The sequence below is a fragment of the Antedon bifida genome, chromosome 6, assembly GCF_963402885.1.
Source record: "Antedon bifida chromosome 6, ecAntBifi1.1, whole genome shotgun sequence".
Classification (NCBI taxonomy): Eukaryota; Metazoa; Echinodermata; class Crinoidea; order Comatulida; family Antedonidae; genus Antedon; species Antedon bifida.
The window spans coordinates 14,135,095-14,375,046 of NC_136231.1; the positions used below are offsets into that span (position 1 = coordinate 14,135,095).

The 239,952-nt window shown below is 34.4% G+C and overlaps 13 protein-coding genes across 20 annotated transcripts; 9 read left to right on the forward strand and 4 right to left on the reverse strand.

Moving 5' to 3' along the window:
- Positions 1–26,125: 26,125 nt before the first annotated feature.
- LOC144844293 (G-protein coupled receptor-associated protein LMBRD2B-like) lies at positions 26,126–41,034 on the reverse strand. The gene is made up of 12 exons (XM_078701135.1): positions 40,961–41,034; positions 36,853–37,047; positions 36,254–36,519; positions 35,558–35,725; positions 33,594–33,804; positions 32,819–33,120; positions 32,043–32,292; positions 31,491–31,624; positions 30,812–30,920; positions 30,256–30,460; positions 29,970–30,128; positions 26,126–29,513 (listed from the first exon to the last, which is right to left on the reverse strand). Exons 2-12 carry the CDS (start codon positions 37,024–37,026, stop codon positions 29,308–29,310), a joined length of 2,184 nt encoding a protein of 727 aa, XP_078557261.1. The 5' UTR covers positions 37,027–37,047; positions 40,961–41,034; the 3' UTR covers positions 26,126–29,307.
- Positions 41,035–44,141: 3,107 nt separating this feature from the next.
- Positions 44,142–51,324, forward strand: LOC144845440 (actin-binding protein IPP-like). 2 transcript variants are annotated; one of them, XM_078702783.1, is made up of 5 exons: positions 44,142–44,219; positions 47,609–47,920; positions 48,391–49,401; positions 49,746–49,966; positions 50,288–51,323. In XM_078702783.1, exons 2-5 carry the CDS (start codon positions 47,620–47,622, stop codon positions 50,513–50,515), a joined length of 1,761 nt encoding a protein of 586 aa, XP_078558909.1. In that variant the 5' UTR covers positions 44,142–44,219; positions 47,609–47,619; the 3' UTR covers positions 50,516–51,323. The 2 variants fall into 2 exon arrangements, with proteins under 2 accessions (XP_078558909.1, XP_078558910.1); XM_078702784.1 differs by lacking the exon at positions 44,142–44,219 and having other exon boundaries at positions 50,288–51,324.
- A 215-nt stretch (positions 51,325–51,539) lies between these two features.
- On the reverse strand, positions 51,540–53,249 carry LOC144845477 (transmembrane protein 53-A-like). The gene has a single exon (XM_078702852.1). The coding sequence runs from the start codon at positions 53,117–53,119 to the stop codon at positions 52,241–52,243; it is 879 nt and encodes a 292-aa protein (XP_078558978.1). The 5' UTR covers positions 53,120–53,249; the 3' UTR covers positions 51,540–52,240.
- A 147-nt stretch (positions 53,250–53,396) lies between these two features.
- LOC144845459 (armadillo-like helical domain containing protein 1) lies at positions 53,397–65,009 on the forward strand. 4 transcript variants are annotated; one of them, XR_013612550.1, is made up of 13 exons: positions 53,433–53,526; positions 59,829–60,060; positions 60,325–60,393; positions 60,482–60,648; positions 60,838–61,034; positions 61,313–61,397; positions 61,556–61,675; positions 62,785–62,857; positions 62,994–63,123; positions 63,523–63,600; positions 63,753–63,834; positions 64,544–64,625; positions 64,666–65,009. XR_013612550.1 is itself a non-coding variant. In XM_078702819.1 (12 exons), exons 2-12 carry the CDS (start codon positions 59,861–59,863, stop codon positions 64,561–64,563), a joined length of 1,221 nt encoding a protein of 406 aa, XP_078558945.1. In that variant the 5' UTR covers positions 53,397–53,564; positions 59,851–59,860; the 3' UTR covers positions 64,564–65,009. The 4 variants fall into 4 exon arrangements, 3 of the variants coding, with proteins under 3 accessions (XP_078558945.1, XP_078558944.1, XP_078558946.1); XM_078702819.1 differs by having other exon boundaries at positions 53,397–53,564; positions 59,851–60,060; positions 64,544–65,009; XM_078702818.1 differs by having other exon boundaries at positions 53,434–53,526; positions 64,544–65,009.
- Positions 65,010–65,331: 322 nt separating this feature from the next.
- On the forward strand, positions 65,332–80,938 carry LOC144845411 (vitellogenin-3-like). The gene is made up of 29 exons (XM_078702720.1): positions 65,332–65,445; positions 65,765–65,907; positions 66,617–66,772; positions 67,080–67,262; positions 68,229–68,313; positions 68,761–69,019; positions 69,395–69,566; positions 69,840–70,069; positions 70,622–70,787; positions 70,974–71,120; positions 71,362–71,556; positions 72,027–72,244; positions 72,483–72,574; positions 73,141–73,361; positions 73,625–73,748; positions 74,083–74,344; positions 74,677–74,905; positions 75,311–75,379; positions 75,499–75,779; positions 75,969–76,179; positions 76,510–76,653; positions 76,846–77,091; positions 77,276–77,452; positions 77,697–77,807; positions 77,954–78,131; positions 78,324–78,481; positions 78,762–79,433; positions 79,599–79,761; positions 80,319–80,938. The coding sequence occupies exons 1-29, from the start codon at positions 65,391–65,393 to the stop codon at positions 80,597–80,599; spliced, it is 5,628 nt and encodes a 1,875-aa protein (XP_078558846.1). The 5' UTR covers positions 65,332–65,390; the 3' UTR covers positions 80,600–80,938.
- A 596-nt stretch (positions 80,939–81,534) lies between these two features.
- On the forward strand, positions 81,535–85,831 carry LOC144845433 (uncharacterized). The gene is made up of 5 exons (XM_078702768.1): positions 81,535–81,932; positions 82,812–82,912; positions 83,012–83,353; positions 83,717–84,047; positions 84,479–85,831. Exons 1-5 carry the CDS (start codon positions 81,847–81,849, stop codon positions 85,770–85,772), a joined length of 2,154 nt encoding a protein of 717 aa, XP_078558894.1. The 5' UTR covers positions 81,535–81,846; the 3' UTR covers positions 85,773–85,831.
- A 714-nt stretch (positions 85,832–86,545) lies between these two features.
- On the forward strand, positions 86,546–89,376 carry LOC144845480 (uncharacterized). Its single transcript, XM_078702857.1, has 4 exons — positions 86,546–86,650; positions 87,668–87,774; positions 88,305–88,664; positions 89,087–89,376. Exons 1-4 carry the CDS (start codon positions 86,580–86,582, stop codon positions 89,365–89,367), a joined length of 819 nt encoding a protein of 272 aa, XP_078558983.1. The 5' UTR covers positions 86,546–86,579; the 3' UTR covers positions 89,368–89,376.
- A 6,695-nt stretch (positions 89,377–96,071) lies between these two features.
- Positions 96,072–97,847, forward strand: LOC144845462 (uncharacterized). Its single transcript, XM_078702828.1, has 2 exons — positions 96,072–96,205; positions 96,642–97,847. The coding sequence occupies exons 1-2, from the start codon at positions 96,108–96,110 to the stop codon at positions 97,735–97,737; spliced, it is 1,194 nt and encodes a 397-aa protein (XP_078558954.1). The 5' UTR covers positions 96,072–96,107; the 3' UTR covers positions 97,738–97,847.
- Positions 97,848–100,329: 2,482 nt separating this feature from the next.
- LOC144845409 (ubiquitin carboxyl-terminal hydrolase 24-like) lies at positions 100,330–152,512 on the forward strand. Its single transcript, XM_078702712.1, has 51 exons — positions 100,330–100,703; positions 101,642–101,825; positions 102,682–102,893; positions 103,563–103,724; positions 104,276–104,347; positions 105,422–105,562; positions 106,068–106,226; positions 108,799–108,907; positions 109,765–109,868; positions 110,194–110,304; positions 110,889–111,146; positions 113,131–113,202; positions 114,273–114,422; positions 115,395–115,526; positions 116,332–116,520; positions 116,960–117,100; positions 121,999–122,165; positions 122,542–122,719; positions 123,071–123,169; positions 123,849–123,965; positions 124,307–124,440; positions 124,558–124,642; positions 125,078–125,200; positions 125,941–126,134; positions 126,954–127,182; positions 127,577–127,730; positions 128,474–128,629; positions 129,890–130,121; positions 130,239–130,300; positions 130,931–131,119; positions 134,243–134,354; positions 134,703–134,847; positions 135,317–135,436; positions 135,811–136,032; positions 136,247–136,329; positions 136,927–137,065; positions 138,056–138,175; positions 140,331–140,548; positions 140,974–141,113; positions 141,427–141,583; positions 142,258–142,480; positions 142,882–142,985; positions 143,258–143,371; positions 143,649–143,877; positions 144,602–144,688; positions 145,033–145,144; positions 147,726–147,850; positions 148,505–148,621; positions 148,959–149,097; positions 149,345–149,499; positions 150,115–152,512. Exons 1-51 carry the CDS (start codon positions 100,446–100,448, stop codon positions 150,412–150,414), a joined length of 7,734 nt encoding a protein of 2,577 aa, XP_078558838.1. The 5' UTR covers positions 100,330–100,445; the 3' UTR covers positions 150,415–152,512.
- A 245-nt stretch (positions 152,513–152,757) lies between these two features.
- Positions 152,758–163,255, reverse strand: LOC144845452 (glutaryl-CoA dehydrogenase, mitochondrial-like). Its single transcript, XM_078702807.1, has 9 exons — positions 163,020–163,255; positions 161,801–161,962; positions 161,464–161,697; positions 161,180–161,309; positions 157,216–157,438; positions 156,561–156,664; positions 156,256–156,381; positions 154,614–154,774; positions 152,758–153,510 (listed from the first exon to the last, which is right to left on the reverse strand). The coding sequence occupies exons 1-9, from the start codon at positions 163,174–163,176 to the stop codon at positions 153,437–153,439; spliced, it is 1,371 nt and encodes a 456-aa protein (XP_078558933.1). The 5' UTR covers positions 163,177–163,255; the 3' UTR covers positions 152,758–153,436.
- Positions 163,256–163,575: 320 nt separating this feature from the next.
- On the forward strand, positions 163,576–178,511 carry LOC144845445 (MAP kinase-interacting serine/threonine-protein kinase 1-like). 3 transcript variants are annotated; one of them, XM_078702793.1, is made up of 8 exons: positions 163,576–163,789; positions 173,522–173,590; positions 173,841–173,961; positions 174,090–174,218; positions 174,430–174,527; positions 175,490–175,748; positions 175,902–176,422; positions 176,538–178,511. In XM_078702793.1, the coding sequence occupies exons 1-8, from the start codon at positions 163,787–163,789 to the stop codon at positions 176,850–176,852; spliced, it is 1,515 nt and encodes a 504-aa protein (XP_078558919.1). In that variant the 5' UTR covers positions 163,576–163,786; the 3' UTR covers positions 176,853–178,511. The 3 variants fall into 3 exon arrangements, with proteins under 3 accessions (XP_078558919.1, XP_078558917.1, XP_078558918.1); XM_078702791.1 differs by lacking the exon at positions 163,576–163,789 and adding an exon at positions 170,915–171,143; XM_078702792.1 differs by lacking the exon at positions 163,576–163,789 and adding an exon at positions 173,385–173,427.
- A 307-nt stretch (positions 178,512–178,818) lies between these two features.
- On the forward strand, positions 178,819–186,581 carry LOC144845426 (spermatogenesis-associated protein 20-like). The gene is made up of 12 exons (XM_078702750.1): positions 178,819–179,130; positions 179,414–179,478; positions 179,686–179,840; positions 180,180–180,522; positions 180,694–180,887; positions 181,078–181,257; positions 181,855–182,067; positions 182,445–182,637; positions 182,925–183,090; positions 183,288–183,502; positions 185,171–185,370; positions 185,831–186,581. The coding sequence occupies exons 1-12, from the start codon at positions 178,907–178,909 to the stop codon at positions 186,089–186,091; spliced, it is 2,409 nt and encodes an 802-aa protein (XP_078558876.1). The 5' UTR covers positions 178,819–178,906; the 3' UTR covers positions 186,092–186,581.
- An 84-nt stretch (positions 186,582–186,665) lies between these two features.
- On the reverse strand, positions 186,666–195,169 carry LOC144845447 (2-(3-amino-3-carboxypropyl)histidine synthase subunit 2-like). 2 transcript variants are annotated; one of them, XM_078702797.1, is made up of 7 exons: positions 195,106–195,169; positions 193,361–193,551; positions 191,690–191,802; positions 189,970–190,187; positions 188,949–189,656; positions 187,910–188,092; positions 186,666–187,574 (listed from the first exon to the last, which is right to left on the reverse strand). In XM_078702797.1, exons 2-7 carry the CDS (start codon positions 193,505–193,507, stop codon positions 187,432–187,434), a joined length of 1,512 nt encoding a protein of 503 aa, XP_078558923.1. In that variant the 5' UTR covers positions 193,508–193,551; positions 195,106–195,169; the 3' UTR covers positions 186,666–187,431. The 2 variants fall into 2 exon arrangements, with proteins under 2 accessions (XP_078558923.1, XP_078558922.1); XM_078702796.1 differs by lacking the exon at positions 195,106–195,169 and adding an exon at positions 194,047–194,183.
- Positions 195,170–239,952: the final 44,783 nt, after the last annotated feature.

The window sequence follows — 239,952 nt, forward strand, 5'->3', positions numbered from 1 at the left end:
TCTTTTCTAAACTTCATTTCATGACCTATATAGTAGGTATTACATATCGTTTTACTAGTAGGAAGATATTGAAAGCCTTGATCTGGAATTTATATTGATTACGTCAAGCCAACATCCGGGTTACAAGGACAATGTTTCTTAACGAATTATTAGATAGAATTATTAATTTCTATACACCAATTCAGATATCAAGGAAAAATAATGCACATGGTGTACCAGTTAGTTTTCTTCGCCCAAAGCACGATATGCACGATAAATTATAAATAATTTATCTATCCTGTAATTGGCGAGTTGGTGCTCGCTGTTGGATGCGTATGAAAACAAAATACAATGAAATCTTTTTTTTTTAACTTTTGAAACAATTAAGTGGGTAGACCACTCTCATTTACCAGACTATAAAGTACAGTAACTGCTCGATAACAACTATTTCAGCTTATGAAGCGACAAGGCTCTGCAACCAGGGAAGATGCAGATAGTCTGAAATATGTGTCATGAGGCCAAATAGATTTTAATTATACAACTAGGCCTACATATTTTACTTTTTACCATGGTGTATTTTTTTAAATATTTATTTTCTTACATTGCATTAGGTCCCCTTTCATTGTTTCCTCTTGTTTGTCAGGCTTGCTAAAGTAATAAATAAACAATCTGATTACTCAAACCAGGTGACATCCCCTTCTTGTAAAGATCTCCTATTAAGGCCATAAAAACTAGATTTTATTTTCAGTGAATGAAAGAATTGATCATTATAATGAATTGTTTTTACCAGTCTTGTAACACAGCGAACACTAAAGCTGTCATCGTTACTGGGTGGCGTTGATAATGAAACTTACATCACAGGAGCTAAAGCGTCTCGGGTCATCTATGGGTTAACGGACAATAAGGAATTTGACGAATCGGAAGGCAGGCAGGTAAGTACTGGTAATCTCAAAAGTATAGACAAAAACAATAAAGGTGTTTAGAAGTTGTACATGCCGGTATGAGCGCCTGAAGAATTATCTTACAACATTCGGTCGTGCAATCAATAATCGTAATTCTCTGCTATTATTCCATTCCTTGACGAATCAGTCGAAAGATAATACTCTGGGTTTTATACCATATTAGAGGATCCCTCACATTCACAATTCATTATTGTCGCCGTTGTTGAGATTATCATAACTATAGCTCTGTCTACACATATCAAACTAGTTTGACAAAAAAAGTGTGATGTGCCTAAATATGGTAGTGATATGCCCAAATATGACATCATGTCCATATATGGGCAAATCACATTTTTTTATCACGTAATGTTTGATAGTGCAAATTTAACATTAAAATGTTGATTATTATAGGTTGATAGAGATGCCGAGGATTGGGAAACGGAGTTTATTGAAATTGGAACGTCTGACTACGAAGATATGAATGTCTACGTTCTTGCATATACGAGGTAAAATGATCCAGTAGACTGCAGCAATAAAATATTAATTTTAATTTTGTGAAGGTTTCAAGACTTTGTGAAGTTTCGCGATTGCAGTGTACGGTTTGAAGTCGGGCTGATAAAGCCAACGGCCCTGATCCATTGCATTTTTTTGTATATTTTATATCAGAAAACTTTACTGTATAAACATGATAATTTTTATTACAATTTATAGTGTTTAATTTTTCTGATTGTACACTAACATATTTAACATATACATAATAACATATTACTATTTATATATTAGGTATTACAGTATTTGTGTATATATTATTAGTAGAGCATAGAGCACCGTGACAATTACATTTTCTATTTAGTTTAGTTTCTTTCATATTTAAAAACCACTAAACTCTATTTTATTTTCTAGTTTTGATACTGAATCAGCAAACGCGATAAATGGTGATCTGATGATTCTTGTGTTTGGTTACGCACTTTTACTCGTGTACATTATAATTATGTTGAGCAAGTTCACGTTGGTTGAGCATAGAGTAAGTATTCTATTTTATCTATTTCATCACTAAATAATGCAATGAACCAAGAGAGGTAAGCCTATAAACAAAATTTAAAAAGTATAATAATGAACACGAGCAAAATAACAATTGTAGGCCTAACAATCATAATTTTGATTCTCAAGAATTATAGTTAAGTATGACAAGTCACTCTGTATCTAGATTTGTCCAGAATCATAGGAATATTTGGTAATACAACATCACATGTTTTTCACATGTATCTCTTAGCATCAAGGGTTCAAGATAATGAATCGATGACAACATCGAATAAGATTGATACCATGACTGTCAAACTGATGGTAAAGAATGGCTATAATGGTGAAAATTATTGTGGAGAAATGATATGGTGACGAATGGCTATAATGGTGAAAATAATTGTGGAGAAATGATATGGTGAAGAATGGCTATAATGGTGAAAATAATTGTGGAAAAATGATATGGTGAAGAATGGCTATAATGGTGACAATTACTGTGGAGAAATGATATGGTGACGAATGGCTATAATGGTGAAAATAATTGTGGAGAAATGATATGGTGAAGAATGGCTATAATGGTGAAAATAATTGTGGAAAAATGATATGGTGACGAATGGCTATAATGGTGACAATTACTGTGGAGAAATGATATGGTGACGAATGGCTATAATGGTGAAAATAATTGTGGAGAAATGATATGGTGAAGAATGGCTATAATGGTGACAATTACTGTGGAGAAATGATATGGTGACGAATGGCTATAATGGTGAAAATAATTGTGGAGAAATGATATGGTGAAGAATGGCTATAATGGTGAAAATAATTGTGGATAAATAATATGGTGAAGAATGGCTATAATGTTGACATTTACTGTGGAGAAATGATATGATGAAGAATGGCTATAATGGTGACAATTATTGTGGATAAATAATATGGTGAAGAATGGCTATAATGTTGACAGTTATTGTGGAGAAATAATATGGTGAAGAATGGTTATAATGTTGACAGTTATTGTGGAGAAATGATATGGTGAAGAATGGCTATAATGTTGACAGTTATTATGGAGAAATAATATGGTGAAGAATGGCTATAATGTTGACATTTACTGTGGAGAAATGATATGGTGAAGAATGCTTTTTGTTAGATGTACTTTTACTTTACCTTTACTAATTATGGATAGGTGTTTATGTTAAAATACAACATTTTACTACCTTTTTCAAATTATAGGTGTACATTGCGATATGCGGTGTTGCTACCGTCGGGTTTTCCATAGTTGTAGCAATTGGATTTTGTTCTATGATTGGTCTCATCTATACACCAGTCCACTCCGTCCTGCCATTTCTATTACTCGGTAAGAATACATTCTATTGACAACAAATAACGAGATCTTATTATTTATTTTACAAATTGAAAACAAAAAATTTACATTAAAACAATTGTTTATAAATGATAAACATTATAGGCTTGATGTATGCGTACTCCAAACATAGTGTTACTTGCTTACATGATATTTGTGCATATATCTAGTATAATCAAATGGAATGTCTAACAATAATATTGTATGCAAAACAAGTATTCCTGACGACATAGACACATTTGACTCTCTCATTTTAAAAGAAGCGATAATATGAGTGAGCTAATGGTTTTTATTTGTTGTTAGGTATTGGTGTTGATGACATGTTTGTAATAGTTCAGTCATGGGATAATTTGAGCAAAGACGAAAAGAAAAAGTCAATTCCCGAACAATGTTCGCTAGCACTAAAACATGCAGTAAGTATAACGAATCAATTCATTTTATTGTTCCACAGAAAGTAAAAAATCATAAGAAAAAACCTTGTCACAATCATTGTTTATGTGTAGAATGTCAAGTAAGCCAAAAAGGGCTGTATGGATGTAAATGAGTTTCCAAAAGACATTACATTGTACATAGTAAACTATATCTCTAAAAATCAACATTTTAATGATTAAACAGAAAACGCTTTATGTACATTTGTTCTAAGCAGTCGAACAATACTATAATGAAACTGATCCATAACATAACCCTTGTAAATATATAATAATGGAATAATATCTATCTATGTTATATGACGTGCATAACTATAAACTTAATCCTGAAACACTGAAATAAACAATAATAATTAAATATGTATACTTTTGTTTGTCAACTTAATATTTTTTAATATTAATGAATTTGTTTAAATTATTTTCAGGGCGTAGCAGTCACTGTTACATCTGTAACCGACATCAGTGCGTTCTTGATTGGAGCAACAACTATTCTACCAGCTTTGCGTTCCTTTTGCGTTTTCTGTGGCATCGGTATCATTTTCTTGTTTTTCTTCAGTATCATGTTCTTTACGCCGATGCTTTGTTTGGACAACCGACGCGTTAACAATAAACGTGACGCTTGTTGCTGCTGTTATCAACATGGAGACGATTATAAACCGTCTGAATGTGGCCAGAAAAATAGATTTCAAATAGTCTTTGACGAAATTTACTCGCCTCTGCTAATAAAAACCCCAGTTAAGGTAATACATTAAGCTATATATATGTGTAAATATAATTAATTTTCGAATTACACCAACGTTTAAAAGTTTTCAAGGAAAGATATCGGCTCAACAAGACGCTTGCAAAGGTAGATATTAATTTTCTAAACAAAATGTGATATCACCGTACAATATCAAACTACAAAAACATACCTTCACAAAACAACATAAACCAACAAAAACTAAACATACCAATTGTTTTTTTTATTCCAGATTGTGGTAGTGATTATTACTGCTGTTTTACTTGGATTTGGAATTTGGGGTTTTATAGATTTAGAACAGTTTTTCAATTTTAGATGGTTTTTGCCTTCAGACAGTTACGCAACATATGTTCTAGAAGTTAATGACATTGTAAGTCTATCATTAATATACCAGTAGTAATGATAAATATCAATGGATATTCTAATAACATAGGTCTATTAAAAACAAACTGTATATGCCTGATACACCTCTACACACATTATGAGTGCATTTATATTATTTCTGTTTGCGCGATGTTACAAAGGTTTTATCAACGAGTACTATTTAAAATGGCTGATTCAAAAAGTCTATCTTAATTTTAATTTAAGCTTAATACCTATTTTCTACTAGGCGAAATTATTCGCGCGAATCAAAAGCGCCAGCTTATACGCATGCGTTTTCATGTTTCAATCTTCCAAATTCCTTTTTTACGCATGCGTATAAGCTGAAGCTTTCGATTCGCGCAAACAAATACGCCAAGTGGAAAATCGGCTTTACACCCAGCTCTATTAATTTCAAACATGTAAAGGATATTTCTCTTCTTCCTTCAATAGTATTATCCAGAAAACGGTGTTCCATCAGCAATATATCTAAATAACGTAGACCTTTTCCGTGAAAGATCTGCTGTCAACACTCTGTATAACGATGCTATCAACAATAAATATATTGATTCCAATTCTTTTTCGAATTGGTACGAAGAGTTCGAACAGTGGATTCAAACAAATAAGTGGAATGAACAAGAATACAATAACGAAACCATGTGGCCTGACACACAGGAAGCATTTGTGTTATGGGTAAATGAATTCCTGCTTGACCCTGCCGGTGGTGATACGTTCAAAGCTGATGTCATTTTTGACAATAGCACGTCTCTTGAAATTATCGTAAGTGTACTATGAGTTAGTATAGGCCTAGAGTTAAGATGGAGAACTCAAGATATCAAGATGTTTTGTTATAGTTTACTTTTTAGTTTGTGTAAGCATGTCAATAGATAAGCTGTATGCTTAGCTTATTATTGTCTACGTTCTCCATATATATATACTAGGTGTAAAGTCATTCTAAATAGTCAAGACGAATCATTAGTACACAATTTTTATTACAGGAAAAAACAGTAATCAAAGTAATAAGATTAACTAATCTATTTCTTTATAGTCCTCCCGTATCTCGTTTGCGCACATCGTTTTAAAAGGATCGACAGAAGAGGTTGATGCAATGGACTCAATTCAAGAATTGACTGCCAACTTCGAATTTGAAGGGGATGGATATGCATTTGCTTTCTCGGAGAATTACATACAATATGAGTCAAACAAGGTAGGCATATACTCCTAAATTATATAGTGTGTTGCTAACCAGTGCTTTATCTAAAACTCTTCACCATCCTCAATGTGGTCAGATGAAAAAATCTCAAATGTTTTGTCGATGAATACAATTCTAGCCACTGTTAAAATGAATAACAAATGAACACACCACTTTTATATATAAAAAATTTTCATACATGTTTCAATTATCTTTTTTGATTTATAATGTAGGTTATTCAAGAAGAATTGTTTCGTAATCTAGGTCTGGCTTGTGTTTGTGTGTTCTTTATTATTCTGTTACTACTTGCAAACCTACAAGCATGTCTTCTCGTATTTCTTGCAGTTATGCTTACTCTGGTGAGTAAAATACATTATGTATGGTGATATAATAGTGATAATAAGAAATATTGTAACTATAGGGGCACCTCGCTTCGATCGCTCACCCTCTTGTAATATTGTTGACGATGATATTTATAATGATGATTTTGACTATAAGGAAGATGATGATGCAATGCTGAGTGACTAGCAATGACAGTTAAGCTCTGTCTACACTATACAAATGTGACAAAAGAATGTGATGTACCCATATATGGACATGATTATGTCTTATCTTGGGCATATCACTACCATATTTGGGCACATCACAGCGGTTTATAGTGATATAATTATGTTATTTAATATTATAATGGTTTTTACTGATTATTTATCGTACATATATAGGTTGATCTAGCTGGATTCGTCCATCATTGGGGCTTGACAATTGATGTAGTAGTGACCATTCAGTTGATTCTGTCCATTGGGATCGCCGTTGATTATGCTGCTCATATTGGACATATGTTTATGACGGTGACCGGAACAAGAAATGGTAAGTTTCGTCAGTATTTTTATTTTATTTTGAAATATTGTTTTACGTTTATCTGTTATATTATTAACAACATTGTGTGCATTTTAACAGATCGTGTACTAAAAACATTACAAAATATTGGATCAGCAGTGTTTAACGGTGGTTTCAGTACTTTTCTTGCGTTTGCTCTGTTATCACTTTCCACGTCTTACGTGTTCAGGACATTTTTCAAGGTAAGCCATCATCATTTATTTACTGAAATACATTTCAGACCTCCCAACTTGGAAAAATGAAATATCTAGAGGTTTTATGAAACAATAGAGGTCGCTATAATACTACATCAAACCATAGAGGGCGCTATGACAAACCTAAATATATTATGCATCTATAAGTATAGTGCGTGCCGAAGGCGAAAAATGCGTTGGCAACTCATTATTTCACTTTTAAACGCATACATGGATTATAAGCATTAAACGGGCCGATATTAGTATGTTTTCTATAATCTTATCAATGTCTATAGAGAATTTAGGCCTATCCAAAATATCGAGAGAAATTGCAATTTTGTTTTTTCGAGATTTTTAAAATATCGGACGACTCCCGCCATTATCGAGAGAGTTGGACATTTTTAGAATTTAATTTCTGTTAACGATGTAGAGGATTAATTATGAATTATATAATGTTTCAACATGTGTCAACATATTTAATATTCATTCTGTTTCTTCTATTTTAAGATATTTCTCCTAGTTGTTATTTTCGGCTTGTTTCATGGTCTCGTGCTATTACCAGTTTTACTTAGTTGGTTCGGTCCTGAACCGTACCCATCTGCAGGCGAGTCACCAGATAGCGTCGGCGTGGAAAACAACGTCACAGAAACCAGGACAAGGAGTGTTGGTGTAAACAGTAATGGCGTAAATGGCAATAATGACAGTAGTATTATTATCGAAGCTAATAATCTTGCAGAAAAAGTTCAATTTGATAATCCAGCGTATGAGGGTGTAGAAAGCAATACACAAAACGTTTAAATGCTTTAATAGCAATTGTATTCAATAAGTGAAAAGAGGAATTTTCTATGGCCAACGTATAATAAAACTCCAAAATATCTGGATTGTGAAAGAAAACAATTCTAAAAATTGATCTGAAAATCATTGATATCCGACGTCATGTGAGATGCGAGATCAATAGTAAAATCGGACAACGTCATCAGACATGTACCATATTTGTTTCTACATGTTAACTGTATATAATAATTTACGCTCTTGTAGGCCTATTTATAATAATGAGTATTAGGCCTATCATATTATTTAGATATACCGGACGATAACAATGCACAAAATTACTACTTATTATCATGCTGTGCATGCTCACCATAGTATTTCATCCATTGCGAAAATATTACTGGATAAATATCTCATTATAGAAAGTTGTTCTCACTACAAACACGTCGTATTCTATTTATTGCGTTCTTTTTTTATATGTATGTTCTTTATTTTATATGTATCTGCCTACTATGAGATTAAAAGTGTAAGCACATAATATAGTACTGTGTGGGAAGTACAGTATACGCAAAAGGACAAGACCCACCACTTTTTCACAATAGGCTTACATTATTTTGTATATTGTATATTATATAATGATTACACTTATTTAATTTTCGTTATTAAGTTTTTCTAATTTGTTTTATTGTATTTAAGTTGATTATCGAAAGTTCTTTTATTGAATGATTACACTTAAATAATTTTCTTTAAATTTAATTTATTATTGTATTTAGGCGGCGCCATGTTGATTATTTTAAGCTATTTCATTTTATTGAATGATTTTTCTAACTTTTGTATTGTATTTAAGCCGGGCCAAGTTCATTATTTTATATCTTTTTTTTATTACCAATTTTTAAATAATATCAATACAATAAAAATATTGTACAAAACATAACTACATACAAGTGTGTGTTTTTATTGATTTGCAGCTCTACAGCTCACTATGTCGGTCGGTCAGTCGGTCGGTAAACACTAACTCAAATTTGAGCACGCGACTGCAGCCATGTATATGACTTTGTTATAGTGGAGTGTAGTGCAATGAAGACAAGAACAAAAGGGCAGTGAACACACACTAACGGAAGTAGTGTTAAGCTAAAAGTAGGCCTATAGCATAATATGTGTTTATGTGAAAGAAGCTCAACCTTAATCGAGTCATTATGATATTGTTTGTTGTAATTCAGAATGTTCTAGCTTCAGTGTTTTACTTGATGTTTATTAGACTTATGGTACAGGCTAAAATTATGCTATGATTACTAGCTTAAATAATGTTTACCAGCTTGAGTTTAAGACATGATGTATTTACTGGTATTCCTTCCTCATGTATGAATTTAAATATGTAAATATTATTTGGTAATGACAACAGGAGAGTATCCAGATTTGTTCATCTTAATGATGATGTGGGTTACCCTGCTGTTATGTAAGAACGTAATGCTAGATTACGTGCACATAAATAATATTAGCTCATTTTGAAATATTCTTATTTTCCATTTTTGGAAATAAGCAAATTTGGACCCCTTAATTTTTGGACAAAACTTTGATCATAACGCTATAAATGTGCACGAGGAGAATTCCCTCTTTCTACGAGCATGTACGCAAGTGCGTCTATGGTTTTAGATTAAGAATTGTAAATAGTGAAAATAGTGCATTTAACCAGTCAGTGGTTGCTGACACCGAGGCTGTGGTACAGGATCGACCAGGAAGAAAACCGTGTTGGTGACTCGCCAACAGGCTGTTGCATTGGCAGCGGTTAAGAATTTGTTGGAAAACAAGTTTTTCCAACATCTTACACATCACCAACGTAAGAGACACTGGGCGATAATTAAGTAAGTTACTTCTGTCACCCTATAGGAACAACATTAGCACGCTTCCACATATAATAGTAGGAATTTTATTTTACCACATAAAAGCGATTGACTAAAAAAGTGTGTAATAGTAAACTGATTTAATGTTTGCCCATAGTAAAGTTTGATTCACACAAACGAGCAGGACTATTAGTGTCATTCAATGTTAGTTCATCTTTTATAAAAACGGAATAATTAGTAGTGTAAAGAATTCCAGCGAAGGCAGACAAATAAAATTATTATTTAAAAAATATCACCATCATGCTTGGAGATCAACAATAATACAATTAGTAACAAAAGGAGAATATCGTTTAACAATTGTATAGATATGTCTGTCTTGTAACACGCGAGACATACTAATATTAGTTATTGCATACCTGAAAACCGCACAAGATTGAAATGAGAAAAAAATTACATATACAATATTATCATTCTTTCAGAAGGTGGTTTATTCCATTAAGCCTTTAAGTATATCGAGAAATTGTTTAAGATTAGACGATCCAAAACATTCTCATATCATAATATCTTTCTTTTTTAATAAGTAGGATAGGCATACTATACAGCGAAATTCTATACTATAATTAAAAACAATAACATTATAATAAGTACATAATTAAATGTTGTATTTATTTTGTTTGTTTTGTTTTTTGTTTTGTTTTATCGAACTTCAGTATCATGGTGGGATTAAAAGTAAATTAAGATAAAGGGGGCGTACTGATTATCTAATTATCTATTTTTCTACCGTTCCTATCCGTCATGTGCTGTGATTGACCAATCATATTAGACTGTCCTGGCTTAAATTCTTAAATTAACTTTAGTTGCAAACCATTACTCCATAGGACGGTTGTTATACAACAACCGAAACGTCGAAATATTACGTAGTGTATGACAAGAAACGATGGTATGTCTAATAAATGTAAGTCGAGTTATTTCGACAGCTCTCCAAAAGCTATTTTACAGGTAAGTACTTTTAATTACACACTATAGGCCTATACTATAAACTATAGAGTATATGCGTCAATTTAAATGGTTCACATTATTAATTTCAATTTAAAAGGAAGCTTAATGCTGTGTATGTTTCTTAAAAACAGAGAAATACCTCCATGAGTGAACGTAAGGTTCTTGTCAATGAGAGTATATATATATATCTTGAATACCATTATGTATATCGAAATAGGTCTTTCCCGTTGTCTATACAATCTTATTCTCAAATCTGATTATAGAATTGGATGGTTTACTGGTAGAAACCCGTATACTTGCATTGGTGTCTGTCTGTTAGTAACGTTCCTACTTGGATTTGGAATTACAGTCCTAAAGGAGGAGCATAGAGGAGACAAACTATGGGTGTCAAAAGACTCACCCAATCAAGCGTACTATAGACACATACAAGAGAATTACAAAGATCCATTTACTGAAGAATTAATCATAACCAGCCATGATATATTAACACCTGACTCGCTGAGTTCGGTAAGTCTACAACTAACCCTAAACTCAAAACTTAACTCATAGTAGAGACCTACCAGCATGATGGGACGCAGAGCGTACACACTCCTTCTACGATTGTAAATGGTTAACTTTAATTTGGTAAATACAGTAGTTTAGCGTAGGTAAGGCCTAATGTCAATTTTACGACATATAGATATATTTGTTTCTTCATATTTGTTTAATCCTACTTAGGCCGACATATATAAGTTAAGATCCGTCATAATTCAGAATATCCATCTAAGCTAGGAAAATGTTATAGAACAGCCTAATTTTAGTACGGGTTTGTTACTATTTGTTGGTGTGACTAAGCACAGCAAAGCGGAAGCTTTGAAGCAGAAAACGATATATAACATCATCTCAAATAAAGTATTCATGTTGAAACAGATGTTATGTCTATATCTAATACATAATGTAACTGTACGTCTTTTAAACTGAAACAGTTATGGTTAAATCAATTGATGCATGTACCATAGTCAAAATCTTAATATCATTTCCGTAATTATGCGTTCTTTTATCAGATGTTATTAATTGATGAGACTGTAAAATCGGTGAATGTTGGCAAATCGTGGGATGAAATATGCTATCGGTACGTACACTCTAGACAATGATATGCGCGTACAGTAATAACTTTTTATATTTTTTTTTAAATAAGCAATTACGTCAATAAAAATAATTTGGTCGTATATGTCCCTTTAAGACAGTTCTTTCGCTACTGGCGATAATAAATATCTAATAAAAAAGAACGTTACTCTCACCTATTACACCTATTATTTTTTCACAAACATTTAACAATTCACATTTAAATTATCCATTGTAATACAAACAAGCACACTTTTTAATTCGGTATATTGAATGTATTCCACTTCTTTTGCTTTAATTGATCTTACCAACAACATTGTGGATGGTATTCATAATAAGTTGTTTTCGTCTGGCTTATTCATAGATCTGTCTAAGGCATTCGATACCATTGATCACACTATTTTACTTTCAAAACTCTTTAAACTATGGTATCCGTGGCATTACTCTTGACCTTTTTAAAGATTATCTGTCCAATTGACTTCAATGCACCTATATCATCATCATCATCATCATCAGCCGTTGTCAGTCCACTGCTGGACGAAAGCCTCAGCATGTTTCTGCCACAGTGCACGATCTCTAGCTGCTCCCTGCCACTGCACTGTACCCCAATACTTGTCTATTTCATCTCGCCATCTCACTCTTTGTCTTCCTCTATTTCTACTCCCATCCATCGGTCTCCATGATGTCATTAGCGAAGTCCATCTATTGTCTCTTCTCCTACTGATATGTCCAGCCCACTTCCACTTACTTAATTTGATAGTTCTTATAATGTCTTGAACTTGTGTTTGTTTTCTCACCCATTCATTTGTTTTTCTGTCTTTATATGTGATTCCGAGCATATTTCTTTCCATGTTGTGCTGTGCTGCTGCTATTTTCTTTTCCATTTTATTTGACAGTGCCCAGGTCGCAGCTCCATATGTCATGGTTGGTAACACGCATTGATTAAAGACCTTTCTTTTTAGGCTTAACGGTATTTCCCCTCTCATGATGTTGCTCAGTTTACCATATTGGCACCAGCCCAATCTGATTCTCCTCTTTATCTCCTGTTCTTGATTCTTTTCTCTCAGGCTAAATCTCTGCCCCAGATAGATATATTCATTTACTTCATCAATTTTATTGCCATTAACAGTCACAGAACCATGAGGTACCATGGAATTTGCCATAACTTTTGTTTTCTTCATATTCATTTTCAATCCACAGCATTTGCTGGCATTTGCAAGGTCTTTAAGCATATCCTCCACTTCACTGATTTGCTCTCCCAGGACAACAATGTCATCTGCAAACCTCAAATGATTAAATTTTTCTCCATTGATATTCACTCCTTTATCCTCCCATTCCAGTGAGCGAAATATGCCTTCCAAACAAGCTGTAAACAGTTTAGGTGAAATTGTATCGCCTTGTCGGACGCCCTTCTTTATGTGGATTTTCTCGCTTGGTTTGTGCATCGTAACTGTGGTAGTGCAGTTGGTGTAGATGTCTTTGAGTAGGATAATGTACTTATAATGAATTCCCTGATCTTGCAGAGCTTTTAGAACTGACTGTGTCTCCACCGAATCAAATGCCTTTTCATAGTCTATGAAGGCCATACAAAGTGGTTTGTTGTATTCTTGGCATTTTTCTTTGAGCTGGTTCAGTGTATGAATATGATCCATGGTAGAAAAACCACTCCTAAACCCTGCTTGTTCTCTGGGTTGGTGGCTATCAAGTGAATTTTCCATTCGATTTGTCAGGATTCTTGTAAACAACTTGTATATGTTTGAAAGAAGACTAATAGGTCTGTAGTTTTTTAGATCCCTCTTGTCCCCTTTCTTAAAAAGGATGATCATGTTAGATTCTTTCCACTTCTCTGGCACTTTCCCCTGATGTAAGCAAGCTGTGTATAGCTTCGCCAGCTCCTTAGCAATGACGTCCTCCCCCTCTTTGATTGTGTCAATTAAAATGTTATCTGGTCCTGGTGCTTTCCCTCGTTTCATGTTTTTGACTGCATGCTGCACCTCCCAATATGTGATGTCTGGAATTTCTTCCGAGTATATGGATACTTGAAGGTCCACTGACTGGCTGCTTTGATAGAGTTCTTCATAAAATTCTTCAATCCTCATCAAAATCATGTCTTGATCTGTAATTTCTGTCCCTTTTTTATCAATTAATGATGTTATTTTTTGCTTTCCACTTGCAAGTTTCTGCTTTGTTTTCTTCAAACTTCTATTGCTTTCTATTGTCTCTTGAATTTTAAGGGTGTTGTATTTTCTTATGTCTTGTCGGAGTTTCTTTCGTATTGTCTTGCATGTTTCTGCATATCAACAATGTTTTTTCCGATTTCAAACCTATTGTTTGTGGTGTTCCTCAAGGGTCTCTATTAGGCCCTCTTCTTTTTTTATTGTATATCAACGATTTACCAAATGCATTTGACATCCTTTTTTGCCTCTTAATTATTTATATTTAAAATGTTATTTTGTTTACTTTGAAGGACAAGAAATTAATGTTATTATGAATGAAAATGAATGTAGTTTATAAGATTAACGTTTTTGTTAACGTATTTAATATGTTAACTTGCCAAGGAAGATAATTTTCGAAAATGTCGTATTCTTTATCTCATGTCTATCTACTTCGAAAAGAAATGTTTAGAAAAACACTAAATATTCTTACAAATGGAATTTTTTTTATTTGTTAGGGTTGGAGAGTTTTGTTACGGTTCAAGTATTTTAGAAGTTTGGGGGTTTAATAAAAGAATTATCAATAACCTAACACGAGAAGATATCCTAGATAAAATAAATGCCTTACACGTTTTCAGGTAGGTTGTTTGTGTGCGTGTGTCATGTGTAAATCTTGCTTGGTCAATATTGTCAGCAAAATTATGAACATCAGCATCAATGTGTTTTACCAACGAGTTATCATCATTTATGGCCTACTGGCATCACCATCAAAGCGTGTTTGTTTTGCACTGTGTCGATCGATCATCACTAATGTATTCATTTATTTTATTTATTTATTTTAATTTTATTTACTAGTTTGTGTAAACATTCGAGCTGAACCAATCGGCCAGCTGATCCAAAGGCTTTCTTTAAAATGTTAAAATATAAACACCACTAAACTAAATTAAACTCTTTACAATACAAAAAAGAAAAAAAACAATGTAGGCCTAATGTGCATATCTTCATAAATTTTTTTTGTCCTCTTTCAAGTCCATTAACCTCTCGTAAAGTAGATGTATTGGCGTTGCTTGGCGGCGTTCAACGCGGGAAGTACGGTGATATTATTGCAGCAGAAGCCGCCGTAGTAACCTATGGACTACGTAAAAGTGACGTAGACAAGACTGATACATATGTAAGCATACATCGTACACATCGTTCGTTATGAAAAAATATGTAAATACATTATGATTAATATTGATTGATTTAAGTTTAGTTAGTCCATGAGTTATAATACAATTCATTTCATTGCTTTACTATATTTCCCAGGTTGGTGATGACGTAACAAAATGGGAAACCGAATTCATAGATTATATTAGCAAACGTAACTATGGAAACCTAAATGTCACTTTGTTTGCTTCCACAAGGTGTGTATCATTTAATAGTAGGTCTATGGTTATAAAGATATTTGTTGATGAATAATATTGTTATTAAACACTATTTTCCTGATGAGAATGACGATGTCATGTCGACTAAAGTTCTGTCTACGCTATCAAACTAGTTTGACAAAAAGTGTGATATGCCCAAATAAATGACGCCATTGTGTCCAATATGGGCATATCACATTTTGTTTTCACATGAAGTTTGATAGTGTAGACAAATCTTAATACGATATTGGCGACAATGATAATAATAACTAAGGGTATGATATTAATGACGAATCCATATCATTATTGGTTTTTTTTTTAGCCTTGATAGAGAATCATCTGACGCCATAAAAAACGACATATTTTTATTTGCAATAGGCTATTGTTTGTTGTTCGTTTACATCATGACGATGCTGGGACAATTCAGTCTTATTGAACACAAGGTATTGCAGTATTCTCATATCCCTCTGAGAAATAAGTATATTTCCATGCGAAACGGGCCGTTATCCACCTAGGGATGCTAAGCCAGTTTTTTATTATTTCTAAAGGAAACTAGATATTGACAATTAATAAATCCCATGGCACGAAGCAATAGAACACAGAGCACGCCCCTTACATTGTTTTACACTCTACCTCATACCAACATGTAGGCATATTTACCACAAAATTACATTACAACCCCACCCCAGGGAATCGCTTGCAAATAGAACATCAACTACATAGCTTTGGCTTTATTCCTGGCCCAGATCAACACTGTATACCACAACAATATGGTTATACATTTCAATACAGTAAACACTATTTGCTTTTTCAGATCTACGTATCTTTGTGTGGTATATTTACAGTAGTCATGGCGTGTACGGTAGCAATTGGATTATGTTCCATTCTAAGAATTATGTATTCTGCAACGAATTCCATTTTACCATTTCTTCTACTTGGTGAGCAATTCAATCTTTATCGAAATTGTATTATTTAAGATTTCTATGTAAGTTAAATAGTAAAATACAATAATTATATTACAAGAAATGGAGTTAAAATCGTATAAAATCTATCAATACTTAATAAATGAACCACTTCTTTCATTTGTTTAAAAAACGTTAGTCAAGCTAGACCTATAAAAGCAGTGCCAATGTAGGCTGTATGATCGGTGCAGAGTGAGATTGCATTATGTATTTTGCTAATCCAACCAATTCTCTCAGTTCTTAAAAAAATAATGTGTTGATATACTGTACAATTTTAATGTTTGTACTAATTACGTAAAAAAATCAAAACTAATTGCAAAGTAGGAAATTATGGGACTTCATTTTCATGATAGATTCGTTATCATGGCCTAATTCTAAATAACTTCAATATAGTTCTTATAATCTATAATAATATAAGACTAGACCTAAATATTTTCACATTTTGCAGTTTCTAGAAAGATCTACATTATTCAGGGGATAAGAAACTGCCTTTCAGACTGATTTCACTTAAAGGATATAGGTCAATTCGATTTTAAGAAAACTAAAAGATAAAATAAATTAATACAGTTAGTGAAATTCTTTATTATCTTTATTGTATTGAAGAAGGTCAAGTTATTTGTGAAAGACCTGAAAGATTTGTGGCATTATTTCCAATTCCAATGGCATATCTACAAAATTGTGTGTGGACCTTTTCAACACTCTTTAAACTATGAAATCCCCATATTTCTGAGCCATGGGTGAGTATTGATGTTATTTTCAAATCAAATATATGGTTCCATTCATTAGCAGGTACGTATCTAAATTTTCGTTTGATGCTGGACTTCATTGCAAATAATGCATTTTTTGCTAGACAACAGTCACAACAGTATCTATTGTATTATTCCACTTTCCATTTGCACTAAATACAACCCCAAGATACTTATACGAATCAACAATTTCAACCGAGTTTCCTTTTCCCTTTCGATACTTCTTAGTCTCCTGTTAGTACAAGATCGTCTGCAAATAATAAGTGATTCATTTCACTCTAATCTGTATTTTATCAGATTGTTTTGTAGAATTTAAATTAACACTTAAGTCTTGTTGAAAGATATTAAATATTAGAGATGATAATGGTGACCCCACTTTCATTTTTTAGGGTATCCGATCATTTATTTTCAATTTTAACAGAAGACTTTAGCTTTGAATAGAGTGAATTAATTACAATTAAAATTTCACCTTGCAGACCTAGTTTCTTTAATTTTTAAGTAAGGTAATTGTGGTTTATTGAATCAAAGGCACATTTTAAGTCCACAAAAGTAACAGAAATTCTGCCCCGTTTTTTACTAAGATATTTGGATACAATTGTGTTCAAGATAAATATATTGTCGAGGGTTCGACATCCTTTCCTAAACCCGGCTTGCTCCAGATTCAAAATGTTACATTCATCTGTCCAGTCAGAGATATCCCTCTATAGTTTTGAGGTTCAGAACTATTCCCTTTTTTGTGTATTGGTATAATTACATTGGCCAACGACGTTGAGGGAAATTCCCACTGACAAATATTAAATTAAACTATGGAACATTTAATATTTCGCTCGTGATACCATCAATACCCGGTGGCTTTACCCTTGTTTGTTCTTTAAATGCACTTATGACTTCATCTAATTTAATTTCTGTTATTTTCAATATTTGATTGATACAATATAAATTACTCAATTGTCGATGCCATTCCATTAATGAGATTTGATGGATTGTTTTTTTCTTCACGGAGGTTTAGCCAGAATCTTTTATTATCGTTAACTTTGAGGAGTTTTATTATATTTTTCCTTTTTGTTTTGTAGTAGTCTATTTTTTCTGTTTTAATATTTGTTTGTTTTTAGTATTTATGTATATTTTTAACAATTCCTTTGTTCGAAAATGTCTAAACTGTGATAATTTTCTTTTATGTTATGTTATGTTACGTTATAAAATACATTTATACAAACGTTTTGGAATAATATTGTAAAATCTCAAAATATTGACCCTTTTACAATATCAACATAACATTCTTTTTGTCTCTCTCTCTCTCTCTCTGCCTCTTGTGGGGATTTCGCCTACCTTATTTCTTGTATAAAAATGCATATTTAATTTTATATAAAAAATGTATATTGTATCGTTATATTTATATTCTTCATATGCAACGTGTTCACTAATATATTTCTCTACTCAACTATATTCATACAGGTGTATAACTTTTATTATACATACATTATGACAATACAATAATAACTAGATTTAATTCGTCACTATGACGAATTATAGGTTATATGCATTGATTAAAATAAAGATAATTGATTTGTAAAAGATATATTGATTGATTGATTTTCTCAGAATCTTTAATTATTTATAATATATGCTAGGATCTTACTAACGCAAATACAATAGCCGGTATCGCAATCCGATCAAAGATCCCTCTGCGTATAATGTCATAAACCACATTTGTTACATAATAATAAAGACATAAGTTTTTTAATCTGTTATAATACTGTACGTTTTAAATTGTTTGCAATATTGTTGTTTTAATCTACCAAGCAAAGTGAATTTCCATTTTTATGGACAAATAAAATTTCTTGAATCTTGAATCTTGACATAAGTTTCTTTTTATCTAGATTTCATTATAAATCATGTGTATAATCTATACACTAAGAAATAAAATTGAACAAACAATACAAATAATAAAAAAAAATCTTATTTCGTTTCGTTACCCAAAGTGAGGCTCGATCTCGGTACCTTGAATGCTATAGACACGAGCACAGACCACCGAGCCATACGCAACTTACTAAAACATGTAGAATGATTCCTCCGTGTATTTACTATTCAGTAGCCACTTTGGTGCAGATAGATTATTACATACCGCAATGAATTATAATTTATTACTATGATGACATCTTTAAAAATTAAAAAAAATGATGCACTGTCAAACTATATACTTTTAACTTTAATATATGAAATTCTTAAGAAAGAAAGTTAATGTTAAGTTTGTTATTTCGGCCTAAGAAAATGTCAAAATTTGTTTGATTGTCGAAATTAATTTTTTTTAATTCAATATGCAATTAATGATGACTTAATCAACTTTTGTTCTCTTAATTTGATAATAAATCATACATATGATACATACACTTCAAGAAAATGAAATAAAAAATAGGTGTTCCCCAGCATTCTGACGATATATATTAATTTTAAAATTTAGCATATTTTCACTATTTTGTTAACTTATACGTGCGTAGCCTGTCACTTTTGACGTGCTTGTATAACGCAATTTCGAGTTGAAAAGTGAATCAAATATGATGATATTATTAAAGAAAGATTGTAAAACAGAAATCGGGCAAAAAGAGTGCGCATTAACGTTTAACGCGCAGTGCGCGTGCAAAATTCTGCGCACTCGTGGCAATTTTTTAAACGCTTAAAATTGCCTGAAACGTACTCTAATTTCATCGAAAATAAATTTTGACAATTTTAAAACTTTTAAGCGCGCGTACGCATGCGTTATATGCGCTACGCACGTAATTATATTGCCATATGATGAAATATGACCTGAAATTTATGAGTACCAAATTTTGTTTAAAAGTGATTCATGCTTGTGAAGATATGATTACAAACGTGATTTCATTAAATCGCGCGTAGACCGCGTAATTTATGATTGCGCACCGTGAAAACATGACCACATCGATTCCTGGCCATAAGGAATATACTCTGAAAAATTGACTTAGCTAGATGAAACTGATGCCAAGATAATTCACGGACAAAATAGTGCTAAGGAAAGAATAAATAAATAAATAAATAAATAAATAAATAAAGATCCTGACAGAATCAAGAGGTTATATGCATATCATGCATATAACCTAATAAAATAGTATTACAGTATTTATATTCTTATAAATCATTATAATTACATAGGGCCTATTTAAACGCATTTCTCACCTAGACAAAAACTCTTTTTATAGTCTTAAAGATTTGTTTATTTTTACCCGAAGGATATAGGCCTAAACTAGGCCATGTCAAAAAGTTTCAAACTCGCAAACAAAACAAAATACAATACTGGTAGTTGTGAATACTGAGTCTTGAAATTTACATTCTATTAGAAGTAAATAGGCCTATTTTAAGTCCTAATCTATGGTATAAAAACTCCTAATCTTTCATTCGTGCGTGTATAATCTTTGGTTTAGGTGTGGGTGTCGACGATATGTTTGTAATTGTACAGTCTTGGGAAAATCTAAGTTTAGAAGAAAGGACCAGACCAGTGCATGAAAAATCCGCCATTGCTATGCAAAATGCTGTAAGTTAGCAGTAACAATAACATTCAATTTCAAGGCATCAACAGTTAGAAATTTCGTCACACAAATCTGTTTGTAGGTCTATTAATGTAGACGTATTTGATTATCATCAAAATACACTAATCGTATTTCATTAAAATGTTTTTCAATGTTTAAACCCATTACAGGGTGTCTCAATCACCGTAACATCGGTAACCGACATGATCGTGTTTGCAGTTGGAGCGACCACCATTTTCCCAGGATTACGTTCGTTCTGCCTCTACTGCGGTGTAGGCATCTTCTTCTTGTTCATCTTTAGTATACTGTTTTTCTCGTCCGTACTAGTTTTAGATGAGCGACGCGTTGATAGTAGACATGACGCATGTATTTGCTGCTATCGTCACAGTGATGACTATGAACCGCCGAAATGTGCTAAACGCCAACTTCTCCAAGAGTTTTTCGGGAAAATATACGCACCTGTACTTATGAAGTTACCCGTTAAGGTGGGTATCTTCAATATGTTATGAACAATATAGAACGGATAAGAGTTGCACTATATCTATATATAAATTATGGTTAATTCTGACATAGGCGAGCACAATGGAAACACTTCGGTACTAATCTCCGCCTTGGATACCTACCTTATCTATCTCAGATGTATCGCGAAACGTAGATTTGATAACATTAGTTTTCAGTACTACGCTATTGTTCCATATTTCTATCTTAGAAAGATATTATAAAGGGTTTTATAAGAAATGTTCTGATTTCAATTTTAACTCTACGCGCGGTAAGTAATTTCCGGGTTCACGGTAAGGTGTGTCACCTTGCAAGTTCCCTGCATGGTTGGTTTCAACCAGGGAGTTGTAACCTGTTTCAACTAAGTTGGCCGTTTGGAGTTTTGTTTATTTTTGGACCGCGCGTGTGAAGGTATAGTACTGTAGTACATAAAGATCAACTTAAATATATTCATAAAATATATGAGTAAATTGTGGAAAATAATTATATAAAATTACATCGAGAGAATTGATGATAAGAGCTTTTGTTTGAAATCGAATGAACCCTGATAGCCGAATTGTTGAGTAAGCTGCCAGGACTTTATGTAAACTATGCGCTATCTGTGTCCCGTCAGAGCTCTGGGATACGTCTGTCCATGTTGCAAGCCGTCTAAAACGTCTTCCTTCTTAGGCCAAAACGGCTCACTGTGTCGCGGAATAATGTATTAATTATACCAATTAGGATGGTATTTATTTGAATAAACGCCCGGAACACCTCCCCAATAAAAAATCAATTAAAATAATTATCGCCACTCCCGCCTCCCTTCCTCCCATCCAAATACCATCTAATTAACGCCCATCCACATTTATACACACAATATTGTATTATATTTATAACACAATTATACTATTTCTGAGTAGATTTAGTCGGACTGTTATCTAGGCCTACAATTTACCAAGCATTTGTTATTCTTTTTTACCACTTTTCATATCTACAATAAACACTATACGTAAAACGCTATTAATCATCTAAGACACTGTGAAACAGGTTAGTGAGTAAGTTTAGTATTACGAATATCAAAAGCATTTAAATAATGGTAACCGATCCGATCGAAATCGTCCAGGCCAGAATGTCCCTCTAAAACTTTTTACCCGAGTCATTATCATTCCGAGAACCATCGTCTACACTTCCTGGGGAGGGAGCGAGCGAAGCGAGCTCACCCTCTAGTTATATTAATAAATATTAATTGTATGCATTATAGCAAATAATATTCTTTGACACTAGTCACTAGCAATGTAATGTTACTATTCTTCTTTTGTTAGGTATTTGTTGTTGTAATAACTGTTATCATGTTTATATTTGGGACATTTGGAACATTAAATATTGAGCAACATTTCGATTTTGCTTTATTTGTTGCGCCAGATAGTTACGTCAATGAATTCTTTGATTTGAGGCAAAAGGTTAGTCAACTTTGAATTTATGCCAACACATTGTCCAGATGTTTCCCATTGAGAAAAACAATACAAAATATGTTGACTTATAAATTAAAAAAGAAACTATGATACATTTTGTATACGGCTTTACCACGTTGAAACGCCGGTTCTCGTCAGATCACCGAAGTTAAGCAACGTTGGGCCTGGTTAGAGCTTGAATGTGAGACCATCTGGGAATATCGGGTCCCGTTAGGCATTTGAAATCAGCACTGCTGACTCTTATGGCAGCCCTTGCATCTAGTATCTGCCTCAGATGTATTGGCTTATGCCTTTCCTCTGGTCAAGGTGTGCACTGGACGAGAGAAGCCCTTGATCAATGTTAGGACCAATCAAGGTGCTTGAAACAGTCCTGGATTTGTTTGTATCAAACCTGTTAGTGGCGGTAATTATCGCTGTTGGTTTCGATTGAATAAAATAAAAAATCATAAAAAAAGATATTGTTATTAAGAATATTATAGGCTGCGAGTGTGCTATTCAATTATTAAGCCATCCCCAATCTCTGAATCCGACATCTGGGAACAGTATCAATTATGAATATAATGCCCCTAGTTGTAATTATACTGTACTGGGCTAAAAAATCTACCCGCCATGTGAAGAATGAATGTAAGCATCTATTAGTACGCTACGATCGCTTAATTAAACCGAAAACACGATGATGTGTGGTTACAATATTAATTGTAGTCAGTCTAGCTAATCTTCAGTAATTACAACTCTTTTTCCACACAGTTTTTTCCTGAAAGAGGATCACAGTCAGCCATTTACTTGCCAAACGTTCGTTTATTTTACGAGCAAGCTGCCATCGATAACCTTTACGTGAACGCGCGTAAAGACGCATTTATTGCGCCACTGTCGGTATCAAGCTGGTACCAAAGTTACGCACAATGGATTCTAGTTAATAAAGAAGACTATGACGATTTTGATAAGAATGTGAAATGGCCAAAAACTGAAGAAATATTTTTTGATTGGGTTAATGAATTTCTGAACTCAACAACCGGAAAACGATATGTAAATGACGTTGTATTCGATAGAATAACTTCAAAATATGTCGTAAGTATTGAAGTTAGTTATGAAACTTACTGTAGTTAACAAATAGTATGAGTATATCAATATTTTAAAAATCTAAAGACGAATATGCAATGATGAAGAAATGACGAGTGCTGACGACGGTGATCACAACCTTTTCGACAATGAGATAGATGATGATGATATCAATCGTATTATCTGTTTTAAACATTCGTTTTTCAATAGTCTTCGCGTATCACTTTCAAACACATTGTACTGGACAGTTCAGCGGAGGAATTAGACGCAGTAACCAGTATACAACACATCATTGACGGAGCAGGATTTAAGTACGAAAATGAAGCGTTTGCCTTCTCTAAGCCATATTTATACTATGAAACAAACAGGGTAATATTTACTAATTTTTATCGTTCTACAATATTGGTAAATGTACGGAAGTATTTGTGATTTAATGTTTACTTTCCAAAACACTGATTTTGCGAAACCATGCGGAACTATTTTGATGTCATTGAGATGAACATGTCCAAAATGATCATTTAATAACTGTTAACATATACTTGTCCTTTTTAAATGAACATTTTTTTTAATAAAGCTCTTGTGATTTTGCTAATAATAAGCTTTCATCTGAATAGATAATTAAAAAGGAATTGTGGAGGAACTTAGGCCTAGCGTCTCTGTGCGTCTTAGTAGTTGTTTTACTGCTTCTTGCAAACGTCAACGCGAGTCTTCTAGTCTTCTTCTCTGTCATACTGACGTTGGTAAGTTTAGCTAAACTGAATAAGCGAAATTAATGTTATAGATTCTGCTAAACGATTCTCCTCCTCACTCTTCGTTATTTTATTTTTAAGGTCAATGTGTCTGGGTTCATGTACTTCTGGGATATCAAAATTGACGTAATTGTCACCATGTTATTTATACTGTCGGTTGGCATTGCTGTCGATTATGCAGCGCATATAGCTCATACATTTATGACTGTGACGGGAACAAGAAATGGTCAGTTAGTGCATTCATACGACCAATTTACACAGACGAGCGGTAACGGTAATAAAAATATAGAATCCAAGTTATTCCTTATGACCATTTCGAGGACAGATATACAGATTCTATGTGGGACAAGCTACGCTGTTTTCCGCTTACCATTACTGCTCGTCGTGTAAATTGGCCTTTATAGTATTCAAAAGTATATATTATGCTTTAATAATTACAATCTCAGTCCTGGTCATAAAACACTTGCCTCTTAAAGCTTGGTTCGCTCTTGGACGCAACGCAAGGGGCGTACACGCAACATAAGTGAGTTGACCAATCACAAGCGACAACTCGTGTCGAAATCTTGGTCAAACTACACGTATGTACTTATGTTCTTGCGTTGAGTCCTTTCTAGTGGAAAACAAGATTTAGCGTCTAATCAATCACTATTAATTTTAAAACGAACGAGCTTAGTTTCGTATCATGTAAGTACCTCTAAGTAGCCTCTTATACATACTTTCTCACCAGAACGCACTTGTCATACTATGCGAAATATTGGTCCAGCTGTATTCAATGGCGGCTTTAGTACTTTCCTTGTTGTCATTCTCATGTCACTGTCAAATGCCTACGTTTACCAAGTGTTCTTTAAAGTGAGTATAAATATTGATTATTATTACTACAATATTTCAAATTAAATAGGCCTATCTAAAACACTAACGATTCACAACAATCCGTTAATATAAGGGGTTTTGTATAGGTTTTCTTATTAGTTGTCGTATTCAGCTTGTTTCATGGTTTGGTGTTATTACCGGTTCTCCTAAGTTGGTTTGGACCATCTCCACTACCTCAATATTTGAATGAAGAGCCAACCACAGGAGAAGAAGCCAAAGCCAAGGGAGAGGAATGTAAAGAAGAACGAGAAGCAGGAGGTGTTGACAACACGGCATTCGAGGTGGAGATGATGTGTCCATCAAAAGAAGACGACCATGTTGATGTGGTAAGCAATGACGACGTTGATGATATCACAGAGAACGCTGAAGTCGCCTGTAAAGACGAGCTCTATATACAACGCGTTGAGGACGGCGAGACAAAGGAGGATGATTCCATGCAGATTGTTGACCACGAAACGAAGACCACTCAGCAGAACGCCGACGATGCCTTACAAGTAGAAGAAATTAAAGATCGTGCCTTATTTCATAAAAGCGAAGTTGAATGTGTAGATGGTGTGGGATATTCGAATAAAGTGGACGATTTTGAGGACGGCGAGTGATGATGTTAATGACCACAATGACGTATCTTGATAACAAACAGACACTGTAGACGATGCCATCCAATTTCTGATAGGTGCAAAACTTTTCTAAAAAGAATATAGTATATTATAATATACAGTATAGTTGATTACATAGTTTATTAATATTTATAGACGCTTATCAATGCAAACACAAAACAAGTACTCGATTCGATTTATGTTTATAATTTATTAAAACCTTCTTGGTATCATATACTACATACCAGTAAACTGTAAACGTGTATAAATATTACGTCAAAATGTACCCTTCGTACAATACCATTTCGATGTACATTAATAAGAATTCAAAACAAATCTAAAAAAAGAACTATTACTTCTATCAATTAGATTAGGTCAACGTAATAATGGTTTACTTCTACATAGGATAGAATCACAATATACAGTACATATAATTACTTTTGCACAATACACTCGACATAAAACTTGTTTACTTATGATCCAACTCTTTCCCGATACCGTACTAAACGCGTTTTACATAAACACGACACAAACGCTTGTGTAGAGAATTTATAGATTCTCTGTATGGTGTGCAAACTTTGTTTTATGATGTATTATAAAGCTCTCTCTACACTATCAAACTTGATGCGACAAGCCCATATATGACGTCATGTTATTACCATATTTGGGCACATCTCACTTTTTTGTCAAACTAATTTGATAGTTTAGACAGAGCTTTAGTTTAGTTAGTTAAGTACCACAACTACTTTCACATAAGTAAAACGCAACGTCCTCAAGGTCACCAAACAAATAGTATACATTTAATTGAAATCAAATTAAAATTACTTTTATATTCAATTCATTAACTTCATCCTCGCTGCCTATTACGAATTAGGAATGATTTGATTTAGAATATTGCACATTATCAAAATGATTAGTTATGTTATTACAGTACGATATATTATCTAAATAGGTAGTGTACTAGTATAAGTGATTCATACAATACTGTATTTATCTTTTAGTAGTCAAGATTTAGAAAACTGACTCATTAATTTAAAACAAAGTTAATGTTTTTTGGGGTTTTTTGCTAAGCAAGTTCGATAGTTCAGACCACAGATTATCCGCAATGTTCATATACAGGGGCGGATTGCAATAAAGGTATTAAGCCTGGTCTTGATATAAAGTTTGCGGTACACCACGTGTATTAGTTCTGAAAAGAACTGTTGAGTTTCTCGACGTTTCGATCAATATACTTTGATCGTCCTCAGGAGTGAAAATGCCTGGTCTTATCCTTAAGCCCTAAATGAATCTCTAGGGTAGGGTGGTCTTATAATTGCAATATGAAATCTAATCCCAACACTATCAGCACCATTAGTCTGCAAAGATTCTAAGCCTCCTCTAGGTCTGTATTAATAGTTTATCTCTTTCTATATGCAAACTTTATTTCTTATAAACCTCATGATATATATTATGTTTATTGCAAACTATATTTTCTAAATAAATATATATGTTTCAAGGTTTGTCTCTCTTATTCAAGCACAGATCTGACTTAAATTTATGGAATCATATTACAAAATTAATAATGTAATAGAAATCAATGTTATCCTACTTCGTTGACATTGGCCTATAATATACAGTAAAGCCAGGATAAAGGGCCAATTTACACAGACGAACGGTAACGGTAAACCGTGTAGCTTTCCCCACGTACGATCTGTATCTATCCTGGGCGGAAACTGCCCGTCCGCTCCGCGGTGTATGTACGTAAATGGTCATAAGGAATAACATAGATTGTATATTATTATTATCTGTGTACATTGGCCTTAAGGGGACAACTTTGGTCTGAATAGGGGTATGGGTTGGCCAAAAATAAATTACACCTCATTAATTGTTTGGAGGAAGATGTCGCCTTAATAGGGGTGTGCCCTAAATATGGATTCCTGAAGGATGGGTTTTACTTCAACAATATATAATTTCATAATTTTATAACATTTGACTAACTTTTATGTAATAATAAACCATCCTGTATTACTGGCAAGTTGCTCACTGTATGAATTAAAAATTTAAAATAATTATAATTATCTTTAAAATTATTTCTTCTGATAATTAAATAATGTGAGACAGATAACTTCATCTTAAGTACATAACCGTATATGGAATAATAACATGAGTTGAATAACAAACATGATTGGAATATCTACACTATACTAATTCTAGCAGTATAATTCTTAATTTAAATCATGTAGCACTGTAATTGATGTCTGCATTATACAATTGTGTAATACATTTCATATACATTACATCTACAGTATATTATATACAGTACAGTACTTAAACGTAGTGAATCAAAAACAATGCGAAAAAATTGCACTAAATGAGATACCGTACAGTACACTGTATTTATCTAAATGAATATTTAAAATGTAAATAACTTGTAGTATCAATTTTAAAGAATTAAAAATTACTTCATGAATCCGTTTTTTTTTAATCATGAGATAAGACATAAGTATTGTTGAATTCATGTGTTTTTAAAACAATTGATAAACTTAGCTAGCACCAGTTAAAGAAAAAGCGATTTTACCACCGAAAAAAAAATAAAACCAGCACTGCAGAAAATGATAGAATAGGGAGTTTTTCGATTTGTGGCAACCTTGGAACTAGCTAATCTTTGGCAGTAAACATTAATGTTAAACTTTATGTAATAATTCTGTGATTTAAATGCATGTACTGTAATCTTAAAAGTAACTTAACATGGCAAATTGTAATTCAATAATAAAAAGAAATACTTGAAAAAAATATCTTATTTTAAATATATTATTATTTGAATGAATCTAAAGGAGGGATTTATTTAATAATTTCAAACATTAATATAATTATTACTGATAAAACTGTGCATTGATGCATAAAATGCAAGTAATTATTATTTAACTTTCTCTAAACACGATAGATTATTTCACCAATATTTGGTGTTATTCTACAAGACTGTGTTGACGTATATTATATTGCTCATATGTCACAGTAAAGTTTGGGTTCGAATCATGATTTCCTAAGCTTATAATTATGTCTTTGTGAGCTGGCAAGGAATACATTCCTACATATTCATTATTATTAATTTAAAAAATCTCCGTATTCATTTAACCCCTTAAAAATATTATAGTTTATATGTTATTTGTTTATATGCTTCTTAACAAAGTAAAAATGTACAAATAATTTAAACACTTCTATACTGTTTTTCAACAAAATTATGGCACTTACTGTCTTTTCTCACATACAACTGGAGTATGTGATGTACCAATACCCAGAGGCTAAGCTCAAATGTCTTCAAATATCATCGTTTGAATTTTCAAAGCTCTGTCTACACTAGCAAACTTTATGTGACAAAAAATGTGCTCATATATGGACATGTTGATGTCATCTCACTACCATTTTTCGACATATCACCACCAATTTTGGGCACATCACATTTTTTTTGTCAAACTAGTTGATAGTGAAGACAGAGCTTTAGATATCATCAAATATTCCACGTGGTTTGCTTTTATGACTGTAACGACCAACACCATTTGATCGTTCATTTTTACCACCTCCCGATGAGTACCCACTAAGCTCGTCTGTGAATTCGGCAACTGTTTCCTCATTGAAGTCAATCGGTTCGTCCTGTCGTAAAAGTTCCACATGGTCGTCACATTTTGGCATTCTTGAATATTTTGCTGAATTCAATAAATTTAAAATTATTAACAGGTAATCTCATGATATAAAATATCTTTAACATCTGCACCGGCATGGTACAGGTGCAAGAATCGAACATCAATGCACATATCGATTGGTGCGTCATTAAACTAAAACAATTATGTTCAATTTGATTTTCAGCGAGACTGTTGGAACAGGTGTGTGAAAGACCAGTTTAGAAAGCTTGCCCTTATTTAAATATTTATTCTTCAATGTTTAGGGCTGAACTATATTTTAGTTTATTTATGTTTACAATGTTTATAACTTATTTTTGGGTAAAAAAGAAAGAAAGAAATGTATATAAAAAGCAAATGGTTACAGTGCCTGATTAAACATTGAAGTTTCTTAATAGTTGGCCCTTCCAAGATGAAACTAGACCCTACCTACCACTTTGAATTTTGTTAATTATTAATAAGTAATAAGGATAAAAACGTTACCTTTATTTGAAAATGAGCCGACACTGCCCCTACTTGTATCACTGTCACTGCCTGGGGCTCTAGGTCTACGTGTGTAATTATCTGCTTTTTGTTGGTATTTTTCTTGGAAATTTTTTCGCCTCAGCTCACCATCTAATGATCTTCTCTGTTTACGTCGTTCTATAAAATCAACAACATAACAATATAAAAAATAACTGGAACTGGAAAAACTTTTCTCCAGCAGCACTGCAAACAGTTAAAAAAAAACCTAACTAAATAAAGTCTAAAATAAAGATTAATTTTATACCTCTTTTGATTAACTCTCGACCCTCAGAAACGTAATCAGTCGTCATATCTCCTTCACCCACAAATTGCTGAAAGCCGAGACAAGATAAACAGCGCCCTCCTAAGTTGAAAAATGTAGCAATACACAAAAGCAATATTGTGATTGGGTAGTAAATGTAAAAGCCATTCTCAAGAAGAGGTAGTACATCAAGATGTCGGCCCATTATCTGTAAAAACAAGTTATTCGGTAATTAGTTATTCAGTTTTTTTAGTTAAATCAGATATATGAAAAATTTACAAAACAGTACATTTAATACTTACACAAGTGGACATCACGTTATACAGTTCTTAAGTTTGGTGTACCAGCTTGTATTATACAGAAAGGGTGGGGGGGGGGGGGGGGGGGTGTGTTTCTATCTACAAAAGGGATTTTTTTCCCACAAAAAGAGCACAAATTGTCAAAAGCTGGGTTAAACATATCATCACATCACAACACCCCTGCCCCTAACCCTAACCCCAGATCTGGCTACAAGTTTAATGTATGTGGATTAAAATATAGATAAAAGGAAAAAACTCACTGATGTGTAAGATGTTTCTATCATGTTATTTTCTCCTGTTACATGCCCATCAAGATGAATAAGGCCAAGGAAGTTGAGACATAATGGAGGAGTCAAGCGACACAACATCCTAAATAATAGATTAATATTTGATTATCATGTTTATCATGCTTTTTAATGAAAAATTCATATCTTATATACAAAAGAAAATGAAAAAACTTTGGGGGGTTTTTATTTAATTTTACAGTACTTATTTGATTTTTGGAAATGTAATTTTCTAAACCTAAATTATGTTTATTTTAGGTGATTCAGTATCTATTGCATAGTTGAGATTATTGCCAAAGGGGAACTGGATTTGGTACTAACATAAAAAATAATGGATTAATATTTGAATAGTTTTATCATATCTTTTACCAAAGCTAGTGATGTGAGCAATCAATATTCTACACGAAAGAGAATAAAAAAGCTTTAGAAGGTTTTTAATTAATTTGACAGTACTTATTTATTTGATTTTTTGCAAATGTAATTTTCTAAACCCAAATTATGTTTATTTTAAATAATTCAGTATCTATTGCATATTAGATTATTACCAAAGGGGAACTGGATTACGTGCTTTCCTATTTAAATTGTGGTGTACTCAATTTACATAAGGGAAGATTAAAGAGGACATATTAACACAGGAACTGAATTCACTACATACATTCCACAAAAGAGGAGGCTATTTTCATCTGTCTGATGGTGAGGAGCTAGGTAGTAGAAATTGAAGATTCTTATCTTGAAAACAGTGTAGTAGGAACAGACACATAAATATGTGATGATAATGCAACAAGCCAGCTGTTAAAAAATTGAAAAAAACTATTGAGAAATACATTGTGTGTGTGGACAAGGCTCAAGGACATATTACACAGACTAACAGTAACGGTAATAAAAATATAGCATCTACAGTATGTTATTCCTTATGACCAGGATACAGTAGATACAGATTCTATGTGGGACAAGCTACACTGTTTTCCGCTTACCGTTACAGCTCATCTGTGTAAATTAGCCTTTACACGGCAAACTAACATTTTTTCTCTACTAAGAGCATAAATGAGTTTGGTTGGAAAATGAGCTTATAAATAAATCACATTATAAAGCTTGATTGTGACTTTAAATGAATTCATAATTCTATACAGAGAGCGTTTAGAAATTAAATGTAGGTAGCTTCATGTTTCAGGAGCTCCAATTGTGACAGAAAAATGTGAAATTTTACCTCAATATAAATATAGTGATAATTCTGTTTTGCGATGTTGATAAAAACAGCAAACAAAGACAACACTGGGTTTTTACTGAAAAATGTCACTTCTGACCAAATGACCATGAAGGAGAAAATGACCAAGACAACGGCTAAAACCTTGAGACAAACAGGTTCAACCACTATTTTCCAGTACCATTCGACTTTTGGTGTGCAGATGTGAGTAGCCCATCCTGTATATTGTGGCTGCAGCGAATGATGGAACTCTCTTTAAAAGAAAACACATTATTTTGAAAAAAATAATTAAATTGACAAAAATAAAAAAATTATCCAAAATATTGGGAGAAAATTGCAATTTATTGGGAGAGTGGGAGATGACTAAAAATAAATTGAATTGATGTCTTTACATCTCATCCAAAGGACGAGGCAAAGAGAGTATAGTAGCTTGCCTAAAGGAAGCAAGCAACATTTTAGTGATATCCCATCCTCTTTAATTTGTATAGAGTTTAGATTTAATTTAAATATGCAGGCACTAAGAAAACCTTAACCACCCAATAATACTGGAAATTAATTAATAATAATGAATGCAGCTAGTAATCAATGCAAAGTTGTGTCTTGACCTTACCAGGTACCCATTTGTACACCTGGGTGGAGAGAGGAAAATTTAAGTAAAGTGTCTTGCCTACGGATACAGGCAATGCGGCGAGCATTGGATTCAAACACATGACCTCAAGATCAGTTCAAAACACTGCGCCACATGCCTTATTAATATATTAATGTTTAAAAAGGTGAACCTTGAGGCACATATTTCATTCTGTTGTATGTCTTCAAGTTTACAAGCTTTTTCCACCATCAAGTTCCACTGGGTTTCTGTCCTACGTTGGCTTAAAATTGCAGCAATGACTTTCTGGTGCAACTTCACAAGATCTTTCTCTGATGGCATCTGGATTGCCCTTCTGTCATCATACTCTTGGAAGTCATCCAGGTGCTTGCTTAGAGAGTCTTGGAAGGCATCAGGACATTTCTCTATAATGGTGTTTACATGTTTACGTAGAGGATGGTTATAACGAATGACATCAGAGGCTTTTCTTATATCCTTCGAGAAAATAAATTTAACTATTAATATCATTATTTTGAAATTAAAAAATATTGAATTGTTCTTTGTTTCCTATCAAGAATGTCTTCTGACATAACTAACTTGTTATGTCCTAAAAACACTGAATTAAAAACATTTATTGATAATATAAATGTTATTATTAAACCTTATTTCAACAGATTAAACATAGTTCATTGGTTCTCTTCCTGCAAAAAGCCAAGGAAACCCCAAATAGATTACATTAGAGATAACCTGATCTTTTGTTCGATAGCCGTGACCTGCAAATTTGGCTCTATGGTGGATGAAATTGGTGTTGTTATATCGTATATTTCAGTGTTTGTTTTATGCTAATACCACAAATTATTATGTAATGATGGTTTAGGAACTTTATTTAAAAAGCATAGATATAAATTACGTTAAGTATTACAAGAAAACAAACTCAAAAACCCCAAAATTCAACTCAATATTTTTACCTCAAGAATATCTTCCAGTTCTTCATCAGCTTCAGATTTTTCTGTGCTAAGCTTCGCAACTTGAAAATAAGTATGGTTCAGTAAGTAGCTTTTACTTGATTCTGCCCAGTATTTCCTAGGTACTTCAACCAAGCCATACCCTAACAGAAGAACCAGCAACAATAATCCCCAAGTATTGCTTGCAGTTATTCCAATAACTTGTAATTGGGCTCTAAAACAAACATAGAATAGAAAGAATATTGTTATTTATAGTATTGTATCACATAGAACACCAAGATGCAGATGTCCCAACTTGAAAAAACCACTATGGACGAGTTAGGTTATCTGCATCGCAAACGCCACATGCACGTCATACGTTAGAATATTGCGCACAGAAAAACAATTATGCCGTTGAAAAAATGTTAGTGTGCTCTCTATTTTGTGTCACGTCTAAGTATATACAGTATACACTATATACTGTATACGTACTACATACAGTGCAGAATAGGTGAAAATAACGGGACCTGCCTTTTCATCCAATTTTTACCATGATGATGTCATCAAAATGAAACACGTAGATAGCAATTTTGGAAGGAAATTATCTGAGCAACAACATATCAACGGGTTGAATAAATTTGGATACGTAGAATATGGAAGCGCGCTCTTTTAAATGTCATGAACTATGACGCAAAATATGAAATTACGACTTTTATAATTGAATTGGCCAAATGATGACGTCATACCATCTGATGTGCATAATTTGTACATGAATTCGTATCTACAATTCAACAGCTTCCAGAAAACGTTTTAATCATGAGTATCACTTTTCATTCTGAAGAGCTATAACATATTGAAATTTATTGGAATGATGAAAATAAATTAAAATGGTAAATTATGAGAAAGATAATTGATTGACCTAGACAATATAAAAATATGGGGGAAAATGGAATACGGATAAGTGGAGATGCGCTCTATTAAATGTGATGAGAGACGACGAAAGAGACAAAAATCCTATATTTTATATTCGAGTGGCCATACGATGACGTCACAATGTCAAATTAGCCATATTGATGCATGATCCGATATCTACAACTCATCAACTTCCAGAATATGTAAAAAAAAATTAAGGTCACCATGTAGTTTAGAAACTATGACTGTTTAAAAAAAGGCATACTTTTGACGATTTTTTTAGTTTTCTCATCAAAAACGTGCGCAAATTGTCCAATTCGAAGTGCTCGTATGACGTAATTTTAATTTGAAATTGTTTAAAAGTTGGTAAAATTACTAGAAAAGGCTAGAAAAACATAATTCAGGCTCTTAGCGCTACGTGCGCATCACGCGCATAAAAATGTGCACGCTCATGGACATTTTTACATGCTTAAAATGACATGAAACGCGTAGTACTTGATTTTTCGCATTTTGAAATTTTAAACGTGCATAACTTTCTGTGAAACATGCCACAGAAAGTTAGCGCATGATATAAATTACACTTTTGCCAAGTTTCAATTTAATTTGTTTTGTAGTTTTCAATTTATGTTAAATACGCGAAATTCATAAAATTGCGCGTAACTTACGCTGTGCGACTCTAAAGTCATATAACAAAGTTTCTTGCACATCTACAGCTACAGGTCAATCTTATGACAAAGTTAATACAATCTTATGTTGGCCAGAATTAGAGATACGCTGCGAACAAAATTCGTGGAAAGAAGAATATGGAAAAAAAAAAAGATCCTGACAATAAGTCAATGCGGATAACCAATTAAATATCAGACCAAAACATAGAGGGTGCTATAATTGTTTTAAAACATAGAGGGAACTACTGTATTTTTAAAAATCTCAGAATGTGGTGTGGTGATTGAAAGATGTTTGTCCTGCAAACACAAGATCGTGGGTTCTAATCTTTCTAGATCATTCTTATTTAAATAAAAATGTTTATTGACCATACTGTAAGATATCTAAAATAAATGTAAAGCAATTATACTTACGCATCTATGTTTAATTTTGGTGAAACAATTACATAGATGAGGAGAGCACCAAATATGACTAAATAGCTACCATACCAAATGAGATTCTCTATAAACGCTGATTTTAACTTTCCCCGTACAGTAAAATCACCAGCACTAGCATAGGATTTAAGCAAAGGTATAACAGCCCTATAATGAAAATATTTAAAAAATCAGATGAATGAAATAAAATTGACACCAATTAAATACAGTCCTTGTTAAGTGATAATGACCCCTCTCCCATCAGAGCTAAATGTATGACAATGTAAAGCGCCATACAAGCTCTTTGCATGACATAGCAACAACCACTAAATGGGCAAACCATCACTTATTATTATCATCGCAATGGGCTAATTGTAAAGTATCATCTTGTATCTAAAGTTAAGTGTTATAACTGCAGGCTTTGAATGTTGTTGTTATTTTTGTTACACACCAAGGATAGCCCACTATAGTCCGTAGACTTGTTTCCAGTGGGATCCTTCTGGTGGTGAATTGGGCAGTACACCGGAAGACGATCCCCTACTCTTTTTTTTGTGTTCTTTAACGTGTACATGAGCCATGTTGCATACGAAACCAATGGCTTAACATCTCATCTGAAAGACGGCAACCTGCAAGTTGGAACACACAGAGTGCGGTGATGGTATTATAAAGAAATATAGATTAAACATTCTAAATCACCATGTTAATAGAAATGTTGTCCAATAAACAATCTTCCATATAATAGGTAGAATATCAGGAACATAGCTCCAGGGTTCCTGACAGTTTACAGCATCTCTGACGGATCGCCTATGAGTTGCATTCGCATCATAGTCATCAGAATTGTTCGTCACCATTGTGCTAATGATTGCTGCTGCTGAAGTTGTTGTAGTTCTTTCATCCTCCACTGGCATGGACGGACTGTTTTTGGTAGAGTCATGATCAGCTTTGCATTGCTGATAAAATGTCTAAGTAATAAACATAACAATCAATATATAAAATAACAAATTTGCTGCAGAAGTAACATATTACTATAACTGTGTTTTTTTTGCAATAATTTAACTTGCCTAGATAATGTACTACAATTTAAATTAATCTAAAAGAATTTTAATATGTACTAGGGTCAGCTTTAATATAATTTGTATCCTGGGTGAATGAAGTTTTTTAACATTAATACCAAGTAGTGAGCCCTCTCTCTCCGAATATAGTTTTCCTTGATATATTTTGCTAAGTACTACACTTAGTTTCTCAGTGCTTTCATTTATTTGTTTTTTTTACGTACATTTTTAATTAACACTTACCGCTGAAACATCAAGTGGAATGAGAAAGATTATAATCAATGAAAAGTACCAAGAGATAAAAGTGATGATGGTAACAAGTGGATGCTGTTTCCTCCAGTTACCATACTTATGTAATAAGTAAGCCGACAACACGAAGATGCAGATAATCTCTACCACCAGCGGACCCACACTCATGCTTTTAATTTGTCACTGTTACTCTAGAAGAAACATAGACATGTTAATTATAATAACAAATATATAATATTTGAACAACCTAAATGGAGAATAAAAATTACCAGCATTATTATAAATAACTATTACTAGGCCTAGGCCTTTTAGTAAGAGGTCCTTCAGTAGTGAAATACCCCTCCTGATAATGGTTTAGCCTACCGCGTGACCCAATGTAATGTGCGTCACTAACGAAGAGAGCAGCGTTTTTTTTAAAATTGGTTTTGACTAGTGACCACGGATAACGCTTACCGCTATACCAGGTACACACTAGATATAGATATTTGCCTTACGTATTCCACACCATGGATTAAGGAATAGAAGGATATGCATCAGTTTGAGATCAAAACTTCCATGACTCTAGCCGACAGAGCGCGGACCGCCCACAATGTTACAAAATAAACACAGTTTAATTAACCGTCGTTAACAACGAAACGGTCGCATGCCTAATATATTTTTTACTGCACATGATCAACAACCTTTAACCTTGTTGGCTATGCTTTCGCGCGCTCTTATATTGCTGGCGCGATTAATATTTTATATTTTTAACGCTAGCTGCTATGGCGACGATCAAAACTTTATGCGACGTACAGTATTTAATATTACTTTTCTGAATTCAAATTAAACCATCTCCCAGAAATATTACAAGATTATTAATAAATGTAATTACAAGATTAAATACAAATTGTTTGTAAATTGTAGTACCCTTTGGGTTAAAAAAACATTAATTTTGCCATGTTTGCGATTGATCTACGCTAATGTTTTTATGACCTTAAAGTAGCATTTTATGACCTGTAGTAGCCCTACATCTGAGACAACAACTAGTTGTTGTCTCAACCTACATGTACAATTACAAAATCAGTAAGGATACTAGGCCCAGGTCTTCTAGGCTTACTAGAAAACCCTATGATTTGCCAACATTGATATAGGCCTATAGGTAGGTACAGTATGCCTATTGGCAGGCTAATCTTAAGTGTAGTAGCTACAGCGTGTAAACATGATCTATATACTCATCGTTGTCTACTTTGTGTGGAAATAATGATACAGTAATAGACAAAAGGTACTTTTATGCTTGTTTCCCTTGAGTCTACTTTTCAAAACGAAACGAACGCTAGAGAGTAGTAGAGTCAGTGGTGACGTATCGCAACTATACATAGCCAGCCAATTCCGGATCAGGGATCGCAGTTTTCATACAATTAGGCCTGGTGATTGGATGTGATGTGGATGAAATAACCACATCGATAATTAAGGAGATTTATGAAACCACTGCTTAGCCATATATTAAAAACATGTTTGTTGTACTTGAGACCACAAGACACGGTAAAAACATACATGGTCAAATGCATAATTTAATATTCTATAGATTAACGCAATTTTGAATGGCAGGAGGTGACAGACCAATATGATAATTCAAATATAAAAATTGCATATTTTATTAATATTACCAACTACTTAAAATTACCGGTCGTAAGAAAGTATACTTTTCGTAGTCCGATTGTGATGAAATTAAAACAGAATTGTTCAACAATATATTGTTGAGGTCAATTAATCATCGACGCAGACATGTCTACATGGCTACGTTTTGTTCTCAAAAAATGTAACAGTTGATTCGCAGCGTTCTATAGAGGGCCGCGGTTAGAGAGCGTGTTTTCTTGATTGTCAGCAGTGCTTTAGTATAGACAAGCACGTTGGAAAATCGTTTAATGTCAACGGCGATGCTTATCCTTCTATTTCTTAATCCATGTCCACACTAAAGAGACACCACGAACCGGACAGCAAGTGAGATGCATTCTACAAGGTTGAACAGAGCTTTCAAGTCAGCCACTCGTCGGATCGGGTTGCAGATTACACTCCCCGGTATGTCTTGTGGAAAAGATTAAAACATATATTAGTGCAACGAGCTGCTGGGCGATGAGCACTAGGAAATTTCCCCATTTTGGACAAATCGGATTTCTCTATTGGACAGTTTCTCTATATTGGACACAGCACTTCTCTATTCCGGACAGAAATGTCCCCATTTTGCACAAATCGAATTTCTCTATATTGGAAAGTTTCTCTATTTTGGACACAGCACTTCTCTATTCTGGACAAAAATGTCCCCATTTTGGACAATTGGGACAGTTTCTCTATATTGGACACAGCACTTCCCTATTCTGGACAAAAATGAACTGTATGAATTCGTCAAAATGCTGTTAGTGTTTGGCCTATCCAACTGACCGGTTACATTCTCCTGTGCCATGGGGTTAGTACTACGGGGGTTGGTATGGGACATTGTAGCATTCCTTGACAATATCGTCGTGCTGGGCAAAACCTTTGAAGACCATCTAAATAACTTAACCAATGTCCTGGGTAGATTTAGGAATGGCAACTTTAAACTAAAACCTGTTGTACCGTCTGACTGAGAAGGGAGCCCAATTTAGAGAGGACCAGCAGGTCGCTTTTGAAACTCTCAAGAATGCAGTGGTTCAACCTCTTGACTTGACATGACCGAACACAAGTGATGAATTCATACTGGATGTGGATGTACCAGATCACGCCATCGGTGGTGAACTGCTGCAGGTGCAAGAGGATAAGAAACAAGAAATCGCCTACAGTAGCATCCGGCTCACCGCTGAACAATGTAACTACTGCACAACCCGTAAGTAGTTGCTGGCCTTTTTGTGTAAGAACCAACCACCGCAGTCTGACTTAGTTCCTGAATTTCAAGGATTCTCAAGGGCAGCTAGCTCATTGGATGGAGGATCTCAGCAAGTACACCATGATGGTACTGTAGTTGAACATCGAAACCGAATTGTTTAGTTCTTTATGTAAAGTTTTACAGATCCACAATCTGTAAATAGAAATGTAGATCCAAATCCACCTATGGAGATTAGCACAACCAATATCAGGTTGACGCAGCAGCAGGTTGATGGGAAGTGGTGGTCCTTGGAGGAGCAAGAAGAAACTGACTGCTCAACAAGCGACTAGCGACTGCTCAACGCTGTACTGTACCACCACTATACTAACTGCGGAGGTCAGTGAAGACGTTGTCAGAGTGGAGACTGCCATTGGCCCGGTACCAGAGCACAAGCCATCAATCGCAGCAACATCTGACCAATAACCACAGAGGAAAAATCTGTGTGTGTATCCAGGATGTGACTACCTTGCGGTACATAACATGTGGAGGCATGTGTGGGTGCAGCACCCCACAAGATGCAGACCAAGCTGTACCTGCTGCAAAAAAATGCTACAGAAATCATGGGGAGATCTGAGGCCATATAGGCTGTATAGAGGAGATACATTGCCTTTGGCGAGACGGGTACGATGTGAGGATTGGGGTACACCAAAGAAAGACATGCCTTCTGGCCAACTCTCCCGACTGAAGGCCTTGGTGCGCTCCAGCACTACCCGGGTGCTCGGGGAAATTGGTCTTGACTACTCAATATCTGATTGGTTTCCAGGAGATGTTGCGCTGCCTTCTCTCGCAGGGGTTCTCGTCAAGACATCACCTAGCGATCTGCCTGCACCTGAGAGGCAGCCGCAATTATTTTTGCACTCAACCAAATTACAACACAACTCACTTTTTTTTTAAATTGTTTTAAATTCAGAAATAAATTAATTTTTAATTAGGCCTAGACTAGTTTATTTACAAGGCCATGCCTAGAAAATATCTATAACAAATGTAATATTAAAAAGTGATAGGCTAGGCCTAGGCCCGCCCCGGCTACCCTACATGCACTGGACACCAGCTCTCACTGGCTAGGCGATCTAGACCTCTCTAGAGACCAAAAATCCTTCTTTAATATTGAGAGAGAGGCTAGCCTACTAGCCTACCACTCGCTCTAGTTTTTGCAGTTACTTTAATATATATCTGTATAAATTTTAACTTTAATCAACTAAAATGAGAATAAAGTACACATACCATTTAAATCAAAAGTTATATTCATTTCGTAATAATATGAAATTGCAGTTTAAAGGATCAAAATAACACAGGCTCACTTGCTTCTAGTAGTCAAATCAGCCTGCTGTCACACGAAATAAAGAAATACAACAAACACAACACGTCACACTATGGAACGCCGTCACTGCCTTCTTTGGCTCTTTTACCATTCGGCTGGCTCTTTCACCATTTACGGCTCTTTCACCACTTTTACCATTACGTTCGGCACTTTTACCATTTCATATGGCTCTTTTACCATTTCATATGGCTCTTTTACCATTTCATACGGCTCTTTCATCGTTTGGTGCTTTTCTATTTAACCCTTTTACCATTAATTTTACGTTCTGTCAGTGCTTTCATCATTCAGTGCTTTTACCTTTCGGCCCTTTTCACGTCTCAACAAATATGACCCTTGACATCAGGTCAACTGAGAAAATGTGACTGCTGCATGGAGCCTAGTCCAACTTGCTCAAACTTGCCCAAGTACACGCGCGGCACACCAAGTCCTAAGGCAGGAGGTTGTTTCCACCGTACCCCACCACCACCAATAGGTGAAAAATTGTTCAACCAATCAAAACTTTTTCGATTCGTGTGAATATATTCTATATTTTATACACTGTCTCTGTCTCTATATGCCTAACCGCGTATTTTTCACCTATTGGAACGACCTGCCTCGGACTCAATGTCGCGTGTGTACTTGGGCAAGTTTGAGAAAGTTAGACTAGGCTCCATGCAGCAGTCACATTTTCTCATTTGACCCGATGTCAAGGGTCATATTTGTTGAGACGTCAAAAGGGCCGAAAGGTAAAAGTACTGAATGATGAAAGCACCGAACGTAATGATGAAAGAATCGTATGAAATGATGAAAGAGCCGTGTGAAATGGTAAAAGAGCCGTATGAAATGGTCAAAAGAGCCATATGAAATGGTAAAAGTGCCGAACGTAATGGTAAAAGTGCCGAAGAAGGCAGTAACGGCGTTCCATATCACACTCGATCCTGTGTCTGGCTCCTGTGGCTTGGTTTTTTTGTTGTCAAAAGTGGTTTGATGATCAGAAAAGACGATTATTGTATTGTGGTGGTACGGAGTGGTGTATGAGGCGCCATGCGCAGCAAAAATGTCACGCAAAAATACAAGTGGAAATTTTAAAAGTACTGTGTAATTGACCAAATGAACATTTTAAAATACTATGTCTGATTTCTTAAAACGTACTGTGTAATTTTTAAAATACAAATGAACATTTTAAAATACTATGTATGATTTCTTAAAACGTACTGTTTATGTGTAATTTTCAAAATACAGGTCTGATTTTCGCCTCAAACGTACGGTAGTCTAAATGCAATGTTTAAAATGCGACGTCACTCTCAGTTAGACATCTCTAACTGAGCGTGACGGATCATTCCATTTTTTGTTGGGGAGGCAATAGGTAAATTAAACATACGTCGCAAACGCACATGTGGTAGTGGTGTATAGTACGTGGATTATTACCAAGTGCGCGAGTGTAGTGATGAGATGCGGAATCGGATGATCCGCGTTGTGGATGCATAGTTTACTGCTACTTACAGTGGCACGTGTTTTTGGGTAGGTTTATTCTAATTAATTAATTAAATTAAAATTATTATGAATAATTTATTTATACTTATTTTACAGTTCACTACTAGTCCTAGATTTAGGTATGGAACGCCGTTTACGCAAGTTTAGGCGATGATAAAATGAAAATCGCGTCGATGCAATAAAAATTGCGTCGATGTGATGAAAATTGCGCCGATGAATATAGTATCGATGTAGGCCTAATGAAAATTGCGTCGATGTGATGAACATTGCGTCGATGAAAATTGCGTCGATGTGATGAAAATTGCGTCAATGTTAATAAAACCAAGGAAATTGTTGTCGACTTTAGAAAAAATAAGTTAAATAAATTTCCGCTGTATATAAATAACTCTCAAGTTGAAATATTCGGGAAGCGTTTAATTAAGAAAACGCATTGTATATTGCATGCTAGATTCAAGCATGGAGGAAAATCCTCCATGATTCAAGCCATCCCATGCATAATGTATTTGAGATGTTACGTAGCGGTAGACGATACCGGCCCATCACTTCTCGTACTAATAGGTTTCGCAACATCTTCTATACAGCTGCCATTCGGGCACTGAATGCTAGTTGGGCCGGGGAAGCCGTACGAGAGTGATGTGACATAAGATTATTGTAATTGTGTGGGTTTTTTTTAATTATTATTTAATGATCTGTATTTTGTGTCTCAGAGCAAACACAATTTCTATGTATATATTTTATTTTACTGTATACGCAAATGACAATAAAAGGAAAGGATGATTTCCACTAATAAATGAATGAATGAATGTGATGAAAATTGCGTCGATGAAAATTGCGTCGATGAAAACTGCATCGAATAAAACTGCATCGATGAAAACTGCGATCTCCCTGCCGGTATGATTTGAATATCATGTCTTGGATGCTGGACATTTTAAGTTTATGTAGGCCTACTGTACTGGTGGATTAACACGGAAGCAATTCCGCATCTCATCCACTACACTCGCGCACTTGGTAATAATCCACGTATCATACACCACTACCACATGTGCGTTTGCGACGTATGTTTAATTTACCTATTCCCTCCCCACCAAAAAATGGAATGACCCGTCACGCTCAGTTAGAGATGTCTAACTGAGCGTGACGAATCGCTTCCATTTTAAACATTGCATTTAGACCGTGCGTTTGAGGCGAAAATCAGACATGTATTTTAAAAATTACACAGTACGTTTTAAGAAATCAGACATAGTATTTTAAAATGTTCATTTGTATTGTCCCCCAAAAACATGAAAAATGAAAATTAATTAAATCAGACTTTGAGTATGTTATTTTGTAGTTTTAATAAAGTTAATCACTTCCAATGGAAAAAAAACCAAAATAAAAACTTTCTCACTTATAAAATGACAAAATAAATGGTTAAATTCAACCAAAAATCCATTGGCTGGGAGCCAATTTGACCAATTTTTGGTCAAAGTGGATAACTATTGTGTTACATTAATCTGGAATATTAAAAAAAAAATTGTAAGAATTATTTTTTCAGGGGGACAATACATCTTTAACAATTAGTATTTTTGCGTGACACTTTTGCTGCGTATGGCGCCTCATAGTCATAGCAGTGAACGCACGAAAATTAAACCTTAAAAAAAAAACTTGCAGCTACTGTAATCATCATCAAAAGGCATAATTTGCAACTTGGTACATTATTAGATAATATAGTAATACATTATGATTGTTTAATTTTAATAATTGTATAATAACTAGGCCTAGTCCTAGCCTAGGAAGCATATAAATACTAGAGTAGTTAGACTAGGCATGCTAGGCTGCTTCCTAGCCTAGCCTACTACTAGGCCTAGGCTAGTACCAGGCCTACCTGTTATAGTCAGGTGGCTTAACAACAAAAAATGAGGAAATCGTTACACGGTGGACAAAAGCGCCAAATTTGGCATGGAGCTTCGTTGGGACCTACCAATTGATTTTTGCCTAGGAGCCACTCTAGTCGTAATTTATTTTTCAAGATGGCGGCCAAAATCCAAAATGGCCGCCAATAAATTGGAAAATCTCATTTCATTTGTTGCAGAAGTCACATATAGGCAAATGAACTATCAAAACATAAGTATTCATGGTCATTGAAACATATTTTAGACATTTTGCATGACATGGGTCATTTGTTGTTAAGATGGTGGCCAAAATCAAACATGGCTGCCAGTAGCCTAAACTGGAATATCATTCTGGTTGCAGAAATCGCATATAGGTATCAAACGAAGTTGGAAAACATGGAGTAGGCCTAATCATGGTCATTGAAACATATTTTAGACATGGTACATAATAGGCCTATAGGTCACTCGTTGCAAAGATGGTGGAAAAATCCAAAATGGCTGCCAGTAAACTAGGAAATCACATACAGTATCTGTGGACGGCAGACGTAATATGTAAATGAAGTAGCTGTAGTAAATGGTAGAGGTGGTATGTAAATTACAAGTAACTGTAAAAAAAATCTATAAAAAAAAGTTATAACCAGTTCAGTTTCTGAAAATGTGGTATTTTTGGGAAAATAAAGATTGAGGGCGCTGTTCACATAAGTAAAAGTACACTTTTTTACCTGTAACTAACTAAGTTTTTGTCAGAATATTTTTTAAATGGTCTTATTTGATAGATAATTACATTTTCTTTATATTAAAGAAAACAAATTTTACATTAAATATCCATAGTTCAGATAAATTTACGTTAAGTGCCTAAAATCAGCAAATATAACACATTTTAATACATAACAAATACTATTGGATGTTAACAAATTACAAATTTAGTTATCATAAATAGGATTCTTTTACATTTTCATAGAAACTGTTTTATTATAAAACATATAAATATATATTTTTCTAACAATTTCTCATAAAAAAACTTTTACGACCACTAGTTTTCGAGATATAGAAATGTGTACTACCAGTACAGGTCAAAGGTCAATAACAAGAATCTGGGTCATTTTCTTGGAAAAGTTTGTATTAGACTGAATAGAAACATCCATCTTCTGATTAATTTGAGACCTATTTAAAGTTTGTCCAACTGTTAGTTACCAAGTTATATGACATGTAGGTCAAAGGTCAAAAATACCAAAAATCATACTTCTGGTCATTTTTTGACAAATGTTTCCATTAGGACGAATATTAATATGCATCTTCCAAATAATTTGACACTAAAATTATTTAATTTAATGTAAGCGTTGCGGAGATATGGTTATTTTGTTTTCAATTGGATTAAAATATTCAAATTGAGGTCAAAGGTCAAGGAAAAACTTTAGAAATTTGATAACGTGGGTTTTTATAACTAGCATGGTTAAAAAATTCATAAAATGCAATGCTTGCACTTTCCTTCTGATTTGCAGACTAAAATACATTAGGAATGGGCTATTTGTGACTTTGTATACGATTATATGTATTTCAATTTCAATGGCTACCATTTTTATTTTTGGGCGCCATCTTGGAACTCACTTTATATAATATTTCCTGAATCGGTTTTACTGACCTCAGAAATTCTCGATTCAGTACATTATTTGTCTATTTGTAACTTTTACAGCCAGAGATATATGATATACCAATTTACTGGCAGCCATTTTGGATTTTGGCCGCCATCTTGGAAAATCGGAAGCTGATCGGGTGGCTCCTAGGCAAAAATCAATTAGTACGCCTAAAAGAAGCCCCATGCCAAATTTGGTGCTTTTGTCCGCCGTGTAACGTTTTAGTCGCTAAGCCACCTGACTAGTAGTAGTAGTAGTACGGTGAACCTCTGTACTAGAGTAGTAGTAGGCCTAGAATAGTAGTAGTACAGTAGGCCTATTAGAGACCGACATCATGTGTGTAGTCCTCTTTGATGACATGGCCAGACCTACGTAATCCCTGTAATGTATGGGTCCTGGGATGTAAGTCAAGTCACCCCAAAACAAATTCACCCCCGACACAGTCTCCCCAAAACAAAGTCGTCTCAACACAAAGTTGCCCCCATCGCAAAGTCAGCCCTAAATTAAACGTTAAAATAGTTTACAAGTGCGTAAAATTACTTGAAGCTTGCGGACGCACTTACTAAACGCGCTAGCTCCCACCAGGGAGAAACCACCGTAATTACTCCGCCAGCTCAAGAAGGAAAACCCCACCCGGAGTCACTCACTTGTAAAACAATTTATTAATATTAAATAAACATTCAGTTTACTAAGAAGGTCCAGCAAAGAGCAACTAGATTGATTCCTAGGTACCGTAATATCCCTTATGAACAACGTTTGAGAATTCTTGGTCTTCCTACCATGAGATATCGAAAGCAGAGAGCGGATATTATCCAAGTTTTTAGGATTGTAAAAGGTTTCGATTGTATTTCGATCAACACATTTTTTTAATTTGATCTAGAATCTCGGACCCGTGGACACCCATATAAACTCAAGTTTAAAAGCTCTCGTCTTAATATTAGGAGGGACACATTCTCCAGGAGAGTTATTCTCTTATGGAATGCTCTGCCTACGGATGTAGTTTCATGTGCTACGGTGAACTTGTTCAAAGCAAAACTTAACGTCGCATGGTACGGTCCAACCACCCGCTGACGTTTTCACCCTATATAATAGAATATGATTTTATTGCTAAGAGGAGCTTTTAAGCACTGAGTGCTTCGCCTCGATCCCGTAGTAAAGTGTACGGGAAACAAGTAAACAAGTAATAGTCATAACCATAATAATATTAAATAGTATAACTCATTGTTTTACATAACGCTGTTTGTTTTAACTAATCTATATTGTAGGCCTAAGATCTACATAGTATCATTTATACATTTATTATTATATTATCCTAATAAACTACTAAATGAGCTGGACTTTGCAATGAGGCAACTCTGCGATGGGACAACATGACTGGATCCCACTGTGTATAGCTATCTAAAGAAGAAATAAGATGCAACATATAAATTCAAGCTAGTAGAATATTGCCTGTAGTCACATATTTGAAAGAAGGTTTTTCTGTATCAGTCATACGTTTCTTTATAAATATTAATACAAAATTTGAAAAATACAGAAAATATTGAATATTTTTTATTGATTTCTCTTTTTTTAGATTTGATTCAGATGAATAGCACGGACAAATCACCAGTGAAACCAAACCAATGCCTAAGTTACAGAGCTGCAGGCCATGCACAGAGTCTTTTACAACAACTATGCATGTTACATTCCGAAAAAACTTTCTGTGATGCTACTATCATAGTCGGTAGCCAGATTTTCACAGCTCATTGCGTCGTCTTGTCGGCATGTAGCCAATATTTTAAAGTGATGTTTTGTGGTGGATTGTTAGAGTCACTTTCAAAACAAGTAGAGCTTCATGGCGTTGAAGCTGCTGTGTTTGACAAATTACTAGAATTTATTTATACCGGTAATTTAGTTTGGTATTTTGCATAGTAAAAAGTATATTTCTAGTAAGTTAATCAAATAGAAACAACAGGATGATGGTATTATGTTTTAGTAGAACCCCAAAGGTACACCTTTGGGACCTAAAATAATATCCTCTGAATAGAGGTGGCATGTCCCTAAAGAGTGGTATTCCCTGGATTAGGGTTGTCCCCAAATAGTGGTGTCTCCTGAATAGGGGTTGGCTGTGTGTTAAAAAATACAAAACAAATTGCCGGTCATTTCACAGAAAAGTGTATACTGTATACTGTATATCAATCGTTAGACATACTCATGGGCCAAGTTGTCTTTAAGTGGGCCAATGTAATTTAGTGCTGTTTTCAAGACTGTATAAAGCCACTACAGTCTAATTCATGAAAGCATATAGAAATTTAATATGAAAGTGAGCAGACAATATAATTCAATTTTAAGTAAACAGGTTTTTTGTTTTTGCAGGAGAAATTGATATTACATCTGAGAATGTTCAGGATTTATTATCAGCTGCAGATATGTTACAAATTCCAGAGATAATCCAAGCATGCTGTAACTTTCTTCGATCTCATCTACATCCTTCAAACTGTCTTGGTATCTACAAATTTGCATCCGCACGTTCATGCATTGAGCTGTGTGCAGCTTGCGATGTTTACACACATATGCACTTCTTACAAGTCATCCAACATGACGAATTCATTGAACTTGAGTATACTGAACTCTTGGCACTTCTAAGCAGTGAGAAATTACGAATTGAAAATGAACTACAAGTCTTTAAAGCAGGTTTAAAATGGATTTTACATGATGCAACACAGAGAAAGAAATGTTTAGTTCAAATCTTAGATCGTGTGCGATTCCCTATTATTTCATGTGAAGAATTATTTGATTACATTGAAACACATTGTACCAACCTTAATATCAAAGTTGCACTAGGTGCTTTATTAGCCGAATATAATCCTAAACGAAGGTTTAGGAAATCATCAAACCGACCACCTACTTATAAAATGAAACCAAGATTAAGTGCACGTAAATACCTGTATGTGATTGGTGGTTATAACCGTGAACCAGGTGGCTGTTGGAGTAACAACCAAACATTAGAAAGTGTTGATCGACTAGATTCATTTAATCGTGTTTGGAATTCTAAACCGAAACTAAATCATCCAAGAAGTTCTCACACTGTAGAAACACTCGACGGTGTAATATACGCAATCGGTGGCGAGGATGATTTGCTGTTGTATGACAGCGTCGAAGCGTTTGACCCACTTGAAGAGAAGTGGGTTATGAAATCGCCAATGACAGTGCCACGAAGCGGACATTGCTCGTGTGTCTTTGAAGGTGCAATATATGTTTTTGGAGGGTGCATTGGAACTGAAATTGGCCAAACTATTGAGTACTACTGTCCGAAAAGACAAAAGTGGAGAGAATCTGGCAAAATGCTGTCTCCCCGTACCTCCTTTGGACTTATTGAAAGTGAAGGTAGTGTTATATTTTAAACATTTATACTATAGCTTGAAAAATTAGTTTATTTACTTAATTACTAAATTCATATTGAGCACCTGGCAAAGTGGGGGATTGGAGGATAAAGAAAAACAACTGATAATGGCAATCCATAGGTGTTCTTAAAATAAAAAATCAACAATTGCGCCTGAATCTGTTCAATTAAAATAAGTTGCTATAAAGAATACGGTAATAAATACAGTAGAAAACACCTTCTAAGGGCACACTATTTATATACATGTACATATGTTTTAAGTGGAAACTTCTCTATGAAGACACTTCTGGAAAAGCAGTGAAACAATACAAACATTAGACTTTTTCAGGCCTCGTCTATCTGTTTGGTGGAATGACTGCTGTAGGAGCAGAACTTAGAACAGCAGAGAGTTATAATCCTATCACCAAGGAAACGGCTTCATTAGCAGATATGAGAAGCCGTCGGATAGGCTGTAGCGCTGTGGTGATTGATGACAATATATTTGTGGTTGGAGGATCCAATGCAAGGAAAGGTGCACTCAATACAGTTGAACAATATTCAATAATAAATGTAATTTATGTTTTTTTATTTATTTTTTTTTAATTTAAACCTACCATTTAAGGTATATTATAGGGCTAAGTGCGTCCCACAGCTTAGCTAACAAATTTACTGATCTTATGTATTCTAGTAGAACAGTATCATCTGATTGTGCAACTTTAGCACAGTGGGACTGAGAGTAAACTGAATGCGGCAAAAAATGTATTGATCAGGCTTGTGTTGATTTTGTGTTCTGAAAACTTTGACAACTATCTGGCTGAAATGGTGCATGTCTTTTTCTGATGTAATGAAATACAATTTGACAGTTATAACTTCCATTTGTTCTTTACATAGGAAAAATGGACAACACTACCATGTATGTCTACTGCACGTACTGGCGCCAGAACAGCAACTGTCAATGGCCTTCTGTATGTTGTTGGTGGTCGCACTGTAAATAGAGGATTTGGATCAGCAGTAACATTTCTGGATACGGTAGAATGTTATGACCCTCGAACTCAGTGTTGGACAAACCTTGATAAGATGTCTGTAGCTCGATGTGAAGCTGCTATTGCAGTCTTATAATTATTTTCTTACAGATAAACTTTTTGTCTGATAATAAATGCTGGACTATCTTTTATTATAGGTGCATAAGTACTAGCAACCCAAAACCAATTATACTAGAATTTATATATGTGACATGCCAAGCTCCACATATATTAGTTCGTATCAAAACAATTAAATACAAAATCCCTTGCTAACCTCATGTACATAGACCAGTCGTATTTGAGGTATATGTCACTTATTGCAGAATTTACTTCACCTATTTTTTCTGGGGTCATTTTGGCTGTAGAATGAGTAACAGACAACAGACCATTTCATTAATAGGGATTTACTTAAAAACTACTGTAATAAATGAATTTTATTTTTAGGTGTGGTGCTTGGAATTTGACAATTAAATTATCAAACAGTAGAAAGTATTTAGAAATATATAATAATTTAAAAAGCTACTTATTATTTATGCACAATAATAGTTATGATCTAAACATTACAATTGTGCATTCATTGTTGGGAAAAACTGGTTTTATGTTTTTTTGTTATGTTGTGATCATACAGAATCCCAACATTTTAATCTTAAAGCTCTGTATAAACTATCAAACTTTATGTGACAAAAAAATTTGATGTGCCCATATATGGACATGATGATGTCATATCACTCATATTTAGCTACATCACACTTTTTTGTTACATAAAGTTTGATAGTGTAGACAGCTTTACTGTGTGGCAATACCTATTCACGTGCAGAGGTTTTAAAAAAAAGTGTAGTAGCCACCACTTAAAATAGTATATTTAATGAAAACTATCGATATGTTTATGTGCAATAAAGATATTTTATATATGATCATTAAATTGTATTTATTCATTTGGTGAATACATTCAGTTATTGTTCTCTGCACTTACAGAATATATTTCTTGGCAAAATTCCAATACTGTTGAATTGAAGATTAGACAGGTGAATTTTTCGGATGGCAAAACATTTTTATTAACACCTTTCATGAACAAAAATAAGTCAAACGACAGTTGAATTATATTGCTGCGTTTTATTTTTTTAATCTTAAGGTAAAAAACAAGTACACTTTCCCAACACAGAAAACCACAATCAATATGATTAACCAAAAAACAGTTATTCAAACTTGAAGAGAATTTGAGAGAATATCAATAACAGTACACTATCAAAAACACTAAAAAATGTACAGTATAATTACACCCTTATCAGCCAATTGGGACCAAATTATTATTTGCCATGCAACAAATGCATATTATATTCATATATGTATTATATATTGTTAGTTCATTACTTACAGTATTTTGTTAAATTATTATTTTTACTGCAAAATATGAATTTATTTTTCTAATAAAATGCATCAACGCCAATTTACACAGAGGTAAACGGAAAACTGTAGCTTGTCCTGAGGGGAAAACACCCATCTGCTCAGCGTTGTGTGTAAATGGTCATAATATAGATTCTATATTTTTACCGCTCGATCGTCTGTGTAAATTGGCCTACTTGTTAACAATGTTAAATGTTTTACAAAAAACTTCAACTTCACTGTTTAGACATTTCTTTTTTTTTAAATTAAGACTCCAACCAATTAAAGATTACATTTGTTTTACCTTGATTTAACAATGAAATGTTAAATGGGAGTGAAACAAAGTTTATTTGACAGTTACAGTTTGTAAATATAGAGAGATAGTCATATTTAAAAGCAATGCATTTGTTTACAATACAGTATACTGTATTTCAGCATTTTATGGTACTGGTAGACATTTCTCAACAAAATTGTGGCACAACTCGATGTACTGTTGAGGATGAAGTTTCATGTGAGTGCAATGTCCAGAATCCGTCCAGCACTGCTCTTCTACCATTATCCCAAGTTTTCGTCTTTCAGCAATCACATCACTGATTGTAATATAATTACAAATGATATCGGCTTTGGAGTAGAGGTATAGTTGAGGGTATCGACCACGATCTTTTTTTAAAGCAGAAATAAACGAGAATCCATAGCGAAATACTGCCCACGCTGGTGGGTAGAAGAAAGATGCGATTATTCCCATTATAATAACAAAAGCATTGAAAATTCTTTTAAAGTTAAAAATTCCTCCTTTTGTATTTTCTGGGTTGGAGTAGAATCGCGACATAAATACAACTTTCAAAGTTATAGGACTTGGGCAACTATCGTAAATGCAACCTTTTACTTGGAGCAAAGTGAGCTCTCCACTTTTATGATCATGCAGAATTTCAGTAATATGTCGATAGAGAAATCCTCCTCCATTACTGAATACGTGAAAAAATATGTTGCATTCCTCCAAACCAAATTCAAATAATAGTTCAAGAATTTTGTTAGCAGTTTCACGCAATTTTTCTCCCTGGAAAAATACTTGTTTGATGGGTGCTGTATAACGAATCGTACCATAACCTTTCTGCTGATAAATCGCACTATACTTTGCGAGATGTTTATCTAAGCAGCCAACCCAACCCAGAAGAATGACAACTGTCTCTCTGTTGCTGGTGGGGCTCTCTTCTTCTTCTTGGCCATCACCACCAAAACCATCTTCTGGACCACATGATGGTACAGTCGGAGGAAAAACAATATGATACTCAAAATCTTCCGAATTATTGTCCTCCATGATGATAACCAGTTAACCTACAGAACAGACAAGGCGGTACGCCCTATAGAGTTTTCAATAAACTACACAACAAAAAGCTAAGCCTGTCAAGGTCAATTTGCCGAAGAGAAGATCAAGCCGGGCGGACGTGACAAGCAGGGTCAAACAACAGAGAAGGAAGAAAACAACCACAAAAAGAGCAGCCTAGGCGGCGGTTACCTTTGATCAATGAACCGTGAGAGATTCTTTAGCTAAACAATTCTGATCTGCGCACGCTCACTGACCGCTGACCGATGGCAACCGTCAACAACAACAACACGCAACACGACGATCGAGCTCTTCTTTCTCTCTCTACTACGGAAAGTAGTTTTTAAAATGTGATAATTAAGCCTATAAAACTAAGAAAAGATTTTGAATTGTATATAGACCTTTATATAAGTAGGCCTACAACATCAAACTGACAAAGGTATTCTACTACTGTATTGTAGTATAGCCTAGGCCTACTAGGGCCGGCTAGGCCCTAGGCCTAGCCTAATAGTAGAGGCCCAAAAGAGCTAGGATTTACTATGCCTAGCCTAGCCTAGAAGGCCTCTATCCTAGCCGCCTAGCCTAGATAAGCCTAGGGGTCCCGGCCTAGGCCTAGTGACTATAATAGGCCTAGGCCTAGTAGTGTTGTGGGCGCTAAAATTGTATAACGTGGGTACGAAACTGCATTAGGTTAGCGCCGTGTTGACTGTGTAGTAGGCCTAACCTTCCCACCTCTAGGCTGGTAGTACTAGGTAGGCTAGTAGTACTACTAGTAGTAGTAGCCTAGTATTACATCTACATTAGCATTCTTCGGATCTCCGCATTCTTCTAGGTAGCCTACTAGCCTAGTAACTAGGATCGGACTAGTGTTGCAAAACGGCCAAGAGTATAAACCAACTAGAAGAAAGTAGTGTAGCTATACCTGTTGAACTGGGCTTGCCACTTTGTTTGGAGTTCATTGCCCAGTGGCCAATTCTACAATCTTTCGGTATCTCGTATAAAATACGGTAAACACACACACAGTGCCTATTCCGCTGATCTCTTCAGGACGACACACATGACCTCGGGTCACTCGGTGGACTGAACCATTTTGTGGAGGGGTATTTCACTACACTTCCCCTGATTTTATAAGGCCAGAAACAATAATTTCTGGTTAACGCTAATGATAACTGAACCAAGTGCATCTTCTAGCACCATTCACAAATAACATAATAACTTAAAACTTCTAGTAGGCCGCCGGAATAGTCGGCTCTCCACCATCAGGGAGAGATCCCGGCCATTCTTCCGGGTCAAGCCTAAGACTTGCTCAGCGTCCTGGCCCAAGATTCTTCCGACTGCCTCTGCAGTTGGATAGAGCAGATGTGGTGCACCCATAGGGGGAAAACACTCCTGCCCCTATCGACCATTAACACAGTCCAGGAGAAGATATGAAGCAGAATGCATACACTTCTTGGAATTCGTGCTAGCTGCAAGATGTTAAGGCAGTTCTGGTAGCACGTCTCAGCCGTTGGGTCGTTGTGACCGACTCTCAGTTGCAGGCAGATCGCTAGATGGTGTCGCAGTTAGAAACCCTGTGCCAGAAGGCAGCGCAACATCTCCTGTCTAAACCAATTGGCTACCAGAACGGAGTGGTCCAGGCCAATCTCCCCGAGCACCTGGGTAACGCCGGAGCGCACCAAGGTCTTCAGTCGGGAGAGTTGACTGGCTGGGACATTCTTCTTGGGTTGCACCCCGACCCCCACCTCATAACCCTCTCGCCGAAGGCGATGGATCTCCTCTGCTGAATGGTGAAAGGGAGGGTGGCAAAAGATGGCGACACCCCTGACAGGTCGTACCGGCTTCGTCTGAGCTCCAGCTGGCTCAGCTAGTATGGTCTCCATCAGCGTTGCTCGAGGAGACAGCTTTAGAGAGGAGCGCAAGCGGTCCGGGTGGAAGTGGGCATCGAATGCTCCCAGCGTTGTGTGCGTACTGTCTTCTTCTCCAGTCTGAAGGGGGTGGTTGACCTGAGCCTCCTCTTGGTGGGCGAGCTACGTTTGACGTTCTTAGGACTGGTGGCTGGGCGAGCAACCATATAGCGCCAGTGGATTAGGGCCGCTGGGTGATTGAGGGTAAACCCCTCCGGCGGCTCACCTCCTATTGCTGTTTGTAGCTCAAACATCATGTCCAGGGTCTTCTGGTCAATGCCGCCTACATGCGGACCGACAGCCTTCTCGTTATTTAGTTGGGTGACCAGGTCGTCAAAAGTGGACTCCGGTCTCCCCAGTATCTCGGTGGCGCACTTCCACAGCAGGCACAGCTTGGTTTGTGTCTTCTGCAGAGTGGATGGTAGCTTAAAACATGCAGGAAGATGGTGGGACCACACATGCCTCTTCATGTTGTGCACCGCCTCGAACTCGCATCCCGAGAACATGCACAGGTTTTTCCGCCGGGGGCGTGGATCCACAGTCGGTGCGCTTGATGGTGGTGTTTCTGCCGCTGATTCGAGGGTAGTCTCCACACCAGTCACGTCTCCACTGACCTCCACCGTTGGTGCTGGGGTAGGTACAGCGTCGAGTAGTCGCCGCCGGGTTTCTTCCTGCTCCTCTACAGACAGGGGACGCCACCGTCCATCGATCTGCCATTGCGTCATCCAGATATCAGTTGCGCTGAAATCAAGATTACTTGGTACCAGGTCCCTTCTGAGGAGGACACAGCTTCTTGCATTTACCCTTCCGTTGGCTATTACCTAGCACATATACCTTATCAACCCCCCCCCCCCCCCCCCCCGGTTGTAGGGCGAGCGCTGACACAGAAGTCGTAGTCTCTCTTCATGCGTCGCTGCGTTTCTCCCAGAGTAGCCTGTGCTTCACGGATTGATTGTGTGAGAGCGGCCAAGTACTGCTGTCGAGTGTTTGTGCAATTAGAGGGTCGCTAGCTGTAAACATGAGATCGGCAGGGAGGTTGATCTCTCATCCGAGCATCAGCATGTTGAGAGTGTAACACGTCGAGCGATTTACTGTCGCCCGAATGGGTCTAGTTAACTGCGGTAGAAACACATCCCAGTCTTTCTGCTGCCGGCCTACAAAACATCTCACAGCATACGTCAGTGTCCAGTTGTATCGTTCCACCTGGCCGTTGGCAGCGGGTCGGTAGCTGGTGGTCCAGGTCTTGATAATCTGTAAAACTTTACAAAAAGAACTAAATAATTCACTTTCAAAATTACTCCCCTGATCAGAGTGGAGTTGCAAAGGTATACCGAACCGGGAGAAGAAATTCCCTACCACTGCTCGGGCCGTTACCTCCGCTGTGGGAGTGGGCTGGCTTCAATCCATTTTGTGAATTGGTCCACCATCATGAGAATGTATAATTGCCCATGTTGGTTTTAGGTAAGGGCCCAAGGAAATCGATATGTACCCGTTCCATGGGTGTACCTGCATGAAAGTTTGTTAAAGGGTTTTCTTATTGCATGTACACACTTCACAGTTGGCTGCATACCTTTCGATATCCCTGGACATGCAATACCAAAATAACTTTTCCTTAAGACGAAAACGGGTTCGGGCGATGCCTTGGTATGCGGCCGAAGGGAGGTTGTGGTGTAGTCGTAGGGCGACTAACTGTAAGTCCCTTGGCAGTACCAAGAGGCGCTCGCCAGAAGTTTCTTGTTTCAGGAACAGAAGATGGTCTCGATTCAACCTCATTAGTTGAGGGGTCGTCTTTGCGCTCCAACCACCGCAGGATAGGCTGGAGATCAGCATCCTTGAGTTCGCTGACAGAGTACCCCTAACATCAGGCCGTCGGTGTATCCGGCTGATTCGATGTGACCATATCTCCATCCTGTAAAATACAAATGTTAGTTAATCCATTCCAAGGTCGCTCGACCACCCGGGTCCCACACAAACCCCTCACTACCCAATTGTCCGGATGTTTAAACTGTGGGTTAAGGTTGGTATTCTCGCAACTAAGACCAGATTTATATTATCGTATATATTTTTAACCGACGTTTATTTTATTCCTCAATTAAGCATCCCGCCACACCTTATTGTATATTAACACATTTCTATTTGTAATAGAATTTATTGACTTTTACAATTTACCAAGCAATAATAATGTTCTATTGAGTCTTGACAAATTTTGTAAAGTATACCTAGCAAGATCATGGAAAATACGAAACAATCTTATACAACTCGCAGATAGCATGTAATGTTTTTGTTTTGTTGCGGTATAGAGATCTTTTTATTTTGAGTTTTTAATATTACTATTTTTTTTTTTAAATTTTGGTACAATTTTTTTTTTTTTTTTTTTTTTTTTTTCAGTTACTGTACTACTTAAAAATTGTTTGTATTTCTTTTCTTTTTAACTCATTGTATTTTGCATAAGTGCCGTACGACTACGATAGCGATCGAGTCGGCGGTTGATAATTTTATTTTGTATCTGTTTGTTTTTATTAATTTGTATCTGTTGAATGTCTATCTGTATATAGAACGCACCGTGTATGAACGGGTGCCACCGTTGTAAAGGTGTAGTTTCAATAAATTATTATTATTATTATTATTATTACAAGCAAAATGTATTTTCTCACTTAAGATTACTCTTGTCTTGTATTACCATATTACACCCAAAAAAACGTCTCCCTCGAATAAACGCCCCCTAAAAACTCAATACGGTATAATTTCATACCTTATTTCTGAGTGGAGGATCAATGAATTTTGAGTAGAAAGATTATTGAGTGCTATTGAACCGCGTAAGTAAGGTTTCGGCGAAATTTCTTGTAAAAAAAATTGCCATGTCAGCTAATTGTCTGTCGGCCAATTGTATGTCAAAATTTCCTGTCAGAGAAATGTCCGGTTGGCAAAATGTCTGTCGACGAAATATCTGTTGATGAAATGGCACTCAGCGAAATGTCCTAGTACCGACCCTTCCAGGACCAAGCTAGGCCTACTACTAAGTGGAAGCTGCCACCAACCAAAGCTGCCGCCAGTTTAATATCGTTATTTGTATTGTCCTGGATGGAACGCCATGTGCGCTTTGATTGCCATTGCCATTGTACTATTTAACCTTTATATCTCATTTATGTACTATTGAATTTTCATATCTTTTTTTTTAATGTATTGGTAGTGAAGGAAAAAAATAACATTAAAGTTTCTCCGAGCTCTCCTATCGAATCTATATTCAGTATTGCATTAATAATTTACGTATGGTACGGTCGAATCTCGTACGGTACTGTCAAATTTTAGTATCTCATTTACATACTATCGAATCATGGAGGTATACGAATCTATACAGTATTGCAATTTAATTTACGTACGGTATTGCAGAATCTTTATATCTCATTTACATACTATCGAATCTTGGTTGTTTTTATTATTATTAATAGGGTGTATTATTACATTTCATTGGTAAAGCTGTATTCTGAATAAAAAAAAGCTATCCAACGATACCAAACAGTATGGTATTTGGTAAAATTAGATGTTTACCTTTTGACCTTTATTGGTCATGTGACTTGTTTTAATGCTAAATACTACTGTAACTATGAATTTTTTGAGATGGGTGTAATGGAATAACAGTATAAAATTCTTTTTCCAATGACACCATTGATGCCTATGTTTCAGTGTGCAGTGCTTCGGCCATTTTGAAATCCAAAATGGCTGCTTTTCCCTGGCCAATTTTTTGCAACCCTTTCATTCTATGTTTTTGATACCTTAATGAACAACTGTGCCAAGTTTTAGAATGTTATCACAATTTGAAGGATTGGTTCCCTTGACACGTCTCTATAGCAGACATCCGCGTAATTAATAACAGACTGTGCAGATACTTGCATCTAATTTTAGTTATTAAAACTCATTTTATATTTATATCATTTATAATATTTATATATCAGAAGGTATAAAATGATTTAGGATATTGAAATAATATATAAATAAATTGCTGTCATCATGTTATTGTAAATAAATTAAAAGTTAACCAATGATGATTGCGAGTACACTACTTTACTAATTAATTAATATACAATTACAAATATATATATATATTTTGATATACTTTATTGAAAAAAATATATATGATTCTTAGTTATTGGCTTATTATATTTATAACAATACAAACACCACAATGTATTTTATTGTACTTTATTAAAAATATATATATCATTTACAACAGTTAAAATAAGTAATATCATCGATTCGCCATTTCGTTTAAAAGAACGTATCACATTCAATCTGTAAAAATATTGAATAAATTACATAATAATGTATTTTAATTATTATTTACATCCAAGGTAAAAAAAGGTTAATCAAAGGTTAAAGCACATAGGCCAATGGCGTTGTAACAAACAACAATCAAAGCACACACGGCGTTCCATACAGATTACCGTATTTATTGAACTAGTGGCCACTTTGGTTGGCGGTCGCTACGACCGTAATCCTAGTCTGGCTGGCCTATTAGTATTTAGGCCTAGCTTTCTTCTATATAGGTAGGCCTAACATGTAATATACAATAATGATTAAATAATACTTTTTTTTTTTACGCATCCCCTATAATTTTTGTTTCAGCAGAGTTTTTTATTTTATTATATATAATTATGTTTTCTTGTCTGTCGTGAAAAATATTTTTTAATCTTATTATTATATTACTTAAATCTCAGTTCCAGGAACTGAGATTTATGTAATATAATTGTACTGCATACAAAAGAATGTTTTTTTTCTGGAAGTTTTAAATAGTAAAATACTAATATTTTGTTTTATCTACAGAACCTTAAACATGGCTAAGAATTTGTCAAGTACATCCAAGGTAATGTCCCTTCTTCAACAATGGGATAAAGGTTCAAAAACAGTACGAGCTCAGATTTTAACAGATTTTATTGCAAACAATCAAAATAAGACTGGCCCTGAGTTGGAAGCAGAGTTTGCACAGGCTGCAAGCTTGTTTTTTACTAGGTTGACAGCATGGCTTCGCTTAACGTATCCTTTTGATTGATTAAATTTAGGATTGTTTTGTTCAGATCTGAAGAAAGAAAACATCGCAGAACAAAATGATGGGATTTTTGTTAAGCCTTATGTTTCAGCCATGGGATAATTAACTAATGCTGAGTGGGTCAGAATCAGAATTAATTCTTCGACCATTGCTAAATGCAAAAAAAATGTATCAAACGGAACCTAAGAACCTCTTTAATAATCTATCTTGATGTCTATTTTATTATGTTTCCTAACCCACATTAAAAATAGCTATATGATAGGAACATGTCTGAAACTTCAGCTACAAGCAATCAACATATTTGTATCTTCATCAAGTGGGTATGTATTCTCCTTTACCTAACAAATTACAGACATTTAAAAAAAATTAATTTATTGACAACATACTTCTTTTTGGGATTATCTTTAGGCATAAATTTCTATCAGAATTCATGGAAGTTGGTGGTGTTTTAACTTCCCTTGAAATTCTAGGCCTAAAAGATGGAAAGGATGAGGACAAGGCGCAGTCACTGCAGCTTCTAATGGGCATTGCAAGTGTCGGCCGCAACTACAAAGAGCTTATCTGTGAAAGCTATGGTGAGTAAGAAAGAAAACAATGTCATTGATTTTTCCTGGGTGGCTTCAAAAGTTGGAGTGTCAAAGGGCAGTTGGGAGTGTGTGGATTTGATGCTTTGTTTACACCACTGCAAAGATCATTATAAACTTATATTAATGCAAATTGGACAGATTATATTAGAATTGGCTGTTTTGTAAATTTGTTAACAGGCACAATGGCAGTCGCTGAATGCTTGGCTCGATCAAAGTCTGAGGAGACACAAGATGCTGCAAGAATGCTCTTGCAAATGCTTGCTGAGGGAAACCCTAAATTCCAGGTTCAAGTTTATAAGGGGTTGATAGCGTTGTTGTCAAGCTCATCTCCTAAAGCACAACAGATGGCAGCACAAACATTACGCATTGTACAGGTAATTTTATTTTCTTATCAGATAGTATGGATTACGATGTTTAGCATGGGCAGAATTTGTCTAATGAGCATACCTTTAAGGGTCTTTCACACCACACAGCAATGCGCCAATATATATCGCGTACCTGCAGGAAAACAAAACACAGATGTTCGAATTGATTTGCTGGTGCTGGACCAGAACGGTGTCGGAACAGATGTGAAAGACTATTAAGGTCGTAATGGTAAAGGTATTGTCAGCATTCAAGTCATAAACTTTTATTATTTGACTCTTGTTCTCAGAAAATTGTTGGACATGCAATACCATCTATTGTTGAACCTGTAATCTCATTGCTTAAAAGCTATCATTTGGAAGTTCAGTATGAAGGTAACTATGACTTATTTTCCCCTTTCAGTCAATTCATCAGGAAGGGTTAGGGCCACTTCAGCAATCACAAACACTGTGCATGGTACTGTACATTTTTGTTTTTCTTATCTAGTATCACCTAAAAGATGCTTTTATTTTTATGTTTTATTTTTTTATAGCTATTGAATTGATAAAAGATCTAATGGACTTTGAAGTGCAAGAATCTCTACTGAAAAGCCTTGTATCAGCTTTGGTGCCAACCAAGGATGAGATAAGAAAGCAACCGGAAATACTAGATGGTATGATATCAAGTATCATATAACACCTAAATAAATTCCTGTCATTTGATTGGACGAATGTGGGTCACATGGCGTGCAATAGTACACACTATTAAACGATCGTTTAATAGTACTTTTTATCGTGTAGGAAAAAAAAATCTTTTTGTGTTTGGAAAATATTTTGTTTTATACTATTGCTTTTGAAATACAACAGCGCCACCTATTTTGTACTTTCGCGGTGATTTGAATGTTAAGACTGGTTTTTCGCGACGGAAGTAAATTTCTGGGGAGATATATGTGCTAATTTAGATCAAAAAGGCATTTAAATTAGCTTTAGATCGTTTGTAGGATTTTTATTAATTACTAAAGATGTGGAATCGTTGGAAAAAACATAATTAACCTAGATGAGTTTCGTTCAGCCAAGCTAGTACTAGGCCTAGCCTAGGCCTGTTAGTATTAGGCTAAGCCTAGGCGTTTTAGCCTTGCTAGGCCTAGGTCGTTTGTTGACATAATTAACACTAAAGTAGGTGTGTTTATAAAATCCATATAAATATAACATTTAATATAATATTATTAAAAACCAAATGTTACTGTTTTAATCAATGTGAATCAAATGTGCCTTGGCTATGGCTGATTCAAATGTGATTCAAATGGCAGGAATCTATTTAGATGTTATATAAAACGAATAATGAATGTTTTGTATTCGTGTAAATGATGAAAGGTTAAATATCAACTCGGCTTTGCCTCGTTGATATATAACCTTTCATCATTCACCTCATGCCATTATTTGTACCATTACATTCATAAACATTTATTATTTGTATTTTATTAATCCATATACTACTACTATACTCTATCTACACTTTTTTTTCAAACTAGTTTTATAGTGTAGACAGAGCTTTAGATCTTTAGAAAAATTTCCATGACCATACAAAATCAATGGATGTACAGTACTTGTTTAAATACCAAAAAGTACTATATTGTTTAAAGTTTATTTTTATTTGATTCAAAAGCAATAAGTGGTCCCTAGTTTTATGGACCAATTCCATGTTTAGGAACCCCTGCCTAATCATATTCAATTTTATTTCTATTAATAAATATTAATCTTCAATCTTTTTTATGTCTTCAAGATCCAAATGTTCCAGAATTAAAACGTCCGCTTCCGGTTTATGTTCAGCAAGCTGCAGCAGCTAAGTTAATTGGGTAAGATGAAATTGCTTAAATGTATTATTATTACCATAATGGAAGAAAAAACTTTCTTTTTTATATATATTAATTAGCAATAGAAATTTAACAAAGAAATAATTTGCTAACATTATAAAACTGTTTCTGTCTTTAGAATTTTATCCCACGAATCAAACAAAATGTGTGAGCGTTTAGTGCAGCTAAAATGCGTTCACAATTTGATGATTGCCATGGGAAACGAGAGCCATGCTGATAGTCAAAGGCAAGGCAGCATCACTTTAGAGGTAGATATATATTTGATTTCAACAATATTTAACAAAGGTGGTCCATCCAGCTGAAGCTAATAACAGTGCTTGCAGATCTTCACTGGTTACCAGTACAACAAAGAATTCAGTATAAGGTGTTAATCCTTCCATACTAGGCACAGCACAAGTTGGTGCCAGTCTACCTATCTAAGCCTGTGCATATTTACCAGCCTACTAGATCTCTTAGATCAGGTGGCCAATGTCTACTAGTAGTTCCTAAGACTAGGAAACCTACATATGATGGAAGATTTGGCTTAGTAATATCCATGAAAGAAAACATTTAATGCATTTACCATGTCATACCTATATTTAAGTAGGAAGTAAAGTAAATTTAAGTATAATACTTTGACAAATTTAGTTTTTCTTTTCATTCCTTAGTACCTTGTCCGCACATTTCCTATTGTTGATGAAAATGTAAATGAAGCAATGGGTGACAACCTTTATCATATGTTCTTGGTAACTATCATTCTCTTTATATTTATTTTATATACTATTTCATTACACACAGTCTGCAGTACTGTAGTAGGAAGCAAATATGCTGAAATTACATTAAATTGCAAGTTGACACTTTTAGTGACATGCTCAATAGTAATCTTTTTTGTTTATAGAAAAATCCTGAAAGTCTATACATGACAATGAATGCCGTCCAAGCTGATGTTCTTAGGTCAAACAAAGTTAACATTCCAGGAAGTAAGTACCTTTGGGTAGTCGAGTGGTTAGAATACTTGACTGTCACACAGAGAGACCTGGGTTCAATTCCAAGTCAACTCCCAGTCTAATCAGCTGTAATTGAGTAAGGTTGAAAATACTAGGGAGGATAAGGCAGCGTGGAAAGGAACTGGCCAACCTACCACAGAATGCCGAGGCTTGTCAAATGAGCTCATAACAGCTCATTACCCTACTTTATGTTCAAAATTGAATATGGGACCTTTACCTTTTTAAGTATATTTGGAAATTATTTTTATGTTAAAACTGAAAAAATAGATTTTGACATTTTAATGTAAAGTCCAATTTACAGACGAGCGGTAAGTGGAAAACGAAAATATAGATATGTTATTTCTTATGACAATTTAGACAAACGTTGAACGGATGGGCAGTTTACCAGAAATCCGCTAAGGATAGATACAGATTCTATGTTGGACAAGCTGGTGTTCCTCTTACAATTACCACTGTCTGTGTAAATTGGCCTTAATGCTTGGTTCCTACTAGAAATGCAACACAACGAGGTAATGCAACGTAAGTGATTTGACCAATCACAAATGAACTGTCCCTCTGTCATTGGTCAACTCGCATGTGTTGTGTCTATAGTCTAGGTCCTTGTGTTGTGTCCAAGTAGGAAACAAGCTTTAGGCTGCTTCTGCAACCAAAAGCCTAAACATTTATATATTTGTTCTTTCAGTTGTAGATGGTTTGGATTAACTTTAAGATAGCTATCTTGGAAGATAGCTATACAGAAATAGTTTTACACAGCAGTGTTCATCATAGACAGTTTTACACAGCAGCAGTGTTCATCATAGATAAATAGACAGTTTTACACAGCAGCAGTGTTCATCATAGATAAATTATTTATCTTGAGTCAACATGCCTAATATTCTACTTCATAACTTATAATAATAATATATACTAGTTTCTGTCTAATAAATTAAAAGCAACCATTTGAGAATACTATAAAAAATCACCAAAATACAACACACAAGTTATTTTTTATTTCTGTAAATATGTTTAAAAATGTAAAATACTATATTTGTAACTAATAATCCGACTACTGTATTAAGCTAAAGATTTGTTTCACTCATTCAAATACAAGTTGTTAAAACACAGAACATATATTCAACTTTGTAACAATAAAACATTTGACTTTTTTTTTGGAATTGATTGTTTTGTGTTTTTTTTGTTTTTGTCTTTTGCTATAGTTGGTTTATTACAATTTAAAATGTGCGTTGTATAAGCGATTATTGATTTGCCGTTTTCAAATCAAGTTTAGTTTAGATATAATGGGTAAGTTTAGGCGATGTGTGCCTTTTTAACCCTATGTCTACAACGAATCTAAGTTTTCAGATATGCCGACGTAAAATATATTATCAACAGTTATCTTGATGTCCTCATATTGTTGACTTTTGATAGATCACGTTTCACAACCCCTTCTCTATATAACTAGTTTAAACCACCCATTCGACAGATTCCGTCTGTACTCTGCAGACAAACTTTCAGATCCACTGTTGTCGGGCTGAGCTATAGTAACCAACATGAGATACGCTGTATTTATTTTACTCTCAGCCACAATAGTAGGCCTATATGCACGTGAGTTTATAACAATTCTACTAAGTATTAAGAGCTACAATAATTTAGCTACATCAATTGAACGACGCCTTATTTTGTTGCTTGAAAGTATGATTGTAGCTTTCCAAAACAGAAATTCGATGTTTGCCAAATTGTTCCCTTTCATTGTTTTCTTTCATTAGATATAGGGCTATCAAGTGTTTTAGCTTTTGAAACTCTCAACAACATTTTTAGGCCTAACTTTCTGCTTTAATACCTAGAAGAATCAAATTCTAAGTAATGTCGCTTGTATGAAATAGAATCAGAAGGTAAATATCATTTAAAATGTCGATTCTTCTAGAATTCAGTCCAAATAAGGTATTGTGGTATAACTATGAGGGAGAGCTACTGACTGGAATTCCAGGAACTAGTCAAGAACATTCTGGCTTAAAGATTATATGTACAGTCCTTATACAGCAAGATTTGAATACTGTTCGAATGAAGGTACAGTAAGACATGGATACCTTTCACCTGAATATTTCACAAATGATTTTAACATGCACGGATAGCATGCTTATTTGTTTAATTGCATATTGCTTAAATGATTTATTTTCATGTCTGCATACCTGTAACTTACTTCTCAACGGCACGTATTCAATTTCTCTGAGGAGAGAACGTTCTTCTTTTATATTGTGTCACTTATTATTACTTTATTGAGAAAACAGATATGAAATCACTTTCAGTAGGCTAGCTTTTAATTTAAATGTTTTCAACCACTTTAAAGCTGTTGTCAACATGTTTATTAATGACATTTTTTGTTGGTATTTATTTTAATTTTAATCACTGTTAAAGTTTCGCATACAAAAACAAATGTTAACAATAGGTCAATCGATGCTCATGCGATACCATAATGTGCCATATGCTAACATATGATGTGTTTGCAATAGATTTATATCTCCTATTGTTTGATACACACATGTACAGTATGTGTCCATTTTTATCTGACGAAAATGTTTTAACCTATGTTTTTTCCTAATAATATCAGTATCATTCATTCATATTTATATTCCGTTTTTTAAAATCATGAATATATAATAAAATGCAATATACAATAATGTTAAATAACATAAAATACTAGGAATGAGCAAGGAAAAGTATGTACCGTACTTTTAAAAAATTAAACACAAACTATCTAATATTTTTTATATTGTAGTTGAGTGAAGTTTCTCTAAAATATTTGCAAGAAAAAGTCACAAATCCTGTAGAGAAAGTAAATGATGAGCTCTTTACCGACACATCTGAAGAAGAGCTTTGGCGATTGACAGAACAACTTCAGAAACCTACTCAGTTCCAATATCGACGAGGTTTGGTAAGTGAATGCATGTACATCATCATAGGCCCTAATAATTTTATTCATTTTTAAAGTCTTTGCTCTGCAATCATATTTTTGGCCTGTTCCCAATCTAAAACGACATTCAGGAACAAATAAAAAATGTAATACCCTTTAGTTTATACTTCAATAAAAGACTAAAAGAAAGAATTTTCAATATCTCCTGAACATGAAAACAGTAACTGAGAGGCAACAGATATTTTGTTATCCAGTCGGTATTTTCATAGTATTATGAAATGCATTTATTATTAATGAACACAAATATTTCTTATATCATTATTACAAGATTTCGGATATAGAGGGATCAATTGATGAACCACATTGGTCTGTAAACATAAAACGTGGTGTTCTCAATTTACTTCAAGTTAATCTAGAAGGCCGCAACAGAGTTTATGACCGTCCAGTTGATATCAATCGAGCTGGAAAAGATGATCACATTTTAGGAGACAAACTTTTCAAAGTTATTGAGGTATGATTTAGTGTATTATTCAAGTTCACTTTGTTAATAGATAAAATATGAAGAAACACAATCAATGCTGTCCACTTGCGGATAAATTGTTCTTAATTCAATAATTATAATCATCTTTTACTTGTAGGCCTTAAGTTCTTTTTAAGTTTCTTCATTAGGGCCTATTATGATGTACATAAATTCACTTACCAAACCTCGTCGATATTGGATAATTGAATCCCATTTTTTATTGTATGTGCAGGGATTTTGGCCTTAGGACTTCCCAAATTGGTGTGTGCAACTACTGTAATAAATTGCACGCCATATGTTATACTATCAATATTATAATGTTAGAAATGACCTTATCCACGAAACAATGCAAAGAAATGTTATCGGAGTTCAGGTTTATTGATTTAATAACCCATTTTAATCTTAATCGGTTGAAAGTGTACACTTGATAAATAACAAGGTCTGTAGACTTGGCAAGTTAACAAGGGGCTTCAAATTAATCTAGTAGACATTTCTGATCAGTCAATATGCTTCAAATTTACTCTTTGGCTTACCTATAACAATACTTTAAATGTAGTATAGCCTTGCCCGATAACAATAAAAAAAAGGGCTGAAACCACAGTACAATCATTACTTTTCAGTTACTTTAAAATGTATAATATATCGGTACCCGAATTCATTCATCAGTCAAATCAAATTCGACAAATAATTGTAGGCCGTATGGTTTGATATCGCGAGTATAAAAGTTTGTAATCAATCATAATTAAATTATATAATATTATGTTCTTTAGGCCTAAATAACCTTTGTGTAATAATATATCATTTCAAGTATGTTTTTATGATATAGGCGTACAGTATGTTGCCATGATAGTCGTTTGTATACGAAAATTGTACTTTCTGTGTGATGATGGACGAATAAAATGTGACTTTGACTGTATAACTATAGATCATCGCACACATCATTATGTATATTTTTAGGAGGGAATTAGTGGAGAATGTGAATCTCAATATGTCATAAAATCTTGGAAATCAATCCCAGACTATAACAATGGACAGCTAACAGGTAAGAAGCAATGTGTTGGACCTTGACTAAATATTGTGGAACATACACAGTTACACCGTAGATTATTTAATCTGTGGGCCTACGTCCATATGTGTGAAAGAGTGTTTCCATAGGTTTATCTATTCTGTATTTAATGCCCACCTTGATTTTAAATAGTACAGACAAAAAAATACAATACAACGATGTTATGTTCTTATTTGCCGTGACGTCATTTGATTGGCTCCAAGATATAGTATAAATGGTTATCCTTTTAGTTCTTAGAAGAAAACTTTTGAATGGACTTTCTGTAGAAAAATGCATATTTTATCATTATTTTCCGTAGTATAGGCTAACTGGGGCCTTATTCTTTGTACATACTGGAGAAACATTGGTAGCTTCGTAAAACAAGGTTCTTTCATTCATCAGGCTAAGACGTACTCTTGTGTTAAAAAGGAACTTATTTTTCAGAAACTAAGAAAGGCTATAACGTCACAAAGGTGATTAACTACGATAACTGCAAAACCCGCAGCTTGTTAACTACTACTTCAGTGCGAGGATTTAAATGTGCACGTTGTAACGACCAAAATCTACTTAAGTCAAATGGACTCATTCGACAGAACATCATACGAGAACAAGATGGAGACGTGATTGAATCCGTCATTGCAGAAGGTCAGCATGTCTTTACTCCTTACAGAACTGAGGATGGAGGAATTGTGACATTTATTAAGTATGTATGAACATTGTCCATCGTATGTGTTATTGCATAATGTTAATAACATTAATAATATTTTCTTTCTTTCTCTCTGATTTGTAACGGGAAAAACTCTGCATCAAAAAGGTTAGGGTTAGAGTTAGGCTACGACCAGGCCAACAAAAGAATGATACAGTAATAGAAAAAAGTAGATTAATAAAAACCGTAAGGTTTTATTCATCTAAGAAATTAATTAAAGTAAGTAAGGAAAATCAACCATACAATAAGACAACCAGTAAATAAATTAGTTAATGTTATAAACTAGAACTCACGTTTGATACTCGGAGACTTTGCTTCTATTATATAAAAAAAACTATATAATAATAATAATCATCATTATTTTTACGATAGACAAATGTTAAGGCTAACAACTTTAGAACGAGAAGACATTCAACCGGACCAATTAATTCCGGAACCAGAAAATAAACAGCTAAAAGGAGGACTGAAATATGTCTTCCAAAAGACATCAGAAGAGGAAGACCTGTTGAATGACATTAATGATGTAACGTCAACAAATACAGAGGTATGATTTTGCCATTTTTTTGCGTACGCGCATTATTCCAATATTGTGTCATGTAGTCATAGTATGTATATCCAGAATTTTTAGTGGAGAAAAATATAGTGCTATAATGTATAATCATTACTTCTCTGTAGCTGATACAAATTATAATATAATGTGGTGTGGTGGTGCGGTAGAAAACTGTAGAACTGTAGACATAGATAGTAAAATCTAGTAATAGTAATTTGTGGGTGTTGGAAGAAAATTTAGTAAGTGTTATTATTTTGATTAATACAGGTAATTCACTTATTAAAACTACTTTCCGAAAGTGTTCTTAAAAACGAGCTCACAAAAGCTACTCCAGAATTCTTTCTACAATTGATCCAACGTCTTAGAAAATGCACTCTTGTGGAGTTACAGAATATAATGGAGGAGTTTGAAGAGGAACTTCCTCATTTTAAAGATCAAAAACGTATTACTGATAAAGATCTATACGACTTGGAGAAAAAGATGAAGATACAATCGCGGTATGTAACAATTAGACTTTGGAACATAGTTCTGTGTGGAGTACAGTATCGATGTGTGTAATTAAGCTTGTAATATACATTATGTATCATAATGTGCTGCTTATTCGTAACATATTATTATACCGTGTATAATATAAGGCACTGACACAATCAGTGTCGTGTTGATCGATCGATTAGGCACCCTTTGGCACTACCATCTTTGTACCACCTAAAGAAGTATGTCAAATAATTTATTCCAAAAATCTCTGATCAATGCAATCTAACAACAGGATGCTGAGTTCCGGAGATCTAAGGATGTATCTGTGATTGCGACACGATCAGCTCTACACCCCCTAAACTTTTTGACTGATTTCGATTGGCCAATTGGCTTTTTCAAAATGTGTGAACAACGACAACGCGTCGCGGATATTGTAGGCCTACATAGTACAATAGGCCTACTGTTGGTATTTGTCGCAGCCAGACAAACTTTTACGAGTTTCTATCTTGACAATGCGAGCTCAGCGTTAGATTGCCTTTCTCTGATCTTGTTTTATTTCGTTATTGTTGGTTTAGGAGGTTTTTGCATGATGCTCTACCACTTGTCAGCACCATATCTTCAAATTCCTTGATAAAGACACTTATTGAGAAAAAGAAAATCACAGGAGAAGCAGCCATCCAGATTCTTTCATCCACAGCTCTAACGGCAAAACCAACACAACAGTTTGTTAATAAAACTCGGGTACATCTTATCCATTTATTTGTTTTTTTTTAAATATCGTTTGTGAATAGAATAGTTTGGTTAAAATTAAATGTTAAGAGATAATTAATATAATCTTCAACAATCTTCAATCAGATCAAGCGTTGCCTTTTTTAGTTAAGCTTTTTTGTTTCCGTACTAATATTAAGTATGACTGTTCGTTGTTAGGAACTTTGTACAAGTAAAGCTGTGATAGCAAACATCCAGTTAAGAGCAACCTGCTTACTGTCATTTGGTTCACTGGTGAATACACTCTGTACCGGCGAACAACAACAAAGAAATTGCCAAGCTTGGATTCGTGAGTCCCATAAAGAGGTAAATATATGCCGTCAGTTGTGGGGGTTTTTACCGCTAAAGATAGCTCCGGAAGAGAGAGCAATTATCTATTCACAGGTCTAAGAGTGTAGTTTTGTGAAGAGATTTGAACCAGGGATCGGTAGCCTGAGGACCTAAACCACCAAGCTACAACTCCTTTCCTCTTTTAGTTTTATTATCCGGGTACAATTCTTTTAGTTGTAGGCTTATGTATTATAACTTTTTGATATTTTTTTAAAAGTTTTTGTTGACCGGAATTCAGCTAAGCCAGCCGAGAAACGTACAGTTGATGCACCTGAAAGCTATTGGGAATGCGGGGATGTCGGAGACAATTAACGATCTCCAACAGCTGATTGAAAGTACCAATGCTGATGTTGAGCTAAGAGCTACTGCTGTGTATGCTTTACGCCGTATGACAATTTTACAACAAAACAAGGTAAACATTATGTTTATTCTGTTTGGTGACAGTAGTTAAGAATGACAGTTCATTATGTCGGTCGGTTGGTCAGTCGGTCGGTCTGTTGGTCGGTAAACACTAACTCAAATTTGAGCACGCGACTGCAGCCATGTATATGGCCTTGTTTATTTTATTCTACTTCTTTGGAGTTGTAGAATCCGTATGGTTAAGGGGTATATCGGTATTTCTGTCTGTCTATTTGAAAGTGTCCCTTAATTAGTAATGTTCCTATCATTTCATATCAGTTTATTATTTCAAATATCGTTTGACAAAGCAGGGAAAAGTATAACTAGAATTTAAGAAAACTTTAAGAGAAAAAAGATCTATAATGATAACAGTATTTTAAAATTGCTTCGTATAAAAGTATACAATTAGGCAGTTCTGTATAATTTGTCTATAAAAGAACTTTAATAATCATTTTACCCAATAAAAAAGCATTTAAATTTCAGATTCGTACTATTCTTCTTCCGATATTTTTGAATCAAAGAATTGCAGTTGAATTGCGCATCGCAGCATACTACATCTTAATGGAAACCAAGCCCGATTTGGCCATTGTTCAGATGATTGCCGAATCTCTCCGTAAAGAAAATAGCAACCAAGTTGGAAGTTTCGTCTTCTCTCATTTAACTAGTCTAAGTAACTCAACGATACCGTGCAACCACGAAATGTAAGCTTTAATATTGAACACATGGTGATACTAAAGTTTATATCAAAGGTCACAAATTATAACTGAAATTACACAGGTCGAACTTTAGCTTCTATTTACCGAAGATTGGCACTGCATTATTAGAACTTCGCCTCAAATTCAAATGTCTTGTGTACCAGGGGTATATAGCCTACTATCGAAGGATACAAAGTTGAATTCTATATTTTATTAACTTTAAGAACACTTTTTTTATCATCAGTTCTGTAATTGCAAAACAAGTTCTTCAATATTCTAAACCTTTTCGAAATGGAGCACAATTCTCAAAGCATATTCCTATTGGCAAGATGTCTGGTGAGTTTTTTTATTTAGTATTTGTTTTTGATACTTGATGCTCTTTCTTCTGTCTTTTATTCCATTTGTTCATTGATGCCTTCGGCATTTAATTGTAAACTCCGTAGTTAGAACATAAAATGTTATGAGTATATCTCTTCTTTTTGTACCAATACAGTACAGTATTATTTCTTATTTCAATAAGATATTGGTGATTTTAGGCCGTATTCACCAATCACACTTAAGTGAGGTGTTTCCCTTAAACATTAAATATTTTACTTAACTCAATAAATATTTAAGTATTTCCCTTAAATTGTATTCACTTAGATGGTTTAGGTTTTTTTAATTTTAAGGGTGTTTTCCTTAGCCTAAGTGTGAATGGGGAATACGGCCACTGAGCCTTAGTTCAGAGACACATCGCAGTGCCAATCATAATGTATTTAAACAACCATATACATAATATAGTAGGCATGTTATTGGTCATGGTCAAAATCCGGGGATCAGGCAGATCAACCAATGTTTCGTCTTTCTATATTTTTAAAACAATTTTTATAAATGATAAGAACTATTGTTACTTTCTTATTTAGATGATTTGAAATTAGGAGCCTTCTTGGAGATTAACCATATCGGCCAAAAAGCTGCGCCATTCCCATTGTCAATGAATGCTAAACTGAGTGCTAACATCCTAGGCTACCAAACTAGCATCGTAGAAGCAGGAATGCGTACCGAGTCTCTTCACTATATTTTAAACAATATTTTTGGCACTGCGACCAAGAGCAATGCTATCAAGAAATGGATAGATGACCTGGTATGATTTGTTTTATGTTTAAGACCATAATTACTTAACGATATATTGTCCCCCCGAAAAAATTATTTTTTTTAATGTTTTTTTAATACGCCATTGTAATGTCACATAATGGTTATCCACTTCAACCAAACATTTGATAGAAAAAGAAAGTGATTGGCCTATTCAAAGTCTTTTTTTTTTATTAATCATCTTTTTTCATGCTTTTGGAGGACCCTCTTGTTGGAGCCTACCTTAATTCATTTATCTTTATACGTTTTTACCAGGTTCCAGTGGAAGCCCGAGATAAGGTTCCAGATCCTAAATTCCTTGGTTACCTGAAAATGTTTGGAAGGGAAATTCGATTTGCATCTCTTGACAAGCTCATATTTGATTCTATTACGAAAAAGGGTTTGACAGCACACTACACTATCAAACTATTTTGACCAAAAAAAGTGTGATGTGCATAAATAGTGTTATGGCCAAATATGGTAGTGGAATGAACATCATCAGGTCCATATATGGGCACATCACATTTTGTTGTCACATAAAGTTTGATAGTGTAGACAGAACTTTATAGTACGTCATAGAACATACCATACAATCTATAGATTAAATTTAGATAAAGTGAATTATCAATAAGTTTTAGGTTTTTTGTGGTAACTACGTAAAATTTACAATAGTTTGAATCGTTCGAGTTAAATTTGTTGTGTTATAAACAATAATTTAAATATATATTTAATAGATTTCAACTTGTTGAAAATAATCGAAACAAAACTTAAGAAGTTTACCAAGCAATTGGATCTTCAGAAAGCTTTTGTGCTGTTTGAGGGTACGCACCAGATAGCCTCAGAGCTTGGACTTCCATTAGCTCTCAACATCACATCTGCTGGTGTTATGACTGTCAATTATGTTGGCCGTATTGCTGCCCGACCCCCTTTATCTGAAATACTTCGTGGTCAAGCGATCCCTAAAAGTTTAGTAATTGAAGGAGCCATCAAACCAAGGTACGATGTTTTTTATTGTTATATTCAAACAGTATTTTGTGTTTCTACTTTGGCACTATTTTAACTTTGAAATGAGATTCGGCATTATTATGAATCTCGAGTTAAAGATGTATTTAACAAAAAAACATTAACTGGCAGCTCATTTGACTAGTTTTTGCTTTAATTTTTTCAGGTAAATACATTTTTTTTTCGATCCAACTTTTGGTCAAAGTGGATAACTATTAGGCTTTATGTGAAATAAAAATGGCATATTCAACAAAAATTGTTTTAAGAAATATTTTTTAGGCGAACAATACATAATTTCAATTTATAATTTCCACTTGTCCTCATAGGTTGGCTTTAAAAATGACGGGAAAGATGGGAGCGGATTCTATTATATTGAAAACAGGGGTTGCCATTGACGCAAATGCGAACGTTAATTTACCAATAAATGGAAAACTAAAGGTTGACCTTTCAGAAGGAATCTATGATGTTAAGGTCAAAACGCCCTCAGAAAACAGACAACTTGTAATACTTCAAACTAAACCATACACATTCAAAGAAGAAGCCGAATTAGACGATGTAAGTCTCATTATGACAAAGATGACCCAGTGTGCTAATAGAACATCAATGTAATAATAATTATTTCCTAAATAATCACTCGTTAATTATAATTATCACGTCATCTGTCGTCAATCCACCCCTCACTTATCAATAACGAACTCATCAATTACCCAAGTATTGCTTTGTCGTTTGTATCCTATTTGTTTTGATAACAATTCAATTGCTTTTCTACCTCTTCTATCCATTTTTTAGGCTTTTTAACAAACAAATTAAAAAAAAACATTATAACAATATTTTCCACGAGACTATAATAAGTATAGATATTTAATAATACATTTTTAGTAGGTTTTTTTAGTATATGTTTCACTGCAGGATTACTTAAGATTTGCAATATAATAATGGTGTAATTAAACATTTTTACAGATTACAACATATAGAAATGAGGTGAAGAAACAAATTGAAGGACAACTTATCAAAAGAAAGCCATGCATTGTAAGAAAAAAAGAATTATCACATACATAGCATAATAAACAAACATATCAATTAGAATTGTGTTAAACAGGTACTTTTAGTTCATTTTTTCAAATTCAACAAAATCAATATTTTTACAGAAGGCTATCAGTGTGGGTAAAGAAAGTATTGGTGTTGAGATAGAAGTGAGAAGTAAGTGGATCTCCTCCACTGGCGTACCATCTGCCCCGCGGTTCCCGTTATCTGGACCAGTTGACTTTAACATCACTACTCGGAGTGGAGTAAATCGACCAGAAGAGTATTCAATCACTTTAGAAGTATCCACTGTTAATGTATCATCAGAATTTATCAAAGAATCGATGAAGATTAACACATTTAGACAATGGATCACATCCAGCTCAAGTAGCTCGGAACAGAATGAGTACGTCTCATATTTGGGTACATACCGTAATCATAAAAGTATGCCATTTCTATTAAAATTGCCTAGTCGGAATATCACTCTTTATACACTAAAATAAGCTAAATAGTAAAAGAATACTGAAAGTAACTATACCCTGTATGACAAATATGGTTGATGGATTGCTTTATAAAGTTTTTGATTTTATTTTAGGGGACTAGAGAGTAAAAGTAATGAAGACGAATGGACATTTGTTCCAGCCTGGATAGGCACTATTATAGAAAAGGCTAAGGAAAAGATCATGTGTGAGATTTCTTCAAAAAGCACAGATCGCAGTGGACGGTTAGAACTTGATGATAGAAAGTTAAGTAGGAGTAATGAAGAAAGAGCAGATTCGAAACTGGCTACTAGGTTACTTGTCACGGTAAGATTCTAAAACGGTGTTTTTCTTTTTAAATTAAACTTTAATTAAATGAAAATGATTGAGAGACGCGTTTTCAGACAGGTAAGAATAATGTGTTTTGTCCTACAACAGAGCAGAACATTGAGTTAGGCTAAAGCTCTGTCTACACTATCAAACTACAGTGGTTGACAAATATGATATGCCCAAATATGGTAGTGAAATGACAATCATGTCGATATATGGGTACATCACATCAAGTTTCATAGTGTATACAGAGCTTTACACATTGTGGAATTTAAAAAGCAATAGGCCCTAATATATAGTAATTATACTATTAAACATTCTGAGCAGATTGTTGGCATCCACGAAGAAAGAACAGAATTACAGCGAAAGATTGTCGCAGAGTTACTAATCAATGGCAATGAAGAAGGTTTTAAGACCGTTACCATGGAACTTGTGCAGTCACCAACAAAAGCTGGAGAGATACCGCTGAAGGTAATTTTTATCTGGAGTGCCATGCAAACAATAAGATTATTCTTGGCTTTATATTCGCATTTGATTTCTGATTGAAATAACATTCCGTAATGATTTGAAACACAACATACAGATAAATCTATTTAAAAATTGGGAAATACAATTTGATGTGATTGTGGTTGTTAAGATTGGTACAATGTTTGTTATTTTCAGTTGTGTATGCAGAATGAAATTCTTTTCCCAGCTCCAGACTTCGTTATTCCTGATAATTTAAAGAGCTCTCCTTCTGGTTCTGGTAGTGATGCGTCAAAATCTGGAGAATCTTGGTCTGATTCAAGCGAAGAGATGAAACACCTCATTCTTGATGAAAGGTTACGCATCATGACAAAACAAGTCCGTAGCAAGTTGAACATTCAATGGGGCGTTAGTTGTATCAACGATAAGAAACTCGAAATTAAGGTATTTATATAATTTACCAGCCCTAAAATTAAATGTATTTTACTATGCAATTGTTACATTCTACATGGTTTGTAAGCTTTAAAAATAATTAACATGATGAAGGCTATGTTGAATCTTGATATGATAAACAGTGAATATCCTCCTACAAAAGAAAAAAAAATTAATACATTATTCCACTTTCTAGGCTCGTTTTGAACAAAGCCAGATGCAGCGTCAAGAACTTAAGGACAAGTTAAACCCGGTTCGAATCCAGTGTAATAAGGATCGCTCAGACGGGCTTCGTTTCAGTCCCACATGTCTAGAAATTATCAAACAAGATAATGAACTTCGTTCAATGCACGTTATGATGACATATGTCAACGTGAGAAAAATTATATAACTATCTATTTTAATACAGTATAATGGAAGATAAGTTGCGTCCGTACCTATTTTTAATCTATTTTTTAACTATCTCAATATAAATACCCTAGGCCTACAGTATACACTTTCGAACGCCACGGAAATTGCATATACATTAAATATTCGATGGATAATGTAACTAGAGAAAACATTTGTTATTGTTGGATGGGTCACCATTAATCATAGTGACGTCATTCATTTTACAGATACCTCTATGGTACAGGATAATGTATTCTAAGATGATCTTACTTTTTGAAAAAGAAACAATGGACAATTTGGTGATCGATACCGTTGATCAAAAGAACAAAGGAGGAACGGTATATCCATGTTTATTATAACAATAATTTTCGTGTAATAATGTTTTATATAATAATAATGCCTATACAGTGAATACAAGTGTGGTTCAAACATTTTGTATAAAATTAATATAAAAATAAGGACTATTTTGTAATTTTGTATTTAGGTTTTGATATCTGGGGCTATTGACAAGACTCATACAAAGATGGATTTAGTCATCAAGCATCCTTACAAAACCCTCACATGGCATGATGTATCGCTTCCAGTTCATCTAGAGCCGCTCTCAGCACGTTACAGTCTGATTAGCCAGTACAGGCAGAGAATGTTCAACAACAAATTTCCGCGTGAGTTTTAGTTACAATAGTTAGGTATTCAACCGGGTCCTATTTTCATTATTAATTTAATTTAGAAAATGTATAGTTTATATTGATATAATTTAGAAATAGTAGGTAGGCTTAACATTGCATAAATTCATATCTGTGGCGGATTTTCGACATCACTATATCAGCAACAACATATTTCAATTTATTATTTAGCTACGTGTAAGGTGGTAAAAGATCAAGTCAAAACTTTTGATGACCTAGAATACAAATATAATATCACTACATGCCCTCATATTCTTGCCAAAGACTGTTCATCGTCTGGTCTTTACACGGTCACCGCTCGCAGAAGTCCAGTCCATTCAAACAAGAAGGTGAGTTTTATCATTGTATAGTTCTGTTCTTGGAATAACTGATATAACAGTCCCCATTTAGCAATTGAGATTAAGCTTTATCTTCCCTGACATTGTGGAATGATTATTGTTGACTACAATTTATGGTTACAATGAACAATAATGAAGAAAAACATACAGTCGACAAAGTGTAATAATCTAACCTCATTTCCCTGAATGTAAAGCATTTTGTAGTTTGATTTCCTCATTACAAGACAGTGATCAATATGTTTATACCATTTACTTTTCTTCTCTTTAAAAGGAAGTCATGATCCTCACTGAAGGAAATACCATTGAACTTAAACCTCATAGTGACGTTGATAATGCAGATATCATCGTGAGTGTGGATGCCATCCCCTTAGATATCAGAAACAACCAGCAGATAACTATTTTCAGTAACGGTAAAATACTGACAGAGACCATCTTTCCACATATGGATAAAATAGACGTCTTGAGGAAAAAGCCGTCTGCCATCACTGGATCAGCAAGCAGTGAGGAACGTCACATAGAAGAAATCATGGAGGAAGAACTAGCCACAATTTCACTTCGAGACACTGTGTCTAACTTAGATGTTATAAAGCCTTCTGAAGCGACTAGGCCTACTACTCGATTACATTCTACAGTTCTGTCAATCACACCTGAAACTGTAAAATCCTCTGTAGAACCTTCACTAAAGCCAAATGTCGACAGTGAGTCAGACGATATTGACTCGTTAAGCATGAGCAGAGAACGCCATGAGGAACGTGAAATAGACAGCGAAGAACGCAAATATTGGCAAGATTTTAAGATTCGAATGGAAACAATGAAAGCTGTCAACAGAACCGATTTTGGTCGAATCGCTCACGTTATCAGAAAAACCAATGATACGGTTGAAGTTGAGTGTGTATCCGTTGGACTGACGATTAAATTCAACCAGAGATACGTCAAAACTCAAGTAAGAAATCTTTCTTATCTTTTATTTTGGGAGAAGAATATTCTATTATTTTCAGCTTAATTGACACATTTCTTCACATATCAAAGAAACTTGCACACTTTTGTTAAGAAACAAAACTATTTGATATATGGCCTAGTTGTATTAATAATTGTTTTGTCATTACAGGTCTCTCCATGGTATCATGGACTACAGTGTGGTCTCTGTGGGGAATATGATGGTGAGCAAACCAGTGATCTCGTGGGGCCAGAGGGGTTGAGTTACGACGACAGCCAGATTTTCGGAATCACTTACCGTGTTTCGGATGTCAAACTATGTTCGCTTGTTACAGGTAAGATGTTAACCATTCCATGTACGAATTACACGCTGTTCTTCACTCGGGTCGCGCTAAAATGTATCTTTCTAAAGAATATTGAGTATACTCCCCGTAATTCTAAACATTTTAAAAGCCCTGGTAGAGGTACAATGCACTGCAATCAAGTACGGTAATAAGGTACAGGTACGCGTAACTACGGTGCTATATAATGATATTATTATGTTCTATCAAGGAAATCTAACCACAGGACACTGAGCTCGCCTTGCCAAGATAGGAACTCGTATGGCTGGTCTTATGTCTGGTTATGATAAATACCAACAGTAGTGTACTATGTACCTATTCTCCTCGGCGCGCGTTGCATGTATGTGGAACTGATCGTGTCGCAGCCACAGATGAACTCTTGAACTCCGAAGCTCAGGATCCGGTTGTTAGATTGCCTCGGTTCTATCCAATAAGAAATATCAAATACGCTTTGTGTAGAAACTATTTATACTCTAGCAAAGAACAAGTGTAGCATTTCATTGCTTGAAGTTGCCTGCCTATTAAGTGTTACGAATTTGTTGTTTTAACAGAAATGTTTGAATGCCTGCCAAAAATGAAAACAATCGTCATAGATGATGTCATTTTAGACAATGTCGAATCAACCTGTTTCTCCAAGATACCAGTACCAAGATGTGACTCATGCACTCCGACTAAACGTCATCAAGAACTAATTGAGTTTAGTTGTCTTGAGAAGAATGATGGAACGCGTTACATGAAAGAAAGAGCAGAGAATGAGGTTATTACCAAGGTTTCGTATCTTAAGACAGATATTGTTTCCGTCGTTGATACCCACCTGAAATGCGTTAAATAAACGTTATCACTTGAACCTCCATATATAATATAATAGGTAGATTTCAGTTGTTGTTAACTTATAAAGTATAAGTAGCCCTACTTATAATGTGTAGAAATAATGTGACTTTCCATAATCCTAGTTGATCGAGTTCGAGCGTGAGACTCGTCAGCATGTATTTACTCTTTTTTTTTTCAAGTAAAGATAATATCTATAGGCATATGCCTACTAATAAAACACGAAACGTCTAGAGAATGGTACCTTCTTATAACCTCTTTATAAGACTAATCTTTTTCTTCTTCTATGTATAATCTGTATGCTTCGTCATAAATAAAGAGTATCACGAGGTGGACAAAAGAACACATTGGTGGTCTATATAGTAGGCCTATTATTGAATATATTTGGGGAAAAAACTACGCACTATGGATTGAGAAACACCCCCTCCTCCACCACCACCTCCCGGAATTTCTATTTTTTTTTATCTATGGTGCATTTTTTTTTTATCTATGGTGCATTTTTTTTATAATGAATACATTTGTATGCCTATAACCAAAAGTAGTGAGAAATTTGACGTAGCCTACACTGGATAATATTCCAAATTACGCCAGCTGCATATTATATTAGAATAAAAACAAAAGATTAACTAATATACTTAGTACGGTAGGTCTACTATAATCTAGAGAGCGTTGCACATTGTATTATAAGTAATGGATGGTGGAACTTAACCCTCGCTAGATAATACCAGGGAAGAGTAATTTTCTTTCCAGATTATACTCACTTTGTACTCAGTTCGGTTTATTTTGATTATAATGGAATTAATTATGCATAACAGTAGTAAAGATTCCAGACTTAAACCTTTTGTTACTACGCTCACTTGGATAAGGATTTGCCGTCATAACAATGGTAGGAAAGCCAATGTCAACAATGACTTCCAATATATAAGGGTATCAGGTAAGGCGTGAGAGTACAGTAAGCAGTGTGAATCCTGGAATGCGGCGTGACACATTTCCGTACCTCAGGATCGACAGCAGGAAGTCTAGATTTTGTTCTTTAAACTTACAATGACATTTACTTCCGTCATCAGTTCTAGTACGAAAAGTAACTTCCCATACATGTGATCGGGTACGAAGACAAAACAACAGGAAACGCTAGGCCTACTCAAGAGTGCGTCATATAAAACAAAAACATAAGTAGGGCCTATCAAATACATATGTGATCGTAGAATCATCACTTCAACTGTGTAACTGGAAGCTTCAACAAGTCGTATAATGGGCTCTAATATGTTACATCATTTCATCGAGTGGATCATTTGCATTACCTTGTTTTTAATACATGTTGAATCGAATTGCCCAACGTAAGTGACAGTTCATACTTATTTTTGTGATTTATTTTTACAAATGTGCATGATTGAACCTTGATTTTTAAGGAACCCGTATTCGAGCTCAATGCATTTGGAACTTTAGAGTTCATTATATTTTGATTGGTGTCAAATACTCTTCATTGTAAAAAAACGTTTACAATTTTGGGAGAGTCTATAATTTTAGATAGTCTGATCATAACAAATTACCTCCGATATTTGAGAGCTCATTGGAACTAAATATTACGGTATAAAGAGTTCAATCGGAATTTCAATTGAATGTTTTAACTATAGTCTATTGTATTATGCCTAGGCCTACAACTCTAATATCATATTTTGCTATTTCAGTTAAGTTTTAAATTAAGTCATAATCATTCGTTTTAACAACGATATCAGCATTAAGAAATTATTAAACTACAGTACAGTATTTTACTGGAGTAGTTTCCTGTCCTTCAAACTTGCAATCTGTGTAATTCGGTTTTATTCTTTGAAACCTATTGTTTAGTTTATCTATTCACATTAATTAATGGTGCATCCAGTTTACAAAATAACAAGAAAGGTAACAAATACAAAAACAAGTTATAAATACTAATACAGGTTCAGCTGGAATTGGGTTACACTCTCTAAATAAAGTGGAAATAAAATAAATAATTACATACACCGCAAATGCACAGTACCGACGTGTTTATTTGGAAGTTCTAATTTATCCGGTGTTACAGTATAATATTTGTGAACAATTTATTGAATTAATCGTCATGTTTAGCCAAGTTTATACAATTATAGCTCCATAGTTTAGGCCTACACATAGCCTCATTATGTTTGCGATATATAATTTTGTTATCGAACACTAATCAATGCATTGTGTTTTTTCCATAGTGAGATAACCTGCAATGGTGACAACAATTGTTATGTAATATATACTGGAAACAATGATTGGTATTATTATCATAGACAACCGGGAAATAGTAAACACATTGGTAAGTAGGCATGGATTGTTACCGGATTGTTACTCTTTTTGCAATGACTACTATTAACAAATACTATACCAGTTGTTATTATTATAATCTAATTTTCAGGAGGAGATCCACCCTCTTCGGCAAGTAAATACGTACTAAAGCGTTTATCTACAAAAACGCGTTCTCCATCCGACATTGAACGCGAATGTCAAGATGCTGGTGCAAAAACTGTCGTTATAAACAACAATCAAGAATATGATCAGTTAACTGAGAATATTATACATATATTACGTGTTAATAAAGACAGTATATTCTACGTGAAAGTTGAGAATTTGGCAGGGTTTTCGTCTCCGTGTGGCAAGGTTACAGTCGAAGATAATTATATAACTAATGAGGTAAACATTGTTGGAATCTCATGCAGTCAAGCTCAAAGTGTCAACGATATAGTTTGCGAGTCAATCAGTAAGTAACATACAATAGCAACATTGTGATCAATGTAGAATTCGTTTTTATTGCGTTAATTGATAATACTGTATTGTGACAAGATTATGATCTGAAGTTATGCATACTTCGTTTTCCTTATATAAAAGAAACAGAAAGTTCAATCCAATGATATAATCAATCGTTAGTGTTTTAGTATTGTATGACTACCGGTCACGCAATGAATGCCAACATGAGTTTCCTGAACCTTTATTTAAAGGAAATCTATAACCTTTCAACTTTGTTACTATCGTGATTTCTGTATGACATTTAGTAATTTAAATAATCAGTATTTTATGAACTATTACGAAGAAAACTTAATAGTATAATAATATTATATCCTAGGTGCTTCTGAATGTCCTGAACCGACTACTATAACTCCGACGATAACGCAACCGTCAAGTTCAGTGTCCACTGTAACAACTACATCACCAACCACATCAATTTCACCAACATCAATTACATTGACTACAAGTACTGTTGAAGTATTAGCCAGAGAGACAACGCATCAAGCTAAAAATATATCTGTCTTTGAATCAGAGAACCAACCTATACAACAAACAAATGAATTGTTCGCTGACACGTTCCTATATATCGTGTTGTCTGCATCGCTTGTTGTACTTTTAGTTGTGATTGGAATTGCTTGTTTTCTCGTTAAGCGTCGGAAAAAGAAACGGTAAGCATTTCAACACATCCTTACTGTTTGTATTGTTGAATGTGAAGCAATTTAGTGCAAAATACAGAGTATATAAATATACTTGGATCATCTGCTATAGCTTGAAACTATAGTACCGTATTATATGGATCAGTTCAGTTTATTTGCCATAGTCCTTAGTTCGACCGTAGTAATTCCTATCGAAGACCGCTTGTTTGGCTTTGATAGGAAGCTCTCTATTAAATAGTATCTATCCATTCAGTTCTTCTTCTACCTCGCATTCCTTTTGCACAGTATCTCTCCATCTGTTTTAATGGGATTTCTGAAATTAAGTAGTCGTATTCGAGCCCAGTAACTGGTTTGATGCGATTTACTTTGTCCTTTTCCAGCATACCACCGGTTTAGCGTTTCATATAGGCTATTATTGATTTATTATAAATTTTTTCTTCCAGAAAATCTGCTGGTTTTGTTGCAGTCGAACAAGATCAAAATACATATGGCGAAGCGGGCGAAGCGGGCGAAGCGTCTGTGTCATTAAATGTAGCCAGCGAAACGATCCAAGTTCACTTGGACAACGAGTACCAAGATGTTGATCATCGAATGCCTAACCAGGATACGAATGTTAATCAGAAACAAGACGTTCATTATAAAGTTCCAAAAGAACAGAATGTATACGAGTCCATGCCACATGAGAGTGGTTATAATATCAAGCTCGAACAAGGAGATGCCACTGACGCCCATGTAGGACATTATTCAATCCCACGAAAAAGTGTCGACAAATATACCTCTGCTGAATGTATATACCAAGAACCAGATTTGACAGTTAATAACGATATCACAAGTAGCCGAAGTGGTAACGAAATCGACGACGACAAATGCAACAGTAAATACCACGAGCCGTCTCCATATAAGAACGTGACTGTGCCTGTTTATGATCTACCGAAACCAAAAGTGAAACAAAAGGATTCAAATCGGAGTTTAGGTAGCCAGAATAGTCTAAGCAATAATTGTGAAAACGAGGGGAAAATCAGCACAAAACCTCACACTCCTATGAAACCACCAAGCGCACAATTTAAAGGCAACAAAAATACTGCAAATACTGACAATAAGAAGAAGGCTAAACCAAAATACAAGATTCCATCTACTTATGACATTCATGTTCCATTGAAAATAGCAAATGATAAGAAAGACAACCGGGAACTTAACTCAAAAGCAACGGCAAAACCATGTTCCACTCCAAAAGATAATCAACATGATTATATCAGTATGGACAAAAATCACGAAAAAGAGGAACGTGTCGAGCAATACTATACTCAAGAGAGTGTGAATCAATATGAGAATTACTTTGCTAAACCTGTGGATTGTTTAAGCTCAAATTATGACGTGCCACGGAAAGCTAATGAATACGAAACGTGTGATGACATGCAGGGACAAAAGGGACAAAGTGACAGCACTTATGATGTACCTAGATTACCTAACGAATATGAATCATGCGATGATAACATGAACAAGGAACGAGCTGTTAACATTTCTAACGCGTTTTATGAAGCCCTTGAACAGGGTGTGAATGACAGTAAATCACCCAAGGAAAGTGGGAAGAAAAAAACAAAAAGTAAACAAAAGACCGGTAATAAATCAAAATCCCAGAATCCAGTGAGTGGCTACATGTCATACGATAGTGAATCCCATGATGATCAATATCAAGAACTTGATAAATCGGCAGTTAAGATAATAAAGTTTCGATAGAATAAAAAGAATTTCGAAATTCGTACGAATAATCTAGGCATAGGCCTACAACAAAGAAAGACGTTTTAGATAGCACGGTTCCCTTTGAGAACAAAGGGAAAATGTACCAGCAGGGACTCTGTCTTTCTTCTTGTTTAGGCTTGATACTGTACACTTTACCTTATGAACTAATTTCCCCACGTAGCACATTCCAAATGTAATACCATGAGGTAACTTATTCGATTCCTTGTACAGTTATTGTTGACTTGTTTGGATTTTTGTTTTTTCTTTGTTGTTGTTAGTTTCCCTGATTAATCGTAGTCATTCCTTATATTTTATACTCTGATTTTAATATTAATTTGTAATATAAAGTATCAATTAAATGTTAATAAATATGTTTTAATTGAAACTGTTTTTATTTGCTTTTCTTAGTTTTTGAGTAAACTTTATAGCATAATTGTTGCCCTCTGTGGACGCTTATTTGTGGTTGGCTTAAACAATCCCAGTAACAGATTCTAACAGAACAATGGTAGGAAAGTTAACACAAACGATGGTTTCCGTGGTTAGGTACAGGTAAGGTAGCAGTGACACATTTCCGTATTAGTTGATAAAAGGAAATAATATTATTTTCCTTAATTCAGTTTGCCTACCAGTTCCATTTTTCTAGATGTAAAGGTAACTTCCCTAAAAATGTATTCTATGAAGTAATTAAATACAAATAACAGGAAAGAGTACTCAATACTGCGGTATGTGTCATGTCAATGATACATACAAAAGAGCTGTGAGGAAGTATTTATTTATCATTTGTGAAACATTCAGAACACCATCATGTTGTATGGTCGTATCAAGTGGAACATTTGTATTGTCTTGCTTTCATTGCGCATTAAAGCACATCCAATGTAAGTAACATTATTTAACGATTGAGCTCGTTCAAAATCTAAATTATTGGTTAATTCAATTTGATTTACTATAATGTAGTTTTATTACCTTTTTTCATAAAACTTTTTTTTTGTTTTTACGTGCAATGTGTTGTACTGTAACTCAATATTTTAACAATAGGAATAAAAGTGGGATGACTACATAATACAAACAGAAACTTTCTTTTTTGATTAAGACAAAACCTGTGATTTTACCTTGATTACGGTGCTGTCATTAACTAACTGATTCAGCAGTATTAAAGACAGGACATGTGTCATTAATAAGCGATATAATAACGGGTACGTTGTTTTTTACTACCTTCGTACACTCAGTGACGATTTCATGACGATTTCATGACTTTTTTAAAATCACTGATTGTTTTTTAATCTAAATTTAACCTGACTTAAAGAAATATCTGAATTTCAAAGCTCAGGCATGAATTTGAAATATAATATCTGGTGGAAAAAGATGCTGGATATACGGTGGATAATTTTTGCTATAGCATAAAAATAAAACACTGAATTTGAATAAAAATACTAGAAAAGTAAAATTCAAGTTATATTACCTATGTTTAGTCATCAGATTATTATTATTATATTATTTTTCATAGTTTTTTAAAAATGCCTCTCTATTTACATCTGTGGACAAAAGAATAGAGATTTTACTGTGTAATTTGAAATATTTCCCCTCTGATAAGACAGTGCTTATTTTCAAAAAGCTCATGTAACAAAAATAAAATCACAACAATCACAACATAGGGAAACTATAGATCGATAATTATTGGAATGTATGATCAATAGAAATTGTTTTCCCGCACCTGGCCTTTAATACAGTCCTCTCTACAGCATAAATTACCAGATATAGCCTACTATTACATATACTATTATATTTGATGACACCTTTTGTACGTAGGCTTAGGTGATTGAAGTATTATATGTATATGTGCCATATATTTTTTTAACGTGATGTTACAACTAAAATGAAATTCCTTTTCACAGTGATGCAAGGTGTGGTGATCTAGAGCATTGTTTTATAATATACCCCCTCAACAATAATTGGCGTTACTATGACCCAATAGGCCTACCTGGAGATTGTCGAAACCTAGGTACGTAAAATAATATATGTCATTGGAGGTTAGCAGCCTTCAAGATTTAAGCACATATTTTCTTAGACTTTAATGATTTAATCTAAATTAAAATTGATTAAAAGTGGATAACACAACGTCAATGAACGGTTGTTGACACACCTAATAATTCAGTGAGAGACGGGGTGTTTGAGCGAGTGCGCTTACTCGTTCTTAGTATTCCGATCTCTATATTTTGTTCTCATGGTCTTCTAACACAGTCGTTATTTAACAGATATATAAGGAAATTGTATTATATGTCTTCGTTCAATATTGGCATTCCACCCACACCTCCAACCACTTAGACACAAGATGATGCACCCACCCATCATGGACCATGAGTGGACCATCATTAAGGACCAAATTAGTATCTCTCTGTATCGTCACCAATAATTTAAATTAAGGCATGGTTTAAACAACAATAATTGATTGATTTACTAATTTAATACACCCCAGTGCTCCTTTTTATTTATAAATATTAAATACAACATTTTAATGTATACTTCTCACAGGAGGTACACCACCTAATTCAGCAAGTTCATATGTGCTGATGAGTTTATCTGAAGTGCAAACTCGTTCTGGATCATATATTGAAGGCGAATGTCTTAAAGCTGATGCAAAAATTGCCGAGATAGATAGCAATCAAGAATATAATCAACTGACAAAGAATATACTAAGCGTACTTGAATTTAATCAGCAGAGTATATTTTTTATGAGAGTACAAGATCTACCAACGGAAAATATTACGGATTCTTGTGGTCGGATTTCAGTTAAGAAAACCCGTCATAAAAAAATAAAAGATGAAATAAACATTGTTGAAAATAGATGCCATCTACAACAAACTTTCAACTATTTAATTTGCGAGTCAATCAGTAAGTATATTTACAATATATAATGTAATATCAGGTATAAATATAACAACACATTTTGTTGTCAAATAAAGTTTGATAGTGTAGACAGAGCTTTAGTTGTATTGAACAGAGGTAAGTAGAGGGGTGAAGTAACATTTGAAACAGTAATCGTGAGCGGAGGAAAGAGGGAGGATCATCATGTTTTAGCGAATATAGTGTTTTTATAGCTTGCATCACGTTTGATATACTCTGACCCAAAGCAAATCAGTTTTTAATTTTTCAACAACCACGATCACTGTATAAAATAAAAATACTGTATCAAGAATTTGTAGTTGATTTAGAAGGATACCGAACTAAAAGGCGAGGAATCCCCATTCTTGCGTTCTCGACCCTCACCAGCGTAATCATGCCTAATTAATTACGATACAATTCCATTTCTATAGATTCTTCCTATGTTCCTGAGCCGACTACTATAACTCAGACGACACAACGCACAACTGCAAGTGCAGTCGCCACTACATCACCCATCACGAGAATGTTCTCCACCACGTCCTCCACCGCCGACGCCCCAACCACCACCAACATAAATGTAATGGATCGGAAAGCTTCCGAAGTTTCTTATACCTACATTATTGGTGGCGCAATATATTGCATTGCATTGCTATTGTTCACTACTGGTATTCGCGGCGTATTTGCATATCAGGTGAATGATTATATCGAATAGGCTGCGTGAGCGTTGGTTCTGCAGAAGTTGTTTTAGTTGTTGTCTGAGTAAGACATGTTATATACTGTATTTCTTTTAAGTGTGGATTCTCGCCAATACTCTTTGTCTTATTAGATAGCATACATGTTGAAGTTAGTTGTATCACATACCATGTTGAAGTTAATTGGATAACTTACCAGGTTGATGTGATTAGTAGTATGAAATTGGTGTATTGGATCCAGGTATAAGTTCGTTAAATGTTATATACAGTAATACTAATGTTATATACAGTAATACTAATTGATAATTAGTGAAGTGACCATAATTATAGTAAGCTTGCTTGTGATTGTTTTTATTGTTAAATTATATTACACTGCTGGAAAAATAATAATTATGACGTTGTTTTATACAGGGTTTGTTCCTGTTTAGAAAAATAAATGATACAGAGTAAATGCAGCCTCATCTTGCGTATTGTTTTGTTGCATGGGATACATGGCTTCACAAACCAAACCTTAATGGTCTAAACCTAGCAAATCAATATTAAGGATTCCCGAACCACGACAAATTGGCGTCACGGACAGGATGGATGCAACGTTTCAAGCGTTCCTGAAGGAGGATTGCATTGTGTATTTTCAACAATTGTTTTACCAAACCCTGGATCGTGCATAAGACAAGGAGTATTGGACAGATAAGATTTATGAACTTAATTTAATTTTAGAACGGAAAGTGTATGGTTTTATATATATTACAGAATCTTTGTTCCGATGGACATGGCAGCCAGTGTGTTGTTATTTAAGATGATGTTGTGAATTGATGCTTATACTTACCTTATATGAAATATTGTTACTTTTGTATTACATTTACGATACTTATTTTTTGTATTGAAACTCTGTTTATTGTAGTAGTGTTTAAAGTATTTGTAGTTACTATAATATTGTCACAAATTCACCTTCTGCAATGTCGCTAGGCGAATCTAAATCTGAAGCAGCTGCAAGCGGCGATGGCGTTAATGATATGATTGCGGCATTAACTAATGTTTTAAAAGGCGTTTCGGTTCAGAAAGCTCCTCCGATTAAGTTAGTAAAATTTAAGGGTGTTCCAAGATCTCCTGGGGACCTTACGTTAAAAGAATGGCTTGAAGATTTTCGAATTTATTGTGATCATTATTCGTTGGGCGATGATGATCGATACGATACCCTGATTAGTCATCTTGGTGGCTGTGCGAAGGATGAGGTTAAATGCAGTATGAGCATGTGTGAAAATGGGAAGAATGTGAAAGCGGCTATAAGAATTTTAGAACTCGCTTTTAAATCGGAGGATTCTGTTGCATCATATAGTTCAGCATTCTATTCTAGGCAATTGTTACCGGGTGAAACCTTGGCTGAATATAGCCTTTCTTTAATGAAATTGTACTCCCAACTTGTCGAAGCGTCTCGCCCCTCTGAGCAATCCGCTTTGAGACATCTTCAAGATACTACTTTAAAGCAGCGTTTAGTGGACGGTGTTCGTGATCCTACAGTTAAGCGTGAATTACGTCGCATTGAGCTAGCTTTTAGAGGAAAATCTTTTTTTGATATGCGCGAAGAAGTTCTTGAGTTGTATAAAATTGATATTGTTAGGACAAATCCGCGTGCACATGGCGTAGAATGTAATGAACGGCCCTCAGAACTATCAGAAGTAAAGCGAGAATTGCAAGCATTAAAGAAACAAATTAGCGAAATTCAGCGTTCCCAATTTATATCTAGTCCACCTAAGTTTAATCAAAATTCTACAGGTCCTTTAAAATGTTACAATTGCGGTAAAAATGGTCATACCAAATCTGATTGTGAAATACCTTCTGGGTTGTGTTGGTTTTGTAGAGGAAGAGGTCATTATTCATATGCATGTCCACATAAGAATCGTAGTAGTAATTCTAATACTCCGGGTATCCAACGTAGTGATTCAGATACGCCTACTCAAGATATAATTAATACTGTTTCTAAGTCACAAGCCAATCATCCAATTCCAACTGGTAATGTTGAACGTGAAGTTCATATCCCTGTTGTTGCCACGGACAATAATGGAAATATGTCTAACGCCCAATCCTTGAAATGTTCCGATGCTGTTTTAGTAGATAAATTAGTAGCCAGAAGTCCATGTACTATCGTTAGAATAGGCTCAACTGAGTTAGGTTGTATCTTGGATACAGGGGCTGAAGCTTCAATAATTCCGTCATCGGTCTATAATAAGCAGTTAAAGTCAATTGTTGGAGAGCTGGGATCTGTTAATGGACTTTTCATGAATGTTATCGGTGTTTGTGGGGTGGAGGTTCCAATCGAAGGATATGTAGAAATTCCCATTGTTATAGGTGAACAAAAGTTAACTGGTAGCTTTTTGGTAGTTTCAGATGCTGTCACTGTAACTAATCATAGTAATGAATATCCTGTTTTGATTGGGTGTAACATTTTACGCGAATTACAAGGTTTCCATCTATTACGTGATCTTTCACAGGTAACAGCTACACATGTTGATGCTCCATGGAATAGAAAGGCTGAAATTCTTTTGCAAGTAGATGAGGATGAATCAAGTATCTTAGTTTCTTTGCAACATTCTGACGTGACTGTTCCTTGTGATTCACATTCAGACATTGTTGACGGTAGTGTAAAATCTGATATTGATGATTGTAAATTTAGTGACCACACCCAAAGTCGACTCGTATCCGTCGGTTCTGTGCGTAAGTTATATGACATTAATCACTCTTATTCTAATTCTTTTTGTGGTACCGAGTTAAATTCTGAGAGCCAGCAGTTACCGCCTGGGGTAATTATCAACGGTAACCTTGATTGTGTGGAAACTCAACTAGTGACTAACCTATTGTCCAAATATAATCATGTTTTTTCTCATAGTGCTTTTGATGTTGGAAAGTGTGATGTTATTCCTCATGTTATCAATTTAAAAGATGAAACTCCAATTAGACTACCATATCGTCGTATTCCTCCTCATTCTATATCAAGTGTTAAGTCTATGTTACAAGAAATGTTAGACCAGGGAATAATTAGGCCGTCCAAGAGCGAATTTGCAAGTCCCATTGTGTTGGTCAAAAAGAAAGACGGGTCTTTGCGCATGTGCGTTGATTATAGGAAGTTGAATTTCCAAACGTTGAAAGATTCATTTCCCCTACCACGCATTGATGAGGTTTTAGAAGTACTCACTGGGTCTTGTTATTTTTCTACCTTAGATTTATCTCATGGATTTTTCCAAATTATAATGGCAGACGAATCTATTAATAAAACTGCATTTAGGGTTCCTTGGGGACTGTATGAATTTGTTCGTATGCCGCAGGGTCTGTCTAATAGCCCGGGAACATTTCAACGTGTAATGGAATATGTATTAGGCGACATGAATTTGACTCAGATTGTGTTGTACTTGGATGACATTTTGATATTTTCTTCTTCGTTTAAACAACATTTATCTAGATTAGAAAATGTGTTGTCTAGATTGTTTAAGTATGGGTTAAAGGTTAAGGGCAAGAAGTGCGATTTCTTTAAGACGGAGGTAACCTATTTGGGTCATGTTATTTCATCTGCTGGAGTTGCTGTAGACTATGGGAAAATAGAAAAGATACTGACCTGGCCAACGCCAAACAGCATTACTGAACTTAAATCATTTCTGGGACTCTCTTCATACTATCGAAAGTTTATCTGTAATTATGCCAAAATTGCTGCGCCTTTGCATTTGGTAACCCGGTTGTCTGACACACAAGCGGGGAAGGCCTACAGGTTTCGTTGGACTGAAATTGAAGAAGCTGTATTTGTTGAATTAAAAAATGCTTTAACTAAACCCCCAGTTCTTGTATATCCCAAATTTGATGAACCATTTGTTATTGAAGTAGATGCCAGTTTGAAAGGTTTAGGTGCTTGCTTGTTGCAGGACTCTAATGGTTCTCTTCATCCAATTGCTTATGCAAGTAGAAGTCTTCGTGGTGCTGAATGCCGATACCCTGATTTATCGAGTTTTAAGTTGGAGTTGTTGGGGCTAAAATGGGCAGTGGTGGATAAATTCGCTTCTTACATTCAGGGTTCAAAGGTTACCATTTTTACTGATCATAATCCTTTAGCGCATTTAAAAACTGCAAAGCTTGGCGCTACAGAAATGAGATGGGTCTCTCAGTTAGCTATGTTCGATATTGAAATCAAATATAAGCCAGGTTCTAGCAACAAATGTGCCGATACTTTAAGTCGTCGTCCGATTAGCGTGTGTACAGATTTTAAGTCAGATCTAGGAGTTATCGCTTCATGTCTTAATATATATGTTGATTCTCATCCCTCAATTAATAAGTGTAAACCACGTATTGAAATTGATCAATCATCACGTAGTATTAACAAGGCATTGTCTATTTTTCCTTCTTACTCTCATGAGCAGTTGGCAGAATGTCAGAAGAAAGATAGGGAATTGGGAGAAATCTGGAAATTATGGATGGAAAAATGGTGTCCTGGTGACCGCTACAATACAGATAATTCTAGAATGTTGGGCTGGTTGAGACAGTGGACAAGTTATAGAGAGATTTGTGGAGTTCTGTATAGAGAGATCAATGAAGATATCCATGGTAAAATTCATCAATTGTTAGTGCCTACTAATTTGCGCAATCTTTTTATAGATTTATGTCATGATAAATGGGCTCATCAAGGAGTTCAACGGACTATACAACTTCTAAAGCGTCGATGTTTCTGGCCAGGTATGAACGGTGATGTACGTACGCATATTTCCAAGTGTTTTAGTTGTGTATCTAGTAAAGTCCCTACACCAACGGTCAAACCCCCTCTTCGTCATATTCTAGCCTTTCGTCCCGAAGAGATTCTTGCTATAGATTTCTTAAAGATGGATCGTGGAAAGGGAGGCTATGAGGACATTCTTGTTATGACTGATGTGTTTAGTAAGTTTTCACTAGCGGTCCCATGTAAAGATCAGACGGCTGATACAGTGGCTCGTGTATTGAGAGATAATTGGTTTTCCCATTATGGTGTGCCAGCACGGTTACATTCGGATCAAGGTAGATCCTTTGAGGGTAAAATTATTCGAGGTATATGTAGTCTTTATGGCATGACAAAATCTCGCACTACGGCGTATTGGCCTGCAGGTAATGGGCAGTGCGAACGTTTCAACAAGACCTTATGCAGTTTATTGCGTTCTTTAAGCCCGAAAGATCGACACAAATGGCCCGAATTGCTGCAGCATATTGTGTTTATGTATAATTCCACCCCTCATACCGTTACAGGTGTAACACCGTATCTTCTTATGTTTGGTCGTGAACCATTAATTCCATTAGATCACTTTATTGGAGGTGCGGAACAAGATTGGTCTGAGGATTATTTGACTAAAGAAGCTGATCTCATGAAGAGGGCATATGAAGTGGTTTCACGTAGAATCAAATCAGCAGCAGCTAAAGAAGAGCATCGTTATAAGTCTTGTTCTCCGAAGGAAATATTAGAAATTGGTGATCGGGTTTTACTTCGCCGAAGACATTTTAATACTAGACATAAATTGGCTAATAAGTTCGAGGAGCACTCATATATTGTTGAGACTATTAACAAAGAAGCAGACGTTTTTGGTATCCGCTCTGCAGTTGGGGGTCCTTTGAATTATGTTAACCGCAGACGATTGCGATCAGATCCTAGGAGTGTGGTGGAAGAACCGGTACATTTTGATTGGAATGAGTGGTTGCCGTATGATGGTCTAGAAGCGGATGTAAACTATAAAGATGAAAGTTGTGAGTCTGAATCTGACGATGATGTTGAAAGTTTTAAGATTGTTGTAGATGTGAATTCTGATAAACAAATAGATGTTGAGCGTGATGATTCGGGAGTAATTCCAAGGCGATCATCTCGTTCTACAAAAGGTGTTCACAAAAATCGATATCGTTTACCCATGTCCACTCTTCAAAAATAAATTTGTTTGTTTCGCTCCTTTTGGGTCAAAAGGGCATCCAAGCGGGGAAATTGTAATGGATCGGAAAGCTTCCGAAGTTTCTTATACCTACATTATTGGTGGCGCAATATATTGCATTGCATTGCTATTGTTCACTACTGGTATTCGCGGCGTATTTGCATATCAGGTGAATGATTATATCGAATAGGCTGCGTGAGCGTTGGTTCTGCAGAAGTTGTTTTAGTTGTTGTCTGAGTAAGACATGTTATATACTGTATTTCTTTTAAGTGTGGATTCTCGCCAATACTCTTTGTCTTATTAGATAGCATACATGTTGAAGTTAGTTGTATCACATACCATGTTGAAGTTAATTGGATAACTTACCAGGTTGATGTGATTAGTAGTATGAAATTGGTGTATTGGATCCAGGTATAAGTTCGTTAAATGTTATATACAGTAATACTAATGTTATATACAGTAATACTAATTGATAATTAGTGAAGTGACCATAATTATAGTAAGCTTGCTTGTGATTGTTTTTATTGTTAAATTATATTACACTGCTGGAAAAATAATAATTATGACGTTGTTTTATACAGGGTTTGTTCCTGTTTAGAAAAATAAATGATACAGAGTAAATGCAGCCTCATCTTGCGTATTGTTTTGTTGCATGGGATACATGGCTTCACAAACCAAACCTTAATGGTCTAAACCTAGCAAATCAATATTAAGGATTCCCGAACCACGACATAAACTTGACTACAAGTAGGACAATTACCCGGACAGAGAAAACATCTTTCATTAAATCGAAGATTCCACTAATAACAACAACTGATGATCCCATTAGTGGTGATGACATGGCTATCTATATTGGGTTACCTGTGTCACTAATTGTAGTTTTGTTAATGTGTACAGTGATGATCGGGTTTCTTGTTCAACGTCAAAAAGAGAAACGGTAAGTGATTGTACCAGGGAAAAGTGAACAACAGGATGCTGAGCTCCGGATATCAAAGGGTTTATCCGTGGCTGCGACACGATCAGTTCCACGCCCCTTAACAGACAACGAGCGCCGCACAGAATACGTAAATACAGTACGTTTAGTTTGTTGCAGCCAGACATAATTATCAACGCACTGTTACGAGTTCCTATCTTGGCAAGGCGAGCTCAGTGTCGTGTTGTTACATTGCCTTGGTTCTACGTTACAGTATCGTTCAGTCATTCTTTTTACTTGCTAAAGGTTAAGTTGTTTGACATTCTTGTGATAGTAATGTGTCATGTTGTGATATAATGGTAATGTATGTGAAATTGTTAAATAATCACTTGTCTGCCCATTATGTATTTGATCTGTATAAAACTGAAATATTCTTTATCACATTTCTCTATTTGAATAGAAATTCCAGGCTTTCTCCATCAGTCAAACCTGAAACAAATATATATGCTGATGATGATCAGATGGGGCAATCGCCTGTGTCTTTGCACTTAGCCAGTGGAGTGGATCAAATTCATTTGAACAGTGAGAATGAACATGCTAATCGGCAACAAGTATCTAAGCCGAAACAAAATGTCAAGAATAATCAACTTAAAGGTGCTACACACGTTTATTCACCACACAGTCCTCATGCTATTGTAAATAACGAATGCGAGATTAAGGTTACCAAACAACCTCGTATTGCCATGAAGCCACCGTCACGCACACCTTTTAAGAGTAAGTACGTTGTTACTGACAAACATAAAAACGAGCAACAATCACGTAAGGTTCCTTCTATCTATGACGTTCCTGTGATCTCTAAAAATAAGAAAGACAGTGAAGACATTAACTCAAACTCAACGGGTGGAAAAAATGGCACTAGAACAAGTGTTGATAGTCAAGAACATGGATGTGCACATCACTATGAAAATTATTTCGGTTGTATTAATCCGCTTAGATCTCCAACACATTATGACGTCCCACGGATATCCCATGAATATGAGAATATAGAGAGGCATACAAAATCAAACACAAGGCATTACGATGCGCCAAGAGTACATAAAGAATGTGATGTTAAAGATAAAGAGCAAACAATTTCAGATGATGAGTACGAATGTTTTGATATAGGTGTCGATGATGATAATGAATCACTCAATGAAAGTGGGAATAAATACAAAAAAGGCAAATCTTCTCAAACTCCAAATGTAGTGGGCCTGCATGGTGACCAGTTAGATCTCAATAGATCAGGACTATCTAACGAAAATGAAAACGCAAATAACGAACAACCTGTTGATATTACAAACGCGTTTTATGAAGCACTTGAAACGGCTTTGAGTGAAAATATACAACCGAAGCCGAAGGAGGAAAGTGCGAAAAATAAAAAAAGCAAACACAATATTGGCAAAAAAATAAAGGATAGTGACGCAAGCACCTATATGTCGTACGATGCTGAACCTCAACAAAATCACCATTATCAAGATCTGGATAAATCTTCAATGACAATTATAAAGTTGCATTAAAGAATGGATAAAACATTACATTTCTCAAGGGGCGCCTAAAGTAATACATCGTAAAACATTGGTTGTTTTATGTATTGTTATGAGTAGGCATATATTAGGCCTATATATTTAAACCGTAGGCCTATATATTTTCTTCGGGAAAAGATCACATTATTATGTGGAGAATTAAGTACCTGATCGCATGCGTGCAGGCTACGATCTTTGGTTTTAAAATGTAACTAAAGCCTGTTTTCCTGTCGATCGATGAGTTGCGTTGAGTTGCGTTGAGTTTAAAATCGTTAAATATAAGGTTGAAAATAAAATAACGATGACGATGATCGAGCCGGACCGCTAATAATATGTTAATATAATAACTATATCAATTTGATTTGTTTTTAGATTAAAAAAAAAGAAAATGTATAGATAATTAAACGGTTTAATGGTTAAATATAAAGTTCTACCTGATATCGTTTTTTATTCTAATTGGCAAAGGAAACTTGTTTCTACAATTAAAAAGCACCTCTTTCTCTTTACTCGTTCTGTTTCCTGGCAGCCCTCCTATTTTGGTAATATCCTTCTGCAAATTTGCTGTACATAGGCAATGCTGTTTTAATTGATATTATTCAGAAAAGAAAAATAAACGTTAATTTGCTTTGACTGAATTCGTGAAATACGAGGAAATTAAAAACAGCAGTATTAACTTTACCAAATGATCTTATAGGCCTAATGATGTCAATTATTGTACTGTATTACAATTTTAATTTAGTTAGGCAGCAAATCCGCAGATTTCGACGTCTTCTATTTCCTCAGTTAGGCCTATGCATTTTTACTTGTTTAAAACAATTAATTTTATTACATTTTCCATTTATATTAAAATCAGTTACCTCTACACTACAGTTGTATTTTCTAGTACATACAGCTTATTAACAAGAAAGTCGTTTAGTCAGAAATGAATTGTAGCGATACATTTGAATATGTATTTTATTTTCCTGACAGACATTGTCCCACAGAAACATAAAAACTGAAGACTAATTACAAAAAAAAAGTACTTTGAATAGGCCATTTCACAGTTTTAACAGAAATAATCACTTCCGTTGAAAAAAAAATGTTTTAAAAACAATGTTTAATTTCACTTCAAAAAGACAAAATAAACGGGTAAATTCAAATCATTGACTTACTTCCAGCCAATTTGACTGTGTTTTGCTTTTATACAATAAAACATTTCCGATCTACAATTATAATTTTTTTTCTTATACGGTATCAATGTTTTAATTTTCCTAAAGATGTCTACACTCAAACTTTATGTAAAAAAAAAGTGATATGCCCATATGGAAATGATGATGTCATATTATCACTACGATATTTGGGTATCACCACCATATTTGAGCACATCACACCTTTTTTATCAAACTAGTTTGATAGTAAAGTGTAGAGGACGCATCATTGATTAATTAATCCATGGACGCATGCAAGGGTACGTTAACGCAACACAAGTAAATATTAAACGATGAATTTATTCGATTGCGTGTCATTGGGTCAACTCGCTTGCGTTGCGCTTACGTCGTTGCGCTTACGTCCTAGTGGGGGACAAGCTTTATAGTGCAATACTGATTCTGAATTAAAGATATTAATATAGTAGTACCATGCATAGAACATTTTATTAAACATATTGTCCTCTTGAAATGTAGGCTAATAAATTGGGTTTTTTTTGTTGAACATGCTATTTTAATGTCCCATTAGTTATACATTTTTACCAAAGATTGGATGAAAATACAATATTTACATGATAAAAAAATGATGATTATATGCAGCTAAAACTTATAAAAAAGGCTCATTTAATTTTTTCTTTAATAAATATTAGGAGCTAACCAGGCCTAAACTTAATTGCCTAGCACATCACATTCATAGAGATCTTTTTATTTTGAGTTTTTAATATTAGTATTTTTTAAATTTTGGTACAATATTTTTTTTTTTTTTTTTTTTTTTTTTTCAGTTACTGTACTACTTAAAAATTGTTTGTATTTCTTTTCTTTTTAAAATATTGCATAAGTGACGTACGACTACGATAGCGATCGAGTCGGCGGTTGACTAGTTTTATTTTTTATCTATTTGTTTTATCAATTTGTATCTGTTGAATGTCTATCTGTATATAGAACGCACCGTGTATGAACGGGTGCCACCGTTGTAAAGGTGTAGTTTCAATAAATTATTATTATTCATGATACCAATAATCCCATAAACAACTGTTTTATCCCAAATCTATGAAACGTGGCCGATAAATGACATTGCGAGTCCACTATTCCTTTCTAATATAATTAAATTATATTAAATATTAAATATTGAAATATGATTGGCGTTTGACCTAACTTAGACATCTAGGTCAAAAGTCGGGAAGTCACTGCCTACTACTATGAATAATCGTGAACAGATTTACAATTTATTGACGATACAATCAATATTTATTTATAAGATTTTGATATATACATTAGATTGTAATTATCGATTTATCAAAGTTGAAGTTGAATAGATAAATATGTTTATGAACGACTAATATATAAAGTACCGAAACTACATAGTGTTATTCTCCCCGGAATTATTCCCGCAAGATGGCGACGTAGTGTAGAAGTTGGGAGTATTATGCGTGACACAGTTAAAACAATTTTTCGTGTAAATACGATATTAATTGTAAGTTTTAAGGTGCTACCCCGTTGGCTGTATATATTGTCATAATGGAACCAAGTGAAGAACGTGTAAATACTCTTGTTAACATGGGGTTTTCTAACGTAGAACAAGTTAGGCGGGCACTGAAATTGAGTCATGACGATGTTAACGAGGCAGTGGCCATCCTCACAAACGAGCATTCGACCAATTCATTTGATACCCTGGATGATATTGAAATGAAGGATATGGACGGTGGTCGCTCTAATGTTCATTACGGTCCAGATCCACCCCCTCCTTCGTACGATGAAGCTGTAGAACCAATCGAGGTATATGTTCATAAATTTTCTGAGGAAAATACTTCCTGTTTTTATTTACAGTATTAAATTAAATTTAAACGATCAGCATGCTACTTCCATCCATAAATAGACTATACTAGCCTAGCTAGGCCAGGCCTAGACCTGGTCCTATAGGTTATGCTACTCTTTTAGTAGTAGCCTAGTCTCTAGTACTAGGCCTAAGCCTAGCCCTACTAGTAGTATACCTACCTGGCTAAGACTAAGACTAAAGAGGCATAATGAGGTCTTTTTAGGACTGTGTAGCTTAGGCCTGTGGCCCTACTACTAACTAGTCGAGAACATTTTTTTTGGTCATGATTTGGTATTTTCTATTTACTAAAAAAACAATGGGCCACAAGATAAAAGAGTAAAATGTAAGACGATGGTGAATAAAGCCAGCCTATCTCTCATACTCAATAAAGATGATGCTGACAGTGGTGGATCCAGGATTTTTTTTAACAGGGGCGCGGCTAACAATACATATAATCTCAATAAATAGATATGATAAAGTAGTTTAATTTCATCTTAGCTGCCAAAAGGGGAGCACACTCCTCTAGCGCCCCCCCCCCCCCCCAACCAATACCCCATTTATCCTTTTAAATAAATGGCTGAGAGTAAAAAGACATAATCAAAAACATACAGTATTTAATAAGAGCACTCCATACCGTACAAAATGCCTAAAAGTTCATTTTATCATGATTACATCTTGTCATCCCCCCCACCCCCACCCCTATTTTTACAGCATTAGGGCCCATCATTTTTTTAGTAATCTATAATAATAAGACACTCTACAGTAAAACTACTCTATAGTAATAGAAATGAGATTTTATGATATTCTATGGTTTATAAAGTGAAAGTTGTGAGTGTGTTGCTGCTTGATAATAACAGTTTTATTTATATTTTGCCACGAACATTATATTGATTTTTAGGATGAAGAACCAAGTACGTCGGCTAGCAGTTTAAGTAAATGTGAAGAAGAAAGCCTGGAGTTTCCAACCACTAACCTGTATGAACTTGAAGGAAGAGTTTTTACAGAGCAGTGGTCTATACCTTACAAAAAAGATGAATCCTTAGGGAAATGCCTTGTTGCAGCCACCAGACTGGCCAGAGAAGGTAAATGTGAGGCAATGAGCAGATGAAGTGACACATTCTAATTTCTTTAGGCACATGTGGCCAAGGATTACCAATAGATGAATCACTGTCCTATAAGAGAGGTGGTAATCCAGGCCTTGTCTTTTAAGGCGAGTGAGTGCAATCACTCACCTAACACACTCCTAAACTGCCCTTGAGAAGTGTGATTTACAAAACGCTTAATTTGGTAAACTTCTACACACCAAAATACAAACAGCACACCTACAGTACCCCTGAATGTATTGAGGAGTGCAATTTGTAGCACACCTATAATTTTCAAAAGCAAGGCCTGTAATCCCTCTGATACAGGGGCTATTTTGCGAACCAGTTCACCGGGGCAATCCCCTAGTCGTCTCGAATGATGGACTGGGTTCTTTAAAGGGGCCACAGGTAAACTGTGTACACTGGACCTTTATTATAGTTCTTATCCGAGAAGACTTGTTCCACCACCAGAACTAGGAGCAAGTCGGCCTCGAATCCATGCCGATTTTGTTGTGCATGGCTTCAGCAATACATGCCCACTTCAGTACTATATTGGAACTTTTGCTACAGGGCCTAGGCTATATTGGTGCTGTTTTGCAGGACATGTCTATGACCACCAAATACATTGGTGATGCAGGGCTTAAAATTTAAAAGTAGCTACTGTAGACCCACCACAGACATATGCAGTAACCTGAAAAGACAAAAAACTTGTCAGTTTAATCCTAAATGTTTACCTTATAAACTACTATTTTTGCCTGGAGTCAGTACCTTATTTCTTTGTATGAATGTTTAGGCTTATGAATTTATTTTCCAGATATATGTTATTGAAAATAAAATGTTAACTTCTATATTATAGGAAAACTACAGCAGGATGAAAATTGTGTTCGTTTTGTGGAAAGATGCATGCCGGAAGCATTTCGTAAGCTGATGACATCAAGTGCTGTCCAAAGATGGGGTCCTGATATCCAGGAGGGCATATACTCAATGTTACAACTACTTGTTGAGTTAATAGCAGTAAGACTGCAGCATCCCCCTGTGCCTACTGCAATGCTACCATCATTATTGTTGGTAAGTCTATGTAAACTAGTTTGACAAAAAATGATGTGTCCAAATATGGTAGTGATATGCCCAAATATGGTAGTGATATGCCCAAATATGGTAGTGATATGTCATCATCATGTCCATATATGTGCACATAGTTTGATAGTGTACCTTAAGCTTAATACATACTTAGGTAAGTAAGTCACCTCACGCTAGAATTTAATCAATCACTTGGTGAAGAAAATTAAAATGATCATAGCACAAACCTGACATTTCAGTTTCTCATTTTTTAATGCATATTAAAAAGCTAGTTAAAATGTTATGTATGTCAGCTTGATTTTAATTTTTAGTAATTTTTCATCATCACTTTATTTTCTCCTCATCACTTTATTTCCTCCTCATCAATGTATTTCCTCCTCATCACTTCATTTTCTCCTCATCACTTTATTTCCTCATCACTTTATTTTCTCCTCATGACTTTATTTTCTCCTCATCACTTTATTTCCTCCTCATGACTTTATTTTCTTCTCATCACTATATTTCCTCCTCATCACTTTATTTTCTCCTCATCACTTTATTTCCTCCTCATCACTTTATTTTCTCCTCATAACTTTATTTCCTCATCATATATGATGACCACCATCCACCATTTGGTATTTTAATTGATTAATTATTTATTGTTTTTTATTACATCAGGCTTTTAATTTGGAATGCGAGTTTCATTGTAAGAATAGAATGAAGAAAGCAGACAGGCTTCACTATGAAGAAATATTTGGAGTTAACCAAACCTATGCTGTCAGTCCACCTTACAATACATATAAAGACCCATGTGGCTGGCTAGTCAACCTCGTTAATAAGGTAATAGTATTTAGTAGAACCACTTCAGAGATCCCTATCAAATATGTTTTAAAATATTGAGAGCGATAAAATGTGTAGAGAGCGATATAATGTCTGGAGAGCGATATAATTTGTAGAGTGCAGTTTGGTATATGGTATACAAATAATAAATGTCTATGAGTGTGATGGTACAAATAGTTTCAAGAGGTAAAAGATGGAAGGTTGTAATTTCTCGAGGCGATAGCCGATTGAGAATATACCGTTTTATCACCATGCTATGTGGAGCAATTGATATTATAATTATTACAATAATTATTGATTATATAATAAGGGATATTGAACTAGCATGTGAGATGTGGTAGACGATTAATCAGAATAAATATATACAGGGCTTTATGGAGTACTAATGTACCTATAGCCAACAAAGTTTTCCTAGATTATTGATAAGCAGATGTTTTTGTAAATGTTGCTAGTACAAAATGTACACTATTTACCATCTATGCTTTAACTATTTAAATTTGAGAATATTTATATTACAAAACATTTGATACTATATTTGTTTTTTTTTTAAGTTTGCTGAAAATGGTGGCATTGAACAGATTAAAGCATGTATTATTGAACCATCAGAAGAAGTAGATGCCTGTGTAAGTGTACCTGAAATCAATTTCGTTTTTATTTTTTATTAATAAGTTTGTGATCTTTAACACTTGGTAGGTTAAGTTAATATACAAATAATGAATGTTTATGAGTGCGATGGTACAAATAATTTCATGAGGTGAATGAGGAAATGAAAATATAATTTTATTAATTTTTTTATGTAATACATGATGAACGTGATTGGTTGAAACTGTATCACATGACTACCGTTCCGAGGATCATAATTCTTATATGTCCTGTATCTATATGATATTTCTCTAAATTAAATTATTTGTACTACCGCATGAATATAAAAACATTCATTATTGTATGTATAGACGTTTCTGTATCTACAATACATGATACTTTAATTTGCAGAATCAGTTGGTTGTAGTTTACTAATTTTTTGATGTGTAACTTCTGTCTGGTACTTAGAGATTTCGTATAAAAAAAATCAGTTTATAGTAGTGGTTTACTCCAAAAAATTTCCTGTGAAGTTGTTCTGTATATACAATACCATAACTTTCTAGGTCTGAACAGACCCAAAGTGATTTGGAATAGATCATGATTAACAGTTTTTTAATATACGGTTTGAAATTACGGAAGTGAATGTCTAATTGGAACCTATTTTACTGAAATAAACTGTAGTAGGTTTTTCCAATACATGTATTTGTTAAGGAGATTGTTTATGATGTATAATATTTCCTTATATTACACAAGGTTGAGTACACTTTAGACATGCAATTGATTGAATTGAACTAAATCATATGTCAACATTGTATTTCAATTTCAATGCATATAGGTTGTTTCAAAGTCACATAGCTAATTAAAAAAAATATGTGTACAGTTATTACAAAAAAGTACATTATGTGGTTACTGGTTTATTTTTTTTTTTTCGATCCAATTTTTGGTCACAGTGAATAACTACAGTATTATGTGACATTAAAATGGCATATTCAACAAAAACATTAAAAAAAAATGTTTTTCAGGGGGACAATGTATCTTTAGCTCTCTCAAACATTGGTAGGGTACACACATTTTATTATGTAATACCCTATCAATATTTAATTATTGTATTTTAGACAATGACTGCTCTGCTACAACCCCTTGGTGCTTGCTGTGAATATCTGAACCCAGTACGTGTGTCCAAGTTTCTACTACCAGTGAAAGCAAAAGTTAAGAAATATGTTGAAGATGTTAGTGATAGTGAGCTTAAACAAAAGGTAACTAATCTAAAGAAATGCAGAAAATACATTGAAAAGATTGATAGATAAATGATGTGTTTTATGTAAGGGTAATATCTTGTTAGCGACTTGATTAGGCTGTAGTAGGAAGACAAGTATGTCTATCTCTCCATCTATTCTATCTACCTACAGTATCTATCTATCTTTCTGTCTATCTATTGGTTCCATCTTCATATTGGAGGTCATGCTTTGCCAGCCGTCCTATCCAATGCTTGCCTCACACATTTTTCATAACTTTTGTTGTTGATCCATTCTTTGATGTCATCAATCCATTTCATACGAGGTCTGCCTTTTGCTCTTTTACTTCCTCTATTTGTCACCACCCAAGAAGATCGCTGCAAATTTCCTTGCCGAATCGAGTGTAATGTTCAATTAATTATCTTATCTATTCTACAAAATGGTACTTTAGTTAATTGTAAACCCAGAGCTTTGGTTCAATTCTAGCTAGAGTCTCAAAGATTGTTTATGTTTTTGTATTTTTTAGAAAGCAATCAGTATTTGTGATCTGTTGTCTACATTAAAAATCCTCTGTATAAACTTTTGGTCAGAAGATGTTAGAGAAGTGGACAATTTAAGGTTGGACATAGCTCTACGTATGTTGAAGTCACCACACTTTAATGCTAAAATGAACAGTCTTAAAGAGGTAAGTAACAAGTTGCTGAAATTCCCCAAAATAAAATGTGTGCAATAACAAATTGTAAAATAATAAATTTGGTTTTTTCCATTATTATTAATAACCATATTTTGTATTTATATTTCTGAATTTTAAAATCTTAAATTTATATTTTTAATGTATGTATAAATGTAATGTCTAAAAATGTTGTGCTGCAATTTAGTTCATTCTGCAATGACCAGTATTATAAATCTGTATATTTAAATATGTATTTGTTTACGAATAAAAGGACCAGTGGCCGTATTCACCAATCTCACTTAGGCTAAGGGAAATACTTACCCTTAAAATTTAAGAATTCCCTTAACAAAGGGAAACACTTAAGGGGTATTCACAAATGAGTTAAGGGATTCACTTACCTAAGGAAAACACTTAATTTAAAATGGACCTGAAATGGACTTTCGATTTTTAAGAAATTCACACATGTTATTTAAATGTATCAAATTAACACAAACCCATACAAATAAAAACAAAATGTATAGTATTTTGAGAAAAAACGAAATTTTAAGATACCTTGGTAAATTAGCGAAAATTACTCACGCCATTGCAATATTCTATTTCAACGGCCGTCGGGAGCATCTATATTCACGACGTCACATATACACACGACGATCGAGAGCGTGTATGCCGCCCGATAGTCCGTGAATGATCGACGGCCAGGAAAGATACGCGAAGCGCTGACACTAATACTAATTTATTCAATATATAATGTTGTTGAAATTTAGTGCCCTAAAATGTACTTTGTTCTAAAACCCGAATTTAGAAGGCCTAGGCCTACCTCCCAAACCTTTACTAGGCCTAGGCCCCAGCGCCCGGAGTCGATCCTCCACCCACCCATGCGCAACATGGGAGGCTCCGTTTCATGTGCATCCAAAGCGATATCAACAACTTGCTGCTCATTGTCAAGCCAAAGTAAAATATGAATCAAATTCGTTTTCGAACTGCCTTATTCGTGACAAATAAATTACCATCTCATATTACTAATTTAATTCTGCTAAACTAAAAACTAAAGAAACTAACACATTTATTTTAGCAGTATAAATTACGAACGATATACAAAATTCTATTTTTGAAAATACACGAACCGAAAAATATGGATACGCATCATTGCACACGGCGCTGTATCCTGGACAACGTTGCCAGGCTAACGTCGGTATTGCCAGAAAAAACCCGTCGATTTGGAGATTTTAAATCGTCATTTACTTGATAAATAACCGTTTATACGGTAATAATTTTATATAAAAAAATTCTAAATATGTTTCTGCAAAAGCACAAGCATTTTTTAGAAAATACTCCAAAGATTTCAAGAGTTATAGCCAAAAAACTGCAAATTGTCCATTGGAGGGATAGGAATATATTCGCAAAGTGACGTCACCCGCGAATTTTTTTGATTTTCAAATGGGGCTTTCCCCAAAAGGGCGAATTTATATTTTGTAACAATATACGTTCTAGCAACACCTAATAGCCCCCAAAACGTCATTCTAAAATGAAAAAAATCGAAAATCCATTTCAGGTCCATTTTAAGGGTAAAACTTAAGGGTAAAAATAATCATAAATATTCATGAGTTGTCCCATTGTCCAATCACAGAGGATTTAATTCCCCTATGGTCCAATCACTTTCCTCTCTAAAACTAATTTGCATATTTAAAAAAAGAGTAAGGGGTTGGGGGGACGGGGAGGATGAAGAGAAAAGTGTATGGACGATGATCAATAAAAAGAAAATGGCAGTCAAAACAAAAACAAGTAAATGAATATTAAACCTAGACTAATTTGTATGAGGATCAAGAAAAACAGGTCTAGCCTAGATGTTACTAACAAACCAACATTCTGTGTAGGCCTATGCATCCTAGGCTGGTTACTGGGCAGACCAACAGGGGGCCTAGCATCTCTACCTAGCCTACTAGAATGGGGCTAATTTCTATTACAACGAAATGGGAAGCCATCTTCCACGAAAATAATTGCAGTCAAAACAAAACAAATAAATGAATATATAGGCATAGACTAATTTGTATGGTGGGGATCAGCAAAAAAAGGTCTAGGCCTAGGCCTAGATGCTACTCAAACCAAACATGAATCCTAGGCCGGTTAGTGGGCAGACCAACAGGGGGCCTAGCATCTCTACCTAGCCTAGACTGGGGCCATCTACAAGTAGGCATAGTACTCGCACATACAGAATCGTCAGCACAACCAAGGTACTGAATAGTTAAGGGAACTTTTAAGGGACCTCTGAGGTCCCTTAAAAGTTAAGGGGAAAATAGACCAAGTTAAGGGTTTCCCTTAACCTTAAACCCTTTGTGAATACCACTTAAGTGAAACCCTTAATATTTTCTTGATTTAAGGGAAATTCTTAGGATTTAAGGGAAATATCTCACTTAAGTGTGATTGGTGAATACGGCCACAGGAATATAAAATAATTAAATATGATATTTTATAAACATTTTTTAGTACGAAAAAGGCGAAAGAATAAAGCGCTCATTCAAACAGGGTTATTACTTGAATGCAGTATCTATTTTATGTCAATATAATTGTGATCGTTTTTACTTAGATTCGTAAAATGATAGATGAATCAACAACTTCTAGACGAACAGCAATGGAAGAAGATGTGATTGCTGATTGGCTGGTTGAAAATAAGATCTTAACAGTAGCTTTGGAAGGTATGAACATTATATGTGACCACTTATGACCAGTGGCGAAATTCACCAATTATGATAATACAGCGATCTTATATGGCGCTTAATGCACATCACATTATTATCCTGGTAATTTTTTGGATCAAACACGCCTGGAAACATACTCCCATAATGTTTCAGCTAGTAATCAGCGCAGTTGTGTTTTGACCTATACCCATTTGTACACCTGGGTGGAGAGAGACAAAGTAAGTAAAGTATCTTGCCTAAGGATACAAGCAATTCAACGAGCTTTGGATTTTAAATTGCGATCTCACGATCGCCACTTGCCTCATACTTATTTAGTTAAGCGAGTAAATACCGTAAATCTTCTAATAGTAACCCACACTCTAATAGTAACCCCCCTTCTAATAGTAACCCAACTTATAAGTCAATCTATAATAATAACCCAATACTCACAAAAACTATTGACAAAATTACATTATGAAGACTGGTCGTTTATGATGCAGCCGTATTTTGAAAATAAGGAGATAATGCATGTTGATCTCGGGAGTGGGGGAGGATTGAGTGTTTTTGAGTTTATAAAATAAAGTTGCTGTTCAAACAAATTTGTTTATTCGTACTGTTTATTATTTTGCTATGATTTGCTGACCGGAAAAGTTGGGGTGGGTTACTATTTTCAAGTACCTAATTTAAGATTAGTAATAGTAAACCCACTACTCTAATAGTAACTCCCCTTCTAACAGTAACCCACCCTAAAAAACAATCAAAGAATAATAACCCATGGTTACAATTAGAAGATTTATGGTAAATATTTTAAGTGTAAATGTTTGGGTTAGCCTTTCCTAGCTTTTTTTTTTTATAACCCCTTTGCTTTCTGGCAGGTAACATTGACCAGTCTCAGTATTGTGATCGATTAAAGGGAATCGTTGAGTTTTTAGGAACTAAACTCTCACTAGAGGAACTCACAAAGATATGGAAGATGCAGGTAAATATTCAATTATATTATCAAAGCTTGTTCTTTTATAAACATCTGAATTAATAGCAATGGTTTTATTATGATTAGCAGCATGTTTTTAAAATATATTATTTATGATTTTTTATGATTAAATATTAATAATTGATAAATGTTCATGATTCAATCATACTATTCTGTGTAAATGTCTGTCTACACTATCAAACTTTATGTGACATGCGACGATCCCTTAAATGTCTGTGACTTGAGCAGATAAGGATAGCAGTTTAAACCACATTGTTTACCAAGAAATAAAGAAAACATATTAAACTATTTTTGTGTTTGTATTCTACTCCAGCAAAATGATCAGCATATGACAGTAGTTGATAATATTCACTCAATCATGGCAGCCACAGCAGTTCATCTTAACAGTGCTCAGTTAGACCACTTATTTAGACTAATACAAAAGGTAAGATAAGGCAGTTTCATGACGTCGCACATAGTCCAAGTCCCACATTCAGAAAGATATGAGTATGTGCAGACACGTAAATGTTGATAATTTATAATTGAATTGTTAACATTTACATATTAAACTATAGGCTTAATATAATTAAATAATTCTTTTAAGATTAAATTAGTCATTTATCGTCTATGTTATTTATATATTTGTATTACTTATTTAGTAGTCATTGGTTGGAGGTACACACCTAATTGGTGATAGTGGCTTTTGCTGCTTTTGTGCTTTCCTGGCAGCTAGTGACTATGATATTTTCCTTCTTGCATCGTGTTTGTTCAATTTGTTGATTTGGATTATATTTTGTAAAATGTATCTTTTGCCTGAATAAATAGGAATTTTTGTATTGTCGACTTTTATACCCTGTGGTATGATTTTAGTTAATATTTGTGACCCCAGAATATGGGATGATTGTAGTGTTTGTCCCTGGTTTGTTTCACACGAGAGAGTCCCCTGCAATGGGGTGTCCCAGAGGATGGGTTCTATTTTATTAACATAAACATGTATTTGTGGATTAAATAAAATTCATCTTTTTATAGGCCTGGAAAGAAGAAAATGAACGTATGAGAGAGAAACTACTGTCCTTGATTGGCACAATAGGCCGTGATTCAAAGCACCCCAAAACAACGAATAAAGTATTAGAATTGCTGTGGGACTTGGCACATTTACCCGCAATTCCTAATAGTCACTTGGAGCACGCCCTCAAGGAGCACTTAACAATTCTCAGCGAATCTTACTCAATTAATATGCAAGTAAAAAACAAGTACATCTGTAAATGTGTGGAAGATGTGAAGAGGGTAGGTGAAAGTTTAAACATTCATTTTGAGTTTGCAATTTTTCGCTCAATTTCAAATGATTTATATGTGGATGGATTAACTAAAATAAAGCAAAGGGCATATACTGACCTTAAAAAACCCTAAGTTGGGCACAATTTTTTTGCACAGCCTCATGAGTTTATGTCTATATGTTTATATTTGAGAAAATATAAATATTCTTGACGAATTCAATTAAAACACATTCGTTATTGCGTACCATGCTGAGTTTGGTAGCATACTATGAACAAGTATAAAAGTTGTTGGCTCTTTACCCACATGTATCAATATATTATATAAGGAGCTTATAATCGTGTTAATCAAGTTTCTTCCTTAAGGTTTGGTTACCATTAATTGTCCATTTGCTACTTAACTCAAATGATTCATGCAACTTACACAATAATGTTATTCATTATTTTGTATTTTTTTTATTTGTTTTATTTCCTATCACAAGTTTATCAAGCTTCCTGGATTTTTGTGTCATATCAGGAAAATGCAGTTGAAAATGTTGAATGATGCCATGTTTTTTTTGTCTATTACTTCCTAATGGTTATTTAAGACCTTTCAAAATTATGTGATGTTGCACGCGACATCTAACCCACTTTGCTTTCAGACAGTTTTTGTTATACAACTTTTTTTTGTGCCGCTGCTCTAGCCAGTTATGTCCCATGAGGACAAATTCATTAATAAGCTGTTTCATAGCAGTAGCTTTAGTATCTAAGGCCGACAGTTTTGCGAAAATGGAAACTCAACTATAATTTATAGGTCCCAGCTGCTGGACCCAAAAAACGTCTGGGAAAAGAGTCTATGAGGGCTCACGGTTGAACGATTTTGGATTCTTGCCCTTTGATTGGTTGACGCGAATCAACAAATTGTCAAAGAATTTTCACTTGAGAAGTCAGGTTGTCTCTAGAGGGTATTCAGTTGCATGCCTACAGTTCAGGTTGAGGTCACAGACAAACAGGCTACAGCACATTAAAGTTCAAAATTGACCATTTTTAAATGCCATTTTTGAATTAGTAGATTAATACTTGTTGGCAAATAATACATTGTTGGAAAGGTACACATGTCTTCTTTCAAATGCTGTGTATACAATTAACTAGTGAAAAAACTATCTGTGATTTGTATGTATCTTTGCGATTAAAGGACATCTTTTTAATAATTAATCATAAATTAATCAAAAGAACAATGATTAATTTTAAAATGTCGAGCGGCGTTTTTTGTAAGAAATATTTCATGTTTTACTATTACTCATACTTTGCTATTTATTACAATAACAATTATAAATAGAATTAACTTCCAACATTTGTATTTGCTAAAAAAACCCCTATTTTTCAAAAACTTTTATTTATATACAAGTTTATTGTCTTGCATTTGACAATGATGTAAAATTTGCCAACAATTTTTCCTAGCAGACATAATCAGAATTGTTTGAGTGCTTATATGCACTGATGACGCCTTCCTGAATTGCCCTTTCATGGTTATTTGTATTCACGTCTTCAGTTTCACTACTTGTTTCATTTTAATGGCTGTATATTTCTAAAAATAGATTGTTATAGACCGTCTCATTACTGCTATAATCAGCAATTTTTGTCAACAAATTAAATCATCTAAACAAAAAACAATCTTGTTATATTGATTGATAAATAGATGATTGGTATTTATTTCAGTTATCTGCAAAGTTAACTTTATCCTATAGATAATCATAAGTTTGTATATTACAAACACGATGAAACAACTATGTATGTATCTTATAATTATTACATAAACCAAATAATTTTCTTATTGTGTTAATTATTTATTTCATAGATATTAGTCATATTCTGAAAGAAAAAACTATATATATTGACCACATCAACAAGATAGATTTCCAATTTTTATACAGTTTTTATAAGTAAATACAAGATACTTAAAACCATATTTGTTTGTTTTTAATTACTAACATCTTTTTCTAATTGAATTATGACAGGGAACACTAGTTGTACCTGCTATGAGACAGCTACATTTAATTGCAAAAGGAAAGAACAACAAATATGATAAGGTAATTTATTAGGGTATTTTTACATTTATAAAGCAAATCTTTACACATAAAGTTTTAATAGCAAAATTGTTTTAGGAAAGGATGTTTTACTATCAGGTTTCACTGTCTTAGACCCCATTCACACTTACAATTTGGGCAATCAATAAGTGTAAACATTCCATAAAGTTAGGCCAGCCCTGGGCCGGATGAATCAGTGTTCTCCCCAGGACTTTGAAGTGTCGCGCATCATCAAAGGAGGCGCGATTGGTTTGCTAGGTGCAATTCATTTGCTAGCTGCTTTGATCGTATAATACATTTGCATTCTAATCATCTCAGCTGAGCATTATAAATTTGTTCATGCTATTATAATTATTGTTCAGTGATTCCCATATAAGCTTTTGTGTGAGACCGACCCGTCCTTCAAACGCATGTGCATGCTGCAAATGTTGACCAAGTACGGTTATCATTCATCGGGGACTTCCCCCTTTCCTATCGCGTGTGTTTACCGGCAGAAAAAGTAGGCTACGATAGTTTTGCTTTTCGCTAGCGCGCTAGTAAGTGTCATTTACGGCCAACTAGAGGTGTAGTACTAATGAGTAAGCCTAGTTTTTTTTCATCTGGGACTTCACCCTGATGTTCGTATTGAACGCAAAATGTTTCTTATGGCGTGTGTTTACCGGCGGAAAATATATGCTATATACGATCGTTTGCTGTTTGCTAGCGCGCTATGAAGTGTCATTTCCAACCAAACTATAGAGATGTCAATTATCAAAAATCGCTTCACCACAGCCCCAACCATGGTGGGGCTGTGAGTGTGACTCATGTAGTTACTGTCGGAATCCAACCCCCGGGGGTACGGAATCCTGGGGAGAACACTGTGCATACCTGGATCACTGCTCGAGGTACAGTAGGTCCAGGAGAGGCTTTTATGTTTGAGCCAGCTTATGCATGAACTGTGACCTATGGCTTGAGAAAATGTGTAAGCACGCTGGATCAGGCCTAAACAATTAGGTTTAGAACTCGAGTTATAGAGAAAAAGATGAACTACTGTAGTTTAAACCACTGGTTTACAATTCTTTGTTTTTATACAGAGTATACCAACAGATTTGCATAAAAACCATGACATCATCAAACTAATTACGCATAGTTTAATGAAGAGTCACAGGACATGTGTAAATACATCAGGTGGTGGTCAGGTGACACCTCACATGTTGGTAGATGGCAGGTACACACATGCTGAGGTATGAATCGCTATTTTTAGCAATATGTATTTTATTAATCAAATAATAGTTTTATTCAATAGAGGGCAGTGTTTTAGTTTTTGAAGGATGATAAAATAACAATAATTGGGCCATGGATGACTTCAATAGAAAATAGGGACATTTTTAGTTTTTAAGATTTTTTTATATGAAAAAAAATTTAGACTGTGAATACATGGAGCACATTCATTCATTCATCAGTGGAAAATTATTTCCATTTATTGTCATTTGCATATAAAATATACATAGACATTCTGAGATATACAAAAACAGATTGATAAAAAAAATAATTACAATTCAAAGTGCCTGAATGGCAGCTGGATAAAAGCTGTTATGAAACCTATTTGTACGAAAAATTGGATTTTAGATCTTGTATATTTTTTGTATTGTTTTTAAGTGGGCTTCTTCAAGTTAGCTGTACTGTTGTAAGCTTGGTTCCCACTAGAATGCAACGTATGTAAGTGAAACGCAAGTGATTTGACCTATCACAAGTGATGGATTATTAGAATGTGTCATTGGTAAACTAACTTGCGATATGTCTACGTTGGCTGGCGTTGAATCATAGTGGGAACCAAGCTGTACCCTCAAACAAAATTAAATTAATAATTTACAACCTGTCATATAACATTATCAATAAATATATGTAATTTTTAAAAATATTTGCATGTATTATATTGAAAATTCTTTCTGTTATTGTTTTAAATTATTGACCAATCACAAGTGATGGATTATTCGAACAATCACTTGTCATTAGTAAACTTACTTGCGATATGTCTTTGTTCTTATGTTGCAACATAGTGGGAACCAAGCTGTAGAGACCCTCATAAATCAATAAAATTAAATGAATATACTAAAAAGGGATTATACCACCTGTAATATAAAACTATCAATAAATAAATGTATTTTTAATCTAATTTGCATGTATTATATTGATTTTTTTTTTTTTTAAACTAGCATGTACATGTTCATCTTGAGTTTCTAGCATTCATTCTTGAAGTTGGCGTGCTGTATATCCACTGGCATAGAGCTCGTGAAATCTGGGAATGCCTTGTTGGTAACCAGGATGCAATAGATTATGATAAAGAGGTTAGTATTTTAATATTTGTATAATGCAGTTGTTTAACATTCAATAAAACTTTATTATCCCAAACTCCGGGGAAATTCATTTGGTTGTGGTATACAAAGATTCATAAAAACTTCTAAAAAGCACACAAAAAGGCAATTAAGCACAAGTACAACAATCAATAAAAATCTAAAAAATGTTAAAATACACAGAGAGAAACAAATAGCACACAAAATAAATTAGGTTCACATTGCATAGCATTATCTTCTTATAGTACCATTGTAGGCTCTAACTACAGTAGCAATAAATGATTTATTATAGCGCTCGGTATTTATTTTTCTCATGATCAGTACTGCATTACAAGACAAATATGACTAAAAATATATTTCTTTCATAATAACTTTACATTATAATATAATATTATGATTTATATTTTAGAAGGTATTTTTCACAAATCTAGATATTTTGACTTTTAGTAAGGGATTGTATCTTGTTGTCATGGTAGCACTGTGCTATTGTTACAGTGGGTAGAGGACCTCAATCCCAATATCCTTGGTTTCTTGTCAAACTCAAGATCATATTAAATTCACTTTTATTGATTGGGTTAAATCAATTATAGTCAATTCCTTTCTATAAATCATCAATTTCTTTATTATACTTTCTTAGATTGGTTTAAATTAATTATTTCTTTATTAGACTTGTTTTGATTGGTTTAAATCAATTATCAATTTCTTTATTAGACTTGTTTTGATTGGTTTAAATCAATTATCAATTTCCTTATTACACTGGCTTTGATTGGTTTAAATCAGTTATCAATTTCTTTGTTAGACTTGTTTTGATTGGTTTAAATCTGGATTGAATGACCTTGAAGCAGAAACTCAGCAGCATCTTTTCACTCAGAAGTTACTCAAACAAGATCCAGCATCATTGTCCCCAAAAAACTTTGATTGTTTTAAAGCATACTTTGAAACTGTTAATCAAAACAACCAATCATTGAGGAAAAGTGGTCCTAATTTGGTAAGCACCTAATAAAACATGTTTTGCTTTTTATAAAATTACATCTAAACAAGAATGATTGCGAGATTGTTTCCTTATAAAGAAATCTTGTTTATATTCTATCAGATCTGCCTGTTAAATAATTACCTTAAGTTATTTTGAAATGTTAAAACCCGGAATATTTGTAATGTTACTAATGCTATAATAAGAGTGTCATAAATTACATTATCTATCAAACTAAAAACAATAATAATATACCACTTTCCCAATATGGGAATACCCTAAAAACACCAGGTGATTTAGTAATGCTTGGTAAAAATAAAGGTTTTTTCCCATAACCAAAGGAATTCTATTTTTTAGGGGTATTTTTCATTCTTAAAGTATTGTAGAGCTAGCACAAATTCATGTTTTTCTCATAGCAAAAAATGTTGTATATATTCATTTTTTAATTATTTATTAGGTTGTTGAGAAGCTTGACTTACTGGGTTTAGAATTCATGTGGCAAGTTGCTCTAGAAAATCCAAATGAAGACATAGCAAATGTTGCCATCCGCCAACTGATGAAGATGTATTACACTAGCTTAGCTTTGAAACTTAAAAAGGTAGGCTAATATAAGACAATTTAAAAACTGTTAAAACAAGCACAAAGCAAAAGAAGCTGTAATGACATCATAAGACGGGATGTAACATCACATACACATCAATAACCTCGCTACCAAATATGGCTATATTCCGAAAAGTTACGTCACATCACTGGAAATGGCATAATTACGGTAAATTATGAAATCTCAAAGTGATTTTCTTTTCAAAGATACCAAACACGTCTATAATCCGAAGATTTTCGTAAACCGGAAGTGATGTCACATAAAATGACATTATTACAAAAATTATATGAATCTCCAAGTAATTTCCTTTTTAAATGATACGAAACTCGGCTTAATTTTTAAAAACCGGAAGTGATGACGTGATAATTATACCTCCGGTTATGTTTCTGTATTCAGCCACAATAACCTATATTTTCAAGGGTTGAGTTCATTGCATGATACGGATTTTTTAGGGTGGATTTAGACGATAAGGATTTTGTCAGGGTGGGTTCATGATACATTTTTGCCAGGGTGGGTTCATTCCATGAATCGGATTTCATCAGGATGGGTTTATAGACGATACAGATTTTGTCAGGATGGGTTCATAGTAGTATGGTAGATGATGTGGGTTCATGATGAGCCTTGACGATGGTTATAAAGTAACTCTATCTTAGTAAAGAGATCCCATAAGGAATGGAGTGTGAAAAAAAGAGCGAAATTCTCGTCATCGCCATCTTTGGGCTCAGACATTGCGGGATCTGCATCATCACTGTCATCACCATCATCTATTTGCATGAGGAATTTCCTCCGTTTTTCCGGAAGATTAACGTCAACCCAAACAGGCTTTATGTTGGAATCTGTCAGATGAAGGCTAGGATCCATAAGGTAAATAAGGCAAATTTACCTTTCTCTCTGTATGTCAAGAATACTCTTGCTAGGTATCTCATTTTCTCTTGGTTACTTTTCTCGCTCCCACGCATTTCTTTGGCAGCATCTATGAGATATCGTTCCGGTAATAATCGGTAATATAAGTGATCACTGCATAATAGTCCAAACAGACCTGTAGATCCATGTTACCATCCCACGCTTGTATCCATTCTTTGTTGTAATTGTTGATCATTATTTCATTCACCGATTGTTTCAGTACAATTACTGTTCCTTTCTCGCTAACTTTGAGCGCTCTGTAATACTCGTGTGAAACATCTGCTAATCGCAGTAGCTGATCTATTGATGTTTGGTCTAATTTATTCTTTTTCTGCAGATCTAGCAAGGTTTTCTTCACTGCTTCCAGTGTAGTATGATGATTGCTCAGTGTCTTTTTTGTATTCATTGTCACTCAGTTGTGATTTGTTCAAGGGCTGTGCAATGATCGTTCTTTCTAGGAAAACATGGGAATCCAAATCTGCAGTCTGTTCCATACTTGCGACAGGATTTAGTGTGGCTGTGAGTTTGCAGTTGTTTAGCAATAGAATATAGATCGTTTTCCGGTTGTGTATCACAGGTGATGAAAGCATCTACCAACTTTACAGAGAGATGCTTATTCTGCCGCAGGAAATCAGTAGATGATGTAATTCCTAGAAAATCTTCTTCTAGTTTCTCAAAAGTCGGCCAACAGACTCCATGAATGCGTTTTTGAAACTCTACCCTGTAGTTATAGGATTCAATATGCATAGGACTGTTTGTACCCATCATTATGTTTTTGATGAATGCCTTCACTCTTTGGTTAAAATTACGTGCCACTATATCCATGTTTTCTTGAAGTAACTTGTCTATTTTTATTCTTCCTTCTTCCGTATACTCTAGTGGTTCACCATCAACATACTGTATATAGTTTCGATCCCATCTTCCATTTGGTAACTGATGTCGTGGTTCCGTGAAAGGATGACCTCGAATTTGGTCAAGAACAGAAAACACGTCCTCCACATTTTGCAATTTCCGCGATGAATTGACATTTCCCTTCAAGTAACTGACACTGATTTGACTTTCAATAGAGTGTCGTTCAAGATAATATAAGGAAGCGAAAGTGAATGCATCACTAGAAATGAATCGTCTGTCTACATTATAAAGTCTTTGAAAGAAAAACTTCCAATGAGCCAATTTGATGAGCACGCAAGTAATGTAAACCATACCGACCAGTGGGATACAATGTTGTAAATGAATTTATATCCCAACTTTCATCTCTCATGAAATTAGTAGGTATTTTACCTTGTCCAGGTGCGACAGAAAGGCTATCTGTATCGGAACGATTCTTTTCTCTCTCCGGACAAACTAGATGTATTTCTGAATGATCGTCTGACATCACCGTGAAAAGATTATTATCGCTTTGATAACGAGTTCTTCCATCTTCTTCATTTTCATTGGTTTCTTTAGTATCACTGCTATCATTATTCTCATTAGTCTCGATATTTACATCATCATCGTTGACTATTTCATCTATGGGAGAATCTTCTTCTTCGTCTGAATCATTAGCCACCTCCTGTTTGATTTGTGCGTGATAGAATTTGTTGATCTTGACATCAGTGTACCCAGGATGTCCCAGCTCTTTACGTGTCATTATAGCTTGTATTATCTTCTTCGGATCAATATATGCATTTAACACATAAGGCTGTTTCTCTATCTGTCGCTTGAGTTTCACTGGAATCAAACCAGCATCATCTGGCAGTCGTGGTAAACTCGTTAATTGTGACATAGTGTTCAATATATCATCATCAGTTTTAGGTACATAAATGACCTGGTCTTTCATTGCTGACCATCCACTAGATGGTAGATCACGTAATTTTAGGAATAAAATAGATCTAGCTACGAGTACTCTACCAAGTTCAGACAGCTCTAGCTCTGGTGGAATAGGATCAAGATTCAAGCCGTTTCTCACACACATAGGTGACATTTTACCTTTCACCAAGTAACCTTTACATGTATGACAAACATACTTATCGGAAGAGGGCAATTCTGCTTTGATGACGTTTAGTTCATTTTCGTTCGTAACTTTTCGGTAATTTCCGTTACAACGTTTTTTTATACAACATTCGATGACAAACTATGCATGGGTATATTGGACCATAACGTACATCTTCTCGAAATTTTGCTCAATCGATCGTTACTAAGTTTTTTATTTGTGTATCGTTTCACAAACTTTTCTTCTTAGCGCTTAATGTCATCTCAATGAGATTCGTTATAACTTTTCTTCTTAGTGCTGATATCATCTCGATGAGATTCGTGATAACTTTTGAATCTACCTAGCATCTTAGAACGATTTTCATCGCTTTCATTCATAAGTCGCTCAGTTTCATGCTTCCATTTATATCCGCGTCTATTATTAAAAGTGTAATCATCTGGATACATTTTTCTACACGTTATGTTCTTTGCCAAGTGACCTTTAAGGCGCTTGAAAGACTTGCCACAACCCTTACATATGGACTCTGATGGAACCTTTGTGTCTGGAGATGGTTGATCAGGAGCTGGTTGTTCAGAAACTGATGTATCTGGAGATGGTTGAAAGATGGATGGAGTAAAATTAAAGTTATGGAGTGAAAGGTCACCAATGGAATATGCCTATTGTCCTATTCAGTGTGACCAGTGTGTTATGTGATCGACAGAAGTCGTCTATTATGTGCGCTAACTTTGATTGTATTCTATGATTTGTAAGTGTATGCTGCAGTCACAGACAAGGTTCTGATTCACTTATGGTTGTCATATGATAATTGATAGTAAAAAGACAAGAAAAAATGAAACTATAAAGTCAGTTTGGAGCGAAATTGATCAAGTCACATCTACATTTTGTAATGCAATGATTTCTCATTTATATCGAAATTGATTATATGCAACATATACAAATAATTCCTGAAATTATGTTGTTTTGGCAAATTGTTCCGAATTTTTTGCTATTTCCGGGAACAGAAGTGACATCACAATATGATAAATATGTTTTACTGTGTATATTCTTATTCTCCAAGTCAAGACATTTGAAATGCCACCAAACAGGGCTATATTACGACAAAAATCGTTTGGCACTAAGGTACCATCTTCGAGACGTCATATGGCTGCATCCGGTTTGAAATTAAAAAATCCGGCTATAGCTTTGAGGACATGTCCCTGTAGTATACCCATGCCAAATCACAGCTCAATACTACAACGAATAAGGGAGGAATAGTACTTTATAAATCGCACTTTTTTCGATTGGTACCATGTTTATGACGTCATAATTCTGCATCCGGTTGAAGTACAAGCATTTTCTCTCTATAGCTTTGTTCACCTATTACCCTAGTATATGCATGCCATGTTTCAGAGCCGTCAGACGACGCGTAAAGAACTAGTAGGACTTGAAAGTTTGGCTCAATAGCATGATACAAATAAAGATTTGCCATGCATTAAAATGTAAATGGGAAAATAACCTGCGACTTGCAGCCTACCTGGCTGAATTGCACACAGGTGTGCACATACCACAACTTTCTTCTCCTCTAAGGGTCCTTTCGTGTCAAATTCTGCCACCTGCCCTTTCGTCTGTCCACAACGACAGGGCTGCATGGACCAGTACACCCGAGTAACCACTCCTCTTCCGAAAAATGTACTGGGTTCTTTAGAGTGCACACAAGCCAGATGTGTACACTGTACCTCTAACTTTACGTCCTTACCCGAGAAGACTTGTTCTACCACCAGAACAATGGTTGAGAAGTGTCTTGAACCTGTGCCAATTGTAGTTATGGTTTGTCTCCAGAAGAGCATAACAACCGCAACATCAAGACAGCCTCAACCATATTTTATTTACTTTTGCGAAAACATGATGTAGCACAAACCTAACTATACAAATAAAGATCATAATAATATACAGTAGATAATGAAATGAGATAAAACTATTTCAGTACATATAAAATTGTTTAAAATATTATTAAATATTGTATCTTTTAATTTTGTTTTAGGATACAATTAGCGTTCACAAGAGGTTCATAGCGGAGTGTTACAATCGGCTTGAAGATGCAACTGTCACTCTAGGAGGATCAGCCATAGCTTTTGCCATTTCCAAAGCCAACAAGGCACTCACAGCAGCCACACTACCTGATGTAGCCTCACTACCAAGTCCATCCAGGTGAGTCTTTAATATTTGAATAATCAAAGATTTAAGTACCATTTCTCAGTGCTGTATCTCCACTTACTACAATATTTGTCCAGTATAATAGGAATATTTGGTATTACAGCATCTCATTTGTATCACATGTGGTGCTTGTATCATGTAAGGTTAGGTTAAGGATTAGGTTCTGGTTAGATACATGTGAAACATGTGATGCTGTATTCCTAGATATTCCTATAATACTTGAGAAATCTAGGTACAGTACAGATTGGGTGATTTAAGAGGTATTGCAAGAATTTATACTGCAAGTTCCAGAATACAAAGATAAAAAATAACATTTTACAACCTGTATATTATTTTAAAAATCACACTAATTGAAATCAAATTTTCGTAGGTATGCTCGTTTATTGACAATCGAGAGGCTTCTACAGTTGGCAGAGACTTACGTAACAACGGTAGAGGATCAACATACGTGTACGAGGACGATTCTGCCTCATGAAGCATCCTACCAAGGTCATCCAATCACGATGCATGTGTCATGTGATATTCCTAAACATGAGTTTACACTAGTTGTAAGTTATTGGACACGAGAGTATCACAGAGTAGTGTGAACAACCTCTTAAACTTTTTCTAATTTTTATTAATTTTAACCACACTTAAGATTCTTTAATAAAATAAAGTGGTAAGGAAATATTCTTATTGAATTTTTCTTTTGTACCATGATACAAATTAATTGTATGGTTATTTGCAAATTTTCAATATTTCATATTTCGTTATGTATGTCTACACTATCAAACTTTATGTGAAATGTGATGTGCCCTTATATGGACATTATGATATCATATCACTACCATATTTGGGAATATCACTACCATATTTGGGCACATCTCAATTTTTTTGTCAAACTTTATATTTCTATCTAGGGACATTCAAATGAAAGTTTAAGGAGTGTTCGGACAAAGATTGCTATACGTTTAAAAACCAACACAGATAATGTACAGATTGCTGCCAATGATGCCATGGTATTTATTTATTGTTTTTTTATTATTTTGGTTTCTTTGTGTATAGAGTGATTTATGATAATATCGCCTTCAAATAATGAATGTTTAGTAGATGTTGAATGTAGAAAATATGTTCATTCATTGAATGAAAGTCTGGATCCAGTTGGAGCCAAGTTGAATAAGACCGTCAACAATGAAATTATCTCATTATTGTGATTGGTCAATTACGCATCACATGTCATTTAGAATTAGCTCCATCTAAATAAAAAAGTAATATCTAATGATGATAATTAACACTCTCGTATGCACATTCAGCTATGTAAACATTTTTTAGAATGTTTGCCATACGACGATGTTGATTGATCGCATTCGGAAATCAACTTGTGTGTGCCGTCTATAACTGTTCTACTCCGCGTCTCAGTTGGAGCACTGCCCTTTTAAAGAGCCTAGCATTCGTCAATAATTTACAATGGATAAATTGAATCAAAGTTAACTTTTATAAAACAAATAATAAATGCTTTGTATTCATTGAATGAAAAGAGAGAATATTTATTTCAACTTGGCTCCACTTCGTGAGAATAGAGCGGTCGATTTTTCTACTCACGAAATATTCTCACCATCCAACTCAATAATTAAACATTCATTATTTGTATATTATCACATGGGCACCGTTTGATAATCATATACATTTCTATTGAAGCTTCTTCCAAGTAAAGATCAGAAATTACTTCGCCAGTTATCATTTGAAGAAGAGCAGTCACTGACAGTTAAGCAGACTATGGTATCTAGTATTCAGTACAATACACGTAATGATGAGGTAAGTGTAAGCTTACAGACTCGGCAAGGAATACTATTATTTGGGTGACAGAAATTTACAATTGTCCTGTTCAATAGATAAAATATTTGGTGATTCTTATTCTTTATTACCATAAACACAACAATAAACAACTACAATTAATTGGCAGGAAACAAAAAAGGAAACTAAATCCCTATGGCTAAAATGCCAATGTTACCCACTTACCAAGTAGCACATTAAGGTTATTCAAAAAATATCAACAATAACAATCTAAAAATCATTCATAAATACACAAAAACTTGCAGCACCTAAGAGAATAACAATGCAAGAAGTAATATAAATACTTTTAATTTTATTTGTAGCAAATTAATATCAGCTTCCAACCACGAACAGCTTATGCAATAGAGTTGGAAAGATCGTTACCTGGTGTTGTCATGGCAACTGGTGGTCAAGTATTTGAGATGCTCTATCAGTTAGCAGATTTAGATGAACCAAAGTAAGAATGAATTCAAATGTTTTATTTTACAGCCTTAAAGTTATAGTACAAAAATTAATTAAAATAATTAGTTTTATGCTATAAATTTTTTTTAGTGATATGTGACTTTTATTTCAGAATTACGGAAAGAGTGCGCAATCTTCTTCGCCTTATACCCACCGATCCATCAGTCGTAGAAGCTTTAGATAATATATGTCGCAATGTAAGTATAGTATCTGATGTTTATGTAGTAATCTTTAATACTTCCTCAATGGAAAATCCATGGCAGAAGTCAAAACAAATAAACTATTGAGAGATGTGACCAAATCATAAAGAGTGCTATAATTTGTACAAAATTCATCCAAACAAAAATAGTGAATAAGGGTACATTACATTAAATGTACCTGATTTTTCTAGATTTATCATGTTATGTAAAGTCAACATACCATAGTTCCTCGGGTATAGTCCCACCTTTGGTAAAATCCCACCTCGGGTATAATTCAACTCCGACTTTATGATCACCTTTGCATATAGAAGCATATCCCTGTCCCAGTTTATAATTTAAAATAAGGTAAGAGATGGGCCTAGCCTAGAGGCTTAGCAAGAAATCGAGTGACATTAATTAATAGATTGTTGTTAACGTTCTTTATGTTTATAGAATGAAGATGCTGAAAGCTTGGAAGGATCACCAGTTAAAGCCCACCGTCAAGTGCTGCAAGATTTATTCACAACTTCTTCACAGTCATCAATGTCTGCGTTTAGGGTGCTTTATAACTTAGAGGTATTTTCATTTGTTATATTATTTTTAGTTTGACTGTGTATCTGAAATATACTTTGATGGTAAGATTGCTTTCAGATCTAGGTCATAGATATAATTGTACTGAGTGGTGGTGGTTGGATGGGAACACCCACAAATCTTTCAATCGGCAAAAATCTTACTTATTTCATTTTCTCCAAGCGTAATTTCAATACAGAAACCACCCAAGAAACCGAGTACCTGAAAGTAAATGTGTATTTATTCTGGTCCTCAAGCATAACTGGAAATTGGGAAAATTAAAATTAGGTCCTCCACAGACCCACTGCATCCAGCAGTGCAGCGCCCACCAGATCAGAACCCACCAGATTAGCACACCGGGAGACGATTCCCTACATTTTTTTCTTTATAGTGTACCAAATAAACAGAACCAACGTCTTTACATCCCATCAAAAGGACAAGGCAATGAGAGTAAAGCATCTTGCCTAAGGATGCAATCAGTATGTACAGATAGGCTCGAATCCATGCCTATCACATGCTTGTCCGATATTATCATTAAACCATTACTCTCCAGTATATACAGCACCCAACGAGACTCCCAGATGATCTCCCATCCAGAAACGCAACCACCTAACATTACTTAACTTTTCAATGTTATTCCCAACCAACTTTAACATTTCAACACCCATCTTTGCTAGATTCAAATCCTCATACAAAACTTTTTAAGACTTCACAAAATCACAATCACTTTGACTTCGACTTCATAGGTACTTAATGCTTGTCTGATGCCGGCCAATCATGAAGATAATGGTATCCAATCAACAAGAAGATTCCGTGAAGCTTTTCTGAATGCTGGTGGATTGAGTTTAATTGTGAACATACTGCAGAAGGATGCTATTCCATCTGATGCTGATGAGGAGACAAGAAGAGGATGCTATTCTATCTGTATTCAACTTGCAAGGTAAGTATTTCTCCAATTTTGTTTATATTATCTTTTTTTTTTGTTTAAATTCAAAGGCAAATTACTGCAAAAATGACAATGCTCTGGGTATCAGTGGCTGGATCTCAATGGAGGTACAAAATAAAATAAGCAAAAAGCTAAATCAAAACGATAAAGTAAAACGGCCGGTATAAGTAACAATATTCCTTGTGTTTGTAAATTGCATAAGATTTACAAATTATTTCTATGTAATATTATTTAGTACAGTTCTTATGTCATGTTTGTTTTTTTTATATGCTATTTGGATATAACGAATATTTAATGATGTATTGTCCCCCTGAAAAAATAATTTTTAACATTTTTTTGTTGAATTCATGCCATTTTAATGTCACAATAGTTATCCACTTTGAACAAAAATTGAATTGGAAAAAAGTGTATTTACTTGAAAAACTGTAATTTAAAGCAAAAAATAGTCAAATTGGCTGCCAGCCAATGTGTTTTTGGTTGAATTTGACCATTTATTTTGTCATTTTAAATGAGAAAACATTTTTTTTCAATCTTTTTTTACCGAAGGGATTAACTTTATTAACTACAAAATAACCTATTCAAAGTTTGATTTAATTAATCTTATTTTTTCATGTTTTTGTGGGACAATACATCTTTAATACACTATTATTGTTACAAACTTTTGATTTTAGGTTTGTCTTACCGAAGGGATTAACTTTATTAACTACAAAAAAACCTATTCAAAGTTTGATTTAATTAATCTTATTTGTTTCATGTTTTTGTGGGACAATACATCTTTAATACACTATTATTGTTACAAACTTTTGATTTTAGGTTTGTCTTATGTGGTCAAACGACGACAGCCCTAATAGAGAATGACCTTTCGATATTATCGTCCAGTCAGCAAGAGGCAACGCTGGATAGCTCTTGTTTCTCCAGCTCAAGTATTAGCTCCTCATCCCCTCGGAAGTCAGGACTTTGGAATCGGATGAGCAGTCTTGGAAGTGCTGGGGGTGACTTCACTGGCAAAGATGGTACTGAGGTTGCAATTTCAGTCATTCAGGTGATACTAATAATATATAATAATAATAATTTATTTGAAGATACACTTTTGTAACAGTGGCACACTTTGATATGAAGGTGCGTTCTACAAGCAAAATTTACTAAAAATCACATTACAAATGCTAATTTTTTATTGCTAGCAATAATAAATACGACAACCGAACAGTACCTGGATATGGACAAACCAACCCCCAATCTAATTACATTTTTATGTTGAATTAGAACAAATGGAAGCAAGCTATTGAGCCTGCTACTGGCCATTCATCTCCGAGTTATATGAATGTTTATGTTTTGCATCAAATGAATCAAATCAACATTCATAATGCTACTCCTACCAACTAAACAAACATGATACACTTTATCTTAGATTAATCAGCTAGCCTCTTGTGTTACAGACTATGAGTTCAGCAGAGTATACTTCTATGATTTCACAATTTATGCGAGTGTCTTGGGCAGCGGCTGCTGGGAGGCTATACTTAGCAAGCTCCAATCAATCTAACCATGGTCTTTCCTACAGCATTGGCAGAAGAAGTCGCCAAAGTAGCACAGGTAAAATAAATTGGTTCTTAATCAAAAGTATTTCAGGGTTTATTACAGTTTAATTTGACCATGTTGTTCAGTTTCTTGCTCTTTCATTGATATTATTATTATTTCATATTTAAGACATTTATTTTTTTCAATGCATATAAGTACAGATGCAATAAACATTGAAAGGGAATATAACTAGATATCTTGTTTCCAAACAAAAACATTGTTCGTAACTTAAAGAGAGTTGTGCACTAATATAATGCATATAAGTACAGATGCAATAAACATTGAAAGGGAATATAACTAGATATCTTGTTACCAAACAATAAACATTGTTCGTAACTTAAAGAGAGTTGTGCACTAATATGATGATTTTATTTAAAGAATTAAAGATGTTTTGTCCCCCAAAAACATGAAAAATGAAGATTAATTAAATCAGACTTTGAATGGGTTATTTTGTAGTAAATAAAGTTAATCACTTCGGTAGAAAAAAGCAAAAACAAAAATGTTTTCACTTATAAAATGACAAAATAATTGGTTAAATTAAACCAAAAACCCAAATTCATTGGCTGCATTAAATTACAGTTTTTCACGTATAAATAAATTGTTTTCGATACAATTTTTGGTCAAAGTTGATAACTATTATGTGACATTAAAATAAAATATTCAACAACAAATTTCTTAATAATTATTTTTTTCAGGGGGCACCTAACCATGCTTTTGTGTGTTGTGTTGATTTATGTTTGAATTATTGATTTGTTTAGGAAGTGCGACTAGCTCATGCAGTGAAAGTGATGTGCAGAATCTGCAGTCTGGTGTCTGCTTGTTGAAGTCAAAGGTGTCTGCTGGTGATGCAATGATTGCCCGTGACGCTCTTGAACTCCTTGTAGCTTGCCTTCAGCTTCGTAGTCAACTTCTCAGTAAGTACCTTTACCTTTTTTTTCAATATATTCATTATTTTATTTAGTTTGTTGATTATAAATTCTACTTATTTTAATTTTATTTTTAATTGTTGTCAACTGATTATATATGTTCTTATTATTGTCCTGTCAAATGGTATTGTACTGAGGCTCCCTAATGATCAACTTCAGCTGGATGGACCACCCTCATAAAATATTGTTGAAATAAGTGAATAAACGCATCATAAGTAATTTATCAAAATGTTTATATATCTTTTTTGGAGGTTCACACTTACAGACTTTTGCTTAATGTGTCTTCATAACACGTTTTACTGTTCTTTGATAAATACCTTGCCTAAAAAAACAAGTAGTACTTGTAACTGATATATATATGGTTTGAAGTTTAATTTGTGATACCTAAAAGACCATTTCAAAATGATTCTACTGCAGTTACTGCAGTAAATATATTTTATTTACTTTTTAACCTGTATGTAAGGAATATTTAGGAATTTAATCGTTATTTTTATCCATATATTTTTAAAAAATAGAAAAAAATATAATACATTGATATATTGTCGACTATTTAGCCGTTATTGAGGAGATAATAGCAAGTTTTGACAGAGAGTCTTGTCGCGTTGATCGGCGGGCTAGGCCAGGCCCAGCTAATCGGCGTCGCTACTTCATTGTTGATTTTCTCAAAATGAAGATTTCCAGAGCTAGAAAGTGACTCGTATGTTTTCATTAATAACTCTTCATAAAATAAACCAATTTTAATAAACAACGCCTCATTTGAAAGCTTATTAAATATAGTTTATGAATATATCAAAATCTAAAAAATAATTATTTCCGACACTGCGCCGATTTTGTGATGCCATGCCTCGTATGCAATTATAGAACAAGCATTTTATGGGTAATCATACATACTAATTATTTAATTATGCATCATCAATATCTAGATTGGAAAAAACTAAAATATGTTATTGCAGTTTTAAAAAAATGTAGTTTAACTGCAGTAGAATAATGTCAACATTTTTTTAATACATATTTTGTTGTTTTTAAACTAGATTTATATTATTGTATTGACTGTTTTATGGTTGTTTAGTAAGTTTTTTAGGTCATCAACCACGTACAAGCTTTTAGCTTTTTGTTGATGGAGCTTTTAATCTTTTAATGTATTTTATTCTATATTTTTAATATTTTCTCTTTGGATGAATAGATTAATAAAATGGAATGAAAAATTGTATTTAAATATTTTCAAACAAGCTTCTTTTTGTTATCTAGATTCTTTCTACAGTCTTCCATCTGTCAACGACTTCATAATTGAAATCTTGTTAGCGTCTGCTCATCCAGATGTACGGACGGCAGCTATGGAACAGCTGTATGCGTTAGCTACCACACATATCCAGGATAGCCCACATCTACTCCAGCCTAAGCTCTTCCTAATCCAAGTGTTCATCAAGGCACACGTTCCCCTGTGGCTCACTAGTACATATACCAGGTCTTCAAATTTAAGGTAGGCATAGGCCTTGAGTCTAAATTAAAGACTACTAAACTAAAGACTTTACATATTGAGTGAATTACTGATACTATTAGGTTTTCTGTTTTAAAATATAACTATTTTCTATCTCAGATTGCTAAGTCAATGCAAACAATATTTTAATCTGCGATGTCTATTGTTTGAAAGATTAACAGGTATGTAAGATAGACTTGGTTAAGTATGAAACTCCCAGCACCATATAACAAAATTAGAATATTGGGAAAAAAAAATTAATTAATTTGGTCAGGCTATAGTATTGTATAAGAGTTTTCGATTTGCTAAGACCTACATGTAACGTACATTGTGTCTTGTTTGTCGTTTTGACCTAGAATCTTCCAAAACTGTTTTTAGAAAGCACACCCCATATACATACTTACAATGAATTAACATAAAGTTCTTAGGTTGTAAAGGCCAATTTACACTGACGAGCAATAAAAAGGTAATAAAAATATAGAATCTGTTATTCCTTATGACCATTTACACACAATACATAGTGTACAGGCGGTTTCCGCTTTGGATACTGTAGATACAGATTCTACATATGTGACAAGTTATGTGGTTTTTCTACTTACCGTTACCGTGTAAATTGGCCTTTAAGCATCTTGTCTAAGATACAGTTAGTATGGTACAGATAGGCTCTAACCCATGCCTATCACATGCCAGCCCGATATTATCATTACACCATCATTCTCTGGTATATACAGCACCTGCTGCGATTCCAGAACTCCCATCCAGAATGCAACCAGGCCCAACATTGCTTAACTTTGGTAATGATTGAATTTCAGTGGAAGAACAAACTATCCTAGGAGTGAATCCAAGGTCAATGTTGGAGGATGAGATTGAATGGCTTAGTAACTTTGAATCTGGTGCTTGTGAGGAGAGTGCTGTTGAGGTTGAAAACCAACTCATCACAGGTCATTTACTCTTAATGAAGAATCTTCTTACTTGTGAGGACATCGACAAAAAACAAATTGGTAAATATACAAAAAATATCTGTGGCAACATGATATAAAGAATAATAAAACAGCATTTTAATAAAACATTGTAAATGTACCAATGTCACAAACTTACCATGATTTAGTCACAAGATTTAGTAGAGATCAGCCAGCATACAGTCTTGAAAAAATTCATAAAAAAACAAAACATAAACATATGTGTCCAATTTTGTTTAAAGCCTTGTGTTACACTAAATTATGTTTGTTTTAGCAAGTATATCAGCAAGCAAAATGATTACAATTTATACCTAGATACAGATAGTTGTATGACATTGCCTCTTTCTGCAGATGGGATTTAAAGGGGGATTGTGGGTTTAAAATTGCTTTTAAATATCGTTTATTTATTAAATAAAAAATATTATAACAATATAGACATGTCAGAATGAAGAAGTAATAACGAGAAATTAAAAAATTAAATTTCATATACATTTTAGGGTAAATTCATGGAAAGTCTGTTTTTCAGCAGCTTAGGGAAGCTCATTAATATTCATGAGATATTCACAAAATCACGTCATCAGTGGATTCCAAACTCGCGACGTCATGTACGTTGTGTTTGTCAACTAATTTACATCTCTCTCCCCTGTCAAACCACGACCACCCGATCATTGTGAAATACATTTTTTGTAGATTTTCTAAGCTAGGCCTAAAGTGTAATAATAACAGTAGTAGCATATATTTATTTGACATTTAATGAAATACAAAATTTAGTACAGATTACTCCATCGTACAGATTATATATAGATTGTATACAGTTACACTATTTTTATACCTCGAATAGTTCAGATCGTATTATCGGCTTCAAGTACTAGGCTAGGCCTAGCCTAAATCATTTTTTGTCATGGGTGAGAGCCATTCTGACTAGGGATTCCATGCCACGATGGCTACCCTACGTTTTAAAACATTGGGCCCATCATGGGCCTAGCTAGCCTACTACTAAACGATTGGCCCATAAATAACAAAACTCAGTGGATCCAAACCCATCCTATCAACCAAACTCCTAAACAATCTAAACCTAAAACGTTCTACAAAATCGGCTGTAAATATTGAGGCAAAACAAGGTCCGATCGCCGTCCGCACGTATGGTGTCCCGATCGTCTAAGTAGGCCTAAAATAGGGGTCCTCCTAAATACCAAGACCTACCAAGACCTACCAAGACCTACCAAGAACTACCAAGACCTACCAAGAACTACCAAGACCTGTCAATTTAAAGTGTTAATTTAACAAAATATGATATATATAGACTTCTAATAGCATTTCCAACAATAAAACCTTAATTTTAGCGCGATATAGACACCAAAAATGTTAAATAATCGACAAGCTTCGCGTTCGCGAAACAAACTGAGTTGATGCATACATTGCGTCACAAATGTCCGTATTGCGTCAACTAGTATGACCTACAAAGAACTACCAAGACCTGTCAATTTAAAGTGTTATTTTAACGAAATATGATATATATAGACTTCTAATAGCATTTCCAACAATTAAACCTCAATTTAAGCGCGATATAGACACCAAAAATGTTACGAAAATGTTAAATAATCGACAAGCTTCGTGAAATGAACTGAGTTGTTGATGCATACATTGCGTCACAAATGTCCGTATTGCGTCAACTAGTATGACTCACTGACACTCGACGCAGTTCTCCTGTCATAGGCCTACTGGGTCATAGGCCTACATTTAACATTTTTGGTGTCTATATCGCGCTACAATTGAGGTTTTATTGTTTGAAAAGCTATTAGAAGTCTATATATATTATATTTCGTTAAAATAACACTTTAAATTGACAGGTCTTGGTAGTTCTTGGTAGGTCATACTAGTTGACGCAATACGGACATTTGTGACGCAATGTATGCATCAACTCAGTTCGTTTCGCGAACGCGAAGCTTGTCGATTATTTAACATTTTTGGTGTCTATATAGCGCTAAAATTTAGGTTTTATTGTTGGAAATGCTATTAGAAGTCTATATATATCATATTTCGTTAAATTAAAACTTTAAATTGACAGGTCTTGGTAGGTCTTGGTAGGTCTTGGTAGGTCTTGGTAGGTCTTGGTATTTAGGAGGACCCTAAAATAGGCCTAGTTTACTCTCCAAAAAAGCGGATACTGCAGCAAGCAATTAGACCAGGTAGGTAGTAGGAAGGAGACCTGGCCGATCCGGCCCAGTTAAAAATTGAGCTAGCTAGTGTAGTAGACCCTATGCGAATTGATACTACCAGGCCTTTTACTATAGGCTACACTTGTTAAAACATTAGCAATACTTATGTTTACAAATATTCCAACTGTCTCATTCGAGCTATGTTATCTATACCATTCCGGTAGGTCGAGTCGACCTTCAATCAAATACTGTACATCGTTCATGTTGTGATTATAAACGGGGTATACTCGACCCGACCAGTTTGGTATTGTATCTGCTTATCACGTGACGATGCCAAGCATGGGCAGAGAGGAGAGCACGTGTATCATCGTCTCGCTCTCCTCGCTCAGCAGGAATGTATACGTTACGCTTCATTGATTTTGAAGGCTTTCCCTAAGTCAGTGCGAAAATCGGCAAACGTAAAGTGCAAACATATCTAAGTTTTCACTGTTTTGATAAATTTTCATAGAAAATTGACTTCATAAATGGGAAGACCGACTAAAATTACATCAGATAAGTATAATTTTACAAAAGTAATTGATATGGTTAATGATAACGAGTCGTCGGAAGATTGACCATTTCACGAATTTCCTATTCTGTAACACAGTGTCATATCGCCGTAGCTGCACTTGTAATCTGGCCTCATTTCACAGCCTTCGTTCTGCTTCACTGGGCGCTTATATAAATTGAAACTTTTACCGTTCAAGAGACAAACAAATATATTTTACATTTTTTACTATTCATTTTAAACCCGGAACCCCCCTTTAAAGGCAGTGGTCCCATGCACATAAATTGCACATGTGCAAAATTCACAACTATTTGAAAATAGTAGATGTGCTACTATACTGGGAGTACCAGTCTTGTACTGAAGAGGTCACCCAGTATAAATAAGAAATACTGCAAATCCAAAAATATCCTAGCCTGAATATAGGGTCATCCTATATAAAATGTGTTATTTTCATTGTAGGTAAACAGCTAATTGGCAGCATGTTAAATGAGTATTTGTTCCCAGCTTCACGGATTATACTCGCCAATGCCAACAATTCTAGGGTTACATCAAACCTAAACCTCAACCCAAAGTAAGTATTGACTTCAATTTACCAAATCATTATCTCTGTCATGGATTTCTTTTATTTTTGCAATATGTCTATCATTTATTTCAAGATGTATTGTCCCCCAAAAACATGAAAAAAAAAAAAGAAACTGTTAAATTCTACCAAAAACCCATTTACTCAAAGTCAATTGACTATTTTATGTTTTAAATTACAGGGGTTTTTTTTTAGAAAACATTTTTTTTTTTTTTTCGATCTAACCAAGGTACAATATATCCTTAAGATATGATATATAATAGTACATTGTTGACTTTTTAAGTGTGATTTTTGTGGTGTGTTGTCATTAACTGTATTGTTATTTGTTATTTTGTTTAGGTTAGCATGTAACACAGCCAAGTCAGCTGCTTATGATCTCCTTGTAACATTATGTGATAATTGTTCAGAGAACCTTAGTCAAGTAGCTCAGCATTTATCATTAATGCATCACCAGCCTTCAGCATCTGTACAAGTGCAATGGGATGTAAGTTTAAACTTGTTAATAATAATAATATTACTGAGCATTTATAAAGCGCTCTTAAACTGCTACCTCACAGCGCTATAAAGAGTAAAAATCAAGTGAGCTTTAAGAGGCTTAACTTAATTTTTTTTTTCACTGTTAAGATAAGATATATGTTAATGTCATGTTTACATGTGGTATACATGAAATGAGTTGTTTACATTGCATACAGTATGAAAAACACAAAGATTCAACAACAATGGCTAAGGGATAGAACCTCTAGATATAGTAAGTGTCTATGCAAACCTATCACTCAGTGACCATTCATACCTGTGGGAAGGTCATTGCTTATGATAGATCAAATCAAGTTAGCACAGATACTACATTGCTGTTGTACACCAACACACTACTACTACACACTATTCCTACTCTTGAAATTAACACTTAAATCTTTAGAACTTTAGAGCTTTTTTTTTTTTTTTTTTTTTTACAGTTATCCCCACCGGTTGATGGTAGGTCACCTAGTAAATATGTTGGGTTGAAAAACGGCGGTGCTACTTGTTACATGAATTCTGTGATTCAGCAGCTGTATATGATTCCAGGAATACGAGAGGTAAAGTATTTATATTTAAATTTACATATATTTATTGATGTGAGAGGTAAAGTATTTCTATATTTTCCGTAACATATATTTATTGATGTTACAATTAATTATTAAACAATATACTAAAATAAAATGCTTAAAGATAATACTTTACATGAAGAAAACATTAAAAACTAAGACGGAAAAAGTACACAGCAAGAAAACTACATAATAATAAACATAACAAGTATGTATTGGTACATTTACATGCTACATGCCAACTTGACCTCTTAACAAGTTTCCAAATAAGATATATATTATGAACCCAACATAATACAAATTTGTTTATGAGTGACTTTTAGTTCTTCTCGTACTGCGGCATCATTACACTCATTTATTTTCAGGAGATTCTTGGTTGCCATGACAATGATGATGATGACGACACAGTATTCTATCAACTACAGATGATCTTTGGTCATCTGATGGAGAGTAAATTACAGTTTTACGAGCCAGAACGGTTTTGGCGGGTATTCAAATTGTGGGGTGAGCCGGTCAATATCAGGGAACAACAGGATGCGTTTGAATTTTTCACTGATTTAACAGATCAAATTGATGAATTTCTAAAGGTTAGTTTTATTTACCTGATGTTAGTGGTTTTTTTTTTTTTTTTTTTGGTTGGGGGGGGGGGGGGAATTGAATTGAATTGGAGAGAATTGAAAGATAATGAATGGACAAAAGTTTTTAATAAGAACCAAAAACCAAATCTTTTATTTTGTTTCTTTTTCACTCTTCAAATGAATTTAAATAATTCCTGACCCCGTTTATTCATTTGAATTTTAGGCTAACAGCAAAAAACAAGTCTTTAAAAGCAAGTTCCAAGGAGTCTTCACAGACCAAAAGATATGTCAAGACTGCCCTCACAGGTGAGCTAATAATATCTTGCAGCTGTTTACAATGAATGTAGAATCGATAAAACATGACTTAAATTGAAGTAGCAAGTGAAAAAGCATCCATATCAATTCTGAGAACATGTCCGATGAAATACAAGTTGAGAAAAAAACTTGCTATTGTCATATAGTAGGAAGCTTTCAAATTGGGACGACCTAGAAGTATAAGTTGAATCATGGTAATTCATTGTGGAGCTGTAGCTTGTTGGCCTTCCAATCCCAAGGTCTAGGGTTCAATCCTAACGTAGTGCTAGAGTTGGAACTCTTTCAGCTTTGCTCTCTAAGCCTCAAATGAGATTTAGTTTATAAACATGATATAAATTATAAAATAGTTTATCGACCCTGTATTATTGCTGTTGTATGCATATGAAATAAAAAATAAAAGCCACATGTCTCCTTACTCGATTCCTTGATAAGTTTTGGCAGATTGTAGGTCCAGGTGATAACCAGAGACACAATTATCTGATCCTACTATAGCTCGTTGCAAATTGAAACCTCCCTTCCAACTGATTGTATATAAGAATCACATATGAACTATTTCTTACTGAATCACAAACTGAAATGTTGTTTTAGGTACGAGCGTGAGGAAGAGTTCTTTGCTTTGAACCTCACCGTGAAAAGTCAAAATCTAGACGCTTCTTTGGAGCAGTTTGTGCGTGGTGAAATGTTGGAAGGAGATAATGCATATCTTTGTGAAAAGTGCAATGAAAAGGTAAACAAATATGTAAATATTATAACACGCCTCCAACTTTGGACATGGAGTAGAAGAGTTATAGACGGCGTGCACGGCAAGTTGATTTTCGATCACAATCAGTCAACGCCGTGTGGCAAACATTTTCAAAATGTTTATAGAAAGCTGAACGTGCATTAGAGTGCGTTAGTTATCACCATTAGATATCACTTTCCGTTAAGGCTAATTCCAAATGGCTAATTAACCAATGAAATTGAAGAATACAATATAAACAAGAAATATTTCTTACAAAAAACGCTGCTCGCTTATTGACTTAACAGTTTTAAAGATATATTGTCCCTCTGAAAAATATTTTTTATTTCAAATTTGTTTTTGAATGTGTCATTTTATTGTCACATAATAGTTATTTTACCTGAAAAAAATGTAATTTAAAGCAAAAAATACTTAAATTGTCTGTCAGACAATGGTTTTTGAGTTATAATTAAACGTTTCTTTTCTCTTTTTATATGTGAATAAATATTATTTTTTTGTTACAGAAGTGAATAACTTTGATATGAAACACAGACTCAATTTCTGTCACTTTAGTTTATTTTATTGATAAGGTCAAGTCTGGGGGTCACTTCATCACGCCTAGATACTTCAAGTGTGAAGTATCCTATTACAAACAAAAACTTCAATGGACTGTTTTGATAATAATTCAATGATTATCTGACAGCGAATTACAGTATTATATAATATCATGGGACTCATAAATACCAGAAATGCTTTGGGATTTGTCGTTCAACCGCTGCTTGCGGTTAATAAATGAGTCATCTCTTGTGATGTAGCGGGCTAGAGCAGCAGCGTGAAAATGATAATTAACTTTTCTGGGTCAAAATCTATATACTCTAAAGAAGAAAAATATATATATAACCAGCCTTTTCCCATTTGCAATTTTTAATTAAGTTTAGTTATTCATGAAAGTGCTTGGAAATATACATTGACAAAATATTGATGCATTGTTTATTTTAGCGCAATACAATTAAGAGAACATGCATCAAGACGTTGCCACCTGTGTTGCTAATTCATCTCAAGAGATTTGGCTACGATTGGGAAGCTGGAAGAGCTCTCAAATTTGATGATCATTTTAAGGTAAATTTATGTTTAAATTGTTTAAATAATATTATAAATTTTTATTAACGTTACCGCTCGTCTGTGTAAATTGGCCTTAAACCATAAAGATTGTAAGATAACTGAAGTTTAGATGGCAAAGTAAGTGATAAATGAAGTTTAATAGGCTTGAGTTCACAAACCCAATGGCTGTAACTTGCAGTTTGATAATTGTTATCATTACTTATATAAAGCTCTATCTACAGTATCAAACTTTATCAAAATATGATGAGCCCATATATGGACAGGGTTATGTCATATCACTACCATATTTGGGCACATCACACTTTTTTTGTCAAACTAGTTAGATAATGTAGATGGAGCTTAACCACTATCATAACAGCGTCTTTTTAAGTGCAGTTCACATGAAAACATGCTCTTTTTTTATAGTGATATAGCGTATCCGGATATTCACCCCCTGGACATTTACCCCCCGGAAAACTACCCCCCGGACAACCACCACCTGGACAACTACCCCTTTAGGACAACTACCCCTTAGGACAACAACCCCCTTAGGACAACAACCCACTTAGGACAACTACCCCCTGGACAACTACCCCCTGGACAACTATCCCCCGGACAATTACCCCCAAGGAACAATTACCCCCCCCCCCCCGACAATTACCCCCCCCCCCCGGTAATTACCCCGCGGACAACTACCTCTGACACAATACTCCCCGTAGGACAACTACCTCCTGGACCTGGACAATACTACGAGGGCAAATAATCTTAATCTTTACCTCCGTAGGACAACTAACCCCTGGACAACTAACCCCTGGACAACTACCCCCGGACAATTACCCCCCCCCCCCCTGTCAGGTCTCTGGTCTCGGGTCTCTAGTTTTCGGATTTTGTTGGATTGGGGGGAGGGGAGTAGTTGTCATGGGGGTATTTGTCCTGGGGGTAGTTGTCCTAAGAGAGGGGGTAGTTGTCCGGGGGGTAGTTGTCCGGGGGGTAGTTGTCCGGGGGTAGTTATCCTAAGGGGGTAGTTGTCCGGGGGTAGTTGTCCGGGGGTAGTTATCCTAAGGGGGTAGTTATCCTAAGGGGGTAGTTATCCTAAGGGGGTAGTTGTCCTAAGGGGGTAGTTGTCCTAAGGGGGTAGTTGTCCGGGGGTTGTTATCCTAAGGGGGTTGTTATCCTAAGGGGGTTGTTATCCTAAGGGGGTAGTTGTCCTAAGGGAGTAGTTGTCCGGGGAGTAGTTGTCCGGGGGGTAGTTGTCCGGGGGGTAGTTGTCCTAAGGGGGTAGTTGTCCGGGTGGTAAACATCCGGGGGAACTGTCTAGGGGGTAGGTGTCCTAGAACCGTGATATAGTGATATAGTGTAGGAAAAAGTTTTCTAAAAACAAATATTCCTTATTAAATTTGCTATCTTATGATATACATATGTTTAAAAAAAAAATTGAGAAAATTGTAAATGAAAGTACTAAAAAGTTTGTCTTTGGCTAGGCTAAGCTTAGCAAATTTGTATTCCAAATAAAATCACTAATAAACACGAAATATAAAAATTTGATAATAAATTTTCATTTATAAATACATATACATGCATTTATCTAAGCAAATATGATTGTAAAAACCATTTTCTTATGTGAAATTATAAACTATTTTTACTCTGCCGTCCGATTTGTCTAGACCTATATGTCAATCCATTCTTCAAGGCTATAAGAACATTTCCTGCAGGCGAATTATTTCTATCGCTACATGCCTTGGCCTAGCTTCACATCGCGTGGTCAAATTTCCCTATAAAATTCCTCGCACATCAATTAGTGGGTTCTATGTACTTACTATGCAATCATGATTACAACAAATTAAAAAAATGTTTATTTTTATGAAATATTTTCAAATAGCAAAAATTGCGTGATTTCCATATTTCGCAAGCGATTTTACCCCTTGACCTCATTGTTTTACTCTCCAAATCTTAGAGGGCTAGGAATGTATTAAAATATCTGTATATCTTACCCTATGTTTTCTCGAGATGGGTGGCTAGGTGTTGCTTATCGTTGTCGACTTTTCTTGACATTGGGAAGATTACTTGAAATGTATATATTGTATGCATTTAATATTATACAGTAATGATAGACATTGATATTTATTTTTTCGTCTATAAAGTTTTGTTCCAATCTGTTTTTATTTGTTTACAGTTTCCATGGGTACTTGATATGGAGCCATACACATCAGAGGGTATGAGTCGACGAGAAAGCAGTACTGAACAGCACGATGGTGGGGAAACTCCAACAGAAAACTTAAAAACAAAATGCACACAGACTAAACTCGATGAACTCTACCAATTGGTTGGCGTACTGGTCCACAGTGGTCAAGCAAATGCTGGTCATTATTACTCCTTTATACGAGATAGATGGTGTGTTGATGTTATTATTACTAAATTTGATTATACATAACAGTAGAAACGTTATTTGCCCACACTTTCATGTGAAATGAATGAGGGGAAATATATGACACACATGACCAAACTCCTTTAAAAGCTCTGTCTACACTATCAAACTAGTTGGACAAAAAAAGTGTGATGTGCAAATATGATAGTGATATACCCAAATATGGTAGTGGTATGACATAATCATGTCCATATATGGGCACATCACATTTTTTTGTCACATTAAGTTTGATAGTGTAGACAGAGCTTAAGGGTACACTTTCTTTAACTCCTGTATGTGTCCCCTTAGTAGGGGTTTTACTGTATCTACAAACATATCAAAATAAGACATCAGAGGATGAATTGTTGTTTGAGGTGTTGGGTATTGTGATGTTTTTTTTTTATTTTTACAGGGGAACATCCATGAACAATACAAGCAAAGGCAAATGGTTTAAATTCAACGATACAGTTGTAGAGGAATTTGAAATGACGGATAACACAATTGAGGCTGAGTGCTTTGGTGGTACATATAAACCTAAATTCTATGATCATGGTATGTGTGTATTCTAATATGATAATAATCATTCACTTGGTTACAGTTTAAACTATAGGCAGTGATATAATGGCTATGAGCGCTCACTGGCTAAACCTAGGGACTCCTAAACTTAAGGAGTCCAGAATATGAGCAGCCCAATGCAACAACCCAGTGTTTGAGGGCCCTCTAGGAGTGCTAATGCCTTTGCCTTCTCTCTGTTTCTAAATGAGCAGTGGGAGTTGATTTTGCGAGCAGTTTAATGAGCTTGTAAAGCGATCAGTCTAATAACCTTTTATCAAATTAGGCTAATAGTTTTTTTTTCTTATTACAGGAACATCATATTCAGATACAAGATTACGCTATTGGAGTGGATATATGCTGTTCTACGAGAAGATAGAAGGGACTAAAACACCAGAGGCTACACTACCACGTGCGACAGTACCAAGAGCTGCGCTACTTAAACATGACAGTGAGGGCGACATTCAAGTGTACGTTAATTTTTAAGGATTACATATTTTTCTTTCTATAAAAATATTCGCAACCCCACTAGCTACCATTTTAAAAAACATTTAATAATGAAAAGAAAGTCTAAAGTCTGATTTTGAATTTTATTTTGAGAGGGTAACTTTTCAAACTCCAGGAGCCCCTTTAAGATAACAAGATATATAAACTATACTTACTTCTTAATACCTGAAACCTGATTGATTGATTGATTGAGATGCAAGAAATCATTAACTTGCACAAGCCTCATCGTTCAGGCCTTACTTCATACGTGGACAAAATACACCTTTCTGTCCCTGTCACATAAGCTCTGTCTACACTATCAAACTAGTTTGACAAAAAAGTGTGATGTGCCCAAATATAGTAGTGATATGCCCAAATATAGTAGTGATATGACATCATCATGTCCATATATGGGCACATCTCATTTTTTTGTCACATAATGTTTGATAGTGTGGACAGAGCTTAAGACTGTTTTTGGTGACGGTGTGTTTTCTATTCATGGTCCTATATGAAATAGCATCCCCTTGGAAGTTCCCCAGACTCCTAGTTCTTGTGTTTGCACTTTGGAAAGAGCTTTAAAAATTGCATATAATAATAAATAATAAGTAACTAAATTAAACTACTATACATAAAATATATTTTACTTTACATCTTCCAGTGTGAATTCATCTCCAGAGCTGTCTCCAATGCATAGTTCGGATGAACTGAATGAGCTTTCAGCCCTTGTACAAAAGGGTGAAAAACGTGGGATCTTTGTAGAGAAGATGTCACCAACGATACAGCGGTTTATATTAGATGACAACCTTCAGTACATGCGCAATAGAGACATATTCAATGCTGATTATTTTAACTTTATTCGCTCACTTGTTTCTTGCAACAGTGTAAGTTGTGCATATATTTTATGGCTCAATTTTGCAATTTGCGTCAAAAGATGTAAAGGTGGTACAGTAGTATCTAGCCAAAAATATGCAAATGTTTGTAAGTCAAATTAATTATAGCAAAGATGTTCTGTCCTTCTCTAATCCTTAATGTAGTCATTAGACAAATTTGTCCAAGGATTGTTTTACATTGACAGTGTGAAATCAATTAGGAGTTATCCTCACAACAACAAATTTGCTCATTGGACTCTGTATATGTCGCAATATTATATATAAATATATATATATATGTTTCACTGTTCCACTGTATATACCCCCTAAATGAGACACTGTGAAAATACACTATTCTTTGACTATACTGCGGTGACCTTGACATATTATTGATTGTGTTTTTTTTTCTAAAGAGTCATATATACCTGAAGGATTACAGTACGATGGCTGAGACAAGTATAGAGTTGATCACTAACTTTCTGCTCAACACTTATTTCAAGACCAAAAAGTCTTTCAGGTTGGTAGATATACGGTTATTCCCATATCTTGGCTAAGGACACGAACAATACAACAAGCGTTAGTCTCAAATTTTGTTTTATGTTTTTAGGCACATGTGGCCAAGGATTACCAATTATTGTAAATTATTCACTGTCCTATCAGATAGGTGGTAATCCTCCTGATACAGGGGCTATTTTGTGAACCAGTTCACCGGGGTTACCCCTACTCGTCTCTAAAGATTATTAAGCAGAAGACAGAATTTGATTGATTTCATTTTCTTTACTTTTACAGAAATGATCAAGAAGAATGGGAGCGATGTGTAGAGGTTCTGCTTCGTAATAGTCCTGACAGCTGTGCTTGGTATGTTAAGCATCTCAACTCAGATGTTGGAAGACCGTATCTTAGGTAGGTATTCACAGCTTTAAAGCTTTCTTTCTCGTACATACCAATGAATCTTACAAGTAACTGAACAACAGACCATCCTATTGGACTAATGTCAGTTAAGAGAGAAATGAAGCTGGGTTCAGAATTATACAGTAGAACCCTCATTAAGAAGTCATCTTGAGGACTCAACCAGATGTATATATGTGTTCCCTGAATAGGATATTCTACAATAAGAATTATAAGATAATAATTATGATACAAGCTGTATATTGTTTGCATTTTCTATTTTTAATTTTAGGCAATATCTATTAGAATGTCCATCTTCAGAAGTAAGATTGTCTTTCACAAACATGTTAGAAGCAGCATTGAGGTACTTTATCAAGAATAACTCCAGTAGCATGATGTCATCCATCCCGGAACTTGATGGTCTAATAGAACATCTTCTAACTCTACTTGATAAAGACATTGCTAGCTACTGTCGCAATAGTTCTCAGTACTTCTGGCTTCTTAGCATGTACTTAAATGCAGTAAGTTTTCATAATAAATATTCTCTTATTTATATGTAATGTCCCGCCTTGACTTTGCTAACTCGCTCTTGCTTGGTGCCCGCGAAGTTGATCTTAAACGATTACAGCGATTGCAGAACAAGGCGGCACAGCTGGTCTATGCGTGTGGACGAGATCAGCCCTCGGATGGTTTATTGAAAGATCTCCATTGGCGCTATATAAAAAAAACGAATTTTGTACAAAAATATTGTTTTTGTTTATAAATGTATTTACTCTGTTGTTCCTTTGTACCTTTTTGATTTAATTAAGTTTAACCGTGACCAGCTTTCATTTAATTACAGGTGCCGACTTTGCTCCTCTAATGATCCCACCCGACTTTTCGTTCCACGATCTAATCGGAAAGCTGGTGACAATACCTTTTCTGTCACCGCTCCGCGGATCGGGAACGCGCTACCTGTCGATTTGAGAGGAGCGATTTCATCACCTCTATTTAAACGTCAACTTAAAACTTTTCTTTTTAATTAATTACTAAATATTGTTAGGCTTTGTAGGGCGCCATATAAAAACTTGTATAGAATAGAATGTATGTATGTTTGATTGCAAGCACTTTTGTAATTTCTTCAGATTGTTGGAGATAATAAAGTTCTTATTCTCCTGTTAACATTCAATGATTTTATAATTTAAATGTAATTTTTAAGCTACATATTTTCTGTGTATTCAATTTGATAATGTTTTGTTTTTACAGAATGTTAACTGCTGTGTTCATCTATTTCAAAGAGGTGCTTATTGTAGACTCATCACTTTTCTTATTGGTACACCAACACTTACTCAGGTCAGAGGTCATTTTATTTGTAAAGTCCTGTTTTTTATTAGGGAACTACCGATTTGCGACGGCCAAACTATGGTTAGTTCATTGGGAAGTGTGTCCTTGCTCCTCACAGGTTTGATGATTTCTAGGTTTAGGCGACGACAAATGACATGATTGATTGACTAGGTTGGTCGTTGCAAATCGAAACATCCCTATTATTGTCCTGAGTGGGATAAATAAAGTATATCTATGTTATTTTGTGCAATTCTATCACTTTTATACAGATTGTAGTGGTGGAGTACAAACTTAGATAGGTAAGTCATTCTGATGATGAGTATGTTTTTAATTTGTTTTGTTTATGTAAACAGGACCTAAACAGTCGACGGTGGACATCATCGCATACAAGAGATTTTGGCTCACTGCATACAACGTTAGCAAGCATGGTGCTGCATTGTGATGTTTCCCAATTCAGAACAGTCGGTATGTAGAATGTAAAATAAAATGATATATATATATTAAAAACTGCTACACAGTAGGTGATAACGATCGACGATAAATAGATATACTTACATTTTTCTTACATAAAGGAAAATAAATTAGAAAAGTTTTTAAATTTCTTTTGTTTTATGTAAAAACAAGGCCAACAGCCATTAAGTCGCGTGCTACAATGCATAGTGATACCGGACCGACAGACAGACAGACCGACAGACAGACCGACCAACCGACCGACATAGTGAACTATAGAGTCGCGTCCACGCGACTAAAAATGCAAATTGGAAAAAATGGACATTAATGGTACAATATAAATGGTTTATTTCTTGCGACTTTTTCTCATTCTCACAGATTTCCTCATCTTTATCGTTTCAAATTAATTAATTAAATTTCAGTATATCACCGGGCGGTTTAGAATTAATGTTCTTTGTCTGATGTGTTTATATATATATGTATGTATATACAAAATATATATATATATATATATACAAAATTAGTTTAGAATATTTTGTTACATTTTTAGTTTTTCACTATGACTGAAATTTCCCAGATTGCATCATCCATAATCATCATTTCATCTATCTATATATTAATGCTACTAAATTGTTCGCGTAATTTCAGTATATCACCGGGCGGTTTAGAATTAATGTTCTTTGTCTGATGTGTTTATATATATATGTATGTATATACAAAATATATAAATAAAATAACAGCAGAAAACTTGGTTACTTCATTGTTTTAATCACTACAAATTTGTTTCGTACGACCAGCATGTAGCTGGCCGCACTCTTCAGGTGAAATGTAAAACATAAGTGACACAGTTGTCTCATAGTGCTTAATAGAAGTGAGTCATCAGGAAGTCGTATACAATAGCCTATTGTTTTAGATTTAGATAAACTATTTGGATCTGCAATTTAGTAAGAATTTTTTCCTATGTCTACAAGTAGAGACTAACTCGTTCTTACGGTTCAGTGAGCATAGCATACAAAATATATATATATATATACAAAATTAGTTTAGAATATTTTGTTACATTTTTAGTTTTTCACTATGACTGAAATTTCCCAGATTGCATCATCCATAATCATCATTTCATCTATCTATATATTAATGCTACTAAATTGTTCGCGTATTTTACGTATCTCCTCCAAAACCACTGAACGGTACATGCTCACATTTGGCACACTGATGTTTATTGATAGGCCGCACACGATAGGCTATGTCACTTTCTTTAATTTTAAGGATAAACACAAAAAAAAAAATAGCAGTAATTTGACGTCTCAGTGACCATGTTACGTCACTGTATAAACTATGCAACCTCCTATGTTGTGTACTGCCATGGCCGGATGTACAAATACCATGCCGGGCCGGCAAATTAAAACAGTGTTTAGTCTCGGCAGCCGCCCAACCGTATCGACTGATCGCGTCGTTGAAGTTTTAATTAATTACACCTATCCTTTGGAAAAAAATGTATTTTGTAAATTTTAAATAAATGGTTCAATGGCTCAGTGAGTAAAACGCCATGGCCATTGAAATTAATGTAGGTTCGAGTTCGAATCCGTTATATGTGTTAATAATAAATAAATCTAAACCACAATGTAATTACAAAAGTAGCAAAAAAGATACCAAACCTCACGCAAAAAAAATTGCAAAATATAAAAAACCATTAAAATTTTTAAAAATGTAAATGAAACAAAAAAGCACACACAAACAAATAAAATGATTCCAAAGTCGTGTTTCCACAAAATATCAGAAATATCATCTAATTTCAAGTTAGTGAGTGCATTTTATTATCACATCTTAATTCTATAACTTAATTCATATTTATATTTTTTATTAAAATGTTTTAATCTGCCGACTGATTAACAGACGTCACTTTCTAATGGGTTACTGCTAGACCACACTTATTACAAAAGTAGCAAATAGGTAACAAATCTCCCAAAGAAAAAAAATTACAAAATATAAAAACCACTGAAATAAAAAAAATGTAAATGAAAAAAAAAACGCACACAAACAAAAAGATTCCAAATGGTTTGATACATTGTTGAATTGATGAAAACAACTTAACAATTTGTGTTTCCGCAGCAATGTGTTGTTCATACGATTTATGTTCACTTTTTTATTGTATGTATCAAATAATGAATACACCACGAAAAACACACAAAATAATATAGTTTGTTATTTTATACTTTGGTTAGTGTTTGCGTGCATCATCTAACTAATTCACACAGCACAATTGTTGTTAAGTGTCTTTTATTTTCGTAAAGTCTGAACAGTAAAAAGTAAAATCTAAAGTTCCATATCCAGTATCGCTTTCATTTTTTAGCTTACAGATATTTTAAAGTGAAGGGATAGTGTATAACAAAATTAATGGCCATAAAATAGTTCAGAATTTTATTCTTGATACAATTTGTTTTTATTTTGATAATTTGTCAAAGTACTTTTATCTTTTATTATACATGCAAAGTATATAACCACATATTAAGGCAGAAAAGGGTTACTGCTAGTTTAATATTATTTGTATAAATATGTGCATAAATTAAAATCTAGTTGTGTTACTTTTTTATAGATGAATGTCCTGAAGACAAACCTCCAAATATCCTGCCTATCCATGATTTAGAGACACCTTTACAAACACCTGAAGATGTCAAGAACATTCTGTTTGCTCCTGAAGGCCGCAGGTACATCAAAGAGGTAAGGTTATCAATATCATTACAAGCTTTGTCTACACTATCAAACTTTATGTGACAAAAAAGTGTGGTGTGCCCATATATGGTAGTGATATGCTTAAATATGGTAGTGATATGCTTAAATATGGTAGTGATATGCTTAAATATGGTAGGGATATGACATCATCATGTCCATATATGGGCACATCACATTTGTTTGTCACATAAAGTTTGATAGTGTAGACAGTGCTTTACATCTTTTAACCATATGGTTACTACATCAATTGTATTGTTTAAATCCTCCTTAATAGAAATAGTTGAAACAGAAATAGTGCCATCATCTATTCATATGAAAAAAGGCATTTTGGAAATTAGATTCAGTTATACCATGGAGGATAAGTAGGGTGCCGAGTGATTAAAACACTTGACAGACCTGGGTTCAATTCCCGATACGAACAACTCCCTGTCCATTTATGTGTAAATGAGTACCTGGTTGAAAAATACTAGGCAGCATAAGGCGGCGTGGAAAGGAACTGGCCACCCTACCACATAATGCTGAGGCTTATTACAATGACATCCTAACAGCTCATTCCCCTACGTGTAGAATGAACACAGGTCTCGCCTTTTTTTATACCATATAGACGTAGTAAGTATAATTGAATAATTTCTTCATTTTTAGGCTGTAGCAGCATGTCGTGAGATGACCCCTGGAACCACTGCATCCGTCATCAACATGTTGCTGTATTGCAGTTATTGCAATGCTGTCTTCAGCCAAGAAGTTCTAGAGGCTATCCAGGTAAAAAGATCATATACAATAGTACCCTTATTCAGGGTTACAAGTGCTGTGAAAAAAATGAGAAATATATTTGTTAACACCACGACCAACCCTATTCACAAGACTACACCATTAAGAGGAAACTGGGTCCCGAATGTTTCCTCTTAATAGAGGCTCTACTCTATTCTATATATTATTGATTCTACAAAGTATACAGTTAAAGTCTGTGGATTTTCTATATACAAAATTAACTCAAATTAGCAAATAATATAATCACAATGAAATAGAATTGGAAAAATTTATAATTTGTGCTACTTTTACTTAGTTGCTTTGATAATTTTTTTGTTCATTTTTACAGTGTCAAATCATAACAGCTCCTTCACATGACCTCAGGTCAATGTGTAGTCTACTACTGGAACTACTACAGGTCAAAGATCAACTGCAATTACAGAGGTTAAAACTGTGTGTCGAAGGTCATGACAGTGATGGGCTATTAGGTTTGTGCTTGTTTGTATACTTATAATTGAGCTAAATACAATGCATTGGAGAAATTCTCTTTGACGCTCTCGGTTTGCTTCAGTGGAACAGCACTAGTTCTCAAGCGTACTGACGAGCAATAGAGATAAAATTCAAACACCCAAAATTGTTTTTGTCTCTTAGTTCTGACACTATTGTTTAAAAAATGATATTAAAACCACATTCAAATTAGAAAATAAAAATGTTAACATGTCTTATTGCTTGTAGATATTATTCAGAAACATAACACAACAGACAGTCGTCGTAGTTACCAATGCATTAAGTTCTTGGTAACTTTAGCAAACAAATGCCCAGTTGCTAAGGACTACTTGGTGTCCATTATGGCTAAATGGCAGTGGGCCATCATCTGGCTCAAGAAAAAGGTAAACTATTTTAAATTTTTATTTCTAAATTTATTTGGAGGGGAAACTGCTAATAAAGAAAAGTAATATTGTAGGCAGTTTGAGCAACCTCGGTATACGTATTTGTAAATTTCGCATACTATGTCACACATTTTGTGTAGTGTGACATCAATACTGTATGTGATATCGATTTGATGCTTTTAGATATGCGAAATGCTTTCACACGTTTAAGATTTATTCGTTGGAAATTAAGTTGTTAAATGTGGCACAGATCACATTTCATTAGCAAAACCTAACTTATTAAAGAAAATTCAGACATAGTTGTAGTATAAAAATTGTTTCAAGAAAACGACAAAAGATTTAAAAATGTTGGCTATGCCTACGCTAGATACGCTCACGCTAGACACGTCTACCACCTACTAGTATAACCCTCTAATGAAAAAAGCTATAAATTCAAACATATCCGTATACATGTTGTGACACAGATACGTGTGCATATACATGAGGTTGCCGAAATGCTCTAACTTCTGTATACTAAAAACATCCTACCGCGCATGTCCGTTACCCCTGAATGAATACAGTAGATCCCCCTATCGGTTTCCCACACTAGAATAATATTTCATTTGTATTTGATAGATGAACGAACATTCATGGACGCCGCAACATACCTCAAACGAATCATCCACAGGTAGAACATTCCAAAGGACCATGAGCGCTCAGGATACTCTAGCAGAAGCAACTGCACTCTTTGAACAATTAAACACAGAAGATGAAGAAGAAAATAAAGATGATAAAGATGTTAGTATAGATACTTCAAATCAAAGTATAGATACTTCAAAACAAGAGACAAGTATGGAAACTAATGAAAACTCTGATAATGTCACTAACACAACAAGTGAGGAGAACAGCTTAGGCCTAGATGAAATTGATACATGATAGAGTTTATCAAGTTGATATCGGGAACATGCAACCGTCATCAAGATATCAACCATGTAGATTGAAACGGAAGAGGGCGCTGTGTTGTTAAATAATGGAAAAAAATCATATTGAATTGAAAGGATTGAACGACGACGCTTTTTTACATTCTTTGATAAGAAACAAATGTGAATGTAGCTAAATTGTATTACAGTACCAGCAATATCTATCTCCACATCTGATATCAAGAACATGAATGAAGAAAAGGATGGTATTGAAAATTGAAGATTTTGCAGTATGCCATTTTATTAGTACTATCGAGTTCTTTCATCTGGTATGGCACCGTCTACACTATTAAGCTAGTTCGACAAAAAGGGTGTGATATCCCCAAATAGTATAATAATGGTAGTGATATGCTTAAATATGGTAGTGATATGTCACCATTTCCATATATGGGCACATCACATTTTGTCATATAAAGTTTGATAGTGTAGATAAAGATTAATATCAAAGAGAGATAATGGTTTTTATGTTGCTGTAGTCACCAATCATACTTTAAGATATTTCCTTTTCACTCAAGTCAATAAATATTTAGAAATTTTCTTAAAATAGTATTCATTTATATAGGGAAATATTTTTAATATTAAGGGTAATTATTTCCCTTAGCCTAAGTGTGAATGGTGATTACAGCCAGCTTGGATATAATCAGTTTAAGGTTTTGAGGATTAAGATATCAGCCAAAAGCCAGAGTTATATAGACCCAGCTAAGTAAAGATTTTAGAAAGTATACAAGAGGACAACATAAATTAATATATATTTAGTTTGTAACATACAATGCAGTTTTGATAGATTAACCCTGTTTTGAGAATTGCAATAACAAGAATATAGTATGTGGTTTTACAATCCAGTTTCCCATAGTGCTTTATGGCAAATTTGCAATGTTGTGATTGGTTGATCAGTTTGCCACATTTTGAGTTTTTAGCCTTAAACCCTCGCTTATTTTGGATCTATTCTAACGCTCTTTGGTTGTTCTATTTTTGGAAAGTTTACTGGTATCCTATGTAAATTTCATGCACCATGCCATCGTCCTTTCAGTACTTTAACAATGTTATAATATTCTCTATCAATTTACACTTTTTAGTGTATACAATCTATGATAAATTATTTTTAAAACAGCAATAACTAGATGTAGTTACTGAAAACATACAATAATGTATGCTTATTCTTTTCTTTATAGTTCTACGTAATATAATTTATAAAACAGTACATATTTGTAATAATTTTAAATTGTGAAAATCATTTTTAATTAGTGTGAAAAAAGATTATTTATTGTTTATGGAGTGCAAAAGTTGCCTGTAACATGGAGAAATTATTATTACACAGGTACAAGCAAAAATGATTTCAAGTAATTATTGAAGTGATAGATATTATGCAATTATTGTACAGGTGTACATGTGTAGTAATGTATTTTTTACCTGCTAATTTGTTTTTGTACATCAACATCTCCCATTTAATATTATGTTGTGAAACATTACAACATGGAGTACGAGTGATGTGCCCAAATAACATCTACCATATTATATGGTAGTGATGTGTCCAAATATGGTGGTGATATAACATCATCATGTTCATATTTGGGCACATCACAATAACATTTTATAGTGTAGACAGAGCTTTAGAGCAGATAATCTAACTGGACTCATGTGTTACACTTGCTCCTGAAAAATTATGTACTTTTTAAACTTAAGCCAAATTATTATTAATATCAACAACTTCGGTACCACAAATTGTCTAAAAATAGATCATAATTGGGGAGATGTTACTGTAAATGTTAATAATCTTCACTTTATCATACAGTATTCCTGATCTCAAAGTGCCTTTCTCCAATGAACTTAGAAAGTGCTTACATCAATAGATGTGATTCAATATGTATAATCTTAGACAATTTAGAAGGTGCCATTGACACAGCGATTTTTGTATATTTCTACAAGTTACATTGTATACAATGTGTTGTATTCGTTTTCGATTTCCTAACAGTGGGTTCTGATTATAAAGGTTAACAGTACCAAGTTTGAGGAACAATAAGAAAGTAATAAAAAAACATAAAACTTTTAATTTGCTGTTTTTGGTTGAATTTTTGGTCAGTCCAGGCTGTCTGTACACTATCAAACTTTATGAGACAAAAATGTGATGTCAAACTAGTTTGATAGTGTAGACAAAACTTATACACAATCTCTCTCTCCCCCCACATTACTATATGTACATGTGTTTCATATTTGAGGTGGGAGATATCTGCACAACCACCATATCCCCCACACCACCCACTTCCCAACCACAATCAAATTTACATACAAATTACAAATACAAATTTTAATGTTTCATTTATTGTACAATAAACCACCCTGTAAAGCATTTTGATATTTAAAATAATTTATCATATTAACATTTTAATATTTAACACTAATATGCCTATAAATTACTTTATCATCACTATATAACAGACAGTTTACAAACGTCAGATTTGTTTTTTATCTACAGTAACACCACAAATGTTTGATGATTTAAAAATATTTTTTGTATATTGATAAAACATGTTTTGTGACTACCACTGCAAATAAAATTAATGTTTGTATAAACAAGACTTAACCAGGGAAGTGTCTATGTCAAATAGGACTATGTTCTGGCAAATATACATCTTAAAATATACACTAAGACTATATAATTGTAGAAAATGTGTTACTGTTACATAATTTAATACTGTAGAATGGAATACACCTCATTGATGAGATGATAACTTAGCATGGATGTACTGTAATGTGCTGTGTGAATTTGAGTCTTCCACCCAGCCTAAAGCTCTATCAAAATCAAAAAGTATTATGATGTGCCCAAAATATGGTAGTGATATGCCCAAATATGACAGTGATATGACATCATTATGTCTATATATGTGTATCACATTTTTTTGTCACATAAAGTTTGATAGTGTAGACGAGACAGAGATTAAAGCATATTTAAGATATTCCACCAAATGTCCTTCCTGTGTTCAGTTGTTGACAGTGAATGACTGTAAACCAGTAATGCCACGCCCTAAGATCAATGCATGGATGTCATGTGTTCCTATAAAAGATAGATAAATAACATTTTTTATATAACACCTAAATAAATTCCTGTCATTTGATTGGACGATTGTGGGTCACATGGTGTGCAATAGTACGCACTTTTAAACGATCGTTTAATAGTACTTTTTAAACATTTTTGTGTACAAAAAAAAAATGTTTGGCGGATGAAAAAAAAAATCTAGTGTACAAATTACTGTGAAATACAGCACAGCACCACCTGCTTTTGTGTACGATTTGGAGATATATATGCACTAATTTCATTCAAAAAGGCATTTAAATTAGCTTTAGATCGTTTTTAGGATTTTGATTAATTAATGGGGACATCCCTACAAGACGTGGAATCGTTCGAAAAAACATAATTAGCCTAGATGAGTTCCAGTTTTGTATTGCTGCAGCCTAGTGGGCCTAGGCCTACGCCTTTTAGTATTGGGCTAAGCCTAGGCCTTTTAGTATTGGGCTAAGCCTAGGCGTTTTAGCCTTGCTAGGTCTAGGATTGTTTGGTCGTTTGTTGACATAATTAACACTACAGTAGGTGCGTTTATAAAATCCATATAAATAATAATATTTAATATAATTATTAAAAACCAAATGTTACTGTTTTAATCAATGTGAATCAAATGTAGGCCTTGGCTAGGCCTACCTTTTATTTGATTCAAATGACAGGAATCTATTTAGATGTTATATAAAACAAATAATGAATGTTTAATATTCGTGTAATGGTACAAATAATGGCATTTGGTGTATGATGAAAGGTTATCTTTCAACTTGGCTCGCGCCTTGTTGAAATATAACCTTTCATCATTCACCTCATGCCATTATTTGTACCATTACACTCATAAACATTCATTATTTGTATAATAATAATTCTTTACACAATTACCACACAATTTATGGTAAAGAAAATAATTTAGTAAAGTCAGGTATGTTGTACACACATGTGTTTCCAAAAGGAAACTATGTAAGGCTCTGTCTACACCATAAAACTTTATGCACCCATATATGGACATGATGATGTCATATCACTACCATATTTGGGTACATCACACTAGTTTGATAGTATAGACACAGCGATACAAATACAATCATACTATCAATAGTTACCTTCATATGTGTTGACTGCTTCCAGATTCATGACATGCCTTATAACATGATACTCATCCGCTATTCCATTACCTCCCAGCATATCCCGTGCCATCCTAGCAATCTCCAGCGACTTGCCACAAGAGTTCCTCTTAATCATCGAGATCATTTCTGGAGCAATCCTGACATTATGGGAATATAAAATAAAATGATAAAAACTTATAAGACAGTGAACAGTGTGTACAGGCCTCAACTCCCTGGTGTGTGCAGGCCTCAACTCTCTGAAACTCCCTGTTGTGTGCAGGCTCAACTCCCTGGAATTCTCTGGTGTGTGAAGGCCTCAACTCCCTGGTGTGTGCAGGCCTCAACTCTCTGGTGTGTGCAGGCCTCAACTCCCTGGTGTGTGCAGGCTCAACTCCCTGGAATTCTCTGGTGTGTGAAGGCCTCAACTCCCTGGTGTGTGCAGGCCTCAACTCTCTGGTGTGTGCAGGCCTCAACTCCCTGGTGTGTGCAGGCCTCAACTCTCTGAAACTCCCTGGTGTGTGCAGGCCTCAACTCTCTGAAACTCCCTGGTGTGTGCAGGCCTCAACTCTCTGAAACTCCCTGGTGTGTGCAGGCCTCAACTCTCTGAAACTCCCTGGTGTGTGCAGGCCTCAACTCCCTGAAACTCCCTGGTGTGTGCAGGCCTCAACTCTTTGAAACTCCCTGGTGTGTGCAGGCCTCAACTCTTTGAAACTCCCTGGTGTGTGCAGGCCTCAACTCCCTGAAACTCCCTGGTATGTGTGCAGGCCTCAACTCCATGGAACTCCCTGGTATGTGTGCAGGCCTCAACTCCCTGGAACTCCCTGGAACTCCCTGGTATGTGTGCAGGCCTCAACTCCCTGGAACTCCCTGGTGTGTGTGTGCATGCCTCAACTCACTGAAACCCCCTGGTGTGTGCAGGCCTCAACTCTCTGAAACTTCCTGGTGTGTGCAGGCCTCAACTCCCTGAAACCCCCTGGTGTGTGCAGGCCTCAACTCCCTGGAACTCCCTGGAACTCCCTGGTGTGTGTGCAGGCCTCAACTCACTGAAACCCCCTGGTGTGTGCAGGCCTCAACTCTCTGAAACTTCCTGGTGTGTGCAGGCCCAAATTCCCTGGCATGTACAGGCCTCAACTCCCTGAAACCCCCTAGTGTGTGCATGCCTCAACTCACTGAAACCCCCTGGTGTGTGCAGGCCTCAACTCCCTGAAACCCCCTAGTGTGTGCAGGCCTCAACTCCCTGAAACTTCCTGGTGTGTGCAGGCCCAAATTCCCTGGCATGTACAGGCCTCAACTCCCTGAAACTTCCTGGTGTGTGCAGGCCCAAATTCCCTGGTGTGTACAGGCCTTAACTCCCTGAAACTCCCTGGTGTGTGCAGGCCTTAACTCCCTGAAACTCCCTGGTGTGTATGCATGCCCCAGTCAGTTTTCCACTGTGTACAGGCAAAATAGTTTACTAGGGTAATATTGCATACCATGGAATGCTCATTTCCACAAATAACTCAATATATAGTTTAACAGCTGCAGACAAGAAACAGAATATTACTCATAAAAGTCGTCTATACTTTCAGTTTTAATCCTGTCTTTAATCTTTTCTAAACTAATAGACTTCTCCTACCACCATTTCATTTTTGTAACTTACTTCCCTTGGTCTTTGAGTCTTCCCACTTGTAAACATGCTTGTAAGCCAATAGAGATTTCTGTTAACATGTCTGCAAATTTCTTTTGCATCAGTTGATTTCGAGCTAGAGGAACGCCAAATTGGTGTCTATGATGGAACATGAAAAAAATAAACACACATAAAATCAATAAAAGAACATATTTAATATATGATGTGTATTTTACTATCAAATTAACAATTTCCTTTTATGTATGACAATTGTAAACATTAACATAGAATACAATTGAACAGTAGTGAAGAAGAGACCTATAAATGAAATGCTGTACCTGTCTAATGTGTATTGCCTAGCAGTTTCCAAGCAAAACTCTGCAGCTCCCAGTGCACCCCATGCTATACCATAACGTGCATTATTTAGGCAGCCAAACGGTCCCTAAATATAGACAAATAAGACAAAATTTCAACAAGTGAGATTTACCACTATAATACTGTGAAAAGAGAAACTCTATCTTACATAATCAACACAGTAACCCTGATATGCAATTAACTATTTAAAGCTGTCTACACTATAAAACTTTATGTGACAAAGAAATGAGATGTGCCCATATGATGATGTCATATCACTACCACATTTTGGCACATCACACTTTTTTTTTCAAACTAGTTTGATATTGTAGACAGAGCTTAAGACAATTATTGTGAATACATACAACCAGCCATAGTTCCAACAAACCAGTATATAAATCTAGGCACCATCAACTTTTAATAATAAACTAATAAATCTTAAGCTCCTTTCTATAATTGCAGGGTATCAATAGTATTTGATTGGCCACTCACAAACACCTCACAGTGATCTGCTCTCCATGTTTGCATATAAACAGAGAGGAGTTTGAGAGCTACATCTGCTGATCTCAAAACCATTAAATCAAATATATGCCTATTCCTTTTATTATTGAAGTTACAAATACAGTAGTTCAATCTCACCCCTAAACCTTTGGCATTTGGTAACAGATTTTCCTCTGGTATCTCTACATCTTCCATTACAATTTGTCCTGTTATGGATGCTCGGAGTGAAAACTTTCCCTCAATCTTTGGGGCTGTTAGCCCTTTCATACCTTTCTCTAGAATAAATCCTCTTAATGCACCACCTTCATCAACATTTCTAGCCCAGACGATAAAAACATCAGCAATCGGTGAGTTTGTAATCCTGAAATGACAATGTATATTTCTTACTTGTATTCAACAATTAAATTTCATTAATTTTTTTTTATTTGTTTTTGACAATATAGTAATTATTGATATTATCACTGTTTTAATAAAAACAAATACTTTGAAACTATAGTTTGCTGTGCTGCTGTTCTTTCAACCTTGAGAAATTAATTAATTAAGATAGGAATTGATCAATAGACCTTAATATTGGGGTGTATTAGGTGGGTAATAAACATGCTCCTTAATAAACCTACAGTAGGTCATGCAGTGCCAGCACCATGTTTGTAGAAAACCACATCTGCTCGTTCTACGAACTACAACGTAAGGTGGTGTTTGGCATGTTGTGCAGGTTAGGGAGGTCAGACAATATTGTCATAAAATGTATTCATGAATTTGCTTTTCCTTCATCCTATCTACATAGTAGATGGATGAAGCTACTGTATTGTTCTAACCATGTGACTATGTAGCGTAGGTTTTTTTTTTTTTTTATATATATCTACATATATATATATGTATTTGTTATATTTGCAATAATGTACACTAATTTGTTACTGAACTATGGAGAATTTTTTTCCGAAATAAAAGATGAATGAATGAATGAATAATTGTGCAATAATTACCCAGCGATATATTCAATTTTTCAAATTTCTGCCAAGTACAAAACAGAGATATAAAAGGCAATGAAGACCAAACAGTTGCTAAACAACTAGGCTAATTGGTTAACCTAAAACAGCTTCTAAATCCAAGCAGCAATAATTGTTCAGAAAAAAAACATTATCCAGACATAATTGAGCGTTCACATCGAAATTATAGCGAGATCATATGGATAATCCAGTTAAATTAACTAGCCATATATGATGTTTGTTGTGAAAAATGTCAGATGGGCCAGTTACTGGGCGGTTTTACAGACCTGCCACAGGTTATACTGGCAATTGGCCAGCTGATTAAGTTGGATTCTGTATTACCCCTCATCTGTATAGTTGAAAGTAACCTTAAATTTTTACATTAAAACTTGACCTAATTTTATGATCAAAATGCTCAGGTTTAAATGGTAAACTTAATTTAGTGGAAAATTCATTCACTTGTGTACATCACAACATGTTTTTCTTACAGTTACAATAAAACCAATTTCCTTTTTCTGACAAGTCCAATTACATGTTGTATTTTTGCAATCAAGGTCTACAGTATATCAGTAAATAAACTATTTTAATGAGTCTTTATCTAAAAAAACGAAATGTTTTAAACATTTCAGTTGAGTAATAAAACATTTTTATTTTATTTATTCAACCTTATTTCTAGAGGGCGACACTAAACAGTGTATGCTGAGTTATGATAACTGTCTGTGTGTGAAAGTGGCTGTGTGTATACTAGTACACCAGGGCAACACCATACTTGTCTCGAAAGATGTACTAGGTTCTTTAAAGTATACATGAGCCAGATGTAATTATTATTACACTGACTAATTTTTCAGTACATATTATTTTATATTACAATGCAGTACAAAATTTCAATATCTATATGTCTACAATTTACAATTTCGGGTTAAAAGTTGAAATAAATATTCAGAGTAAACAAACAAAAAAGTAGTAATTTCAGCTACACAACCTACAATCTAATTCTAGGAATACCCTCGACCTAATGGAATTAGATTAATAATTAATTGACTATGAGGGAGCTGCGGCGCCAACTTGCTAATAAACAAATCCAACTGTGTATGACTCTGAGTCACATCCGAAAAAACAGGACGAGCATGAAATAAGCAACAATTTGTTCTAAAAAAAGAAAGTTAAGAAGGAACTGAGAAATAACACAGAAATATATAGCAGTCTTTTCATTTAGAGCAAGAATTTTCTCTTCATATTTTAAGTTTCCAAACCCTATACAGTAACAGCACAGTCAAGATTATGTAATAAAACAAAGCTTGCAATGTATTGTAAAATATACTACATGTTTTTGGCTCTTATTGAGCAATTGAATCATTCTATATCACCAAATAATGCTAATATAATGTAGTGTCCCTATTAAGAGGACACCTTCAGGACCAAACAAATTGTCCCTTTAATAGGAGTTGGCTATGTGTTAAAACATATATTATCCTTTGATCATTTCATAGGAAAGTGTCCCCTTAGTAGAGGTGTTTTTATAAAGCAAACACCCACTCTTTGAAAATTGTCATTTAATACTTTTTTTTATATTTAATATTTTGGGACACATATATATTCTAATATAAAAACATCCTTTTTTAAAAAGTAAGAAGGAAAACAAAATGAGTCAGCTCCCACCCTACTGAATATTTTTAAAACATGGTAAGCCTTGGCAGGAAATAGAATATTTGCCTCAATCTTTGAATCAAGAATCTATAACATCTGGCATCCTGACATGACCAAAAATTGTATTTATAGTTTATCAGAAACAAAAAATGAAAGTAGTATTATATAAGCCATAAATGAACAGCTGATTAACCTGACCCAAAATAATGTATGTTGTGGTACTGTCAAACTTGATTAAGAATGAATATAAAGTTTGCATTACACCACATATATTTAGTTGTGAAAGGAACTGTTGAGTTTCTGGACGATGACGGGAGTGAGCATTCTCACTCCTGAGGACAATCAAAGTATATTGATCGAACCGCGAAAAACTCACCAGTTCTTTTCAAAACTAAATATATGTGGTGTGTTATATCAATACATATAAATCAACGATGGGACCATAATATTCTTATAATGACCTTTAAATGTTTAACAGGTACTGTTCCCGATTACCTAATTGATTTTTATGATTTTATTGATAATTATCACAATTTAAATACAAGAAGCAAATCGAAAAACACTTTAGTCTTACCAAAATGGCATAATGATTCTGGTAAAAGAACATTTCAATACCGCTCAGTCAAACTCTGGAATAATCTTTCACCAGATATTCGCAGCTCTATAAATTCATTAACTTTGCAATCGTTTAAAAATTTGATCTAACTGTATTTTTCTCTTGCTTCTTGTGATATTGTAGTCTTTAAAAACGTTTTCATAATTTTTCATTTTTATTGTTTATATTTGTAATTTGTAAGTGTTAACTGGACTTCAAGGAAGAACAATGTACAAATATTGAATGAATATCCAGAATAAAGAAAGATTTTTATCTATCTATCTATATTGAATTCCCCATGCAAACCTTCCAACAACTGATTAAGAATACATGAGAACCATATTTGGGACATACAAATAAGTGACAGGGGTGTCCTCTAAATAGGGGTTGGCTGTTAAAGCATTGTATGTAATAGGTGTTACCAAAAAGAGGGTTTTTCTGTATAATAATACCATTTGCAGAGAGGTCACATTACATGTATGACTACACAAACTATTAGCCAATCAGAAAGCCATATTTTGCACAGGGAATTTTTTTTTTTAACTTCTTTTTAATTTTGTTTATAAATCAATCTGTTTTACATTTTCTAAAATAGTAATGTTTGCATTATTTGACAACTTTATACATTCAATTGCAAATTTAATTAGCTTTAATTTAATACCAATATAAATGTATGAATACATTTTCACACAGCTATTTAATTACAAAATAACTAAACCTCCATTATTTTTTACCTTAAATGACCCAAAATGAACCTTTCTCATGGTAAGATTTTTCCATTGTTACTTATAGTAGTTATGCTCTACTGCAGTTGTTACTATTAAATGTATATCAAGTTCACTTTCTTTTAAATAAAAAAAGTATTGTTATTTACCATGTTTTAGAACCATTTAGTTTAAATGTTTTGTTTGCTGCATTATAATGTGCCTTCGTCTCCATTCCTGCAGGATCACTTCCATGATTTGGTTCTGTTAGCCCAAAACATCCAATCAGCTCTCCCTTTGCTAGTAGATATTCAGATTTAATAATTTAGTTTAAATATGATATGCACTGTACACAAGCCTAAAGCATTGGCTTGTGGTGTACTAATTATTATTCATTACAAATTAAGTTTGACATCAACCATTATTTTTTTTAACAATAAACATAAAACATTACCTAACTTTGGAAGATATTTTTCTTGTTGGCTTGCAGTACCATATGCGTATATAGGATGCATAACAAGTGAAGATTGTACACTCATAGCAGACCGATAGCCACTGTCCACTCGTTCAATTTCGCGGGCGATGAGACCATACGCTACTGATGACACTCCAGCACACCCAAAACCCTTGATGGTTGGACCCAGAACTCCAATATTTCCCAACTCTTGCATAATTTCTTGATCAAATACTGGAGTATAGAATATATTTCATTATTTAGTTCACATAAATTAGATTTGCTATGTAAAATTGATTGTCAACAGTCAATTTTGATAATAAATTGGTATACATACTTTCATTTCTATTTGCCATAAGTACTCTAGGCATTAGTTTTTCTTGACAATATTCTCGGAACTGATCCCGGACCATAATTTCTTCTTCACTTAAGTTGCATTCTAAATCCAAGGCATCTTTGTAGTTGAACTGGACAAATTTATCTTTTTTGACAGGTTTGTCTGAAATTTTTTTAAGAAAACCGGTTTATTATTTATTTTTCCAAAATGTTGTTTGCTGTTTTAAAGGCCTGGTGCAGGCAAAAAATTTCTATTGATCATACATTCCAATAATTATCGATCTATAGTTTCCCCAAGTCAACTCGGCTTCACGTCAACGCGGCCAAAAACTAATCAGTCAACTCGGCCACAATAAAGTATGGAACGCAAAAAGTGCTTAATAATGTTATGATTATTACTATCCACTCTTTAAAAAAAAATTAAGAAATAAGAAAAATACTCATATAAAAAAATGATCTCATTGCCGATATGAATAGAAGTACCCGCGTATTACAAAAACACGTGCAGGTACCACATTTTAGTAAATCGAAGACGTAGGCCTACGTTCCACCATGGAGCTATTATAGCTCCATGGTTCCACCATTTGGCCATAGAAAAATGATCGTACATATCGTTTTTGTCCATGATTTACGTTTTTAAAAAAGGGGAATAGCTGCCAAAGGCGCAGGGAGGCGCAGCTACGAATTGGTTTCAGATGTTGTCGCCTAATCAAATGCATACACTGAAGAAATCTACGCGTGATTCAACCATGGAGTTAACATTATTTAATACCTCAATGATGCAACCAAACAATCTTATTACACCTAATAAATGTCCTCGCATATCGGACATGCACAAACGAACATACGCGCCAACTTACGTGCATCATCATTATTGGGCCTACAATGTGTTCCTATTTATTATCCAAATGTTCATATTGTAATCATTAATAATAGTATGAATGCTAGCTTATTAATTAATTGTTTGTTATGCGCAATTTGAACAATTTGTGCAATTTGAAATTTTATTAAACGTAAATAAAGGAAAGTTGGTGAGGCCGAGTTGACTTGAGGACGAGTTGACTTGAGGCCGGGTTGACTTGAGGCCGAGTTGACTTGAGGCCGAGTTGACTTGGGGCCGACTTGACTTTGGCCGAGACGGTTTAGGGCCAACTTGGATCAAAATCGCCTAACCTAGTCTAGTCCTAGGCCCTAGGCCTTGAAAATAAATCTCTTCTCACCTGCTTCAGCAGTGTTTGCCGGCTGGGCATTTTCATTCAATCTCAAACCCGAACTGGTCCCAATATTTCGTAGCGAATTAACAGCAGCTATTGAAATATTTTGTGATTTTATTACATTGCATTGTGAACAATAACTAATAAATTTCCTCATGAACATTATAAAATAATTGTATCTGTTCACACAGTAAAAAGACACAACTTTAACTGGACCCCTACACACAGTAGTACACACACGTACTCACTTGACCTTTAAAAAATGTCTACGACCTACATTATTATATTTCAAAAGACATTTCAATAATGAAATTATTATAGGAAAATGGTTTATACAAGCAGAATTTATATATTTATAAGAATTCTAATTATTTATAAATAAATATAGTAATAAAAATTAGATTTAAATTACAATAATAATAGTTTTAGTTTTACTATTGATTAAGAAATTAAAAGACGACGACATAAGCTGAGCACAACAAAAACATCAGCAGAGTGTGGCGTATTTTTAAATCGTCACTGTTTTGGTCACGAGATCTGGCGAGGCATCCATCATTTAGCGGTTGGGCTTTCCTTCTGGTGGTGGTGCCCCTCGATGATAAACAACGAAAACCGCAGCCATAGGTAGCGGTTTGTTGTTGTTTTGAATTGCAGGTAGAGGGGATAAAAAAGTAGCTAAAAAGAAACAATAATAGTTAATACGGCGATGTCAGACTAAGAAAGATTAAAAATGCACCTGTGCATGGATTGAAGAACTAACTGGCCTTTGGAAAATGGTAAGTTTTCGATGATTTTTGATGAAAATTATGTCATGATGTTTGGAAAATAAGTAAATGATGCAAAGAGTGAGAGGCCGAGCGAGGATGATCTTCATTATGTGCATCTGACCAGAAGACACACTTGAAAGACACCAACACCGATATATATTGTTTTTCAATATTTGTTATGATGATCTAAGACTAAACAATGTTGATAGAATCCTGGAAAGATGGAGTGTATTTCAATATACAGTATTATTAATCGTATTATGTATCATATAATTATACTTTTGTACATGCCATGTACAAAAGGACAAAATGACCATGTAACATGGTCATTTTGATTTTGTCCTGCATTCTTCTTCGTCAATGTTTTGCCAAAGCGCCAAATGAAAATATTGGATTGTTTGCTTGCAGTAACAATATTACTGACCTGGGCATTGTAAATAGTGTACAGAGGGCAATGGGTAACTGACGCAAACCAAATATATATCTTACTGATAGGAATTATTTATTGTACAAATATTTTTCCTATAGATCTAGATGTGAATGATAAAATATCACCTGATTTTCAGCACTCAATGTTTATGTTTGATTCATGGCATCATCTGTCAAATTTACTGTTATTAATGATAGTACTGTAAAATATGTCCTCAACCCAACAGATAACAATTTAATTTTTCTGTGAAAGTAACATGAGTTTCATAGAATTCTCATAAAATCCTTTGTTTATATCTGTAAGGTCACTATAGTCCAAGTTTTTGTACCTCGTAATTAATTTACTGGGTCAACTCCAGCTTCTGAAGCCCCACTAAATCCAAATGGACAGCCATTAAAGAACAACAAGAATATCTGGGGACGTTCCAGAACAGAAACTTTAAAGACCCCTTCCCTACGTTTTTTAGATCTAATTTAAGATCACAAACTATATTTAATGTAAAAATAATACTATATGGTCCTATTGCGATAACTTTTTCGTCTTATAAACGGTTAAAAATGTGAAAAATAAGTCGATTCTAATAATTATAGCGGCCTGCTATAAATCCCAAAATGCATTGTGCGTGGATTGATATTTTTGTTTTTCTTCTGTAATTCACCCACATTTTTCGATCGATCGTTAGTGAGGCCAAAACAAATGGAAGACTCCTAACTTTTCAGCGAAAATACCAGGTTTTCCCCAATTTGTATACGGAGTCTGGCAAAATTAGAAAGACAATTAATGCAGCAACTATACAACATCAGGCTAGGTATATAGCTAGCGTACGATGTTCGTACATTACCGATGTTTACCAGCTAGGCTAGGCCTAAAGACCGTCCACGAGAGGTCATTCGCCGCGAGGTACAGTACTTAGGTAGTGCATTGTTTCTCACTTTTTATTATAATTTACCATAAAACGTACATTTAAGACAAGGAATGACCTGGTTTAATGTTTTTAAAGTAATATATATGTATTATTTTTACAAAACTTCACAAATTGTAGGTAAGGGGTCTTTAAGTTTCATAAACAAATAAAGATCTTCATTTTTTTAAATTCTTTTAAAATTGTTTTCATTTCCCTTCTGCTTACTTGGAGAACACAGCAAACTTTTGTGGAAAGAGACTGCAGTGTTTATTAATAATTTCTAATTCAGTTTTAAAACCTTGATACCACCTTTGTAAAATGATCATTCTGTCACCTCTCAAAAAAAAAACAATTGAAGAGGCAAAAAGGCGATTTTTTGGTTCAGTATCAATCAATATTTTACTTACAACTTCTTCTTGGCAAATGTGTGTGTACTACAGTATCTAGGTTATTGTAATAACTTCTCTATTTAGCAAGCCTATAGTTCGAAAGAACTCCCTTTTTCCCGAAGTGCCCTTTTCAAACTAAAAACCAGCAGCTGAAGTTCTAGTAAATAGGCCTAAATCATGAATATTTTTGGGCAATTCTACGTCGCCAGCAGGAAAATTACTTTCATCTAATAATAGGCTAGGCCAACATTTATTCTTTAGTTGTTGAAACTTTGCACTTTTCCCTTTTTTGCAGAAAATGAACCCCACTGTAAAAATCATGAATACATGCTTGATTTAGTGTACTTCCTACACACATCATATTTCTTCATACCGCCATTTTCTATCATCATTCATACTTACACCTGTGTGAAATCATTTCACATGTGGTCTTACTGTTAGTCAGTACAACATTACAAATTATGATGAGATGTGATTGTGACATCTGTTACTATTAAGCTCTGTCTACACCATCAAACTTTATGTGACAAAAAAATGTGATGATGATGTCATATCACTACCATATTTGGGCACATCACACTTTCTTGTCAAACTAGTTTGATAGTAGTGTAGACAGAGCTTTAGGCCACCTACACTAATTCCAAGTTGATTTTTAAACGATCAGTCTAATTACCGAAAACAACCATAAACAACCGAAATGTCGCCCTCTACTGATGGGTGTTTCTAAAGCCAAGACCATGACAGAGAGAAGACTGCACTTGCAAAAGCCAAGGAAGAACCTATGAAATGGTAGTGTTCACAAAATACAACTAAAAAACGTACAAACTCAATGATAACAACGTACATTTGCTTACAGAATCTGTAAACATATTTTGATTTTAGTCTTTCGATTTTTGATCCAGAAACCAATGCATGTACTCTCACACATTAATTGTGAATACATTAATCATGATCAATTTAATTATAGATTTTCAAAAGAATACAGTACAATGATATTTTTAAGAATATTGATGTTAGGGACTATAAAGTATACTTAAAACAAGCTCACGATAACGATTCACAATAAATCTATTCAGTAAAATTACCGTATACTTGCTTGATATTTTGCTTGATGTTATTGGGTCGGTTGACAAGCTAAATATAGCTTATATATGACCCTTCCTGTCTTCTTGTAACCAAAACTATCATAATATAGATGCTTAGAGCTCCGGGTGTACGCACAATGTTCTGAAGTGTTTATAAGTGTGAAAAAGTCAACTTGCAGTCAAGAGAAAAAAAACATTTTTATCCTTAATCACTTCAAAAGGCGTACATAAACAATGTTATAGGTAAAATCATGCTTTGTTTTTGAAAATCGAAAGACTAAAAACGAAATAAATTTTGTAAGTACTGTAAATGTATGGTGTATATCATTGAATTTTTTTAGTATTTTCGTAGGTTCTTCTCTCTGCGTGGTCTTAGCTAATAGAGCGCGACATTAAAAAAAAATATTATACAAATTTGTTTTCGGTATTTCGATTTTTATTATTTTATTTTCGGTTTGTCTTCGGTTGTTTTCGGTAATTAGACTGACCCTTTTTAAATCCGTATCCATAATGACAAGCAGACAGTGTACGTGTTAACTATCTCCTCATCAATAATTTCTTACTTTATAGTTACCAACAATGGTATTGTCTTTGCATTCATTAAACTTGAATGAGACCTTGGCCTGTACTGCTGTGCAGTATGGTAATTTCAAATATTGATTAACTTTTAATTTGAATACCTCCCTCTTCCAAATTCATCAACACTCTTCCAATCATCTACACTCTTCCAAATTCATCTACACTCTTCCAAATTCATCTACAGTACACTCTTCCAAATTCATCTACACTCTTCCAAATTCATCTACACTCTTCCAAATTCATCTACACTCTTCCAAATTCATCTACAGTACACTCTTCCAAATTCACCTACAGTACACTCTTCCAAATTCATCTACACTCTTCCAAATTCATCTACACTCTTCCAAATTCATCTACACTCTTCCAAATTCATCTACACTCTTCCAAATTCATCTACACTCTTCCAAATTCCATTTTAATAAAGTCAAACTTGATTGTTTGATCAATATAAGAATAAGATACACTTTCATAGCATGAGCATCTTTTTATAAACTGTTTAAGTGGGTGTAGTCAGAGTGCAATAACATGATATTTCTACCTCATTAACAGCCTGCACTAATTATCAAATTAGATTGCCTGAAGTAGCATGTGTTGTTTATGATATTTCCAATGTCATAATACCCGACATATTAACAGCATGTCAACAGCAGTCAAAGTTTGATTTGTAATGTTATTGATATTAATGAATGTTTCACTATCCCGTGATAAACCAGAACAAAAATGATGAGATGGCCATTGTGACAACAAGAGGCACTGATTGCTGGTGTGTGGTATGGGAATGCAATCATCTGGGTCCACCCACTGGAAAAGGAAAAAGAGTAGTAGTACTACTACTAATATAGTATACCAGCAAGAAATATAGTGCATCATATCATATTCCATATTATTTTAGCAAAATGTCTTAATAATATTGTATGGCTTGGTCTACTTTTTTATCCTACAAAAAAAAAATACTCAAGAAAATCATTGACAATTGTATTGTTTGACAGTATATGTATTTATATATAGGTTCAAAAGAAGTCGTTATTTATAAGTTAGCATCATAATGAATGATGTCGTTTCAGGAAAAGTGTCATTATTATAAACAGCACTCTGTTTTGGTACAATAACAAGAATACATGTGGATTGACCTTCCAATTTCTAGGAATCCATTTAACTTGTTCTGCCTCCTGAGTCAACAATTTGTAGTGAAAAATGGTGAAAACAAAGCTAAATTGCCCTGGAGATTGTCTGCAAAGGCCTGTGTGAAATTGGAGCCTGTTATTTTTATATGGCCTTCACATTTGCATAAAACTGGCAACCTCCTGGGTTCCATCCATGGTGAGTGATTTGGTCTGGATAGCCTAACAATGGTGTATGGAAATGAGAGAAGATACAGAGAGTACATAAATTGTGCATAAGGATTCCATCAGTCACAGAGGCTGATCCAGGTCGCCCAACATCAGATCTACTCCCCTTACCATTTAAAAATTGTTCAACCAACCCAACCCATCTGAATGTTTACTCCATGATGGAATAAAGAATCAGAGGTATCTGTGAGAATGAGAAAACCTAACCATTAGACCATCTAATGGTTAGGACATCTGCATATCAAGCGGGATCCGGGTTCGAATCTCTTTTCTCATTCTCACAGATACAGTACCTCTTATTCTTTATTCCATCATGGAGTAAAAATTCAGATGGGTTGGGTTTTGAAATGAAATGTACCGCAGAACTGGCACAATATGTAGGCTGAGCCAGTTATGTGGGACATGGTACACTGATTATGAACATAATTAATATATATATACAGTATATATGATGCTTATAATATTAGCAGTGAAATTATAATATTTTGAAATGTCTTTGGTTACCATTCAATATTTTTATTTCTTACTGTTAAGATACCTGTACTAAATTTAACTGTATCAATAACAACCTTTACACAGTTTTGCTCGGCTTGTCATGTATGCACTTCAAGATGAGTACCGATTCTTTGCTTATAAAGCTGGCCCTTGGCAATTACATCCTGCTACACCTTAACATATTTCCCGCTATTCCTGAATATTAAAATACTGATAAAATGTGTGGTACTTTTTGGCAGGTGGCCATTAGGTTTATCCGTTTTATTAAGCTGTCACAGGATGTATTTTTTCTTTTAACATTCAGTAAACTCACTTATAATCCCTAAAAGAGGAATAATTTAACTTCTAACCTCTGATTTTTTCCAGCAGAGGAATTGAGAGTGAATCAAAGGTTATTGCTTTATTTTATATTAAAAGATGAAAAAATGATTAAAATGTGTACATTTGATGACTAATGTTACTTACTTGTTACTTGTTTGTTACTTGTTTGCATAGCTCATATCCCCTTTATTGGGGACATTTCGCCGTCATTGACATTATGTTGACATAGCACAATGAGAGACATTAATTTTGATGAGAAGGTCATGGAACACTAATTAGTTTAAGAAAAACAACTAAAAACCTGGGACCTGTAACCCTAGGTAGGGACCCTGACAGGTACTCTCCCTCCGGGTCAAAGGGATCCCGAAACTCATCGGTGGGCAGGGGCGCTCATCTCCTTGTGTAAATGTGTTACACTTTAGGAACAATATCTGGGATCCCTTTGAGTCCCTGTGAATAGGACAGTGAAATTTCACTCTTTCCTCCTGTATTCAAATTTATAAAAACATTTACAAATTTTAAAAAGCAAAAAAAAAACAAGTAAATAATGTCACAGTACAATGTATTGGTACAATGTACCAATACAATTTGTTTATAATTTTTTTCATTTTCCTAATATTCAAAGTAATTTATGATTGCAGTTAGCACATCAAAATACATACATAGAAAAAGGCAACAACCGGGCCGAAAAAAGCTTATTTATCAACATGAGAGGTCAACTGATTTGACCTACAATGAGTTGGTGCGTGCTTAGTGGCTCTTCTTCATACAGGACATGACATTCCTTTGTTTGATTTAAGTTGTATGAAATCGGATCAAAGATAGATTGGGGAAAAAATTGCATGTTATTATTGTCAAGAAAAGATAATAAACTATGAAATACAGAAATAATTTGCAACGGTAGATAATGCATTTCTAAAAGTATCATGAAAGTACACAATTAGTAACAAAATTCGTTATTTTCTTTCCTTATTTTGCAATCCGTAATGTCAGACACTTGTTATTAACCACAGCAGATTGTATAGTAAAATATTGATTTCAGTCGAACACTATAATAAAATACAGAAACTAGGACTACAAAGGCTAGTTGACATTGCAATTTAAAAGGAAATATTCAAAACGGATTTCGTCACCATCACGCCACGAAGAACCGTCACGTGAATACGTGGTTGAATGCATTGCTTTCATTTCATCATGGATTAAAGAATAGATTTCATAGGAACTCACAGGATGCTTCTGGAACTTAATAACACAGACGATCCGATTACATTTTAAAGGGAAATATATTTAATTGATTAGCTACAGTCTTGTTAAGAATTTAAAATACTAACCAAATATAAAGATATCAAATCAAATGATAACTTTATGTATGTAGCCTACTGTGTGGTATAAAATACATAATAAATATGTAGAAAATATAGTTTTACATGGAATTGTGTATTGTTATTGTACCTATAGCATAATGGAATATCTGGATGACGTGGATATGATGACGTGACGATAAACATACATAATCAAATTAACTACTTTGACCTTTGGGGTTTTTTTTTTGCTCAATAAAAACAGTGTTACATCAGGCTTGTTTTTCCACTCTACATTGATTTTGCAATGCGAAAACACCATTTAGTTTCTCTCAACCGCAGTCATGGATACCAAATGTCAGGCCTAAGAGACATGAAGAGATTTAGTTGTACTACTAAACCCACACTAGAGGAAAGCGGATTGCTAGTGTTACTATTATTTGAAGGTTGTGGATGAGTTTTGAGAGATTTTTAGAGAAATTCTTGCCAGAGGAATCTGTCGATATTTTTGTAAGTAGGCCTAGTCGCCATTTTAAAATGTGTACTAGCTAGCCTAGGGCCTATTCTCATTATATCTATCATCTATACTTACTAGCACTGCTGGCAGAGATGTGTTATCGAAATTTGGTGTATTTATATATTAAAATATTTTATTAGGACTAGGAGGCCTAGGCCTATACTGTGTTTATTTTTGACGAACACCAGTCTTTCAAGTTACTACTGCTGGTACTGCCAGACCTAGGCCTAGCTTTCGGTAACGACGTCCGCATGACCGGAAATCGCACTTTCAACGCTTATTTTTATAGACCTAACAGTCAATATGTTACGTATTCACAAATGTACAGTAATTTCATTTTATAAGGTACATATCATGAACTTGTATAATAATACATGTTATTTGTGGTGTAGGCTACATAGCAAATGTGAGGATCCCATTTTGAAAAAAAAAAATTCAGTATAACTACAACTAACTGTATCATCATCTATTTTAAAATGTACGTAAGGGCAAAATTCGGTAAATCGCGCGTTACGCGGTCAGTCTAATTACCGAAAACAAACCGAAATAATCTAAATACCGAAAACAAATTGGTATAATTTTTTTTTTAACTACTGATGGGTGTTTCTAGAGCTAAGAGAGAGAGAAGACCGTGTGCGCAAAATCCAAGGAAGACCCTACGAAATGGTAGTGTGCACAAAACATATCATCTTCCCCATCCCTCAACCCTAATGTTGCATACAAAACACAAATTGGGTTTGTTTAAATAAAAAATTTGTGACAAGTTAATTCCCAGGGTGATAATATTGGTTGACATCGTGTCTATTTATTCGTTTCTGTAAACGACAATGTATTATAGTCCTGCGGTACGTACATTTGAAATGAATTGTTGAATTACTGTTTATTCGAGAACCATCTATGAGCACGACGTAGTTAATATATTATCATACTTCATGTTATAAATTTATACTATCTGTAAATTGTTTCATTGAATAAAATATTAAGTGGGAATTACTCTCACATTGTTTGGTAATTTCCCCAACAAACATAAATAAATATTTATAGTAAATTATAGATTATCTTCTTTAAATAGAAACTAACAATGTTAAACTCCATGACATAAAATTAGGGAAATAACCTTCTATTAATAGAATGTTGCTCAAACATTGTCATAGTACTTTTGTATGGTGTGTTTATGTGGGTGGAGACCTGTGCCAATAATGAAACAAACATTTGTTTTATGCGGATCTTCCTATGATGTAATCTCTGAGACGATATTTGTCCATCCTGATGTTGTGCTAAATGTTCTCGTTATATTTATGATTCAAATTAAATAACAACCCTTTCAAAATAATTGAGACATTGGTCAAAGAGATGTCTTCAAAATTGAGAGTTTTCATACTCATTTAATAAAATATATTGTCCCCCAAATTGATGAAAAATTTGAATATATCATTTTGCAGTTTTAATAAATGTTGTAGAAAATAAATATTTTTTAAAAATGTTTTCACTTATATAAAGGGTTAAATTCAACCGAAACCCATTGACTTCTGGTCTGTCAATTTTACTCCTTTTTTTTTTTTTTGCAGTTTTTCTGGGGAACAATATATCTTAAATAAATCTTCTCATTAATATTTTTTGTTTGTTATTGATGTGTGTATTTTTAAAAACTATAATAATTACAGTATTTTAAAATGATTATACTATTACAAAGATATCATTTAAAACAATATTTGAATTACAAAACCACATTACAGCATTTACAAACTATAAATACAAAAGACATAATAAATATACTGAAGCCTGTGCCCATTTTTGTGAATTTATTTCAACTTTTATTTAGGGGCAGTACTTTAATATACAAAATGTTAAATCTTAAGCATTTTAATTGGGCTTTAAAAACAATGACTATTAACTGGTCATCAACCCCTTCAGTATACTGTATCACTTGTTGGCGACTCATTGATTATGCAGAATTGATTGGTCACATGTTTCCATTTAGACCAATCAGTATATTGTTGTTTAACCTCACTGTGATTGGCTGGTGTTTCTATTGTGTTGTGGCAAGTCATTCAGCTGTGCCTTGTTATTATTCTTACCTATTGTGTGATTTATCATTGTGATGAGGTCTGCAAAAATAAGAATGGCCTGTTTCTATTTGTAGCTCAATCAAATGCAATCCAGCCTCCATCTGGAGAGGAGGGTTACCCTCTCATGTTTTGTTTTCCGCTTCTTGTGCAATATTTTTTAGTTTATTGTAGATGCATTTCTTAAATGTGCATTGTTAGGGTGCAAAGAGTGAGTAACTTTCTGAACCTGTTTTTGATTATTCAATTTCTTTTGTTAATTGTTGTAATTTTTATTTTATGTTCTGTTCTGTTATGTCTTTCAGGATATGTTTACTGTATTTTCTACAGGAAGAAATTGTGAGGATAACTGGATGAATAATAATTTTTCTGATGTAAGTAAATTATTATATGTAATTCTTATTACAGTTAAGAAGAATAAATTGATATTGATATATCAAGGTCATGTTCATATCAAGTAATGCTCTGTCTAGTTTGACAAAATAAAGTGTGATGTGCCCAAATGTTATGATGCTTAAATATGCTAGTGATATGACATCATAATGACCATATATGGATAAATTCAGACTTTGGGTGTTTAAATATGTTTCGTCTTTTAATAAAAATATGTTTCGTCTTTTGTAGTTAAGCTGTGCTACTATGCCTTTGTACGATAACTACCGGACGGCCAGTAGGCCAACAGCGCTTGCTGTTACGCCTTGCTACAACGATAACCTTACGAACAACAACATTCCTCTAACATTTGGTAAGTTTTTATTGATAATTATTTTTGCTAATTTTTAGAATCCACTATAAATTTTAGAAACTTTAAATAGAAAAAAATTAGCTAAATGCTGAAAATGATGTGTTAATAATTTTAGTTTTATTTTTTAGAATCTATGGCAATGTCATCATCGTCTGATGCTAACCCCTCAATCCCAATCCCAGAGAATGCGAACAAAAAGCGACGGAGGCGCAAGAAGCGTAGGTCTTCACTAAACGGCTACAACAACAAATTTGAAGGTACAGTAACTTGTCATACTCTGTTGATATGTTTAAAACTGTACACAAGTTAAAATATTTGCTAATTTTATTGATATTATTAAAAATGTACACAAAGTTAAATTATTTGCTAAGTTGATTGATATGTAAAAGTGTACACAAGTTAAAATAGTTGCTTTATGTACTAATTTTATCTGCAATATTACAATATTTATTTTATGAATTTATTTAGATGTGTATTTGATGACTGATGATGTATTGGGACAAGGTGCATATGCAAGCGTTAAAACTTGTATTCATGTTCAAACAGGCAAACAATATGCTGTTAAGGTAAGAAACATTTAATTTATGAATAAAGTGTAAGAATCGGATTAATTGTTGGTTGATCTACCCCAAGCGTCTTCACAACAATCAAACCACTCTCAGCCGTAAAGGCCAAAATAAAGGCTGTACACAATGGTTTCCCATTGTTTTGCTGTTGCATTGTATTTTTCCAGGGAATGCTCAGTTTAAACAGTTCAACTACTCCTAAAGATTACTCACAGATGACATCACACTGCAACCAATCAAATTGCAGTATTCAATATGTTCAATAAGGCATGCAATACATGAACAAAGACTTGATCATCAACAGGATTTTAAATGAGTCATCCTATAAAAAAGAAATGTTTAATTTGAACAATAGTATTGACCCGTAACTCATTGTTGTGGAATCTTTGGATGTATCTAATATATTATTTTATATTGACTCGTCTCTTCAGTAATCGACTTGATCATCAACGCCTTTCATACATAAACAAAATCTAGTCAACAAATGTTTATATTGTCATCAACACCTGTGCAATATGACTCATTGTCTCGTTATTCATTCATTAACAGCCAATTGGTTTTCTAATTGGTTCATTGTTTCATTAGATCTACACTTGCTGATAATTAATTGATAATTTAGGTTATATCCATATCAGTTAAATACAATTACAGTATAATCAAATTATACAAGTTGGTAAACTTATGTTCACATTCAATATAAAATATTTAATATGCGGAAAAAAATATCTTTCAAACACATTTCGAATACCAGACTTTCCGGAAAACCAGACATATTAGGCCAGCCCAAAGGAGAGTTTAGACTGCATACTTGTATATTTAGAAATGCTTTGTTTTCTTTAATTTTTTACCAACTAATATCTGCTTAATGAGTTAAAAGCATTGTTTATTCTCACTTTCTTATTGTAAACTGATGAATACAAATTGTCTTTTTTGATGACGACTGTAATTCTCGTTATGCACAGGTTATAGAGAAGAGATCAGGGAATAGCAGGAGTAAAGTATTTCGTGAAGTAGAGACTCTCTACCATTGCCAGGGCCACAAGAACATCTTGCAATTGATTGAATTCTTTGAAGAAGATGACCGTTTCTTCTTGGTCTTTCCCAAGATGGAAGGCGGTGCTCTTCTTGACCATATCGAACGACGCAAGACCTTTACAGAATTTGAAGCCAGTATAGTCGTTAGAGATATTGCATGTGCCCTTCAGTTCCTCCACCATAAAGGTAAATAGATTTGTTTTACCAATTAAACCGTTTGTATCTTAATTGGTGATAGAGTATCCTACATGGCAGTCTTACAGCTGCCTGGATGGGATCTGGTATGGCATTCATAATTTGTAAATATCACATGATATGGTTCTCCTTTTTTTTTTTCAGGTATTGCCCACCGAGACTTGAAACCAGAGAATATTTTATGTGAGAGTCGACACACGATATCGCCTATTAAGATTTGTGATCTAGGTCTGAGTAGTCGCGTTCAACTTGATAGTGACTGCAATTCACCCGTTACCACACCAGAACTTCTCACCCCTGTCGGATCAGCAGAATACATGGCCCCAGAGATTGCCAATGCCTTTATCGAGGATGAACTAACTACATCATACGACAAGAGATGCGATTTGTGGAGCCTTGGCGTGATCTTGTACATCATGTTGAGTGGTCAACCACCTTTTACAGGTACATGTGGAGAGGAGTGTGGTTGGGAACGTGGTGAGCCGTGCTCGGATTGTCAGACCATGCTATTGCAGAGTATTCAGGATGGGGTTTATGAATTTCCGACTGGAGAATGGAGTGGAATCTCGGATGATGCCAAAGATTTGATAGCAAATTTATTAGTTCGTGATGCTCGTAAACGTTATACAGCCAGCATGGTGCTAGAACATCCATGGGTTAAAATGGTAAGTTGCAGATTATTCATATTTTGTTGACATTTTTAGTTTGCCATGTGTGAAATATATTTTACATTTAAAATTAAAAAATAATTGACCAGCGTTTTTCAATTATAATTTTCAGGCTCCCACAACGCCTCTACTTACACCATCGATAATGAAACGAAACAACAGCGCAAAAGACCTATCACAGTTTGCGGCTGATGCAGTTGCCGTCAACAGAATGGTGTCCCAATATGAGAACTATACCTCCCTCCCAGCAATAGTTGATGAAAGATCAGGTGGAGATGATAGCCCTGAAACGGGACAGTCAAGTGCAAGTGGTACAAATTTCTGTATTAGATTATCGCCGCCTGGTAGCTCGAGTCTTGCACAACGGCGCGCAGCCCTTCGCAGTGTCGATAGTAGCGAAGGTGGTGGAATATCGTTTCAGATTTAGCAAGAAATGTTATCATTTTTCCATTGGAGTACTTAACGTGTAGAAGAAAACCTTATTCAATTAATGAATCTCGTCAATTTTATTTCCTGTGGAAAAAAAATATATATTTTGATGTTTAAATGTTTGTTTTAATTTGTTTAAAAAGTGCCTGTAACATTCCCCTATTATTAATTCTTTATATAGCACAACATTTATTTGTTTTAAATACTAACATGATAAAAATAATCTTGAATCATTTTTGACTACTTTCTCGTTTTAAACCCTTTTCAAAGCACTTCCAACCATTTTTGGCATATTTTATACCAAAATACATAAGGCCAAGGCTGTACTTTTTTCTGACCATTTCCTTTTATTTAATTTCTAAAGATTTTTTTAACTTGGATAGGATTCAATTTGGAAATTGTTATTTTCTTAGTTTGATAAAAAATTATGTTACTATTAAAATTGTATATAATATGACAGTAATTTGTAAATATTAAACTTGTGTAGTTTTAAATATTTTGAAATGAGTAGTTAAAGGGCGGTAGTATCTTTTGTAAGGATAGCAAGATTGTGTGTTGATTTCAAAAGGTTTTAAAGAATCCAGTTTAAAGGGACAATTTTGTTTGAAAAGAAATTACGTAGATTAATGTTCTTGCCATTCTTGCACGTCTTCCTGGTATAGAAGGAACAAGTTTGTATATTTAAATATGATTATAAATTTTTAATTACCATATCAGAAAGTGCTCCCATAGGTCAGTAAAATCAGTGATGCGCTAGGTAAATTCAACTCACTAATTTGAGTAAGAGCTTATCGTGCATTTGATTTTATTATTTTTATATACCATAATCTATATCATGCAAAAATTAATTTTATTAAGATTAATACAATTAAATTTATTTCTTAGTTTTATAATTGTAATTTGAAACTTAATTTGTACTTTAGTAAACTGACAGTATTATGTAGCTAGTTTTAAATAGTTAAAAGGCAATTTAATATCTTGCTGTTAAACACGGGTTATCTCAAATTTACTTGCATTGGAATTTAATCATTTATTGAGGGCAGACTAAAAGGACACATACACTGCCTCCCCTTCTGTTTTGAAAGGTTGCTTAACAAAGAATGAAATAATGCGAGCACATGCTTATAACTTCATTGGTTGTACTCCATTGATAGTCATTTTTAATCCTTATTCTACAAAATAAAAGTTTTTTCATTGTTAATGCCCGTTTTAATACTAGCTTAACCTCAGGAATTCATTATTAGGCTAGCACTAGGCATTGCTCCGTTTTTAGGAGACTTAGTGGTGAATGCAATACACCCACCACTTGGGTATGATTACTAATGTTTGAAAGATGTTATACAAAATGGTGCATACTGGTAAAATAGTATCTTTTTTTTTTATTTTTGATTTAGCTAAAAGTGAATTTAGTCTGTGGTAATGCTATGAGTAGCGTTTGCTAAAACCTTATTTTCTTTTTTTTTTACAAGAAAAAAATTATTGGGAATGTTTGTTTGTTTAGTATATTTGGTCCCGCCCATGTTACTGAGCACTACCACGGCTTACAGTGCAATGTATCTAAATTGGCGTTTAATTGCATAGAAAGTATGAAGAGAAGTCTGATAATGTCTGAAATTGTATTTTAGTTGATAATTCAATAAAATATGAGATGAATTTATCTGGATATTTGTGTTCCTTTTGTTCCAATATAGAAACATAATAATTTAGCAGCTTGTGAATATGCCAAACGAATGATATCGCCAGTACAATTTATTTTAAGAGCATACTGTAACTCTTCCCTGATATCCAGCATAAATCTGTTTTTAATGGCATGCAAGAGTGGTCAGTCGTGTGTGTACCAAAGAGTTATTACTGTATATAGGATCTGCAATACCTCGATTGTTTGTTCTAAAATTGTGTTTGCCGCCCTCTATCAACATAGAGGGCGGAAAACACAATTTCAGTAGTACACCACCAGCAACTAAATTAATTCTGGTTATCTTTTTTTATCAGTTAATCATAATACTATAGGCCTATTATATCGAAATATAATATGCGAGATACGGGCCACTAATGTTTAAATGTATAAGCAGGCTTAGGCCAGCTTTGCTACCCACGTTTTATGCACCAAATAGACGTCATCTGCCGCTAGGCCTAGTGAGAAACATGGATACTAGTACTACTACTACTACTACTACTACTGGAACTGCAAGTGGAAGTCAACCCCAATTTAAGAATAGTTTGTCTAAAGAAAAGTCACCTTACCTGTTACAGCATGCAGCAAATCCTGTAAACTGGTAAATAAACCGGTTAGACACTCCAGATTGACATGCCATAACAAATAAAGTCTATGATGAATTATAATTTAATAACAATATTATAAATGTTGTTGACTCAAATCCGCAATGTAAATTGGTTCGGAATTGGAAAATGCCCTGAAGAAAAATTTTTTAATTATTACCAAATTTATGCTTATTTAAACAGGATAGAGATATTCAAACCTTGTGGGTGGAAAAGTAATTATATTGTTGGTTCAAACTATGTGTCATTTTGTAGTAGTGAATCCTATTATTTTTTCAGGTATCCTTGGGGTGAAGAAGCATTTCAAAAAGCCAAGGAAGAAGATAAAATAATCTTTCTGTCTGGTTTGTAATAGCATCTTAATTCTCACTATATTTTTTATATCTGAATCGCAAATACTTTCACAAATAACCCTCAACTTCCACTGTTTAATTATCAGAAATGATCTCCATCTCTACACTAATAATATTCTTGTACACGTACTGCAAACAAATTTCCCCACAATAAATGCCAGTTTTTATTATTAGAATTATTATCGCAATTTTTTTCAGTTGGCTACTCCACTTGTCACTGGTGCCATGTGATGGAAAGAGAATCATTTGAAAATAAAGAAATTGGTGATCTATTAAACAAGCATTTTGTGAGCATCAAGGTAGACCGAGAAGAGCGACCAGATGTTGACAGAGTGTACATGACATTTATACAGGTAATGCAGGCTCTACATGGATTGGTCAGGGCTTTTTATATCAAAGATTTCTTTATTTTAAATAAAGGTACAGTATATGGTTTAAAATGGATTTTAAATGGGGCTCTGACGATCCTAATTTCTTCCCTATACAATAAATGCATTTTTAAACCAGAAATTCAAGAAAATCAGACATTGCCTGTAGTTGTAATTATTCATAAACCATCTCAGTTTGAATACATACAAACCAATCATTCTGGTCTTAGTTCATATGCAAGTTACCCTGGCAAATTGCTTATACAGTTAGTATTTTCCTCTTACCCAAATTTTATCATTAGTTTTGTTAATTGTTTTCTCTAGGCCACAAGTGGTGGAGGTGGTTGGCCAATGAGTGTGTGGCTGACTCCTGATCTTAAACCACTGATTGGTGGAACATATTTTGCACCAACAGATCGCTTTGGCAGACCAGGTTTCGCAACAATTTTACAGAGAATCGCCAGCCAATGGACAGAAAAGAAAGATGACATGAAGCAACGCAGTATGGCAATCATGGAGGCGCTTCTAAAAAACACAGCTGTAAAGCAGACAGACTTAAAGGTTGCTATTGGTCAGGAGGCTATTGAGACGTGTTATAGACAAATGTCACAGAGGTATGACTCTCAGTATGGTGGATTTGGGGACGCACCAAAGTTTCCTCAACCAGGTAGATCATTTTAATTTTTTAAATCTTTGAATGCCAATTAGACAATACTATATAATAAAGAAAATGATTTCTCCACATTTTGAACGACATTCTCTTGTTAATAATAGTGGCTCATTCATATTAAGGAAAAGTACCTTTTTAAATTTTTGCAATTCAATTTTATTTTAACAGTTAATTTCAACTTCATGTTTCGTTACCATGATTTAAAACGAACAACTAAAAGATCTCAGGAAATCAATCAAAGCTTGTCTGAAGGTGCAGCAGCTAGCTCTGCAGATGACGGTGATGAAAACCAAGCCCTCTCCATGTGTCTTCATACCTTAAAAACGATGGCAAAGAGAGGCATGAATGATCATCTGGGACTTGTAAGATACACATATTTTCAAATACTATTCTATAAGATTTCATTCATTGACAGTGAAGGTAATAATATTAATAAATATCTATAGGTGTTGGACATTGGATTACTGATTACTTCCTTCTCACTACCAAAACTCTATTCCAGAAGGAGATGAATTTTGTCCAACTCTGTATCGAAATAATTTTGAATTTCAGGGTTTTCATCGTTATTCTACTGACCGCTATTGGCATGTACCCCATTTTGAGAAGATGCTGTATGACCAGGCACAGCTAGCAGTCTCCTACATGGATGCCTATCAGTTATCTAAGGATGACAGCTTAGCTGATGTAGCCAGAGATATCTTGAATTATGTTGATCGAGATCTTCATGATCAGGTAAAGAGTAGACACTTTTGGGGCTTGCAGGGCACTGTTTGTATTTTTTACATTTGTTAATTCTTGAGTAGTCTGTAAATTCCATGTATCTTGTAATTGATATTGTAGGTCTAGAATAAAAGTCTGATTAATTCACCCGATTCCCAGTGCTGTATCTCCACATACTATCTATTTCCGAAGTATCAAAGGAAAATTTGGTAATACAGCATCTCATTTATATCACATGTGGTGCCTGTATAATGTATTTTCCTGTTGACGTTATTCGTTAACAATAATCGGCGATGTTCTATGTAAACATTGAAATTTTAACAATTTACAGGAAAAGGTACTTTTTTAACTAACGACGACACAAAACCTCAGCTATTTACAGGAAAAGGTGTAATAATTGATGTTAAGAGACGTCAATTACAAGAGTTCAATCCAGTACAACTCTAGCGATATCGCATGTTAAAACGTAAGAACTGACCATATCATCTACATGACGTCACATAATTGATGGAAAAGTCCTGCTGACTACAATTATTTTTTGTTGAATCGCCGCGCGGTCAAAGCTAGGCCTAATCTAGCTAAAGTGACTATAAATTTATTTTTCTATAGGCTGGCGGTTTTTACAGTGCTGAGGATGCTGATTCCTTTCCATCACATGACTCCAAAGACAAAAAAGAGGGTGCATTCTGTGTCTGGGAGGAGTCGGAACTAAACAGCCTGCTGTCGAGTGAGACCCTAGCATCCAAGCCATCGATTACCCTTGCTGACATCTTTAACTATCATTACGGGGTGAATAAAGATGGAAATGTTGATTTTGACCAGGTAGACCACCAAAGTTGGAGTAAAATGATCTTTTAATTATGGGCCAAGTAATGCTACATACACACTAAACCCAAATTTGGGTCCTGTGGCCTGATAAAAAAATGGTGAAAATATGTGAAGTGTTTAAGAATTGAACTGTCGACAACTCATTTCATATTTCGTACAAAACGTACTTGATAGACGTAACATAGTCTAGGTTCTAGATCAAAATTAGTAAAAAGATAAATATTTTGGCACATATGGCGTTTCATACATATAATATAAACTACATAGTCCAGAGTTTTCTTCAACCACTGAACTGAATCTGGGCCAACAGTTTTTTAATAATTTTATTTTCCTAATTATTCCATAAATTAATGTAATGCTTATGATTTTAGGATCCACATGGAGAATTGAAAGGTCAAAATGTTTTGATTATTCGTGGTAATTTAGCGAAGACAGCTGATCATCTAGGCATAGATGAAGAAAGCACTGCTACTGCCCTCTACAAGGCTAAAGACATTCTATTTCAGGCTAGACTACAGCGTCCCAGACCACATCTTGATGATAAAATGATAACTGCTTGGAACGGTAAGACTAATTACATTTTTCTCTAATATCGAAAGTGAATCTTCTGTGAAGTGAATTTTCTTCTTTTTCACAAGTGTTATGTACTGAAATTTTATAGGGAAAAAATGTGCTTTAAATTACAGTAAAACTGCCCATTCACCATTTAAATTCAACTTCAAGATGTTAATTTACGATGCTATTTTATCAATGGCTGAAGCTAATCCTAAAGTAAGGTCCAAAATTACTTTAGCTTAATATCCATATTATTTTTTTTCTCGTATTATTATTATTGCTGCTGCTGCTGTTAGGATTAATGCTGTCTGCATATGCGAGGGCTGGGCAAGTACTGCGAGATGATCGGTTTACTCAGATAGCAGTGAGGGCAGCAGAGTTCATTAAAAAAGAGCTGTATGATGAGAACACTAACACATTGTTTAGAACTGCTTACAAAGCAGATGCAAAGGCCACTGAAAGGTACTGTGTAGAAAGTTTTAACAATTATATTTTATTGGGGTTTTTTTTCGGAGAAATAAAATACATTAACATACTGTATATTGTTGTAACAATACTGCATTTAATGAAGAACCATGTAATTCCACTAACTCAAGAACTGATAGGCATTTATGCAGTTCATTGCATCATTACCTTCCAAAACAAATTTATTTTTTTAGGCCTACTTTGATCTCTGGATTCACGGATGATTATGCCTTTCTTATTCGAGGGTTGTTGGATCTGTATGAGGCATGTTTTGATGAGGAATTGATCAAATGGGCTGAGGAACTACAACAAACTCAAGATAAACTTTTCTGGGATGATAGCGATGGGGGTGCAGGCTACTTCTCTGTTGCTGCAAATGATCCAAATATATTACTTCGTCTAAAAGAAGGTATTATAGTTATTTATTTGATAATGATCATAAAAGCTGCATTGACTTGAACTGAACTGATTTTGATGCCAGACTAAATTTCAACAAGATTTGAACTCGTCATTTTGACAAGTTAGTTACCCGCACAACAAAAGCCTTGTGCACGTCATACGTTAGAGTATTGCGCACAGAAAAAGATTATGGTATTATGACCTGAAGAAAATAAAATGTTGTTAGTGTGCTCTCTGTAGTGTTTTGTATACAGTATAATACACTATATACTGTATACATACTACATACAGTGTAGCATAGGTGGAATTATGGGATCCGCCTTTTATTCCAATTTTTAACATGATGACGTCATCAAAATGAAACACGAAGATAGCAATTTTGGAAGAAAATAGTTTGAACAACAACATATTTACATGTTGAAGAGATTTTAATATGTATAATATAGATGCATGCTCTTTTAAATGAGATGAACTATGATGCAAAAGACGAAAATCTGTCACAACATCCGATTGGCAACATTTTTACATGAATTTGTATCTACAATTTAACATCTTCCAGAACACATTTTAATTATGAGTATCACTTTTTATTCTAAAGAGCTATAACAGATGAAAATAAGTGACCCACGTTATTCAAATATTTTTACATGATGACGTTATAAAAATTAAAATGTTTGTAATTCTTACAAAAGGTAATTGATTGAGTAAACATATATTAAAATCTGGGAGAAATTGAGGTACGAATAAGCGAGATGCGCTCTATTTAATGTGATGAGCTATGAAGAAAGAGACAAAAATCCTATATTTTATATTCGGGTGGACATTATGATGACATCACAACATTCGAGAGGTAAACATTTTACATGAATTCACATCAATAACTTATCCACTTCCATAATAATATAAAAAATTGGGGGTGACGGTTGATCCTGGGAAGCTATTGGATTCATAGGAATGATTTGACAACGTTGGGCCTGGTTGCGTTCTGGATGGGAAATATCGGCGGGTGCCGAAATTAATTGTGCTCATTTTAAAATTTTAAATGCGTGTGCGTGCATAACTTTTTGTAAAACATTCCATTTTTAATCCACAGAAAGTTTGGCCTTGATATGAATTAAATTTTTACCAAGTGTCAATACAAAATTACTTTTCGTTTTTATTCTATGATCAATCAATGAAATTTATAAATCGAGCGCAAATCAATAAAAAAAATAAGATGTGCACAACTTCATGTAAATATCCATTTATGTTGACAAAGTTGTGAAATGTTTTGTTTACACATTTTAGACATAAGCGAGACAAAAATGCCAGAAAGAAAGAATAATACTGAAAATAATGATTTCATACAATAACAAGGAGTTATCCGCTACATTGCGGATAACTAATAAAATCCTTAAGCTCTGTGATCACTACCAAATATGGTAGTGATATGAAATCATCATGTCCATATATGGGCATATCACATTTTTTTGTCTCACATAAAGTTTGATAGTATCGACAGAGTTTTACAGTAAGTAAAATGTGACCAACGGTGCAGGGTATGTAAGACAGCCTCTTGGTTGTCCGCATATACTGTTTAGGGTCACCCTCTATAACTAAAGTTAAGTACAGTAAATAAAAAAGTATGTTAGCAAGATGGGATATAAATCATAGAAAAATGTTGCTTTATCTCTTGTAGATCAAGATGGAGCTGAACCAAGTCCAAACTCTGTGTCTGCCCTCAACCTTATTCAGTTGTCAGACTACCTTGACCATGAACCATATCGGGAAATGGCGAGGGCGCTGTTAAACACGTTCCATGAGCGTCTTCAAAAGATACCTATTGCATTACCAGAAATGATGTGTGCTGTTATGAATCTGGAGAAGCCTTCTACACAGGTTGACAAATTAAAATTTATAGTACAGCAGTAGGCTTAAATTAGATGTCTAGGCCCGTAATCATCCGTGGTTGTCATGGGTCAGAAACTGTATGATGATGTTGTTTTGCCTTCCAAAAAGTATACATAGCCAAACTAGGCTAGCAGAGAACATTACAAATCTGGCTCTACATTTTGTGCCGTTATGATTTATTAGAAAATGATTCATATTATCCACATATAACACTTTACTAAATCTCAGCTGAGTTTAGCATTTAAACCTTATAAATAAAAATACTGGACATTGTACAGTCTTCCTTCCCAATACTGGAATCTCTGAAAACCAGATTGTTCTTCAAGTCCCAAATTCTTTTTTACCATTCTTCAATACCATACAGAGTATAACTGTACTGTATTTGTTTATTGGTGTAATTAAAATATTTTGTGCATGTTATATTATAATATTAATTTTAATATTCTAGATATTTATCTGTGGAAGTAATGATTCGTCCGACACTAAGAAGCTACTAGATGTTGTTCATGCACACTTCATACCAAACAAAATCCTTGTGGTTACAGACGGCAAAAATAATGAATATCTGAACACAAAACTGAAAATACTGTCAACTCTTGAGAAGAAAGAGGGTAAAGCAACTGCTTACGTCTGCGAAAATTACACTTGTAATTTACCTGTAAATTCACCAGTTGATTTAGATAAACATCTTGCACAGTCAATGGGGTGAATAAGTGGAGCAACTATATGAGTTGATTTGGATTGTGTGCATACAAATAAATTAAACTGAGAAATAGTAGAATATGCCAGCGATTCACATAGACTGGTGTTGTACAGGAAAATATATCATAAGATATACTGTATTAATATTACTGTACAGATAAATATATATACTGTACATTCAAAAGGTTTTTTCCTTTGATTAATTAAAGTATTCCATTATTGGAAATCTCTACCAAAAGACTCACGAAGTAAACCACAGGTTAGATTTTAATTTGTAATCAATTTTTTATTTATTTTAGATAATCTTGGTTATCCCTTATTAAATTGATATTTGTTGGAACTACAGTTAACATGCATGCAGTATCTGCATTACTAACTACAGTAGGGTTGTTTTTTATATCATAATTTATAGAAAATTTGTCAATGCATTGCATTTTCTATTATTTAGTTACTTTCTACCACATAAGTGGACATTTTAAACATTTTTTAGGGCTTCACTTGTGAATAAAAAGAATTAAATAAATAAATTAGAATATAAACTAATTTGTGTTATAATTGATGTTCTATTCATCTGGTTCCGAATTCAATTTAGTGTTTGAGGAAGTTGACAACATGTCAACTAAATGTCAATAAGGTATTTACAGGATCGTAGACAGGGGAGAAGCTAGCTCTGGCTTTTAGAGCAAGTTGGTTAATTTCAATAGGTTTATTACAGACATAAGAACAGCAAATTTCTTCTACATTTAAAAATGTTGGGAAGTAAAAATGGTAAACAATAATAAAGAGTGAATTTAAAATCGTAATATAAAAAACTAAGGTAATAAACTATCTACTGCTGGACACCATCTCGCTATGTTTCGGGTTTGGAATAGATATACACATGGTGTGAATTGATCAAGGTAAATAAACTATCCCCCGCTGGACACCATCCATCTGGTTTTCTCCGCTTGTTCTTATGAAATATTATTGTAATGTAACACGACATGCTGATGAGACGTTCAAAGCTGTTCACATACCATCAACAAATACAGTGTGTGGGGAACGCGGTGTACACACCAACCTCTTACTGAATCATCGACTATGATTTCTGATTTCTTATATATATCATAAGCGACAAAACAGGATATATAATTTTCAATACTCTACAAATAGACTATTTTATTTATAATTTATTGTATAATGCTGATATCCTAAACTCTCTTACTGAAGTTCTTCCATGTATTACACCATTGTTATAGTTTCAATTAGTTGTTAAACAGGCTGCCTATAGTGTATCTCAGGTTCTACGTCACTTGTAGATGCAGTGCAATATGTCTTTAATACATATTAATAGAGTGAAATGGCTTCCTATGAGCTGTATTTCCCATCACCATCAGTCTCATGTGTGTAACTAGCAGCTATTCCTTTCCTTCCTTGTACTGCTAACACTACATCAGTTTCTCCTAGCTTTGGTTGCAACCCCTGCCACGACCTTTGTACAAGAAATTGACCTGCAAGACAAACATGATGCAGGCAATATCATACATACTAGAAACCTCTAATTACAGTGATGTAGCCACAAGAAATAAAGTGGTCCGGTTTTCGCAAGAAAAGGGCACAATCTCTGTTCAAGCCACTGGGTAGTTAGTAATTAATAATTAGGAAATATCCAGACATTGGAATCGCATAATACAGCTCTGGAAACTGACATTGTAATATAACAGAATCGTAATGTATGCGCAAACACCAATTGAAGGTCGACATAGGTTGTAAGTATGTGACAACCAAAATGAAACTTGTTATGTGAGCATCATTCAATCAATTTCCCAAATATTGAAACAGTTACCTGGATTAACATGGACATTACTCAATGCAAGAGCATGGTCTCTTTTAATGAGTGCATTATTTGAATCTACTAGTTCCTCCTCCTCATCCACGCCCATCATCCTTACTGAACCCGTTACCAGTGAAATGTCAGTTTGTAGTTTAACCATATCGTCACTGCCGTATGCAACATGATCATCGGCACCTATAAAAATATATATAATAATCAATTCATTTCACATGTACAACATCTGAAGTTAAAAAATCGGGAGGTGGTGTTTTTTTAGGTCAACAGCGCCCTCTACCTATTATAGAGAGGTAAGGAGTGATGTGATGTCACAACCGGTATAAAGTTATCTTTGTAACTCTGAAGAAAATGTGGAAAACCGGGATCACAATATTAGGACGGGAGATGAGTCCAAAATATGGGAGTGTTGGCATGTATGCATGCATCTCGATTGTGATCAGTTGCCATGAAGGGTAAAATAAAAAATAGAGAGCGCTATGGAAAATCACTGATACATGCAATTTCAACTACCGTAAATCTTCTAATAGTAACCCACACTCTAATAGTAACTCCCCTTCTAATAGTACCTTATAAGTCAATCTATAATAATAACTCACTACTCTAATAGTAAACCATGGGGGTTAATATTAGAGTCACAAAAACTATTGACAAAATGACATTTATAAAGACTAGTCGTTTATGATGCAGACGTATTTTGAAACAAGGAGATAATGCATGTTTATCTTGGGAGTGGGGAGGATTGAGTGTTTTTGAGTTTATGAAATAAAGTTAGAGTTAAAAAAAAATGATTTATTCGTACCTTTTTATTATTTTGCTATGATTTGCTGACCGAAAAAGTTGGGGGTGGGTTACTATTTTCAGGTGCATAATTTAAGATTAGTAATAGTAACCCACTACTCTAATAGTAACCCCTCTTCTAATAGTAACCCACCCTAAAAAACAATCAAAGAATAATAACCCAGGGTTACAATTAGAAGATTTACGGTATGCCTGTGAGCCTATGTGCGAGTAGTTTCACATTTCTGAACTTTACCTGGTAAAAGTTTCCGAAAATCAGTAATATAGGTACCATTCCATTCACGTGCTTCATTAAATGCAATCTCCATTTCAAATGGTGTGATGATTGGTCGATAAAACTCTTTTGAATCGATCAAACTATTCTCCGGGCAGGCAACCAATACGTAAACATCGACCTCGGTAAAATTTGCCATTTTTGGAACGTTTAATTTACCCATAACAAATGTATAACTTTTCTTGCCTACACGTTTAATAAGTGCTTTTAAACGCGATATGACGGATAGGTAGTCCTTCACGCCTAATGTACCCGCTACGATCCCGATAACGTTTGCATCTTTTGCTTTTTCTATCATGTAATATCGTTTCATCAAAGCCCTGTTCACATCCAATGTTTCTCGTCGACTCAAATTTGTTGCAGGATCAAAAGAATAAAATTTACATTTGTTAAAAGTCATAAGAAAATTAGTTAAAGTTGTGCTTTCTCCTCCAATGTAAAACACTGTGTAATTTGAAATATTCTTTTCCTTGGGCAAGACAAAACTGCGGCCAAATTGCTGGTAGACTGTTCCTATAGTTGAGATTGATTCCTCATCTGATGGGTTATCTTCCGTCTGTTCACATTGGCTTGCTTTGCATCTATTATCTATACACTCTCCTGATGGCTGGTCTATTGTTGATACAACCAAATTTGCATAATCATTTTGTAATCTCGAGGCTAAATCATCTGCAAAACCAAAGTATTGTCAATTAATATAACATAAAGATTATGTTTTATTATACTTTAAAACCTAATCAATTAACTTCCCAAGTTTGAACATTAAACACATAAAACACCACATTCCATTTAGGTTATAGACAGCTAAAATAAATACATTTTTTTACACACTTGGCATGTCATACCGATAAATTCAAACACTGGTGGAACTATTAAAAGAAGCAATGACTAGAAACTTGTTGGTTAATATTAAAAATAGTGATATGGAAGGCAATCGCTGGCAAAAAATATAATAACAAACTGAAAATGTTGTATAAATTACCAGATAGATGGTTGTAAACTACATCACATAGTATAAGGACTGACTGATCTTCAGTGAAGAATTCTCTAAACGATCTTTCACATAAATCAAAGTCTATTGGTTGACAACCAAAAATGAGTAGTACGGGTAACCGACCAGTAGCGCTCAGACACGAACGTCCAAAATGAATGATTGCATCAGAGTTGGCGTGTTGAGCTGCAATCTCATCAACACAACAACTAATAACAAAATAAATAAATTTACATGCCTGAATCCTTGCTTTAAAAAATATTATAAAAACAGGCTTCCATCTGGGCACACACGTACAAGTCACAAGGTTTGACACCAAGAATTCTTGGTGCAAACGATTATCCAGTTGACTAGTTTCAGCCACATGCGATTGGCTACTCACTCATACACAGTTTTAATATTCATATTTCAGAATTTCAAAGATTATGCACATGCGCTATGTTACGTTTAGACGATGTGGAGACACGCGTGTGTACTTGGGTACATTATCGCGAAGTGAAGTGTTGATGATGTGATGATGAAAGGCTAGAAATTATTTGATATGCCTAGTAGTCTGGTAAAAATTTCATGGGATTTTTTCCATGAACATTAAAAATTCTTGATATGACAGGCTAGCTTCTACGCAAATCAAACGTTGAATGGATCATCTATTATGCGGAGATAATTTGATTTAGTTCCCACCCAGACTCTGTTCTGTGTGATATAGCTCTGTTTGCCGGTTGTATGTACCTTATTGGCGGTTTATTTGGCAGGTCATACATACAAGAAGGCCTACAAAGGAGGCCTAGGCTAGGACTAGACGTGATAATGTAATTAACAAAAAAACTTGGCAACACAATATTATATTTCAACAGTACATTTATTAGTAGTACTGTACATATCTTCTTCATTTTGAAACCAAATAATCATTGGTTGATTCGAAATCCATATTTACATATCGCCGCCCCATATAGCCAAATACGGTATGATAACCTACGTCATTCTTATCGGATGTTTGCGGTCTGCAAATCGTTTTCCTATACGTGTATCACACACTGTATTTTCCGACAAAAATCAAAATTTAAAAAAAATTAATAAAAAATAAAATGAATACAGACTTGTGGCAAGTACAAGGAGAAAGCGTGTGCAGAATGCGACGAGCGGGGTGATGATAGCCTTAGGTTGTATTCAACTTTACAATGACCAATATTTGATGAGTTTCAAGTCAGCCGAATTCAGAGAAATTACTCTATTTGTTGGTGAGAATTTGTTTTAAAAAAATCGATGTAGGTCTAGCCCCACCTCTGTCCTAATGTTAAATTATACACTGGGACTTTGCCCAGGGATATGCTTGTGCGAGAAGGTGATCGTAAAGTCAGGGGTGGGATTATACCTGAGGTAGGATTATTTTGTATATATTTTTTGGTAGGTGAATTAAGTTATAGTTAATATAGATAATTATTTTGCTATGTATGCATTATTTGTTTTTAAGAAATGCACATTGGACTTTCACTGTGAGCTACTTAGGTAGTGCATTGTTTCTCTCTTTTTATCATAATTTACCATAAAACGTACATTTAAGAAAAGGAATAATCTGGTTTAATGTTTAAAGTAATACATGCATTATTTTTACAAAACATCAACAATTTTAGGGAATAGGTATTTAAATATTATAAGCATGCAAGCGTTTGCCTGCTGTGTGACACTTTGATGGCCTCCATCCAATGCATACCTGCCATAAGATGTATCTGCAAGAATGTAAAGCTTGCTGTTGGTTCTATTCTTCAATAGATGAACTACACTACTGGCATATGCAAGTAGACTATCAGGGAATTGCAAAGCAACCTACAAATAGAGAGATTTGTCTTTAGTGATAGATTTTACAAATCTTTATTTTTTATGATTTTGGGAGACAATACTACTACAAAATTACCCCATGTAAATTCAGACAAAAATATAATCAGTTAAATAATAGTGACAATTAACAAGTAACCCCCTCTAAATTAACAGATTTGTGTGATTTACAAGAGCTATCCATGGAGGTACTGTATAACCATGAGCTATCAAATGTAGTGGATAAAAATTGTCACATCCCTGGGATGTACAGTAGGGTCAGTCTAATTACCGGAAAAAACCATAAACAACCGAAACAAAATAAAACAATATAAATACCGAAAACAAATTTATATAATGTCGCCCTCTACTGATGTGTGTTTCTAAACCTATGCAGAGAGGAAACTGTGCACGCAAAAGTCAAGGAAGACCCTACGAAATGTTAGTGTACACAAAATACAACTCAAAATCGTACAAATTCAATGATATACACTGTAGACTACATTTACTTACAAAATCTATAAACACATTTTGTTTTTAGTCTTTAGATTTTCAAAAACAAAGTATGATTTTACCTAACATTGCATTTTCGTCACTTAAAGATGTATTGTCCCCCAAAATCATGAAAAATAAAGATTTTTAAAATCGGACTTTGAATAGGCCATTTTGCAGTTTTAATGAAGTTGTTCACTTCCATAAGAAAAAAAAACGGGGGAAAAAATTATTTCACCTATAAAAAGACAAAATAAACAGTTAAATTACCCAAAAACTCATTGTCTTCCAGACAATTTGACCATTTTTTGCTTTAAATTACATTTTTCTCAGCTAAATAAATTTTTTTCAGACCCAATTTTTGGTGAGAGTGAATAACTATTATGTGACATTAAAATAACATATTCAACAAAAAAATATTTTTTTAGGGGGACAATATATCTTTAAGTTAATACTGAAGTGATTAAGGATAAAAACGTTATTTTATAACTCGACTACGGTAATATTACTGAATAGATTTTATTGTGAATCCTTTATCGTGAGCTTGTTTTAAGTATACTTTATAGTCCATAATATTATCAATATTCTTAAAATATCATTTTGGTATTATTATCTTTGAAAATCTATAATTAAATTGATCATGATTAACATATTCACAATTAATGTGAGGAGTACATGCGTTGGTTTCTGGATCAAAAATCAAGACTATTCTGTAGGCCTAAGTAAATGCGGTGTTATCATTTTACGATTTTAGTTGTATCTTGTGCACACTACCATTTCGTAGGGTCTTCCTTGGCTTTTGCATACATGGATGGTCTTCTCTTTGTCATGGTCTTAGCTCTAGAAACAGCCATCAGGGCGACATTAAAAAAAAATTATAGAAATTGTTTTCGGTATTTAGATTATTTTATGTTGTTTTCGCTTTGTTTTTGGTTTGTTTCGTTTGTTTCGGTTGTTTGTGGTTGTTTATGGTTATTTTCGGTAATTGCTTGCTATAATCAGAGAAGAGTGAAATTACACTCTTCTCTGCTATAATTAAACACAATAAATTCAAATAATCAATAACATTTATACTTGCACATTTAAAATTATTTTTAATAATGAACTCGACACATCTTTTAACTTCAAAATATTCTTCAATGTTAACAGTAGTAGGCTCACTACACCCACTGAAATCAACCTCTTTTCCAATCACATCCTCAGCCTTGCTAAAAAACGCATCCATGTTTAAAATTTCTGGATTTTAAATTAGATTTTTAAGCATCTGAACTGAAAGGTAAAAGTGACTTATTTCAGCATATGAACACAACATTATTTATTCATTTTATTTCAATTACATTCAACAATAATATTTAAAAGTATTAATTAATTATCGCCAACAATTACTCTAGACTAGGCCTAGCTAGGCCTATTGTTGGATACCTGCTTTACATACTAAATATCAAAACCAGGTCTCAAAAGATTAAAGAAACAGTACACGTTTCTACGAGTTGACCGATTAATTTGAGGCCGAGTTGACCGATTAATTTGAGGCCGAGTTGACGCGGGGTCCCGCTACTACTACTACTAGCTAGGCCTAGTAAGTTGTAGGCGGATTAGCGAGTAGGCCTACTATCTACTACTGTGTAGGCTAGCCGCCCTCTAGCTACTGCTAGCAGCATCATTATTTTAGTTAGCCTTCCTCCTGGCCTGAGTGAGACTGCCTAGCCAGGCTTTGGTCTACAGTATTTTATATTTTATTATAAATATAGCCTAGTACTGTACCTGAGAGAGGGGGCAGATTTTTTTTATTTTATTGGTTGCAGCAAAGTAAATTAGCTGCAAATCATCGAAGAACTTATATGCATGCTGCTGCAATGCAAATGCAAACTGTCTGTAGTAATACAAAGTGCATGTGCTGGACACGCTTCAGTGCGCAACACTTTATATATGGCGCGCAAACACTGCAAAATGTATAATATCGTGGATACATTTGAGGCAAATCCTTCAAATTGTGATAACATTCTAAAACTTGGCACTGTTATTTATTGAGGTATCAAAAACATAAAATGGAAGGGTTGCCCAAAATTTGGGTAAAGAAATCCAAAATGGCCGAAAACAATCCACACTCATCCCATGGTGTTTCATTAGAAAGAGAATAATACTGATCATTTTATTCCATTATCCTATCAGAAAATGTATACTGTAGTTATTTAGCAATTAAACAAATCACGTGATCAATAAAGGTCAAATGGTCACAAATACTGTAGGGGCCTACTGTTTGGTATTGTTAGATTTTTTATTCGAGAATATGTTGCCTCGGAGCAAAATACCATTCCCTCTGGGATGTCAAATCTTATATTTCACATCTAAGCAGGCAATATGCCTATCTGTATAATATCATGTATAATCCCCAACCCATTTCATAAATCATGTGACCGTATTCACCGATATCACCCCCTTAAATTTTACGTAATTATTGAATTCACGGATTTTGTTTTTTTTAAATTATTATAAGGGTATTTCCCTAAGTGAATGATGAATGCAACTGAATCCGCCCCGATCGTTTTTACAGTTAGTTTCATTTACGCTGTTATTATAGTTTATAGGCCTACACTGTTGTGTACATGGCCGGAACGATAATAATTGTGTTGTTTGTTTCAATTCAGACAGGCACCAGGAACTTCAGAGGCCATCGGGTGAAGAAAAAAAAGCCACTAGAAAACACTTTTCGCTCCAACCTCTTTAGTATACAAAAAATTGTCATAGATCAATCTATTAACATGTTCTAAGTAATAATTTGAACTTTTTCACCAAAATACCGTATCACATATGCACAATTACCTTGATAAAAGACCATCGCTAACCCGAAAGATTAAAAACATCCCGCTGAAGTAACAGGCAAAAAGCGTGGACGAGTACCGTGGTAATTGTACGTTGTTACGTCCCGATGCGTTAGATCGCGTCAATTAATATCAAATCGCGTCACTGTTAATGTAAAACGCGTCAGGCAAAGTCAAGTCGCGTCATAAGATAAATTACTGTAGTTTATTAGTTATCCGCTTGGTATACCAAGCGGATAACTCCTTGTTATTGTATGAGATCAATATTTTTTTTGGTTATCCGCACTTGGCGGATAACCCCTTGTTATTGTCAGGATCTTTTTTTTTTTCTTTTTTTTTTTTTTAGTTATCCGCACTATCCGCACTTGGCGGATAACTCCTTGTTATTGTATGGGATCAATATTTTTTTTTTCTGTATTATTCTTCTTTCTTTCTCGCTATTTTTGTGCAGCGCGTTTCTCTAAAATGTGTAAACATAACATTTCATAATTTTGACAACATGTGGACATTTACCTGAAGTTGGTCACCTCCTATTTTTGAAAGACGTCAGAGTTGCGTAACGTGACTTACGCGCGATTTTATGATTTGTTATGATTGCTTATAGATTAAAAACCAAACGTAATTTTTTTTTGATACTTGGTGAAAATTTAATTCATATCAAGGTCAAACTTTCTACGGATTAAAAATGGCATGTTTCACAAGAAGTTACGCGCGCACGCGCATTTAAAATTTTAAAATGCGCAAAATTAATTTCTAATCAACTTTCTACGCTGATCATGACATTTTGAGCATGTCAAAAATTCCCGCGCGCGCAAAAAATTTTACGCGTAAGGTGTGCACGGAGTATGAAAAACATGTTTTTTCTCTTGAATTATATTTTTCAAGCCTTTCCTAGTAATTTTGAAAACAATCTAGACCTTTTCCACTTTAAATAACGCCATACGAACACGTCGAATTAGACAATTCGCGCACGTTTTTAATGAAAAAGCTTAAAAAATCGTCAAAATAATGTCTTTTTTAAAACAGTCATAGTTTCTAAAGTAAACCGTGAACTGTTTATTTTTATAACAAAATCTAGAAGTTGATGAGTTGTAGATATCGGATCATGCATCAATAAGGCTAAAAAAACATTGTGACGTCATCGTATGGCCACTCGAATATAAAATATAGGATTTTTGTCTCTTTCGTTATTGCTCATCACATTCAATGTAGCGCATCACACTTATCTGTATTCTTTTTTCTCCGAGATTTTAATATTGTCTAGGTCAATCAACTATTTTTTGCATGAGATAAAAATATTTTAATTTTTATGACGTCATCATGCCTAAAAATTTAAATTACGTGGGTCATTAATTTCATCTTTACAGTAAATTTTAATCTGTAATAGCTCGTAAGAATAAAATGTGATAATCACGATTAAAACATTTTCTGGAAACTATTGGATTGCAGATACGAATTCATGTGAACATTTTGCCAATCGGATATTGTGACGTCATCATATGGCCACTTGACTTAAAAAAGTCGTATTTTCATCTTTTGCGTCATAGTTCATTACATTTAAAAGAACGCGCATCAATATTTCACGTATTCAAATTTCTTCTACACGTTAATATTTTGTTGTTGAGATAATTTCCTTCCAAAATTGCTGCCTTTGCGCTCCATTTTGAATCCGTTAACATGTTAAAAATTGGAATAAATAGCGAGTTCCGTAATTTCACCTATTCTACACTGTATGTGCTATGTATACAGATTATACTGTGTATACGATATGACACAAAATAACAGAATTCAGCAATAAAAACATATCATATTCTTCAGTTCAGGTCATAATGCCATAATCTTTTTCTGTGTGCAATATTCCAACATATGACGTGCACGTGGCGTTTGTGGTGCGGATAACTAACTCGTCAAAGTGACGAGTTTCATGTCTAGTTTGGTTATCCGCACTTGGCGGATAACCCCTTGTTATTGTCAGGATCTTTTTTTTTTTTCTTTTTTTTTTTCTATCTTATTCTTCTTTCTTTCCACGAATTTTGTTAGCAGCGTATCTCTATCTTCTGGCCAACATAAGATTGTATAACTTTGTCATAAGATTAACCTATAGCTGTAGATGTGCAGCCAAGCTTTTCGACGATTTCGGAGTTACGCAGCGTAAGTTACGCGCAATTTTATGAATTTCAATGATTGATCATAGATTAAAAACAAAAAGTCATTTTGTATTGAAACTTGGTGAAAATTTAAGTCATATCAAGCGCAAACTTGCTATGGATTAAAAATGGCAGGTTGCGCAAAAAGTTACGTGCGCACGCGCGTTTAAAATTTTAAATTGTGAAAAATTCATTTCTAATCAACTTTCTACGCGTTACATGTCATTTTGAGCATTTCAAAAATTCCCACGCGTGCGCAATGTTTTTACGCGCTCGTGCGCACGTAGGGCAAAAACATGTTTTTTTTGCTTGATTTTTGTTTTTTCAGCCTTTTCTAGTAATTTTACCAACTTTCAAACAATTTCGACTTAAAATCACGTCATACGAGCACGTAGAATTGAACAAATTGCGCGCGTTTTTGATAAACAATTTCAAAAATTTGTCAAAATTATACCTTTTTTTAAACAGTCATAGATTCTAAACTACATGGTCAATTTTTATTTTTTTTTACATATTCTGAAAGTAGATGAGTTGTAGATATACAATCATGCATCCATTTGGCTAACCGGACATTGTGACGTCATCGTATGGCCACTCGAATATAAAATATAGGATTTTTGTCTCTTTTGTCATAGCGCATTACATTTAGTAGAGCTCATCTCTACTTATCCGTATTCTATTTCCTCCTATTTTTATATAATGTCTAGGTCAATCAATTATCTTTCGCATGATTTACCATTTTTAAATTTGTGATGACGTCATCATGTTCAAAAGCGTCAATAACTTTGGTCACTTATTTTCACCTATTCTGAACTGTATATAGTACGTATAAAGATTATACTGTATATACTGTAACGGCATTTGGTATAGCCCAAATCATTTATTTCCTACCTACTGCTATAATGTAGCAGGCCAAATAAGACTAAGTACTGATTGGCTATTTGTGATAAACAAATAGGTCCAGGGACCTATAGTATAGTATAGTAGTCATAATAATCTTTTTCTGTGTGCAATATTCTGACGTATGACGTGCGCGTGGCTTTTGGGCTGCGGATAACCTAACTCGTCCGTAGTGACGAGTTCAAATCTAGTTGGTTATCCGCACTTGGCGGATAACCCCTTGTTATTGTCAGGATCTTTTTTTTTTTTCTTTTTTTTTTTTTTCTATGTTCTTCTTTCTTTCCACGAATTTTGTTCGCAGCGTATCTCTAATTCTAGCCAACATAAGATTGTATAACTTTGTCATAAGATTGACCTGTAGCTGTAGATGTGCAAGAAACTTTTTTTTTCGATTTTCGAGTCGCGCAGCGTAAGTTACGCGCGATTTTATGAATTTCAATGATTGATCATAGATTAAAAACCAAAAGTTATTTTGTATTGAAACTTGGTGAAAATTTAAGTCATATCAAGCGCAAACTTTCTATGGATTAAAAATGGCAGGTTGCGCAGAAAGTTACGCACGCACGCGCGTTTAAAATTTCAATTTGCGAAAAATCCATTTCTAATCATTTTTCTACGCGTTTCATGTCATTTTGAGCATTTCAAAAATTCCCACGCGTGCGCAATATTTTTATGCGCGCGTGCGCACGTAGGGCAAAAACATGTTTTTTTTGCTTGATTTTTGTTTTTTCAGCCTTTTCTAGTAATTTTACCAACTTTCAAACAATTTCGACTTAAAATCACGTCATACGAGCACGTAGAATTGAACAATTTGCGCGCGTTTTTGATAAACAATTTCAAAAATTTGTCAAAATTATACCTTTTTTTAAACAGTCATAGATTCTAAACTACATGGTCAATTTTATTTGTTTTTACATATTCTGAAAGTAGATGAGTTGTAGATATAGAATCATGCATCCATTTGGCTAACCGGACATTGTGACGTCATCGTATGGCCACTCCAATATCAAATATAGGATTTTTGTCTCTTTCGTCATAGCTCATCACATTTAATAGAGCGCATCTCTACTTATCCGTATTTCATTTCCCCCCCATTTTGTTATATTGTCTAGGCCAATCAATTATCTTTCGCATAATCTACCATTTTTTAAATTGTGATGACGTCATCATGTCCAAAAGCGTCAATAACTTGGGTCCCTTATTTTCACCTATTCTGCACTGTATGTAGTACGTATACAGAATATAGTGTATACCGTATATACTTTGACGTGACGCAAAATAGAGAGCGCACTAACATTTTTACAATGGCATAATCGTTTTTCTGCGCGCAATATTCTAACGTATGACGTGCACGTGCCGATTGCGCTGCGGATAACCTAACTCGTCCGTAGTGACGAGTTCAAATCTAGTTGGTTATCCGCACTTGGCGGATAACCCCTTGTTATTGTCAGGATCTTTTTTTTGGTTATCCGCACTTGGCGGATAACCCCTTGTTATTGTCAGGATCTTTTTTTTCTTTTTTTTTTTTTTTTTTTTTTTTTTCTATATTCTTCTTTCTTTCCACGAATTTTGTTCGCAGCGTATCTCAAATTCTGGCTAACATAAGATTGTATAACTTTGTCATAAGATTGACCTGCAGCTGTAGATGTGCAAGAAACTTTTTTTTATGAATTTTGAGTCGCGCAGCGTAAGTTACGCGCGATTTTATGAATTTCAATGATTGATCATAGATTAAAAACCAAAAGTCATTTTGTATTGAAACTTGGTGAAAATTTAAGTCATATCAAGCGCAAACTTTCTATGGATTAAAAATGGCAGGTTGCGCAAAAAGTTACGCGCGCACGTGCGTTTAAAATTTCAAATTGCGAAAAATCCATTTCTAATCAACTTTCTACGCGTTTCATGTCATTTTGAGCATTTCAAAATTTCCCACGCGTGCGCATTATTTTTACGCGCGCGTGCGCACATAGGGCAAAAACATGTTTTTTTTGCTTGATTTTTGTTTTTTCAGCCTTTTCTAGTAATTTTACCAACTTTCAAACAATTTCGACTTAAAATCACGTCATACGAGCACGTAGAATTGAACAATTTGCGCGCGTTTTTGATAAACAATTTCAAAAATTTGTCAAAATTATACCTTTGTTTAAACAGTCATAGATTCTAAACTACATGGTCAATTTTATTTTTTTTTACATATTCTGAAAGTAGATGAGTTGTAGGTATAGAATCGTGCATCCATTTGGCTAACCGGACATTGTGACGTCATCGTATGGCCACTCGAATATAAAATATTGGATTTTTGTCTCTTTCTTCATAGCTCGTCACATTTAATAGAGCGCATCTCCACTTATCCGTATTCCAGTTTCCTCCATTTTTTTTATATGTCTAGGTCAATCAATTATCTTTCGCATGATTTACCATTGTTAAAATTGTTTTGACGTCATCGTGTGCAAAAGCGTCAATAACTTTGGTCACTTATTTTCACCTATTCTGCACTGTATGTAGTACATATACAGTATATAGTGTATACCGTATATGCTTAGACGTGACAAAAAATAGAGAGCACAGTAACATTTTTTCAAGGGCATAATCGTTTTTCTGCGCGCAATATTCTAACGTATGACGTGCACGTGGCTTTTGCGCTGCGGATAACCTAACTCGTCCGTAGTGACGAGTTCAAATCTAGTTGGTTATCCGCACTTGGCGGATAACCCCTTGTTATTGTCAGGATCTTTTTTATTTTTTTTATTTTTCTCTTTTTTTTTCTATTTTCTTCTTTCTTTCCACGATTTTTGTTCGCAGCGTATCTCTAATTCTAGCCAACATAAGATTCTATAACTTTATCATAAGATTGCCCTGTAGCTGTAGATGTGCAAGAAACTTTTTTTTATGAATTTCGAGTCGCGCAGCGTAAGTTACGCGCGATTTTATGAATTTCAATGATTGATCATAGATTGAAAACCAAAAGTCATTTTCTATTGAAACTTAGTGAAAATTTAAGTTATATCATGCGCAAACTTTCTATGGATTAAAAATGGCATGTTTTACATAAAGTTACGCGCGCACGCGCGTTCAAATTTTCAAAATGCGCAAAATTCATTTCTAATCAACTTTCTACGCGTTTCATGTCATTTTGAGCATTTCAAAAATTCCCACGCGTGCGCAATATTTTTACGCGCGCGTGCGCACGTAGCGCAAAAACATGTTTTTTTGGCTTGATTTTTGTTTTTTCAGCCTTTTCTAGTAAATTTACCAATTTTCAATCAATTTCGACTTAAAATCACGTCATACGAGCACGTAGAACTGAACAATTTGCGCGCGTTTTTGATGAAAAACTTCAAAAATTCGTCAAAATTAGACCTTTTTTTAAACTGTCATAAATTCTAAACTACGTGGTGAACTTTTTTAAAATTACAAATTCTGGAAGTAGATGAGTTTTATTTCTCGAATCATGCATTGATATGGCTAACCGGACATTGTGACGTCATCGTATGGCCACCCGAATATAAAATATAGGATTTTTTTCTCTTTCGTCAGAGCTCTTCAAATTGAATAGAGCGCATCTCTACTTATCCATATTCCATTTCCCTCAATTTTTTTATTTTGTCTAGGTCAATCAATTATCTTTCGCATGATTTACAATTTTTAAAATTGTTATGACGTCATCATGTTCAAAAGCGTCAATAACTTTGGTCACTTCTTTTCACCTATTCTGCACTGTATGTAGTACGTATACAGTATATAGTGTATACCGTATATACTCAGACGTGACGCAAAATAGAGGGCGCACTAACATTTTTTCAATGGCATAATCGTTTTTCTGCGCGCAATATTCTAACGTATGACGTGCGCGTGGCTTTTGCGCTGCGGATAACCTAACTCGTCCGTAGTGACGAGTTCAAATCTAGTTGGTTATCCGCACTTGGCGGATAACCCCTTGTTATTGTCAGGATCTTTTTTTTTTTTTTTTTTTTTTTTCTTTCTTATTCTTCTTTCTTTCCCAGAATTTTGTTGCGCGTGTATCTCTAAATCTTCTCAACATAACAGTGTATAACTTTATCAAAAGATTGACCTCTATCTGAAGATGTCGTAATAAGGTTTTCAGTCCCGTGCGAGTTGCGCAGCGTAAGTTACGCGCAATTTTATGAATTTCGCGTATTTAACATAGGTTAAAAACCAAAAGTCATTTTGTATTGACACTTGGTGAAAATTTAAGTCATATTAAGGGCAAACTTTCTATGGATTAAAAATTGCATGTCTCACACAAAGTTACGCGCGCACGCGCGTTTAAAATTTCAAAATGCGAAAAATCAATTTCTAATCAACTTTCTATGCGTTTCATGTCATTTTGAGCATGTACAAAATTCCCACGCGCGCGCAATTTTTTACGCGTGCGGTGCGCACGTAGCGTTAAAACATGCTTTTTTCGCGTGATTTATGTTTTTCCAGCCATTTCTAATAATTTTACCAACTTTTAAACAATTTCGACTTAAAATCACGTCATACGAGCACGTGGAATTAGATAATTTACGCGCGTTTTTGATGAAAAAGTTCAAAAATTCGTCAAAATTATGCCTTTTTTTAAACAGTCATAGATTCTAAACTACATGGTTAATTTTATTTTTTATTACATATTCTGAAAGTAGATGAGTTGTAGATATCGAATCATGCATCGATATGGCTAACCCGACATTTTGACGTCATTGTATGGCCACTCGAATATAAAATAGAGGATTTTTGTCTCTTACGTCATAGCTCATCACATTTAATAGAGCGCATCTCCACTTATCGGTATTCCATTTCCAGTTATTTTTTTATATTGTCTAGGTCAATCAATTACCTTTCGCATGATTTACCATTTTTAAAATTTTGATGACCTCATCATGTTCAAAAGCGTCAATAACTTTGGTCACTTTTTTTCATCTATTCTGCACTGAATGTAGTACGTATACAATATAGTGTTATGCTTAATAATTCTGTATTCTGTAGACGTGACACAAAATAGAGAGCACACTAAAATTGTTCCAATGGCATAATCGTTTTTCTGTGCTCAATATTCTAACGTATGACGTGCAGTTTGCGTGGCGGATAACCCGAATTCGTCAAAGTGACGAGTTCAAATCTAGTTGGTTTTCCGCAACGAAGTTGCAGGAAAACCTCTTGTGATTGTACGAAATCATCATCATCATCAACTTTTTATTGGTTATCCGCAACGAAGTTGCAGGATAACCTCTTGTGATTCTACGAAATCATCTTTTTATTTGGCTTCTTTCTTTCTGTATGATTTTTGTGGAACGCTTTTCTCTAAAACTTGCAAACATAACATTTTGTAACTTTCTCAACATATCGTCATGCACATGAAGATGTGCTGCGAAGCTTTTCATGACATTTACAATTGCGCAACGTGACTTACGCGTGTTTTAACGATTTCCTCGTATTCAACTTAGGTCGAAAACCAAATAACATTTCAAATTGAAACTTTCCAAAAGTTTAATTTATATCATGCGCTAACTTTCTGTTGAAAAAAAATTGCGTGTTTTACACAAAGTTACGCGTGCACGCGCATTTAAAATTTCAAAATGCGCAAAATTAATTTCTAATCAACTTTCTATGCATGTCATGTCGTTTTAAGCATGTAAAAAATTCCCACGCGTGCGCAAATTTTTACGTGTGCGGTGCGCACGTAGCATTGAAAACATATTTTTTTTGCGTGATTTATGTTTTTCCAGCCTTTTCTAGTAATTTTACCAAATTTTAAACAATTTCGACTTAAAGTTACGTCATACAAGCACGTCGAATTGGACAATTTGCGCGCATTTTTGATGAAAAAGTTCAAAAATTCGTTAAAAATATGCCTTTTTTTAAACAGTCGTAATTTCTAAACTACACGGTCAACTTTTTGTGGATGACATATTCTGGAAGTTGATGAGTTGTAGATATCGGATCAGGTATTAATATGGCTAACCGGACATTGTGACGTCATCGTATGGCCACACGAATATAAAATTTAGGATTTTTGTATCTTTCGTCATAGCTCATCACATTGAATAGAGCGCATCTCCACTTATTCGTTTTCCATTTTCACCCCGATTTTGATATTGTCTAGATCAATCAACTATCTTTCGCATGAGTTAAAAATATTTTAATTTTTATGACGTCATCATGCCTAAAAATTTAAATTACGTGTGGCATTAATTTCATCTTTACAGTAAATTTTAATCTGTTATAGCTCGTAAGAATAAAATGTGATAATCACGATTAAAACGTTTTCTGGAAGCTATTGGATTGTAGATACGAAATCATGTAAAAATTTTGCCAATCGGATGTTGTGACGTCATCATATGGCCAGTTAAATAAAAAAGGTCGTATTTTCATCATTTGCGTCATAATTCATTACATTTAAAAGAGCGCGCATCAATATTTCACGTATTCAAATTTCTTCTACACGTTAATATGCTGTTGCTGAGATAATTTTCTTCTGAAATTGCTACCTTCGCGTTTCATTTTAAAACCGTCAACATGTTAAAAATTGCAAAAAATAGCGGGTCCCGTAATTTCACCTATTCTACACTGTATGTGATATGGATACAGATTATACTGTGTATACTATATATGAATCTAAATAATAAAATTCAGCAATAACAACATATCATATTCTTCAGTTCAGGTCATACGTGAACACTTACTTTTGTCCTCAACCTATCCCCTTAATGTTAATGTTGCACCACTTGCGCGGCGGATAACCAAACTCGTCAAAGTGACGAGTTACATGTCTAGTTAGGTGATCATTTAGAATAAAATGATCACCTATTGTTATTGTATAAAATCTTTATTATTATTTTTTTTTTTCTTTTTATTGTTTCTGTACACTATTTTGTGTAACAATTATCTCAAAAAGTTTAATGTCAATGATTACAAAAATTTCAGAATATCTTTCAAATAATATAACTTAATCCTAATAAGCTTTCCAGCGTGATCACTCATCCGTGACGACATTTATACGCCATTTTGCGAAATCACATTATCAATCATATCTCCATAATTCATTATCACATATTAATGAAATTCACTACACGTAAACTTCAGATCAAGGGTAAAAATATTAGCAAATAAAAACGCACGCGCACGTAGGTTCATGCGCGTGATATCGCGCGTTAAAAATTTAAAACGCTCAAAATTAAGTTTTGATCAATTTAGAGCATGAATTAGGCCATTTGCGTGTTTCAAAAAATTACTGCGCAAAAATGCGTTTTTGCGCGCGCGATACTTAAAAAGCGTAAAAAACATGAATTTTTTTTACAAATCTCATTCTACTCACCATCCTTAGTACATTCACCAAATTTGAGTCAGTTCCGACTTAAAATAACGCTATACGAGCACGTTAAAAATGACAAAGTGCGCACATTAATTTTACAAAAGTTCTGAAAATGGTGAAAAATAGGTCTTTTTTAAAATGAAAATAATTCTTCAGAATGCAAGATGACCCCCGATTTTTTTAACTTATTCTGGAAGCCATTGAGTTGTAGGTATGAATTCATGTACACATTTTACGTACAAAATGTTTTGACGTCATCAAATGGCCACTTGAATTTAAAAATTAGGATTTGTTATCTTTTTGTGTAGATTATCACATTCAACAGAGCGCATCTTGGTTATGTGTGCTCGAATTTCGCACAACTTTCAGTATGTGCTTGCTTAATTAATTATCTTTATCATGAGTTGACACTATCTTCATTTTAATGACGTCATCACGCGTAAAAACTTGAATAACGTAGGCCGTGTAATTTCACCTTCGCAGTAAATTTGAATATCTTACAGCTCTTCAGAATTGAAGGTTACCTTGATGATTATAATTTATTATGAAAGCTGATGAAATTTAGATATTAATTCATATAAAAATTAAGCCTATCGGATGTTGTGACGTTAACATATGGCCAGTTGAAGTGAAAAAGTAGTTTTTTCATATTTTTCGTCAAAGTTATACACAATTCAAAGAGCGCGCACAGCGCTTCTACGTGCCAAATTTTTTTCCAAATCTTATATTTTTTTGCTCAATTAATTATCTTTCGAAATTGTCATCTTAAAGTTTAGTTTGATAACGTCATCATGCCAAAAAATTAGAACATGCGTGTCCCGTAATTTCACCTATGCTACACTGTATATAGATATACAGTATATACTGTACATATTGTATATGGCATATAGGCACAACTCAGCACTATAAGCATATAATAGGATGGCATACATCAACATTTTCCGATCGTATGTTAACGTACGTGCATGTTTAAAAAAAATTTATTTCAGTAAAATGATAAAAATGATCACCTATAATTCGTCAAAGTGACGAATTAAATTCTAGTTTATCTTCTTTCTTTCTGTATGATTTTTGTGTATCGCTTTTCTCTGAAACTTGCAAACATAACATTTTGTGAACTATGTTAACATTTTGACATTTATGTAACGTCGTCAAGCGAAGCTTTTCATGATGTTTACAATTGCGCAACGTGACGTACGCGCGATTTAACGATTTTCTCGTATTTAACATAGGTTAAAAACCAAATAACATTTTATATTGAAACTTTGCACAAATTTAATTTATATCATGCGCTAACTTTCTGTCGAACCAAAATTGCGTGTTTTACACAAAGTTACGCGCGCACGCGCATTTAAAATTTCAAAATGCGCTAAATTATTTTCTAATCAAGTTTCTACGCGTTTCATGTCGTTTTAAGCATGTAAAAAATTCCCACGCGTGCGCAAATTTTTACGTGTGCGGTGCGCACGTAGCATTAAAAACATATTTTTTTCGCGTGATTTATGTTTTTCCAGCCTTTTCTAGTAATTTTACCAACTTTTAAACAATTTCGACTTAAAGTAACGTCATACGAGCACGTGGAATTGGACAATTTGCGCGAGTTTTTGTTGAAAAAGTTAAAAAAATCGTCAAAATTATGCCTTTTTTTAAACAGTCGTAATTTCTAAACTGCACGGTCAACTTTTTGTGGATGACATTTTCTGAAAGTTAATGAGTTGTAGATATCGGATCATATATTAATATGGCTAACCGGACATTGTGACGTCATCGTATGGCCACGCTAATATAAAATTTAGGATTTTTGTATCTTTCGTCATAGCTCATCACATTTAATAGAGCGCATCTCCACTTATCCGTTTTCCATTTTCACCCAAATTTTGATATTGTCTAGGTCAATCAACTGTCTTTCGCATGAATTATAAATATTTTAATTTTTTTGACGTCATCATTCCTAAAAATTTAAATTACGTGTGGCATTAATTTCATCTTTACAGTAAATTTTAATCTGTTATAGCTCGTAAGAATAAAATTTGATAATCACGATTAAAACGTTTTCTGGAAGCTATTGGATTTTAGATACGAAATCATGTGAAAATTTTGCCAATCGGATGTTGTGACGTCATCATATGGCCAGTTAAATGAAAAAAGTCGTATTTTCATCTTTTGCGTCATAATTCATTGCATTTAAAAGAGCGCGCATCAATATTTCACGTATTCAAATTTCTTTTGCACGTTAATATGTTGTTGCTGAGATAATATTCTTCCGAAATTGCTATCTTTGTATTTCATTTTGATGCCGTCGCCATGTTAAAAATTGCAATAAATAGCGGGTCCCGTAATTTCACCTATTCTACACTGTATGTGATATGGATACAGATTATACTGTGTATACTATATATGAATCAAAATAATAGAATTCAGCAATAAAAACATATCATATTCTTCAGTTCAGGTCATAATGCCAACGTGGACACTTCCTTTTGTCCTCAACCTATCCCCTTAATGTTCGGTACGGTAAGGTACGTCGTTACACGTTCATGTTGCACCACTTGCGCGGCGGAAAACCAAACTCGTCAAAGTGACGAGTTACATGTCTAGTTGGTTATCCGCCTCAAGCGGATAAGCCCTTGGAATTGTAGTGTTACTTTTTTTTTATTATTCTTCTCGATTTCCGCCACTTTTTGTGTTCAACTTTTCTCTGCAACGTGTTAACATTACATGTTGTAACTTGGTAAACATTTAGACATTTAACTGAAGATGTGCAGCCAAGCTTTTTGACGATGTCAGAGCCGCGTAGCGTAAGTCACGCGCGATTTTCTGAAAATCCTAAGTTGATCATAACTTCGAAACAGATGAATATTTTTCAACGTAATGTTCAGCCACGTTTACTTCACATCAATTGCTAACTTTTTTATCGCTACCGAAATTTGTAACATTGGAAAGTGCGCGCGTAAACGGCGTTTGAAATTTTAAAATGCTCCAAATCAATTTCTGATTAAATTAGAGCACGATTCAGGTCATTTTAAGCGTTTGAAAAATTGCCACCAGGTGCGCACATTTTTACGCGCGCACGCCGCAGGAAACACGTATGAGCATTTCTTTTGCACGATTTGTGTTTTTCAATCTTCGGTTAACAATTTTACGTTATTTTATTCACTATTCAACTTGAAATGGCGTTCTACGAGCACGTTAAACATGACTGGTTGCGCACATAAAACGTTAAAAAATTGTGAAAATGTTGCAAAATATGTCTACTTTTAAAAATGATACAGTTCATCAGAATGTAAGGTTACCCCTATTTTTTATTTTATTTTCTTGCAGTGTATGAATCGTAGGTGTGATTTATTATAGTGTTGAATGTTAAAACGTGTTTGAAGGCTACATTATTTGCATATTAAAAATAATTTTTGAAATTTTTATCATCAAACAAACATAAACATTTTCAAAGAGCAAAACAATAAACATAACGTTTATCTTTTTTCTTCACATGTTAATATATAAAACTTAAAAGTATGCACTTTCATAATATGTTACTGTTTAAAATTTGTGAAGATTTCATCATAGTAAAAATTATGATTTAGTTTGATAAGTAATAATCTATTTGCATCGAGTGGTTCACGACATACCGAATGAACGAGGAAGCTTTCTTCGGATTTTATTCGACAGGTGCTCATATGGCTCGATGTGTAGTGCAATCGACTTTGGTATCAGAGGTACCGGGATCGAATCCCGTCACGGGAAAACATTTAAATAAAAGGATTTATTTGGTAATTAAACTGAAAGAGCAGTTTTAATTTTGAATAGGCTACTTTTTGGAAAAGTCATGATTGAAAAGTACTTGAATGCGCAAGATACGTTTTGTTGCGGGCGGATAACCAAACTCGTCCTCAAGTGACGAGTTTAGATCTAGTTGGTTATCCGCACTTGGCGGATAACCCCTTGTTATTGTCACGATCTTTTTTTTTTTTTTTCTATCTTATTCTTCTTTCTTTCCCAGAATTTTGTTGCGCGTGTATCTCTAAATCTTCTCAACATAACAGTGTATAACTTTATCAAAAGATTGACCTCTATCTGAAGATGTCGTAATAAGGTTTTCAATCCCGTGCAAGTGGCGCAGCGTAAGTTACGCGCAATTTTAGGAATTTCGCGTATTTAACATAGGTTAAAAACCAAAAGTCATTTTGTATTGACACTTGGTGAAAATTTAAGTCATATCAAGGGCAAACTTTCTATGGATTAAAAATTGCATGTTTCACACAAAGTTACACGCGCACGCGCGTTTAAAATTTCAAAATGCGAAAAATCAATTTCTAATCAACTTTCTATGCGTTTCATGTCATTTTGAGCATGTCAAAAATTCCCACGCGCGCGCAAATTTTTACGCGCGCGGTGCGCACGTAGCGTTAAAACATGCTTTTTTCGCGTGATTTATGTTTTTCCAGCCATTTCTAATAATTTTACCAACTTTTAAACAATTTCGACTTAAAATCACGTCATACGAGCACGTGGAATTAGATAATTTACGCGCGTTTTTGATGAAAAAGTTCAAAAATTCGTCAAAATTATGCCTTTTTTTAAACAGTCATAGATTCTAAACTACATGGTTAATTTTATTTTTTATTACATATTCTGAAAGTAGATGAGTTGTAGATATCAATCATGCATCGATATGGCTAACCCGACATTGTGACGTCATTGTATGGCCACTCGAATATAAAATAGTGGATTTTTGTCTCTTTCGTCATAGCTCATCACATTTAATAGAGCGCATCTCCACTTATCGGTATTCCATTTCCCGTTATTTTTTTATATTGTCTAGGTCAATCAATTACCTTTCGCATGATTTACCAGTTTTTAAAATTGTGATGACGTCATCATGTTCAAAAGCGTCAATAACTTTGGTCACTTTTTTTCATCTATTCTGCACTGAATGTAGTACGTATACAATATAGTGTTATGCTTAATATTTCTGTATTCTGTAGACGTGACACAAAATAGAGAGCACACTAAAATTGTTCCAATGGCATAATCGTTTTTCTGTGCGCAATATTCTAACGTATGACGTGCACGTGCAGTTTGCGTGGCGGATAACCCGAATTCGTCAAAGTGACGAGTTCAAATCTAGTTAGTTATCCGCATTCAGCGGATAACTCCTTGGAACTGTCCTGTTTCATCTTTTTTTTTTCTGTATTCTTCTTTCTTTCCGTCATTTTTGTGCAGAGCGTATCTCTAAAACGTGTACAGTTAACGTTTCATAACTTTGTCAACATATGGGCATTCACGTGAAGTTGTGCACCTCTTATTGTGAATGACGTCAGAGTTGCGCAACGTGACTTACGCGCGTTTTTACGTTTTTCGCGTATTTAACATAGATCGAAAACCATATAACAATTTCAAATGAAACTTAGCAAAAGTTTAATTTATATCATGCGCTAACTTTCTGTGGACAAAAAATGACATGTTTCACACGAAGTTACGCGCGCACGCGCGTTTAAAATTTCAAAATGCGAAAAATCAATTACTAATCAACTTTCTACGCGTTTCATGTCATTTTAAGCATGTCAAAAATTCCCAGGCGCGCGCAATTTTTTTACGCATGCATGCGCACGTAGCGCAAAAAAACTTTTTTTTTCGCGTGATTTATGTTTTTCCAGCCTTTTTCTAGTAATTTTACAAACTTTTAAACAATTACGACTTAAAATCACGTCATACGGGCATGTAGAATTGGATAATTTTCGCGAGTTTTTGATGAAAAAGTTTAAAAATTCGTCAAAATTTGTCAAAATTATGCCTTTTTTTAAACAGTCGTAATTTCTAAACTGGACGGTCAACTTTTTGTGGATGACATATTCTTGAAGTTGATGAGTTGTAGATATCAGATCATGTAATAATATGGTTAACCGGACATTGTGACGTCATCGTATGGCCACGCGAATATAAAATTTAGGATTTTTGTATCTTTCGTCATAGCTCATCACATTTAATAGAGCGCATCTCTACTTATCCGTTTTCCATTTTCACCCCGATTTTGATAGTGTCTAGGTCAATCAACTATCTTTCGCATGAGTTAAAAATATTTTAATTTTTATTACGTCATCATGTCTAAAAACGTAAATAACGTGGGTCACTTATTTTCATCTTTACAGTAAATTTCAATATGTTATAGCTCGTCAGAATAAAAAGTGATAATCATGATTAAAACGTTTCCTGGAAGCTATTGGATTGTAGATACGAATTCATGTGAACATTTTTCCAATCCGACGTTGTGACGTCATTACATGGCCAGTTTAATAAAAAAAGTCGTATTTTCATATTTTGCGTCATAGTTCATCACATTTAAAAAAGCGCGCATCTATATTTTACGTATCCAAATTTCTTCTTCACGTTAACATGTTGTTACTGAGATAATATCCTTCCGAAATTGCTATCTTAGTTTTTCATTTTGATACCGTCGCCATGTTAAAAATTGGAATAAATGGCGGGTCCCGTAATTTCACCTATTCTACACTGTATGTAATATATGTATAAAGATTTTACTGGTTATACTGACTGTAACGGAATGGTATAGCCCAAATCATTTATTTCCTACCTATTTCTATAATGTAGCAGGCCAAATAAGACTAGGTTCTGATTGGCTATTTTACTATTCGTGTAAAAACTACTCACTAAATTTTGGTAAACAACTTATCCAGGGACCTAGTAGGTCTCTGGCACTCTTCGTTGATATAAGGTAATAAATGCCATGATCTTTTTCTGTGTGCAATATTCCAACGTATGACGTGCGCGTGGCGCTTGTCGTGCGGATAACTAACTCGTCAAAGTGACGAGTTCAATTCTAGTTGGTTATCCGCACTTGGCGGATAACCCCTTGTTATTGTCAGGATCTTTTTTTTTTTTTTTTTTTTGGTTATCCGCACTTGGCGGATAACCCCTTGTTATTGTCAGGATCTTTTTTTTTTTTTTTTTTTTTTTCTATGTTATTCTTCTTTCTTTCCCAGAATTTTGTGTCACGTGTATCTCAAATTCTGATCAACATTACATCGTATAACTTTGTCAGAAGATTTACCTCTATCTGTAGAAGTGCAGGACAGTTCGTTTTTTTACTTTAGAGTCGCGCAGCGTAAGCTACGCGCGATTTTATGAATTTTGCGTATTTAACATAGACTAAAAACCAAAAGTCATTTTGTAATGACACTTGGTGAACATTTAAGTCATATCAAGTGCAAACTTTCTATGGATTAAAAATGGCATGTTTCACAGAAAGTTACGCGCGCACGCGCGTTTAAAATTTCAGAATGCGTAAAATCAATTTCTAATCAACTTTCTACGCGTTTCAGGTCATTTTGAGCATTTCAAAAATTCCCACGCGTGCGCAATATTTTTACGCGCACGTGCGCACGTAGCGCAAAAACATCTTTTTTTTGCTTGATTTTTGTTTTTTCAGCCTTTTCTAGTAAATTTACCAATTTTCAATCAATTTCGACTTAAAATCACGTCATACGAGCACGTAGAATTAAACAATTTGCGCGCGTTTTTAATGAAAAAGTTAAAAAATTTGTCAAAATTTTGCCTTTTTTAAAACAGTCATAGATTGTAAACTACGTGGTGAACTTTTTTAAAATTGCATATTCTGGAAGTTGATGAGTTGTAGATATCGAATCATGCATCGATATGGCTAACCAGACATTGTGACGTCATCGTATGGCCACTCGAATATAAAATATAGGATTTTTGTCTCTTTCGCATAGCTCATCACATTTAATAGAGCGCATCTCCACTTATCCGTATTCCATTTCCCCCCATTTTGTTATATTGTCTAGGCCAATCAATTATCTTTCGCATAATCTACCATTTTTTAAATTGTGATGACGTCATCATGTCCAAAAGCGTCAATAACTTGGGTCCCTTATTTTCACCTATTCTGCACTGTATGTAGTACGTATACAGAATATAGTGTATACCGTATATACTTTGACGTGACGCAAAATAGAGAGCGCACTAACATTTTTACAATGGCATAATCGTTTTTCTGCGCGCAATATTCTAACGTATGACGTGCACGTGGCTTTTGCGCTGCGGATAACCTAACTCGTCCGTAGTGACGAGTTCAAATCTAGTTGGTTATCCGCACTTGGCGGATAACCCCTTGTTATTGTCAGGATCTTTTTTTTTTTTTTTTTTTTTTTTTTTCTATGTTATTCTTCTTTCTTTCCCAGAATTTTGTGTCACGTGTATCTCAAATTCTGATCAACATTACATCGTATAACTTTGTCAGAAGATTTACCTCTATCTGTAGAAGTGCAGGACAGTTCGTTTTTTTACTTTAGAGTCGCGCAGCGTAAGCTACGCGCGATTTTATGAATTTTGCGTATTTAACATAGACTAAAAATCAAAAGTCATTTTGTAATGACACTTGGTGAACATTTAAGTCATATCAAGTGCAAACTTTCTATGGATTAAAAATGGCATGTTTCACAGAAAGTTACGCGCGCACGCGCGTTTAAAATTTCAGAATGCGTAAAATCAATTTCTAATCAACTTTCTACGCGTTTCAGGTCATTTTGAGCATTTCAAAAATTCCCACGCGTGCGCAATATTTTTACGCGCACGTGCGCACGTAGCGCAAAAACATCTTTTTTTTGCTTGATTTTTGTTTTTTCAGCCTTTTCTAGTAAATTTACCAATTTTCAATCAATTTCGACTTAAAATCACGTCATACGAGCACGTAGAATTAAACAATTTGCGCGCGTTTTTAATGAAAAAGTTAAAAAATTTGTCAAAATTTTGCCTTTTTTAAAACAGTCATAGATTGTAAACTACGTGGTGAACTTTTTTAAAATTGCATATTCTGGAAGTTGATGAGTTGTAGATATCGAATCATGCATCGATATGGCTAACCAGACATTATGACGTCATCGTATGGCCACTCGAATATAAAATATAGGATTTTTGTCTCTTTCGCATAGCTCATCACATTTAATAGAGCGCATCTCCACTTATCCGTATTCCATTTCCCCCCATTTTGTTATATTGTCTAGGCCAATCAATTATCTTTCGCATAATCTACCATTTTTTAAATTGTGATGACGTCATCATGTCCAAAAGCGTCAATAACTTGGGTCCCTTATTTTCACCTATTCTGCACTGTATGTAGTACGTATACAGAATATAGTGTATACCGTATATACTTTGACGTGACGCAAAATAGAGAGCGCACTAACATTTTTACAATGGCATAATCGTTTTTCTGCGCGCAATATTCTAACGTATGACGTGCACGTGGCTTTTGCGCTGCGGATAACCTAACTCGTCCGTAGTGACGAGTTCAAATCTAGTTTTTCTATGTTATTCTTCTTTCTTTCCCAGAATTTTGTGTCACGTGTATCTCAAATTCTGATCAACATTACATCGTATAACTTTGTCAGAAGATTTACCTCTATCTGTAGAAGTGCAGGACAGTTCGTTTTTTTACTTTAGAGTCGCGCAGCGTAAGCTACGCGCGATTTTATGAATTTTGCGTATTTAACATAGACTAAAAACCAAAAGTCATTTTGTAATGACACTTGGTGAACATTTAAGTCATATCAAGTGCAAACTTTCTATGGATTAAAAATGGCATGTTTCACAGAAAGTTACGCGCGCACGCGCGTTTAAAATTTCAGAATGCGTAAAATCAATTTCTAATCAACTTTCTACGCGTTTCAGGTCATTTTGAGCATTTCAAAAATTCCCACGCGTGCGCAATATTTTTACGCGCACGTGCGCACGTAGCGCAAAAACATCTTTTTTTTGCTTGATTTTTGTTTTTTCAGCCTTTTCTAGTAAATTTACCAATTTTCAATCAATTTCGACTTAAAATCACGTCATACGAGCACGTAGAATTAAACAATTTGCGCGCGTTTTTAATGAAAAAGTTAAAAAATTTGTCAAAATTTTGCCTTTTTTAAAACAGTCATAGATTGTAAACTACGTGGTGAACTTTTTTAAAATTGCATATTCTGGAAGTTGATGAGCTGTAGATATCGAATCATACATCGATATTGCTAACCGGACATTGTGACGTCATCGTATGGCCACTCGAATATGAAATATAGGATTTTTGTCTCTTTCGCATAGCTCATCACATTTAATAGAGCGCATCTCCACTTATCCGTATTCCATTTCCTCCCATTTTGTTATATTGTCTAGGCCAATCAATTATCTTTCGCATAATCTACCATTTTTTAAATTGTGATGACGTCATCATGTCCAAAAGCGTCAATAACTTGGGTCCCTTATTTTCACCTATTCTGCACTGTATGTAGTACGTATACAGAATATAGTGTATACCGTATATACTTTGACGTGACGCAAAATAGAGAGCGCACTAACATTTTTACAATGGCATAATCGTTTTTCTGCGCGCAATATTCTAACGTATGACGCGCACGTGGCTTTTGCGCTGCGGATAACCTAACTCGTCCGTAGTGACGAGTTCAAATCTAGTTTTTCTATGTTATTCTTCTTTCTTTCCCAGAATTTTGTGTCACGTGTATCTCAAATTCTGATCAACATTACATCGTATAACTTTGTCAGAAGATTTACCTCTATCTGTAGAAGTGCAGGACAGTTCGTTTTTTTACTTTAGAGTCGCGCAGCGTAAGCTACGCGCGATTTTATGAATTTTGCGTATTTAACATAGACTAAAAACCAAAAGTCATTTTGTAATGACACTTGGTGAACATTTAAGTCATATCAAGTGCAAACTTTCTATGGATTAAAAATGGCATGTTTCACAGAAAGTTACGCGCGCACGCGCGTTTAAAATTTCAGAATGCGTAAAATCAATTTCTAATCAACTTTCTACGCGTTTCAGGTCATTTTGAGCATTTCAAAAATTCCCACGCGTGCGCAATATTGTTACGCGCACGTGCGCACGTAGCGCAAAAACATCTTTTTTTTGCTTGATTTTTGTTTTTTCAGCCTTTTCTAGTAAATTTACCAATTTTCAATCAATTTCGACTTAAAATCACGTCATACGAGCACGTAGAATTAAACAATTTGCGCGCGTTTTTAATGAAAAAGTTAAAAAATTTGTCAAAATTTTGCCTTTTTTAAAACAGTCATAGATTGTAAACTACGTGGTGAACTTTTTTAAAATTGCATATTCTGGAAGTTGATGAGTTGTAGATATCGAATCATGCATCGATATGGCTAACCAGACATTGTGACGTCATTGTATGGCCACTCGAATATAAAATATAGGATTTTTGTCTCTTTCGCATAGCTCATCACATTTAATAGAGCGCATCTCCACTTATCCGTATTCCATTTCCCCCCATTTTGTTATATTGTCTAGGCCAATCAATTATCTTTCGCATAATCTACCATTTTTTAAATTGTGATGACGTCATCATGTCCAAAAGCGTCAATAACTTGGGCCCCTTATTTTCACCTATTCTGCACTGTATGTAGTACGTATACAGAATATAGTGTATACCGTATATACTTTGACGTGACGCAAAATAGAGAGCGCACTAACATTTTTACAATGGCATAATCGTTTTTCTGCGCGCAATATTCTAACGTATGACGTGCACGTGGCTTTTGCGCTGCGGATAACCTAACTCGTCCGTAGTGACGAGTTCAAATCTAGTTGGTTATCCGCACTTGGCGGATAACCCCTTGTTATTGTCAGGATCTTTTTTTTTTTTTTTTTTTTTTTCTATGTTATTCTTCTTTCTTTCCCAGAATTTTGTGTCACGTGTATCTCAAATTCTGATCAACATTACATCGTATAACTTTGTCAGAAGATTTACCTCTATCTGTAGAAGTGCAGGACAGTTCGTTTTTTTACTTTAGAGTCGCGCAGCGTAAGCTACGCGCGATTTTATGAATTTTGCGTATTTAACATAGACTAAAAACCAAAAGTCATTTTGTAATGACACTTGGTGAACATTTAAGTCATATCAAGTGCAAACTTTCTATGGATTAAAAATGCCCTTTTTTAAACAGAAAGTTACGCGCGCACGCGCGTTTAAAATTTCAGAATGCGTAAAATCAATTTCTAATCAACTTTCTACGCGTTTCAGGCCATTTTGAGCATTTCAAAAATTCCCACGCGTGCGCAATATTTTTACGCGCACGTGCGCACGTAGCGCAAAAACATCTTTTTTTTGCTTGATTTTTGTTTTTTCAGCCTTTTCTAGTAAATTTACCAATTTTCAATCAATTTCGACTTAAAATCACGTCATACGAGCACGTAGAATTAAACAATTTGCGCGCGTTTTTAATGAAAAAGTTAAAAAATTTGTCAAAATTTTGCCTTTTTTAAAACAGTCATAGATTGTAAACTACGTGGTGAACTTTTTTAAAATTGCATATTCTGGAAGTTGATGAGTTGTAGATATCGAATCATGCATCGATATGGCTAACCAGACATTGTGACGTCATCGTATGGCCACTCGAATATAAAATATAGGATTTTTGTCTCTTTCGCATAGCTCATCACATTTAATAGAGCGCATCTCCACTTATCCGTATTCCATTTCCCCCCCATTTTGTTATATTGTCTAGGCCAATCAATTATCTTTCGCATAATCTACCATTTTTTAAATTGTGATGACGTCATCATGTCCAAAAGCGTCAATAACTTGGGTCCCTTATTTTCACCTATTCTGCACTGTATGTAGTACGTATACAGAATATAGTGTATACCGTATATACTTTGACGTGACGCAAAATAGAGAGCGCACTAACATTTTTACAATGGCATAATCGTTTTTCTGCGCGCAATATTCTAACGTATGACGTGCACGTGGCTTTTGCGCTGCGGATAACCTAACTCGTCCGTAGTGACGAGTTCAAATCTAGTTGGTTATCCGCACTTGGCGGATAACCCCTTGTTATTGTCAGGATCTTTTTTTTTTTTTTTTTTTTTTTCTATGTTATTCTTCTTTCTTTCCCAGAATTTTGTGTCACGTGTATCTCAAATTCTGATCAACATTACATCGTATAACTTTGTCAGAAGATTTACCTCTATCTGTAGAAGTGCAGGACAGTTCGTTTTTTTACTTTAGAGTCGCGCAGCGTAAGCTACGCGCGATTTTATGAATTTTGCGTATTTAACATAGACTAAAAACCAAAAGTCATTTTGTAATGACACTTGGTGAACATTTAAGTCATATCAAGTGCAAACTTTCTATGGATTAAAAATGGCATGTTTCACAGAAAGTTACGCGCGCACGCGCGTTTAAAATTTCAGAATGCGTAAAATCAATTTCTAATCAACTTTCTACGCGTTTCAGGTCATTTTGAGCATTTCAAAAATTCCCACGCGTGCGCAATATTTTTACGCGCACGTGCGCACGTAGCGCAAAAACATCTTTTTTTTGCTTGATTTTTGTTTTTTCAGCCTTTTCTAGTAAATTTACCAATTTTCAATCAATTTCGACTTAAAATCACGTCATACGAGCACGTAGAATTAAACAATTTGCGCGCGTTTTTAATGAAAAAGTTAAAAAATTTGTCAAAATTTTGCCTTTTTTAAAACAGTCATAGATTGTAAACTACGTGGTGAACTTTTTTAAAATTGCATATTCTGGAAGTTGATGAGTTGTAGATATCGAATCATGCATCGATATGGCTAACCAGACATTGTGACGTCATCGTATGGCCACTCGAATATAAAATATAGGATTTTTGTCTCTTTCGCATAGCTCATCACATTTAATAGAGCGCATCTCCACTTATCCGTATTCCATTTCCTCCCATTTTGTTATATTGTCTAGGCCAATCAATTATCTTTCGCATAATCTACCATTTTTTAAATTGTGATGACGTCATCATGTCCAAAAGCGTCAATAACTTGGGTCCCTTATTTTCACCTATTCTGCACTGTATGTAGTACGTATACAGAATATAGTGTATACCGTATATACTTTGACGTGACGCAAAATAGAGAGCGCACTAACATTTTTACAATGGCATAATCGTTTTTCTGCGCGCAATATTCTAACGTATGACGTGCACGTGGCTTTTGCGCTGCGGATAACCTAACTCGTCCGTAGTGACGAGTTCAAATCTAGTATTTATTTCTTACCTTCCACCCTTCTACTCCATTTTTTGTGTCACGCGTATCTCAAAAACTTGCACACGTAACGTTTCGTAACTTTCTCAACATATCGCCATTCACGTGAAGTTGTGCAGCGAAGGTTTTCACGACGTTTGCAATTGCGCAACGTGATTTTCGCGCGATTTTATGAATTTCGCGTATTTAACATAGGTCAAAAACCAAATAACATTTTTAATTGAAACTTAACAAAAGTTTAATTTATGTCTTGCGCTAACTGACTGTGGAAAAAAATGGCATGTTTCACACGAAGTTACGCGCGCACGCGCGTTTAAAATTTAAAAATGCGAAAAATCAATTTCTAATCAACTTTTTACGCGTTTCATGTCATTTTGAGCATGTCAAAAATTCCCACGCATGCGCATTTTTTACGCGCGCGGTGCGCACGTAGCGCAAAAAACCTCCTTTTTTGCGAGATTTTGGTTTTTCAAGCCATTTCTAGTAATTTTACCAACTTTTAAACAATTTCGAATTAAAATCACGTCATACGAGAACGTAGAATTGCACAATTTGCGCGCGTTTTTGTTGAAAAAGTTCCAAAATTTGTGAAAATTATGCCCTTTTTCAAACAGTCATAAATTCTAAACTACGTGGTGAACTTTTTTTAAATTACTTATTCTGGAAGTAGATGAGTTGTAGATATCGAATCATGCATGAATATGGCTAACCGGACATTGTGACGTCATCGTATGGCCACTCGAATATAAAATATAGGATTTTTGTCTCTTTTGTCATAGCGCATCACATTTAGTAGAGCTCATCTCTACTTATCCGTATTCTATTTCCTCCTATTTTTATATAATGTCTAGGTCAATCAATTATCTTTCGCATGATTTACCATTTTTAAATTTGTGATGACGTCATCATGTTCAAAAGCGTCAATAACTTTGGTCACTTATTTTCACCTATTCTGAACTGTATATAGTACGTATAAAGATTATACTGTATATACTGTAACGGCATTTGGTATAGCCCAAATCATTTATTTCCTACCTACTGCTATAATGTAGCAGGCCAAATAAGACTAAGTACTGATTGGATATTTGTGATAAACAAATAGGTCCAGGGACCTATAGTATAGTATAGTAGTCATAATAATCTTTTTCTGTGTGCAATATTCTAACGTATGACGTGCACTTGGCTTTTGGGCTGCGGATAACCTAACTCGTCCGTAGTGACGAGTTCAAATCTAGTTGGTTATCCGCACTTGGCGGATAACCCCTTGTTATTGTCAGGATCTTTTTTTTTTTGGTTATCCGCACTTGGCGGATAACCCCTTGTTATTGTCAGGATCTTTTTTTTTTTTTTTTTTTTTTTTTTTCTATGTTATTCTTCTTTCTTTCCCAGAATTTTGTGTCACGTGTATCTCAAATTCTGATCAACATTACATCGTATAACTTTGTCAGAAGATTTACCTCTATCTGTAGAAGTGCAGGACAGTTCGTTTTTTTACTTTAGAGTCGCGCAGCGTAAGCTACGCGCGATTTTATGAATTTTGCGTATTTAACATAGACTAAAAACCAAAAGTCATTTTGTAATGACACTTGGTGAACATTTAAGTCATATCAAGTGCAAACTTTCTATGGATTAAAAATGGCATGTTTCACAGAAAGTTACGCGCGCACGCGCGTTTAAAATTTCAGAATGCGTAAAATCAATTTCTAATCAACTTTCTACGCGTTTCATGTCATTTTGAGCATTTCAAAAATTCCCACGCGTGCGCAATATTTTTACGCGCACGTGCGCACGTAGCGCAAAAACATCTTTTTTTTGCTTGATTTTTGTTTTTTCAGCCTTTTCTAGTAAATTCACCAATTTTCAATCAATTTCGACTTAAAATCACGTCATACGAGCACGTAGAATTAAACAATTTGCGCGCGTTTTTAATGAAAAAGTTAAAAAATTTGTCAAAATTTTGCCTTTTTTAAAACAGTCATAGATTGTAAACTACGTGGTGAACTTTTTTAAAATTGCATATTCTGGAAGTTGATGAGTTGTAGATATCGAATCATGCATCGATATGGCTAACCAGACATTGTGACGTCATCGTATGGCCACTCGAATATAAAATATAGGATTTTTGTCTCTTTCGCATAGCTCATCACATTTAATAGAGCGCATCTCCACTTATCCGTATTCCATTTCCCCCCATTTTGTTATATTGTCTAGGCCAATCAATTATCTTTCGCATAATCTACCATTTTTTAAATTGTGATGACGTCATCATGTCCAAAAGCGTCAATAACTTGGGTCCCTTATTTTCACCTATTCTGCACTGTATGTAGTACGTATACAGAATATAGTGTATACCGTATATACTTTGACGTGACGCAAAATAGAGAGCGCACTAACATTTTTACAATGGCATAATCGTTTTTCTGCGCGCAATATTCTAACGTATGACGTGCACGTGGCTTTTGCGCTGCGGATAACCTAACTCGTCCGTAGTGACGAGTTCAAATCTAGTTTTTTTTTTTTTCTATGTTATTCTTCTTTCTTTCCCAGAATTTTGTGTCACGTGTATCTCAAATTCAGATCAACATTACATCGTATAACTTTGTCAGAAGATTTACCTCTATCTGTAGAAGTGCAGGACAGTTCGTTTTTTTACTTTAGAGTCGCGCAGCGTAAGCTACGCGCGATTTTATGAATTTTGCGTATTTAACATAGACTAAAAACCAAAAGTCATTTTGTAATGACACTTGGTGAACATTTAAGTCATATCAAGTGCAAACTTTCTATGGATTAAAAATGGCATGTTTCACAGAAAGTTACGCGCGCACGCGCGTTTACAATTTCAGAATGCGTAAAATCAATTTCTAATCAACTTTCTACGCGTTTCAGGTCATTTTGAGCATTTCAAAAATTCCCACGCGTGCGCAATATTTTTACGCGCACGTGCGCACGTAGCGCAAAAACATCTTTTTTTTGCTTGATTTTTGTTTTTTCAGCCTTTTCTAGTAAATTTACCAATTTTCAATCAATTTCGACTTAAAATCACGTCATACGAGCACGTAGAATTAAACAATTTGCGCGCGTTTTTAATGAAAAAGTTAAAAAATTTGTCAAAATTTTGCCTTTTTTAAAACAGTCATAGATTGTAAACTACGTGGTGAACTTTTTTAAAATTGCATATTCTGGAAGTTGATGAGTTGCAGATATCGAATCATGCATCGATATGGCTAACCAGACATTGTGACGTTATCGTATGGCCACTCGAATATAAAATATAGGATTTTTGTCTCTTTCGCATAGCTCATCACATTTAATAGAGCGCATCTCCACTTATCCGTATTCCATTTCCCCCCATTTTGTTATATTGTCTAGGCCAATCAATTATCTTTCGCATAATCTACCATTTTTTAAATTGTGATGACGTCATCATGTCCAAAAGCGTCAATAACTTGGGTCCCTTATTTTCACCTATTCTGCACTGTATGTAGTACGTATACAGAATATAGTGTATACCGTATATACTTTGACGTGACTAACATTTTTACAATGGCATAATCGTTTTTCTGCGCGCAATATTCTAACGTATGACGTGCACGTGGCTTTTGCGCTGCGGATAACCTAACTCGTCCGTAGTGACGAGTTCAAATCTAGTTTGGTTTTCCGCAACGAAGTTGCAGGAAAACCTCTTGTGATTGTACGAAATCATCATCATCATCATCATCATCTTTTTTTTTTTCATCTTCTTTCTTTCTGTATGATTTTTGTGTAACGCTTTTCTCTAAAACTTGCAAACATAACATTTTTTTAACTATGTTGACATTTTGACATTTATGTAACGTCGTCAAGCGAAGCTTTTCATGATGCTTACAATTGCGCAACGTGACGTACGCGCGATTTAACGATTTTCTCGTATTTAACATAGCTCGACAACCAAATAACATTTCAACTTGAAACTTTGCAAAAGTTTAATTTATATTATGCGCTAACTTTCTGTGGGAAAAAAATTGCGTGTTTTACACAAAGTTACGCGCGCACGCGCATTTAAAATTTCAAAATGCGCAAAATTAATTTATAATCAACTTTCTACGCGTTTCATGTCGTTTTAAGCATGTCAAAAATTCCCACGCGTGCGCACATTTTTACGTGTGCGGTGCGCACGTAGCATTGAAAACGTATTTTTTTCGCGTGATTTATGTTTTTCCAGCCTTTTCTAGTAATTTTACCAAATTTTAAACAATTTCGACTTAAAGATACGTCATACGAGCACGTCGAATTGGACAATTTGCGCGCGTTTTTTATGAAAAGGTTAAAAAATTCGTTTAAAATATGCCTTTTTTTAAACAGTCGTAATTTCTAAACTAGACGGTCAACTTTTTGTGGATGGCATATTCTGGAAGTAGATGAGTTGTAGATATCGTATCAGGTATTAATATGGCTAACCGGACATTGTGACGTCATCGTATGGCCACGCGAATATAAAATTTAGGATTTTTGTATCTTTCGTCATAGCTTACCACATTGAATAGAGCGCATCTCCACTTATCCGTTTTCCATTTTCACCCCGATTTTGATATTGTCTAGGTCAATCAACTATCTTTCGCAGGAGTTAAAAATATTTTAATTTTTTTGACGTCATCATGCATAAACATTTAAATCACGTGTGGCATTAATTTCATCTTTACAGTAAATTTTAATCTGTTATAGCTCGTAAGAATAAAATGTGATAATCACGATTAAAACTTTTTCTGGAAGCTATTGGATTGTAGATACGAAACTATGTAAAAATGTTGCCAATCGGATGTTGTGACGTCATCATATGGCCAGTTAAATAAAAAAGGTCGTATTTTCATCTTTTGCGTCATAATTCATTACATTTAAAAGAGCGCGCATCAATATTTCACGTATTCAAATTTCTTCTACACGCTAATACGTTGTTGCTGAGATAATTTCCTTTCGGAAATGCTACCTTCGCGTTTCATTTTAAAACCGTCAACATGTTAAAAATTGCAATAAATATCGGGTCCCGTAATTTCACCTATTCTACACTGTATGTGATATGGATACAGATTATACTGTGTATACTATATATGAATTTAAATAATAAAATTCAGCAATAACAACATATCATATTCTTCAGTTCAGGTCATAATGCCAACGTGAACACTTCCTTTTGTCCTCAACCTATCCCCTTAATGTTAATGTTGCACCACTTGCGCGGCGGAAAACCAAACTCGTCAAAGTGACGAGTTACATGTCTAGTATTTATTTCTTACCTTCCACCCTTCTACTCCATTTTTTGTGTCACGCGTATCTCAAAAACTTGCACACGTAACGTTTCGTAACTTTCTCAACATATCGCCATTCACGTGAAGTTGTGCAGCGAAGGTTTTCACGACGTTTGCAATTGCGCAACGTGATTTTCGTGCGATTTTATGAATTTCGCGTATTTAACATAGGTCAAAAACCAAATAACATTTTTAATTGAAACTTAACAAAAGTTTAATTTATGTCTTGCGCTAACTGACTGTGGAAAAAAATGGCATGTTTCACACGAAGTTACGCGCGCATGCGCGTTTAAAATTTGAAAATGCGAAAAATCAATTTCTAATCAACTTTTTACGCGTTTCATGTCATTTTGAGCATGTCAAAAATTCCCACGCATGCGCATTTTTTTACGCGCGCGGTGCGCACGTAGCGCAAAAAACCTCCTTTTTTGCGAGATTTAGGTTTTTCAAGCCATTTCTAGTAATTTTACCAACTTTTAAACAATTTCGACTTAAAATCACGTCATACGAGAACGTAGAATTGCACAATTTGCGCGCGTTTTTGTTGAAAAAGTTCAAAAATTTGTGAAAATTATGCCCTTTTTTAAACAGTCATAAATTCTAAACTACGTGGTGAACTTTTTTTAAATTACATATTCTGGAAGTAGATGAGTTGTAGATATCGAATCATTCATGAATATGGCTAACCGGACATTGTGACGTCATCGTATGGCCACTCGAATATAAAATATAGGATTTTTGTCTCTTTTGTCATAGCGCATCACATTTAGTAGAGCTCATCTCTACTTATCCGTATTCTATTTCCTCCTATTTTTATATAATGTCTAGGTCAATCAATTATCTTTCGCATGATTTACCATTTTTAAATTTGTGATGACGTCATCATGTTCAAAAGCGTCAATAACTTTGGTCACTTATTTTCACCTATTCTGAACTGTATATAGTACGTATAAAGATTATACTGTATATACTGTAACGGCATTTGGTATAGCCCAAATCATTTATTTCCTACCTACTGCTATAATGTAGCAGGCCAAATAAGACTAAGTACTGATTGGCTATTTGTGATAAACAAATAGGTCCAGGGACCTATAGTATAGTAGTCATAATAATCTTTTTCTGTGTGCAATATTCTAACGTATGACGTGCACGTGGCTTTTGGGCTGCGGATAACCTAACTCGTCCGTAGTGACGAGTTCAATTCTAGTTTTTCTTTCTTATTCTTCTTTCTTTCCCAAAATTTTGTTGCGCGTGTATCTCTAAATCTTCTCAACATAACATTGTATAACCTAATCAGAAGATTGACCTCTATCTGAAGATGTCGTAATAAGGTTTTCGGTCCCGTCCGAGTTACGCAGCGTAAGTTACGCGCGATTTTATGAATTTCGCGTATTTAACATAGGTTAAAAACCAAAAGTCATTTTGTATTGACACTTGGTGAAAATTTAAGTCATATCAAGGGCAAACTTTCTATGGATTAAAAATTGCATGTTTCACACAAAGTTACGCGCGCACGCGCGTATAAAATTTCAAAATGCAAAAAATCAATTTCTAATCAACTTTCTATGCGTTTCATGTCATTTTGAGCATGTCAAAAATTCCCACGCGCGCGCAAATTTGTACGCGCGCAGTGCGCACGTTGCGTTAAAACATGCTTTTTTCGCGTGATTTATGTTTTTCCAGCCATTTCTAGTAATTTTACCAACTTTTAAACAATTTCGAATTAAAATCACGTCATACGAGCACGTGGAATTAGATAATTTACGCGCGTTTTTGATGAAAAAGTTCAAAAATTCGTCAAAATTATGCCTTTTTTTAAACAGTCATAGATTCTAAACTACATGGTTAATTTTATTTTTTATTACATATTCTGAAAGTAGATGAGTTGTAGATATCGAATCATGCATCGATATGGCTAACCCGATATTGTGACGTCATCGTATGGCCACTCGAATATAAAATAGAGGATTTTTGTCTCTTTCGTCATAGCTCATCACATTTAATAGAGCGCATCTCCACTTATCGGTATTCCATTTCCCGTTATTTTTTTATATTGTCTAGGTCAATCAATTACCTTTCGCATGATTTACCATTTTTAAAATTGTGATGACGTCATCATGTTCAAAAGCGTCAATAACTTTGGTCACTTTTTTTCATCTATTCTGCACTGAATGTAGTATGTATACAGTATAGTGTTATGCTTAATATACTTAGACGTGACACAAAATAGAGAGCGCGCTAACATTTTGTCAATGGCATAATCGTTTTTCTGAGCGCAATATTCTAACGTATGACGTGCACGTGCAGTTTGCGTGGCGGATAACCCGAATTCGTCAAAGTGACGAGTTCAAATCTAGTATTTATTTCTTTCTTTCCACCCTTCTCCCCCATTTTTTGTACGCAGCGTATCTCTAATTCTGGCCACTATAAGATTGTATAACTTTGTCATAAGATTGACCTATAGCTGTAGATGTGCAGCCAAGCTTTTGGACGATTTTGGAGTTGCGCAGCGTAAGCTACGCGCGATTTTATGAATTTCAATGATTGATCATATATTGAAAACCAAAAGTTATTTTTTATTTAAACTTCGTGAAAATTTAAGTTATACTAAGGGCAAACTTTCTATAAATTAAAAATGGCATGTTTCACAGAGAGTTACGCGCGCACGCGCGTTTAAAATTTCAAAATGCGAAAATTCAATTTCTAATCAACTTTCTACGCGTTTCAGGTCATTTTGAGAATTTCAAAAATTCCCAGGCTTGCGCATTTTTTTACGCGCGCGTGCGCACGTAGCTCAAAAACATCATTTTTTTGCTTGATTTTTGTTTTTTCAGCCTTTTCTAGTATATTTACCAATTTTCTATCAATTTCAACTTAATATCACGTCATACGAGCACGTAGAATTGAACAATTTGCGCGCGTTTTTGATGAAAAAGTTCAAAAATTTGTCAAAATTATGCCTTTTTTTAAACAGTCTTAGATTTTAAACTACGTGGTGAACTTTTTTATAATTACATATTCTTGTAGTAGATGAGTTGTAGATATTGAATCATGCATCAATATGGCTAACCGGACATTGTGACGTCATCGTATGGCCACTCGAATATAAAATATAGGATTTTTGTCTCTTTTGTCATAGCGCATCACATTTAGTAGAGCTCATCTCTACTTATCCGTATTCTATTTCCTCCTATTTTGATATAATGTCTAGGTCAATCAATTATCTTTCGCATGATTTACCATTTTTAAATTTGTGATGACGTCATCATGTTCAAAAGCGTCAATAACTTTGGTCACTTATTTTCACCTATTCTGAACTGTATATAGTACGTATAAAGATTACTGTATATACAGTAACGGCATTTGGTATAGCCCAAATCATTTATTTTCTACCTACTGCTATAATGTAGCAGGCCAAATAAGACTAAGTACTGATTGGCTATTTGTAATAAACAATTTATCCAGGGACCTATAGTATAGTATAGTCGTCATAATAATCTTGGCTTTTTGGCTGCGGATAACCTAACTCGTCCGTAGTGACGAGTTCAAATCTAGTTAGTTATCCGCATTTAGCGGATAACTCCTTGTAACTGTCCTGTTTCATCATCTTTTTTTTTTTTTTTCTGTATTCTTCTTTCTTTCTGTCATTTTTGTGTCACGCGTAACTCAAAAACGTGTAAACATAACATTTTATAACTTTGTCAACATGTGGGCGTTCACGTGAAGTTGTGCACCCGCTATTGTGAATGACGTCATAGTTGCGCAACATGACTTACGCGCGTTTTTATGAATTTCGCGTATTTAACATAGATCGAAAACCATATAACATTTTAATTTGAAACTTAGAAAAAGTTTAAGTTATATCTTGCGCTAACTGACTGTGAGAAAAAAATGGCATGTTTTACACGAAGTTACGCGCGCACGCGAGTTTAAAATTTCAAAATGCGAAAAATTAATTTCTAATCAATTTTCTACGCGTTTTATGTCATTTTGAGCATGTCAAAAATTCCCACGCGCGCGCATATTTTTATGCGCGCGGTGCGCACGTAGCGTTAAAAACAATTTTTTCCGCGTGATTTATGTTTTTCCAGCCTTTTCAAGTAATTTTACCAACTTTTAAACAATTTCGACTTAAAATTAACGTCATACCAGCACGTCGAATTGGATAATTTACGTACGTTTTTGATGAAAAAGTTCAAAAATTCCTTAAAATTTGTCAAAATTATACCTTTTTTAAAACAGTCGTAGTTTCTAAACTACACGGTAAAAGTTATTTTTATTACGTATTCTGGAAGATGATGAGTTGTAGATATCGTATCATGCATCAATATTGCTAACAGGACATTGTGACGTCATCGTATGGCCATGCGAATATAAAATATAGGATTTTTGTATCTTTTGTCATAGAGCATCACATTTAATAGAGCGCATCTTCGCTTATCCGTTTTTCATTTTAACCCAGATTTTGATATTTTTTAGGTCAATCAACTACCTTTCGCATGGGTTAAAAATATTTTAATTTTTTTGACGTCATCATGTCTAAAAATGTAAATAACGTGGGTCACTTATTTTCATCTTTACAGTAACTTTCAATCTGTTATAGCTCGTCAGAATAAAAAGCAGTAATCATAATTAAAACGTTTTCTGGAAGCTATTGTATTGTAAATACGAATTCATATCAAAATTTTTCCAATCCGACGTTGTGACGTCATCATATGGCCAGTTGAACAAAAAAAATTGTATTTTCATCTTTTGCGTCATAGTTCATCACATTTAAAAGAGCGCGCATCTATATTTTACGTATTCAAATTTCTTCTACATGTTAATATGTTGTTACTGAGATAATATCCTTCCGAAATTGCTATCTTAGTGTTTCATTTTGATACCGTCGCCATGTTAAAAATAGGAATAAACGGGAGGGTCCCGTAATTTCACCTATTCTACACTGTATGTAATATGTATACAGATTATACTGTTTGCATGTATATGCTATATGACACAAAATTGACAGAATTCAGCACTAACAGCATATCATATTCTTCAGTTCTTGTCATAATGCCATAATCTTTATCTGTGTGCAATATTCCAACGTATGATGTGAACGTGGCGTTTGTCGTGGTGCGGATAACTAACTCGTCAAAGTGACGAGTTTCATGTCTAGTCTTTATCTTCTTTCTTTCTGTAATTTTTGTGTCACACGTATCTGTAAAACTTGCAAACATAACATTTCGTAACTTTCTCAACATATCTTCATTCATATGAAGTTGTGCAGCGAACCTTTTCAGGATGTTTACAATTGCGCAACGTGACTTACGCGCGATTTAACGATTTTCTCGTATTTAACATAGGTCAAAAACCAAATAACATTTTAAATTGAAACTTTGCAAAAGTTTAATTTATATCATGCGCTAACTTTCTGTTGAAAAAAAATTGCATGTTTTACAAAAAGTTACGCGCGCACGCGCATTTAAAATTTTTAAATGCGCAAAATTAATTTCTAATCAAATTTCTACGCGTTTCATGTCATTTTAAGCATGTCAAAAATTCCCACGCATGCGCAAATTTTTACGTGTGCGGTGCGCACGTAGCATTGAAAACATATTTTTTTCGCGTGATTTATGTTTTTCCAGCCTTTTCTAGTAATTTTACCAACTTTTAAACACTTTCTACTTAAAGTTACGTCATACGAGCACGGCGAATTGGACAATTTGCGCGCGTTTTTGATGAAAAAGTTCAAAAATTCGTCAAAATTATGCCTTTTTTTAAACAGTCGTAATTTCTAAACTGCACGGTCAACTTTTTGTGGATGACGTATTCTGGAAGTTGATGAGTTGTAGATATCAGATCATGTATTAATATGGCTAACCGGACATTGTGACGTCATCGTATGGCCACGCGAATATAAAATTTATGATTTTTGTGTCTTTCGTCATAGCTCATCACATTTAATAGAGCGCATCTCCACTTATCCGTTTTCCATTTTCACCCCGATTTTGATATTGTCTAGGTCAATCAACTATCTTTCGCATGAGTTAAAAATATTTTAATTTTTATGACGTCATCATGCCTAAAAATTTAAATTACGTCTGGCATTAATTTCATCTTTACAGTAAATTTTAATCTGTTATAGCTCGTAAGAATAAAATGTGATAATCACGATTAAAACGTTTTCTGGAAGCTATTGGATTGTAGATACGAAATCATGTGAAAATTTTGCCAATCGGATGTTGTGACGTCATCATATGGCCAGTTAAATAAAAAATGTCGTATTTTCATCTTTTGCGTCATAATTCATTACATTTAAATGAGCGCGCATCAATATTTCACGTATTCAAATTTCTTCTACACGTTAATATGTTGTTGCTGAGATAATTTCCTTCTGAAATTGCTACCTTTGCGTTTCATTTTAAAACCGTCAATATGTTAAAAATTGCAATAAATGGCAAGTCCCATAATTTCACTTATTCTACACTTATGTAATATGTATACATATTATACTATATATACTATATGACACAAAATTGACAGAATTCAGCACTAACAACATATCATATTCATCAGTTCAGGTCAAAATGCCATAATCTTTTTCTGTGTGCAATATTCCAACGTATGACGTGCACATGGCGTTTGTCGTGCGGATAACTAACTCGTCAAAGTGACGAGTTACATGTCTAGTTTTTTTTCTATGTTCTTCTTTCTTTCCACGAATTTTGTTCGCAGCGTATCTCTAATTCTGGCCAACATAAGATTGTATAACTTTGTCATAAGATTGACCTATATCTGTAGATGTGCAAGAAACTTTGTTTTTTGATTTTTGAATTGCGCAGCATAAGTTACGCGCAATTTTATGAATTTCAGTGATTAATCATAGATTAAAAACCAAAAGTCATTTTGTATTGAAACTTGGTGAAAATTTAAGTCATATCAATCGCAAACTTTCTATGGATTAAAAATGGCAGGTTGCACAGAAAGTAACGCGCGCACGCGCGTTTAAAATTTCAAATTGCGAAAAATCCATTTCTAATCAACTTTCTACGCGTTTCATGTCATTTTAAGCATTTCAAAAATTCCCACGCGTGCGCAATATTTTTACGCGCGCGTGCGCACGTAGGGCAAAAACATGTTTTTTTTGCTTGATTTTTGTTTTTTCAGCCTTTTCTAGTAATTTTACCAACTTTCAAACAATTTCGACTTAAAATCACGTCATACGAGCACGTAGAATTGAACAATTTGCGCGCGTTCTTGATAAACAATTTCAAAAATTTGTCAAAATTATACCTTTTTTTAAACAGTCATAGATTCTAAACTACATGGTCAATTTTATTTTTTTTTACATATTCTGAAAGTAGATGAGTTGTAGATATAGAATCATGCATCCATTTGGCTAACCGGACATTGTGACGTCATCGTATGGCCACTCCAATATAAAATATAGGATTTTTGTCTCTTTCGTCATAGCTCATCACATTTAATAGAGCGCATCTCTACTTATCCATATTCCATTTTCCTCAATTTTGTAATATTGTCTAGGTCAATCAATTATCTTTTACATGATTTACCATTTTTAAAATTGTGATGACGTCATCATGTTCAAAAGCGTCAATAACTTTGGTCACTTATTTTCACCTATTCTGCACTGTATGTAGTACGTATACAGTATATAGTGTATACCGTATATACTTAGACGTGAAGCAAAATAGAGGGCGCACTAACACTTTTTCAATCAGAGCCATATATATAAAGAGTTACGACATTGAAAATTAGAAGCCATTTTTGTGTCAAAGAATTCGCACGCTGAGGGCGCGCGCGCCTCTTTTGTATAGCGTTTTCCTATAGTTCATGCATTATTTTTAGATTTGTTTGTCTTTGAAATAACGTTTATATTCCGTTTTTATTTTAGTAATTAATTTTATTAATGGTATTAATTTGGTAACATATATATATTGTGTCTATAATAACAAAAGAATAAATGCTAGGGCCTACATGCAAGTCAGGATACATCAAAGCATGAACCAATACAAAAAACACACAAATTCACCCCTCTTTTTATACAGTATATGGCTCTCTGTGTGTTTTTGACACAAACTTTCAGAGACTCGTTCATCATTTCATTTGTAATAATTTGCCTTTATTATTTTAATATTGTTCATACCCTATTCAATATATTAACAAATATATCCACGACACTATATTATTTTATTTAGTCATCAAAGCATGCATTATGAATTGAAAATATTACATAATTGTTATTAATAGGACGTAGTTATGGGATGTTTCGTTCCAAAATCAATCAATCGAACTTTGTAATGTACTAGCGCACGCGCGCGCAATATTCTTTGCCGCAAGTACTTCTGTACGCTGTGCACATCGATATTTCACCGTAAAATGTGCAATTACATTTTTTTAAATATAAGAAAAAGTTTAAAGTATTTTCTTGCTCCTATACTTTACATGCATTAACGGAGACAAGTTTGACACAAATTGATCTGCATATCACGTGACTATAATCCAATGTCGTAACTCTTTATATATATGGCTCTGTTTTCAATGGCATAATCGTTTTTCTGTGCGCAATATTCTAACTTATGTCGTGCGCGTGGCTTTTGCGCTGCGGATAACCTAACTCGTCCGTAGTGACGAGTTCAAATCTAGTTGGTTATCCGCACTTGGCGGATAACCCCTTGTTATTGTGAGGATCTTTTTTTTCTTTTTTTTTTTTTTTTTTTTTTTTTCCTATATTCTTCTTTCTTTCCACGAATTTTGTTCGCAGCGTATCTCAAATTCTGGCTAACATAAGATTGTATAACTTTGTCATAAGATTGACCTGCAGCTGTAGATGTGCAAGAAACTTTTTTTTATGAATTTTGAGTCGCGCAGCGTAAGTTACGCGCGATTTTATGAATTTCAATGATTGATCATAGATTAAAAACCAAAAGTCATTTTGTATTGAAACTTGGTGAAAATTTAAGTCATATCAAGCGCAAACTTTCTATGGATTAAAAATGGCAGGTTGCGCAAAAAGTTACGCGCGCACGCGCGTTTAAAATTTCAAATTGCGAAAAATCCATTTCTAATCAACTTTCTACGCGTTTCATGTCATTTTGAGCATTTCAAAATTTCCCACGCGTGCGCAATATTTTTACGCGCGCGTGCGCACGTAGGGCAAAAACATGTTTTTTTTGCTTGATTTTTGTTTTTTCAGCCTTTTCTAGTAATTTTACCAACTTTCAAACAATTTCGACTTAAAATCACGTCATACGAGCACGTAGAATTGAACAATTTGCGCGCGTTTTTGATAAACAATTTCAAAAATTTGTCAAAATTATACCTTTTTTTAAACAGTCATAGATTCTAAACTACATGGTCAATTTTATTTTTTTTTACATATTCTGAAATTAGATGAGTTGTAGATATAGAATCGTGCATCCATTTGGCTAACCGGACATTGTGACGTCATCGTATGGCCACTCGAATATAAAATATTGGATTTTTGTCTCTTTCTTCATAGCTCGTCACATTTAATAGAGCGCATCTCCACTTATCCGTATTCCAGTTTCCTCCATTTTTTTTATATGTCTAGGTCAATCAATTATCTTTCGCATGATTTACCATTGTTAAAATTGTTTTGACGTCATCGTGTGCAAAAGCGTCAATAACTTTGGTCACTTATTTTCACCTATTCTGCACTGTATGTAGTACGTATACAGTATATAGTGTATACCGTATATGCTTAGACGTGACAAAAAATAGAGAGCACAGTAACATTTTTTCAAGGGCATAATCGTTTTTCTGTGCGCAATATTCTAACGTATGACGTGCACGTGGCTTTTGCGCTGCGGATAACCTAACTCGTCCGTAGTGACGAGTTCAAATCTAGTTAGTTATCCGCATTCAGCGGATAACTCCTTGTAACTGTCCTGTTTCATCATTTTTTTTTTTTTTTTTTCTGTATTATTCTTCTTTCTTTCTGTCATTTTTGTGCAGAGCGTATCTCTAAAACTTGTAAAGTTAACATTTCATAACTTTGTCAACATGTGGGCATTCACTTGAAGTTGTGCTTTTTTATTTTTGAATGACTTCAGAGTTGCGCAACATGACTTACGCGCGTTTTAACGAATTTCGCGTATTTAACATAAATCGAAAACCATATAACATTTTAAATTGAAACTTAGTAAAAGTTTTATTTATATCTTGCGCTAACTGACTGTGAAAAAAAAATGGCATGTTTCACACAAAGTTACGCGCGCACGCGCGTTTAAAATTTTAAAGTGCGAAAAAATAATTTCTAATCAACTTTCTACGCGTTTCATGTTATTTTAAGCATGTCAAAAATTACCACGCGCGCGCAATTTTTTACGCGCGCAGTGCGCACGTAGCGTTGATAACATACTTTTCCCGCATGATTTATGTTTTTCAAGCCTTTTACAGTACTTTTACCAACTTTTAAACAATTTCGACTTAAAATTACGTCATACGAGCACGTCGAATTGGATAATTTGCGCGCGTTTTTGATGAAAAAGTTCAAAAATTCGTCAAAATGATGCATTTTTTTAAACCGTCGTAGCTTCTAAACTAAACGGTAAAAATTATTTTTATTACATATTCTGGAAGTTAATGAGTTGTAGATATCGGATCATGCATTAATATGGCTAACCGGACATTGTGACGTCATCGTATGGCCACGCGAATATAAAATATAGGATTTTGGTTTCTTTCATCATAGCTCATCACATTTAATAGAGCGCATCTCCAATTATCTGTTTTCCATTTTCACCCCGATTTTTATATTATCTAGGTCAATCAACTATCTTTCGCATGAGTTAAAAATATTTTAATTTTTATGACGTCATCATTTCTAAAAATGAAAATAACGTGGGTCACTTATTTTCATCTTTACAGTAAATTTCAATCTGTTATAGCTCGTCAGAATAAAACGTGATAATCATTATTAAAACGTTTTCTGGAAGCTATTTGATTGTAGATACGAATTCATGTAAACATTTTGTCAATCGGATGTTGTGACGTCATCATATGGCCAGTTGAATAAAAAAAGTCGTATTTTCATATTTTGCGTAATAGTTCATCACATTTAAAAGGGCGCGCATCTATATTTTACGTATTCAAATTTCTTCTACACGTTAATATGTGGTTGCTGAGATAATGTCCTTCCGAAATTACTATCTTAGTGTTTCATTTTGATACCGTCGCCATGCTGAAAATAAGAATAAACGGGGGGTCCCGTAATTTCACCTATTATACACTGTATGTAACATGTATACAGATTATACCGTTTGCACTGTATATACTATATGACGTAAAATTGACAGAATTCAGCACTAACAGCATATGATATTCTTCAGTTCAGGTCATAATGCCATAATCTTTTTCCGTGTGCAATATTCCAACGTATGGCGTGGACGTGGCGTTTGTCGTGCGGATAACTAACTCGTCAAAGTGACGAGTTTCATGTCTAGTATTTATTTCTTTCCTTCCACCCTTCTCCCCCAATTTTTGTTCGCAGCGTATCTCTAATTCTGGCCAATATATGATTGTATAACTTTGTCAAAAGATGGCCCTGTAGCTGTAGATGTGCAAGAAACTTTTTTATTCGAATTTCGAGTCGCGCAGCGTAAGTTACGCGCGATTTTATGAATTTCAATGATTGATCATAGATTAAAAACCAAAAGTCATTTTGTAATGAAACTTGGTGAAAATTTAAGTCATACTATGCGCAAACTTTCTATGGATTAAAAATTACATGTTTCACAGAAAGTTACGCGCGCACGCGCGTTTAAAATTTTAAAATGCGAAAAATCAATTTCTAATCAACTTTCTACGCGTTTCAGGTCATTTTGAGCATTTCAAAAATTTCCACACGTGCGCAATTTTACGCGCGCGTGCGTACGTAGCGCAAAAACATCATTTTTTTGCTTGATTTATAATGTAGCAGGCCAAATAAGACTAAGTACTGATTGGCTATTTGTGATAAACAAATAGGTCCAGGAACCTATAGTATAGTATAGTAGTCATATTAATCTTTTTCTGTGTGCAATATTCTAACGTATGACGTGCACGTGGCTTTTGGGCTGCGGATAACCTAACTCGTCCGTAGTGACGAGTTCAAATCTAGTTGGTTATCCGCAACTTAGTTGCAGGATAACCTATGTGATTGTAAATATCTTTTTTTTCATCTTCATCATCTTTGTTATTCTTCTTTCTTTCCCGGAATTTTGTTCGCAGCGTATCTCTAATTATGGTCAACATAAGATTGCATAACTTTGTCATAAGATTGACCTGTAGCTGTAGATGTGCAAGAAATTTCGTTATATGACGTTAGAGTCGCGCAGCGTAAGTTACGTGCGATTTTATGAATTTTAATGATTGATCATAGATTATAAACCAAAAGTCATTTTGTATTGACACTTGGTGAAAATTTAAGTCATGTCAAGGGCAAACTTTCTATGGATTAAAAATGGTATGTTTCACAAGAAGTTACGCGCGCACGTGCATTTAAAATTTCAAAATGCGTAAAAATAATTTCTAATCAACTTTCTACGCTGATCATAACATTTTGAGCATGTCAAAAATTCCCACGCGCGCGAAAAAATTTACGCGTAAGGTGCGCACGGAGCATGAAAATCATTTGTTTTTTTCTTTAATTATGATTTTACAGCCTTTCTTAGTCATTTTAAAAAAGATTTACATCATTTCAAATTAAAATGACGTCATACAAACACGTTGATTTAGACCATTTGCGCGCGTTTTAGTTGCAAAAGTGACAACATATTGTCAAAATTAAGCCTATTTTTAATCTATTATAGCTCCTCAGGATCATCCACGACCCCCAATTTTTTTAATTTAATATGTAAGCAGATATGTTGTAGATATGAATTCATGCAAAACCTTTACCACTCGGATGTTATGACGTCATCGTATGGCCACACGAATGTAAAATATAGCATTTTTTACTCTTTCGTTATTGCTCATCACATTCAACAAAGCGCATCTCGGTTATATGTATTCCATTTCCCCCGAAATTTTAATATTGTCTATGTCAATCAACTATCTTTCGCATGAATTAAAAATATTTTAATTTTTATAACGTCATCATGTCTAAAAACGTAAATAACGTGGGTCACTTATTTTCATCTTTACAGTAAATTTCAATCTGTTATAGCTCGTCAGAATAAAAAGTGATAATCATGATTAAAATGTTTTCTGGAAGCTATTGGATTGTAGATACGAATTGATGTGAATATTTTGCCAATCAGATGTTGTGACGTCATCATATGGCCAGTTGAATTCAAAAAGTCATATTTTCATCTCTTGCATGAAAGTTCATTGCGTTTAAATGAGAGCGCATCTCACTTTTACGTGCCCAAAATTCTTCAAATTTGTTTTAATGTAATTATTTAGATAATTATCTTCTAAAATTGTTATCTTTATTTGTCAATTTGATGATGTCATCGTGTTAATAATTTGATTTAAAAGATGGGTCTCGTAATTTTGTCTATGCTACACTGTATATAACATATACAGTTTATTCTGTAAAATACTGTAATATGGTGTATGCTAGTGCTACATAATAGGTACAATTCAGCACTGTAAACATATTTATTTCATGTCATAGAATGGCATAATAATTGTCGAGGTTCATATAGTTAAGTATGTGCATGTTGCGTTTGCGCGGATAACCCGAACTCGTCAAAGTGACGAGTTCAAATCTAGTTCTGTATTATTAGTTATCCGCTTGGTATACCAAGCGGATAACTCCTTGTAATTGTATGAGATCAATATTTTTTTTCTGTATTATTCTTCTTTCCTTCCTTCCTTTTTGTGAGTCGTGTTCCTCTAAAATGTGTAAACATAACATTTCATAACTTTGACAACATATGGGCATTTACGTGAAGTTGTGCACCTCCTATTTTTGAATGACGTCATAGTTGCGCAACGTGACTTACGCGCAATTTTATGAATTTCAATGATTGATCATAGATTAAAAACCAAAAGTCATTTAGTATTGACACTTTGACAAAATTTAAGTCATATCAGGGGCAAACTTTCTACGGATTAAAAATGGCATGTTTCACAAGAAGTTACGCGCGCATGCGCATTTAAAATTTCAAAATGCGCAAAATTAATTTCTAATCAACTTTTTACGCGTTTCTTGTCATTTTGAGCATGTCAAAAATTCCCACGGGCGCGCAATTTTTTACGCGCGCGGTGCGCACGTAGCGTTAAAAACATATTTTTTTCTCTTGAATTATATTTTTCAAGCCTTTCCTAGTAATTTTGAAAACAATTTAGACCTTTTCCAGTTTAAATAACGCCATACGAACACGTTGAATTAGACAATTCGTGCGCGTTTTTTATGAAAAAGCTTAAACAATCATCAAAATTATGTCTTTTTTTAAACAGTCATAGTTTCTAAAGTAAACCGTTAACCGTTTATTTTTATTACAAAATCTAGAAGTTGATGAGTTGTAGATATCGGATCATGCATCAATAAGGCTAAAAAAACATTGTGACGTCATCGTATGGCCACACGAATGTAAAATATAGGATTTTTGTCTCTTTCGTTATTGCTCATCACATTCAATGGAGCGCATCACGCTTATCTGTATTCCTTTTTCTCCTACATTTATATATTGTGTAGGTCAATCAACTTTCTTTAGCATGAGATAAAAATATTTTAATTTTTATGACGTCATCATGCCTAAAAATTTTAATTACGTGGGTCACTAATTTCATCTTTACAGTAAATTTTAATCTGTAATAGCTCGTAAGAATAAAATGTGATAATCACGATTAAAACGTTTTCTGGAAGCTATTGGATTGTAGATACGAATTCATGTAAACATTTTGCCAATCGGATGTTGTGACGTCATCATATGGCCAGTTGAATAAAAAAAGTCGTATTTTCATATTTTGCGTAATAGTTCATCACATTTAAAAGGGTGCGCATCTATATTTTACGTATTCAAATTTCTTCTACACGTTAATATGTTGTTCCTGAGATAATTTCCTTCTGAAATTGCTATCTAAGTGTTTCATTTTGATACCGTCGCCATGTTAAAAATTGGAATAAATGGCGGGTCCTGTAATTTCACCTATTCTACACTGTATGTAATATGTA

Bases quoted from the DNA above. Each gene is read 5' to 3' on its own strand.
- LOC144845445 (XM_078702791.1), top strand. From the start codon at position 171,087: ATGAGTTTTGAGAGATTTTTAGAGAAATTCTTGCCAGAGGAATCTGTC. The intron at 174,219-174,429 runs GTACAGTAACTT...GAATTTATTTAG, and splicing joins CTACAACAACAAATTTGAAG to ATGTGTATTTGATGACTGAT. The intron at 174,528-175,489 runs GTAAGAAACATT...CGTTATGCACAG, and splicing joins GCAAACAATATGCTGTTAAG to GTTATAGAGAAGAGATCAGG.
- LOC144845447 (XM_078702797.1), bottom strand. From the start codon at position 193,507: ATGGATGCGTTTTTTAGCAAGGCTGAGGATGTGATTGGAAAAGAGGTT. The intron at 189,657-189,969 runs GTAATTTATACA...TTGGTTTTGCAG, and splicing joins AGTTTACAACCATCTATCTG to ATGATTTAGCCTCGAGATTA. The intron at 188,093-188,948 runs GTAAAGTTCAGA...ATATTTTTATAG, and splicing joins TTTTCGGAAACTTTTACCAG to GTGCCGATGATCATGTTGCA.
- LOC144845452 (XM_078702807.1), bottom strand. From the start codon at position 163,176: ATGTTCATGAGGAAATTTATTAGTTATTGTTCACAATGCAATGTAATA. The intron at 161,698-161,800 runs GTATGTATACCA...TCTATACTCCAG, and splicing joins TATGGCAAATAGAAATGAAA to TATTTGATCAAGAAATTATG. The intron at 157,439-161,179 runs GTAAATAACAAT...TTGTCATTTCAG, and splicing joins CTAAATGGTTCTAAAACATG to GATTACAAACTCACCGATTG.
- LOC144845462 (XM_078702828.1), top strand. From the start codon at position 96,108: ATGGCTATCTATATTGGGTTACCTGTGTCACTAATTGTAGTTTTGTTA. The intron at 96,206-96,641 runs GTAAGTGATTGT...CTATTTGAATAG, and splicing joins CAACGTCAAAAAGAGAAACG to AAATTCCAGGCTTTCTCCAT.
- LOC144845477 (XM_078702852.1), bottom strand. From the start codon at position 53,119: ATGGAGGACAATAATTCGGAAGATTTTGAGTATCATATTGTTTTTCCT.
- LOC144844293 (XM_078701135.1), bottom strand. From the start codon at position 37,026: ATGAGTGTGGGTCCGCTGGTGGTAGAGATTATCTGCATCTTCGTGTTG. The intron at 36,520-36,852 runs GTAAGTGTTAAT...TTTATTACTTAG, and splicing joins TTCCACTTGATGTTTCAGCG to ACATTTTATCAGCAATGCAA. The intron at 30,129-30,255 runs GTATAAAATTAA...TTGATTTTATAG, and splicing joins TCGAGAGTTAATCAAAAGAG to AACGACGTAAACAGAGAAGA.
- LOC144845480 (XM_078702857.1), top strand. From the start codon at position 86,580: ATGTTGTATGGTCGTATCAAGTGGAACATTTGTATTGTCTTGCTTTCA. The intron at 86,651-87,667 runs GTAAGTAACATT...TCCTTTTCACAG, and splicing joins CGCATTAAAGCACATCCAAT to TGATGCAAGGTGTGGTGATC. The intron at 88,665-89,086 runs GTAAGTATATTT...CCATTTCTATAG, and splicing joins TTTAATTTGCGAGTCAATCA to ATTCTTCCTATGTTCCTGAG.
- LOC144845426 (XM_078702750.1), top strand. From the start codon at position 178,907: ATGTTTAAATGTATAAGCAGGCTTAGGCCAGCTTTGCTACCCACGTTT. The intron at 182,638-182,924 runs GTAAGACTAATT...TGCTGCTGTTAG, and splicing joins AATGATAACTGCTTGGAACG to GATTAATGCTGTCTGCATAT. The intron at 183,091-183,287 runs GTACTGTGTAGA...TTATTTTTTTAG, and splicing joins GATGCAAAGGCCACTGAAAG to GCCTACTTTGATCTCTGGAT.
- LOC144845411 (XM_078702720.1), top strand. From the start codon at position 65,391: ATGAGATACGCTGTATTTATTTTACTCTCAGCCACAATAGTAGGCCTA. The intron at 75,780-75,968 runs GTACGTCTCATA...ATTTTATTTTAG, and splicing joins AGTAGCTCGGAACAGAATGA to GGGACTAGAGAGTAAAAGTA. The intron at 76,180-76,509 runs GTAAGATTCTAA...CATTCTGAGCAG, and splicing joins CTACTAGGTTACTTGTCACG to ATTGTTGGCATCCACGAAGA.
- LOC144845440 (XM_078702783.1), top strand. From the start codon at position 47,620: ATGAATAGCACGGACAAATCACCAGTGAAACCAAACCAATGCCTAAGT. The intron at 49,402-49,745 runs GTAGTGTTATAT...AGACTTTTTCAG, and splicing joins TGGACTTATTGAAAGTGAAG to GCCTCGTCTATCTGTTTGGT. The intron at 49,967-50,287 runs GTAATTTATGTT...TTCTTTACATAG, and splicing joins AACAATATTCAATAATAAAT to GAAAAATGGACAACACTACC.
- LOC144845433 (XM_078702768.1), top strand. From the start codon at position 81,847: ATGGGCTCTAATATGTTACATCATTTCATCGAGTGGATCATTTGCATT. The intron at 82,913-83,011 runs GTAAGTAGGCAT...TCTAATTTTCAG, and splicing joins GGGAAATAGTAAACACATTG to GAGGAGATCCACCCTCTTCG. The intron at 84,048-84,478 runs GTAAGCATTTCA...TTTTTCTTCCAG, and splicing joins AAGCGTCGGAAAAAGAAACG to AAAATCTGCTGGTTTTGTTG.
- LOC144845409 (XM_078702712.1), top strand. From the start codon at position 100,446: ATGGAACCAAGTGAAGAACGTGTAAATACTCTTGTTAACATGGGGTTT. The intron at 115,527-116,331 runs GTTAGTATTTTA...TTTCTTTGTTAG, and splicing joins CAATAGATTATGATAAAGAG to ACTTGTTTTGATTGGTTTAA. The intron at 130,122-130,238 runs GTAGGCATAGGC...TTTCTATCTCAG, and splicing joins ACCAGGTCTTCAAATTTAAG to ATTGCTAAGTCAATGCAAAC.
- LOC144845459 (XM_078702819.1), top strand. From the start codon at position 59,861: ATGGCTAAGAATTTGTCAAGTACATCCAAGGTAATGTCCCTTCTTCAA. The intron at 61,035-61,312 runs GTAATTTTATTT...TCTTGTTCTCAG, and splicing joins AAACATTACGCATTGTACAG to AAAATTGTTGGACATGCAAT. The intron at 63,601-63,752 runs GTAACTATCATT...TTTTGTTTATAG, and splicing joins ACCTTTATCATATGTTCTTG to AAAAATCCTGAAAGTCTATA.